This window comes from Camelus ferus, chromosome 10 (genome assembly GCF_009834535.1).
Source record: "Camelus ferus isolate YT-003-E chromosome 10, BCGSAC_Cfer_1.0, whole genome shotgun sequence".
NCBI classification, from domain to species: domain Eukaryota; kingdom Metazoa; phylum Chordata; class Mammalia; order Artiodactyla; family Camelidae; genus Camelus; species Camelus ferus.
In genome coordinates, this window is record NC_045705.1 from 9,013,011 (window position 1) to 9,301,368 (window position 288,358).

General features: G+C 41.4%; 6 protein-coding genes, 1 long non-coding RNA gene and 12 other non-coding genes across 36 annotated transcripts; 12 read left to right on the top strand and 7 right to left on the bottom strand.

Annotated features, from left to right (window-relative positions):
* Positions 1 to 34,460: 34,460 nt before the first annotated feature.
* Positions 34,461 to 50,343, top strand: LOC106729844 (transmembrane 4 L6 family member 1-like). Its single transcript, XM_014560726.2, has 6 exons — positions 34,461 to 34,522; positions 37,514 to 37,696; positions 43,686 to 43,751; positions 46,761 to 46,906; positions 49,843 to 50,029; positions 50,176 to 50,343. Exons 1-6 carry the CDS (start codon positions 34,496 to 34,498, stop codon positions 50,194 to 50,196), a joined length of 630 nt encoding a protein of 209 aa, XP_014416212.2. The 5' UTR covers positions 34,461 to 34,495; the 3' UTR covers positions 50,197 to 50,343.
* On the bottom strand, positions 43,334 to 102,764 carry LOC116666313. Its single transcript, XR_004323084.1, has 3 exons — positions 102,294 to 102,764; positions 99,703 to 99,840; positions 43,334 to 43,579 (listed from the first exon to the last, which is right to left on the bottom strand). It is a non-coding gene; the product is annotated as an uncharacterized LOC116666313 (long non-coding RNA).
* VSTM5 (V-set and transmembrane domain containing 5) lies at positions 101,197 to 121,914 on the top strand. Its single transcript, XM_032488336.1, has 4 exons — positions 101,197 to 101,886; positions 118,965 to 119,291; positions 119,405 to 119,545; positions 119,677 to 121,914. The coding sequence occupies exons 1-4, from the start codon at positions 101,796 to 101,798 to the stop codon at positions 119,718 to 119,720; spliced, it is 603 nt and encodes a 200-aa protein (XP_032344227.1). The 5' UTR covers positions 101,197 to 101,795; the 3' UTR covers positions 119,721 to 121,914.
* Positions 121,915 to 129,072: 7,158 nt separating this feature from the next.
* MED17 (mediator complex subunit 17) lies at positions 129,073 to 147,907 on the bottom strand. The gene is made up of 12 exons (XM_006186499.3): positions 147,422 to 147,907; positions 144,950 to 145,116; positions 142,968 to 143,187; positions 141,104 to 141,240; positions 140,920 to 141,004; positions 140,421 to 140,573; positions 138,798 to 138,928; positions 137,806 to 137,990; positions 135,463 to 135,600; positions 132,273 to 132,390; positions 130,658 to 130,817; positions 129,073 to 129,622 (listed from the first exon to the last, which is right to left on the bottom strand). Exons 1-12 carry the CDS (start codon positions 147,669 to 147,671, stop codon positions 129,411 to 129,413), a joined length of 1,956 nt encoding a protein of 651 aa, XP_006186561.1. The 5' UTR covers positions 147,672 to 147,907; the 3' UTR covers positions 129,073 to 129,410.
* A 7,798-nt stretch (positions 147,908 to 155,705) lies between these two features.
* Positions 155,706 to 173,500, bottom strand: C10H11orf54 (chromosome 10 C11orf54 homolog). Of its 3 annotated transcripts, none has more exons than XM_014560735.2 (9): positions 173,377 to 173,500; positions 168,793 to 168,945; positions 166,248 to 166,346; positions 163,339 to 163,412; positions 163,071 to 163,172; positions 161,949 to 162,125; positions 160,684 to 160,833; positions 157,837 to 157,953; positions 155,706 to 156,906 (listed from the first exon to the last, which is right to left on the bottom strand). In XM_014560735.2, exons 2-9 carry the CDS (start codon positions 168,845 to 168,847, stop codon positions 156,733 to 156,735), a joined length of 948 nt encoding a protein of 315 aa, XP_014416221.2. In that variant the 5' UTR covers positions 168,848 to 168,945; positions 173,377 to 173,500; the 3' UTR covers positions 155,706 to 156,732. The 3 variants fall into 3 exon arrangements, with proteins under 3 accessions (XP_014416221.2, XP_032344224.1, XP_032344225.1); XM_032488333.1 differs by having other exon boundaries at positions 168,793 to 168,940; positions 173,377 to 173,494; XM_032488334.1 differs by lacking the exon at positions 173,377 to 173,500 and adding an exon at positions 171,516 to 171,641.
* Positions 173,501 to 173,606: 106 nt separating this feature from the next.
* On the top strand, positions 173,607 to 183,033 carry TAF1D (TATA-box binding protein associated factor, RNA polymerase I subunit D). 3 transcript variants are annotated; one of them, XM_014560736.2, is made up of 13 exons: positions 173,608 to 173,773; positions 175,539 to 175,666; positions 176,384 to 176,774; positions 176,970 to 177,145; positions 177,470 to 177,527; positions 177,949 to 178,126; positions 178,980 to 179,017; positions 180,027 to 180,070; positions 180,279 to 180,312; positions 181,132 to 181,187; positions 181,584 to 181,630; positions 182,594 to 182,634; positions 182,884 to 183,033. In XM_014560736.2, exons 2-6 carry the CDS (start codon positions 175,608 to 175,610, stop codon positions 178,072 to 178,074), a joined length of 810 nt encoding a protein of 269 aa, XP_014416222.1. In that variant the 5' UTR covers positions 173,608 to 173,773; positions 175,539 to 175,607; the 3' UTR covers positions 178,075 to 178,126; positions 178,980 to 179,017; positions 180,027 to 180,070; positions 180,279 to 180,312; positions 181,132 to 181,187; positions 181,584 to 181,630; positions 182,594 to 182,634; positions 182,884 to 183,033. The 3 variants fall into 3 exon arrangements, with proteins under 3 accessions (XP_032344226.1, XP_014416222.1, XP_014416224.1); XM_014560738.2 differs by lacking the exons at positions 178,980 to 179,017; positions 180,027 to 180,070; positions 180,279 to 180,312; ... (2 more) ...; positions 182,594 to 182,634; positions 182,884 to 183,033 and adding an exon at positions 177,641 to 177,705 and having other exon boundaries at positions 177,949 to 178,087; XM_032488335.1 differs by lacking the exons at positions 178,980 to 179,017; positions 180,027 to 180,070; positions 180,279 to 180,312; ... (2 more) ...; positions 182,594 to 182,634; positions 182,884 to 183,033 and having other exon boundaries at positions 173,607 to 173,773; positions 177,470 to 177,705; positions 177,949 to 178,087.
* Positions 178,692 to 178,818, top strand: LOC116666716. The gene has a single exon (XR_004323618.1). It is a non-coding gene; the product is annotated as a small nucleolar RNA SNORA40 (small nucleolar RNA).
* Positions 179,850 to 179,979, top strand: LOC116666707. Its single transcript, XR_004323610.1, has one exon. It is a non-coding gene; the product is annotated as a small nucleolar RNA SNORA18 (small nucleolar RNA).
* Positions 180,116 to 180,187, top strand: LOC116666726. Its single transcript, XR_004323625.1, has one exon. It is a non-coding gene; the product is annotated as a small nucleolar RNA SNORD5 (small nucleolar RNA).
* Positions 180,924 to 181,061, top strand: LOC116666696. The gene has a single exon (XR_004323600.1). It is a non-coding gene; the product is annotated as a small nucleolar RNA SNORA8 (small nucleolar RNA).
* On the top strand, positions 181,319 to 181,454 carry LOC116666702. Its single transcript, XR_004323604.1, has one exon. It is a non-coding gene; the product is annotated as a small nucleolar RNA SNORA1 (small nucleolar RNA).
* Positions 181,695 to 181,767, top strand: LOC116666695. Its single transcript, XR_004323599.1, has one exon. It is a non-coding gene; the product is annotated as a small nucleolar RNA Z40 (small nucleolar RNA).
* LOC116666706 lies at positions 182,184 to 182,304 on the top strand. Its single transcript, XR_004323609.1, has one exon. It is a non-coding gene; the product is annotated as a small nucleolar RNA SNORA32 (small nucleolar RNA).
* On the top strand, positions 182,665 to 182,792 carry LOC116666698. The gene has a single exon (XR_004323602.1). It is a non-coding gene; the product is annotated as a small nucleolar RNA SNORA25 (small nucleolar RNA).
* On the bottom strand, positions 182,960 to 227,713 carry CEP295 (centrosomal protein 295). 14 transcript variants are annotated; one of them, XM_032488324.1, is made up of 30 exons: positions 227,588 to 227,713; positions 223,149 to 223,285; positions 222,124 to 222,324; positions 221,118 to 221,242; positions 220,337 to 220,430; positions 217,729 to 217,824; positions 213,869 to 214,009; positions 211,340 to 211,523; positions 210,783 to 210,950; positions 208,209 to 208,430; positions 204,726 to 204,818; positions 204,476 to 204,579; positions 202,258 to 202,395; positions 201,645 to 201,742; positions 197,927 to 201,386; positions 196,693 to 196,861; positions 196,408 to 196,551; positions 192,619 to 192,771; positions 189,360 to 189,463; positions 188,740 to 188,842; positions 188,117 to 188,365; positions 187,232 to 187,350; positions 186,368 to 186,545; positions 185,163 to 185,821; positions 184,446 to 184,583; positions 183,783 to 183,876; positions 183,514 to 183,678; positions 183,336 to 183,429; positions 183,156 to 183,255; positions 182,960 to 183,073 (listed from the first exon to the last, which is right to left on the bottom strand). In XM_032488324.1, exons 2-30 carry the CDS (start codon positions 223,254 to 223,256, stop codon positions 183,035 to 183,037), a joined length of 7,740 nt encoding a protein of 2,579 aa, XP_032344215.1. In that variant the 5' UTR covers positions 223,257 to 223,285; positions 227,588 to 227,713; the 3' UTR covers positions 182,960 to 183,034. The 14 variants fall into 14 exon arrangements, 13 of the variants coding, with proteins under 13 accessions (XP_032344215.1, XP_032344214.1, XP_032344211.1 ...); XM_032488323.1 differs by having other exon boundaries at positions 187,232 to 187,368; XM_032488320.1 differs by having other exon boundaries at positions 182,960 to 183,255; positions 187,232 to 187,368; positions 210,795 to 210,950.
* On the bottom strand, positions 188,927 to 188,994 carry LOC116666709. Its single transcript, XR_004323612.1, has one exon. It is a non-coding gene; the product is annotated as a small nucleolar RNA U2-30 (small nucleolar RNA).
* LOC116666712 lies at positions 189,164 to 189,243 on the bottom strand. The gene has a single exon (XR_004323614.1). It is a non-coding gene; the product is annotated as a small nucleolar RNA U2-19 (small nucleolar RNA).
* On the bottom strand, positions 193,624 to 193,705 carry TRNAS-AGA. Its single transcript has one exon. It is a non-coding gene; the product is annotated as a tRNA-Ser (tRNA).
* On the top strand, positions 211,166 to 211,237 carry TRNAG-GCC. Its single transcript has one exon. It is a non-coding gene; the product is annotated as a tRNA-Gly (tRNA).
* Positions 227,714 to 288,358: the final 60,645 nt, after the last annotated feature.

Below are 288,358 nucleotides of genomic sequence, written 5' to 3' on the forward strand. Positions count from 1 at the left end.
CTCTCTCTGCATCAGAAGCACCTGGAAAGCTTGTTAAACTACAGATTGCTCAGTTTCATCAGAAGCTTCTGATTCAGCATGCCTAGGGTGTGGCCAGATAATCTGCTTTTCTAACAAATTCCCAGGTGCTGCTGGTGTGGCTAATCTGAGGGCCACATTCTGAGAACCACTGTTAAAGAGGATCTCTCGCCGTTGGGCTGGATGTGGTACTAGGTAACTTCCAAGGTAGGTTCCAGTTCTGAGAGTCTACAAATCCATGGAAGCCCCATACGAGATAAACATTCAGGTTCCAAAGACATATATTTGCTCCAAAAATGGTACTCAGCTCATTTTAGTTCAAAGAACCAAGTATTTGTGGAACACACTATATTCTCAGCAGGATGCTAGGTATTCAAGGGACAATTTAAAATTTACAGCAAATAGTCCAGGCTCTCAGAGACCCTACTGCTGAACTAGGAAGGCAAACCCTACCTTCTCTACTTGGTTACTGTGTAATTGTCACCTGTTTGACAAATAGTTTTTATGTTTCTACTATTCTTCAATGTATGAGCCAGGTATGGGGGACACACAAGTGAAAAAAAATACAATCCAACCTAAGATGCACTTCAAGTTATAACCTTTCTAAAACTTATTTATTCATCTTAGGGTAGCTCACAGCAAAAAAAAAATGTGACAATGAATATATGTATGTTCATGTATAACTGAAAAATTGTGCTCCACACTGGAATTTGACACAACATTGTAAAATGACTATAACTCAATTTAAAAAATGCTAAAAAAAAATAAAACTTATTTATTCATGTATAAAAGGGAAATGATAAGTACTTTCCAAGACCATTGTTAGAATAAAATTAGATGATGTTTGTCAAAGTGCCTAGGACAGTACCTAGTGCATAGAGTAGGTGCTCAATAAATACTTAGTTTGTCTGGGATGCTTCCTGTTGGAAGTAGGACTTGATCTGGCTCCTGAGAGTTGAGAAAGTAAGTTCACAGCTATCATATTTCTGTGGAACAGGTGAGCAGAGTATTTTTCTAACTACCCCTCACTGTGATCTGGTTCCTTCTGTGGCCACGGCTTCCCCTTCTCTGCTGATAGCAGCAGAACTGAGTCTCACAGAGCCATAAGAGAAACTCCAAGAGCAGTGTCATCACTTGAGCTGCCACTGCCACTTTCAAGTATCCTGGAAAGTGATGAGCTAAATAAACCAGCAGCGTACCAAGTTTCTCAACCTCAGCACCACTGACATCTTGAACTAGATAGTTTTTGTTACTGGGGGTTATCTTGTACATGGTAAGATATTTAGTAGCTCCTCAGCATCTTAGTCATCAGGGAAATGCAAATCAAAACCACAATGAGATTATCACCCCATACCGGTTAGGATGGATACTATCAAAAAAAAAAAGTGTTAGCAAAGATGTGAAAAAATTAGAACTCTTGCACACAGTTGGTGGGAATATAAATGGTGTAGCTGTGATGGAAAACAGTATAAATATTTCTTTAAAAAATGCAAACAGAACTACCCTGTGATCCAGCAATTCCACCTGTGAGCATTTATCCAAAAGAGCTGAAATCAGGATCTTGAGGAGGTATTAGTACTCTCATGTTTATTACAGCATTATTCACAACAGCCAAGAGGTAGAAAAACCTAAAAGCTCACGATGGGTGAATGCATAAAGAAAACATGGAGTACACGTACACTGGAGTATTAGTCAGTCTTTAAAAAGGAAGGAAATTCTCTAATGTATGACAACATGGATGAACCATGAGAACATCGCATAAAGTGAAATACGCCAGTTCCAGGACAAATACCACATGATTCCACTTACATGAGGTATCTGCCATAGTCACACCCATAGGAACAGGGCTTAGGAGGTGGGGGAAATGGGGAGCTGCTGTTCCACAGGTTTCAGTTATACAGATGAGTAAGTTCTAGAGATCTGCTGTACAACGCTGTGCCTATTAATGATACTATGTTGTGCACTTAAAAATGTACTGAGTAGATCTCATGTTAAATGTTCTTACTATAATTTAAACAGTAATAATAAAATAAAACAGAAAAATCAAGGAGATATCACTTTACTCATTAGATTGGCCATCATTTAAAAAAATTTTCTAAAGCACAGAAAATAAAAAATTGGGGGATGATTAGAATCCTTGTGTATTTTGCTGGTGGGAATATAAAATGATGTGGCTGCTGCAAAAGCAGTTTGTTCCTCAAAAAGTTAAACACAGAATTAACCTATGATCTGATAGTTCTACTTCTAGGCATACATCCAAAAGAGTTAAAAGTAAGGACTCAAACAGATACCCGTACACCAATGTTTGTCACAACATTATACACAATAGCCAAAAGGTGGGACAACCCAAATGTTCATCAACAGATGAATGGATAAACAAAAGGTGGCATACGCGTACCACGGAATATTATTTGGACTTAAAAAGGAATGAAAGTCTGATATATGCTACAGCATGGATGAACCTGGAAAACATTACACTAAGTGAAATAAGCCAGACACACAAAAAGGCAAACGCTGTATGACTCGACTTACGTAAGGTACTCAGAATAGGCAAATTCATTGAGACAAAGTACTGTAACAGATGTTACCAGGGGATATGGGGAGGTGGGAGTGAAGAGTTATTTTATAAGGGGTACAGTTTCTATTTGGGATGATGGAAAAGTTCTGGAAATGCATAGTGGTGATGGTGGCACAACATTGTGAATATACTTAATACCACTGAATTGTATACCTTAAAATGGCTAAAAGAGTAAATTTTATATATATTTTATCATAAAAAATTTTTTTAAAAATACAGGATCACAAAGTTACATTTGAAATTCACGTAAGCTATGAATACTTTTTAGCATAAGTATGCTCCTTGGAATATTTGGGACATACTTATACCAAAAAAAAATTATGTGTTGTTTTCCTGCCATCCAAATGCAACTGGGCATCCTGCATTTTCTCTGGCAAACCTGACAAGAGATGCTCAGAGTCATAACTTGGGTAGGAACAAAATAACAAAGAGGAGTCAAGAGTTGTTTTAGGATTAAATCTTATGGGGCTTGGTGACCAAATGGAATGAGCATGCACTGAAGAGAGAATGCTTGAGAAAAGCACTGAGGCTTCCGGTTTTATAACACAGAAGAGGCACCAAAGGAGGCAAAAAGCCACCACAACCATTCAGCTAGTTCATTTATTCAGCTAACCTGTACACTTTGCCAACATTGTTGTAGGGGCTGTCCAGACCTCAATGAACAAGCAGGGAGCTTCCAGTCCAGTGGGGTCTACGGACAAGTGAGGAGACAGTGACAGTAGGTTATGAGGAGTTCCGTGATGGGGGGAGTACTTGCTGCAGGTTGGGGAAGATGGGGGGGGGTATGTAGCAGAGGACACAGGGTCAGACGGCAGCTCACTGGAATCCGAAACGGGGGAGCAGCAGCATCAGGGGTGCTCGGAAGAGAACCGGGGACAATCCTGGCCTCTTGGACTGTCACCTGGGATGGCCTTGCAGACCATGAGGAATCTTAGTTCACTACTGCCCTCCCAAAGATCAGTGTCCTTCTAAGGAGGAACTTCACAGCTCCTAACCTCAGCAGAACCTGTTGGCAGCAGATTCAGATATAATCTTGCAAACTAGAATGACTACCGTCTGCCCTGCTGCCTTCATGGAACACTGATTTGAAAGACAAAATATAAAAAATATCGTTAGGATCCTTGTCAACCACAGGTTTCCAAACACCCAACGTGCAGCAGACAGTGGGACCTGGCAAATGGGGAGCTTCTAAATCAGGTCAATGCTTGGTTTTGCTTCATAGCCAGAGCTGGCTAAACTGGCCCCCCTGCTGCCTCATATACCCTGCACACCCATAAATTATTGCTTCATTAGACACATTGTAGCACCACTGAAATTACATTTGCAAAACACTCCATTAAAGGACTAGGGCTGGCTCAGGAGGATTGAGTCATCAAGATTAAAGAAAAGCTATTTCTAAAATCTTGGCATTTCTTGAGAAATTCCCTGAGGCTGCTCAGCAGAAAGTTAAATTGCCCTGGTAGCCAAGCTGGATTTTTTGCAACTTTCTGAGCCTAGAGACACAACCTCTGCTCATCTCCTTGCGGATCTTTCCCCTGGGTAGGCAGGGGGAATTTCCTGTCAAGTTTGGTGGAGACTGAGAAGTGGTAGTGGTCAGCCCAGATCCTGGGGTGGGGCAAAGTAACCTTGATCTTAATCCAAGTAATCTTACCTTTATCATGGTGTGGGCAGGGGAGGACTGGAGGCAGACCCTGAGAACAGCAAGATGGATGAGCAAAAGGGACTACAGACAAGGGATTTCTAGGGCAGTGAAACTATTCTTATGACACTGTAATGGTGGATATGCATCCTTATATATTTGTCCAAACCCACAGCATAGCCACCAAAAATGAATCCTAATGTAAACTGTGGATTTTAGTTAATAATGATGTATCTTTTATTTTATTGGTATGCAGTTACAATGTGTCAATTTCTGGTGTACAGCACAATGTCCCAGTCATGCATACACATACATATATTCAAATAATGATGTATCAATATTGGCTCATCACTTGTAACAAATGTACACACTAATGCAAGATATTAATAGGAGAAACTGGGTGGGGAGTGAGGGGGAATAGAATATACTTTTCTGCTCAACTTTTCTGTAAACCTAAAACTGCTCAAAAAATAAAAAATAAAGGCTACTAATTAAAAAAAAAAAAAAGAGGGCAGGGGGCTGCAGAGTCTTCCTAGGGTAGGAGTGGGGTTAGATGTTGAACCAGGCAAGGATTGGATGAATTCATAAGTTGGTGAGGTCCAAGCAAGCAGGACTGTGGGCACTTAGAGGGTAGGGGATTTTTTACTCATATCTGTGTGTGTAACACATCATGTTTGCCAAATGAACGAATGAATCCATTAATAAGGATTCATAACCAGTTCATTTCAGGCAGTTATCAACAGGTAAATGAATTACAGACACTAAAGAAACTTTCTCAAAATATACAAGTCCACTGATCCTTCTGCTCAGCCCAGAAGGTTTGGAATACAGTTTGAGTACACACCACCTCCACCTCCACCTCCATGACACACATACAGCTGCCTCACCGCCACCTATCACCTATGTTAGGAGCTATAGTTTTTAGAGACCTCCTTGTCCTTGATGCACACAGCCATAGGAGAAATGCACTACTGCCCCGTGTTGCCTGGGGGAGACCCAGGCTAAGAAAGGGCCCATCTTTGCCAAGTTCATTTTGTATGGGACAGACCCTGTCTACAAGCAGAGAATGTGGCTGCCCCAGCCGCACAAGAATAGAATTCTCTGTTTCTCTTCTCACTGCTTCTCTCTACTTGGACAGAAGCCTTCCTTCATGTGCCTATGGGACTGCATTAAGGACTACAGAAGGCCTCTGTTAAAACACCTGAACCACTCTGATGCTCTCCCCTACAGCACCTACGTGTGATGCATTTACCTGAAGATCCAGCTGGTACCATACTCCTTGGGAAGAGGGGAGAGGGTAAGAGGCCAGCCTGGATTATAAGAGGCTGAGAGGAGGCTGGCAGTGGAATAGTGCCCATAGCTTCATGGCCTGGAAGGTCAGTCTAGAAGGGTACTGGAGGCCTGGGGTAAGTTTGGGATTCAGGGAATCACAGAAGAGTTGGCGTTTAACCTCAGTTTTAAGGATAAATAGGAATTTGCATGTAGGCAGAGAAAGGAAGAAGAAATTAAAATCGAAGTTTGACAGGTTCAGAGATTGCTAAGAGCTGGCCCATTGCCTATGCCCCAACATCCAACAGCAGTAAGTGGTTTCTCAGTACTTACTCATAGTTATGCATAGTTACTGATGCACACTGACTTTAGGGGAAGGGTTGGTCTCAGTGCTGAGTTACCAGCGAGACCCAGCCCTGGACAATCTGGGCACTTCTGGCCTCCAGCGCACTCCAGCTTGGTAAGCAGGCTTTCTTCCTTCCCTGCCTGCCTCCCTCCCTCCCCGCTCCTTTCTTTCTTCGTTTCCTTCTTTCCCTTTTTCTTCCCTTCCCCCCTCCCTCTCAGTCCCTTCCTTCCTTCCTTCCTTCCCTCCTTCCTTTTTTTCTTTTTCTTTCTTCCTTTTCTTCTTTCATCTTTCTGCTGTTGTTAGAAACACCAACCACACGTTCCTGCTGTCCATTTCTCAGCTTGTCTGAGAAGTAAAGCAGGATGAGCTTGCTCCATGAAAGCTTAAAGATCTCCCTAAGCCAGGAAACAGCACAGCGTGTCCCACATAGAAGCCTGTGATACCAGCTGAGCAAAGTATAAACTTTATGAATTACACCAGTGCTTCCAAGATTTAATGTGCATACAAGTCACCTGGGGTTAGATCTTATTAAATGGCAAGTTCTGATTCAGTAACGCTGGGCTGGAGCCTGAAATTCTACATTTCTAACAAACTCCTGGATGTTGCTGCTGCTGCGGATGGATGGGGTCCACAATCTGAATAGCAGAGGATACACCACATCGATGCACAGGGGAGCAAATTCTTACCCTCACTGGTGGAGTGTATGAAAAAATGTTCAGCTGTCCCCAGTCTGCCCATGGCTACTTCCAGGTTCCAATTTCTGGGACCTGAAGGGACATGTTGTGATCTAACTGGTTGGTTAAGAACATATACATTACACTTTGTCCCTACCCCAAAGAGTAGCCATCATCCCGTAGTAGGTTTCCATAAGGGCCTTTCAATTGAACTATGTATGAACAAGGCAAGATGAGAAGAGCAAATGGGAGAGAGAAGGAGCGGAGAGAAATCTGTGCACACGCAGCCCCTCTCAGCCAGATCCTCAGCATCACAATGTACTTAAAGGCTGACTAGCTGGTTATCCAACTGATTTCCTTCTCCTCCTGGACCCACAGCAAGAATGCATTTATCAGTCTCCCTCAGAGTCCTGGTCAGTGGATTGTGGGTGGTAGTGTTAAATGCCACTTCCAAGACTGACCCATAAAACCCTCCCACTTGTGATTCCTGACTCCCCCCTCTGCCAACGGGAGCATCCGAGAGAGGGCTCCAAGGCCCTAGAGAACGGCAGAGTCACAAAGGAGAGGGGCCATAGGTCCTGAATGATGGAAGGCTGCCCAGTAAACGCCGATTTGACTTGAAGCACACACACAAAAAAGAACCTGTATTGTTCCAAGGCTTTGAAACTTGGAGATGTGACTGTGTCTGTCAGTCAGGTCCATCCAGTCAGGGAAGAGAAACAACTCTAAGTCTTTCAATAGAAGGAATTTAATATAAGGTATTGATTACATGAAAGAGGTTAGAATCCAAACATGAGATGGGGAAGCAACCCTGTGATTAGTGACAGCAGGATGCTGTTCCATCCTAGACTCAGCTGGATGACCAGAGAAGGTAGCTTTGTCAGAACTCAATGCTGGAACTGGCTGGCTGGAGCTGGAACTCCTGTGCGAGCTGTCAGTCAGAGGTGGGACCACAAAGTGAGAGGCAATCTCGCAGGAGCTAGGGCTCACAGGAGCCGGTCACTGCCAGATTAGGAGAGGCAGAATTATCTTGCCTTCTGCTCTCCTCTGCCAACAGATCCTATTGGCCTCACAACCCGAAGCCAGTCAACAAGAAAGTTTGTGAAATATGGTTCCCTATGGTACATAGAAGGGTAGGGGGAAGGCAGAGGATGGATCTGAGAGCAACTAGGGAATTGGCCAGCTGTGTATTACCATCCTTAATACACGTGGCATGCTTACAAATGGTCCCCATGGAGTGCCCCTCGGCTCAGGGGTGCCATAAAGATTATTCAACCTTTGCTTGACTATTTCTTCAATGCACCTTTGCCTGCCCTTGTCCAATTATCCTCCTGTGCCAAGAAACAAGCCTGTGGAATGCCTTCACATCCTAAGTCTCCAGAGTACAGGCAAGAATGACAGCTGGCCACAAGAAGGTATAAAGAAAGCTTTAGCCTACGCTTTATCAGTTGACCCACCAGTAGGATGGGAATTAGTAAATACTTCCATCTTATTGTGAGAAAGAAATGAGATAATTCATGTAAAGTGCTTGATACATACTCTATGCTTGGTATATGACAACTCCTATTATCCACTCATTTGCATACATACCTACGTAAGGCACATACCTGAGGCACAAAGCCTATCATGTGCCAGAGTCTATTCTATGAAAAAAGTGGTAAAGAAAAGACAAAATCCCTATCCTCCTTGAGCTTACATGTTAATGACGATAAATACCTTTTTTATCACATGAAAAAAACATAAAAGAATTTAGATTTCCTAGCAGGCATTTTCCAGCCCTGTAATACATAATTTTTACTCAGAGGCACAGTTTCATTCAAATAAAGCATAACCAACATTTCTAATTGTTCAACATTAGATATAAGTTATCCATGAGTTTCTTATCCCTGGAGATAGACCACATTAATGTAAATGGCACTTGCCAAGAGAGCCATAGCAAGAATTTTTCATTGGATAATGGATGACATCACATGGCCTCAAAAATCCCTTCTACATTTATGATAAATATAAGCTAGACTTAAAGCTCTTTAAAATCTGTCTTGCCTACCGTAATATTCCCAACACCTAACATAGTACCTGGCATTTAACTAGTACCTAGTAAACATTTGTTAAATAAATGATTGGAGGCTCTTTAATGCTTGGGCCTATGATTCAATTATTAGAGCTGATTATAGCATTTACCACAGTGTGTTGTAGTTGTTATTTTGTCTGTCTGTCATCCACACTCATTTCTGATCTCCCTAAAGATGGAGGCTGTTTTCTTGATCTCTCCTAACCAAGACTGCACACAACAAAAAGCAAAATTGACCATTCAGCAACACAAGGGTTAGGGATGCCAACCATCCACACAGCCAAAAATCCATATATAATTTATAGTTGGCCCTCCCTATACGTGGTTCCTTTTTATCCACAAGTCTGCATCTGGGGATTCAATCAACCTTGGATTATGTAATGTTGACTACTGAAAAAAAAAATCCGTGTATAAGTAGATCCACACAGTTCACACTCGTGTTGTTCAAGGGTCAATTGTACTTAATGAATGTCTGTTGGAGGGAGGGAGGGACATTGTATGAACAAATGAAAGAATTATTTGATCCAAAATTTTATGATTTATGAACATATCAACCATACACCTCTTACCAGAGATTCACTTTTTAAAAAATCAACATGTTAGTGATAAAGAGCCATCAGTATAATGGCAGAAGGGATTCTAGGGCCCTGGGAGAAAGCTGACTATGGAAATAATTGCTAATATTCCAGGCAGGACATTTTGTATCGTAAATCAGTCAGGTTAGAGTAGAAACTTACTAAGTTCACAGCCCCTCACTGAGTGCTGAGAGGCAACAATTCAAACTTCCTAGAATTTATGGTCAAGGCTAGGGCTCAGCAGACTTTTTCTGCAAAGGGTGAGAGAGTAAATATTTTCAGCCTTGCAGGCAACTGCTCAAGTCTGTGGTGGAGCAAAAGCAGCCATAGACAGTATATAAGCAAGCAGGTGTGACTGCTCCCAGTAAAACCATTTAAGGACATTGCAATTTGGATTTCATGTAATTTTGACATCATGAAATATTATCACCCTTTTGATTTCTTAAATAAGTGAAGCACAGGGGACTTTTAGGGAGATGAAACTGTTCTGTACAACACAGTATTGGTGTTTCCATGTCACTATGTGTTTGTCAGACCCTTAGAATGTACAACACAAAGAATAAACCTTAAACTGTGAGCTTTAGTGAGTAATAATGTATTAATATTGGTTTATTAATTTTAAGAAATAAACCACATCAAGGCAAGATGTGAACAGGGGAAGTCGTGTGCCATGGGTGACAGGGTAGGGGAGGAGAGTACATGGAGTTATGTGTACTATTTGTTCAGTTATTCTGTACATCCAAAACTGTACTAAAAAAAAAGGTCTAAAAAAAGTGTAGAAACAAATATCTCACATGAAGCCTGCTTTGTGAAGCTGCAGGTAGGGCTGTGATTTAACTGGGCCCAACAATGATGGGCATGGCCTGGCAGGTAGCGACAGGGCCACCACTCACTCTGGTCTCCACTGACATGAGAGCCGGGGTCTTGATCTGACCATTGTCCTCTCACAGAGCAGGGACCAGGGTTTTCTGCAGAAATCACTGGAGGGGATCAGAGGCCCCCAGATGTTTTAAATGCAGTGCAACACCTTTCTGTGTTCACTTCAGAGATTAATCCTAATACAAGGGAAGAGCGACAAGGATAGAAGGGGAAGAAGGGGTAGAAAAGAAGGAAAAAGGAGAAAATAACCAGATCAAGCTCTGTGTTACCTGCTTTTCTGGCTCTTGCTCAACGTCCTCTAATTCAGGGCCACTGAGAAGCAGGGCAGAAACAGCTTCTTTGTCCCTTCTCTGCGATCAGATGCTGATTATGACTAGAAGGTGAAATTCAGACAAATGTGAACAAACCTTTGTGCTCTGAGAAGGCTGGAAGCAATTCAAGACTTAAGCTGAAGTGGTTTCCTTAGGTCAGAGAGTCTTTAACAAGCATTTAACACCTATCTGGTCTGGCGCTGAGCGAAGCTGAAAAGAAACATGAGCAGAATCGTGTGTCCCTGTCATCAGGGATTTTTAGACAAAGGAGGCCATCTTTCTTTTGTGTGTGTGTGTATACAGACACACACACACACATACTTACTGAAGTATAGTCATTTTACAATTTTGTGTCAATTTCTGGTATACAGCATAATGCTTCCTTCAATCATACATGAACATACATATATTCGTTTTCATATTCTTTTTTACCGTAAGTTACAAGATATTGATTATATCTCCCTGTGCTATACAGTATGAACTTGTTGTTTATCTATTTTTTATGTATTAGTTAGTATCTGCAAATCTCGAACTCCCAGTATATCCCTTCCCATCCCTTCCCCAACTGGTAACCATAAGTTTGTTTTCTATGTCTGTGAGTCTGTTTCTGTTTTGTAATTAAGTTCCTTTGTCGTTTTCTTTTTAGACCATTTTTATTCTCTCTTGGGTCCTCCTTAATTTGCTCCCTCTGCTCTTTAGTGCATCAAGATAAGCACAACTCTGATGGAAACTCCCTCCACTCAAGCTCCTACTCCTAGTGGTCTCCCCAGGACCAGCCTCTGCACCTGAGCTGTCTGTGGGGCAGTCACTAGCCACATGAGGCTGCTGAGCACTTAAAATATGGCTTGGACCATGGAGGAGCTGAATTGTTTACTTTTACTTACTTTTAACTAATTTTAATTTAATAGTTGTTACTCAATTCAGTTATTAGGAAACATTTAAATATATTTGGAAGAAGCTGAGTTATGTGAATCAACTTGTTTAACCACAAATTTTATAAACTCTAAATACAGATCAAGGATTTCCAATGAAATGTAATTTGGTTCAGCTACTATGGAAGACAGTATGGAGATTCCTTAAAAAACTAAAAATAGAGTTACCATATGATCCAACAATCCCACTCCTGGGCATATATCCACAGAAAACTCTAACTTGAAAAGATACATGCACCCTAGTGTTCATAGCAGCACTATTTACAATAGCCAAGACATGGAAGCAACCTAAGTGTCCATCAACAGATGACTAGATAAAGATGTGGTATATGTACACAAGGAATATTACTCGGCCATAAAAAAGAATGAAATCATGCCATTTGTAGTGACATGAATGGATCTCGAGATTATCATACTATGTGAAGTAAGTCAAACAGAGAAAGACAAATATCATATGATATCACTTATATGTGGGATCTAAAGAAATGACATAAATTAATTTATTTACAAAACAAAACCAGACTCATGACATAGAAACAACCTTGGTTACCAAAGGGGAAAGGGGAGGAGGGATAAATCAGGGGTTTGCTGATACAAACTACTATATATAAAATAGATAAACAACAAGGTCCTACTGTATAGCAAAGGGAACTACATTCAATATCTTGTAACAACCTATAATGAAAAAGAATATACCTATATATAAATACATAACTGAATCACTATGCTGTACGCCAGAAACTAACACAACATTGTAAATCAACTATATTTCAATTTATAAAAAAGATTTCCAATGAAAATTTAACAACTGAATTGAGATGCACCATAAGTAAAAATGCACACTGAAATTCAAAGACTTGGTATGAAAAAACTGTTAAGTGGTTTATTCATATTTTGTATATTGATTACATGTTGATGTCATATTTTTGATATATCAGGGTAAATAAAGAATTTTACTTTAAATTAACTTTACCTTTTGCTTTTTTCTTTTTCCAGTGTGACCACAAGGAAAGTTATAATTCCGTATTTGGCTTGCATCATATTTCTAGTGGCCAGCACTGCTCTAAAACTACTACAATTTCCTAGTTGATCTCCAGCCTCCAGTGACTCCAAGCTTTGCTCCTTCGTCCTGCTGTGAAGTCCCTTCTCAAGCTCTATTTTTGTACTATTGTAGTTTTCCATTTAGTGCCTCCCTCCTGATTACCCATCATATCAAATTATAACATCTCAGCTTGTAGTCAAGTCTGCCCAGTCACATCTCAGCTCCACACAGTCCACACCTCCCCACAGCCTGTAATTCTGCGATCTCATATTTACTTGTTAATCATGCTGCCTACGTTCTAGCTAAACAAATGTCATGCCAAGTTTATTTTAGTGTTTTTATACTTTTATTCCTTTCCCCTATTTTCCTTTTCCTCAAATTCCATCATTTCTCTTCTCTAATCCCCAGCCTCCACCTCCTTGAAGATAGGTATGAAAATCCAAGTCTTCCAGAAAGATTTCCCATAGTGACATCAGCCCCGTCCCCTTCTCCTCATCCCAAGTGACAAGGGTCTGTACGCCCTGCTGTGGCCTGGTGCCCCTGTCAGCATGTCTGACTGCTGGGCCGTCGCTCCTGTACAAGCTGCCCCGGGCCGGTGATCATGCCCCTCCTCCCCACGAGTTCCCGCAGAACAGATGCCAGCCCTGCTCGGTTTCATATCCCCCGACAGCACCTTCTGCAGTCCTTAATAAGTGCTTATGCATGAACAGCCGATACTATAATAAACCCTAATGAAAGATGTGCATAGCAGAGAACAGGGTTTTCATGTGTTGATACTTCTTCCTACAGATGTGTTTTATGTGGTATGAAACCACATCTGGTCCGTCACTTCTCATGACATCTGTGGAAGGGACACACCCTCATCAAAGGCTTCATTTGCCCGAGGCGTTTTACAATAAAGGCCCCTTGGCTTTAAAGCAGACATATGTACAAGCAGAGTGTTAGCCTTCTATCTAAAAGATTACTTAGCATTTCTCCACATCAAAAGCAACCCTGTCCCAGACAGACTTGGTCGTCTTAGGGCTCTCTCTCAATCCCCAGGACTTCTTGTAATTTGCTTTTTTGATGGAAGTATTCAGCTAGTACAGTCTTTGAAGAAATTCCTTATAAATTCCTTATAAATTTCAGCCTCCAAACATTCTCCCAAACTCTGATGCACACACAGCGAAAACAGCCTTCAAAAATGAGGATGAAACAAAGGGATTCTAAGATCAAAGTTAGCTCTTAGAATTTGTCACCAGTACACCCACACTGCGAAGAAGGCTAAAGGATGTTCCTGGGCTGAGGGCAATACCACCGGCTGGAAACTTGAGTCTACAGAAAGAAGAAAACACCAGAAATTGTGGGTAAATATTACATTTTTCCTTATAATTTCCCTAAAAGCCAACTGACTATTTAAAGTGAAAATAACAACACTGTAAAGAAAAGTTTGTAATATACATATATACAACTAAAAGTCATGACAACAATAAAACAAGGGATAGGGAGAGTAGGCAAGTGGAATAATATGGTTGTAAAAATGATTGTATTTGTAAAGTAGAAAGTGTCAAGTATGAAATGGAAAGTTGAAACGTGAAGGGTAAAGAGAGGAGGAAAATGTGAAAGGTTATAATATTGACTTCAACAGCCTTTGATAAGCTAAGGATACACATTGCTATGACTAGAGCAGACAAAAAAATGAAATAAATCAAATTAAGTACAGCTAAGAAGCCAACAGAAGAAATTAAATGGAATACAGGCATACTTCACAGATACTGCGTTTTTTCACAGACTGAAGGCTTGTGGCAACCCTGAATTGTCAGATGATTAGCATTTTTTAGCAATAAAGTATTTTTAACTCGGGTATGTACATTGATTCTTTAGACATAATGCTATTGCACACTTCATAGACTACAGAATAGTGCAAACTAACTTTTTTTTAAGAGTGATAAAGGGTTCTATTTTATTTTATTTTATTTTTTGGCATGTCTGTATTTTTATTGATTTATAATCATTTTACAATGTTGTGTCAAATTCAGTGTAGAGCACAATTTTTCAGTTATACATGAAAATATATATATTCATTGTCACATTTTTTCTCTGTGAGCTACCATAAGATCTTGTGTATATTTCCGTGTGCTATACAGTATAATCTTGTTTATCTATTCTACATTTTTGAAATCCTGTCTATCCCTTCCCACCCTCCACCCCCTTGGCAACCACAAGTTTGTATTCTATGTCTATGAGTCTGTTTCTGTTTTGTATTTCTGCCTTGTTTGTTTGTTTGTTTGTTTTAGATTCCACATATAAGCGATCTCATATGGTATTTTTCTTACATGCACTGGGAAACCAAAATATTTGTGTGACATTCACTTTATTGCGGTGGTCTGGAACCAAACCTGCAATATCTCCAAGGGATGTTTGTACTAAAAAAAAAAATTCAAGTAACCCAGAAGAAGGAAGAAAATGAGTGACAAAAGAACAAAAAAACAGAAGGGACAAACAGAAAACAACTAGCAAGCTGGGCAACTATAAGCTATCAATAACGACATTAAACTTATATGAAATAAACACTCCAATTAAAAGAGACAGATTGCCAGACAAGGCTAAGAAATCCCACACACAACCCACCTGAATTATATGAATTCTGCATAGAAACTCACTTTAACATAGAAACTCATTTTAAACATAAAGGGATAAGTAGTTTGAAAGTAAAAGAATGGAAAAAACACAACATGCAACCAGTCAACATAAAGAAGCCATTGTGGCTGTGATACTATCAGACAAAACAGACTGCAAGGCAAAAATTAACACAAGAAATGAAGAGGGATGTTTCATAACGCAGCGGTCAATTCCTCAGAAAGACATATCAATCACAAATTGCATAAATGTATATGCATGTAATGAAAAATCTTCAAAATGCAGAAAAGTAAAAATTGACAAAGCTAAAGGGGGAAATAGACAAATTCATAATCACAATTGGGGATCTTCTCATCCTTCTCTAGGTAACCACAGAACAAGGAGATGAGTCAGCAAGAATACAGAGGATCTGAGCAAACTTTACAACCCACTAAACTTAACTGATAGCTACAGAACTCTATACCCAACAACTACATTCATCAAGCGCACACCAAACATTCACCAGAACAGACATTCTGGGCCTAAAGCTTCCCCATGGCTCCCAGGTTCTTGCTCTGTCTATTGGGAATGACCACAATTTTCTGCAGCAACCATTAGCATCTGAGGGACCGTGAGCATCGGAGACGTCAGCACTGATGTCTGCCAACCACTGCCAGATCTACTAACAAAAAGTGCTCCAGCCACCATTCCATGCATCTTCCCCATCCATTCATCCATCCAACACACACGTATCAAGAGATGGGTGTGGGTCCGGCACTTTGTGAGGCAGTCCAGAGGGGACAGAACAAAATGGCTGCCTTTAAGAGTTTACAGTCTGTATGAGAAAATAAAAAAAAAAAAACAAAATACACAGAGCAAAAACAAATGGTAGGTAGGCACATAATTTAGGAATTCAGAGCAAAGAAAATATCATTTTGGGTTAGGGTTAGGGAACTTGAGCTTTTGTGTCAGACTTGAGTTTCGATTTAAATTTCACCAATCACTAGTGTCATCTTAGGTGATTTATTTAAGGTCTCTGACCCTTAGTCTCCTCATCTGTAACAGGGACACAATACCTCATCGGGTTCTGAGATTAGATGAAATAAACCCTGGAAAGCATTTAGCACAGCCCCTGGCACAGAGTAAGTGCTCCATACGTGACAGTTGTTTTCTTAGATTCTAGTTCCATCACTTAGTAACTAGGTAAGAATTTTATAAGTATCTAAAAATACAACAATGGAGAGTTGGTTGCAGCAATGTAACCCTAAACAATTTACAACCAGTCTGCATGTTTCCTCATCTGTAAAAGGGGGGAAAGTATCTTATATTTGAGGATATAAACTACTCAGCGCAGTAAGTGCTCAAAAATAACCATCATCACTAATACTTGATAGAGGACGTGGCACATGAGATGCATCTTGAAGGAAGTATACAATTTGCCTTTATGGAGAGGAGTGGAGAGAGCATAGTCTCTAGGATGTTATATATGAGAGTATTCAGCAGTGTTCAAAACTTAGTAAGTGCTCGTCATATTTCAGAAAGTGTGTGTGTGTGCACATACACACAAGTTTTAAAGAAAGAATACAGGAAACATAAAGGTAAAAAAAATGAGATAAGCAGATTTTTTTTAAAATGTATACTACCTTACTCAAAAAGCCCCCTAAAATGCAAACCATAATTAGGAAGCAACCTGGAGAGAAACAAAGCCAGAGAGCCAATCATAAAATCAGCACAAATTTTAACAAATATGAGAGATCATTTTTCTTACCATATCGTATTAGTCATGACTTTACAATGAGTTTTACAGGATCTTGTACTCACGTGCAAATGCAGGGCCTCAGCCTCCCACAGAGCCCTCACGCAGCACCTGGGGTCCCAGGTTGTGTCTCCTCCACACTCACGAACAAACCCTGTCCAGCTAGGACGTAAATCCTCTATTTTAAATTACTCTGCCCTGGCCTGTGCTCTGGTGGTGTTGACCTCCAGGCCCTGGTGTCTCAGAAGCTGCAGGAAGGTACCTCATCACCACCTCCAGGTTCACCAGGGAGCCCCTCAGCCGGACACTGCCTCCTGCCTCCAGGCATCAGGGCCCCTGACAGCTGAAATGTTTGGGTACATTACTGTGTATTCGCTTGCTAGGGCTGTCGTAACAAAGTACCGTAGACTGGGCGGCTTAAACAATAGGAATTAATTCCCCCCTAGCTCTGCAGCCTGGAAGCTGAATTCAAGATGTCAGCAGGGCTGACTTCTTCTGAGGCCTCTCTCCCTACTTTGTAGGCGGCTGTCTTCTGGCTGTATCTCCTTCACGTGGTCTTCAAAAGTGTCTATGTCCTAATCTCCTCTTTTTATAAGGACGCCAATCAAATTTGATTAGGACCCACCCTAATGCCCTCATCTTAATTCCTCTTTAAAGCCGCTATCTCCAGATACATTCGGCAGAGGTAGAACTTCAACATACGAATTTTGGAGCGACACAACTCAGCCCATAACCAAAGGCAAACAGGCCCATGGCTCATGGAATCCTCCTTCCTATGTCCCTGTGGGTACCAAAGGCAGTCCTGCTGAGAGAGGGGCTAGTTTAGATTTTACTTGAACCTCCTACCTGTACCTCTGATGAGACAGATTTAAGTCCGGGAACAAGACCTCTCTGAGACAAATTTAAATGGCTTTATGAAGGACCACAAGAATGTTTGGGGTGTGTCAACCTAACTTTCATGGTTGAATTCCCAGAAGACCAACAGATCCTATCGATACAAACCCTAGGTGGGTCCCACCAGCCACAGAGGCTCCCCAGTGATCTGTCAAGTAGCTACAGATAGTTTGGTAATTTCAGGGGAAAGCAGTGGAATTTTTCATTTATGTTATCATGCAGATTTGGAAATGAAGGATTGATTGTTATTGTCACAGAAATCGCATGTCATTTCCAATAACAGTTATATCTCTAAGGATGGAATTGGCTCTACAAGGATGGAACTATTCTGACCTGCACTCAATTAATAAAAAGTGGTTTGTCCCAGACAAAGTATTTTAATTTCCATCATTTGCATGTCATTGTTCATGGTCATTAAATTAGCATTTTTACTTTAATTATGTCTGGCATTATATTATGCTGCCAATTTGAAAATGGGATAAGCCCTCAAATATGACTCCTTGAAGTGTAAGAGTCATGATTAAAATAGTAACAGCAATACTATATTTCAAAATAAAATTATAAATATACAGAATGAAAAGGATGCCAGTATAAACATAGACTGTACTGAGTCTGTACAGGGGTAAGTGAATCTCTGAATGTGATGATTTTCCCTAGCAGCTAAAAAAGAAAGCTACCTCTGTGAAATGGCACCGTATCAGATAATATCTGAAAAGTTGATTTAACGATGAGGCGATACACTCGTCTGTAGTGCCCAGAGCACTGTCTGTTACGGAACTTCTCAAATACAAAGCCATTTGATGCTCTTGTTCCATGTGCAAACAAAGCCTAGGGATCTTGTTTCTAAAGAAATTGTTTAATCTAGTCATTGGAGAAGCGAAAAAAATTGACAGAGGCATGGCTAAAAATTATGGTCCTCATGACAAAAATAAATAAATCAGACAGTTTCAAAAGCTTCTAAAACCAGCCCCAACGTTCAGAAAAATAATACGATACTTAAAGAGGAAGCAGAGGAGCTAATGACAAAATTCCTGTATTAGATGATGCTCTTGGTATAAGATGTCACCAACTGCACACACTTTGGAAGAGCAATGACAAGCCCAAAGACTAGCAGAAGTTTCGCTTAAGAGTTGGGTGAAACATACTGATGTGAAGAGTGTGTTCCGGTTCTTAAAATAGAAAGTACGTGTACCACAAAGATGTGCTTGCAACCTTTTTATCACTGAAAGCCAATGTTACAGGAGCAAAACATTCTGTTAATTAACAATTAATGGGTGAGCCCTGATACTGACTTAAATGGTATTTTGAAATCATTGTTGACAAAGAGGTCCTATTAGGTATAAACTTGAGCAAGTCACTCAATCTCTTTACCTCAATTTCCTCACCAATGTTAGGCTCCATGATCACAAAGCTTCTTTCTCCTGTTCTGTGACCACGGCAGAGGGCTAATTTTCCTTGCTTGGGACACCATTAGCCTCCTTGCAGTTAGGTGTGGCCAGGTGACCAAGTTACCACCAATGGGCTGTGAGCTGAGTGATAAGCACCACATTCAGGCTTGGTCCATAATAACTTTCCAGTGGACAATCCTCCTGCTCATTGTCCATCCCCAGCTGCATGAGAGGATTCTGAGGACGGACAGGAGGGTGGACTCACTGGAGGAAGCTTGCATCGATCCCCAGATGACTACAGGGAGCAGTATCCTGTTCCTCTCTTCACAACTGTCACTGGACTATGATATGAGTGAAAAATAAAATGTTACTATATTTTAAAGTCCTTTGCCACAGTGGTTAATCGACCCTGCAGTTAAAATTTAAAAACAAAACAAAACAAAGTTTCTTTCTGAATCTCCCAAGTAGTTCGAGTCCTCTGGCCACTGAGTTTGAGTAGTCCTGGGCCATGAGCCCTCTGACCTCATGCTGTTTAGGAAGGTAGCTCTCAACAATAGTTGAGAACAATGGCTCCAGAATGAGGCAAACCCAGATGAGCCCTCCTATGCCTCAGTTTCCTCATATGTCAAATGGCAACAATGTGATGAGACCACTGACTACAATGTACACAAAGTAAGTAACATGGTCACTTAGCATAGTTCTTGATATGTAGAAAGCACTCATTAGATGTAAGTTATTACTACTGTTGTTGCTATTATTATTATTATTATTATTATTATTATTATTATTATTATTATTATTATTATTATTACCACCTCTTATCTAACTGAGATTAGTTGCCAGTGAGGACACCTTGTGGGAAGAGATAAATTTAGAAGAAGAAAAGTAAATCTCTAATTATATCACAATATCTTGGAGAAAAAACAGGTCTTGGCTGGGGTTTGCTCTCCAGTAAGAAGAGGCAATGAGCTATGGAATTGCAGACCAAGGCTATCCAGCGAGTCAGTAATGGAAACAGGCATCAAGCTCAGAAATGGGTTTCCTGAGGATAGTTATAAAGGGTGTTCAAATCTCACTGAGTTTAATGAGACTTCCTAACAGGAAAAGTGTCCCACTTTCTCCACCCTAACATCAGCTTGAGGGTCATCACTCAGAGAAGGGCTCAGGCACACATGCACTGAGGATAGAAGGTATGGAATGAAGCAAAAAAATGAAGGTACGGGGACTAGTGATGCTAAACTCTCTGAAATAAGTTTCTCTTCTCAGAGCTCTCTCATGGAGTCTCAGGATATTGATAAGATGAGCCATGACTCTTCATCCCACTACAGAGACAGAGGTCACAGGAAAGTGCTCTAGGACAACCTAGCTGGCCACAAATAGGAACTCTGCATCAACCACTGACCACATACACACTCACTGAAGATTAAAAAAATGTGTTTTGTCCTCATCTGCACTTACCTTCGAGATACCCAGTAAATGTGCACTAAACACTAATTCGATCACGTCCTTACTAGATTGGGGCAGCCACTATGGAGGACAGTATGGAGGTTCCTTAAAAAACTAAAAATAGATTTACCATGTGATCCAGCAATCCCACTCCTGGGCATATACCAGACAAGATACATAATTCAAAAAGACATGTGAACCCCAGTGTTCATAGCAGCACTATTCACAATAGCCAAGACATGAAAACAACCCAAATGTCCATCAACAGATGACTGGATAAAGAAGATGTGGGATACACACACACACACACACACACACACACACACACACACACACACGAATACTACTCAGCCATAAAAAAGAAAAAAATAATGCCATTTGCAGCAACATGGTTAGAACTGGAGATCGTCATTCTAAGTGAAGTGGGCCAGAAAAAGAAAGTAAAATGCCATATGATAACATTTATGTGTGGAATCTAAAAAAAAAAAAAAAAAAAAAGGAAACAAATGAACTACTTATTATCTATAACTTGCATGACTGATTTCTTAAATATGTATAAGCACATTTGACTGTCCTTTATGACTGGATTACTGCGTTCTGTTGATTCTTATTTTCTGGTTGGCTTTATTCCTTTCATAACTATGTAAGTTTAAAAAGCTAAAGCTCTACTCTGTTCTTGGAAACAATGATCAGTACATATATGTAAACTAAAAAAAAATATGTGCAGTATATTGTATATATGTATTTACATGCAATATATTGTATATGTGCAGTCAAACTGTAACAATTCTAATAAAACTGAAAAATTAATGTTAAAGAATAAATACATGAAAATACCAAATACAAATCCTTGAAAAAAAAAAGATACTCAGTAAATGTGCACTAAGTACTAATTAGATCACATCCTTACTGCTTCTCACCATTATGCCACTATTAAATCCCTAGACTTACATTAATTGAATGCCTGCTATGCTCCTGCTACCAGACACACTGAAAATCACAATTCAAAGTATAACTGAGCACTTCTAAAGCTTTGCTGTCATTTGGCTCCCCTATATCGATTCCCTCAGATGAGACCATCACCCTTCTCCCATTCTCATTCATGGGGTTTGAATGAGGATGACTCCACACCCCTAGCTCAAAAGGGAAGTATATGACACAGGACTTGATCATCAGAGCATCACGTTATCCTGGTCTCAGTAACTGGCTCAGAACACATGACTCAAAAGGGACCAATCAAGAGTTAGGAGACTTCTTCTGAAGCCACAGAAAAAAAGGTAGAGGTTCTTTTCCACTGGACTTAAACCTTGGAGCATGTGACCCAATCACACCCAGGGCCTGTGAATAAAGGCAAAAAGTAGAAAACACAGCTGAGAGATGAAAGAAGCCACTTCTCAATTAGGCTGCTTGGCCCCCTGAGTTCAGCAGTGCTCAAATACCACCCTTGGATATTTAGTTATGTGGGCCATTAAATTCTCCTTATTAAAAGGAGCCAATTCGATTTCCAGTCAAGATGGCGGAGTGGTAGGACCATGAGCTTGCCCCTCCTTGCAACTGCAACAAAACCACAACTAAGTGCTAAATAACCATCGAAAAAAGAAGAACCTAGAAAAAAGATCTTCTGCAACTGGAAACACAAAGAGGACGGTAGGAGGGGCATGCTTGTGATATAATTGGGCCCCACACCCCCCGGGTGGGCCACTTACAAGCTGAAGATTTGTTAAATCACAGAGGCCCTCCCACAGGAGTGAGAGCTCTAAGCCCCACGTCTGGCTCCCCAGCTCGGGTCTTGGCATTGGGAAGAGAAGGAGACCCCAGGACGTCTGATTTTGAAGGTGAGTGGGGCTTGACTATGGGAGCCTCATGGGACTGGGGGAAACGGAGGCTCCATTCGTCTGAGAAGCGGACATGGAAACACGTGCACCAGGTCCAAGGGCAGAGGCAGTGGTTTCATAGGATCCTGGGCCAGGCCCGCCTGCTGGATTTGGAGGGTCTCCTGGGGACATGAGGGATGGCTGCAGCTCACCCAGGGGGCATAAAAGCTGGTGGTGGATATTCCCGGAGTGTTCATCTACATGAGCTTTCCTGGAAGCTGACATCTTGATTGGGTCATCAGCACCAAGACCGAGCCCCACCCAACAGCCTGTAAGGAAGCCTCAGGCCAAACAACATACAGGGTGGGAACACAGCCCCACCCATCAGCAGACTTCCTGAGCCTTTAAGGCCTCTAGACACAGCCCCACCCACCAGAGGTCCAGGACCAAGCCTCACCCAGCAGTGAGCAGGCACTGGCTCCTCCTGCCAGGAAACCTGCATAAGCCCCTAGTCCAGCCTCATCCACCAGGGGCAGATACTAGAAATAAGAAAACAATAATCCTAAAGCCTGTGGAAGGAATCCACAAACACAGAGAAAGATAGACGATATGAGGCGGCAAAGGAATATCTCCCAGGCTAAGGCACAAAATAAAACCCCAGAAGAAATAAGTGATGAGGAGATAGGTAATTTATCTGAGAAAGAGTTTAAAGTCACGATGGCCAAGATGTTCAGAGAACTCAAGAGGAATATAGATGCACAGAGTGAAGTTTTTAGCAAAGAGCTGGAAAATATAAAGAACACCCAAACGGAGTTGAAGAACAAAATCACTGAAATGAGCAATACACTAGAAGGAACCAAGAATAGACTAAATGAGGCAGAAGAATGGATCCATGAGCTAGAAGACAGATTAGTGGAAATCACTACTTCAGAACAGAAAAAAGAATAAAAAGGAACGAGGAGAGTTTAAGAGAACGCTGGGACAACATGAAGTGCACTAATATTCACATTATAGGGGTCCCAGAAGGAGAAGAGAGAGAGAAAGGACCTGAGAAAATTTTTGGAGATAACCACTGAAAACTTCCCCAACTTGGGAAGGAAACAGTCACCCAAGTCCAGGAAGTGCAGACAGTACACACAGAATCAACCCAAAGAGGAACGCACCAAGGCACATAGTCATCAAATTGACAACAATTAAGGATAAGGAGAGAATGTTAAAATTAGCAAGAGAAAAGCAACAAATAACTTACAAGGGAGCTCCCATAAGGTTATCAGCAGATTTTTCAGCAGAAACTCTATAGGCCAGAAGGGAGTGGCACGATATATTTAAAGTGAAGCAAGGGGGAAACTTACAACCAAGAATACTCTATCCAGCAAGGCTCTTGTTCAGACTTGATGGAGAAATCAAAAGCTTCACAGATAAACAAAAGCCAAAAGATTTCAGCACCACCAAACCAGCTTTACAACAAACATTAAAGGACCTTCTCTAGTCACCAAACCATAAGAAAAGAAAACAAAAAGAAGAAAGGGAAAAAAAAAAAGACAGACCTACAAAAGATTGCTTTGGCTGTTTGGGGTCTTTGTGGTTCCTTATAAATTGTGGAATTGTTTGTTCTAGTTCTGTGAGGAATGTCACGAGTATTTTGATGGGGGTTGTGCTGGATCTGTGGATTGCTTTGGGTAGTGTGGCCATTTTGATAGTGTTGATTCTTCCAATCCAAGAGCACAAGAAATCTTTCCATTTCTTTGTGTCATTTCAGTTTTTGGAGTATAGGTAACCTCCTTGGTTAAGTTTATTTCTAGGTGTTTTGTTGTTTTTAATGTTAAGGAAATGTCTCTGCCAGTTATAAAATTCTAGTTTTTGAAGTGAAAAAAAAAAAGTGAATGAGGGGCCGCAAATGGCAAAATATCCTTTTTTATGGGTGAGTTGTATTCCATTAACCCAAATGTCCATTATTAAGAGTATGGATTAATATTTTGTGATATAATCTTACAAGGTCAAATTATTCAGCCCTATAAACAGAATGAATGGCATATTCAAATAAAAACATATAGCTCTAAAAACATTACTTAGAGCAAAAGAGACAGGCATCAAATTACACACTGTGATTTTTTTCATTTTTATCAAGTTCAGCCACCATCAAACTGATGGATGCATGTCGTGAGAGTGTGTATTTCAACTGAAATGTGACAGAATGTATATATTCTGTGTTAACGGATGTGATACAAAAATATGGTTCATACACTGACTTTTCCAATACTGTCGAGGGTTAGGAATTTGAAAGATTTGTGAAATCATAAACTTTACATTGACACATTTCACTGTATTTCTATTGTGTACAGATATAAACACAAAAAGAAAGAGGTAAGAAAAAAATTACCATTAGACAATAACGGAGAAAATGACAATTCAGTCACAACCCTCTCCTCTGACAACCCCTCCTCCTCAACCCCTCCTCCTCCCCACCAACACTGACCAGATAACTGGCCAATCCAGGATGTCAGTTCCTGGTTGGGTTCCAGGTGGAATGCTGGGGTGTCCCCTGGGGCTTGTTGTGGCTGGTGGAGCCATGGTAACCGTGCAGAGCCCTGGGTGGATCAGTGCCATGGAGGGGCTGCTGTCCTCCGTGGAGCTTGGCTTTGGGCAGATCCTTAGGAAGCTGAGTGTGGTCCTGGGGTTGCTGCCGCCCAATGGCCTGTGTTCCCAGTTCATGTTCCAGAGCCTCCACCGGGAAGCAGTGTTGAGTCTCCCTGTCCTCACCTTATGGGTGGCTGTCTTATTTACTTTCAGACTTATTGAGTCTGTTAGAAGTCAACTTAATGAAAGACATGAAAAGCAACTGGCAAAAACACTGGCTGCAAAGATCGAAGAGAAGTGCCACCTCATCAACAAGCTTTGTGTGGCTAAACAGGAGTGTGCCAAGATGGAGACAACTTTAAAGAATGCCAGGCTAGAGAAGGAGCCAGTAAACATACTCAGCCTCGCTGACACTTACAGAAAGTTGATGACGGTCAACCTGAGCTCGAGGAAGAAAATTTTCTCATCCAAGAACTGAAGAAAGAGAGATCCTTACAGTCTATACAAGAAGAGATGGCAGAGATGCTAAAAGTGCTCAAGTTCCTGGAGGAGGTCATGAGAATCAGCACATCACAGGGGGCTTTTACAAGCCAGCCAGGGGACCAAGCACCAAGCCCTGATGGTCCCTTTCCCAGGAGTGGGCCCTCATATTAAAAGCCGTGCTGTTCCCTCCCCTCCACTCAGGCCTCCCAGGCTGCCACGCTGCATTCACTCACTGTCAGATCTCCACCTGAGCTGCACTGAGGCCAGTGCATGGAGGGCAATCCCCTCCCTTGGACCAGAGTTCCTCCAACTTTACAAGTGAGCACAGCAGTGAACTCCTTCATGGTCAACATCTCTCATCTAAAATATATTGGAATTCTCAGAACACACCACGAAGCATGGGACTTTTTTCTATTCAGCAAATGTTTGGATGATCTCTTATTAGTTGAGAAAGAAATGTAATTGAGACTGATCTTCTACTTAGTTTGAATCTATATTAAGCCTCATTTCTCAAGACAGTTTGGGTAACTATTATATATCAGCAATGTAAGTGAGGTGTATATATAGTTATTATGTGTACAAATATTGCATTATAATTTGAAAATGCATGCAATTTGTCAATATAAACTTTTAGATGGCCATAGGATTTATTTCTAGAGTTTAATTCTGAAGTTGTAAGTTTAAGTCAAAGAGCCTTCTTTTACCTGAGTATGTATAGTTTTTAAAAAATAGATGAACTTTTAAAAGATGACGTTAAATTGTACCCTTAGAAGAAATTTTTATCATTTAGCTTTTATATTCTGCTATAAAAATATCCATAATAAAAAATTAATTTGATAAATTTTTTTTTAAAAGGAGCCAGTTCAAGTTTGTCTATTTGTACACTTACCTCTTGAACGTGACCAGCGTACTAGTCTGCTGGGACTGTCGCAACAAGCACACAGATCAGGTGACTTAAACAGCAGACTTTTATTTTCTCACAGTTCTGGAGGCCAGAAGTCCAAAATCAAAGTGGTGGCAGGTTTGGTTTCTTCTGAGGCCTCTTAGCTCACAGATGCCACTGTGTCCTCACACAGTCTTTCCTCTGTGTGTCCATCTCTCTCTGCGTATCCAAATTTCCACTTCTTATAAGGACACTGGTCATACTGGATTAGGGCCCACCCTAATGGCCTCATTTTAACTTCATCACCTTTTGAAAGGCACTATCCCCTAATAAAGTCACATTCTGAGGTACTTGGGGGTTAGGGCTTCAACATATTAATTTTACCGGACTCAATTCTGCCTGTAAGCACCAGTAAGAGTCAAAAGGAGAGTTCAGAGGGGTGATGATTTTGTAATGTGTAAAAATATCAAATCACTATGTTGTACACCTGAAACTAATATAATATTGTAAATCAAGTACGTTTCAATTTTTAAAAAGGGAAAAAAGTTCAGAAATATAAAGGGAAGAAATTATCAAAGAAACTGTATGAAAGGACTTGCCAGAGATGAAAGATACATATTTCTAAATTGAAAGGGCCCGCCAAGTCTGCAGGACAATGAAAACAGACCCTCATCTAGACCCTCCACTGTGAAATTTCACAATGATAATGAAAAAGAGTAGACCCTGTAAGATGTCAGGGTGAAGAAAACAGGTCAGCCACAACGGAGCAAGAATGAGACTGGCATCAGTCTTCTCCTCACCAACACTAGGAATTAAAAGACAATGGAATAATGCCTTCAAAGTTCTAGGAAACAGCTATTTCCAACCTTGAATTCTCTACCTAGACAAACTACCACTTATGTTGAGGGCAGGAATAAAAACACTTCTAAGTATTCAAAACTCAGAATTTATTTTTAATATGTCTTTTGGGGGAAGAAGCTATTGAGGATAGGCTTCAGCAAAACAAGAGGAAAGCCAGAATAAGAAAAATGTGGGCTCCAAAAGCCCGAAGCAGTGAGGAAGTCCCAGAGTGATGGCCATGCAGCATTTAGAGAGCAGTCAGTCAAGGGATGGGGGGCCTAGGAGGGGGGCATCTGGGGCAAATGGATGGACGGTATTTTGCAGAATGCCTTTTTGGATCAAGTACTTGAGAATATATTGAGGTGTAATAAAAGCAAACGGTGCCAGAAAAAGAAAGTAAAGACTATAGATAGAACTTAAAAAGTTCTATAAGAGAGAAAATATAATCTCAGTATAAAATTGGGCTCTGCACTAAAAGTTAAAATGATCTTCAGCTCTTAAACTAAACCCACAGACTAAGCCCAAATGCAGTTATGGTTTCAATACAGAGTATAAATGTAAATCTTGACAATGTGGAAGTTCGGATGATAGAAGTTGAGGGTAGGCATGGACAGCAGGAAGGAGAGCTGAAAGGAAGGGTAGAGATGCCCTAAAATGTCCCATTTTATAAGATGTAGAGTCCAAAAATGTCTAAGGCTGAACAAGAAATAGTGGTAAGTTTATGATGAAGTTTCAAAGGAAACTGATCAAAGAAATGGAATCATCGCATAGCTAAATGAAAAGGCTGAGGGAAGGGGATGGATGATGGTAACATCCTAATAGATCAATGGCAAAAATTCAATAACTAATCTATAAAACTGATCAATCAAAAAACAGAACTATAAACACTTTATTTAGAGAAATGGGAAGTAACACCAAAAGAAAGTAAAAAGATTACAAGGGGCAGCCTTAGGGAAAAGGACAGGACTTAGAAAAGGATGACACGAGACACAGTGGCTTTTATTATCAGAGTTGTATACCATTTGATTTAGTAACAAAGATCAGTTATTCTGTCAATTTATTTTAAAATTTTAAAAGCATTTTAAAGCTTCCCCTGGGATCACTGCCAAATTGCTTTTAGGCTCTTGCTTCATGTACAGATCCTAATTCTCATGGGCAGATCCCAGTGCCAAGAAGTCCTTGTGCTCAACTTCCTGACTTTTCATCCATCTTGCTGTGAACACCATAATCAATGAAGCCTCCATGATCTTCCACAAGTCAAGGGATTTTAATAGCATTTGGTGTTTATACAATACCTTTCATCTGAGGACTGCAATGAATGTTACAACACTATCTCACCATGTTCCCATGGAAAAGGTAGGAGGCACGGGCTATTAACCCCATTATACATATGGGAAAACTGAGGCAATGAGCTCTCATAACCAACCTGCTAGGTTGGTTCCATCACTCAGAATTAAGGGGATAACTGCTGAGCCTCAGGACCCTTGTAAGAGTTTCTGCAAGATTTAACTTGGTTTTTTAAAGTCCTGGAAAAGTCTTTCTGAAGATCCTTGCAAGTGGGATTAATTATGGGCTTCATCTTTTCCCTTTTTTGGCTGAGTGATCTGGGGCCAAGGAAGAGTGGAGCCCTTGGGAGAAGGGATAAGTCACCGAGAGTGGATGAGGATGGAGAAAGAAAGGTCTAGTTAATTGTGGGCAGTCTTACCATTTACTAAACAGATCAGGAAGTACTTATAGCGCCCCCTGTCAGGTTTTTGGTTCTATGCTTGATGCCAGGGAGAATTCAAGGAAGACTAGAGCTCATTGATCTATCGTCTATAATTCACCTGGATTCATATGAAATATGCGCACTGGGAGGTAGAAACAGAACAGGAAGGGAAATAAGATTTTAGGGGAAAGTAAGGTGAGCAAGGGCTCGAACTGTCATTTTTTCATCTTGTATTTCTTTACTGAGCACCCACCATAGACCAGGCACTGTCTTAGAGGCTGAGTACACGGTCCCTGCTCTCATGGGCTCATAGGCTAGACTGTGGAGAAATGGATGGCAGAGGTGTGCAGTGGGGAGGGGTGGTCAAAAAAGCCTCCCCAAGGAAATAAGATTAAAAAATTGAGACCTAAATAAAGATTGGATGTTGTACCTACAAAGTGGAGAGGGAGCCTCTGGGCAGGGGGAGGGGACTGCCTGCCAGGGGAGGACAGGGGAAGAAAGAAGGTGACTTGAGGGAGACAGAAGGGCTTGGGCTCGAATTTGAATATCCTTCCCTGAAGTCATTCAGCTCTCTTTTCCGAGGTCAGGACTCTTCCCTCCATTGATATTATTTTGCCTAATTAAGTTTACGAAAATACCCCTCCTCCATCTCCAAATCTTTCTTTCTCTTGCCTTGCCTCCCTTTAACAATGGCATGGGGAGAGTAGTTATTACCCCAAAAAATCTCCTGCCAACTCATCTTTCCACTTTTCAGTAAGTATTTGTTTAAAAAAAAAAGGAATTTCTTATTAAGAATATGTTCATGTTTGTGTGACTTGACTGCCCACTGCCCACAAACCACTTCTATCACCACAAAGTTACAACCAGAATCTGACAAGGGACACCAGTGTCTGATCAAGGACCTACTTGCTAGTCAACAGATGGGGTCCAGGGGGAATTCCAGCCTAGGTGACCACGGGGGAGCCAAAGTCCATACAGCGCTGGGTTTGGCCAAGGAAGGAGTGTGCTGCATTCTCATCCCTGCTTCGTGCCCCTGAAGGAGGCCAGGAGTCAGAAGGTTGGGACAGCAACTCAGTTTATCAGCTTGATAACCAGGGGGTGATTCTCCCTGGCTTGTCTTTGACTGAGACTCTGGGCCAGATGGAGGCAAGTCACCTGGACTTAACGCATGTCATCAGCTACAACCCACCTTCTCTACACATCAAAGGAAGTTGGTCCCTAATCTCTCTTTTTCTGGAATGAGAACAGTAGGTGGCATATGACAGAGCCTAACTCCGTGGTGTCTGTGCCCTGGGCCCGTCCTAAAAGCAGCCGACTTCCCCGGCTCTTCAGTGCCCTCTCTCTACTGCCGTCTCCCATCTTATGTCTTGCCCGCTCATTTTAGGGTAAGGAGCTAAACTCCAGAACATTCTCTCCTGCTCACTCAAGACAAGGCTGACTAACTGAAAACAAGCAGATCCCCAGGCTGTGCAGAGCCTTTGCTGAGCTTCTGAGGCCCAGCCCCTGCCCTCCCTCTGCCCCACTGAGCTGACTCCTCGGGGTCACCTCTTGCCGCCACTGCAAAGTGCATCCTAATTCTCCTCGTGTCCCCAGACACAGCCTGTTACCCGCGTCTCTCTGCTCACCCAGAAACAGATGACCGATAGTCTTACAAATAATAACTTAATTCTTATCAGTAAATATTTTATTATTATAACTAATGTTATCAAAATCAACATAAATACTTATACTATAATCTTTACTAATAGCAGTAAATTTAACTATTTGCTTCACAAGAACCCCTGTAGGATTAATGGATTTGCCCATGAGCGCTCAGAGAATAGCCATGCAGTTGCCCAGACATAATGTTTCTTAATTAGTAAAATTACAAACTAAATCAGAGAATATAAGCTTTGCTGCTCTTTTCATAGAGCGCTTTCCTCGCCAGGGCTTTATGCTCTCACGGGGTCTAGGCTATCGCTAATGGTCACATGTGGCTGCAGAGGAGTCCTTCAAGTTCATCCTGAATCTAGTCTGATCTGTCCTCTCCAGGGACATATAATAGCCAGGGGGTGCCTTCTGATATTTGCTAGTACTAAAGCCCCCAAAAGATGGAGTTCAATTCAAATTTCTCTAAACTGATCTTTGGAAAAAGGGCCAAAATAATTTTTTAAATAATTTTTATTTTTTAGGAGGTGGGTAATTAGGGTTACTTATTTATTTATTTTTAGAGGAGGTACTGGGGCTTGAACCCAGGACCCTGCACATGCTAAGCATGCGCTCTACCACTTGAGCTATACCCACCCCTGCAAAATAAAATTTTAAAACACACATGAAAGCTATTCAGTAACTTCAGTGGAGAGGCTGAGGGGAGGAGAATTTCCTGCCTGAATCAAAAGAGCCACGAAATTACAAGTGGACATCAGACGTTAGATAGAGCCATGGACCCTCAGGAGTGTGGGAGAACCTGAAATGGCTCCAGTTCGACTGCCCACTTGATCTCAGTTCCCTCTGCCACCTCCTGCCAAGACAGCCTGCCAGCCCTCCGTGGCCTGACTCAGGCACCAGTCCAAGTTGGTGATGAAGGTAAACAAGCTGGCTGCTCATGGGGCAAAATGGGAGAAGAAGTTCTTTTTAAACATAAATAAATAGAAAAGAAAAGACATTATATATATTCTTAGTTTCCTATTTAATAATTATCCAGTTTATTAAAGGCACAGGAACAATGCATGTGTAGTTTGTGCTTAAAAATCCCACACAATAACTCCAACATCCCTATTTCTGAAGTTATTTTCAATATTGTTATCTCTAGAGTTGATTCTGAAGATGATCATACAAGACTGATGTGGAATCAGGAAGGATTGTACCTGTTTTGTCTCTGCCCTCTCCTGAAAAGTCCCTCCCAAGACACAGTAAAGTCACTGAAAAGAACAGATACGAGATGAGACTGCACAGAGTAGGAAAGGTTGACGTATTCTGGGAAGATGGAAAGGAAATGCAAGTGTGGTATCTAACTTAGTCGGAAGGGAGAAAACTGAACTCTAAATGCCTGCAGAGGAGGACACCGACACGAATCTGGGGGAATCCAGCCTTACAGTCTGGAAGGGCTCAGGAACCAGAGTTATGTGGTTTGGGAGGTGAAGGTGGAAGATAAGCTGAAAAACTCTGGTGGCTCAAGCATCCCCTTGGGTCTCTGCACCCAGTCAACAGACAAGAAAAAAGAGGATGGAGAATTACACACGAGAACTTCTCCTGGGCCAGGCCTGGAAGCAGCATGCATCACGGTGGCCGGTATTCCACCAGCCAGAATGCAATCACACGGCCACACCTTCCTGCAAGGCTAGCTCTGTGTCCAGGGGGGAAAGATTTCGGTGATCATACAGCAGTTCCTGCCACAGGCTAAAACTCTTCTAAGAAATGACAGAGCACGTCATACAATTCAAGCAAAGAGCTTTGCCCATTTAATTTCAGTTACACCTTCAGGAATGAGGTTAATGCTATGCCTTGGAAGGTGTTAGCATCATTTTGGATCCTTGGGGATGATGTGCTCTTATGAAAAGGCTTCAAATAGTATAGACATTTGCAGAACTGATGAGGAGATTTCCCAAATGCCACCTCTGCCAGACTGACTCGGGGACCAGGTAAGTTGCATCATTATCAAAAGTTGGCCCCTTTAGGCTTGAGGGCTACCCCCTGTGGAGGGCAGCATGTCCAAGTACCTTCTGTAGGTGACAAGCATTGTTGGGGAGGCCTGAGGGCCCCGAATCTACTCTGGTGAGACAGCCCAAGATCAGAAGCTCATCTCAGTACTACAGGAAGAGCACAAAAATGAGAACCATGAATTCTCTCTTGGTTCTCTTGACCTTGGGCAGGTCGGACCTTCTCGGATCCTGTTTCCCCATCCGAATAATGAGGCAAAAGTAATATCGTCCTGACAGCTCCTGGGGGTTGCTCAGAGGGCAGTCTAAGCACAGCATAGCAAATCACTTTGCTGCCAAGAAAGGCTATGAATTGCAAGACAGTTAGGCCTGGGAGGCCAGGTACCTGATCAGAGAATCACTTGGTTCTGTTAGGTAGTTGGATAAGCGGGGGCACTCGGCAGATAGGTGGGGGAGAGAGAGGATGGTCTGGAAGGTGATGGTATGCCCGCCCCCGGCATAAAGGGACTTTTCTTCCTCTAGATGAGTGCCAGCAAGAAACCGGTGAGAACCTGACCGCAACAACTGCGCAGTAGCAAGAAGGACCTAACCGGACATGGCCCAATGCCCACTGTAATATAATTAACATTGCGGTTTAGGCCCCCCACCATGGGTGCATCATGGGTAAGGACACGCGCACAGAGGACAAGCATGACTAGGCACTCCGGGGCAAGGGCCATCAATCAATCAAAAGACCACCTCTAAGCGAGGGTAGAAGAGAAGGCAAACAAAGACCACCGCTATCCTCCCCTGGATCAGCCCACCTCCTGTTCTTGAAGGTGTACTTTCCCTTTGCTAAACAAATCGTTTAAAATCTTTCACTATACGACACACCATCTCCTGTCTGAATTCTTATCTTTTAGGTAAGACAAGAGCTGGGGTCTTTTCCCTTCCTCTTTTGGAGTAATGTCCTCACTTTCTCAGAGGTTTCACAGCACACTGGGGGTCACTGTGTACGAAAAATAAAACTTGGTAGATGACCAAAGGGAAAGGTGCTCTTATGGGAAGGAAGGGGTGGCAGCAAGACCAAAGACAAAGAGGGCTTTATCCAGCAGCCACACTGGTCACTGACTGGGAAAACCGAGATGGACGTGGGGCAAAGCCATTTGGGGCTCATCCCACTGGGCGATTGGGTAACCAGATCCCTGGCATCGAGCCCCAACTGGTTACACGTCACCCATCTCTGGCTGCATCAGTATCACAGCTTCAGGGGCCAGAGGGATGGGTGAGAAGGGGGAGAGGGCCCCCTTGACAATCCATTTCCTTTGCCTGGCTGGCTGAGAGACCAAGTCTGGCTGGAAAACGAAGCCAGGAGGCCCCATTGTCCACCTATGTGAGAAGCAATTAGTCAACAGCCTGGGGTTTGGAGCAAGGGAGTTGCAGGATGAAGAGGCAGAGCGGTGATGCTCCAAAGCCCCTAATCAGTAGGCTGGGCCTTTCCCACACATTCACACGGGGCTGGCGGGCCCTCCCTGCCTGCCCACATCCAGGGCTGTCACTCCCCCCCATTCCATCTCAGTGGGGTGGAAAGACACCTGCCAGGGAGACTTTCCAGAGGTTATCAGGAGTGACCCAGAGAGAGGAGCCAGTACAGTGAGCGCAGATGCCTTTGTGGCTGAGTGGCTGGGCCCTTCCCCTGGGGCCGCCTGGCGGGAGAGGCAGCGCTGGCTCTTACCGGGCGGCAGGGAGGGGGCCAGGAATTTGAGCCACTTTGTCCAGACTGGGGGGGTGGGGGAGGAGGAGAAAGGTGGGGCCAGGCAGGAAGAGGAGAGCCCTCTGCCTCTCAAGAGTTCAGCGTGCCGTTTCGCTGAGGGGCCTGAGGAGGACCTGGAAAGGCCTCGGACTTCAGACTCTACAGAGACAAGGCACTTCCTCACTGCGGGTCCTGAGGGAAGAGGAGACAACGGCTGCGATTAGATACATAAATTGTCCTGGTACCTGGGATCCCCTACTGTCCCACATCTACTAAGTGTTCACGTCGTGCCTCCTGAAGGTGCAAGGATCCAGAGCCCGCCCAGAAACTTCCAGCAGCTGAGCTAGAAGATTCTGCCAGCCTGGCAGGGCCGGGGTGCCTTGCCCCCGGGGAGGCTGCCCGCTATGCCTGTGCCCAGCCCCGCCGACCAGGTACTGGGTGGACGGGTATGTCTGTGTGTTTCTGCTGAAGGGACGGGCAGGATTGGTGTTGAAGGCCAGTCCCCACAGCCTGGAGCTACACAGCTGGCCAAAACCTCAGTGCAGCCACTATGCTGTACAAACCTAAACGTCAGGTGTCATTGCCTGACAGTACAAACATGGATATATGTATGGGGAACAGGAGGCAGGTTATTTGCTGTGAAGTCTCTGATCAGGGAACTCAAGGGCTTGTGATTGTCCCACCTGTTGAGGCCACAAGTTGTGGGAAATGGACAGACTCAGAAGACAAGCTGCTCTGTTACAAGTTCCTTGGCTTCTCTGAGCCTCGGAATATCCAGCAGCGAACAAATAAAATAGGTGTAATCGTGATATCTCTGTCACTGGTCTATTGAAGGATCAGGGGAGATCATGCCTGTGAACATGACAGCGACTATTTTTGCTGTTGTTTCCAAATACCGAGCTGTGTAACCTTGAACAAGTCATTTCAACCCCCTGGGGCTGTGCTCCCTAGAAAATGAAGGGACTAAATTTCCATGAGTCCTTCGCAGCACTGACATTCTCAGCCCAAGAGAATGATCGTCTTCTCACAGTTTTGATTAACTGCCATCCTTGGGAGCTGCACGGTCCCCCTCCCAAATGTGGCTGCAGTTTCCACCCACCCGCCCCTTCCTCCCTCAGATCTGCAGTTTTCCTGGAGAGTGAGCACAGCTGTATTCATTGCTGCAAGAGCTGTGACAACCAGTTGGCAAGGAGCAATGGGGTGTTGACTGGAAAAGTGCAGAACCTAAAAGCTGAGAGTTATGTTTTATTCAGCAGACATCTCTGAGGACTTAAGCCCAGGACATGGCCTCTTAGGTCGCTCTGAGAAACTGCTCCGAAAAGGTAGGGGAGGAGCCAGGATAAATAAGACTTTTTGCAACAAAGACCAGGTAGTCGGAACATCAAAAGATGACTGTTAGATAAAGAAAACCAGATAGCTCAAGTTAAGGAATTTAGTGCTTTTCTATGTATGGGAAGGTGCTCATTGCAAAAAAGTCTGGGCTCATTGAAATCATTTCTTTGATATGCACGTGGCTGTCTAGGGCCAGTGTCCTGTTCTTTCTCATCCTGAGTTCCCTCAGGGGGCACCATTGTGGGTGGTGGCAGAAGCTGGGCTGCCTGCTGGTTTCCAACCTGATTTCCCTCTAGCTCACTGTTGGGGGTGGCAGCAGTGGCTGATGACTTGATGGCCACAGCATCCTTCATTTACTGATATGGCAGGCAATAGTTTTCATTCAGGGGGCTGTTGACTGTGTATCCTTTTACAGGATGTAAGAAGGCTCAGCAGCCCTGAATTCCCAGTGCTCCCAGTTCCTATTTATCTGCCCTAACTGGGAATAACCAGAACAAACCTAACGAGTACCAGCTTTGATGTTTACTAGCTGGGAGACCCTGCAACCTTGTTTAACCTCTATACGCCCATTTCCTCTCGGAGCTATGGAGCTATTCAATCTCACAGGGATGTTCTGAGACTTAAATGAAAGGATGTTCATGATGTGTCTGCACAAGTGGTGGCAGCTGTGTGATGTTGTTGCACATTGTACAGTATGGTTTCCCTGTAAGCGTTAACTTCTCATTGTCACTGCTGTTGGTGACCATAACGGGACTGAGGTCAGCAGTTTCAGTCTTCTTCATACAAACAAAAGAGCCAGAGGCGGGGCCCCGTTCAGGCAGGCATCAGCTTTCTGCAGCCTTGAACTTGAATAGCAGATAGAAATAAGACCCCAAGCATTATCATCCCACGTAAGCCACTGTTCATCAGTAACTGCGACTCTTCTAGGGGAACAGAAAGCTAAGGCTGGACATTTCTCACTTGTGTCCCCAAAGAGAGGTCCCTGGCTCTGCAAATTGCTCCAGGTCCCCCCCCCCCACCCTCTTCCGTGGGAAGGGCCATTCAAGGCACCAGGCCTCTGGTAGTGAATGAGCTGCTATTCACGAGCCAGTTAACAATCTCGGCATGGATCTGGGTTGAGAACAGGCACAAAGGGGTGTTAGAAGAGCACCATCTAACGTGAAACAGGAACCCCTCCCTGGGTCGCGGACACACAGTCTGGAGCCCCCAGGTCTCGTCGCAGAGCACGGGGCCCATGCTTCTCCAGCAGACTTCACTCAGCAAACAAGATGCTGCGTTTACTCCAATCCCATTTATGCTCGGGAGAAAAAATGCATCATTTTGCAGAGAAAAAAAAAATTAGATGCAAAACCTTTCCCTCTTTCCCTCTTTCCATGTGCCTCCGTCCCAGCTTCTCAGAAATCTCCAGGCTCAATAAACTCAACTGACAAAGAAAGTGAGAAAGGAAATCTTCCACATAAATAAAATAAGAGGTCAAGATGATTCAGACCTGCTTAGTTCCTTATTCTCCAGCTACCACGCATTGAGAGCTTTGTCTGAGAACATTCTGAATATATGATTTTATATTTATCTCAACAATCCCACAAGGTGAGTGCTACTGTCAACCCCATTTTACAGATGAAGAAATTGAGATGAGAGATGTAAACGAACTTGCCCAAAGCCACACAGCTGCTAAGTGACCGAGTCAGGATTTGGACCAGGATCTAGTTCATAATCACTAGATTTGATCATAATCACTCTGGGTGTAGCTGAAAGAACCAGAGGGTAACAGCGATTTCTTAAACATTATCTCAATTTGCCCCAATACTTTAAAGAAAGCTTATTGAACATTTACTATGAGCCAGATGCTTTCACATTTTTTTTGCTTCCTTTAGACCACTGTGAGATCAGTATTTTCTCTGCTTTACAGAGGAAACAGAGAGCCAGAGAGGTAATGTGGCTGCCCAGTTCACACCGCCTACCAATGGAGGAGCTGGGCTTGGCACCTTGCTCTTGGAGCTCTGAGGCTGGGGCACTCCTCCCGATTCTGCAGTGGCTGGAGGCTGGAGCAGGCAGCTTCCTGGTGTTAGCTGTTTCTCTCTCCCTTCCAGGGCGGATTCACCATGTGCTCTGAGACAGGCTCCAGGTGCACTGGCATGCTGCTCCTGACCTTGGCCACGACAGCCATCATCGCCAACCTCCTGCTGTACTTTCCCAACGGGCAGGTGCTGGCGCCTGCCAAGGTCACAAATTTGGTCTGGTTTTTCCACGGCTTTCTTGGAGCTGGACTCTTGGTAAGAACGAGGTTGAGCTACCTTACCTCCTCCAAGTGAAGGGTGCCACTGAACAACCTTCAAGTCACAGAGCAATGCATCTCATCTGGGGCCACCTTCCCTGGGCCCCCAGAGCACGGCCAGCTGCTCCTCCTCTGTATTCACAGCACGTGATACACAGACCCTCTCCGCACTGGCACATCGTGCTGCAACCATCTCTTATACACCTGCCTCCCCCATTAGGCTGTGAGCTCGTTAAGAGCACGGTCCAAGTCTCATTCACCAAGTCTCAGGCCCTCTACAGTTCCTACCTAGCAAAGTGCCGGCTTAGACTAGAGCTTAATATGTGGTTGTTAGGAAACCATACGCTTTATAAAAAGCCCAATGACAGAGCATCTGCCAGGTTCATCGGGTCTCAAGATGACCATCTCGAAAAATAAATTGAGTAGCTCCCATCAAGGCTTCCCTAGGCTAAATCATGGGGTTGGCAAACTTTCTGTAAAATGCCAGATAGTGAATATTTCCAGCCTTGTGGGCCACGGGGTCTCTTGCTTCAATTACTCAACTCTGCCATCATAGGGCAAAAAGCAGCCATTGATAGTATGGATACAAACGGGCATTGCTATGTTCCAATAAAATTTATAAAAACTGGCAACCTGCTGGATTTAGCCCACAAATTGTAATTCGTTGCCCCCTGAGATAGATATTGAGTGTTTTGCCTTCTTTTCCACCTTTGTTTTCAGTTGGCTCTCCTCTCCCAGGCAACCAGGGTCTCTTATGAAAAGATCGTGTGTTTATGTGAGACTCCAGTGCCAGGCACTGAGCAGGTGTCCAGCAAATAGGTAAATGAATATATGAAAGATAAAGAACTCTCAGGAAAAGGTGACCATCTCCCTTCCTGTTTCTCCCCCAGGCACCATAGTAGATATAATAATGTCTCAAGTTGCATCCAGTGACCACCTCCCCCTCCCATCCTGGCAGGGCTGGTCCTTCTCTTCCTGCACAAGAGAACCTCTAAATCAGCAATGTCTCAGCAAAGGCTGACTGTGGCTCAGCTCGGAGCCCTACCTAAGGAGCAGTGCAGACCTAGTTGTCTAACAGACTGTGCTCAGCTCATGCGTCTGCCCCTGACCTGCTGGGCATCCTCCCTGAGATTCAGTAAAAGGAGAATCAAACCCATCTCACCAGGAGGTGGGGAACATTCAATGGAATAACCTACATAGAGCACCCCGCATGTATCTGGCAGCCAGTAAAATGCAATCTGTCCTCCTTCCTGGCTCAGATTAACAGCTCCGTTACCTTCTTTGCAGATCCAGCCAAGCGCCATCTCCTGCCCTTACCCACCCTCCTTATTTCTGCAGGATAGGTTTGCATTTCTCAGCTCCACCGCCAGGCAAGTCTTGAAACTCCCCTTAGCCTCACTCTCCCCATCTGCAGTATATATAGCTACACCAGCACCCAACTTCTCTCAAGATACAGATGAGCAAACACAGTGCCTATTGAAAGGCATCAAGCAGCTCAAGGAAATGTAGGTTTCCTATTTGCGGAATCTCAGGTTCATTGAAAGAGAGTGAACCAGAGGGAAGACATTCCCTGGTCCTGGGGAAAGCAGAGTGGAGCCCAGCTCAGTCAGGGACCAGACACCCCATCTGCATAGCATCCCTTAATACTGCTTGTCCAACCCGCACTCCAGCTTTCCAACACAACCTCCCAGGATCTCCTAGAAGGAGGGTTACACTTGTATATTCACAATGAAATGGGGATAAAATAAACAGGACAGAATCGGTCCATGAAGTTGGATAAAATGAAAACCAATGAGCCTTCCCCTTTTCTATCTTTCCTTTTCTTTTTTTTTCCTCCTTTTTTCTTTCTCTCTCTGTTCAGTCCACTTTAGAGTTCACTCTATGCCTTCACTCATGCCTGGCTAAGGAAAACTAAGGCAGTGGCTATGGGGTTGGAGAGAGAACAGAGCATTTGACTCATATTAAAAGGTGGAGTTGGCAGGACCTGAAGACTGATCTCAGGGGTTGGGGGTGGGGGTGGGAGGAGGCATCAGGTTGGCTGCAGCATTCAGACCCAGGCACCAGAAGATGGTAGTGGTGTTCCTTGGGGCAGGGACCTCAGGAGGCGGGCAGAGGCTAAGCTCTGTTCCACGTCCCCGCTGAGGGAGCAGAGAATGGGTGGACAGGGATCAGAGACCAGGAGAGAGGCAACCTTGAGGACCAACGGGAAGAGGTGACAGAGAACCCCGGAGGCAGTGGGTTTGAACAGATCGAGCTCAGGTCAAAACCCCAGGGGATCCTGCAAATTGAGAGGTAGGCAGAGGGAGGGAAAAGTGGGAAGGAGACTGAGAACGAATGGCTAGAAAGTCTGAGGCAAAGCAGAAAAGAGGAAAGTGAGAAAAGCCAAGAAGGAGAAAGTCTCAAGAAGGAGAGAGGAATCTCAGTGTCAACTGCAGTGGCAGTGATATAACTGGGGCCTGAAGGGCATCTGACACCCAGGAAGGTGAGGGTGGACCTTGGTGGGAGCACTGCCTGGGTGGGGGTGGTGGGGACCCCAGACTGCAGAGGGCTGAGGAAGGAGTGGAGGCGAGGAGCTGGGCTCTGAATGAAGGATGAATGGCAGAGCTACCCTCCTGACACACAAAAGGCCAGAACAAGCTCTCAAAAGCCACAAGGGACACCACAGGCCACAGCAAGTACAACCACCAGTGTAGCATCCGCTCCATGCCCAGCACTGTGTAAGGATCCACAAGGGATAAAACCCGAATTCACAGCTCCTGCCCTTTAATAGTAATTGTAACAGGCATTTGCACAAAGGTTTCAAGTGCATCAAATGCTTGCACGTATATTATTTCATTTGCTTCCATGTCTCTGTGAGGTGCGATCGTTACCTCCATCCTATAGGTAAGGAAATGGAGTCCGGGCAGATTAAGTCATCTGACTGCAGCCACACACAGCAGGCACCTGGCAGAACTGGGACTCAAACATCTGTCTGAGCCGTAAACCTGTTCTCTCTCCATTTCGCCACCATCTGACACACACGTGCACATGCAACACAGGACACAGAGCTACGCCAGCAGAGGCCCTGCTTTGCACATGCCCTGATGAAACAAGACACGGAGGTGCCTGGAGTGGGGCTGGAGCATCTCCAGAAAGTGCTGCTTTTCGGAAGAGCCAAGAAAACCGGGCCACACGAGTCCCCACCTCCCCACCCTCCCTGCCAGGTAGACAGCCATCACACAGACAGTGGCCATGACCACAGTGCGTGAGGACTCTGTGAGGTCCCAGCAGCATGCCGTCTCCTAGGCAGGGCAGTCCCGGGCAGCCTCCCCACATTCTTGCTGGAAGCCAGCTCGTAACCTCAGCAAGGTTGCTGTCTCAGGAAAGCCAATGCCAAGAATAATGGCTATTTTCAGGGAGCCATGGGCTCCCCCAGAACTCCTGGCAGGCTTCTGAGGTTAAAATGGGGCATCTGGGACAAGCATGACATAAAATGAACTGGGGACTCTAGGGACTGAGAGACAGAGCCCCAGTTTCTTTCCATGTGTAGCTAATGGTTGTTTTCCAGCAATATTATTTACAGTATTATTATTAAGACCATTAGGAGGGACAGCTTAGGACTAGTCAGAGGTGTGGTCTGGAGTCACTCAGGGACCTGACTGGAGGGCTGCGTTAGGTAGAGATCTGCCCGAGCCAGCGGTTCCTAGTTCCTATGCTCCTTCAGACCAAGGGAGATACACACACACACACAAATAATTCAGCTCAATGGAGTGAGTCCCCGCTGCAGGGGTGGCCTAGGGTCTGCAGAAGAGGAAACAACTAACTCTACCCTTGGGAACCAAGAGAGGCATCCCAGAGAAGCAGCTATCTGAGCTGTCCTGTACAGAATTAGTAGACATTTGCCAGGCAGAGAAGGGAGGAGGCTGTTCCAGGCAAAGAATGCGGCTTGTGTAAAGGCAGAGGAACATCACAGAGTAAGATGCCTTCCCAGAAACTGCAGCATGGTGTGGCTGGAGCAAGGGCTGCTTAAGGGAAGAAATGATAGGAAACAGTGCTGACCTGCAGATGGAGGCTACCCTGTGTAGGACCTTGTGGACCACGCTGATGAGCCAGCTCCTCACCCCTGAGTAATTCACCCACAAATACTCAGTGAGCACCTGCTATGAGCTAGCACTGTTCTGGGCATCATCAGGGACCCAGCAGTGAAAAAACAAACCAAGCTCCTACTCTCCTAAGGCTTACATTCCAGTGGAGAAGAGAAAAATCGTAAATAGTCAACTGTGGGACATGATGTCAGCTGGTAAGTGCTAGGAAGCAAATGAAGCTTTCAATGGGTCGTAAGAGAGCTGGAGCAAGGGATGCCTAAGCACCTTGGAACCTAGTGTGATGGAATCGACCCATTCCCGCTAAAGAGAGAGAGCTGATAATAAGGCATGCCCAGCACACTCTTCCCCAGCACGCTGGACACCCACCGCCAAATCCTAAAACTGAGTTCTCCCTTTACTAGGTGCCATGTCACCACCCCAGCTCCCATCAAGGCTGTGTAAAGTCTGCAGACCAGCTGGGAGCTGGCTGAAGTTTGCTTTGCACCATGTCTGTTTTGCTTTACAGTGAATTGGATGCCTTTGGGGGGGTATACATCTTCCAGTTCTCCGGGTCCCACCACACTCTCTGTGGCGTTATACCAGGACACATTTTCTTACTTAAAATTACCTGCCTGGCCTCTAAAGGCATGTACGTTGGCAATCCCCACCCCTACCTTAGACAGCCAGGTGGAAGAGTACATTTGGGTAGGCAACGAGCACCTTTAACGTCAACCACATACCAACCATACATCCCCTGGGTTATGTCGCGGTTGCCTTGGTGAGAAGCAAGGATGCCCCAGATGCTTGCATCAGCAAATACATTTACCAATCATCGCTCAGGGTGAGATGATTTTTTTTCATAAAGTTCATCCATTCTGTATTTATTTCTTGTTCTTGACCCATGGCCCTATCATGCCCCTCATCTTCCTGCCACCCCACAGTGCCAGAAGCAGCACGGGGAAATGTCATCACAAGTTGCACCACCATGTCCCTGGGTCCTGATTCCTCATTGGACACTGTGGTAAGAGCTGCTGACCCAGAGCTCAGAACCCAGCAGTGGGAGGAGAATGGGTATGCTTGGTGTAGCAGGATGGGCAGGCAGGAAGGAAGGAACCATTTGTTTTGCTGGGGCAGGGGTCACTGAACACTACAAAGAGGAGATGTACTGGTCTCCTGTAGCTGCTATAACAAATTACCACAAATCTGACGGCTTAAAACATGAGAAACGTATTCTCTTATAGCTCTGGAGGCCAGAAGCTCTCACTGAATGTGCTGGCAGGGCTCTCTGTTCTGGGCTGTAGGGGAAAATCATTCCTTGCCTCTTCCAGCTTCTGGTGGCTGTTGGCATTCTTTGGCTTATAAAGACATCACTCCAATCTCTGCCTCTGTCTCCACATCGCCTTCTCCCCTGTGTCTCTCAGAACTCCTGCTTCTCTCTTACAAGGATACATGTAATTGCCTTTAGGGTCCACCTGGATAGTCCAAGATAACTCCTCCTGTTAAGATTCCAACTCAATCACATCTTTTGTCATATAAGGTCATACTAACCAGTACTGGGATTAGGAAGTGAATGTATCTTTGGGGATCCTCTTGTTCAGCCTCCCACAGAAGGTAACATCTGAACTGGCCATTTGAGGGTGAATAGGAGTTTACCTGATGGCGAAGGGTGAAGGGCATATTCAAAGGTGCAGAGGCAGGGAAGTCCCGGTGTCTCGTGGGAGCCCACCAGCGGGTGTGTCAGGAGTCTCGACGGAGGAGAGAGGAGGCTCTGGTGGCAGGTCAGGAGCAGGTACGATGTCCGAGGCTTGTGTTGAATCCTACAAGCAATGAGGAATCCTTAGACATTTTAAAATAGCTAGTTTTGGAACTTTGTTCCAAAAAGGTAACATTCCCTTCATTTCAAGAGCATTTCCTTTGCCACAGGTTATGGTGCCGGCAGTAATGCTGCTGAGAGCGGGTGGAGAGGGCTGCTGGGCTCACAGACGTGGGGTAAGTACCGTGGGGTCTACAGAAATGTTTAGCTTTCCACCCACAACCCAGAAGGGCTTATTTCCTAGGCTGTGAGCTTTCTCTCTTCTAAAGGCTAGACTGTTAACCCACTGACTATAGTTCAGGACTTCTAATACCCTCCTTTTATCTAGTTATTTTTATTGAAGTATAGTTGATTTACAACACTGTGCTAGTTCAGGTCAGAGTACAGTGATTCAGCATTTCTGCACATTATATTCCACTACAGGTTATGACAAGATAACGGGCGTAATTCCCCATGTTATACAGTATACTCTTCTTGTTTGTCTATTTTATGTAGAGCAGTTTGTTTCTGTCAATCCCATACCTCTAATTTGTCCCTCCCCATCCCTTCTTCCATTTGAGAACCACAAGTTTGTTTTATGTATCTGTGAGGCTACTTCTGTTTTGCATATACATTCATTTGCATTATTTTTGTAGACTGCACATCTAGGTGGCTAATACCTTCCTTCTAAAGCACAGCAATATCATGCAGGGCTCTTGTCAACAGTGATGGGGACTGTTGCACGAGATCCCAGGAAAATTGACCCTGGAGAGGGTGTGAAGGGAGCCATGTATACACATAGCCTGTGAGCTCTGGTAGACCAGCCTGTGGGGTTTGGTTGGTTATTTTTGTCTGTCTGTCTGTGGGGAGTCTAGGACCCTCCATCCTTTGAGTTTCTTATTCCCCTAGTAGCCCGTGGAATAACACATCACGGAACTGGGATTTGAGCGAGAAGGGACACTGAAGGGAGTTTGTATTCTCAAAAACACTTTCACAGAAAAGGGAGCCCTCCTACACTGTTGGTGGGAATGTAAATTGGTGCAGCCACTATGAAGAACAGTATGGAGGTTCCTTAAAAAACTAAAAATAAAATTACCATATGATTTAGCAATCCTATTCCTGGACATATATCTAGAAGAGACAAAAATTCTAATTTGAAAAGACACATGTACCCCAATGTTCATAGCAGCACTATTTATAACAGTGAAGACATGGAAACAACCTAAATGTCCATCAACAGATGACTGGATAAAGAAGTTGTGATATATTTACACAATTGTATTCTACTCAGCCATAAAAAAGAATGAAATAGTGCCTGCCATCTGCAGCAACATGGATGGACCTGGAGATGGTCATTCTAAGTGAAGTAAGGCAGAAAGAGAAAGAAAAATACCATATGATATCACTTATATGTGGAATCTAAAAAAAAAAGTAAGACAAATGAACTTATTTAAGAAATAAAACCAGACTCATGGACATAGAAAACAACCTTATGGTTACCAAAGGGAAAAGTGGATGAGGGAGGGATAAATTGGGAGTTTGGGATTAGCAGATACAAACTCCTATATATAAAATAGATAAGCAACAAGGTCCTACTGTATAGCACAGGGAACTATATTCAATATCCTATAATAAACCATAACAGAAAAGAATATTAAAAAAGAACATATATGTATATGTGTATATATACATACATGTACACATATATATATAATTGAATCACTTAGATGTACACCTGAAACTAAAACAACATTTTAAGTCACCTATACTTTAATTTAAAAAATTTTAAATTAAAAAACCCACTTTCACAGATGCTCTCTTACAACGGCCCCGTGAAGAACAGAAGGCTGACCCTCTCTAAGTGCATCCATTATGTGCGTCTGCTTCCTGACCCATGGCCCCTCTTACACCGCTGCTCTCTCAGAAGCAACATGGCTGGTTGAAACCAGCGGAAATGTCGCCACAATTTTATAAACGTGTCCCCATTTGACCAACAGGAAAGGAAAAGACCAGAGAGGCTGAGTGGCCTGGCCAGATTCGCATGGCTGTGATTTTAGATCTGGGAAGCACATTTGGGATTACTTACCCAACCCAGATACAGTGTAAGCTCCTTTCTTCAAGGTGAAGTTCACATGTTATCATCTATGTACGCGCCCCCATGCCCCGCCCAGATGCCTGACACACAGTTGGGTGTCAGGACACACCCAATGAAGGCTGACCGAGCCCAGGCTCGTCTTGGTCTCCCGACCCCCACGATCGTGCTCTTTCCCACATACACAACTGCTTCCCAATGTCTCTGCTCACAGCAAGCTGTTCACTGCTCTTATACTTCTAGTTCATCACCGTCTCACTTCTCTTTTCTGCTCCCAAAGTCCCCTCTCCCAACCCTTGCAGCCCCCAATCAGACCCTCCAGGGAGACCTTAGCCCCCAACGTCATCTGAGGACCATCTCCAAGGAGCTCCCTGAGTCATTCCACCCAGCCCCGGCCGTTCCCCTCCCTCACTTCCTGTGGTAAGAAAGACACAACATGGACGTGCCAGGAATAAAAGCTCATGCTTTGAAGCAAACAAGTCCCTCAGCTTTGCCCCAACTGAATATGCTATATGCCAGAAGGTCACCTTTCCCTGACACTTGCCTTGCTGTGATGCTCACTCACCCATCCAGTGCACACATTTATGAAGTTTGTACACAGTACAGGGAGGGCCCTGTGTTGGTCACTGACTCAGGCATTAGAAAAATGATTATTCATTTACTCACCCAATCATACAACAAATACCACCAGGATGCCGAATGAGTTTCATTTAGGTTTCAAACAGAGCCAACCCCAGCTGATCGGTTGCTCTGTTTTGAGAAGGACTGTGAGGCTTTCTCTTTCAGGGCAAGAGTGCTGAGATCAATTATTGATGTCTGCTGTGAGTGCAGACAGGGGGCTGGGAGCACACTTACATCACGTGCCAGGCAGCGGTTAGGCACTGGGAGCCCAACGGTGAATAAGTCACATTTCCCGCTCACAGTCTTGTAGTGGGTGATTTCATTCTTTAGAATTGCAAATGGAGCAGATAAATGGACAGAGGTCTTCTCAGCTCTAGTACCCCATTTTTTGTGCATTTAGGAAGCAAAACAAGGATGCCTACCTGGTCTGGCATCTGTAAGAGAAGATTTACCCTTTCAGCCGCTCTGACTTTCTGGTTCTGTTCCATTGCAGATGCTGTTTCCTGTGCTCTTGGCCATACTGGGCACTATGGGGGCCGTGTATTGTGTGGTCATTTCTTCGTTGGGTCTGCTCAGTGGCCCCTTCTGTGACACGGGCAGTGGAAACTACACCTACCCTTTCAGGAACGACACCCTGGAGTGAGTAGCCTTTACAGCCTTAGATCAGTGTCCAGCATCTAAAGACGATACGGTGATGATCACAGAGCGTGTGCTCTCAGACTGACTGTCCAGTAATGGCGCCAGTTGCTTCCAATCATACATGGTATCTTGGTCCTCTCTCTGCACCAAACCAACAATTCTGCTCTCAGATCACCTATCTCTAGGAGGTGACTGGCCAAGGCAAGGAGTGCCCATGAATTAAGCAGTTCAGCATAATACCTTGACTTCATTAGCATCAGTTTTTAAACTCAACTGGTATGTGCTGAGGGCCTGCTTAGTACTGACTAGGCACTGTGATAAGAGAAACGAGGACGGAGGAAGGATATGGAAAATTGTATATTTGCAACTTGCTCATTCACAATGTAACTGGGGAGACTTCATAACCAAATTTGCAGATTTTTTTTGTGATGACAGCCTATCAATAAGCAATGTTGTGGTTAGACCAGCCCTTGTGGTTCTTATTTTGATTGCGGGATGCTCTTTAGCGTAACTATCAAGAAACTTCGAAAAAAATAAAGGTTTCTTACATATACAACCCGGAAACGACACAGCATACCTGCGGCCACTCAGCGAGGTTGCCAGGAGAGAAAAAGAAAGAGACAGAGAGAGAGAGCAGGCCTGGGGTTCTGCCTTTATTGGGGTTGAGGGTGGAGGTCTAGGGTTTTGTGGGCTCACTATCGATGAATTTAAAACATAAGAGCAGGAAATTTAAGCACAGGAATAGAAAAAGCAAGTGGCCCAGAAGGTCGTTTACTGAAATCAACCAAGATCTCTAAAACAAAGGAGCCTCAGTCAGGCAAGGAGGCACAGCTCTTTATCTAGTTGTGAGGCTGGAAATGTGTTTACTCCAGGTAGACCTCTTTGAAGTGGATGCCTTGGCAGGCAATCAAAGCTTAAGTTAGGCACTTAAGAAAAACGAACTGTCAGGGTTTACACTGCAGAGTTGCACAAATACCCTGACATGGCGGACCCCGTGATGCCCACTGATTTTCCTAAAGGAACAGGAAAGAAAACCCTGCACCACTGACTGAGAAAGATGCTGCTTCGCTCCCATTTCACGTTCTCTCCCTGGTAAAGCTCATCCATCCCCATGGCTTTCACAGCCCTCCATCTCTACATAAATAATCCCCAAATGTCTATCTCTAGCTCAGATCTCTCTTCTGAATCCCTGACCCAAATACCAGTAACTTCCTCTTTGAAATTTCCTCTTGAAAATCTCACATCACTTCAGTATTAATACGACCAAGCCCTTGACGTCCCCTGGCAAATCTCTCTGCCACCCCCAGCCCCTTAGATGGCACCTAAAACCTGCTGAGTCATTGATTCTTCTCCCTTCTCATGTCTCACGTTCAATCCACCACCAAAGCCTGTCAGTTCTACCTGGACAATACACCTTGAGCCTGGCCGCTGCTCTTCGCCTGGTCCGTCACCACCCAATTCCAAATCTGAACCCCTTGGCCTCCGTGCCTACACCAGCCCTCCAGCAGTTCCATTTTGCCCTTCAATCCTTTCACCTTTTTTTCACAAGGGATTTTTGTAAAAAGTAAAAGTGCTGATGAAGCCCAAGAAATCTTTACATTTAAGGAACGTGTGATCTTGCTGAGAACTCAACAGACCAATATGGATATGGTGGAAGGCAGAGATTAATTAAGGCAGATACCCAAATAATACATAGATTAAATGGGGCCTGAAAACATATTCCATTTTCTGTTTGTCCAACTATACCTTCTGATTCCAAATTCCTCTTACCGTTTGGGCTTACATGCTGTTTCCTCTTATAGTGCACACTTCTCTGGGCTGCTGCCCGCTTCAAGGCCAGGTGACTCCATCTTTCCCCAGAAAATCTTCTCCAGCTACTCTAGACCTCTAGACCTCCCCATCCTATGATAATAATGATAAAGAGACTGCCGGCTGCATGGCAGGCACTGGGCTAATCCCCTCCACTACGCGATGCTACTGATGCTATTTTAGCCCCATTTTACATATAAGGAATCTGACATACAGGAACGCTTGGGGAACTATTGGGGCCAGGGCAGACTGCATGCATATATCAGTCAATGGCACGTCGATTATTTTGAATTAAAGCTACTTAAGAAAGAGCTGATACAAGAGAGACACTCTGACCCTTCTCTCTTGTTTCTCTGAAAGCAGAAAATAAATCTCTCTGTGAAAGCCACACTCCCTGCAACTGGGGGCAGGACACCCTCATCACCAGAGATAGAGCATTCGGGGCCGAGAAGTCTGTGTAACCAAACCTTTCTACTTCTTTAATTTAATACAAATCCCAAACTGTTTTGATGCTTTACTTATTAAGCACCCAGTGCTAAATTTCTTTGTCCTGTCAATTTCTCACAAATGTATTGTTTGTCTAAAAAGTATGAAAGCTGCCTGCGTGGCCACTTCTTAGGTCCCATTTCTATGAGACCTCCCTGGGCATGAATTAAAATTTGTTTCTTTTTCTCTGGTTTATTTGCATGTGTCAGTTTTATTATTAGCCCAGCCACAAGAGCTCGAGAGGGGTAGAGGGGGAAATTTGCCTGTCCCCGACGCAGCTTATCTAAAACTTCTTAGTGAGGGAGCTGGGATTTGGCCCTGGATCTGTGGGACTTCACAGTCCAAGCTCTGAGTCACTCCTTACTGCCTCAGAGAGCCTTAGAGCAGTTCCAACCTTGAATCACATGATTTCCCGCTTACTCCTGTGTTCTCTGGCGCGGCCATGTCTGCACCCACAATGCTTTGCTGAGATGCCCTGCTGTGAGACGGAGAGACGTGTGTTCTACCCACCCCCCCACCAATGGGAAGAATGAAGATGAGAGCAATGTATTAGACTGGTGCTTCTCACATGCTTCTAAGCAGCGGCTCTCTCCCTTTCCTGTCCCTCCAAGCCAGGCTAACTGTCTCCCTTGTCCTGACAGGAACAGCTACTTATTCAACCGGCCCAGCTGGACCACCTGCCAAGAGCCTGAGCACATCGTCCTCTGGCACGTGGTCTTGTTCTCCATCCTCCTGGGGATCGGCGCAGTGGAAGCTGCCCTTTGCCTCAGCCAAGCTGTCAGCGGACTCTGTGACATCTTCTGTGGCACATGCATCCGAAAAGGACAGGTCGGTGCTTCCAGAACCCTGGCGTTTTCAAGTCATTCCCCCTGACCTATTCCGCACATCTCCCTCCTGCCCTGACCCCACACTCCAAGAGGTAATCCAGTAATCAGAAAACGCCTTCTGAAATGTAGGACTTAATTTTCTCTCAGGTGACCATAACTGGCTTGTGACCAGCCCAAGAAGTCACAACTGACTGGCAGAGTCCCCTAGGTTGAGAAGGACTGGATATGGTGAATGTCAATCCCCACCATTCTGAGAAGCTGAGGAAAAGCCCCCAATTTTTATAAAAGTCAACAGTTTCAATCTTCTTTCCTAGAATCAAGATTGTTGTTTCCCCCAGATGATCTGTAAGAATCATATAAGAAATCACAGGACTGTAAATAATAAAAAAAAATTTAATAATAATACAATAATAGACACTTAATGTATTCAGCTGTTACTATATCTCAGGCCTGGTGCTAAGCACTTTGTCTGCATCATTTCAGTTAATCCTACAAAACAAGTTGCATTATAATGCCATCTTACAGGTGAGGAAACTCTGGCTCAGACAGGTTCAGTTACTTGTCCAAAGTCAATAAACTGAAGTTTTGAACTTGAGCCTGATTCTAATATTTATATTCTTGACCACTCACCAGTGGTACTCAAACCACTGGACTTGTTCCATGGATTGTAATAGGTGTTATTCATTTACCAAAAAAGGGGTGGGGGAGACTCTGAGGTCAATTTAATTTTGGATACACTGGATTAAACAAAGTGTGATAGGCTTCTCTGCTACAGGACTTGTCAGAACCTTTACAAAGCCAGTGTGCATGGCTAATCTCCAGGAAGAGAACAGCAAATGCACAATTCCCCAGGAGTCTTATTTGGCCACAAAACCCTCTTCTCCTGAAACAATTTTTATGGGGCTAATATTCCATGGTGCCCACTTTGAAAAAGACTACATGACTCAAAAATGAGTTGGAATCTATCTCACTCAACCCATGAGAATCCAAGGGGAAGGGGAAGTCTTTAGAACAGTCAGTGCATCAGATTGAATGGCTCCATATGGCCCAAATACTACCTCCCTGGGAGGGAGAACGAAATCCAAAGTAAAAAATTTTATTAGCTTTTCCCCATTAAAACACCCTCTGTGTAAAGTGATGGACTTGAAGCAAGGCAGGAGAAAGGTTTTCTGCCTCCGGCAAAAGTCCTTCTTGTGGTTCTTCCTTTGGTGAGTAAAAGGAACTTGCAGTTAAAGACACTGAACTACAAACATTTTGTGGCCAATAAAGTGGGCGGAGGAGGCACTGAGCTGCCCTGGGGCGTGGCCCCAGCTTGTAAAGGCAGCAGAGCTCAGCTAATGCTCTCCATCAAGGGCTTTGGAGGACGGGAAGAGCACCACCAACATTTTAAACGTTGGGCCAGCCGTAAAATGATTCATGATTAATCCACGAAAAAAATGTTTATTGCCAAATGGAAAAGAGCTCTCTGAAATTAAGTAGAAACAGTCGATTCTTGAGGCTGACTTAGGTCTACTCCAGCCACAGGACAATTATTTCCTGAGTTACCACAATGGGCAAAGCAAGTGCCTGGAGAAAGGAGGGATGGACGGGCGCTCAGCTCTGGAAGAAAGGGTTTAAGCAGAAGGGGAAATTTTCAGCGCATAACACCCAGACATAAGGCAGAAACAGGGGAGGTGGTCATTTCACTCGAATCTCTGTGTCTTCAAGCACATCTCATCTTTTAAAACTCCTTACTCTCTCAAGAGAAACCATATGTTTTCCAGATCAGAGTTGACTGACATATTCTGGATGTCTACAGTGTTTATATAATATGATACACCTGTTATTGGAAATATGAAGAAATAGCTCTTCATCATGAGTTTAGAGATTCTTTCCATTTCACTCTATACACTTTGCTGTAGTATAACAATTTTCACATTTTCCAGAATAAGCACTTTGACTTTTATATTTATAAAATACATGAAAAAGCTGATTTCAGCATTTTATGAAAACCGTCTAGGACACTCATCTGCTTGCCATGTCTGATGAAATGCTCTTACAGACCTGACACTGACTTGGGAGAAACTTCATGGCTCAAAGTCCCATTGGCAAACCAACATCCAGTATTTCTCTTAAGTGAAATTGGAAGAAAATAATTTTAAAGAAGGGAGATGCACTTTAGGAAGTGGGCAGAAGAAAATGAAGTTAACCGAAATAGCTCTGGAAGATTTGGAAAACATTATCTTGACTAGAAACTATCATGTTAAAGACAAAGCGAGTCATACATAAACACCGTACTGTAAGTAGCTTCTCACAGGGGTATAGGTTAACAATTATGAAACTGCTACGCATCTGTGATGGGGTTGTAACGGTGGATGGTGGGGGCCAAGTTTCTCACTGTGGAGGAATAATTCTCACAGATAAGCAAAGAGGGAAGCCTGGAATAATCCATCTTAGTACCAGATTAGAGTCAAGGAATCAATATAAACTCATTTTGGCTTAACATAGGTTCAGATGATAGATACAAAAATATAGATATGTGTGCATGTATGGGTTATTACACAGACATACATTTCCTAGCCCTGTCTGCCAAGAGAGCTAAAAGCAGTGACACCTCAGTAGCTACAAGCACACCGAGTACCAAGATCTTGGTTTCTAATGCCGTTCTCTGCTAAAAGCAACTAGGGCTCCTTGAAGAAATGACTGATTTGAGGGATGAGGATGAAGAATAAAGATGCCCCTGAAGGATGCTGTGGTGCCAGGAAGCAAGGAAGTGCTAAAAAACAAAAAGTGGGACATGAAAAAAAAGACAAACAAGCCAAGGGGACGTAGGGGCCAACTCTGAACTAGGTGCCCCTTCCATCCCTGGGACATGTATATCTCCATCACTGCACCCATCTTGTGGGTCACATGCAGGATCCCTCAACCCACCTGTGATGCAGGATGTACCTTATGCATCATAATAGGCTCTCAATTAATGTTTAGTGAATGAATAAGCAAAAGAATGAATGAGTAAATGTTCCAAGCCTGCAAAGGGAAGGGGTTGAGGAAATGTAATTATACCAAGTAGTTTATACAGACAGAATGCACAGCTCTTTAAAAACTCAGCTTCCTTCCTTCTTCTATTCCTCTTTCATCACCCCGGCCCAGGTGCAGACAGTCCTAAAAGGAAGTAAAGCTAATTCTGAGCAGAGTTTTATTTTGCAGCTGTAGTTAAAATACACTCTGTCGCTCAGCCACCATCATCAGCTGGGACTTGTATGAGGTGCTTAGTATGGGCCATGCTGTTCTGGGTGCAGCACTGTGATACTGTGCTTTATAATAAGAAAAATATATTTTGGTCTTTCTCTGTTCCTGCACAGAGCTTCCAAAATCCTTGGAATTTCCTAAGTGACAAGAGAGAGAAATATGCCTTTTGTTATTCATCAAAAGCCTCTTTCAAACCACAGCTGTGTTTGTGTTAATGAGGAGAGAGTTTGGGAAAGCCCCTCAGGATGGGGGACTGGTTGCCAGGGGAACCAACCCTGATTACAGGGTTGGAACTCTCAGACACACCCCTAACCCCTGACCTCCAGGAAGGAGAGAGCGGCTAGAGACTGAGTCCAGTAACCACTGGCTGATGATTTAATCAGTCGTGCCTATGCAATGCACCATCTATATAAAAAGCAAAAGAGGATTCAGAGCACTTCTGGGCTGATGAACCGGAGGTGCTGGGAGTGAAGAAGGATTAATAAAATAGCCACACTTACGGCTAACATTGCTTATTCTTATGCTTGCCCTTAAAATAGTCAACTGACCTGACTGACCGGTTGCTACTCACAGTTCCAGGCCCATTGTTAAAACTAAAGCTATTGATCTTACTGTTTCTACTTCATTCCAGTCATTGAAAGTAACAATCATGCTTGGTCTCTGAGTCCTTCTCCAAGGAGAAGGTCACAGGACTGTAACCTTACAAAATAGCCTGAATTACCAAGAAGACCACACCTTGAGTGCTTACCGCTGGCCTCTATAGAGCTGGTCGCCCAGACACATCATGTCGCCATTCTAAGTCTTCTGATTGGAAAATGATTCTGTTGATGGTTATCGATGCTTTATTGTTTGAGCTATGGCTGTATAACCACCCCACCCCATCCCCGAGGTAGGGTCACAGTTTTGAAGGCACCAGCCTGCTGTGGGTCCCCTTTGCCCAGCAAAGTAATAAAGCTGCCTCTTTTCTTTTAAGCTCCAAGACCTTGTCTCTGGGTTATCTGGCTGGTCAGAGATGGGGCTGATCTTTGGGCAACAGGAGGGTGGTGCGCCCAGCCAAGAGAGAGCATGGAATTTCCATAATATTTTCCAGGTACCTTGCCTGGTGTATCTTGTCCATCTGAGTATTCCTGGGTTGTATCCTTTTATAATAAACAGGTAAACTGATTTCCTGAGTTCTGTAAGCCAATCTAAAAATTAATCAAACCCAAGAGGGGACCACAGGAACCTCTGATTTACAGCCAGTAGTCGGAAGCACAGGTAACAAGGTGAGAGGATGTCTCGTGGGACTGAGCCATTAACCTGTGGGACCTCATGCTGTCTCCAGGTAGTGTCAGAATTAAGTTAAATTGTAGGACATCCACCTAGTGTCACAAAATTGCTTGGTGTGGGAAAAACTACCACACATTTGGTGACCAGAGTACAAAAACAGACTATCATGTGTAGTCGTGTGAAGGAAAACAAGAAGTGTTTTTTTCCTCTACAAGCACAACACACAAAAATCCTATAATGATAATACCTGGGACCTTCGCATAGGCTGAATCATTTCCAAAGCTCTTCTCCTACATGATTGCATCTGACTCTAAAGCAGTGGCATCACACTGTCCAGGCATGAATGGCTTTCACCATTTTACCCAGGAGGAAACCGAGGCTCAGAGGTGGCTGCCCAAGATGAAGCAGACACGAGGCTCAGAGCTGAACTTCTGACTCCAAGTCCACAGCTCCTTCCATGGAATCATAGTCTGGATGAAGAGATAAGATCCAGAGGGCACAGTGCTGTGGGCTGGAGCAGACAGGGGCCCTTGAGAGGAGAGGAGCCTGAGCTGGACCAGGGGAAAGGTGAGGCCATTCCAGGCAGAGGGAACAGCAGCAGCAAGGGAGGAAGCAAGACTTGTCAGGGCCTCCAAGAGGCGCGTGAAGGAGGCCAGGTGACAGGGACAGTAGCATACCGCTGTGCATCCCCAGAGTGGAGAAGCTCTTCTATTTGTGAACTTGGGATGTTCGAACTTTCACACAAAAGCAAAGCTGAGCTCCAGAGCCAAAGTGACTTTGACCAGCATGAGGTCTCAGCAGTGGTTCTGCCCTCTGACCTATTTTGGGGCCTTGGATAGTTTAACGAATTTACTAAGATTATTAAGAAGATCATCTCTACAATGGAAACAAAAATAGAGAGAGAAAAGGAGGTTAAAAATGGTATGAAAAGGGTAATGTTGCAGGTTCTAGTGGCTGAGGCCTTTGACAATAAGAATAATTCTCAAAATCAAAGAAAATTCTGCCACATATGAGGATTGCTATAACTTTGCAAATGTATGGTAATCAGCAAGACATGAGGAAAAAGAGATGAACGAAATGGACAACTTCTCAACATGAAGCTCAAAGATCAGCTTGAATTCTGAATACGCATTAGACTAATACAATTAGAAGCAGGCTAGGAGTTATGTATTCAGTCATTCCGTAAATATCTGTTAAGCCTCCACAATGTGCCAAGAACTGTTCTAGATGCTGGGATAGAGCAGTGAACAAAACGAGGTCTCCCTGCCCTCATGGAGCTTATTGTTAGCAAGGAGAAACACACGACAAATGTTTATTGGGTGAAAAATAACTGAGGAGTAATGGTGTGGGCAGAGCAAAGGACCGCTGGTACTTGCATTCAGTGGTCAGCAAGGCCTCTGAGACAGGTAGCTTTGAACAGAGACCTAAAGAAATTGAAGAAATGATTCTCTGAGATCCAGTTTTAAATACAACGAAAATGCTGCCAATAAAACTTTTTGAAATTTGAATTTCAACTATTTAATTTTTGTTTAAGTTTTTTGAAGCTTTTGTTAATTTAATGTTGGGGGGTGGGCAGTGGACTTGTGCAGCGGAACACAGAAGTCCAGTAGGTGCAGAGCCCCCAGGAATGTTTCACATCAAAAAGATCTGTAAGCAGCAACAAGGATGGACCTAGGGAATACATTGTGCTTAGCGAAATAAATCAGAGAAAGACAAATACTGTATCACTCACATGTGGACTATAAGAAATAATATAATGAATATATAAGCTAAACAGAAACAAACTCACCTAGAAAACAAATGAGTGGTTACCAAAGGAAAGACAGAAGGAAGGAGGGGCAAATTAGGAGGGTGGGATTAAGAGATACAAACTACTATATGTAAAATAGATAAGCAACAAGAATATATCGTACAGCACAGGGAATTATATCTTGTAATGACTTTTAATGGAGTACAATTTATAAAAATACTGAATCACCCTATTTTGACAGGGGTTGCACTGGATCTGTAGGTTGCTTTGGGTAGTATAGCCATTTTGATAATGCTGATTCTTCCAATCCAATAGCACAAGATATCTTTCCATTTCTTTGTACCATCTTCAATTTCCTTCATCAATGTTTTACAGTTTTCAGAGTGTAGGTAACTTCTTTGTGAAGTTTATTTCTAGGTATGTTGTTGTTTTTGATGCAATGGAAATGTTTATGCCAGTTATAAAATTCTGGACTTTGAAGTGAAAAAGAAAAAGTGAATGAAGGGCTACAAATGGCAAAATATTCTTCTCTCTTATGGGTGAGTTGTATTTCATTACATATATATGTTGCATCTTCTTTATCAATTCATCTATTGATGTGCACTTAGGATGCTTCCATATATTGGCAATTATAAATAATGTTGCTGTTAATAGCAGGATGTATGTATCTTTTTGAATTAATTCTGTTTTGTGGTTGGCTTTATTCCTTTGATAACTATGTAAGTTTAAAAAGCTAAAGCTCTAAACGTTCTTAGAAACAATGATCAGTACATAAATGTGAATTTAAAAAATATGTGCAGTATATTGTGTACATGTATTTACATGCAACACATTGCACACGTGCAGTCAAATTGTAACAGTTCTACTTAATAAAAATGAAAAAAATACTGAATCACCATTCTGTACACTTGAAACTGACATCATATTGTAAATCAACTATCCTTCAATGAAAAAAACAAAATAAAGAAGACCTGTAAGCAGCCATATGGCATCCTCTGAAGTTTTCTCACACTTACAGAGATTCTCTAGGAGCAACGTTTCCTACTTGCTTTGCCTCTGCCTCAACCCACTGCCAGTGGAGCAGAATCAGGTCGATTTGGGCAAAAGAAGCATGGTAATACAGCCATCACTAATAGACGACGAGCGTGTCTGATTTTAAAGCTTAAAATTAACTCACATTTCTATTAGGTAGAAATAATCTGCGAAATGCAACCCTAAACACTTTTTATCACTCTGGTCTTCAAAATCCACCTCGTCGATGAGTGCTAAACGGTGACGATTCCTCTCCTCATTTAGTCCTTCACAGAAAACAGAGGCGTCTGCTTTGCCTTGCAGAGGCTGCTGATAAATCTCTAATACTGGCATTTTCTGGAGGTTCTGCTGAGCCATGTGTGCCCTAAACTTAGCCCACAGGGAACGTTCCTTCTAATTTGGAGAATGTGTTTATCTGCATCATGCTGACACCAGCCTGCTACAGTAAGCATCTTCGCTCAAATCCAGTGGCACTGGGTGACGAGGCAGCAGCAAAACAGGCAAAGCTCAGAGGAAACCGGCCCAGCTGCCAGGGCATGTCCCTCATGCCCAGGGGAAGTTGGTTTGGCCTCTGGTGACCCTCCCATAAGCCAGATCAAGCACTCTGAGCTGGACTGTCTTTAGAGGAAACTGGGAACTTATCCCTTAATTACTTAATATCCTGAAAGACTCTAGAATCCATCCCCTCTGTTGGGAGACATAAGCTCTGGGCCACTACCTGGGATTCTGTCTCATCTCCACCCCTGAGCAAAGTGGCTCAATTTCCCCAACTCATAGGAATGTTAGGATAAGATGAGATAAAATGGGAACCTACTAGGTGTCAGGAACATAGTAAGATCTGAACTGATGTTAGCTAGTGGTGTTATTTCTGCCCTCATCAGCTCTTGCCTGGACTATTGCAGTGGCCTCTTAACTGGCTTCCTGCCTCCAACCCCCACCTAAACCCGCCCCACGTATTGTGGCCAAAGTCACCTTTCAACACACAAATCTGATTCTAAAACTCCCCAGTGATTCCTCTGCCAGGATATATCAGACTCACGTGCGTGACCTATCAAATCTTTTATCTTCTGCCACCTTGGCACCTGCACCACGCTGTGTGCTCAGCCTAGAACGCCCTTTCTCATCTTGATCTCCTGCAAAACTCCTACTTATCCGTTAAGATTCAACTTAAGTATCATTTCCTCCGACCTCCTCCTGCCACTCCAAGCATCATCAAGGATCTTTTTCTTTGCTTCCTTCAGAACATTCAGTGTTAGCGTTGATGATGGTACTTTCTGCATTGTGCTGTCACTGTTTGCCTGCTATTCTTCCCCTCCAACAGTTCAGCCAGACCACAGGAGTAAGGCCGGGTGTAAGGACTTCAGAGAATGGCAACCCAGACTCTAGAGGGATGCTTTTTTATGGTTTTCCGGCACTTCAGCTAGCAAACACTGTGGAGAATACACACAGCACAATGCTATCCTCTGCTCTGCGATGCTTAGGACTTTAGATTTTATTCTGAAGAGAGTTGAAACAAGGAGTGAAGTGATTAGTTTTGCACACCTCGCTAGAGAGTGGAGAACTGACTGAAAGGAGCAAGACCAGAGTCAGGAGATGAGTTAGAGGAATAAGAGATTGTGAGTCCCCAGACAGGAGAAGTTAACAACCTAAACTAGGGCTGTGGCAACGGGCTGGAGAGGAATGGAGAGATTTCAAAGACCTTAAGAAGAACATGATGACTGACTGGAAGCAAGAGTGAGGGAGGAGTTGACTGAAGATACAATTAATTGAAGCCATCCAGAAAGCAGAAGTCTGTAAGAAGGGGATAAATTCAGTTAAAAAAAAAAGAATACACACAAAATCAACGGTACATAATGATGCAAGCGGACAGTGACATTCCTTGATTCACCGAGGATGCGCAAAGATTCTCAGCAGATTGTGGGGAGGGAAGAATTTGTTAGGTCAAGGAAGCCCAGAAGTGAGGGTTTGCTGCCTTTTATATATTTTAAGGGCAAGATAAGAGCCATATAACATCCCATTACTGGTCCTAATGTCTGAATATTGGGCTCCCAATATCTTGCTGCCCCACAGTTACACAAGCCATTTACTTAAACAAACCTTGCATTTAAGTTTTGTTTAAGTAAATGGCTTGTCATACTATAATACTCTGCTGATAGAAACTATATCTATTTAGACACATAGATATACACATATATGTATTATATATGGGAACTCAATAAGTATTTGTTGGATAAATAAGTCAATGGCATCTATAAATGAATATAATAACACCAGGTTCTTAAAGTTGTATACATTTGTGAGATAACTAGGTAAAGCCAGGGTAGTCTACACATGGAAAAATCCTGGTGGAATTTACTGGAAATTTAAGTAATCATGTTTAGCCTTACCTAGAGAAAACTAAAATATTTTATCATATTCATTTATTCAATTGTTCACTGTATCTATTGAGTATACACTTTGTATAGGACATATCAAGACAAATACACATCAAAAAGACAATCTAATGACAAAATGCTATGAATAAGAAAAAGTGAAAGGATGAGATTGATTGATGAGGACAATTTTGTATATCAGGGAAGGCTTCTCCAAGGAGATAATATTTGAACAGACACAAATGAATTGAGATGTTAAGCTGATATCCGGGGAAAGAGAGTTCTAGGCTGAGAGAACAGCAAATGTGAAAGTCCTAAAACAGTAGGAGCTGTAGGTAACATTTTTCTATTTCTTGGCATGTCTAGCCATTTTTGTTTGGAAGCTAGACATTATGAATTTTACATTATTGAGCGCTGAACTTTGTTCCATTAAAAAATGTTGACTTTTTTCCTGGCCATGTAAGCAAGTTACTTAAATTTCAACTTGATCCTTTTGAGCCTTGTTTTTAAGTTTTGTTAGTACAGGTCTAAAGTAGTCTTTACTCTAGGGCTAGCTTAGTTCTATAGATACAGTATTAGCCTTTTGATATCTTTAGTCTGTAAAGTACTTCCAAGCAGGAAGCTGGAGTGATTATGAGGCTTATTATGTTTGTTTCTAGTTTCCTGATTTGCATTTTTAAAAGTTCAACCTGGCTGTTATGCGAATAGAAGGAAAGATAGCAAGAGTGGAAACATGAGATCAAGTAGGAGATTACTGAAGTGGTCTGGGTAAGAGTAGGGTGGAGCGATGGAGAAAGTGAGAAGTTAGATTCTGAATATATTTTGAAGGTAGACTCTACAGGGTTTGCAGATAAATTACATGTAGAGGTGAAGGAAAGAGAAAAATTCAAGGATGATTAAAAAGTTTTGGACATGAGCAGCTAGGTGAATTGTGGCATCATTTATAGAGATAGAGAACACTGAGGGAGAAGCAGGCTTAAGAATTAGGGAAAGATGAATAGTTTGGTTTCAGGCATGTCAAGTCTGAGTTTCCTATTGGGATTCCTGGTGAGATGACATATAGGCAGTTGATTATATGTGTCTGGAAGGTAAGAGAAAGGTCAAGATTGAAGACATAAATCTGGATTACAGGGTGAAGAATGAACTTAAATTCAGAACTAGATGAGCTCACCTAGAAACTGAATTTAGCTAAAGAACAGGTTCAAAGCCTGAGGCTTGGGGGGCTTCAATATTTAGAAGCCAGCAAAGCAAACTTGCACATCCTCCATATAGTCACAACATTATTTCCCAGTGGTATCTAAGATGTGAGTTTTCCAGAAAAAAATGCAAGACACATATCACAATGCAGCCCTAAAGAGTCATATCTTTTGCTTAACGACCCCCGAAGGTACAACTAGCCACTATGACCCACATGTGTCTGAGATCTATTTTGGAATCAGCCCACGCTGGGCCAACATAAGTTTATAACTAAAGGACAGCATGCTATGGTGGCAAATACACAGGAATAAGCATCAAGAGACATGAGTACCAGTCCAGGACATGGCTTTAAATAACTGAACTCAAGCACATACCAAACTCTCTTACCTATAAAGTGAATAGATTGAACTAAGTGGTCCTTCAAGACTCTTCCAGCTTTTTATTTTAAAAATCCTAGACAAAAATTTCTAAAGACAAGGAGAGAGATATTTATAATTACATCCCCCACTGAAAGATCTGCAAAATATTCTCTCCAAATCTTCAAGAACAAGCAGCGCCTCTTCATGTATCTAACTGCTCCTTTCACCCTGTGCCTCCCTTCCAGAAAGATGGCTACCCACTAACCCCTACAAAGGAAGAGGCTTCTTATTAGACCTCTCAGGGTTTTCTAGGACTCGGTATCTGTCAGAGTGCAGTCCACACCACATCAACTACCATACCAGTTAATTGGACAGAGATAATCTAACATAACGGTTAGCTGGGTTTGAAAGATTGAAAAGGCAAAAAGAGAATTCTAAAGTATCACAGAGGTAACAAGTGCAGGATGCAGTTTCAACCCCCAGGGTGGGGAAACAGAAGAGGATGGAATGATTAAAACCTGGGAGCTTGGAGAAGAAGTGCCATGGGGTTGGGATCCAAACCTCTGAGGAGGGGGCAATGACCAACCAGAGCTGATGGCCCAGGTCAGACGGGGAGGAGTGTTGACCTGAGGCTGATTCTGCAGATGTTGCAGTTTGATTCTGCAAACTGGATTCACGTGTTGCTCCTGGAACAAACTGGCCCTGCCAAGATGAAGAAGTATTGCTGAGGTGATGCTGAGAGGCCCCGGAAGCAGATAGGGCCATGTCCACGTCCCTTTTTCCTCTTCCAGCCCCCCTCTAGCGCCCCCTACTGGCACTACAAAGATTGCAGAGCCCCAGAGCCAGAGCCAAGTATAAAAGAGAGGATTTGAAGGTAGGAGACAGTAGTTTAATAATTGACACACTCAAACAATACTGGGTTTGTGATCTGTAATACATAATGTAGCATTTAAAAAAAATTATCTATTGAGCAACCTAGAGCTTCCTTTGCCTTTAATGGATCTGAGTTCCTATACTTACAATTATGCTTTTAGTGGGGATGGTATAACTCAGTGGTAGCATGTGTGCTTAGCATGCAAGAGGTCCTGGATTCATTCCCCAATACCTCCATTAAATTTTTTTTTATTTTAATAAGAGGTGGGGAGGGTATAGTTCAGTGGTAGAGCTAATGCTTAGCATGCACAAAGGTCCTGGGTTCAATCCCCAGTACCTCCATTAAAAAAATTTTTTTTAAGAAATGAATAAGCCTAATTACCATCCCCCAAAAGTATGCTTTTAAGTCCAGTAAATAAATGCTCACCAAATTACCCAGAACATATCTACTTATGACATTTCATTATACACTCAATTATTCTGTCACCTGGTCACCTGTTTGAGTGCTTTTCATATGTCACCTGTTATTCTAGGCACCTGATTCTTGGCTATGTGATTTGAGAGTCACCTGAAGTGGAGTTCCTCTGAGTTGGATGATGAAGGAAAGCGTATTTTCTCCAGAAAACATAATTAAAGTATCAACTTGCACTGACATGTTGGTTAGTCCTCTAACTCTCTCCCAAAACTATTCACAAACCCCTTCCTCCAGACAGCCCCTTCTATTCGCATTCATTACCCCACTGATCTGCAAGACAGCCTGCGCTAGAGAGAGAGATAAAGGCACCCATGTCACTGAGTGAAGAAAGCAAGGTTCTGAGACACGGCCAGTTCACATGCAGCTGTGCGAGAAGCTAAACCATCATCTACACCCAAGTTTTCTGACTTAGAAATCAGGGCTCTGCCCACCACACCAGATGTCCTGTGCACAAATGAGTGTATCAGGTTGTCTGATGGTGTCAGCTTTCTGGGGAAAATTGAGAAAGTCTTCCATACCCTCCCCAAGCAGGCCCAGAGCACCGGAGCCCCGCATCATCACACCCCGCCAGCCCAGCCACCTCACTGGACTGAACACAGGTAGCACCTCATCTGAAATCTTGCAAGAGGAAATACTGGGCGGCCTGGCAATTCAAAAGGCACACTAAGGACAACGGACAGCCTCACCAATGTCCGTGATGAAGAAAATCTGACAACTGCCAGAAACGAAGGCCTGGAACACCCAGGGTTCTTTCTATCAACACTGACATTGCTCAGCCAGTGGAAAACAGTAAAAAACAAACAAACAAACAAACAAAAAACTGTACTTAATCTAACCCGAGGTCTACCTTGGGTAAGTGAGTGCCATGGCTTCTGAGAGGTGCCTCAGAAGTGCAGACTCATTCCCAGATGTGTTTCTTGAGATTTCAGCTTTGGCCCAAATGCCTAGCTCAGGTTCACAAGCCCTTCAGGAGAGTGTCCACTGTAGCACTGAATTTTTATTTCTTTAGAGTTGGGAACTTTCCTGTTGCCCTGTCTTTGGTTTTCATTACATATCCCAACACCAGCACACACATGCCTCCAGTGCTAGGAACTCCCATGCACTGGCTATTATACACTCTGACTGGCATGCGAAAGAGGAAGAAGAAAAACGCTCCATTCCTCTCCCTTTCACCATCTCTACCCCTGCACCACGCTCCACATGAACATGCATGGCACCTCATACCTGCGTACTCAATTAACAGAAGTGGGGATTGGCTGAACGATGAAAACCAGAGCCAGTGAGGAAAGCCAGATGACCCACTTTGTCATTAATGAAAGCACACATTTCTACAGCCCCCACTGTACACATGGGACACCCAGCTGGGCACAGGAGATAACACATCTTTGTATGATGTAACACATCTTTGATGTTCACAGATTATTTAATTGCCCTCCATCCTCAATGGCAGACAAACAGATCAATGAGAACTAGCAAAGCGCCTTGGAAAATGGGGCATGGCCTTTCATCTCGGAAATTTCCAAGAACCTCTGCAAACATTCATTAAGTCCAGCCCCATTCCGAGGCAGCGAGTGGAAAACCCAACACTAGCCAAAAACTGAACTCCATCTCTTCCAGCCCAATCACACCATCAGCTCTCTCCAGTAGGGTCTGATTAACCATTTTGCTCTACTCATTTACTTCTTGTATTCAGCCCTCAGGGGAGCTAGCTAAGTGTGATCTTTATGAGGAAGCAGCCATGTTCCTGCAGGGCGGACTTCTCCTTTTCCAAGTCGGGGAGGATGATCACTAAGAGAGCAGATATAACAAGAAAAGTGGCAGGTAGGGGATGGTGTAGCTCGGGGGAGAGCATAGCTCAAGTGGTAGAGGGCATGCTTAGCATGCATGAGGTCCTGGGTTGAATCCCCAGTATCTCCTCCAAAAAATAAGTAAATGAGTAAACCTAATTACCTCCCTCAGGAAAAAAAAAAAAAAAAAAGAAAAGTGGCAGGGATTGAGGTGAGTCTCTGGCTTTTATCCTCAGGGCATCAGATTATCCCCCAAAGCTAAAGAAGTATCACCACGCTCCGTAAATTCTATTTATCATATTAAGTAGCTTATTTTGAGTGCCTACTGTGTTTCAGTGCTTTACACATGTCATCCCATCATCTGGCTAAGAAGTTACCTCTGGAATCAGAAAGATGTGGGTACTGATGCACTTAGTCACAAAATAGCTATGTGACCTTGAACAAGATTAATTACCCTTGGAGCTTCAGTTTCCTCATCTGTAAAGTGCAAATGATAATAATAGTATCAACCCCATAGAGCTGTTGTGAAAATGAGATGAGTAAACTCATGTGAAGCACTTAACATATGCCCAGCACAATTTAAATGCTCAGTAAACATTAAACAGAATTAAAGCTCACCACAAGCCCATGAAGCAAGCATTTGAGATCATTAGTCCCTTTTCATAGATGCTGAAGCAAAGATTCAGAGATAAAGTCATTTACCAGGGTCACCAACTATAAGTGACAGAGCCCAGACTCTGTGGAGGTGTGACTGAGTCAGATCCCACTCTGGTAACCACCACAGTACATGGAATGGATCACAGTGTCACAACCCAGGGGGTCATGGCCACGATCCCACTCCCTCCATGCCCCAGTCACCCTGGCAGAGATGTGCGAGGAACACTCTGGGTAGAGCAGAGATGGGGAAGCCAAAGGTAGGAAGACTTGGTTGGCTCAGACATGAAGCACAGCAAGTTCTGAATATCCTGTAGCCATTTGGGTTTTGTTTTGTTTTTTCAAGAACTGGAACAGGATCAGCTCAGATTGTTGAGGGGAGAAGTGTATTTAAAATACCATTTTATGCCCAGATAGGAAGCAAACTTCAGAACTCATCAGGGGAAGGGTATAGCTCAGTGGTAGAGCATGTGCCTAGCATGCACAAAGTCCTGGGTTCAATTCTCAGTGCCTCCATTGAAAATAAATAAACCTAATTACCTCCCCACCAAAATAAACAAACAAAGCGCATCAGGAAGACAGATAAAACCTACCACCTAAAACCAGCCTCTCAGGACACTCCAAGAGGAATGAGGAGGCGCCAGGGCTGAGATGACAGCCTCGAGGGTTATGGATTTTACAGAGAACTCAGGATTTGTATCCTCCTGCCTTTGTCAAGCAAATACCAATAATATGTAACAATGGTGCTTCGTACAGAAAGCAGTAAACCCAGAGCACTCAGCTTGATTTAATTCCAAATCTAAAGCTACTTTTTCCTGTGGTTACATCTATTCATTTGTTCCAGGATAATTTACTGTCTGTTTTTCCTTTGCTGCAGGTACCTTCTGGTCTATGTGCTATAGTTGGGGTGCTTAATGTCCCACCAGTTACTGGCTATAATAAATTTTCATCCCTTAGATTTCAGAGTCTTTACTCTTGAATTTTTTGCTGTGTTTTAAAAGCAAACAAAACAGAAAAGCAAAACCACATAGGAAAATTGAGAGTCTGAGATGGAGGAACATCTGCTTTGAGCCAGACGCTTCCCTAAGTTGTAGCCATAAATGATGGTCCACATTTACAGAATGGTACTGGAGTTTGGGCTTCAGATCCAGATGGCTTGGCTATAAGGACAAAGAAAAGCCATGTTTTCTAGGCTGAGAGTTTGCATACACGATCTGACGCGAGGGTATAAAATATTTGAAAATAGCATGGTCATAGATCTGCTCACTACACTTGCAGGCAATTCACCAAAATGCCTCTCCCACAGACCGGAAGAAAAAGAGCAGCAGCATCCCAGTGCTTCCCCTGAACTGTCTTTGCAGCTGATCTCATCAAGCTCTGAGGGTCTCCAGAGGAATCAAGCTGAAAAGCGTTTAGCATACAGGTTAGCATTTGTCGTTTCCCCGTGTTTTTAAGATCAGAGATGCAATCCAGCACCACCACAAGAGGCTGGCTTTGAAGAAAAGAAAAGGCCTGTGAGAGGCAGCTGAAGCTAGTGAAAGGGCACTAGCCGGCTCTAGAAAAATGTAAAAAGGATTATGCACCAAGGATTATAACCAAGAGGGATTTATCCCAGGAATGCAGAGTTGGTTTCACTTCTAAAAATCAATCAATATAACATACCATATCAATAGCAAAGGAAAAAAACGCATGATTATCTCAATAAATAGAGAAAAAGCATTTGACAAAATCCAACATTCTTTCATTATAAAACATATTCAACAAACTAGAAATAGAAGGGAACTTCCTTGGGGGTGGGGAGGGTACAGCTCAGTGGTAGAGTGTGTGCTTAGCATGCATGAGATCCTGGGTTCAATCCCCAGTACTTCTGTTAAAAAAAAAAAAATCCCATATGATCCAGCAATCCCACTCCTGGGCATATATCCAGAGGGAACTTTAATTCAAAACGATATATGCACCCCAATGTTCATAGCAGCACTATGTACAATAGCCAAGACAAGGAAACAACCTAAATGTCCATCAAAAGATACTGGATAAAGAAGCTGTGGTATATTTATACAATGAAATACTACTCAGCCATAGAAAACAACAAAATAATGCCATTTACAGCAACATGGATGGATTCTAAGTGAAGTCAGCCAGAAAAAGAAAAATACCATATGATATCATACATATGGAATCTAAAACAAAAAGACAAATGAACTTATTTGCAAAACAGAGACAGACTCACAGACACAGAAAACAAACTTACGGTTACCAGAGGGGAAAGGTGTAGGAAGGGATAAATTGGGAGTTTGAGATTTGCAAATACTAACTATTATATACAAAATAGATAAACAAGTTTATATTGTATAGTACAGGGAAATATATTCAAATACCTTGCAGTAACCTATAATGAAAAAGAATATGAAAATGAATAAATGTGTGTATATGTATGACTGAACTATTATGCTGTACACCAGGAATTGACATAACATTGTAAACTGACTATACTAAAATAAAAAATAAAAATTAAATTAAATTAAATTAAAAATTGTTTTAAATAAAAATTTAAAAAAAGAATAAACCTAATTATGTCTCCCCTAAAAAAGCTTTTTAAAAAACCCACAAAAACAAAAAAAGTAAAAAAAAAAAAAAAAAAAAAAAAGAAAGAAAGAAAGAAGAAGAAAGCAACTTCCTCAGCCTGATAAAAAGCATCTTCAAAAAACCCACAGTGAACATCATATTTAATGATAAAAGACTAAAAGCTTTCACCTAAGGTCAGGAATAAGACAAGGATGTCCACTCTCTTCACTTCAGTTGAACATGGTACTAGAGGTTCTAGCCAGGGTAATCAGGCAAGAAAAAGAACTAAAACACTTGCAGCTTAGAAAAGAAGAAGTAAAACTATTCTACTGACATGGCCTTGTATATAGAAAATCTTAAGGATGGTAACTAGACTTATCATGGCGATCATTTTGAAATGTACAGAAGTATTAAATCACTATGTTGAGTACTAGGAACTAACAGAGTGTTAACACAGGGAATATAGCTAGTATTTTATAACCGTAAATGGAATATAATCTTTAAAAATTATGAACCACTATGTTGTACACCTGAAACTTATATAAAATTGTATATCAACTATACCTCAATAATTTTTAAAAGAATAAATTCAACCAAAAAAGTACAAAACTTGTACACTGAAAACTACAAAACATTGTTTAAAAAAACTGAAGGCCTAGATAAATGGAAAGACATCTCACATTCATGGATTGGAGGACTTACAGTTGTTAAAATGGCAATACTGCCAATATTGATTTGAAGATCCAAAAAAATTCCTATCACAATCCTGGCTGCTTTTTTTTACAATATAGGCAAGTTGGCTCTGAAATTCATATGGCGACACAAAGGACCCAAAATAGCCAAAACAATCTTGAAAAAGAACAGAGTTGAAGGACTTACATATCTCAACTTCAAAACTTACTACAAAGTTATAATTATTAAGGCATTCTGATATTGTCGTAGGAATAGACAGATAGATCAATGGAATAGAATTGAGAATTCAAAAATAAACTCCTACATTTATAGTCAATTATTTTTGACAAGGGTGCCAAGGCAATTCCATGGGGAAAGAAAATTCTTTTCAATAAATGGTGCTGGGACAACTGGATAGCCACATGCAAACGAATGAAGCTGGACCTCTACCTCACTCAATGCATGAAAGTTAATTCAAGGTAGACCATAGATCTAAATGTAAGAGCTAAAACTAAAAAACTTCTAGAAAAAGATACAGAAGCCAATTTTTGTAAACTTGAGTTAAGCAATGGTTTCCTAGATATGATATCAAAATCACAGGCAAAAGAAGAAAAAATAGATAAATTGGACTTCATTAAAATTAAAAAGTCTTATGTTTCAAAGGACACTGTCAAGAAAGTAAAAAGACAACCCACAGAATGGGAGAAAACATTTGCAAATCATATAAATTTGATAAGGAACTTGTATCCAGAATATGTAAAGAATTCTTACAATAAAACAATAAAAAAAATCTAATTTTTAATATTCAAAGGATTTGGGGCGGTTGGGTTTTTTAATTGAAGTATAGCTGATTACACTGTTGTATTAGTTTTAGGTGTACAGCAAAATGATTCAGTGATAAATGTGCAAAGAATTTGAATAGACATTCTCAAAAACAGATACACAACTGGCCAGTAAACACATTAAAAGACGCTATTATAACTGGCTATTAGGTAAATGCAAAACGAACCACAATGAGATACCACTTTACATCCTCTAGGATGGCTAAAGTCAAAATGATGGATAATAACAAATGTTATCAAGGATCTGGAGAAACTGGAACCCTCATTTGCTGCTAGTGAAAAACTCTGGAAAGCAGTTGGACAGTTTCTCAAAACGTTAAACCTATCAATTCTGCTCCTAGAAATATACCCAAGAGAAATGAAAACATGTCCACACAGAAACTTGTGCACAGATGTTCATAGGCAGCATTATTCAAAATAGCCAAAAAATTGAAATAATTTGAATGTTCATCAACTGATGAATAATAAGGTTTTAAAGAGTGATATATCCCTACAATTAAATATTATTCAGCAGTGAGAAGGGAAGAGGTACGGGTACAGGCTACAACACTGACGGACCTTGAAAACATCATGTTAAGTGTAAGAAGCCAGTCCCAAAAGACCACATGTTATATGACTCCATTTTGATAGACTGTCTAGAACAGGCAAATCTATAGAAACAGAGAGTAGGTTAGTGGTTGTCAGAGGTGAGGGAGGAGAGAGGAATAGGGACTGACTGCTAATGGGTATGGGGTTTTGTTCTGTTTTGGGGGGAGTAATAAAAATATTCTAAAATTAGTAGTGATGGTTGCAAACACTGTGTAAACAATATACAATATTGTGATTGTACACTTTAAAGATACATTTTATGCTATATAATAAAGCTGTTATTAGGGGGGAAAAAGATATAAGGAAAAAGCACAGGACTACGGATCAGACCTGAGTTCAATCCCAGCTCCACATGAAATAACCTTGGGCAAGTCACAACACCATTCTGAGCCTAGGTTCCCTCTGTGCAAGATGAAGACGACAACAACCCCTGTGTAGGGGGACTGTACAACCAAGGTCTGACTCAGCGAGGCTGCTCAGCGCACCTTGTTTTCTCCCTCCCCTCCTCTACCACCTAGACTCACTCTTTCCTCCTACACAGCAGAAGAAAAACAGCATCCCATCTCTCTGGAGCACAGATGATTTTCATAACCAGGCACTTCCTACTCTCTATTCAAAACAGAAAGACAAAGAAAGATAAAATTAACTAAGAGACACATTCATAGAGACAGAAAGTAGACAGTGGTTACCCGGGGCTGGGGAGAGGAGTGATGGGGAGTTACTGTTTAATGAGTATGGAGTTTCATTTTGAGATGATGAAAAAGTTCTGGAGATAGATGGTGGCAATGGTTGCCCAAAACGGAATGTACTTGATGTCACCAAATTGTACACTTAAAATGGGTAAAATGGTAAATTACATGGTATATATATTTTACTGCAATAAAAATGCATTACTATAAAATATATCATTAATTAAAGCACATCTTTAATTTGAAATAATTTTATTCAACTCGGCCCTTTCTAGTCAGACAATACTTCTGAGCCAATAACAGGCAGACCTCCTCTCCACCACCTGGAAGGAATAAGGCAGTGAGAGATGGACTCTGGATTCCAAGATAACCAGCTGGGGAGGGGCATGTGCACAGCTCGTTCTGCCCTCATGGACAGATACTGGGGAGGAGGATAAAATGAGTTTAACTCCTCGTGGCAGACTGATGTTGTAAGTGGGCACCATCCCCTCCTGCTGGCATGACATCTTGAATCCCAATACTATTTCTCCAGCTTTCCTGGGAGCTAAAATATGGTAACCCATCCAACCGAAACACTGTCCAGAAGAAGCCATCAACACCATAAACCACATCCAGTCCAAAGGGAAGCATGAGAAGGCCCCTCGGAGCCTTCCGTCTAAGGACCAGGCTGGACAAACAGAAGCTGGCCAGTTGACATCTGTATGTTTTCCCCTTTGTCCATACCCCAATACATGCCCTTCCCATCCTTTTCAAGCTGGTATTGAATTTAGGAAAAGATTATTATAACTTGAAAATGGGCCAGAGGAGAACTGAAACAGGCTGGGTGAGCATCCCCACAGCTAGTCAGGCTCGATGCTCAGCACTGGGTGGCACTAGAGAACAAGCCGACCCCGGTCCTTGCCCTTGTGTTGCCACACTCCAGTGGTGCTCGGGAGCCCCAGTGCTCGGAATCACTGGCCTCAAAGCTCTTGTTCTCCAGTGCATCCCCAGGATTCGTACAAGGCGTTAGGGTGTGGTGGTGGAGACATGAGACTTGGAGTAAATGAGACCTGAGTTCAAACCCTGTCACTTTCCAACCGAGCTACCTTGAATGAATGAATGTCTTAACGTCCCTGAGTCTTAGTCTCTCATCTGTGAAGCACAGATCGTAATCTCATCAGCCACATGGGGTTGTCGGGAGAACTGAATGAGGTGATGCTGCAGAGTTTTTTATATGGCACTTGCCACATGACAGCTGCCAATAAAAGGTAGCTGTCATTGTTAATAAGAATAATTTTGATCTACCAAGTTTATTTATTTGTATATTTTACTGGAGGTACTGGGGATTGAACCCAGGATTTTAATTCTTTTTTTTTTTATTGAAGTATAGTTGATTTACAATGTTAGTTTCAGGTGTACAGCAAAGCAATTCAGTTACACATATTTTTTTTTCAGATTCTTTTCCATTATAGCTCATTACAAGAAAATGAATATAGTTCCCTGTGCTGTACAGTAGGTCCTTGTGGTTTACCTATTTTATATGTAGTAATGTGTGTCTGTTACTCCCAAACTCTTCATCTATCCCTCCCCAGACTTTTCCCCCAGTAACCGCAGTTTGGAGGCACCGAGGATTGAACCCAGGACCTTGTGCAAGCTAAGCAGGCACTCTATCACTGAGTTATTTCCCTCCCCACCCTGAATCTCTTTGGAAAGAAGTAAAGACCAGAAGACACAGACTTAGGTGTCAGGGAGTCCCAAGTTTGGTCTCCATCTGCATCTTCAGATGTGTCAAAATCTTACTACCTCAGTCTTACCAGACATAAAATGGGAATAACACTTACTGCCTAGGGCTGTTATAAGGATATATTAATTACTTTTTGCAGGGCCCTTTGAACCTAAAAGTGCTGAGTTAATATTCCCAAGTAGCAAATGAAAAGGCACATCATTTGTGAGAAGAAAAATACCAAACTAGTGCCTGTCCCTTTGTCATCAGGGATGTGGCCCCCACAGCACCACCTTCCTTTGTCTGACTAACGTTAAGTGAGAGCTCTTCAAATAACACCACAATGGATGACGCACTGCCGCCCCTCCCCTCCATCCCAGGGAGGGAGTGAGAATTTCCAACAACTGTTTTGACAAAATGTGCTTTCAGATGTTTGTCAATAATAAGAGATTACATGTGCATCCTAATAAACCAGTGGCCACATCCCAGTGAGTGTTGTGCTAAGTCAGGGCTCTCCAGAGAAGTGGAACCAACAGAACAGACAAAGGGAGAGAACTGGCTCACAGGATTATGGAGGCTTGGTAAGTGCAAAATTTGCAAGGCAGGCTGGCAGGATGCAGACCCAAAGAAGAGTTATAGTTCATGCCTGACGGCCAGGCACTCTTCTGAAGTGCTTTAATGACATGCATTTGATTTCATTTAAAATAAGGCTTTTTTCCTAAGTTTGTAGCATTCATCCTTCTGAAGACAAGATGGTTCAAAACTGCCCTAAGACATTTGGAACATCCTCTATCAACTCCTTTCATCCTTACAACAATCCCATATACCAAATACTATTATTATTGCCTCCATTTCACAGATTAGGAAACTGAGCTACCAAGAAGTGAAGTCATTTGCCAGGGAACTTAGGTCCAGAGTCACATCCCCAACCACCCTACTGCCTGCCTGGGATCCTTCTCTCAACTTACAAGCTGCCTGCACCTTATTCCTGAAGGCGGATTGGACCCACAGTGGACTAAGGTGTCTATCAAGGTTCACATCTAAACCCACTGGCCTCCACCATCTGTGGCTTGCTGTATGCACTTGTTTCCAGAGCATCCTCCTAAGGGCCTGTGAGCCCTCAGAAGTATGTCGCCAGCATCACCAAACCAAGTAATTTGGTCAAACTATCTCAGCAGCTCCCACCTACCTTGACCAAAGTGGTCAGGGGAGTTGTGGATTGCTAGGAAGAGTCTGCATCAGCCCCACTTCCCAACTTTGTAGGGCCTGGCAGAGTAGCTTCATACCAAAGCATATGCTCACATGTTTACTAATATTTAGTACGAAGCAGAAGCTATGTTCTCAGAACTTTAAAAAGTACAGCAAGTCTTACATTACAAAGCATTGCCAAGGACTCTTCCTGCTAAGCAAATATCCTGGTTAATGCAAAGTTGCCGTATGTTCTTTCCATGGATTGTTAATTTAGACAAATCCCACAATCATAAGGCATACATTTTGGAGATCTGAAAAAGACCTTCTGACTTAAGTCAACACACCTTCTCAGGGTCTGGTCCTCTAATCACAGTCTTTGTCCATTATTCGTTCAGACATTAATTGAAGGGAATCCATCCCCAGTGCCGACCATTCCACATCGAGCAGCCAAATAGTAGGAAGATCCCATTTTAATGAGCCAAGAACGATCTCTCTGCAGTCTCAGAGTTTGACCCGTGGATTTAATCTGTCCTTCACTTCATCTTCAGATGCTCGAAGACAGTGAAGATGTCTTCCCCAAACCTTCCTTCCGTCCAGCTCTCAGTTCTGTGACTCTGTCTACCAGCTGAGCATCACCTCCAAACTCATTCCAATTTTGTTGGTGTCCCTCTTAAAGTGTGGTATCCAGCACTGAGCCCCAAACTCCAGGACAAGTTCTGAACAAGAAGAGGAACCAAACAGTCCCTCCCAGTTGATGGACTGGGATACACACATAGCTAACGCCACCTTGCTATGTCTTCGTAAGCACAGATACGGAGTTCATTTCTGAATACGTGTGCAAATAAATTCCAGACACCTACAAGTCTGTTAAATGATAAGAAGTACTTAAAAATACTCAAAAACATTTTTTAACAAGAAAAGCATAAGACTGATCCTCACCTCCCCCACCCCGAACTCCTCTGTGCCTTCCATTTCAATTAATGTCGTGAGTCCTGCAGCAGTTGATGGAAGACTATGGAATCAGAGGACCTCAGGGCCACTACAGGAGCCGCCTACCTGAGTCTGGGGGTGTTCCTCCCCACGGGGTTACTGGGTTAGGACGTAAGACCTGCCTCACTTTGTGATACACAGTCATGACCTCATATAGATGAGGCAGCCATGGGACTGCGCCTCTCCTGGAAGCCTGCCCTGTGGCCAGACATCCTGGGCACTTGCCCAGCTGCTTTACAGAAGCAGATTCAGCTCTCTTCAGGCCCACTGAGGGGAAGGGAGGGAAATGTGCTGATCACTGTTAAGTGCTACACACTACACTGGTTCACATGTCTTCTCTCTCCTAGTCCCGCATCATCTTATGAGGGACGTGTGTTGTCCTCAAGGAGCAAGGAGTGGGTGTGTAACCTTCCCAAAGCCAGGCAGCTGATTAGAAGCAGGTGGAATGAGAATTCCAGCCTGGCTGCCCAGGGTGACATGCCCCTCTGACCAGGCCACCAGGGAAGCCAGGAGGATCACCACTCTCCATCACAGCATGCACTGAACATTGTGCTCTGTGAGATGGGGCTGGAGGGGTCCGGGGGAAGCACCAAGCTGGCCCCTTATCCGGAGCAGGGCCCCGACTCCCAGGAATGCCAGGATCCAACAGGGTCTTAGCCCTGCCCCCTAATAGTCACTTGGGTCCCCACCTTGGGAAATGGGTCCCTCGCTGGCTCACATATGTCTGGGTTTTCTCTGTGGTCTTGGGAAAAGCCTGGGCCACTGGTGGGTTAATCAGTGCATATTAATTAACAACGATGTGCATTTTTCTCCCCTCCCTTCACACTTAGTGAAATGCTCTGGATTAAGCAGATTATTCATGATACACAAAAACTGCCACTTTTCAAGTCAGATCATTCTGGGGTGTATCAAAAGAAGATAGATAAGGGACATTCAAATCACTTTTAGGATGTCTATAGATTCCCAAGGCATTAAAGTTTTCTTGTGTATCTAGCCTGGGGCTGTCTGTAATGTCTCTTGTCTGAATGGGGAGCCAAGATGCAGTTAAATGACTTAAATTAAGAGAGCCATCTCCCAGTGTGTTCTAAGAAAAAAATGCCATTAATCATAATAATAATGGGTGCTTACTTAGGGTCTTTCATCTGTGCCTCTCAAAGTATCTTAACTACCATTAATTATACCTCCCAACGTACCTCTGAGGTAAGTGAAAATTATTATATCCATTTTACAGGTAAATAAAGAACTACCAGGAGAGGAGGATTGGGGCCACACATAAGCCAGTGGCAGAGCAAGCAATTCTAGCCCCCAGGTCAGGGCCCGGGCTGCCCTGTTCTTGTTGGCTCTCCTCTCTGAAGGACGGGACTCTGGGAGAGAATCAGAGATGCTATTGTGATGCCACTTCTAAGGGCCATTTAAACTGATCACTCTCAGCCTGAGAAAAGAAAAGTGGCCTCTTTATGGAAAGCATAAAAACAGAATATTCTCATGCTATGGGCATTCTCCCTTAGGCCAGATGTGGCCAGTAATCAGTGGGATGTTCAGGACACATCTGAGACTGTGATTCAGCTGCCCTGGGCCCTGACCGAGAGGCTCCTTTCTACAGAGTCAGAGTCGGGTGTCAAAGGAAACCTGAACCAGCAGACGGTCTGTACAGCAGCTCCTCCTCATGCCCAGGGCTCCATCTTCTCAAACGGTCTCTGCCTTTGCTTCTTGGCTTCGGTGCCCCACCCCCACACCACAGGCGCACATGGCAGGGATGTCTGACCTGCTCTTGGGGACTCAGGGATAGCCCAAAAGAAGAGCATGAGTAAGCCGGCAGAGGGAGGGGAAAGAAAGTATCTGACCTGGAGGTAACAGCATCAGGGGGCCGAGAGGTGACAGAGCAAGGAGCTCTTTATGGCCGATGCCCAATGTGAGGAAAGGAGTGCGTGGGAAGAGCCACAATAAGGAATTTTACAGAAGGGCACCATTAGAGAGTGGTAAGCCATGGAAAACACAGCCAAGTTTATATACTGGAGGCTCAAAAGGAGGCCCAGGCACGGGTGGAGAGATGCTGAACTCTCAGGGACACGTGAACTCTGAGGTGCCTGCAGGGCCACCAAGTGCAAATACCCAGTGGGCTTCGGGTCCAGAGGTTAAACTGGAGCTAGAAATGGAGACCTGGGGTCATGAGCAATCAGTGGTCCTCTGGTGAGGATGGGATCACCAAAGGAGAATGTTAAAGTGAGAAATGCAACCCTGAGGCCAACCAACATAAATCTGCTCCAAAGCAGCCTTTTTTAGACAAATATGATATCTCACTTCTATGTGGAATCTAAAAAATAATACAAATGGATCTATAGGAAAACAGAAATAACAACATGGCTGGACCTAGAGATGATCATACTAAGTGAAGTAAGTCAGACAGAGAAAGACAAATATCATATGATATCACTTATATGTGGGATCTAAAAAAAATGACACAAATGAATTTATTTGCAAAACAGAAACAGATTCATAGACATAGAAAACAAACTTATAGTCACCAAAAGGGAAAGGGAGGGAGGGATAAATTAGGAGTTTGGGATTAACATATATTAAATAGATAATCATTGAGGTCCTACTGTATAGCACATGGAACTATACTCAATATCTTGTAATAACCTATAATGGAAAAGAATCTGAAAACGACTAGGTTTATATGCAACTAAATCACTTAGCTGTACACCTGAAACTAACACAACATTTTAAATCAACTATGCTTCAATTTAAAAAAAAGACTCACAGACATAGAAAACAAACTTACGGTTATCAAAGTGGGGGCAGGGGAGGGGGAGAGGAGGGAAAAATAAGGAGTATGGGGTTAACAGATACAAACTACGATACATAAAATAGAGAAGCAACAAGGATTACTGTACAGCACAGGGAAAATAGCTTGTAATTACCTATAATGGAAAATAATCTGCTGAAAAAAACCATTGTTATGCTGTACATCTGAAATGAACACAATATGGTAAATCAATTATACTCCAATTAAAAAGAAAAGCAGGCCTAGAAATAATTAAAGAAAAAACAAAAGCAGGCTTTCTTAGAGAGAAAACTATGTAAACTGTGTCTTTGCAAAAGGACCAGCATGGTGCCTTGCACGTGAACGTTTGACGGAAGGAGGTTACAAAAGAAGGAAGTTGGGGAGGGAACGCATCTCACTACCTCTGCTGTTACCACCCTGGGGCAAGGCATCATCTCTTTCCTGGATTTTGCTCATCGCATCCTAACTGGTCTCCCAGCTTTTGTACTTGCTCCCTCACAGTCTGTTCTCAATGCGCAGCCACAGGGCTCCTGCTAAAATCAAGTCAGACCACTTCACTCCTCTGCAGGAAACCCTCCAGCAGCCCCCATGGCACTAGCAGCGCAAGCTGGAGCCCAGGGCGGCGGCGACGGTGGCCTAGGAGGCTCGGCCTGATCTGGCCCCGCCTCCTCTCTGCCCTCACCTCTTCCCCTCATTCAGCCTTCTGGCTACTCTTCTTGCAAGTGAGCCCTGCTCCCACCTTGGGGCATCTGCCCTTCGGTTTCCTCCGCCTGAAAGCTCTTGTCCCAGCTGCCACACCACCTGCTCTCTCGCTTCTTCCAAGCCTTTGCTTAAAGTCACCTTCACATCCCACATTCCCGATCACCTTTTTGAAACTGCAGCTTCCTCTCCTGCCCATACGCCAATCCCCTGCAGCCAGCTCCACCCTCCCCTGCCCTCAAAGCTCTTGCTGGAGTTGGTCCCACAAATCATATTTACTGACTTTGCCTCCATCTCCCTGAGCTACTCCCTGGGTAGCTCCAAAACATAAGCTTCGTAAAAGCTGGGATTCCAGACTTGTTCCCTGAATCCTTATCTCCATCCTGGCCATGGGTACCACATGTCTCTTCTGCCCCCACCTACATCTCCCCTCTGCTCCCCCGACACAGCCCATGGCGGGGGGGGGGGGTGCTGAACTACAAACACAGGACAGTGTAATGTGAGAGACTGGAGTCACCAGCCGTTTGGTGAGAGCTTCCTGCCACCATGCCCAACAAAGTCCTGCTTCTGGGACGGAGCACTGCCCGCCCCCAGCAAGTGCAAGTGGCTCCATCAGAGGCCATTGCCTGCCCAGGGCTTTTTGGTCTGACCTCTTAGTCTAAACTTGAGCTACCACAACGAGCTGGTGAGGAAGACATATCAGTTATAGGGACTAAAAAGCCATACATATTTTCTCAGCACATCTCAATGTAGCATGAAGATGCGGATCCCACCTCAACTATAGGATGGGTTATTCGCTGAACAGCTGTCTCTTCTACTAGACTGTGTCCGTTTTACTCCACTGCTGTATTCCCAGAACCCAGCAACATGCAAATTGTTAAAAAAAAATTTTTTTTGAATGGGTAAATAAATGAGCAAATGGAAGAATGAAAGAGTGTAAGTGGACAAAATTCACCTTGACCAAAATAAAAGACACTACTTCTAGCATCACGGGAGGAGAGAGGAGGAGAGACAGGAATATGGGGAAGTTCAAAGGTGCAGAGCTAAGAAGCTGAGGGAGCTTCCACAAGATGTTTTTTTCTTTACCTGTGAATTGGCAGGGTAAGGGGTTATCTCCTAAAAGGGAAGGTTGGCAAGAAACGGGAGAGAGGATTAAGGACAGAATGAAGGTGTGAAATGGGTACTGTGGGGAATGGGACTGCATATCCACCAGAGACTCAAGAAGGGATTGCTGGGCAGAAGGTGGTCCTGAGAATTCAACTGTGATGTCAAAGCAGCAGATGCCAGCAGCCCAGAAAGGAAACAGAGCACGAGGAAGCCTAATTCAGGGAGAAGTTAGGGTGGCAGGCGGTCAAAATTGCATACAGAGCTACACCTCAGGTCAACAAGAATTTGTCAGGTTCCTACTACGTGCTGGAGCTGCTCCACTGAGGATAAAACAAAATAGGAGAGCCCTTGACTTGGAGGAGCTAGAAAATGCATCAAGTATGAGGCAGTCCTAAATGCCTAAGTAAAACCAGAGGAGGTCTCAGGCTACAGCTCAGTTGTGAATGTGAAGGATGCCAAGACCAAAGGTGTTTTCTCTTCTCCCTCTCTGTTCTCCTTTTATACCAAAAATCACATCCCCTGCATCGAGAATTCTTTCCCAGCAAGTATGACCCACACTAGGCAGTCTTGGAATGCCACCTGGTGGGTATTCAAGGTATTAAACATGTAGCTTCCAGAGGAAAGGTTTCTAGAGGATAAGAACAGGAGAAAAATGCATTCATTCAGCAATATTTATTCCCCAAAACTCCGTAACAAGCGCCAGGAACACAAATAGATACTCTCAAGTTTCTTCTAGCCTAGTAAGAAAAAATTTAATTATTTATTAGGACTTAAACTAATTTCTGAATTGAAAGCCGGTATGAAAACAAATTGAATGAGAACTAAGATCTGTTGACTGAATTATGGTTCCTCGCAGAAGAAAACATAGTATCCACTGTTTAGAAAACCCCAAGTCTAGTCCATCCAGGTAAGCTGTTTTTCTTCGAAGCCTACCTACTCTCATCTTCCTGAGCTCCCCAAATTTCACTCTGACCAGACACCACAAAACCCCACATCTTCAAAGGAGCCGACAGAGGAGGCAACTCTGCGGGGACAGTGTGGGGATAACCAGACTGAAGTCAACAGTCCTGAACTTGAGCTAAATGAAGCCAGGTGAACTTGTGCAAGGCTTTTTATGTCTCTGAGCCTGCTTCCTCACTAGCTAACTGGAAATCAGAATATCTACCTTTCAGGATGGTTACAAGGATTCAATAAGATAATAAAGTGGGAAACATGTTTCAAAGTGCTGATCAAATTTTGGTAAGTACTTTTACTAGTTCATAGAAGGGAACCTTCCATAAAGGAAAAACGTATCCCTTTCTCACTGATGAGCCATCACTGGTCCAGGTAAATAAGGAAAAGGTGGGGTGAAGGCAGAGGCCTTATCAAAGATGTTTTTCATTTCACAAAGAATCAAAACTGCATAGAAAAAGTATCTGTAGACAGATTCTACCTTTTATAGTCACATGAAAAAACATGAAGTACCTAGGAATAAATACAGCAAAAAATGTGCAAGATTTTAACAAAGAAAATTACCAAACTTACTGAGAGACATGAAAGATAACTTTATTAAATTAAGAGATATACCATGTTCATGAATTGCAAGATTCAGTATTGTAAAGAAGTCAATTCTTTCAAATCAATTATAGGGTCAATGCAATTCCAGTCAAAATCTCAATAGGTTTTTTAGCAATATTTGACAAGCTGATTCCTAAATTCACATAAAGATACAAAGGGAAAGGAACAGCTAGGGTACATAGAAGAAGGAGAATAAAAATGGAGAGCCAGCTCTGCAAATACCAAGACTTGTTAAGAAGCTATAATATTTAAAATAGTATGGAGGTTCCTTTAAAAACTAAAAATAGAGTTACCATATGATCCAGCAATCCCACTTCTGGGCATAAATCCAGAGGAAGCACTGATTCAAAAAAATACATGCACCCCAATGTTCATAGCAGCACTATTTACAATAGCCAAGACATGGAAACAACCTAAATGTCCAGCAATAGATGACTGGATAAAGAAGTTGTGGTATACTTATACAATGGAGTACTACTCAGCCATAAAAAATAATAAAATAATGCCATTTGCAGCAACATGGATGGACCTAGAGATTGTCATACTAAGTGAAGTAAGCCAGAAAGAGAAAGAAAAATACCATATGATATCACTTATATGTGGAATCTTAAAAAAAATGACAAAGGAACTTATTTACAAAACAGAAACAGATTCACTGGCATAGAAAACAAACAAGGTTATCAGGGGTGGTGGAGGGATAAATTGGGAGTTCAAGATTTGCAGATACTAACTACTATATACAAAATAGATAAACAAGTTTCTACTGTATAGCACAGAGAACTATATTCAATATTTTGTCATAACCTATAATGAAAAATATGAAAATGAATATATGCATATGTATACCAGAAACTGACACAACATTATAAATTGACTATACTTTAATTTAAACAAAAAACCACTATGGACTGGTACATGGATCAACAAACAGACCTGTACAATAAAGTCCAGAAAGAGAACTTTGTATTATATGAGTACTTGATACATGATAGACATGGGCAAAAGACAGTTTTTAGTGAGTGCTGCTGGGACAATTAGTTACCCGTATCAGTTAAGCGGAAATCAATTCCAGGTGTATTCAAGTCCTTAAGGTAAAAAGCAAAACTATAAAGCTTCCAGAAGATAAAATAGGAGAACATCTCCATGACTTTAGAGTAGGAAGCTTTCTTAAACAATTATAAAATGTACTAACTGTTAAAGAAAACACTGACATACTTTGACTGTATTAAAACTAAGAAGTTCTGCCCATCAAAAGATAGCATTAAGGGAGTGAAAAGGCAAATGACACACTCATCACATGTGTAACTGATGAAAGGACTCGCGTCCAAAACACATCAAGTACTCTAAATCAGCGAGGAAAAAACAGACGATCCCTTAGGAAAATAGGAAAGATATTGGAATGGAAATAGTATTTTGCCAAACAAAAGCAAAAATATACATATATCCCAAATAACTTTCATTACAGGGAAAGCTTAGATTACAACAACAATGATATAACATCACACACCCATCAAATAGGAAAAAAAAATTTTAAGTTGGTATTATTAAGCATTATTGGGGATACAGAGCAATGAAGATTCTCATACACTTACTGCTGGGAATATAATTGATACAACTGCTTTGGAAAACTGTTTGGGATTATCTACTATATTTGAATATATGTGAATTTTCCCTCTTAGATACATTCCTTAGAGAAACACACGTACATGTACACCAGAAAACATGTACAAGAATATTCAGAGCAGCATTTCTCAGAAGCCAAAACACTGCAGACGACTCAAATACCCAACAAGAATGTAACAGAAAAGTAAAGTACAGTGTATTCATATAGAGCTGGGGTCAGAAAACTTCTCCTTTGGAGGGTTAGAGAATAAATATTTCAGGTTTAGGTCTCTGTTTCAAAATCTTAGTAGTAGTAGTTCTTTTGTTTTTTCGGTTTTTTTTTTTTTACAACTTTATAAATATAAAAAGAGCTCTTGGCCCCGGGCCATAGTTTGCCAACCCCTGATGTAGGAAGCACTGAAAATGAATGACCTACAGCTACCTGCAGCCCCATGTGTGATTCTTATAAATGCAGCAATGAGACAAAGACATGACACAAATATACACACATATATACAAGTCACACAGACAAAAACTATAAATAAAACCCACAAAATATAATTCCATTTATCTAAAACAGGCACAATGACATTATAGGGTTTAGGGATGTATAAATAGGCCCTAAAATCACAAAGAAAAGCAAGAAAATAGTTACCAGACAAGTCAGAATCACGGAGACTTACGTGTGAGGGAGGGGGTTGTGACCTGAAAGGGACCTCTGTGGCTCTGGCAATATTTTTTTTAATTGAAGTATTGTTGATTTACAATGTTGTGCCAGTTTCTGGTGTACAGCGAAGTGATTCAGTTATATACATATATTTTTCAGATTCTTTTCCATTATAGGTTATGACAAGAAATCGAACATAGTTCCCTGTGCTCTACAGTAGGACCTTGCTGCTTATTTTATACACAGTGGTTTCTATCTGCTAATCCCAGACTCCTAATTTATCCCTCCCTGCCCCTTTCCCCTTTGGTAACCATAAGTTTGTTTTCTATGTCTGTGAGTCTCTTTCTGTTTTGTAAATTAGTTCATTTGCGTCTTTTTCTTTTAGATTCCACATATAAGTGATATCATATGATATTTGTCTTTCTCTGCCTGACTTACTTCCCTTAGTATGACATCTCCAGGTCCATCCATGTTGCTGGCAGTATTTTATTTCTTGACCTGGATGATGGTAACAGAGGTGCTTGCTTTCCCATTATTTGTTACCTTGTGCATTTGTGTTTGTTATTTGTCAAACTGTGTATTTCTGTTTTATGCATTTCCCTGCAGGTATTGTGTTTGGATGGGTCACCAGCTAAAATAGACAAGGAAATGGTAAAGAAAAGAGCTGAAGAGAAAACTATAGGCAGATGACACAGCACTCAAGTGACATGAGAGAGGATCTGAAAGGAAGAGGATGATGTCCCTAAGAGTAGGAGAGGCGAGTAATGTCCAAATATACGGACACCAAAGGCGGAGGAGCTACTGAACTAGCTGGAGAAGCCCTGGTTAGAACAGCACTGGGCAGTGGAGAGAGGGCTGACCGATTTTTCTGGTCTTCACAGGAGCTAGGACTAGAAGGTAATTCTACAGGTTTCACCAGAGCAAGGACGTAGGATGGGCTGGAAGGGCCACCGGGAGAAAAAGAAGAGGGCTGACAGGACAGGACAGGGCAGTCAGGGGCAGCCTGAGCAATGGAGGATGACAAGTAGTTTGTACTGTCTCTGACGTCTCATCGCCCCCCTCCCTGACACCCCCTCACTGGCACATAGAAGCAGTCAGGAGAGCAGTGTGTAAAGGGAAGAAATGGAGATTTCTGAAATACATACTTTTTAAATCTCTATTTTACAGGTCAAGAAATTGAGAGTCAGGGGAGTTAAGAGATGCGTCCAAGGTCACAGATGAGTAAATGGTACAGATGGGATTGGGGACTGGGACCCTGGCTGGTTGATGTAGTAATCAGGGTTCCCAAGAAAAACAGAACAAATAGGGGAGGGAGGGAGAGACAGAGACAGAGATAGAGAAATTGATTTTAAGGTACTGGCTCTTCCAAGTGCCAAGCCTGCACTCAGTGGAGCCGGCCAGCGGGCTGGAGACTGAAGCAGGATTTCTACATTTCAGTCTTAAAGCACAACTGCTCCTTCAGAAAAATCTCAGTCTTTGTTCTTAAGACCTTCAGCTGATTGGATGAAGCCCACCTACACTGTGGAGGGTGATCGCCATCACTGAAAGTCAGCTGGTTATAAATCTTAATCACCTTCTCAGATACCTTCACAGCAACATCTAGGTTAGTGTTTGGCCAAACAAGTAGGCACCTGTAGCCGAGTCAAGCTGACACATAAAATTAACCATCACAGCCGGCCGTGAGCACCCCGTACTGACCAACTCCAGACCTAACTTACGGTGACTGGGCAAACTTAGGCAAGAGGCTCAGATAGGAAGCACAGAAAGACCACCATATAATGAAGAAACTGAGGCAAAGCCATGTTAGCTGACCTGACCTGAGCCTCCGACCGTCAAGGCTGGGTCTGACGCCCCAGTCTCCTGACTCCAAATACCCTGCTCTTTCTCCTGGCCACTCCACTCTCTGTGGCTCCCCCTTACTTTCCTTCTGCCAGGCTCTGGAGCAGCCTAGGTGCTAAGCCCATGCCTGCCAGACTTGGGCCCCACAGTCCTGCCATTTTTTATCCTCCTAATGAGAACACTGAACTGTTCTTGGACATTCATTTTGTTTTTCTAGGCTGTTCAGCAGAACTATATTAGAGATGCTTAAGGCTAAATCATGCCTTAAGGAATGGCGTCCCTTCTCTCTGGGCACAAACAAACCAGCAGCCATCCTGCAGCTCATAGGTCCACAAAGAGATGCCTTCTCTCTCCCTTTCTTCTCAGGCAACCTGGTGGCCCAGGTTCTAAGAACAATTCCATCAGGTCAGAGATTCTACCTGGACCACCTGGTGGGGCATAGTACTTATCAATCAAGGATCCCCCAGGAAGCAGGCCTCTTCTGAATTTCAAAAATCATGCTTGAACCAACAGCCTGTGAAAGAGAGTCCCTTGCTTAGAAAAGCTAAGTCATACTCACTTGCGGGTTCAGACCTAGTAAGCACATTGGGCAACTGCTGGCCAGGGGCCAACTTTACATTAGGAACAAGTAACATCTTGGGAAGTCATTCATCCTAATGGAAGAAGTCCCTCATATTCGGCGGGGGGTCAGTAACAATTGGAGGAGAGGCATGGATCTGAATACCTCTCAGATTATACACTAGGAGCTGTGATGAGGAGTGTGGACCAAGAAGCCAATGAGTGGTCTGCCTAGTCCCACTGTAGGACATCTGCTCTGTGGCCTGTGCAGGAAACACCGTGCAACATCAGTGGGAGTGAAATGTACCTGCCCCTCTTGGTGTGAGGGCTGCAGCTCTCAGAGGCATGAAAGAGAGATGGTGAGGGACTGTCTCTTCTAGAGAGACATGGCTAGAAAAGTGTAGGGATCATAGGTCAGTTCAGATCAGATCAATTCCCTGCTCTGTGCCAGGCCCAGAGATGCACAAATGGACAAGACACAGCCCTTGTCTTTTCCAGAACTGACCAACTGGTGGGGGAAACAGACAGATAATACCAATAAGATAGAATAAGTGCTGTGATAGAGACATACCCAGGGTGCCAGGGGAGCCTGGTAGAGGGGCACCCCAACCCGCAAAGGGGTCAGGCTACCTGAGGGAAATGACGCTTGAGCTGAGTCTTTAAGTATGAACAAGAATTTACTAGTGGAGGAAAGTGAGAAGAGCACGCAGGCAGATCCAGGAGTGTAAGCAAAGGCCCAGAAGCATAAACAGCACGGGTGAACAGGGGAAACCAGCTGAGAGTTCAGAGGTCAGAAAGTAGTAAGATAGGAGGGCAGGGAGCAAAGGCTGGTAGTGAGGGAGGGGCCAGGCTCTGTATGCCCAACTAATAAACAGGTTAGACTTTATTCCATAGGCTATAAAGAGGCCCAAAAGGCTTTAAAAAGGAGCATGACCCATTTATGTTGTTCCAAATTGCAACAGGTATCACTGATTTCTATACGCCCATCTTCCAAACGATCAAGTTCCAGAGCGATCTTTCTAATGTGCAAATCCAACGATGCTGAATGAATGAATGAACCAATCAGAAGCGTTACTCAGGGACAAAGAGAAAGATTATCACCGTGCACTAATGATCCAGCTGAGATGAGAAATCATGAATTTACATAGATGCCAACCTGCACTGCCGTGTCATTTAATCCAGCAACAGACCAGCAGAAAAACACATTTGTGAGATGGTTACAGAGTCGGAATTCTGCCATGTCAGGCCTGAGAGTGAAGGGTATGGGTGAGAGAGTAACTCTGATGATTCACCACAGGGGTGCAGGCTGGGTAAGAGGAGAGCAGAGCACAGAGTCTCGCCCATAGTGGGTGCTCAGTATATTTTTGTTAAATGATGAAAAGCAAGAGGAATACAACTGTTCCATAATGTGTATGTGCGGTGGAATTGTAATAATTCTACACAATAAAACTGAAAAAGAAAAAAAAAAAAAAAAACGAAAAAGAGGAGTACAACATCTCTGGATTTTACTCCCCAGCCCGTGTTTCCCCTCTTCTGGTAAGATCCTCCCACCCTGCTAACCGCGACCATGATCATGTGCTCCAGAGCTGACCAATCAGAGTACTCCAGCTCCCTACTCACCCTAATAGGCCTAAAGAGAGTCATGTGACCCACAGCTGGCCAATCAGTGTTCTTCCCAGCACTGCCGCTGGGACTAGCTGTGAAGCCAGCCTTTTTCCTACAGACTGTGGACACTGGAAGGGTGGAAGTCTAGGGCTCACCACAGCCGTCTTTACCACACAGAGAAGCCCCCTCTGTAACAGTGGGGGATGAGAGAACAGAGCTGAGATAAAGAGTGAAACACTGGCCAAGGTCATCCTAGCCTGCATCACACCTTTATGTGATTTAGGGAAAAGCATCTTTTCCTCAAAAAAGCTCTTTGGCAACGTATCAGAGTACAATCTGAACATGTCTAAGTCACAGGCCCTGAAAATAGGCACAGAGGGGGCTGTGCCCTCTGCCGTGTTCAGTAACCCTAGGCACGGCCACTTAATGGAGTGTTCTCGCCTCAGTGGCTATCCTGCCCTCTTAGAAAGGCTGGAGTTGGAGGGCAGGGTACAAGAACGTGCCTCTGAGAGCGGCAGGTGAGAGAAGCAGTTTCGGGAGAGGTAGGGAGTAGCTGGGGCATGGCACGGTTGCATCTGGGTGTACATATTCTCCTGAGCTTGTCCAGGGCTTTGGGTACCAATGTAGATTTACCAAAGAGGTGATGCTTCCTCACTGCTGCAGGGCTCAGCTGAAACCATCTCACCTCCCTACAGACCTTATGTAGGTTAGTACGTGAATGGCATGTGTTTCACATACAGTGCCATGGGGATGGCTCTCCTTCAGATGTGGTGCCCTTGTGCAGAGCACAACCTGAACAATTGTACACAGGGACCCTGAGTCTAACAAAATCCTCTAACCCTAGGTATTGTACCCCTGACCTTCCCAGTTGAAAAGTCAACAAACTCTTCTTTTCTTTAGGCAAGTTTAAAATGGGTTCCTATCACTTGCTATTGGAAAAGCCCTGACTAATAATTCACACTGACAAGCAGAATGAAGCATAATACAGAGACCAAGGCCCAGACTCCAGGCTCTCGAGGTTTCTGTAAGTATTAAAATGGCAATGGGAAGAGAATAAGAAAGTCTAAGATGTCAGAGGTAGAGTTGTTTCGGGTAACAACAGAGTGGAGGCTAAGGCAGATGGAGTGAAGGGGAGGAAGTTGAACTGAGAGGCTGGGCCATCCCCACAGATATGGAAATTCCCCAAGATGGTTGCAGACATGAGGTAGAAATCCACCTCAGAGAATAATGGGCAATTTTCTTTCCCCTCCAAACCTCTCCCCTACTCCTTCCCACTTAAACGTGATTAGTTGGTTTATTCCTAAATTTGCCTAGAAGCCCAGGTAACCCATTAATGAGGACTTCTTACTCTTTCTATCTCTGGGGAAAAAAAAGCCAAACAAAATCCAATGTGTTCACCCTACAGGGAAAAACCCCCCGAAGTGCCCCTGAGGCCTGGACATGCACAGTGCCCGCCCTTCCGCTCCCAGCCCGCCACAGAGCAACTGTGATTTGCTGAAGAGGCTCAGAAACTCCGATGTTATCATTTTGCCCTTCTCTCTCCAAAATGACCTCAAGTAACCGCGATGTGATGGAAAGATATGTGAGCTTTAAAGTGCAACAGATCTGGCTTGAATTCCCGTTCTGCTCTTGGGCAAGTGACACAATTTTTCTGAGCCTATATTTCCTTAACTCTAAAATGGGGATAACAATTCCCATCTCATTAGGCTGTTGTAATTAGTTAAATGCAGTCATTTATATAAACTACTGCCTTAGTGCCAGCACACAGTTTCCAGGTCTGCCACCATAATCCTTCCCCCAAGAACCCCAACTGCATCAGAACCCCTTCCATTAATCACTACTGAGCATGAGGATGGCCACGTGGGGTGGGGAAAGAGAACTGAATTAGCTGTCAGGTGCCCGGCACTCCACATGCGGCTTTAGAACTTCAACTGGGCACAACACCCAGCCTGTCTGACCCTCAGTTTCCTCATCTGTAAATGCAGATGACTGAACCCAGAACCCTGTGCATGCTAAGCATGCATTCTACCACTGAGCTATATGCTCCCTCATTCAATAAATCTTTATTGAGCTTCGGACGTTTGAAAGGAGTTGCTACAGTATTTAACTCTTATAGGACCTATTTCAGTCTTAGTAATTTAGTTGACTATCACCTCTTTCTGACTAGACTGAGCTTTTTGAGGGCAGATGGGATTTGAGCAGGATTCAGTGTCTGTTGACTGATCAAATGAACCCAAAGGACTGACCATGTCTCAAATAACACAGCTGTCCTGAGTTGCTTCTCTCTGCCCATTAACTCTACCCTTGGGGGCTGCTTGTTACTCTAGTCAGGCCCAGGAGACCCACCATGTTTCCATCACTGTGAAGGAACCACTCCTTGCCCTCCAGATGACTTAGCAGTCTCGAGGCCCTGACCTGGCATCAGACCCCAGGTTGGCCCGGGGAGGTGTCACCTCTGAGAGCACAGCCTGGCTTCTGCCCAACCAACATGTAAGCTCTCCAGTCCCTCTGCAGCCCATGAGGCTCAGGGGCCATTAGCGCTGGCTGGGGCCGCTGATATTAATGAAGGATGCTCTCAGAACAACTCAGCTCTGCTTCCTGGGAATCAATCAGCCCACCAGCAACAGAGACAGATCTCGCTGGCAAATGTGTTTCCCTCTGGTGCTAAGCCAATCCAAGGCTGCCTGCTGGATGGGGGGTAGGGGAAAGATTTTGCTTCTCTTCCTCACTTTTGTCTCCTCCGTTCCTTCATCTCCCACCTCCCTTTTACTCTCTTTATCAGTTTTCCTGCTTTCCCATTGTCCCCCTCCTCCTCTTCCTGGTGTCCACCTTCTTTCCTTGGCTCTCTATTTTTCTCATCTTTGTCTAATTCCATCTCTTTGCCACTTTGCCTTTCCGGCTTTTTGTATATCTGTCTCTCTTTTAGTGTTTTCCTCTTTCTCCCCTCCTTCTACATTTCTAACTCCTCACTCTCAATCCTACAGCCATTATAGAGGCAGGAAAGCACCATTCAGGGCACAAAAGTCAGATTCTAACAGAACACAGAACACCAGGGGGGCGGGGGTAATCAGAGGAGTCTGAGACAGTATTTGAAATGATCTATTAAACAGCCTTGAAACCGGGCTAAAGGTTCCCTCCCCTTTCCCCAAATAAAACTCAATAAGATACCATTTCACACCCACAAGACTGGCTAAAAAGCTGACTTGACCAAATGCTGGCAAGGATGTAGAAGCAACTGGAACTCTCATACACTGCTGGTGGAAGTAAAATGTAAAATGGTGCAACCAATTTGGAAAAGTATATTCTTCTTTTCTCATAAAGTTCAACATACTCCATGACACAGCAATTCCACTCTTTGGTGTATGCCCAAGAGAAGTGAAAAAGTATGATCATATAAAGACAAAACCAAATATTCAGAGCAGCTTGGTTCATAATAGCCAAAATCTGCAAAGTACCCAAACATCTATCAATAATAAAATGAATAAATAATCATGGTATAGTCATACAATGGAATACTACACAGCAATAAAAACAAAGTGGCAACATAATGATGAATCTCCAAAACATTACACTGAGTAAAAGAAGCCAAACACAGAAGAACATGACTCCATTTACATGAAATTCAAAAACAGACAAATTGCTTCAGCTGACTCTGATTGTAGCTTTGTGAGACTGAAGGAGAGGGCAGTGGTTTTTTCATGTTGTTAAGACTAACCTACTGTAATAAAAATGAGAACGTGGAGGTGTGGGACTGGCAGGGTGGCAAGGGCAGGAGAGAGATTACCTGGAAAGAGGCATGAAGTAACCTTCTCATGATAGAAATGTTCTCTCATCTTGGATGACAGTAGCACAAGTGTATATATTTATTAAAACTTATTGAACTAGACACATAGTATCTGCACATTCTATTGTATACAAATTATGTTCATTTTTAAAAAATCACCCATAATTATATGATCCACAGAAAGATACTGCTGTATTTTCACCATACAAATATATCTTCATAATTGTGGTTAAATGATATATACAGTTCCATTTTTCGCCCTCCCCTCAGCTCATTTGAACATCATTCTGTGTATTTTTCCATGCCTTTAAAATTCTTTGAAAAGCATCTCTTTGAAGGAATAGATCATCCCAAAGATGTATCATAACTTACTTCAGCATTTCCCTACTATTGGCTAGGTATGTTGTTTCCAATTTTTCACTATTATTAATGGCAACGTCACAACAAATGTTAAATGGAAACATGTAGGTCTTGAAGTTGTTTTTTTTTTTTTACATCAAATTAGTAGTTTAAGAGCAGGCACTCTGGAGCCGTACTAGCTAATTTTGAATCTCAGTTCCACCACTTACTAGTTGTGTGGCCCAGACAAGTTCTTAACCTTTCGCTGCTTCAATTTCCTCAATGGAAACAGAGATATTAATAGTAACTTTCCTCCTAGGATAGTTGTGAGGTTTAATGGGATAATAAATGTAAAGCACTTTGAACTGTGCCTGGCACTTAGTAAGCCCTCAAGAGGTGTTAGCTATTATGTACAATATTATGAGAAAGGAAATACAACTGGGCTTAGAACAATTGATGTTGCAAACAAGCTTAAAAAATTATTGTTGTTGGAAGACTGGGGGAGGCTGGAGAGAGTTTTTAGACGCCCCAAAGTCTACACTGGGTCTGGCAGCATGCAGACTTGGGATGGCATAACCCACATTTGCCACATCGCTTGACCTTGGCAGATGCTACTGTTCAACTACCACACTGTTCCCAGAGAAACCAGATATAGCCTCGTAATTCCTTTCATTCTAATCAAGTTGACATAAGGGATGGGATGGTTCTCAACCCTGGTACATATTGGAATCACCTGGGTGGTGGGGTAGACCAACTTCCAAGATCGCCCCCAACGACCCCCGCCTCCTGGTAGGCATGTCCTTGTGTAATCCTCTCCCTTTGAGTGTGGGCTGGACCTCATGGTTTGTTTCCAATGAATGGAATATGTCAAAAGGAATGAGGTGTCATTTCCATGAATGGGTTATAAAAGAGGGTGACTTCTGTCTTGCCAGCAGGCTGACTTGAATGAAGCAAGCTTCCATGTTGGAGAGGCCCAGGTGGCAAAGAACTGAAAGTGGCCTCCAGCCAACAGCCAGCTAAGAACTGAGACCCTCGGCCCAGCAGCCTGTGAAGAACTGAGTCCTGCCAACAACCACTGAGTGAGCTTGGAATCCTGCTCCAGCTGACCTTGACAGCAACCTTCTGAAAGACCCTGGGCCAACACCTTGATTGCAACTTTGTGAGAGACCCTGAAGCAGAGGATCCAGCCAAGCTGTGTCTGGACTCCTGAACACAGACACTGTGAGATAATAAATGCACATTGTTTGAAGCCACTAAGTGTTGGGGTAACTTGTTACACAGCGATAGATAATGAAGACAAGTGGAAAAGGAGGTCTTTAAAAATTTATTCTGCTGCTAACTAATTAAATCGGAAGTTTTCTAAGGATAGGACCCAAACACTGGTAGTTTTTAAACCTCCCCCGGGTGATTCCCCTGACTGGGCTTCTTCTCAAACTGTGAAGTGCATGAGAATCACCTAAGTATTTTGTCAAAATGTAGATCTAGGGTGAAGTCCAAGGTTTTGCATTTCCAACAAGCTCCCAGGTTATGTTGATGCCGATGGTCCCCAGACCACACAAAGTAGCAAGGGTCCAGGGACTCGAGACCCAAGACAAGACAGGCCTGGACCAGGTGTATGGCTGGGAAACAGCATGGAGCAGGAGGATGGGAGGTGTGTGAAGGGATATTCCTCAGGTCTTAGCACTCATCTGAGCAGAGGGTGAGGGGGTGTCGCAGCTGCCTTAAGTCCAGGGGACTGGGAAGGAGCTGGCATTTTTAGATGAGATGAGGAATTTTAAAAAGAGAAGCAAGATTAGCAGGAAAAATAATAAATGATGGAAGTAACCTGATAGAGATGATCAGGACATGATTTGTGGGACCCAGTACAAAATGAAAATGTGGGGCCCCTTGTTCGAAAATTATTAAGAATTTCTGGGATGGGGGTTATGACTCACACACGAAATCCTGGGTTCAATCCCTAGTACCTCCATTAAGGGAAAAACAAATGATTAAGAATTTCAAGATGGCGAGAGTGGAGCATTAAATCCAAGGCTGGGAGGCCCTCTGAGCACAGGTCACACACCTTGGGGCGGATTAATCTAAAGCAAAACTTACCTGCTCCAAGAAACTATCTTTGGTGCCCCTGACATCCTCTCTCCCCACCTCTCTGCCCTGGGGGACGTCATGCTCTGTGCCCAAGACTCCCTCACACGTTATCCCACCACAAGGCACTGGTCCTGCTAGCTCCTGTGCCTGCCTTCCCAGGAAGACTGGGAGCTGACAGAGGGCAGAAAGAGTGACTGCTTTGCTGTTTTTTTCCCACCAGTTCTCATGGAAGACAGGGTGTGATCTGTTTAAGTCCCCCCAGATCAGGAGCAGCCCTGTGGCTAAGCCCCTGTCCTGCACCCGCTTCCCCTGTGTTCGTGCTTTGCCGAGGGAGAGCTGTGCTGCCCTGAGCCCAGCGGGGTATCCGTTTTCCCTCCCTCCAGCCCCTCCCTGGGTCTGTGGGCCTCTCTCAGATCGGCCACTCAGAAAATAGGTTCTGAACAGAGTTCACAAGCTCTAAGAATATTCCTGAACAGTTACTTTTAGCAGAGTGCTTTATGGTCCAGAAAATAGCTGTTCCCAGGGGTCTGGGGGATGGAGAATCGGATGAAGTCAGTCAAAAGGTACAAACTTCCAGTTATAAGATAAATAAGTACTAGACATGTAATGCATAACATCATTAAGATGATTAACACTGCTCTGTTATACATGAAAGTTAAGAGGGGAAATCCTGAGTGCTCATCACAAGGAAAAACTGGTTTTTTTCCCTTTAATCTTATATCTATGAGATGATGGATGTTCACTAAACTTATTGTGATAATCATTTCATGATGTCTGTAAGTCAGATCATCATGCTGTACACCTTGAACATATACTGTGCTATATGCCAATTATATCTCAATAAAACTGGAAGAAAGAAAAAGAAGAAAACAGCTGTGTCCCCCCTCGAGGCTTGGCACTGGCTCCTTGCTGATCATCTGACATTGACTGGTTTCCTGTGGTTGTCTGTGAATTGCTTACAGTGCTAACCTGGACACCCTCAGGATCAGACCCCACTCTCAGGCCAGCCCCCCGATTGCCTTAAAAGGGGCGAGGGAGTCTCCTTCTGGGCCACGGGAATGAACAAGAATTTACAATCAACGTACTGGAAAAATACAGAATCAAACCAATCTACCTGGCAAACTGATCATCCCTTCCTGTACTTAAATCATGTCTCAAAGCAAGAAACTGAAATGTCAAGAGGATGAAAATAATGCAATATATCACAATCTACAAAATTCCATTGAATTTTATCTGCTGCAACTTTGCACATATCAGTCCTGAAATTATAGGTAAATGATGGGATGTTTAGTATCTTGCTCTGTGACTTTATACCTAAGAAAGAAGGGAAGGAATAATATTCGCTGTGTAGCTAGCATGTGTCGAGTACTGTGTTGGGCACCTCACATGTTACCAGGTTTACCAGCCTAGAGAAGCAGAATTACAGTGATGGGGAGAACAGTCTCATAAGCGAAACAGCCTGGGTACAAGTGAAGCTCTGCCACTTACTAACTCCTGCCTCACTTTTCTTATCCGTGAAATGGAGACAATGGTAATAGTACTCGCCTCCAGAAATTGATGAACTGATTAAAGGATTAAATGAGTTATTACTTATAAAACACTTAGGACAGCACTGACTTCCCATGGTTAATAATCTACTTTTGTCTCATAAGAGAGTATGATAATGCTCAATTTACAGATGAAGTAACTGAAATTCAGAGCCATGAGTCAATTTGCCCAAGGTCACAAAGCCAATAGTGCTGTTGCTGGTATGTGAACTCAGGAATGCTCCAAGCATAGCCCAGGACTGAAATTTGAGCTCCCATCATGTGTCAGGAACTGCAGACAAAGTGGAGAACTAGAAGATGAGGTCCTGGGGAGAAGAGGGGAGGCAAAAACAAGCAAACAGATGGAGAAGATAACTTCATACAGTGATAATGCAATGAAGACGATGAGACAGACTGACGTCAACAGGCAAAAACTGAAAATAACCCAAATGTTCATCAGTAGGTGAATGAATACACAAACGGCAGTAGTATATTCACACAATGGGATGGCAGGGAATGAAAAGCTGATACACATAACAACACAGATGAATCTCAGAATCATTATGCTGGGTGAGAAAAAGCAGACACAAGATACTACATGCTATATGATTCCAGTATACCATCTAGAGAATGCAAATGACTCTACACTGACAAAAAGCAACCCAGTGGTTGCCTAGGGCTAAGGGCAGAGAGCAGGATGGACTGACTGCCCAGAAGAAATTTCTGGAGTGATGGAAATGTTCTGTATCTGGATTGTAATGGCTGGTTCATCGGTGTATGCATGTAACAAAACCCATCAAGCTTTACACTTTAAATGGACATAGTTTCCTGCATATTAATTAAACTTCAGTCAAGGAGATTTAAAAACATGGAATAATAACTATGAGATTGATAGGGAAGGACTACTTTTTCATTTGAAGAGAATGAAATTTGTCCTAAGAACTTATTGATGAGAAGGATGTTTAAAAACACAAACAAACAACCCAATCAAAAAATGGGCAGGAGACCTAAACAGACACTCCTCCAAAAAAGACATCCACATGGCCAATAGGCACATGAAAAGATGCTCAACATGACAAATTATTAGAGAAACGAAAATCAAAACTACAATGAAATATCACCTCATAACAGTCAGAATGGCCATCATTAAAAAGTCTACAAATAATAAATGTTGGAGAGGGTGTGGAGAAAAGGGAACCCTCCTACACTGTCGGTGGGAATGTAAATTGGTGCAGCTACTATGGAAAACTGTATGGAGGTTCCTTTAAAAACTGAAAATAGAGTTGCCATATGATCCAGCAACCCCAATCCTTGGCATATATCCAGAGAAAACTCTTAATTCGAAAAGATACATGCATTCCAATGTTCATAGCAGCACTATTTACAATGACCAAGACATGGAAACAACCTAAATGTCCATTGACAGGTGACTGGATAAAGAAGATGTAGTATATTTACACAATGGAATTCTACTCAGCTGTAGAAGAATGAAACAATGCCATTTACAGCAACATGGATGGACCTAGAGATTATCCCACTAAGGGAAGTAAGTCAGACAGAGAAAGATAAATATCATATGGTATCATTTATATGTGAAATCCAAGATATGATGCAAATGAACTTATTTATAAAACAGAAACAGATTCACAAACATAGAAAACAAACTTATGGTTACTAAAAGGAAAGGGTGGGGGATAAATTAGAGGTTTGGGATTAGCAGATACTAACTACTATATATAAAATAGATAAACAACAAGGCCCTACTATATAGCACAGGGAACTATATTCAATATCTTATAGTAAACCATAATGGAAAAGAATATGAAAAATAATATATATATAAAACTGAATCCCTTTGCTGTACACCAGAAACTAATACAACATTGTAAATCAATTATACTTCAATTAAAAAAAAAAAAGGATGTTCCAACTGTAAGAAACTAAACAGATCTCATCCAAGGGCACTCAAACATTTTCAAAACATGGCAAACTAGGGGCAGGGGGCACCTGGCCCCTGATGCAATGAGGAATCTCTAAAGAGAATTTAAAAAGAAGAATAAGATCCACCTAAAAGTTTCATTACCATCTACTGGCAATTCTAAACAATGTCAGCGACAAGATACTCCTCCCTGCTCGAGCAGACTGCTCCTATACCAATATTTTCAGTAATGGTCCATGGGATCAGAAAATTCTATGTGGCATACAGGTCACCTTAATTTTCATTAAGTATAGTGGTAAATCATGGTCTTTAAAATATGACTCATAAGCTTTCACCACACCTGTTTTAGTGTGGCAGCACTCCTTGACAGTGCCATGCCTTTGTGACTTTTTCCCTGACTTTTATTGAAATCAGACTTGAATAACTTGATTCCCATCTTGTACATGGGAGACCCAGGCCATTCAGGTACATAATGGTAATGTCAGATCCTGCTGGCCAACTAGCTCACAGATGCCAGCTACTTCAGAAAAACTGGTTTGTTTGTTTGTTTGTTTTTATGTTTGTTTGGTTATGTTTGACTGAAAATCTCCTGCAGATCATATTCTGAGATCCAGCAAATGATATCACGTGCTCCAGACCATGTACTCAATGGCTAACGCTTCATTTCTACCAGTGAAGAAACTGAGACCCAGAGATATTAAATCATTTCCATAATGGAATAGCCAAGACCAGGATTCAAGTTAGAATTTTGCCATCCACCACAATACCCCCACTACATATTTACTGAACACATTCTATATGCCTGGCACTGTGCAGGCAGAGACAGCCCACAGAAAATCCCGAAGAAATCGTCTCTGCCCTTTAGAAGTATAGTCTTAGACAATGGACTGGAACAGAGAGCCCAGAAACAAACCCACGGACCTATGGTCAATTAATCTTCCACAAAGGAGGCAAGAATGTACAATGGAGAAAAGACAGTTTCTTCAGCAAGTGGTTTTGGAAAAACTGGACAGCTCCATGTAAATCAGTGAAGTTAGAACACTCCCCCACATCATACACAAAAATAAACTCGAAGTGGCTTAAAGGGCTAAGTATAAGACATGACACTTAAAACTCCTAGAAGGGAACATAAGCAAAACATTCTCAGACATAAATCATAGTGATATTTTCTCAGCTCAGTCTCCCAAGGCAAAAGAAATGAAAGCAAAAATAGACAAATGGAACCTAATTAAACTTACAAGCTTTTGCACAGCAAAGGAAACCATAAACAAAATGAACAGACAACCTACAGACTGGGAGAAAATATTTGCAATGTGACCAACAAGGGTATAATTTCCAAAAAATACAGACAGCTCATATAACTCAGTATCAAAAAAAAAAAAAATCTAAAAAGAATAGTCTAATCAAAAAATGAGCAGAAGACATTAATAGACATTTCTCAAAAGAATACATACCGATGGCCAACAGGCACACGAAAAGATGCTCAACAGCTAATTATTAGAGAAATGCGTATCAAAACTACAATGAAGTATCACCTCACACCAGTCAGAATGGCCATCATTAAAAAGTCTACAAATAATAAATGTTGGAGAGGGTGTGGAGAAAAAGGATCTTCCTATATTGTTGGTGGAAATGTAAATTGGTGAAGCCACTGTGGAAAACAGTAGGCAGGTTTCTTAAAAAACTAAAAATTGACTTGCCATATGATCCAGCAATCCCACTCCTGGAAATATATCCAGAAAAGATGAAAATGCTAATTCAAAGAGATACATGCACCTCAATGTTCATAGCAGCACTATTTTTAATAGCCAAGACATGTAAGTAACCTAAATGTCCATCAACAGATGAATGGATAGTATAAATACATAATGGAATATTACTCAACCATAAAAAAGAATGAAATATTTCCATTTGCAGCAATATGGATGGACCTAGAGACTATCATACTAAGTGAAGTAAGTCAGACAAATATCATATAATATCACTTATATGTGGAATCTTAAAAAAATGATACAAATGAAATTATTTATGAAACAGAAACAGACTCATAGACATAGAAAACAAGCTTATGGTTACCAAAGGGGAAAGGGGAGGGGGAGGGATAAATTAGGAGTATGGGATTAACAAATATACACCACTATATATAAAATAGATGTTAAACAACAAGGATTTGCTGTACAGCACAGGGAACTATATTTAGTATCCTGTAATAACCTATAATGGAAAAGAATCTGAAGCTGTACACCGGAGACTAACACAATATTGTAAATCAACTCTAGTTAAACAAAAAATAATAGAGAAAGAGAGAGAGAAAGAAATATAGCCTTAGAACCCAAGAGTAAAGATCATGAATACACCAAGGAAATGTATTCAATGGCTGAGCGCCTCTTATGCAAGACACGGAGCTGGACCCTGTCATAATAACTGACGGAGATCAGGGGCTCCCCTGCAACCATCCCACTTCACACTGTGTCTTACCTGACTTGCACAGCAGCTTCATTAAGTAGTAATATCAGAATCCCATTTTACAGAGAAGGAAACTGCTGTAAATACGTGTTAAATAACTTGTCTAAGGTCACATAACTAGAAGTAGAAGAGGTGGGCTTCTCCTGGGTCTGAGAGCCAGAGAGACTTCTTACTCAGTGTGCTCCCTGGCAACGCTATTACCATGCAGATGGGATAGGAAGAGAATAAGCTTTGGCACTCACCCTTAAGGGAGGAGGGAGGGAGGAAAGACGGAAGAAAGGAGAAACAGAGAGAGGATGAATCAACGAAATGGTAAATATAATCACAGCTTAAATGGACTCATGCTCTCTCCCTGCTCCCCTCTGTGGAATCCTACTCTAAATGAAGGATCTGATAAACTCAGATCCAAGTGTCACTGAACATGACACAGGACGCTTTTAACTAACCTAGAGCAGTGGTTTTCCACCCGGGCTGCACATTAGAATCACCCAAAGAGCTTTCAAAAAACAGGAATGCCAGGGCCCCACCCCAGAAAATGTAATTCAGTTGAACTGGAACGAGGCCCAGGCCATAGTGGTTTTTTTCCTCATGTGCAGACAGGGTTGAGCATTTCTGGTACGGTCCAACCCCCTCAGAGGTCAGAGAGTTGATGTCACTTCTCCATGGCCAGAGGGCCAGTAGGTGACAGAGGTGGGATAGGAACTCATAGCATCACTGACTTACTCTAGACTTTATCAAGTCTTGAGCTCATGAAATTCTTCCTTTTCCCTTACATGTCTCAGAGTTCAGTTTTCCTCATTCATATACAGCACCTACCATGTGCCAGGTGCCAGGTGCCAGGTATATGGCAGTGAACAAAACAGCCAGTTTCCTCTCACCTTGACCTCAGCAGGAAAAGCCCAACCATCCGGATGCCTTTCTCAGTCTGGATCATGTTGTCTTCACTCGTTCATGAGTTTCTTGGGTCCAGGAGCCGTGAGTTACTCATCTTTAGAGCCACAGGGCCTACCACAAGCCTGGCAGGGGGGCAGATTTAATAAAAGTTTGATCAATACGATAAATGAATGCAAGTGATTCCTGAATAATCCCCTTACATGGAATTAAAAAAAAAAAAACAGAAAAATGTCAAGAAGACCACTTGTATTAGTCAGGATTTTCTCAAATTTATGTCATAGAAATCCAACTTTAATTTTTTGAGGCACAAGAGGGTATTTATTTACTCATAACTGGCAAAGGCAAGTGTGCAGAATCCCAGAGCTCAAACCATGTCGTGAAGGCTCTGTCTCTCTTCCCAGTTCCCAGCTTAGGTGACACCATCTTGGCTTCACGCTTCATTCAGGGCCTTTCCAGTATTCCCAGGTTCATCTCCTCTGATTTTAACAGTCCCAACAATGACCACAGTTCATTACTGGGGAAGACTCCAAGGGCCCCATCCAGTCATCCCTAAATCAAGTACTCTGGATGGTGAAAAGTGCACTCTGATTGGTCAGCCTGCCTCACAAGCCCACCTCGGGGCAGTCGGCAGGGTACCACTACTGTCAGCCTGACCAAGAATACATGGAATTGGCAAGGAGTCCCCCTTACGAAACAGAAGGCACCAGGATAGTGAGGTAGACTGCCACAGTCTTCTCTTTCCATCTTTTGGTTCCACAATCCTACTTGGCATTGACTTTTGTCCTCATCCATGTAACTTCATGGATACAAGATAGGTGCTAAAGAGCTAAACATTACAATGTCTTCAAGGCAGGAAGTAAGGGAGAGGAGCAGCCCTAGTATTATCTGTCACTTTTATCAAAAAAAGCAAAAACCTTCCCCATAAAGACATCCCTTAAACATCACTGGCCAGCACTGGACCACTCTCCTACCCACCATCTGCAAGGGAGGTTAGAAAATCTGGTTTTAACAAACTGTAATTGAATTGCATGACAAGCTGGGATGAGTCCAATTCCTCCCCCAGCCTGTTCTCTTCCCCTCTGTGGTTAATTACTCTTGCTTTAAGTCCCCATAGCATCCTGGGCCTCCCTTATCAAAGAGACAGAAGCATCATACACCAATTGCTCATTTTTCTAGCACCCACCCCCTGCTAAGATTTCTAAAGACTACTATCTTGTTCATAGTTGTATTCTCAGCTCTTAGCACAGTGCCCAGTTTCATCCCACAATGTTTTATGAGTACCTACAAAGTGCCAGGCCCTGTGCAAATAAGTGGGCTCTCAGTGAACACTTTTTGGATGGATGGATGGATGGGGATGGATGAATGGATGTGTGTGCAGTGGGTGGGTGGATGGTGGATGAACGAATGGTGGATGGTGAATGGTTGATGGGTGGGTGGATGGATAGGTGGGTGGATGACTAGTTGGGTGGGTGGGTGGATGGATGGTGGGTGTATGGGTGAATGGACAGGTGGGTGGGTAGATGGTGGAGAGATATCATCACTGTCCAATGAAATGGCTCCACCCAGAGCAGCCTGAGGCTCCCTTGTCCTCCTACTCTCACTTCTCTCACCCCAGGCTGTCACTGTACTTTCCTAAAAGCCTTCTTATTTCATATGGAGCCATCAGATGGTCTCTCCTGGGTACTCAGGCAACAGCTAATACTTTCCCTCCCTTTTGCTATCCAGCATCCAGTTGTATCTTGAATCAATACCAGTAAGCTGGGTGTGAACGGAAGGTGATTACTATTTGCCATTATTTACCTCTGAGTGTGTGCATTCCAACTGCTTCCATTCTCCTCTCTCTCTTTCTCTCCCTCTCTCTCTCCTTCCCTCCGCCCCTTTCTTCTCCACTCCTTGGGAACTGGTTCAACCAGAGTACAACCAGCTCATCTGCATCTCGCCCCAGCGGACCTGCAGGAGGCAGCGGAGGCGGCGGGCGGGCAGGCGGTGCAGCGGCCGCTGCGACAGCGCACAGCCGGGCGCCGCGCCGCGCCGCCCAGCACGCCAATGCCCGGCCCGCGGCGCACGGGGCTCGCTCATGAGGCCTCTGCCGAGCCGGAGCAGGAAGAGCCGCGGCCTCTCGCTGGGAGTCTTCGCCCTCTGCCTGGCCGCAGCCCGCTGTCTGCAGAGTAAGCGCGGGACGGGCCCGGGCGCGGGGCGCGGGGCGGGTGGCTGCCGGGTGGGTATCTGACAGGAAACCGCCGCCTCCCGCGGGGTCGGGCGCGGCCGGGAGCGAAGGCCCCGGCACTGGCGGGACTCCCCCGGGCCGGCTCCTGGGCCACTCGGGGTGCGCGCCTGGCGCCCCTCCCCGGGCGTTATCAGAGCCGGAAGCCGCCCGGGAGATAAGCGGCTGGGCCCGGTGGCCGCCGCCTCTGCAGCACTTGTATTACTTTTTCCTGGAGTAGCCCGACTGCAGCCCAGGTGTCCATGACCCCCGGGGCACGCGGGCCCCGCCCCCTACTGCGGGGACCCCCCGCTCCCCTCCCGCGCGTTCCCTGGCCCCGGCGCCGGTCCGTGTGTCTGTAGGCCTCCTCACCTCTCAGATAAACCCACGACAGACTCTCCTGAAGGGAAAAGGTAGGGGGTGGGGGTGCGGCCGAATCCCTTCAGCCGGAGGTGGTCCTCCCCGCTCTGCCCCGCGGAGGGTTTCGGTGGGCGGGGGGGCGGGCGGGCCCCGGAATCCCCGCCCCGGCTCGGTGAGTCTGAATCACCTCGCAGCCCCGCAGACTCCCGTGGACGCAAACCGCGGATTAGAACGTAGTTCTGCTTTCTCATTTACTCGCTATCATTGTGGTCATTCCTGTTCTACATACTAGTCAGCTGAGGTTTAGAGAATGCCCAGTGCAGGGCCACGGGAGGTAGGGGGACTATAGTCAGTGCCGGCACTTCCTAAGCACGTATGCGTTCACCGTCCCCGGGGACTTTACGCGACTTCTATCCCTTAATCCTGAGGGCAACCCTGTGAAAACAGTGCCACTCTTAATTCCTGCTTCGCCAGTGAGGAAACAGGCACGGCGTCACAGCTAGTCAGTGGTGGAGCTAGAATTTAAACCTGGGCAGTCTAGCACAGTGTGCCCATTGACACCTCTCTCTGGGCTAGAGCCCAGTTTTGGAGATTGCAAATCTCAGAAACCCAGAAACACTGGGATGGGGCACGTGCCTCTGGCTGGCTGTGGAGCAAGAAATAGCCTATTGGTCCATCAGGTGTGTAGGTGTATTTGGCATTGCACTGACCTTTTCTATTGTTTTTCAACCTTCCAACACGTGTTTCCAACCAACGTTCTCTTTTTGGAAGGGGGTTGAGGGGGGAGGTAATTACGTCTAATTTACTAATGTTTTTAAATGTAAGTACTGGGGACTGAGCCCAGGACCTCATGCATGCTAAGCTTGCACTCTGCCACTGAGCTACACCCTCACTGCACAACCACCGTTATGCAACAGCTATACAGCTGCCCCTGGCATTTGGGGGCCAGACGTTGGCCACAGTGTTTATTATTCATTTATTCACCCACACATTCACCAGCACTCTCTGCCTTCAGGAAGCAGGCCACAGTGTTACTGGAGATACCATGGTGCACAGCCTTGTCCTCAGACAAGCAAACAGAAATACCAGCTTGGGGTGGCAAGTTCTGAGAGGCAAGAGGTGCCAAAGTTCTGGAAGCCCTGGAGGCTCAGAACCCAGACTTGGGGAACCAGGGCAAGCCTCCCAAAGGGGGCCACACCTACCCAGTGACAGATGGGCAGGAGCAGCCCGGGCAGTGGGACAGAGGGAACGCAGGATGTCCTAGAGAAAAAGGACGCATGTGCAAAGCCTGGAGAAAGGGTCAAAATTTTGCAATTCTCCATTGAATGTTTGACTTCTGCAGAGCTATAAGCTCCAGGAAGGCAGGCACCCGTTCTCAGCTCTGGGTCCCCAGAGTTTGTCCAGGGCCAGCTAGAGTCTACCCCCTTAAAGGTACTGAGTGGGTGTGCACCTACCTGATGGAGGCCTGTGCTTCGGGGCCAGCCCTGATGATGTAGAGAGAGCCTCCTCCTGTTACCAGCTCCCTGATTCTCTGCTTCTTTAGCCTCTGTCCAAAGCTTCCACCCAGAAAGTCAGATATTCATCATTTACACTGAAGTCTGCGTGAAAGCATGCCCCGCGAACACAGACACAGGAACACCCTACATTTGAAGCCTTTTCTCTATGAATGAGACTATTATGGATTGAATGTTTGTGTCCCCCCAAAATTCATACGTTGAAACCCTAACCTCCCAATGTGATGGTATTTGGAGGTTGGACCTTTGGAAGATAACTGGGTTTAGATGAGGCCATGATGGTGGGGACCCCATAATGGAAGTAGTGTCCTTAAAAGAAGAGGAAGAGAGACCAGAACTCCCTCTCTCTGCCGTGTGACCACGTAGCAAGATGGCAGCTGGCACCTTGATCTTGGATGTCCCAGCATCCAGAACTATATTGTTAAAATCACCGAGTCTATGATGTTTTGTTATAACAGCCCAAGATGGCTAAGACAGAAATTGGTACTGAGAGATGAAGTGCTGCTGTTACAAATACCTAAAAATTTGGGCGCAGATTTGGGGCTGGGTAATGGGTAGAGGCTGGAGGAGTTTAGAGGTAAATGCTGGAAATAATAGACTTTAAGGGCAATTATGGTGAGATTTCAGGTGGAAATGAGGAACACATTGTTGGGCAGTAGAGAAAAGGTGATCCTTGTTCAAAAGTGGCAAAGAACTTGGCTGGGACCTGTGCTCATGTTCAAGCATTCTGTGGAAGGTAGAACTTGGGGGTGATGAAATTAGATCGTTAGCTGGGGAGATTTTGAAGCCAAGTGTTGAAGGAGCAGTTTGGTTCCTCCTGTCTGCTTACAGTAAAATGCAAGAAGAGAGAAATGACTTGAAAAAGGAATTCTTAAGGGAAAAGAAACCAGAACTTAAAGATGTGGAAAATCTCAGCCTGTCCATGTTACAGAAAAAAGAGGCAGCATGTTCAGAAGAGAACATGAAGCCTGTGGCCAAAACGACCATCTGATGAGATCAGTCTTGGAGTGAACTGGCTCTCATCAGCCACCGCAGCAGGAACACCGATAGTTTAACTGAAGGGGATGAAGACGATGGAAAGAAGGAAGGCTGTCAGATTTGATAGATCCTACAGGACTGACCTTATGGCTGTTCAGCTATGAACGGGGCTGCAATACTTCCAGACAAGAAAAAAATGACTCTGAGGGCAATTCAGTGATCATCAGTGCTGTCTTGGTTTCAAATGGGGGAACCACTGCCTTGTTTTCAACAGGCAAGATGGAGGCCTTCCAGAGCCTCCAGAGGGCAGAGCTGCCCAGCAGAGCCTCTGGGGGACACAGAAATGCCCAGCAGAGCTGCAGGGGTGGGGGCACACTCCTGCCTCAGTGGGTCCAAAAGGCAAGACCACCATCCCAGTGGGTCCAGAAGACAGAGCATCAAACCAAAGAGGATTGTTCTTGAGCCTTAAGAGGTAATGGTGTTTACCTCGCTAGTTTTGGGACTCACATGGGACCCATCCCTGCCTTTCTTCCTTCTGATTTCTCCTTTTTGGAATGGGATTGACTATCCCCTGCTTGTCCCACCGCTGCAGTTTGGAAGCACATAACTTACCTGGTTTCACAGGTTCACAGCTAGAGAGTAATTTTCTTTCAAGATGAACTGTACCTCAAGTCTCACCCACATCTGATTTTATGTGGCGTTTAGATGAGCTGAAATGAGTCAAGATTTTTGGAGTTGTTGAGATGAAATGAATGTATTTTGCTTGCAAGAAGCACATGAATTTGGAGGGGTCCAGGGACAGAATGTTATGGACTGAATGTCTGTCCCCCTGAAATTCGTATGTTGAAGCCCTTACTCCTGATATAATGGTATTTGGAAGTGGGGCCCTTGGGAGCCAATTAAGTTTAAATGAGGCCCTGAGAGTGGGACTTCCATGATGGGATTAGCATCTTTATAAGACGAGGGAGAGATCAGAGCGCCTTTTCTCCACCGCGTGACGACACAGCAGGAAGGTGGCGATCTGCAAGCCAGGGAAAAAGCCCTCACGGAGACCTGAGTGTGTTGGCACCTCGATCTTGGACTTCCCAGCCTCCACAACCATGAGAAGTAATGTCTGTTGTTTATGGCCCCCAGTTTATGGCATTTTGTTATAGTGTTCAGACTGGCTAAGGGGCTTCGAGGCCTTTTCCCTCAGAAAGCTGGCAGGCCTTTTGCAGCTGGCCTAGGTGGGGCGCCTTTCTGGGACCCTTGTTCGTTTCCTTTCTCAGCTCTCAACATGAGAAGTTGGCCATCAGGTCCCTGAGTATCAGTGCTCCCTGTCATTTGGAAACAGATAATCCAAGACTGAAGTAGGAAAGTTTGGTTAATGGCCTGAGGCCAAGTCAGCTTGCTTCCTGTGTTCTAACCCCAGCTTCTAAAAAGCAGCCTGTCACACACACATACACACACGCACGCACTTGCACACGCGTGCACACTTGAATACACACACGAGCATCCTGTAGCATCTCCACTTTACCAGTGTGGGGCTGGGTAGAGAGGAGCTGGTCCCCCTGAGTCACTCATGGCCCAGTGCCCAGGAGAACCGAGGAGCAGCGGTGGGGCTGAGCCTGGGTCTGGGGACGGAGTGGATAGGCCAGGGCGGCCACAAGCAGGTGGACCTATGGGTTCTGGGCTTAGCTAGAGGTAGCACAGGTGGGAAGGGGAGGGAAGGCCGGTGTAGGAGGGGGGAATCCCCTGGAGGCTCTGGGGAGACCCTAGGCTCCATCATTCCAGGACAAGGCCCACTGGTCACCTGTGCAGCTGTCCACGGGGCACACAATTACTCTGCACTTACTTGTGTCAGACTCTGCACTGGCCCAGATGAAACAGGCAAATGAGGCGTGGTCTGTCTCCGCACTGCACTCTCAGATTCACAGACAGTGGTCTTGTGTACATTAACTGTACCCACCAGAGAGAGTGGTCTTTGGGTGTGCTTTTAAAAAATGCAGCCATGCTGTACTTGTTACTCAGCAACTTAGTTTTTAGAGCAAATCTTTAGCTCTGTCCACGTTGATAGCAGGCATCTTGCTCCTTCTTCTCAACTGCTTTATGTCCATCACCGTATACATATGCTGCTTTATACTTGGCTGGCCCCCTCCTGATGGACATGGAAGCTTTCAGCTTTTAGCCCTCCCTGGGGAAGAGCGGAGCCCTTATTCAGGGTGCCGAGGGCAGTGCTGGTGCTGTGCACATTGTCTGGAGGATGAGCAAGGTGGGGTGCCACTTCCTGGCTGACAGGCGCCCCCTGCACACACACCTCCTTCCCATGGGGGTAGTGCTCAAAAAATGCCTGGAGGATTACACTGAAGCTATTGAGGGAGGGGCAGCATCAATCAGAAGTCACCCAAATTTCTTTATTCATGGTCTCTGGGGGAGTCATGAGTATATTCCCTGCTGGTCTGGGAAGGGGCTGCAGTCAGAAGACCCTCCCTTCTCCATTATCCCCAGGACATAAGGACACCTATATATTTCATCTGCTGTAAGACTTTTTTTTCCTCTAATATTTTGATAGATCTAAAGTCGATGCATTTTGATATATCTAAAGTCAAGATGCATGTTACAAATCAATAGCTCTGCTATGACCTCTGTCACCCTGGACTGAAGCTGAGTCCTTCCCTGGAGAATGTGTATTTCTTCTGTCTGTCACCGGGAAGCATCCTCCTACCTGGGAAGTAGGGATGGAGCAGGTGAGACTGAGTCTTGAAAGATGAGTAAGTGTAGACAGCAGGACAGGGTGGAGAAGAGAGTTACAGGCACAGAGCAAGTGCTCAAAAAAATAGGTGCACTCATCCTCGTGGGGCTGGCAGGGCCTGGGTGTGCTCAACAACAGAAGGGGAGGTGGGGTCGTAGTATACATATGCTGCTTAGCGTGCATGGACCTTAGCAGAGACCTGCTGGGAACCTGACTGGTGCCCTGCTCAGAGACCCCACTGACACTGCACCCCGTTTCCTGTACTGTCAGGGCCCTAGTCTGCCTGCATCTGGGTTTTCCCTGGAACATGGACTTGGAGTAAGAAAGTATTTACTTATCCAGCAGAAACAGGAGTAGGAAAGAGGCAGGATTGGCAAGGTCGAAGTTGGAAGATGATTTTCTCCAGTGACTGGCTTGCTGGGCTGCCAAGGCACCAGTCAGCACTGTGAGCGAACGGAAAAGGACACACTGGACAGTAAAGGGAGCACAGGACGTTCCTTGCTCGCTGTGGTCCAGGGTGCACAGTGGCCTCTCCCCTGCCGAGGTGCACCCCTGGGGGCAGGTCAGGCCGGTGCCACGGGGCTTCCTTCCCTGCCCCTCTCGGGCTTCCCGGGGAGTCCCCAGCTGGGAAGGGGCAGGGTCCCAGCCCCAGTGCTGGCTGCGAGCCCTGTATATGGGGCCACCTTCCTTCTCTGAGTGCGCAGGGGCAGAAGGGTGGGCTCACTGGCTTAGTGGCTCTCAGCCAAGGCTATACCTTAGAACCTCCTTGGGGGCTTGTAAGACCTAGAGAGGCCCACGCCCTCCCCCAGTTACTTCCGGATCTTCAAGGGCAGGACCCAGCACTGTCTGGTTTCGAGTTAAGCTCCTGGGGTGACTCTATAATGTGTGACTGGGCAGAGAGCTCCTGAACTAGACCATTTCCAGGTCCCCTCCATTAGTCTTGCCTTAAGGAAACAGCTGGTCAGGAAGCAGGCACCTTTCTCCCATCTTTTGTTCTCAGAACACCCACCATTGTGTGTAGAGGCGTCTTGCTTGTGCCTTATTTGTAGTGTGGTCCTGACGAACCTAGAGATACTCCGCCACCAGGCTTAAGTCAGGAGGCCAGGCTGCTTTGCCAAGCAAGCCAAGTTTGCTTTGGTTCAATAAATGGTTCCTCTGGGAGGGGCACCACGCCAGGAGCCAGGGATACTCAGCACATGACCCAGAGGAGAGGTCATATCCTACCGGGTTGATTTGAGGTCAGATGCCCCCGGAACACTGAGAAAGGCATTTAGGTCAGCTAGGAGCTGGGAGGAGACTTCTTGAAGAAGCCTTGAAGGCAAAGTAGGAGGTAGTCAGGTTAGGGGGTGGGAGGGGTGTTCTGAGCAGCAGGAAATAGCACAGACTCAAGCTGTCTTCTCTCCCTCGGGGCCAGTAGTGGGTGATATTTCTTTAGTTAAACTGGACTTTTCAACTTTGGTCAGTTTCTTCATATTCAATCTGATAAGGTGCCTAACAGTTAAAGGAAGGGGGCTTGGGGAGGACTTGTATCTTAGGTGCAAGGTGCTGGAACAGTTCCTCTGATAGACTTACATCATCAGTGCCAAGGGATCAGGAGGGCGATGTGGGTCCCTTGGAAGCAGGCACCTGCTGGGGGACCTAACACGAGGCTCCTATGGCTGTTTGCCCTTCTGTACTAATGTGATATCCCCGCCTTGGGCTTACTGTGGGACAGGATCACATCCCTTTTGGAAGCCAATGCCCAGAAGCAGGACACCAGACTCACTCTTTCCAGTCTACAGCAGAGGAGCTGAGAAGAAGGGTGAGTGTGGTGGCCCAGAAGCCACGAGGCGCTCCACACAGGAGAGAGCACTTAGCAGTGTCTCAGGAGGACAAGGTCATCTGCTGAGAATGAGGAGGAATTGGCGGTCCAAAGAAGTTGGAGGGACCTGGTCATAATAATGATGGGAAAAGGAAGAGTGAGTTTGCGTGGAGAACATAGTAAGGTTGGCAGTACAGAGGGCTCTCTCAAAAGTACGCTGGAAACAGGGTGCTTTGTTGTTCCGGAGAGTGTCTGCTGTGGGGCGTTCTCCCACAGGGCTGATGGCTCAGGTCTCAGGTCTGGGCAGAGAGGAAGTAGAGAGTTGTTGATCCAGGGTGAGGGTTTTGCCAGGCAGAGCTGATGAAAAGACGGAGGCCACTGGAGTTTGTAGAATTTCGGCATGAGTGTGTGGGACATGATGGGCCATGGTACCCAGGCTGGATAGGGAGGGAAATGAGGAGGATGGATTGGGAAGGGCAGAGGGAGTTAGAGTGGAAGGACCAAGAAGGCCAATGGAGATGATGAACAGTAAACAGGAGGGAGAGAAGGTGGTGGTTAGAGCAGGTTGCTTTCCTGGAGGGAGAGGGAAAATGCGAGGATGCTGGATGGTTTGTCAGTGGGGATGCTGAAGGTATGTAGGATGATGCCATACCTTGCAGTAGAGTTGCCAACGTATTTAAAGAATGAAGAGGGAAGACTAGGGGGCACAGAGCATTCACAATGATGAGGAGGGGAGAGGGTAGAACAACCTCAAGGAAACAGGATGTTTTTGCCAGAGGGTAGGGGAGTGATGGTCTAAACCAATGCTACCCAATAGAAACCTAACGGGAGCCACACATGCAAGCTATATACGTAATTCTAAATTTTCTGGTGGCCACATTAAACAAATAAAAAGAAATGGTGGTCAAAATTAAGTTTAATAATATATTCTATTTTACCCAATATGTGTAAAATATTATTTTAACATGTATTAAATCTGAAAAATTATTAATGAGGTATTTAACATTCTGGTTAACATACTCAATGCCAAGTCTTTGAAATCTGGTGTTTATTTTACATTTAGAGCACATCTCAGTTAGAACCAGCTAATTTCAAGTGCTCAGCAGCTGCTTGGGGCTTGCAGCTACCATATTGGAAAGCCCAAGTCTACACTCTGGCTTCCTGTTACATCTGTCTCTGAAGTCTTTACTAGCACTGAGAAATGTGCTGTTTTGGGAAACATGAAAGAAGTGAAAAACTCCATCTCTGTTCTCAAAGTGCCTTCTTTATTAGAGGCAGCTGTGGGGTAACGAGTTTGGTTTCAGTCTCAGCTCATTTTCTGCTTGGCAGGAATTTGGGCACTTATGTCACACTTCTGAGCCTCAGTTTCCTCGTCTGTAAAGTAGTGATCAAATAAGCAAGTGCTGGCGAAGCAAAAAGCTTAAGTCCTTAAACCCAGCCCCCTGCCTGCCTCACAGTTGGAGACAGTGCTTGTGAAGTATGTTGTCAGTTGTGTAAAATGGAATTACTACCATTTTCAAACATAAAAATCTGGGGTTCCCCCCGAATCTTTGGCATGCATTCTATTCATATTTTGGAACACATTGTTTTTATGTAAGTAATTCACAAACTTGCTAAAATATTTCATCTGTCCGAAGGATATAAAGTGAAATGTAAAGCTTACTGCCACCCCAGACACCCAGTCCCCTCCTCAAAGACAGTCCCAGTGCCTGGTTTGGAGAATCCCCTTCCAGAGGTGTTCTGTGCATCTTGCGGATAAGTGTTCATCTCTGTGTGTACACATGTGCATATATGCATATCATAGCTCAAGTGGAAACAATCTCTACACACTGTTCTGCCCTGTGCTTTTTCATTATTTTTAGAGATCTATCTTGTTTTTTCAGTGTCTCTGTAGTATTCTAAAGTATGAATATGGATAATTTTTTAACCCATCATGACATAATAAATATATATTTGGGCTCTGCTCCTGGTTCCTAACAGAGAGCTCATAAAACCCTAGTCATTTTCTGGGTGATAAAGGCATCTTGGGTTATAGTATTTGGTCTTAGTCCCTGATTCCCCACACAGAAGCTTCTAAGACCCTTGGAATCTCCAGAGTGATGAGTGTCTTCTGTTTGCTAATGAGATAACTCTTGGAAGCTGAGAGCCAGTTGGCAGAGGAACCACCCATGTGATTAGAGGTTGGAACTTTCAGCCCCACCCCCAATTTCTGGGGAAGGGAGAGGTATTAGGGATTGAGTCCATCAGTCAGATGGTAGTGGTGATTTAATCAATCATGCCTCTGTAATGGAAACTTTTAAGAAAACTGTAACTGAAAGGGTTGGAGAGCTTCCAACTTACAGCTGGTTGGTCAGAAGTCCAGGAGGCCTGGACTTGTGATTGGTGTATGAAATGGGGGGCAGTCTTGTGAGGCTGAGCCCTTAAACCATGGGGGCTGCACTCACTTCCGGGAGTGTCAGAAGTGTTTTTTGTGGAGTGAGACACAGTTTTCCTTTACTGGCCCCTCACCAGTGAGCACATAGGTTGTGTCCAGCCTTTTTCTGCTGCAGTTGGCTATGCTGTGCTTCAGTGACAATACGTACACGTGCATCTTGGCCTCTGTGTGCCCTTATGACTTGTAGGAAAAGTTCCTAGAAGTGGAATTTCTGGGTCAAGAGGTATGTGCTACTGAATATTTTTATACATTTCACCAGACTGCCCTTCCAGCAGGTCGCACCCATTTGTAATCTCCACGGTGGTGACGGAGTATAACTCCTCCACACTCCTGGCAACATAATGTTCTTCACCTTCTCATATTTCCCAGTCTGATAGCATCCAAGTCACTCAGCTTTCCCAGCCTGGGTTTCGCTGGGCTGTGATCATTGCATGTGACAGCTAGTACTTAACAGGGGTTGCCAATAGAATTGGTGGCTCTTGCTATGTTGGAGTGATTTTTCTCCTTGGGGCACCAATACAAGAACCTGAAGGGAGCAGCCTGCCAGCCTCAATCTAAACCTGCATCTGTCCATGTTGTTTGGGTTTGGCTAACATCCGGGTGACTTCCCAAGGCCTTTGCACAGCAAGATCAGGGAATGGGGGATGTTCCCTCAGGGAGGAGCTGAGCTTTGTTCTCCGAGTAATCGGCCACCAAGAGAGAGGGTTATTACCTGAGCTGACAGGAGGGCTGGGATGCTGCAAATTACGTGCGGGCATCAGTCATCAGTGGTACTCACGGCATCTAAACCTGAAAGCCATTGTTGGGGGTTGCTGTGTTGGCCCCTCATGAAGCTGTGTTTCTGAGATTCCAGGCTCACTTGTTTCAAGAATGGCGGAAGTGAGGCAGGGACGTGGATGTAGTAGTTGGAGCTTAAAGCTGTGCTGTGTCTCCTCCTGGCTGTTTGACTCTCAGTGGACTAGGGGCTGGGAAAGGGGTCTTGCCAGCACCTCCCTCAGCCAGATCTGTCTGTTGCTGTCTCAGCTCAACGCAGATCCTCCCCCCACCCACTCTCCTGATCTCTCCAAATAAGCGCGGTTCAACAAGCAGGGCACACGTGTCTTTGTTTGTTCATATGTATGTCATGTATATGATACATATATACATCGTATTTGTATGTATATGTTACATATATATGTATATGATATATGAGTATATGGTGAGCATCTGTGAAGTGCCAGACCCTGTGCTGGGCACTGGGGTTTCTGAGATGAATCAGAAAGTTCTCCCAGCAAAGAGCTCACAAGCCTAGGGCAGACCTTTTGTGTGCACCCCTTCCCCCAAGTCCAGACCAGGTCTGGCTACACCCAGCACCTCAGGCTGTTTTCAGCTGTTTGGGCTCCAGCCCAGAGTTCTCCTGAAGCTGCACAGACAAGCACACATGGTGGGCCCGGGCCGCGTGGGTGATGTGTGCGGATGAAAAGACCATAGATTCTGCTGCCAGGTTGCCCTTCCTGAAGCCCAGTTGAGACACCGCCACACTTCTATTTGAATACCATCCTGGGTCCTCCCTGCCTGCAGATAACTCTTTCTGGGGATCCTCACCTGTGACAGGTTCCTCATGGTACAGCCTACCTGTGTTTCTTACTCACTTGGTCCCAAGCATGGGGCTCCATCATGCCCCTCACTGTTCTCTTGGCTGGGATTGCTCTTTATCCCTTCCAAAATCTTATTCTTCAAGCCTCAGCTTCAGTGGGGTCTCCCCCCTTTCCAGCTCCTGCAAACAAACGTCCTGGCTCATCACGGGGATGGTGAAGACTTCCCTGGATTTACATCTCTGCTCAGCCGCATACTTTGGCAAATTACCTAACCCCGGTGACTTGAACTTGCACCTCTGTGAAGTGGGGATGATGATACACTCTTCACCTAGCTGGCACCCAGGGGCCAGTGCCCTGCTGCTGGGGAAGAGTGGTGAGTGCCGGGCTGGGCCAATCACTGGTGAGAGCCCCTGCTAAGAAGGGGGTGCGGCGAGACAGCTGACCCATGGCAAGTGTGTTTGGGAGCCAGAGGGTTAAGGGAAGAGTGGCTTTTGTCCTCTCTGTTTACCCAGAGCTGGCTGCCTCTACACCCTCTTTGGTGCCTCTGAAGTTAGCCATTGTCTGTCTTAGATTTTATCTCTGGTCTTCAACATGTGAGGGTCAGGGTAGCCAACTGTGCTGTTTTGCCCGTGACTGCCCTGATTTTAACACTAAAATGCTCAGGTTCTGGGGAAACTCTCAGCCCTGGGCAAACCAGGAGAGTTGGTCACCAGAGGCTGAATACACAAGGATGGAGAAAGGTGAATGGTAGGGGCTGCAGCTCCTGGACGGGCACCAGGTGCTAAGCCCCTGCTGGGCCTTACACTGCTTGTGCGACCCCCTCCTCATTGCTCTCTTCCCGAGGTTTTCCAGTCCTCGTTCCACAGCGGAGGAAGCTGAGGCTTTTGTCAGAAGGGATTGTCCCCAGGTCTCACAGCTGGGAGTCCCCGCGGTGAACCCATGCAGATCTTTCCACATCAGGTGTCCCCGCTGCACCTGGCCGCACCTGGAATACCCTTTTGTGATGTGACTCATCACTCCACCACCCTGCTCCACCAAGTTCTGAATTAAGACTCTTGAACTAGGCTTTCTGATGTCTAACTTAGCTGCTTAAGGGCTAGATGAGGATGCTGACGATGATGATGCTTGCTTCCTGGTTCTCATCTGATGATCACACTGGCTGGATAAGTGGCTTTCCAGATAAGTGAGGTGAAAATGAGTTGTATCCTCCATGGCAGGCATTATCTGTCTCCCCATGGATTGATGCTCTTGTCCACCAAAATTGTGGTCTGAACCATAGTGACCTTTATTGTGATTCCAGGAAATATATCCTTTGGAAATAATCCATTTTTTAAAAGCAGCAAAGTATTACCTCTGTATTTTACTTGTAAGAAAAGGAATAAGGAGCCATTCTGAATATTATATTCCAGACCGTTGCTCAGTAGCTGGTGTTGCCTGCCTGGTACTTTCTCCCTGATTAGTTCCCAGGGGGGTCTCACCAGCTCCAGTAAATCAGGCTTTCAAGAAGCCCCTTGGTTCAGGTTCCAGGGATTTCTGCCTTGGTAAAATCTTCAGTTCTGTGACCTCTTCCTTAAAGGAGGCATCTGCATCTATCTGGGAAATAGGTAGAATTTAGTTCTTCTTTCCACATGGAATTCAAGTAAAGATGAAGAGCAAGGTACATAAGAAATGACAACATAATGCCATTTGCAGCAACAGGGATGTCCCTGGAGAATGTCATTCTAAGTGAAGTTAGCCAGAAAGAGAAAGAAAAATACCATATGATATCACTCATATGTGGAATCTAAAAAAAAAGAAGACTACAAAGGAACTTAAATATAAAACAGAAACAGACTCACAGACATAGAATACAAACTTGTGGTTGTCAGTGGGGAGTGGGGTGGGCAGGGACAGACTGGGAGTTTGAGATTTATAGATACTGACAGGTATATATAGAATAGATAAATAAGTTTATACTGTATTTCACAGGGAAATATATTCAAAATCTTGTAGTAGCTCATGGTGAAAAACACTGTGAAAACAAATATATGTATATTCATGTATGACTGAAAAACTGTGCTGTACACCAGAAATTGACACAACATTGTAAACTGACTATAACTCAGTAAAAAAAAAAAAAAGGTGAAGAGCAAGGTAAACTTTTAAACTTTAAACTTTGCTCACCAGATTGCTTGGTCTAATCAGGAGAATTTTACAAGATTTTTAAAACATTTTTTAATTACCAATTTAATCTATGTGAAAACTTGAAAATGATGTATAACTTGAAAAAGTTCTTTCACCATCCAGTCTCTAATAGAAAATCTCTTTTCACACAGCATATATTACTCCAACATTTTTCTGTACAAAATGCATACATATTAGCATATATTTATACAAATACAAATAAGATCACAGCATACTGTTTTATAAATTTATGTTTTTCTTTGTTTTGCTTGTTCCTATTTTTTAATTTTTTTAAAGTAAGCACTTTCTTTTATTTATTTATGGGGGAGTAATTAGGCTTATTTATTTATTTCTTTTTAATGGAGGTAGTGGGGATTGAACCCAGGACCTCGTGCATGTAAATTTATTTTTTAATTGAGTAACATGTCATAGGCATCTTCCTTTGCCCACATAAAGCTCATTCTTGCTAATGGCTGCCTGGCATCCATTTTACAAATAAAATCTGATTTATTGGGCCAGCCTCCTTGAGTAGAACATTTGAGCCAGGTCTGAATATTGGTCTAGCCACTAAGTTCCTCTGGACTTGTTCTGGCATGATTTTAGCATGAGCTGCAAGGGTGGTTATTCATTAATTCAACTTTTTAAACAGTAGACAAGCAGCTTGCCTTTAAACTCTTGGAACTGTTGATTTTCCATCATTGCCATACCCTATTTATTCCTATTTCTGTGTGTCAGGCGGAGGAATTCTTTGTTCTGAAAACCCAGTTAAATGCCTGGTTAGTTTGTCTGATTAGGAGGAGGTTTTTATGGTCAAAAGAAAATATAGGAATTAACAAGGACCAGTTGGCCAGTTTCCAGCTGTGTCGGCATCTGGGAAACTGGGCTTTTATTTTTGTTTGTTTTTCGGTATTGCTGTTTCTTGGGCCAAAGTAACAACTGCTCAAAATGGAGATCCCTAAGGCTATTAAAAGTACTGGTAGACACCCAGGAGACTGGTCTGTCAACAACCTGGACAACATGGTTAACAGAGGGTGCACATGTAATACACATAGTTGATGACCAGGTTTGTCATTAGTTCTAAATACGGTTCCCCAAATCTTACAGTCATCACAATCCCAGCTGCTCATACTGGAGGTCAGGGAAATCAGAAAACATAGATAAATACATAATAAGTTGATAGTCACCAAGTAGAGAGGAAAACCTCTGTGTTTTGAATCAGTCAGAACTGCATTCAAATCCCATCGTTGCCATTTCCCAGCTACATGGGCATGCTGCTGACTCTCATGTCAAACAATAAAAGTACTGTTAAAAAAAACACCTAATGAACATTTAATATAGTAACAGGCACATAAAGTCTTGACTAAACTGTAGTTCTCTTTGCTGTGTGTTTTAGCTTTTAGATGTGCATAATTTTTAGCTTTTAGATGTGCCTAATTTTTCAAACCACCCAAGCAGCAACATTTCTATCAGAACGGCTCACCCTTCTTGCTACTATAATTATTGGTATTCATTTATTCATTCAACAAACATTTATTGACCAATCACTATGTGTCAGGCATTGTGCTGGGTGTGGGGAACACTGAGATGAAGAAAACACGTAATTCCTGCTATCCAAGGGCTGACTGGGAACTTGACCTCTGTTTTCTTCCAGAGAGAGAGAAAGCATGAAAGCAAATGTGGAAAAATGTTAATAGTTGGTGAATTTAGGTGAGGGTGTATAGATATTAATTGTACTTGTCTTTCAACCTTTCTGTGAGTTTAACTTTTTTTAAAATTAGAGTTGGGGAGAAAATATTTTTCCGTTACTAAGTCTTGAAAGCCATTATTACCTTCCAGTTTTTCGGCATGAAATCTGTCAGATTATCTCCAGTCACTTAGCCAAGCCTTGGGGACACTAGTGGGATATGCTGGGGATGGGAAGAACAATGATAAAGTCCTGGAAAAGTAACAGGCCGGGTTACCTGGAGCCACACAGCAGGGGTCCTGGGGCAGCTGGGCACCCAAAGAGAGAGGGGGCCAAACAGGAAGTGGAAGTGGAAACCCGGGGGTGGGCTTGAATCCTGCTCCGTTCACTACCAGTCTCCAGCCAGCCCTGACCGTTGCTCTCAGTGTGAGGGGCCATCTGTCACATTCTCTGCCCTCCACTGCCAGCCACCGACCTTTGATTTGAGCATAGAGGTTAAATATGTGAGCTTTGGAGTCGGAAGCCCTTGTGTGAATCTCCACCTTGCAGGGTGAACTTGGACAAGCTAGTTAATCATGTTGACAATGAAGTTTCTTATTTGTCAATCCTTGATAGAGTTGCAGTGGGTCATGTGACACTTTGCCAACACGGTGTGTGTAAAGCTGTTAGCACAGGGCCCTGTGTGTGATACCTAATCAGTCAGTACATAATGACACATACCATCTTAGCCAGTGGCACCACTGTTCATCTACTCACTCATGCAGACACGTCCGCCTGATGCCTGTTTGCCTCGCCCACCTCCACATCTAGTTGTCAGCTTGTTCTGTCCTTCATTCTTCCAAAGGCATCCTCCAGACCGCCTTTCACTCTCTCCAAGGCTGTGTCTCCCTCTCTCATCTAGTCCCTGCAGCAGCCACCTGACTGCTCTTCCCAGTTCTACTCTGGCCCCCTCACCTCCAGGTGTTCTTTCTCCACAGCGACTTTCTCAAGCTTAACAGACAATGTCACATTCTCATCCAAGCCTTCCTCCTTCCCGGGGCTTCCCATCACCCTTGAGTAAAACCCAGCCCTGACCCTGTCTAATGTTCTGTACCGCCTCCATCCCCACCGGTCACTAGTGCCTGTTTCATTTAAAGCGCTTGTTAGTCAGAATGATCTCGTGTGTTTATTTAACCCTTGTATATCTCCCTTATTCAAGGGAAGCTCTAGGGAGTAGTGAATAGTAATCCTGTATTTTGTTCACTGTCTTAGCTTGGGCTGCCCTAACAAAATCTACAGATTTGGGGGATTAAGCAACAGAAATTTGTTTTTGCACAGTTCAGAGGCTAGAAAGTCCAAGATCAAGGTCCTGGCAGGGTTTGGTTTCTGATGAAAGCTCTCTTCCTGGCTTGTAGACAACTGCCTTCTCACTGTGACCTTACATGGCCCTTCCTCCGTGTGTGCCCATGGAGAGAGAAAGAGAGGGAGGGAAGGAGGGCATGTCTCTTCCTATAAAGACATTAATCCTATTGGAGCGGGGCCCCACTCTTATGACCTCATTCAATCCTAATTACTTCCTTAGAGACCCCATCTCCAAATACAGCCACACTGAGGGGTTAGGGCTTCAACATAGAAATTGGGGAGGCTACAAACATTCAGTCCATAACGTTCCCCATTGTAACATCATCATCGGAAACTAGAAGAGAGCCTGGAATGTAATAGCCACTCAATAAATATTTGCCAAGTAAATTAATGCCTTATAGAAGTTCCCTTCACTGTAATTCCATATAAGTGGCCCCACGTATAGCACTCCATCCCGCAGGTCAGGGCGTGTCCCTGTTCATTCCCCAGTCGGCCATCAACGCCACGGTGGAAGAGGACATCCTGCTCTCGGTTGAATACTCCTGCCATGGCATCCCCACCATCGAATGGAAGTACACGTCCAACTGGGGAGTGCAGAAGATAGTGGAGTGGAAGCCAGGGACTCAGGCCAACATCTCCCAAAGCCACAAGGACAGGGTCTGCACCTTCGACAACGGCTCCATCCAGCTCTTCAGTGTGGGCGTGAGGGATTCCGGCTACTATGTCATCACGGTGACCGAGAGCCTGGGGAGCAGTCAGTTTGGCACCATCGTGCTGCACGTGTCGGGTAAGACCCCCCCGGGGCCCCGGCGCCTCTCTGGAACTGCGAGTGTGCGGGAGGCCAACTTCATGATATTAAAAGAGACGTTATCTTCCCCTTCCCCTCACCCTGCCCCGTAGAGATCCTCTATGAAGACCTCCACTTTGTCGCTGTCTTCCTTGCTTTTCTCGCTGCCGTGGCCGCAGTGTTAATCAGCCTCATGTGGGTTTGTAATAAGTGTGCGTATAAATTCCAGAGGAAGAGAAGACACAAGCTCAAAGGTAATTCTCTGGACCTTGTGATGATCAGTTCATGCTTTAATGGCCAGAGGTGGCATGTGTTACCTTGTTCTCACCAAGCAACCACCCTTGGCCAGTGTGTGCAACTCGTGTATTTGTCTTTTGCTTTGCAGAGAGCACCACTGAGGAGATTGAGCTGCAAGATGTGGAGTGTTAGCCGAGGCCGAGCCCCGTCACATTCCTACCTCAAGAGGAAAACGTTCTTTTCCAACGAAAGGAGCAAACATGGCCAGGCCACCCCATGGCCTCCTGTTCCGCCACAGCCGCCCATTCCTGATGGGACCACTGGACATTTACAGGGTTGATTGCGTGGGGCTGAGGACTCTGGATTGGATACAGTCAGCTCTGGCACCTGCACGGAGTTCAGGGAGGAGAGCACTGGAGGCTGTGAGCTGAACTTGGCTGCGGCCTTGGGGCCATGTTGACTTGTAACCAGGGGCCCAGGGAGGGCCCTGGCTGTGGCCTTGCTCCACTCTGCTTTGGCTAGGGCATGGCCGTTGGAGGGATTCTTGGATCCAGAGTCAGAGTATTTCCAGATCAAGTGCACAGCCAGCTTCGGAACAAGCTCTCTGTGCCCCGATCTCCTCCGCTGTACCCTCCTCCTGGGAGCTGCGTGAGAGCCTGAGAGGCAGAGGCAGAAGGAAAGAGACTACTGTTTTGTAACGAGCTGCTCAGAGCAGGAGAGGTCCCCGCCATGTCCTGGAGCTTTAGGGAGGGACCAGCACTGGAAACAAGGAATAAGCAGAAAATTATCTTTCCCTCTCTTGCTCCAACATTAATTGCATTTTCCCTTCTATGGCCCTGACTGAGGCCGGCGTGAGGAAAACAGTCCATCTCCACCATGGGCCATGTCTGGCCTCCTGCTGGCCCCCTGACAGGCTGGGTCGCGCTACCTGTGTGGAGGCTGGGCCTGCAGACTGGGTCGTGCAACGGGAAAGCCAGTCAGCGCGGGCTTCGAATCTGTCCCCTCAGTCACTCACACCTCCTGCCTCCAGTCAGGGCCTGGCTCGCTCCCAGCTGGGTAAGGAGCACTACCTCTCAGTCAGGGTATCAAGTGAAGCCCGCAGTGGCGTAAGTCGATTGAAGGAAAGCATGAGGAATCTTCAAGAGCCTAGGAAGCAATAAGCACTATACTATCCGAGTCCTGGAAAATGGTGAAATGCCCGGGGCGTACTGGGGCTCCAGGTGAACCTGGGGACTGGATCCCAGCCGGCCGTGGTCCGTAGTCTCTCAAGCTATCGGCTGCCGTGTTTACATGAGTTCATCCCAAGCTCTAAGGCAGGCGTGAATTTATTTTCCATTCTCTCCTCTCTCTCCAACATTCTTAGCTGCAAGCCAAAGGTACCGCCCCGATTGTTGGTGGAGGCTGAGCTTAGAAGCTGTGTCCCCAGCCCTCAGCTGCAAATTCACCCATGCAAGCATGAAGGAGAGCTAGAACATTGTCTTCTCGCTCACTTCAAGTCTCCAGTGTCTGTGTCTTTTCTGCTTCTCGTGTGGCAGGTAAGAAGTTGCCTGGAGAAGCTGGCCCGAGGCCTTTCCTTAAATAATGAACCCAGGGTTACAGGAAGGGATCTTTTAGAAGAACTCGGATGGGAGCTGTCCGGGACCTAGAGCAGAGCTCCAGCAGCACTACCAGACTTCAAAGGCAAGAGAGCAGTTACCTGCACAGCTGATTTGTAGCCCAAGCACGTGACCAGGAGAAGCGGTTCACCCCAGGCCACCTCTTGGACACACGTGTATGAACACGCACACCTGTGCCCTCTCCATGGCAGCAGTCAGAGGAACCAGGCACGCGCCAGGAAGGATGGGTGACCAGTGCCATGAAGAAGCAGGGTGAGGAGCGCCGGAGAGTAAAGGGGATCGAGGATAACCTGATGATTTCTTCCTCCTCTTTCATGCAGAAAGCCCAGAGGCAGGAAGCTGGTTTGATGTGGGTAGCCTGTTGCAGTCTGTCCTCTTGACGCTGCCCGCTTTCCAGAACTATCCCTCTCAGCTTCTCAGAAGTCAGGGGTGGTCACTGTAATAAAAAGAGAAATAGAAAAAGAATACCTAGTGAGAAAGCCCCCCTCCCCACAAACCCACATGTAAATTAAATTCCACCCCCAAGTCTTCCTGAAAGGTTATTCCCTCAGCTTTCCATTCCTTTATTTTGCACTTTTAAAGCTCCCCCCATTTTGAATATTCCTGGGGAGAGTTCTTGATTCTTGAGCCTGAGGTTTTTGTCTGTTTTTCAAAAAAGAAAATATTAAATCATAGAGGTTTAGCCACTGTAAATGTTCAACTCTTAAGTTATGTTTCAAACTGTGAAAAGAAAAATTGTTTTAAAGGCTGAAATAAAACCTGAAAATAAAGCCCTGGTCCTTTTTGTGTGAGCCCATCCCTGCGGGGAACTCAGAGGCCCTGGGAGAGGTTTCCATCAGCTTGTGACTGACAAACATTGCCAGCCACATCAGTAAACAAAGAACCTGCAGCCATCAAGTCATCAGCCAACCACTGCCGCCCCCAACGGTGAGCTGGAGGGAACTCTGGATGGAGACCAGCAGGCTGGGGCTGCCAAGTCCTCAGCCTCTGCAGCCGCCCGTAACAGTGCCCCCTGGGAGACTCAGGATGGGAAAGAACAGGATACTGGCCCTAGAGAGCTAAAGTACACATCAAAGGAATGATTTCAGTGAGCCCAGACTTTTGCACTTTCCTATACGTAGAAAAGCACTAAGTTCCTTAACTTGAGATACGGGGTTTTCTTTAACAGTCATCTTCTGATGTTCCGACTACCTGGTCTTTGTTGCAAAAACTCTTATATCCTGGCTCCTCCCCTACCTCTTTGGAACAATCTCAGAAAGATCTGAGAGGCTGCCTCCTGGGCTTGAGGTCCTCAGAATGTCTGCTGAATAAAAGGTAACTCTTAACGTGTAGGTTGTGCTTTTACTTTTCTTTTTTTCTTTTTTCTTTTTTTTCCAGCTGACAAGCTGTAGACAAAACCCTCAGCCACAGCCAGGGGCCTGGCAGATTTTTTAAAACGACAATGGACTTCATCACCTTAATTCTAACCATAAACATTCTTTAGCAATTCTGAAAAACAACACGTTATTAGCACCATTATTCTCCCCTGGATTGTAACCAGAAGACTGAAGTTTTTTGCTTCTAGAGTATTAACTGTAGTTCAGTACATTCCTTCCTGCTTCTCAAAAGGGCTAAAATGAGGATATGGTAGTTGTACCACATCGTTCAGTGGTACATAAGATGCCAGACGGAACTTATGTGCTTTGTCAACAGAATGTCCTCTCAGATTGTGATCTAAGAAACCGAAAAGGGACATATTGTTCTTCCTTATCTGATGGTGTTCTGGATACTCAAGGAAACAGGGAAGCCTTGTCCTCTGAAGCCCATGTGAGATGCTAAATACCCACAGGACTTCATGCTCCATCTGCCTTGAAATCCTACCACACAAAGATGAGGAGCAAAGGCAGTGAGAGGGAAGGTTATCAGGATATCTTGTTCCTTCAGGGGTGCAGGGACACGCCCTGAGGATCACTATAACAAGGGCAGGGAAGAGGCGGCAGGACAGAATGCTGGGAGATGGAACCAAGGGGAGCCAAATATGATGGGGGGATCCCCAGGGTCCAGATACAAATGCAGCCTCCTTGACCACACTGGAGGGGAGGCTGGGGGAAAGGAAACCCTTCCTCTGTAATCAGGCTTTATATATCCAGCACATTTCTTCTGCTCAGTTTCCGGGGAAGCCTGAGATGCCTCTAGTTTTATTAAAAGCAGAGCAAGTCCCTGTGGCTTTTGATGACAGTCTGTTAACCCCAAAAGGGAAAGGGAAAAGATCCCAGTTCTTGTCATATTCGAAAGATAAGATTACAGATGGGAGGCGGTGTGTTGTGCAGCAGCAGATTTTAAGGATTTATTTAGGAAGGGAAAAGCACACCCCCAAGAACGGGAGGAAAGGCAGCGGTCTCTGCCCCTTCTCTTATACCCTCCCTCAGAGGTGGCCTTTTGATTGATGGACGGCTCTTGCCCCTCGAATGCTTAGTCGTGTTTGTCCCGTTTGCATATACCCTTACCTGTCGTGTACATGGAAAAACCCATGGCGCAGCCTAAACCACAATGTTAATTATATTACAATGAGCATTGGGTCATGTCCGGGTAGGTCCTTCTCGCTACCACACAGCTGTGGCTGTCGGGTTCTAACCGATTTCTTACTGGCACTCATTTAGAAGTTACAGTCCCTTTAGGCTGAAGGCAGGCATAACCATCTCCTGGACCATCCTCCCTCTCCCCCACCGATCTGCCCGGTGCCCCCACTTATCTACCTACCTAATACGTCCACAGCTAGCTTCTGCTGAGGCGTGGTGTGTGTCTCCAATATGTGCACCTCTATACACATCCGTCCCCATCCCTACTGTCAGCTTTTCTAATCCTTGACAGCATGGTTGCTGAGATCACCATTTCCACTGCCTGTTAAAAATTAGGTGGGCGTTTGGTTTAATTACAAAGATGATAAATCCTTCTTTAAAATTAAAATATTGACGTCTATATTAAAGTGAAAAGTTCACCCTGCAATCCTGCTTAATAGTTAACTTTGCTGTTATCCTTCTAGACTTGCTCATGCATATGTGAACATACCAGTCTATGTATACGTACCACAATAAACGTATTTAATCTGTTTTCTTCTTAGGCAAATGGGATTCTGTTATACATTTTACCCTGAAACTTGCCTGTTCACCCTTATTGTTCCTTGGGCATGATTTCATGTTTCTACTTATCCTTAAACATTGCCTGCACAATGCAATTCATTGCATGGATACATTATAATTGTTTGTTCACTGAAAACTTTAATTTCAAATGATATTTACAAAAAATAAATAATCTTGGGTAATCAATCTTTCTATTACATCAGACTTGTTCCTTCAGCCAAGATGGCTTTCTCTCATTAACCAGTGTGTCCGACTCTCTCTCTCTCTCTCATGAATCGCTTTCTCTTTCAGGGAATTCAGTTAATTTTTTAAAATATTGGTGGGTTCTATGTAAAGTTTATCAGAATCTATTTGGGGGAGGGAGAAAGAGCATTGCTAATATAAAATAAATCTGAAGTTGTAAGTTCAGGTTTGACCTTATCAAGTGTACACATAGGTAGATTAAATATTCTGATGCAGCAGACCAGTGGTTGTTTTTTAAAATTTTTTATTGATTTATAATCATCTTACAATGTTATGTCAAATTCCAGTGTAGAGCACAATTTTTCAGTTACACATGAGCATACATATATTCATTGTCACATTTTTTTCTGTGAGCTACCATAAGATCTTGTATGTATTTCCCTGTGCTGTACAGGGACCAGTGGTTGTTAAGGCAGGTCTGTCCCCAAAAATGCTAAAAGTATTTTCCCCTCAGGTACCTCATGGTTTGAAAGGATTTTTTTTTCATACTAAACAAATTGAACTTATTAAAATAATTCAGTTTCCTGTCTTTATTCATCAGTAATATATAAATGCCCATTTGAATTCCTGGTCAACGTGAGATTATCAGGAGTGTCACTTCAATTTCATGGTGTTCTGGCAAAGAAATCTGATGGTGAAGTTTTAGAGGGCACAATGTATGGATTCCATCAGGCTTGTTACCAATCATAGATCACAGATCTCTCTTGCTGCCTCTTTGGGTCCCAAGACGGTCGGGTTGTAAAGAAGCTTAAAAGAGAAGCCATGAATAAATAGATTTGGGTGGAAGAGGAGATTCTGCCACTGGCCTCATCTCCTTGATATACTCACAAAACTGTCAAGAAGGTTTTCAGATTGTATGTTACTTTTCTATCTGAAACTTCTCCCTCATCTATCGAGTTTCAAGCCAAATATAATGTGTTCCATAACAGTTCACAATCAGTAAACACAGACACGAATATTGCGTAACACAGGAGTTTTTCTGGTGCCAAAGCAAGGGGAGTCAGAAAATTGGGAGTAGAAAACCTCCTCGGCCGTCTGAGCTCAACTTTTAGAGAAGTGAAAATGAGTGCCTGCGTCCGGGCCCCGCTACCATACTGTAGTCACTGTTTCATTGGACGTTTAGATTGGTCTCAGTTTTTCACTTTTACCGACCTCCTTGATAATCCTTACACAATGATCCTTGTGAAGTATGTCTATAGGATACATTTCTGGAAGTGAATTTGCATATAGGAAATGGCAAACTTCAGAGCAAAGACCAAGCTCTAGTCACTGACTTTTTGTTTTTTTTCAGTGAAGTATAGTCAGTTTACAGTGTGTGTCAGTTTCTGGTGTACAGCATAGTGTTCCAGTCATACACATACAGGCATATATTCCTAGGTCACTGACCTTTGAGTAGCACTTGCGTCACAGTACTTGCTTTTTTGAAGAGACAGGGTTTCTCAGTGGTGAACTGCCTATTATATCAGTTCCCATCCTAAAGTGAGAGTCAAAAATACTTGACTTTGGCTTTGAGTATGTAAGGCATGAACAACGAACAGGAGCAGGAAAGTGAACGAATGAAAGACAAGGCGCCGAGCATGGAGACAGGTCGACTACAGAGCACGGCTTTAAAAACGAACAGGAAAAAACTAAAATCTTCCAGCTACAAATGTGCTCACTGTCTTTATCATCTGTAAATGTGAATACAGGACATTCTAAAACACTTTCTCCTAATAATAAATAAAGCTGATATCTTAACCATTTTTCCAGCTTCTTTATTATTATTTTTCATTGAAGTAGATTTACAATGTTATATTAGTTTCAGGTGTACAGCAAAGTGATTCAGTTATACATACATATATGTATATTTCTTTTCATATTCTTTTCCATTATAGGTTATTACAAGATATTGAATATAGTTCCCTGTGCTATACAGTAGGACCTTTTAAAAAAAATCTGTTTTTATATATAGTAGGTGTGTATTTGTCAATCCAAACTAATTTACCCTTCCCTACCTCTTTGCCCTTCGGTAACCATAAGTCTGGTTTCTGTGTCTGTAAATCTGTTTCTGTTTTGTAAATAAGTACATTTGTATTTTTTTAAAGATTCTACATATAAGTGATATCATATATTTGTCTTTGTCTAGCTTAGTATGTCTAGCTTAATCTCTAGGTGCATGCATGATGCTGCAAATGGCATGAGTTCATTCTTTTTTATGGCTGAGTAGTATTCCATTATATAAATATTTATCGCATCTTCTTTACCCTTTCATCTGTTGATGGACATTTAGGTTGCTTCCATGTCTTGGCTATTGTAAATGGTGCTGCTATGAACATTGGGGTGTATGTATCTTTTCGAATTAAGAGTTTTCATCTTTTCTGGATACATGCCCAGGAGTAGGATTACTGGATCATATGGTAATTCTGTTTCTAGCTTTTTAAGGAACCTTCATACTGTTCTCCATAGTAGCTGCACTGATTTACATTCCCACCAACAGTGTAGGACAGTTCCCATCCTATACTTCTAATTGGCTTAACTTTTAAAAAAACAGTTGCTTATATTTCTGCTTTGTATTTGCACAGCCCTTTAGAACTTAACATCCATTACCAACTGTATCAGGACCTTTGAACCACTCCTAAAGTTAGCAGAGGCATCCTTGTCCCCATTGTATCTACCTGCCTACGTACCTACCTACCTGTCTATTTGGGAATGGATAACTAGGTTTATTTATTTATTTAATGCAGGTACTGGGGATTGAACCAGGACCTCATGAATGCCCACACTCCACCACTGAGCTATACCCTCCCCCAATCCCGTTTTTTACACATGGAAACAGGTCGAGAGGGTAACCTGCCAAACTGACATGGCTGAGCGGTAGTAGAGCCAACATTCAAAAATGGCTCTTTTGCCAAACTGTTAACTTGGTGAGGGATCCAATTGGTTTTCTCCAACCTCTCTCCTAAATACCATAGGACATCCTTCCAACTCCAGGTAGTTCAGGTTGAAACATTAAGCTGGAAAATGTAAATAAACACAAGGCAAAAGAGTTGCTGGTGCTCAACTGAGCTGCCTGCCATTTCCCCATTTATTTTACCTTCCACTATTCCTTAGGTAGGTAGTGACCATTCTCTAAATAGTGACTTAAGATAACGGGGAGAGGAAGGTGTGTGAAGATCATGTTGGTCTTCAGTTAGCCTGGTCCTCTCAGATGAAGTGTAAATGAGCAGGTGGTAATATCTGTGCATGCATTCTCAACAGTCCTACCCAAAGTGTGGTCCCTTCACTGCTTCATGACAAGATAATCACAGAAATAGAAATAAAACATTCAAACATTTTTATATTTGATAGCCACTTTATGTCTATTGTAATAAATGGGGGGCTTTTATTTTTATCTTTTTAACTTTTTCTAGTAATTTATTTTATTGTATTATACCAAGGTATCAATCTGCAATGGATGGAAATTATAAAGACAAAAAACAAAAAAACTAGTCCTTTGGAGAATGTTTGAGATTCACTGCACTACAGTGTGAGCCCTCATAAGACTCCTTATGTGAGTAGAAGTGTAGAGGTTAGCTTAGTAAAATTAGTTAAGGGCCATGATAGCTTGTGAAGCACCAGAAATTTTTAAAATAATTGCAGATTCATACCAGTCTTTTAATTTTCATGGATAGAAAGATGCAGTACCTTAATCAGAGGGAAAAAAGCAAACAAAAACTCAAAGGTATTATGGTATTTTATGGCTTACAAGCTCCACTTATCTTTTAAAAGAAAAAAGGTAGAGGAATACAAAGGTCTTCTAAAAAGTTAAAGGTTTGTTTCATACAAATACAAAGTAACTTCTTAAAAATTACTTCACAGTCATCTTATAAATTATTAAAGGGATATCTTTTAAAAATGGAAAGCCTTACTCATAAGGAAATTACTACCTAGAGATTATTTATGCAAAAGGCCCATAAGCCTACATCTCTTATGAAGGGAAGTTCCTCAGACACTTTTTAGGACTGGGGCACTATTTCCAAGAAGTTCATGTTATTTGCAAAATGTATTCCACTTATCCATTAGTATTTTCCCTGAGAAAAAGCTGAGAGCTAATGGAATAAGACAGGGCAAACCTTTAAACAGAAGAAGCAACCCAGGGCTGCTGGCTGAGGCTGGGGACTGCCAGCAGCAGGGCAAGGTGCGCGCGGGCAGGGGTGCGGTAAGGGAGTGAGGTCACTCAGGTGGGAGAGCAGCCCGAGGTACAATCTGCCCCCCACACCTGCAGCTGGAGCTCTCTAAGGAGCTTCTCAGAGCACTAGACCCAGGCGGGCGTGAGGACGACAGCTGAGGAAAAGGGACTTAACTCACTAGTACAAGAGCTCGCTTTTACAGCTGTGGTGGGGAGGGGAGGACCGGCTCCTCGTGCTGGCATGCACCCTGTAACACTTCAGGAAAAGGATCTGCTTCCCTCAGTGTGAGGGAATTCTTTCCTGTATGAAGGCTGGGTCTTGAGAGTGTTTAAATATTCTTAAGCAATCTTTAACAAATAGTGGAATGAGACAAGCTGATTAAAGACACAGTTCATTTAGGTTAAGAGCTCAGAGTGTCTGGAATTTTTAACCATATGCTTTATTTGATGTCAACATCAGAGGAATATTTTAAAAAGCAAATTCAAACCTATAAGTTAGTAACATTCCAAATCAACTGCATAAAAAAAGTATTTTACATCTCTCCAAACTTGTGTACCCTATAAATGTACATAAACTTGTGCATTTCAAAGCACTTGTCACTTTTAAAGTGAACGGTCTCAAAATGCTAGGTAAACGTTTGCTAATTATTCCTTTAAAAAAACAAGACTCCTTTGGAAGATTTCTCTTCCTTGTGCTTATAGTTGATCTGCAAACATTTCTCAAGTCAAAGTTTCTGGGAATTGCTCTGGAAAAAAATCATAGTAGACAAGGGCTAAGTGCAGACATAAGCAGCTCCATTTTATAAACAAAGTTTCGGCCTTCCATTTTATTCCACTGAACTTCTCTGAATGGTCCACGAAGATGATTCCATTTGCTATCTTGTAAAACATCACTTTTTGGAAGGTCTTTACACTGGTTACGGGGAAACTGAACCATAATCTTGCTGCCACTTTCAGGGCCATTACGAACTGTGGAGCAAAACCAAAATATTCAATACTCATTTTCCAAGCTAGAAACAACAAAGATCACTTAACCTCATTTTCCACGACTACCAAAACCTTGTTTGTCTATCCACTTGGAAGGTCTTATTTACAAGTGCATTTTCAGTATCAATATGCTAAAAAAAAATCTGCTAGATACGAGGCTGGTATACCTATTCATGAATTACTGTTTGCAAGATGAGAAGTTGGCTTAGATAAATCAAATGTCCTATTTATTTTCAAAACATCATTTATTTTTTTCTGAAACATTTGCTAACCCAATCATTCAATGAGTTGGTTAATATACACCTACTATATGATGAAACGCAAATGTTCAAAATCAGGAAGGGAACGAAGGAAAGATTACTCTGAGTGAAAACTTCAAATTTTAATAATGCTTTAGTATTCAGGAAAGAAAAGGGTATTTTGAAATCCCTATCAATAAAGACCCAGCAATGACCACGCCCGCAGAGTCACAAGCTGTGATCCTATGGGGAAGACTTTGTAATTACCCACTCTCTCAAGTCTTTAGAGCAGGTATTAGAAAAGATCGCACTAAAACCATAAGCACTCCGAATACAATTGTCAACTAGGTAGTATGCGTATATGCCCGTCAAAGTGCCCTACTCACAGTAGGTGCTTCATAAAACACCTCTCTGTTCCATCTCCTGACCATCTTTAGGGTCAGATATTATTCCTGCAATATTTACAGCAGCATATTTTAAAAAGTCACTTCTCCATTAAAAGTTCTAAACTGCAGGAGCAACAATGCTGATGGCAATTTTCAGATAATCTCCTAGAAAAATGTGTTGTCAAGCAAAGCATTTTTTATAATTACTAGAAAGAGAAGTAATAATCTGTTGCTCTGAGTAACAGCTATGAGCAGATAAACGCTCAGCATAATGATGACATGAACTCACCTGTAGCAGAGAGAAATTACTCCTAAGTCTATGTAACTATTAAAGCTAAATGTGAAGGCCCAACTCCCAAAGGTCTCTTGGCATTCAAAGCAGCAGAAAGTACCTGAAATAGCATAGTCGCCGCTCGGGGAGGCCACGGTGATGGCAGAGGCGTTTCCAATGCTCTCCACGGGCCCCAGGCCCACGTGATTACTGAAGCTCAGCACCTGCCAGCCCATCACCTTGGCGAGCTGCTGGACTGCATGCACCTGATGCTGTGACATCTGTGAATGGCAAGGAGACTTCACTGACAACAGCATGGCTTCCCACTTCGCAGTCACTTGACATCATGACTGTAAACTCTCGTTGGGGTTTTCACTGCCTGGCACAGGAACCCCATCCTATGCGTGAGGAACTCTCCTCTGGGTGACTAGCGGGGGGAAAGGAACAGGACCCCACCTTCCACTGCAGAAGCTAAAATAGCCTGATACTCGCTTCCCTGTCCACTAGCAGCTGGAACACAGGCACACAACCTAAACTGGGCCAACGGGAGCCTCCCACCTGGATGACAGAGCGTGGAGCAGCACTACAGCAGCCGCAGGGCACGCTGAGCGCCCTCCACTTACCCCTTCAGGTGCACACTCCCCCCAGCTCTGCCCGGGAGGCTGATCCATAGATCCTTAGTAAACAGACCCTCCTGAAATTATCCCAAGTGAGCCACCGAATTTCCTGTTAAGACCCTGCCTGAGACACAGGTGCAATTCAGAGTACCTCCTGCCACCGGCTGACAAAGGCAGAAGTGTTGGGATGGCATTCCCCTGGCTGTGGTTCTCACCATCCAGCTTCCTTTGATCCCAATCCATCTGCAAGCCTTATTCTCTGGATGGCCATTCAATTCTGGAAGCTACCCAACAGCCTGTCAATACATTTCTCTGTGTGTGCTTAAGCCAACCAAAACCATTTTAGGTGCAGTCAACCTAAAGGGTTGCGATGCCATACCTCACAAATGCACCTTATTTACTTGGCACCACACAAACAAGTCAGTATAAAAGATTACTGCTTCTGGGGGGGGGGGGAGCTGTCAGTATTTTAAAATTTTATGTGAAATGCAAATTTATATTTTACGTGAAAAACTCATTAGCATTTCAAAACCTACCCTTTCTCCTGTAACTCCCAGAACTCAGGATTTCAATGGGTTATGACAACTCCACGAGGAAGGCAGGAAAAATACTGTTCCTACTTTACAGGTGAGGAAAGAAAGGTCCAGAAATATGTCCAGTGTCCCAAAGCAAGTTTGTGGTGGAGCTGGTACTAGAACCCAGCACTTTCCGTCCTGTCCCTTAAGCCCTAACTCGTTCTTAGGGCTTAAGGTGAAAGTATCTCATTTATCACTAAGGAGACTGGTCACTACAATTTTGTATCTGATCCTCCTTACTCTAGTTTTCTTGGGTTAATACTTCTCCACTTTTATGTCGTCCCGGAGGGACTGTAAATCTTGGTAAACGTGAGAAATAAAAGTTTGATGGTCTCAGAACCAGTCCTTCATCTCAAATACAAACTAAGTAGAAACAAACCTAGGACAGTTATCAACATTTTCAGTTAGCCAGTAGGTTGTAAAATATGCACTAGAAATTAGATAGCAGAAAAAAATGGCTTTTTATCATTTTATTTCTTACCTGCTTTGTTCTTTCAATGGTTACAAGAGAAAGGGACTCAAGACTTGTGGTCTGCAACTTTACCTGAGACAGAAGGAAATCCTGCAGCTCCTGCTCCTGATGAGACAGTGTGATTACTCTCCCATCTCTGTGTACAACTCGAATCTGCTCAACTCCAATATTCAACTGCAGCTGGATGGACCTTTATAGACACACATACTGAAGGTCAGCAGTGTTCAAAATTACCTCGTACAATGCCATAAACATTAAACCTTAACCTCACAGAAAAAGAATCTAACAGTAGTGAAAACCTACACCAACACCCATGGGGAAAAGTTTTCTTAGGTTCAACGGAACTATCGGGACTCCCACCAAGCCACCACAGGACACTGAGCACCAATGCACTCAGAACAATACAGGGGAGGAACCAGTGGCCAGCAGGAGCTGCTCCTCTTCTATGGCGTCCCTGCAGCTGTCAACATGGTGGCAATACGCCTTCGTTGCTATGAAGTAAAATCCACATTGAGACTATGTGGGATCTGCCCTGACTTAGAAACCTCATTCCTCACGGGAGCCACATGCTCCTGCAATAGCTTCACAGGCATGGTTTCTGGGGTTCCCACAAGAGACACCGTCCAGTGGTAGAAGTCATCCGATTGCGGGAAATCCAAAGCCATCACTATCAGGTATATGTAATTCCACCTAGTCTAGCTCCATTTTACCAATTTGGGATGATTTTTGCTGGTAACAGTGTTTCCTAGTAACACACATGGCATCTTTCCTTACCAAGTTACCAGGGTACTAGAGCTAGAGAGTTAACCCAAGGTCAAATTCTCATACAGAAAGAAAAAAGGTTTGTTAACTCTTTACCCCTCCTGAAATAATCAGCAAACAAGTCAGAATGTGTACACTCTATTAAGTTGGCTTAGGTCAAACAAAGAAACATAGCCAATGAAAATACATACAGGTCACAAGACTTTTCCAAACCAATTTATAAGTTTTCAGCATATGACATATACAAAGAAACACAAAACTCCCCAAATCAAATCATCTAGATGAACAAATGCAGAAAATATAGCATTATCTCTTTCCACATTTGATAGTAACTTTTTTTTTTAACTTTGTTTTACAGCAGACGTTTCAGAATAAAAACATTTTGGCAACTGTCTATATGAAATTGTAACTCTGATGAATTAATGTTTACATATTCCTTTCCAAGAAAAACATAAAACTCAGATACTTAAAGGAAAAGATTTCTAAATCTAACCAAATTTTTAAATTCTCTTAAACAAAGGTGTCAGGGAAGAGGGTCATATTACTATCGATGGCAGCACACTTATGGCAACCACTCAGAGAAGGAATTTGGTAACAATAATCAAAATTTTAAATGACCCCTTCTTTTGACCCAGCAATTATGCTTGTAGGACTTTATTCTATAGATACACTTGTACAGATTATTTTGCAGGCATCCAACTAAAACGTTCACCAATGGAAAGCTGGAGAGTTCTAAGAAAGAGAATTACCTTCGGCTTTAAATACCGTAAGATGACCGGAAGCTACAGAAGATGAGGAGAAGGGCGTTCCTCACTTCCTTCTACCTCCTGTCCCATCCTGGTTCTGGCAAGGCTACATTATCACCAACCTCTCCTCACAGAAGTTTAGAACATTTACACTGGGTTCTGTGACCGTAATCCCAGTTGTTTGGTCTTAGTTCTAGATGTAAATAATTTAAAATTCAATGCTGATCAATTTTTTGCTTTTCTTCCCATTTGCGCTCACTCTCTTTAACTTTTTATTATGGAAAATTTCAAACACAAACAAAAGTACAGTGTAGTATAATGAAAGCCGATGACCCCATCACCCAGACTTAATAGTTAAAAACAAATGCCAAACTTGTTTCACGTATTTCATACTTTCTGTCCCTCACACCCCCGAGCCACCTCCATTACTTCCTTAGGTAGAGGGGGAAGAAGACAGTGATCCAATCCACCACCTTTTCCTAGAGGTTTCAAGACTGATTCCCTTTGCATTGTATACTCCTGTATCTTCCACGTTTGATCTTTAAATCATGCTCATCTACTGTTTTTCACTTTAAAAAAAACAGTGAATTAAAACCTCCATACTAAAATACAGCATTATAAATGTACTCCATTCCCTCTTCCTCAGGGTGATTTTGTTTCCAGATGTGTTTTGCTCACTGGCGAGACCACTGTGTCTAGGTCTGCCTGAAATAAAGCAACGGAAGTTTGAAAAATAAAACATCCTCACAGACCCTGATAAAGGTTTGCTGGTGGCTCTCAGACTGATGTGGGGAAGGGGACTCAGCTCCATCTTTCCAGTGGTTACATTTCAAAGAGGCTCAAACGGAGGCCAAAGATGCCTTTCATGGCCACTAGCTAACTGTATTAACTTGTTCTCCCTCCTCCTCCCCGTTTTACTGAGATGTAATTGACAATGTCACTGTACTCATTTAAAGTGTACAACATGATTTAATATCTGTATATGTTACAAAATGATCAGCACCACAAGTTTCATTACCATCCATTACCTCACAGGGTTACCCACTTTCTTTTTCTTGTGATGAGAACTTTTAAGATCTACTCTTTCTGTTTTTTTAAATTGAAGTACAGTCAGTTTTAAGATCTACTCTCTTAGCAACTTTCAAATATACAACAGAGCATTATTAACCGTAGTTACCACGCTGTACATTACTTCCCTGGAACTTATAAGTGGAAGTCTGTACCTTCTGACCACCTTCACCAACCCCCCACCACTGGCACCACCAGCACTACACATCTGTATATTCACTTGTGATTTATGAGTGTACATCAACTTTTTTCAGGATGCTGGGGACAAAAGTCATCAAAGACATCATTAACAGCTGGATGAGACACAAAACTTAGGCTGTTTCAGGCACACTATGAAAAGCACAGGCTCTATATAAACGGCCCTCCTGACTTCACATGCTCGTGCCGGCCACAGCCTCCAGGCAAGAACTGAGGTGGCCAGAGTCTGCAGGAGCGTGGCTGCTTTCTGCCCACGCTGGGGGTCCAGGTTTTACCAGAGCTCAGCTACGTGACACTCACCTAATAGAGACTATATTAGACATTCTTACCTCTCATTTTTAAAAAACACTCTACAGTTGATAAAATTTACTGGAATGCTATGCCACCCTAGCAAACAAAAACCAAAATCTTCATATACTCACTCAGCAATATCAGTACCTAAAAAGCAACTTAACATATTAAACACGTAACTTATTTCTGATACTTACTTGCATATTTGTTCATAACCTTGTGATGTGATTAAAACTTTCACACTAGATTCATAAACATCATTAATATTTGACCAATGAGCCTGTATCTGAGGATCCTCAATGCGACTTGCTAAGCTGTCAATGGTTGCAGCAGCTCTTTTAAAGAAAAAAAGTTAAAACTTTTATAAAGTCACCTTGTAAAATAACAAGATTATAAATCACTTATCAATTTTATGGATATTTGAAAACCAGATGAATACTTTTCGAAAATACCACCATTTGAAAAGCAAAGATTTTAAAGGAAGGTGAGATGCCGCTCTGATGTACTGTTCCTCAGCTTCGCATCACGATACATTCTCATGAGAAGTTTATTTCCTTTTAACTCCATTTGTTTTCCCCTACTCGAAAAATCTTACCAGAACACAAGTGAGAAGGGTACTTCTAGGGTACTAACCTCAGCTCTATAAATATAAATTATTCATAACTAGCATCAGTTCTTGATCCCTGGTAACAAATGACTTGGGACATAACCACACCTGAGACCCATTACTGTCATGGAATTATAATCATTTTCAAGAGAAGCTAGAGAGACTTATTGCATAATTAAAACCTATACTCCAAAAGTAAACACGTAAGTGAGAACTAAGATTCATCAAGTGCTAATTTTATACCAAATACTGCAATTAGTGCTTTCATGAATTACATCATTTAACCTTACTCACACAATAATAGATACTACTGTTATCTCCACTTTTCAGCAGGTAAAAAAGCAGTTTAGCAATGCTGCATAACTTGCGTAAAGTTACAACAACTGTTTGGGGCACAAAAGCTGAAAGCCTAACTCGAGAGCCAATAATCTCTCCTTTATATTTTATACACACTAATCAACAGCCCCTGCCTAGAACCAAAGCATAAGTTATGTAAGTTAACCAAACTTCTGGAAATTTTGTTTTTAATATCTGATTCTAGCACTTTATCAGAAAGAGAAGGAAAAGCCGGGAGGAAATGAGAACAGCCATTTACGGACAAGGGGCTTTTACATCAATGGGCTTGGGCTCTGCTCTTTTATCCTGCTTCTGCTCTAGTACTGGTTTCTTTCAATCCAGTCTTTTTTGGGGGGGGGGTAGGTAATTATTTATTTTTAGAGGAGGTACGGGGGATTGAACCCGGGACCTTATGCATGCTTAGCACCCACTCTACCACTTGAGCTATACCCTCCCCCTTCTCAATCCAGTCTTAATTTTCTCTTCTGTGATTTGTTTCCCTAGCAGTGATTCAAAAATTTCTACAGCAGACAAATATGTGCATGAGTGTTCTTCTCAGGACTACATCTACCAACAAACTGGAAATTTAAAAATATTTAGCAATTGAAAATTGGTAAAAGAAATAGAATAGTCACATAATGGGATATTACAAAGCTATTAAAATATCTTTGAAGGCAGTGTATAAAATTTTATACCAGATTTGTTTGTAAAAGAAGAGATACACATGCCCTGACACATACCCAGCTGACCCACGAATGACAGGCCTGAACTGCATGGTTACGCTTACACAAGGATTTCTTTCGCTGAATACATACTACAGTACTAAGAATCTGTGGTTGGTTGAATCCATTTCAGATAAGGAGGAACTGCCTGCACAGAGGCCAACTATAAGTTATGCCTGGATTTTTGACTGTGCAGAGGGTCAGCACCCCTAATCTCTGTGTTGTTCAATGGTCAAATGTGTTTCAAGATACATGACTATATTAATAGTAAGTCTCCCTGTGTATAGCAGTAAACAGATGGGTTGATATATTTTGAACATTATTTCTATACCAAGGGGGATAAATGGGAATATTTTTAAAGCTTTGCTGCTTATAAATCCTGATTTTTAGCTGTGTAATTTCCAGTGAGTTGCACAACTTTTCTAAGCTTCAATCTTCTCATCAGTAAAAACAGGTTAACAGGATCTGCCCCAGAGAATAGGGATTTATAAGTCAACATATGGAAAAGTGCCTTCCAAAGTCCTAAAATGTGCAACAACCAAAAAATATAGAAAGCTGTAAAAAGTTTAAATCAGTTTAGGAATGAGTATCTCCTGGGTGGGCTGAAGTATGGTGTTCTAAGACACATTCCTAGACACTCACCTTCCAAAATTCTGGGGCCAGTGTTAAAAATGATGTATTATATTACATGGGCAATGGATCTGTCTTCCCCAAACTTTACAGGACCACCTATGACCATAAACTCTTATACTGTAGCCACCTCCCTCTCCATGAAAAAAAAAAAAAAATTAAAACATGTCAAAAATAACATACATCAGGTAACTGATAGAGGAAAAAGGACTGCAATTTCAAAGAAAAACTTTGTTCATCCTTACCTACTCCTCAGAAATATATGCTTTGCTTGTTTAATTATTTTTTCCAGAAGCCCTTCACTTGATTGTATTGAATTAATTTCATTTTTATCAAAAGCTTGAGGACCTGAAAGTCTCATTCTCTTGTGGCCGAAAGGTGCACTTGCTGGATGAGGCATCGTGATGGAACTCAGGGTCTGTTTGTGAAACTGTTAACGAGAATAGCCATTTTAAACAACCAACACCCACATATTAAGTACTGCACAATGTTCAATCAAAGCACAGCTCACATTTTGGAAACATGAAAGCAATGGATGTGAACCACTTATAAAGGCAGTCTTGGCACACAGATAAATGTTAACATTTAGTCAATGCTTAATTTCAGTTTGCAAAGAGAAGGGTCCCTCTCAAGCTGTGGTTTTTATTTTAAAAGTTTTAAACTATAAAAACAAATATTCTTCAGTAAGTCCCATCGACAGAACACATGCCAACAGTAGACAGTCACTCCACCATACCCTAGATTAGAGGTTCCCAAACTTGGCTACCGATCAGAACCACCTGAGGAACATAAAAAAATGCTGATTCTTTCACCATCACAAAGAACAGAACTTTTGGGGTGAGGCAGGGGATCTATTAAAAGATTCTTGGAGGACTCTTCTGAAAGTAGCCTAACCTGTGAACCAGCACTCTGGAAATACAGTTCCAGATGACCAGTGTATAAGTAGAGTATGTCCCCAAATAACTCAACTAGCCACCCAATCAGAATCATCTTTTAGCATGCGTTTCTGACACCTCTCTGTAACACCTGTGGTGTATTCCTACTACCGTTAGCAGCCATGCTTGGGAGCAGGACCATATTCTGATCATCCCTGAGCCTACAGCAAGGACCTTTCACATCACAGATAGCGAATGTCACTGCCGTATGAAAAATGAGGACTCAGCCGAGGGGAGCGTGTACACATTCACTGCCCTGGATACGCTTATCACAATGCAAGGAAAAACATTTGTTTCATTACCTCTCTAATGAGTAGATGCAAATTATGCTCTAGGACATAAAGATGGTCCTCTGGACTTTGCTTCTCAGTAGCAGATTTTTGGGATTTCTTATCATTTGAGGAATGGCACAAAGAAATAGATAACTGCAAGCCTGTTTATAAAAATAAGTAGGACAGATATAAACAACCTAAAATATGGAAAGGCACAAACTGTCTGCATAAAGTCCAATCACAGCCCATGCTCAAAAGACACATCCTGAACTTGAAGAGGACCAAAATGACTACTCATGAATACAATAAACTACCACATACTTAACAATTCAAATCTGTTGACCTACAGTGTCACTGCTGACCCTGAGCTGTGCCTAAAGACAAATGAACAGAAGCTATATATATTAACTAATTTGTTTCTTCTTGCTTTTAAATTAAAAATAAAACAAAACACTAAGTTAATATCTGGTCTTACTGACCAGAAGACAGATGTTCTTCCCTGCTCCCATAAAAATCAGGACGAAATTTTTCAGTCCTAAAACCCAGTCCCTTGACAAGACCCAAGAATATACTCAGAATTTATGTAAAAATACAAGTGTAGCTAATTACAAATTGATCTCTAGGGTAATAAGTCTGACTGCCTTTGAATAATATAGTTAAAATCCAATTCCACAAATTTAGAATTATGGCTATTTAATAAATTCAGCATTTTCTAAACAAAAACATTAATTAGAAAAGATGCATGCACCCTGATGTTCACAGCAGCATTATTTACAACTGCCAAAATGTGGAAGCAACCTAAGTGTCCATCAACAGATGAACAGATAAAGATGTGGTGTACATATATACAGTGGAATACTACTCAACCATAAAAAGAATAAAATCTTGCCATCTGCAACAACACGGATGGCCATAGTACTATGTTAAGTGAAAAAGTCAGACAGAGAAAGACAAACACTGTATCATATCACTTACATGTGGAATATAAAAAATACAACAAACCAGTGAATATAACAAAAAAGAAACACACTCACAGATATAGAGAACAAACTATGGCTAACTAGTGAGGAGAGGGAAGGGGGAGGGGCAAAATGGGGGTAGAGGATTAAGAGATACAAACTACTATGTATAAAACAAAAAAACTACAAGGACATACTGTACAACATAGGGCATACAGCCAATATTTGAGAAAAACTATAAATGGAATATAACCTGTAAAAATTGTGAATCACTATGTTGTACACCTGAAACTTCTGTGATATTATACATCAACTAAACCTCAATAAAAAAATTAAAATTAAAAAAATTAAGCATTTTCTAATTGACATCTCATTTAGACAGTAAGACAGGATCCCTGAAAAAATCTTCCACAAATGGTGTTAGCATGGATACCTCAGAGCAACTGTTACTGAGTAATAGCCTTGCTAGTGCAAGTTTTTCACATTTATTGTTTAAAGCCCAGTAGTGACCCTCCTGAGGACACAGAGCAGAGTCAGCAGTGCAGGCTGCGCTGCCCGCTTCACTGTACAGAGGACAGCGTCCCACCTCTTTGCTCTTACTGTTGCTTCAACACACCCCATAGCTACCCTTTTTGTCCCGATCCCAACCCACAAAGTCTTAACTACAAATCTCAAAAGGGCAGGCTGCTCTTACTTGGAAAGGGCTGAGAGATAATCTGGTTTTTCACCACAATGTGAGGGATCTGTGATTTAATTTGAACAGCTTCCCGAGAGAGCTGTGCAAAAATTTCTTTACATAATAGAACATTTTGTGCTGCTTCTAATTTCGTCTGCCAGTGTGGGGAACCTGAAAGACAGGGGATGTATGTACAGATTAATTATCCAATTATATCAGGCATCAACTAGCTTAAATGATGATCTGAATACCCACGACAGAAGTTCAGGAAACATCATATTACAGCACATCCTTTCCAAAATATAAAGATTTTTACTTCTTTCACACAGAGAAAACTGGTAAATAAGTTCAATCTTTAAAAAAATATTGCACAGCTATTCACTAATAGTTAATTAACAAGTTATAAATACATTTCCAATTGCTCTTACTTCAAAGTACCTATTTTTCCTGTATTCAGTTTATGTGTAAATGTAAGCTCAGATAAGACCAGAAGTTAGAGGACAGAACATAACTGTACCTGGTTTGGATTTAGGCAAAGGTCGTTTGAAAAGGTTAACTGTGCCCAGATCACCTATGTCTGGAGCCTGTTTTTGAATCGAAACCTATGTGACAATAGTAATACAAAAACAAAAACAAAAAGTTAGCAAATTAGCCTCTAGGCTATTAATAAGAAATTATTTGAAAAATACTTTGACAAATACCTTGATATATGCAGACCCTTCTAAATCACTAGGAATTTGGACATCAAGGGGACAGTAATCTTCAGGTATCTTCTTATCCAGGTCAATATCTGTATTCTTTATTACTTCAAATGTACCATGATGGGGAAACAGGGATCCTAATGGGGTGTTACAAATAGGAAAGTCAAAAACTGTTAACACAATTTAACACAAATTATGAAGTATATAATAACACTTCACATACACATCACTGAGGCATTAATTAAGTTCCCACCAAAAACGTGTGTTTCAGGGCAAGGGAGAGGCGTGGTAAGCAAAAGGAAGAAAGGAAGCAAGAGAAAAGAGTTATTTAACTTTAAAAAAAATACACTTTAGTCTAATGGCATCATTATAGTACAAACTCCACTGTCCATCCAAACTATTTTATTCCAATGGACTTTTGACAAAATTAATATAATTCTAGAACATACTTCCACAGATAAAATCTTTGGAGATTAAACATTCTGGAGCTCAGTCTCTGTAATAAGGTTGCAACTGAAGGGTTCTGAATTCAAAAACAGAAGGACAAAAGGACACTGTATACACCACTCTCTTTTTCAACCAATTCCTACTTTCATGTGAGGTCTTCCTGTGTATGGCAGACGTTTGGGGAAGTGGTGCTGGGCTGCTGAATTATCTGAGAAATGGATAGTTAAATGTAACGTTAAAACAAGGGAAGATGTTCAAGATTTTCTTCCAGTTAAAACCAGAATGTAATCAAATCCTTTTATAACACAGGTGACTGTCTCATAGAAAGAAATTGGGTGAGGTTCTTGTACATAATTAATTGTTGGGAAGAACTCACAATGTCCAGAGCCAGAAAGTACTGCTTCTACAGACTACCTATTAAAATGTAAAAACGTCTTGTCATCTTCATTCATCTTTGTGATGAAACATGACCTTCAGAACTCAAAACTTTCCAGCTCCCATCAGTGCTGAGGCACGGAGGTCCTCTAGTATTTGACTTAACCACTTCAACCTATCTTCCCTTAATTTTAGGGTAACGATGGCTTGCTCTGGCAAATGAATCCTTTAAAAATATCACTCAGTACTATCGTTATCCCTGTGATCACAGCCAGCGTGCCTTGCTTTTTTTAATCCCTTGACATTCAAAGTTCTTACCCCATTGAGCTGTGAATCTTATGAACTTTTGCTGTCTAGCTCCTCTCAATACACTTCAGCAGCTTAAAGACTACCATAATTATCTCAGGAAACCTACTATTACATATTACAGCTCGACAACAAAGAATTTATACCAAAAGATGTGAATTCAAGATATCAAACTCTGGTATCCTCCAACGAAGGATATTCCTAACCAAGCGCTGCAGCCTCAGTTGAAGGGGGAAAAAAGCAGGGTGAAGTGTTCTCACCATCCTCTCTCTTCACCCAAGGCGTGACAACGGCTTAGCAGACTCAGGGAGAAAAACAGAATAAGGAAGAATAGAAATGTAACAGAATAAGGAAGAATAGAAATGTTTCTTTTCTCCTTTTATGCCCAGTTTTTAAGGACTATGGGTAAGCGCCTGATTTAGGAGTCTAGTAATACCTCCTTGTTCCTAACTAAAATGTTAATTATGGTTCAAGGTGTGTTAGCACATAAACCCTGTCTCTGAACTTTGTTAGGCATACCTAACATGTTTTCAAATTAAATATAAACTATTTATAAAAAGGTTATTATAAGTGTAATTTTAACTTTTTCAGACTTACGTATACAGAAAATAAAGCTTCAAAATGTAGCATAATTGAGAAACAACTATTATAGAAGAATATATAACATTACAAGCAACCCTTTATAGTTTTTGACAATAGTTAAAAAGCAGAATTTTTTTCTAACAATTATCTATACCTGCACTTCTATAGCTCAGATCTCCAAGAATCTTATCTCCAACTTTCCGAAGCTTCCAGTGTTGCCTGAGTCTCAAAAGCTCAGAGTTGAAGTCTCTCTGTAGCTTGTTTTCTTGGTTTTCAGTAACTGACTTAGTCAGTCTTTCTGCCCCCTTCAATAGGATTTGTGCTGCTCCAGCAAGTGACTTCTTTTTAGATATCAACTGCAACGTCTGAGGATTCTACAAAAACAATCCCCAAGTGCAGTTCTGTATTATTTTTAAATGATTTCAAAATGATACATTTTCTCAAAATACCTACTCAAGACAAAATGTACAAATTAAAGGAAAGCAAAGAGAAGGGGGAAAGCACATATAACAATGATTTTTTAAAAAATAGTAACCTTAACTTATGTCTTTGGTCAACTCAAATAAAGGCTTGTAATAAACCAAAAGACCTATAACTCGGAACCAACATGGCATCAACCCCGCCCAGCCTGGGTCAGGTGCCCTCTCTCTCCTGCCATTCCTCTATGTATCCCGCTCTCCACCCCACCCACATGCACAGCCTTTCCAGGCACTCATTACACTTCTGATTAAGGTCTATAATCTCTGCTTGAATGTCACCTATGTAACAGTGGAAACCACTATATCCACAGACCCAAGAACAATACCTGGCACATAATATTTGATTTAATAAATAAAGAAATGTCTCCAATGAGTATAGCCATAAAATTATCTTGTATTACAGCAAGCCACTAAAGCGCCTTTCGAATTAAGTCTGAAGTTATGCAGCATTAATAATAATGTACTTCACTGAATGCTGATTTTTGGAAAACTGATGAGAAATCAAAATCTATGTATTATATATACATACATAAATATCCATAATCACTACCAATTTGTGTAGACATACTTCCAAAAAGTCAAGTTTAATAAAATGTTTTCTGGCTGTATAAGAGTCAAAATAATAAAGTTTCATAAGAAGTGTCACAATAATCTTTTGACCATATTAGGGAACCTAATTCTGAATTCCTGGAGAATTCAAGAAACTCCCGAAGACTGTTTGGAAGAGGCACAGAATGGCGGGGAAGGCGGTGGTCTACGAGTGAGGGGCTGGAGGTCACGTTTTGGCTCTCTAACCACTGGCTTTACTCCAATCTGAGCACATCCCAGATCTCTCTGGACCTCAGCTTTCTCACTGTAAAATGAAGGAAGCAGACTGAATGATCTCTTAAGTCTTCCACACAATGTTTCTGGATTCAGAAGCTTTCACCATGTTAATAATTATATTCCATTAACTTTATTTACAAATGGGTTCTTACAACCGCTGCCTCCTCTCCATGCCACCAACTAGGTCATGGTCTGTGCTAGTTTTCCTTAAGCACCAACTTAGTGGCCTCCCCGATTTCAGACTCTCCATCACCAAGTCATCCTTCTGCTGCCTCCCTTTCATTTTCCAATGTTCAAAACTGAATACATTTCCTCAATCTCAACAACTCTACCTACCTTTAAATATCCTCCTCCACCATCTGGCCATTCTAACTTTGCTAACCAGGCCCTAAAAAGTGGTATGGGGGTTGGAGGGAGAAGACTGAGACTGAGAGAGAGAAATAACTTGTTCAGGGTCACAGTGCTAGTGAGGGCAGAGTTAGGATTTGAACCCAGGTCTTGACTCCAAAGCCCTTTTACCATTGTACTTTTGGTAAAAGGTACATATTACAGACCAAGGATCCAGGCTGTAAGAAATTTATTAAGACTTGGGAACCTTTAAAGTACTACATTATGAAAGAAATGTAACTCTTTGAGGGTCACAGGTATACTAATAAAATAATAGATAAAAGAGATGCAGTTTTGTGCCTTTGTTTTGAACTAGTCTGCCTTTAAATCTTCATCTGTACTTAATTTTGCCTGGAAGGAAAAAGGAACAACAGGCACACAGCCTAAAAGATGGTCCTGGGACCTAATCAAATGGCACCATTATTCAATGAGAGCCCACAGATACCTGTTTTGGAGGAAGTGCATCCTGAGAGACGGGATCGAGAGTCATAAATTTTTTGTCCCTGACAATGCTGAGAACATCATAGAGAACACACATCTCTGTCAGGGCACTTCTTAAATTGTTCCTCACTGAATCCCAAGGCCAAAGGGAAGGCTGAAATTTCACCAACCCTAAAAGGAGAAAGAAAAAAAGAAATACACAGGTATTAGTTACACTGAATAGAAGACAGAAAGCTCATGTAGAGGTTTAAAAGCACTAAAAGAAGAAATAATGAATTCTATTTCAAATTGTTCCCTCTATTATCCCATTCTCTCTACCCTTTCTTGAATCTTTAACATTTAAGCCAGAATTCATACATAGCAAATTAAATATGATATATGAGTTCCAAAGTTAAATCTAACATTACAACATGATAGGTAGACATTCTAACATCTTTTTAAATTTATACAAGCCTTCTTAGTAACTTTCTTCCAGCTTTTAAAACCTAAATAATCTGCCCTCTTGGCGCAGCAGGCAGCGCATCAGTCTCATAAAACCTAAATAAGTAACTGTGGAGAATTTCCAATACACAAAGACAAAAAAATAAAAATAACCTATAATGGTAGCATTCAGATATTAAACACTAGTAATATATCTTCTAACTTCGTAATCATTTTAAAAAATTAAATTTCATGAATAAACACTCACTATACAGAGTTCAAACTATAACAGAGTTACAGAGTAAAAAGTGAAAGTTTTCCTTTATACCCCTCCCCTGATTCTCTCTCCTCCTGACAGGCAATTACTATTAACCATTGCGGCGTACCCATCCAAATGTTTTTCTATGCATTTACATATACATATCCCCATTTTCCAATAACTTGCTTTCCACCCTCCAACTCAGTCTGTCCTAGAGACACTTCCATGTCAGAACATACGGATCTACTTCATTCTCTTCACACTGAATGATATTCTGGTGCATAGATGTACAGTAAGGTTAACCATTTCTGTTTAATGGACATGTATGGTTCCAACAATGCTAGTAGTGGTTAACATCTTTAACACAAATCTGTGTATAGGTCAACTTTTTCTGTAGGTTAAATTTTGAGACGTGGTATCAGCGGTCCAAAAGAGATGCATATTTAAAGATTTTGACACATACTAAACTGCAAACTGTCTTCCAGAAAGGTTCTACCAATTCACCCTCCCAACACTGGAAATGAACAATCTCTGAAATTTCTACCAATCTTACTCATGAAAACAGTATCCTAATGATGATTTCATTTTCATCCCCCTACCAAAGAGATCTGAAGTCTTTCCCCTGTGAGCTGTTTATGTATCTCTGCCCTGGTTTTCCAATGAGTTCTCTTTTTCTTTTCAGTTTGAATGAACTCTTTGAATATCAGGGCTATCAACCACTGTGTGTCATATGTTTTGCATATACTTTTCCCAGTATGTCATTTATCTTTTTACTTTGTTTATGGCATCTTTTCCCATTATTATTTTTAAATTTTATGTAATTAATATACCTATCTTTTCCTTTCTAACTTCTGTTTCCTAGCTTGCTTAAGAAAGTCTCTCCTACTCCCGAAGTTATGTGATTATAATTTCTTTTCAATATTTTGTTTTATTCTCTCCATGTGCATTTCAATCTTTGTAGAAATATTTCTGTGTGAGGTATGAGGTAGTATTTACCTTTTATTCCCAAATGGGTCCTTAATTGTCCCAACACCACTGGCTTGAAACCCTTTAAATTTCCATTTCCACGGGGTTTTTGCACGTAAGTAAATCAAGAATTGTTAATATTTTTTATTCTTGTCAATGAAAATCCAAAACCACTCATACTTTTCCCATAGTTCTCTAACTAGTTTCGTATTCCCTATAATCCCTACTATATATAGCACCCAGAGTAATGGTTTGCAAACAAAATCATCTGTCTACTTAAAATCCTTCAAAAGCTTTCAGTTGTCCTTCTAATAATAGCCAAATGCTTATCCTGGCCTGCTGGCACTTCATGATTTGGTCCCTGCCTCCCTCTTAGATCTTATCACATACTCCAGTCAATACAAATGTCTTTTCAGTAGGTGTTACTATTATCACCCACCTTGCTTGCACAGGGAAACAAAGTAAATCGTCCGAGGTCACACAGCTAATATAAGACAGAGCCGAGATATGAAGTACAGGGCTCTTAACCAGAGCGTGCCATACTGCAGGCGCTCTATTAAAAACTTAAAACAATTCATCAGTGACAGTGTCTCTCAAGTGCTCCCACTCGAAGAAATATGCAGAAGAATAAGGAGTATTAAGAGTCAAGTAGTGCCGAGCTATTTTTAAAAGTGCCCAGCTATTAAAAAAAAGATGATGAGCACGACTGCTTTCAAAATACTCCCACGCACAGCATCTCACCTGGCACAGGAGAGGCAGTGACACTACCTGGGCGGGAACCGGGACCCCCAGACGGGCCCTGCGGACTCGAGGAACAGACACGGGCCTTACCTTCCTCGTCGTCCTGGTCCGCGCTGGACCCGGCGCCCGCCCAGTCCTGCGCGTCGCCGTCGGCCCCCGCCGCCTCCTCCTCCTCGGAGCCCGAACCCTGGCTGAAGTCGATCCGCTGGGCCAGACGCGCCAGATTCTGCGACATGGACAGCGGCTGCAGGTACGTCTCGGTGCCATCCAGGCCCACCTCCTGGACCTGCTTCTCGCAGGCCGACTCGATGCTGATCCGCACAGCGCGCACCCCGGACATGCTGGCGGCGTCTGCAGGGCCCCCGCGCCAGCCAAAAATTGAGGGAGGAAGCAGGGGCGCCTCCGCAGGGAGCCGGGAACCAGGGAACTGCAGCCTTGGAGGACCCTCAGGAAACCAAACGCAGCTTTAGAGCCGAAAACAAAGACTAGAGCGCTGCGGTTTTCCCAGAATGCGCTGCAGGACCCTCCGCCCACCCCAGCTCGGAATCTCGCGGAAGGAAACTGGCAGGCGACTAAGCCTCGCACTTCCGGCCGAGCACTTCCGGTAAATCCTACTGCGGCGTTGGGAAAAGCTTCCGGGTCTGTAAGAGGCGTGGCCGGAAGTGGGAGAGAGGGGGCCCAGGTGCAGAGAGCGGGAGGAGGTAGGTACCTGGCGTTCTACGTTTTAAGGTGTTACGTGTTTAAAAGTGATGGAGGAAGGATGAAGAGAGCCGAGGAGAGGTAGGGAGAAGGAAATGACCTTAGCAACGAGAAGCCCTCTGAGAATGCTGAGATTTGAGGGCTTAAACCTAGAGTAGAAACAGCGTGTCTGAAGAGTTATGAAATGAGGGCATAGTTTGAGGAAAACAGTTGTGCTTAACGCTACTTAAAATTATAGTGAATAGTTTATTATCTGTTTTGCCGTTAGTTGTAAACTGCATGACGGCGACTCTCTCAGCAAGCACAATATCAATAAATTACTAGCAGGTAATGTGCACGTAAAGTTTATTTCATGCCTCAGTGGCTGAGAATAAGTGATATTTACAAGATCAAGAGACAGTGGTATAACTTCAGTTGAGTCCCCACGAAAATATTTTTATAATAATTCTACAGGGGAAGATGGATTCCTTTATTTGACAAAACTCTACTTAATTTAAGGTAGTATGTATATCATTTATCATGAGTCTTTCCAAGTTTTGTGCTGACCAAGATACATTTAAATTTTTGAACTACTTTTTAAATGTATTTAAGAAAATACGGTTGCCCTTGTGTTGGTTTCTACTGAATATGTGTAGTGTGTCCTGGGAGTGTGAATTTTCAAGAGGGAACCTATTTTTGGCAAGCTTAGCTGTGATTCTGTTGGACAATTATGTTTGAGAATTACTGTACTTTACGCATAAATTTGTAAAAATTTTTAATACTTTATTTCAACATTTGATTAGTATTTACTGTGGGTTCTATTTGTGCCAGTCACTGTGCTAAGTGTTTTGAATGTATTCCTTATTTAGTCCTTATAAGGTGCTTGTACTTCTGCAGTTCTGCTGGGGCATCTGCTGTCTCAGCTGGGCTTAACCTGATGGCCAGCTGGTCTAGGCTGGGCTCATCTGGTTGGTTCTACTTCAAGTTATAGGCCTACAGGTCATTCAGAGGACTCTGTGCTGTGTGTCTCTTATGCTTGTTGTACTAGCAGGCTGCTTAGGGGATGTTGTTTTCATGGAGATGGCAGAGGTTCAAGAGCTGAGCCTTGCCTACATCACATGTCTAAAATCCACAAATCCCAACCACAAAAGTCAGGGGTGGGAGAGGGGTTACATCCAGATGTTTTAGTTGCAGAAACTGCAGTTACATGGAATGGGGTGTGGATAAAGGGAGGAGCGGGGCCACAATCTGGCACATATGGAAAATAACCCAATTGTGTATCCTTATATCACACCCTAAATAAAAATAAATTCCAAATGGATTGAAGATCTAAGTGTAAAAAAATGTAAGTCTTCTGCAGACTCAGATACATATGAGAATAAGCCCTGCTTCCCTCTAAGCAAAAAATATTTGTCAGATTTTGAGGGTTCACAGAGCTCAGCTCTTCCAAAAGGAAGAACTGAACTCCCTCCCCACTCCCACCCCCTCCATCTTTCAGCACCAACGTCACAGAGGTCAGTCAGCAGAGGAAGCAGAGGTCTGGCTAAATTAAAACCCCAGAAGTAACACGTGGAGTCACAGATTCTAAGCAGAGGTGGCCTGAGTTTTATTTAAAATGCAACCCATCCCCAACCCAGCTCAATCTCTTGATTACAATGAGATAATCACTCTCACTTTATCTGCCTAACAAAAGAAAGGTGGAAACCCTCACTGGTGGAAGATATTATCTAGTAGTGGTAGTAGTAAGAGGCAAGAAAAGAGTGACTGATAACCAAAAACAAAAACAAATAATAGGAACATATTCATGAATGATCAAAATATTGGTGATGGGAGGCAAGGACTTTAACAGATTAATACGTTAAAGAAAATAGAGGAAAATGGACAAAATGGATGAAAAGATGAGTTTCACCAGAAAATTTCAATCCATAAGAAAAGAATACATTCTAGACTAAAAATAGCTGAAATTAATTACCCATAGAATATGTTTACTAAGAGATTTGACACAGCACAGGACAGAATTAGTGAACTCAAAGATTGGTCAATAGGAAAACCCAAAACAGAATAGAATAGAGGGTAAGATAATTTGGAATGACCATCAAAACTCTTGCAGACATTAAAAGGCTAATGAGGGGATACTGTGACTAACACACCTTTTCCTGTTTCCTCTGGCCACAATTACCAGTTTTTCTTATTTTTAGTGCCCCACACCCCAGGCTGTAATGCAGTTCTTCTCACCTGGGGCCACTCCAGATGAAGCACCCAGAGAAAAGAGAAAAATGGAACCACAAGAGGCCCATTTCTGGATTCCCCTGGAATCGTTTTTTCTTAGTGTTTTAGGTAACAGCTCCGTTGAGACCACTGGTGGAGCAGTGATGCTCTGATTGCATTGGGGCTAGCCTTTGGGCAGGGCCAAGAGACAAAAAGGAAACAAAAGACACAGGAAAAAGAGACTTTCACAGTGTGGCTTGCTGGGGCTCCCTTTCCTGATTCTCTGGCCAAAAGGACTAACTCTTGGGAGTTTTTGCTGTCCATGTCCATTGAAAAGTTCTGTAACCCAGACTGCCTTGGGTAAAAGAGGAAAGAAAAATCAGGAAACTCATCATCATATTTACTGATTTATTTAATTGAAGTGTAGTCGGTTTACAATGTTGTATTAATTTCTTGTGTGAAGCCTAGTGATTCAGTTATACATGTGTATGTATATATATTCCTTTTCATATTCTTTTTCATTATAGACTATTATAAGATACTGAATATAGTTCCCCGTGCTATGCGTTAGGACCTTGCTGTTTATCTGTTTTATGTATTGTAGTTAGTCATCTGCAAATCCCGAACTCCCACTTTATCCCTCCACCCTTCAATCTTTCCCTAGTTTTTTTCTTTTTTCTGTCTGTGAGTCTCTTTCTGTTTTGTAAATAAATTCATTTGTCTCATTTTTATATTCCACATATGAGTGGTATCATATGGTATTTTTCTTTCTCTTTCTGGCTTAGTTCTTACAATTACGATATCCAGGTCTATCCATGTTGCTACAAATGGCATTATTTTATTTTTTATGGCCAAGTAGTATTCCATTTTGTGTGTGTGTGTGTGTGTGTGTGTGTGTCTGTGTGTGTGTGTGTATTCCACAACTTTTTTACCCAGTCATCTGTCGATGAACATTTAGGCTGCTTCCATGTCTTGGCTATTGTAAATAGTGCTGCTGTAAACATTGGTAGGAAACTCATCATCATATTGTTCGTTCTTCAAGTTTTGACCCCCCTATTCAACCGTTCAGTCAATATAGTTTAATTTTCAAGAGTGCTCTGGGAGTTGCTTTCTGTATTTTATCCAAAGCTTGATATTTTGTAATTATAGAAGAAAGTAGGCTGTTGTGGCTTATCCCATCTTGGGCAGTATGAGAAATCCATGTGTTCTTTAGTAAATTTCTTTTTGTGTTCACGGTATGAAGTTTCCTCTGATGTACAGTACCTTACAGGGTAATGCTAATAAAACTTATTACCCTATTTTATTTTAATAATTTGTCCATATATTAGTTGGTGTCTTGCGCTGGACTGGGGCAGGCTGGTAGAGTGCCTGGCACATTGATGGTGTTCAGTAAATTGCTATGAATGAGTGATAGAGCAGGTCACACAGAGGCTTCACAGAGAACCTAAAAGGAAGCTGGGCTTTTAAAACCAAACGCAAATGAGAGTCTGTTTTTAAGTATCTGTGGTAGTGGCAAATATTCGGTTGCTAATGTAACTAATCCAAGAGTTATTCTAAACTTAAAGAAGTCAGTCTTCCTTGCCATAGTTAATACACTTCAGAAAAATAGAATGTTTCAGAAAAATAAGAATGTATAAAGAGAAATGGACCAAAGGTAGGAGTTTCAGGAACAGTAATCATGTATTTGACCAATGAATATACCAGACTTTTTTTGTGAAAAGCTCAGTTTTTAATATTTTATTACTTTAGTCACATAATTGCCTTTATATCCATCAGATTGTATTCATTTTAGATTTGGAGAGATGATGTAAGTGTATCTGATCTCCAAGCTTTTCAAACTGTATCTGCACAAAAGTCTTCACCTGACACGCCTTAAATAATATACTTGAAGAAATGTATATAAAATATATATTTAAAAGGCTAAAGTTTATAAATAGTCATTCTAATATTCCTGCACCCCTCTTTGGAGAACACTGATGGAGGGGAAAATGTTCACACTCATGGGGGGAAGAGTCCCCGGACACTTTCAGAGGACACCTCCCCACCCCACGCACATCTGATACCAAATGGGAAGCAGCCCGAATTTGGGACTGAAGCTAGTTAACTCTAGAACTATTTCAGTATAGTAGAGGTTCTCAGCTCAGGTCCTTAAGGCAGATTTTAGTGACCTCAGGTGTGAACTCACCAGGCAAGCCTGTAGGACAGCTCACTTCCCCCAAGGGCTGTGATTCCTTAGTAATTTAGCCCATCTCACAGCTTCCTGTTAGGACAGGTTCTTGGCAGCTCTGCAGTTTTACACTTCACTTTTCTCACTCAATGCACGCAGACCCTCTGCCTGTTAATCTTGTCTTTTCAGAGCCAAATCCTCTTAACCCTTTACCTACACTTCTTTTATTTTTCCTGTCACTGCATCAGGGTGGACACTTGAAAATTAGGCTTGTCATTTCAGTCATAATATGCCTCATAGGAATTCACTAGTATCTGAGACAAAGAAGTTGGCATATTATGATCCAATCTTACTTAATACATACATATACCAGTACATTTCATAGAAAAGCGTTGCATAATATATTGTTATTGACATTTAATCATCCTTCCCAAAGGCAAATAAAATATCCCCACACTGCATAGTTGTCCCTTCCCATTACTGTCCGCCACTTCCCACGTACTGTAAATAGGGGTGGTCACTGAGCATGCAAAGGATGAACGCCTTAGGAAAAATGGTATTACATATAGGAATGGGATGTCACTATGTTAAAAGAATTCTAACCAAGTCAACAGAACAAAAGGGGAATAATTGAACATTAAATAGTAAATCATCATAATCCTTTCGGTATAAAGTTTAAAATGTTTTAGGAAAATGTGTGAAAAATTAAGTACAAAAGAACATACTTCCAAAAAAGAGATTCATGATGCTATGTCCTTAACTTTATACTTAAGAGTTAAAAAAAAGATAACAAACGTCTGTGTATTCACACCAGCTTAAGAAATAAAGCATTACTGATACAGTTGAAGCTCCTTTGTATTCTTCCTAGTTAACATCTGCCTTCCTCCTAGAAATAACCACAACTTATTTCCATGTATTTATTTTTAAATTAGTCACCTATTGCTGTGTAACAAAGTATGCCAAAAATCACAGGCTTAAAACAATAATCATTCATGCTTGAAGCATCTTTAGGTCCTGGGGGTTGGCTGGGCTTCCATTCTCTCCCAGACACTGGCCTAGTTTTCCTTCACTATCATGTTAACTCTGCAGTATCGTCAAGAAGGTACTTTTTGTGTTTTCCAGCTTTTAAAATTGTCTTTAATGATATAATTTGTCTGAATTCTCTAACCCACTGTTACTGGAAATAGAAATCTTATTTAACATTGGCTGTTGGTTTTTCTTTTTCTGCCAAATCCCAGTTCATAATTTCTGCCTATTTTTCTATTGAATGTCTTTTCCTTATTGGTTTGTAGATGTTCTTAATGCATTCCAAATAGTAGTTGAATTTCATCAGCTATGTTTTAAAAATATATTCTCTTAGACTGTGGTCTGCTTTCTACTTTTTTGAACTATAGTTTGACAAACAAGTTTTACATTTTAATGTTGTCAGATCAGGTTTATCTGTCTTTTTCTTTTACATAATTTGTGCCTATGTTCTTTAGGAAGTCCTTTCATACCCTTAGGTCATAAAGATATCCTCTTGTATTTTCTTCTAAAACTTTTAAAGTTTTAATTTTCACATGTAGGTCTTTAATTCACTTACTATTGAGTCCAACCAATTTCTTTTTTCCATATTAATAGCTCATTGTGCCAGAACTATTTGAATACATTTCCCTCTCCTCACTGATCTTCAAAACCACCTCAAAAAAAATCGAGTATCTACATATGTGGGAATCTGTTTCTGGCCTTGGTTTTGTGTTCTATTGATTTGATTGCCCATCACTGTGCCAAAACCACACCGTCTTACTTTAATAATTAGTTTGTAAGTTTTGATACCTATATATCAAATATCCCTGACCTTGTTGTCTTGAAAATTATCTTTGCTTATCTTGGCCCTTTGCTATTCCATATATTTCAGAATGAACTGGTGGGGTTCTATGAAAAGCCCTACTAGGATTAGACTGGCATCAAATTGAATTTATAGATTTGAGGATTGAAACTTCTGTGAGATTGCATCTTCCTAGATATAAATATTTGGACTTCTTTGAGTTTTCAACAGTTTTCATAATTTTCTCCATAATGGTTATATATAATTTTTGTTTAAAATGTTGCTGTGTACTTCTGGTAACATAGTGATTGATTATCTTTTTCAAATTTACATTTTAACCATTTCTTGTTGGTATGCAGAAATATACCTCACTATTGTATACTGATTTTATATTTAAGAAACTTTTTGAACTCAGTCTAATAACTTCACTATAGATTCTCTGGCGTTTTCTAAGAAGTCAATTTTTTTTCTGCTAAAAATTGATTTTTAATATGGCATTAATATAGTTTTGCAATATATATATATAGCATTTAAAAAATTGCTCCTCAGAATGTGCACTAGCGTCATGGGGTCAGGTGATCCTATTTTGTTCATAATGGCCTCTTTGCTGTTTCTTGAACACAACAAGTCGTCTTCTGCCTCTGAGACTTTAAATCTACTGGGAAGGATGTTCCTCCAAATAACATCATGGCTCATTGTCTCATTTTTTTCATGTCCTAGCTCAAGTGTCTCTTTATCAAAGGCTTTCCCTGATTTCTCCCTATAAAATATGTCATATAGAGCCTGATTCCATTTTTGAGATTTGACTGCTGACAGCTAGCTTTTAAGCCTTACCCTTCTCCTCCCTCCCCTTCTGCCCCCCATTTGTGCCCGTAAGAAAGCCTAGCTGCTTCTTTGACACCTGTGGGAAGTTCAAACTGCCTGCAGAACCGTCACCCTGGCCCTACCCCTGAACCACCATAAAACCCCCAAGCCAGTCTCCTCTCCCTGTTCTCTCCGGCTACTTTAGGACTTGTTTGGGAGATGCCCTGCTTTCCCCAGAACACCTCATTATAAATAATACACTCTTTTATACACTGTTGGTATGTGTATGACTTCATCAGTCTCGACGTCTAAACTGAATTTTGGGTGGGGAGTCCACCTTTTCTCAGCGTGGGTTGCCCACAACAAAATAGCATCCTCCTCACGGTCCATCGTCTGCTTTATTTTTCTTCATAGCACGAATACCACCAGACATATTACATGTTTGCTTATTATTTGTCTTCCTGTGCTATGTAAATGATAGGTCCAAGCATCAAGTGAAGTAACTGGCATAATCATTCACCCATTCCTTCATTTATTCAACAAATATGTTTTGAGTGCCGACTTTGGCCAGGTTCTGTTAAAGGCATTATTGCCCCTGTGGAGCTTACATTCCAGAGGGCGGGGTAGGTGTTCAATATGTATTTGTTAAATGAATGAATACTAATATTTTCGTCTGGAGGTACGATATTAAAAAGAATCACAACATCAGGTGAATATAAAATTTTTATTCAATTTTTGGCTACAAACTAGTGTTTATTTAAAAATAATATTTAGCAATTTATACTCACAGGACATGTTATAGTTAACATCCAAAGATAATGAAAATATTTCTTGAAGATTTATTATACGCTTAGTACTAAAAAGTTCTTAAATCTGCACATTGTTGGCATTAGGAAGATTAGAGTTGACTTTTGGCTAATTATTATTAAAGAATAACATTAAGGAAAAGTTCAACCATTATAATCAGTAAAAGTACTTTATATTTCATGAAGGATAGTGGTCATATTTAGCAATCATAAGCAATAATAGCCTCCACTTATGTAAAGTCTACTCACTTCAAGGTTATTATGATGCTGTTTCTTTTCCCTTCTTACAAATAACCAGCAAGGTCCAGACTGCTTCCAATTAGCAATCCAAACAAAGGAGGAATTGCAGCTAACTATCTAATTGCTAATATTTATGAAAGGCAAACTGCAAACTTCTGAGTATCGTTCAATTTCACCAAAAGGAATTAAGTGCTTTCTCTGACCACCTTATTTCATAAAAAAGTGTACTCTGGCTTCTAAAATGGATTTTTAAAACTCAGTACAAAGATGTAACAACTATCAACATTTCCAACCCTGATTTTTCTAATACTCAGAAATATCCACTTAGCAGTTACGAGACTAATTTGGGAAATTGAATAATAGTAGATTAATGTAAGTTATTACTATTAGCTAGTAGGAATAATCACTTCATTCTTAATCTTGTTTATTATATTTAAGGTATAAACATAACACTGATCTTTAGAATAAAAAAATGAATGTCTCCATCATGTACCTTTGTTCCCAATGATCTCTTTCAGTTAGATCTATGAAATAACACAGAGCACAATGTCAACATACCCTTCATTTCAAAGGCCAAAAAAGTAGGACTTAAGTAGTAAGATCATTTCTATTAGATTTTATATTAGTATCAATTAATGAGTTAATTAATCAACCTTAGTTAATTGTTTTTTCTAAATGAGTATCAGTTAATTTAATCTCGCCCAAATGAATGGGTCTTTTTTGGTTGATCAATGCGATAGAGAAACTCTGCAGGTGAGAAGTATCCAAGGTATTCCACTGTATCTGGGGTAGTGTCGTAGTGGTAGTGTCCTCCCTCTCCATGATGACTGAAACAATGCGTGTGCTCCAACCGCAAATCAAACCCCTAGGACGACAGAGAAGCTATCAGTTAGTATTCCAATTATTTTGCATAGAACTTGTTTAAGGGAGTGTGAGGCCATTTTTATTTATGTTATAATAATTTTATTTTTTTGGTAGGTAATACATTTACATGATTCAAAATTCAAAGGGTGCAAAGGTTATATTGAGTAAAATGTCTCTTTCCATCTCCTGCCCTCACCATTCCTTTCCTTGCAGGCAACCAAAGTAAGCAGTTTTTTCTAAGTCCTTCCAGAAGGATTTACTTTTTATTTTTTTTAACTGAAATGGTAGCACTTTGCACTTCCTGTGCTGCGTATTGCTTTTGTTCATTTAATAATATAACTTTCAGATCTTTGTGTATCAGATCATAAAAGAGCTTCCTAATTCTTTTACACTTACATAGTATTCTAGTATATGTACCCACCACTTTCAAATGACATTTAGATTATTTCCAATTCTTCTGCTGTTATAGCAGTGCTGTCATGAATAACCCTTTTAACTAATCATTTTATGCACTTACACATATATTTAAGGATAAATTCCTAGATATGTAATCACTAGATCAAAATATACAACTAGTCAGTATTTTGGTAGATACTTGCTTTGAATTAGTCTATATTATATTCTTCTGTGGTAGAATATTAGTATTAGAATATAATGAACAGCAAATAAGATGACAGGAGACCTGAATTCTGTCCTGATTCTACTATTTAATAACAGGAATTTGTGTGTTATTTAAAACGCCTGTGCCTTCATTTCTCCAAAGGTAAAATCTGCTCTGCCTAAGTGACAGGGTTGTCAGCCACCTGCTCCCTTACCTTTCAGTGTAATTCTAGAGACTACCCTAGTTCTTAAATAACAACACAAAAAGGGCTGAATTCTAAAAATCAAGGATTATCATTGTAATATATTGCAATATAAAAGACACACTTACTGGGTCTCTGGAGACAAAAACTGGCAGACAAACCAAAGGAGCCTTCATCTCATAAAAACGCAACCATTTATTCACCTCTTCATCAGAGTTCAATGGGCAGGAAGAAAATTCTGCAGGCTACAATAAAAGGTTATTAAACAAATAAACAGATTGAATATTATCGAGTATTGAAGTTTTAAATTATGTATAATTTAATTAAGTCAAAACCTTTAAGTCTTCATATTTTCTATTGCTATTTTTGGCATGAAAAGAAGTTATACACCCTAGTTTTCAAAAGGACCACCAATCAATATGTATGCACTAAAAGGTATGGATGAATAAATGAAAGAATCTATTACTATGTTTTTATTTTTCGTAGCTCTTCAGTTTTCCTGTGAACACATCCTCATCTTAATCTTAAATGTCATTATTGCTACTGGTAGATGGAAAAGAAAAGCAAGGCATTTAAAGTAGGGTAGAAGCATCAAAAAGAAGAAAATACTTAGGAATAAACTTAAGGAGGCAAACAACTAATACACTGAAAAAGACAAAGCATTGCTGAAAGGAATTTTAAAAGACTCCAGTAAATAGAAAGACATCTTATGTTCATACATTGGACAACTTAATAATGTTAATATGTCAATACTACAAAAGGTATCTAAAGATTCACTGTAAATCCTATCAAAATCCCAATGATATTTTTTGCAGAAATAGAAAAATCCATCCTCAAATTCATGTGGAATCTCAAGGGACTCCAGAGAGCCAAAACAATGTTGAAAAAGAATAAAGCTGGATGACTCCTTTACTGATATCAAGCTTACTATGAAGCTAAAGTAATCAAAACTGTGACACTGGCATAAAGAAAGACAGGCATATAGATCAATGCACTAGAATAGAGATCTCAGAAGTTAAACTCTTGCATATATGGTCAAATGATTTTCAAAAAGGGTGCTGACAATTCAGAGGGGAAAGGGCTGGCTTTTCCACAAATGGTGCTGGGGAAACTGGATATCCACATGCAAAAGAATGAAGTTAGGCCCTTACTTTACACCAAATACAAAAATTAAAATCAATCTGACACCTAAATATAAGAGCTAAAACTATAAAACTCTTGGAAGAAAACATAGGGGAAAAGTTTAATGACATTGGATTTGACTTTTTGGATATGACATCAAAAGTACAGGTACAAAAGGAAAAATACACAAGTGGGAAAAAGCTCCTGCACAGCAATAGAAACAGTCAACGAAATGAAAAGGGAATCTATGGGATGAGAGAGAATATTTGCAAACCATACATCTGATAAGGGGCTAATATCCAAAATATATAAGGAACTCATAGAACTCCATAGCAAAAATGAACCCAATTAAAAAATTATCAAAGGACTAAATTAGACATTTCTCCAAAGAAAATATACAAATGGTCAACAGGTATATGAAAAAGCACTCAACATCACTATTCATCAGAGAGATGCAAATCAAAACCTTAAGATATCTCACTCTAGTGAGGATGGCTATTTTCAAAAAGACAAGAGGTAAAAAGTGTTGGCAAGGATGTGGAGAAAAGGGAAAACTTGTACACTGTTGGTGGAAATGTAAACTGGTACAATCATTACGGAGATTTCTCATCAAATTAAAACTAAAACTCATATGACCCAGGAACTGTATTTCTGGGTATATACTCAAAGGAAATGAAATCACTGTCTTTAAGAGATATCTGCATTCCTATGTTCATTGCAGCATTGGGCACAATAGCTAAGATACGGAAACAACCGAAGTGTCTGTCAACAGATAAATGGATAAAGAAATAGAGATTATCTATCTATCTAGTTGTGATACGTATATGAGTATTATTTAGGCTTTAAAAGAAGAAAATCCTGTCGTTTGTAACAATGTAGATGAACTTGGAGGATATTATACCAAGTGAAATAAGCCAGTCATAGACAAATATTGCATTTGCATAATATCACTCATGTGAAATCTAAAAAAGTCCAATTTAGAGAAACAGTAAAAATGGTGGTTGCCAGATGCTGAGGCGGGTGGGGGAAATGAGGGATGTTGACCAAAGTGTGCAAACTTCCAGTTGTAAGAGCTCTAATGTACATCATGGCGACTACAGTTAATAATAAAGTATTGTGTACTTGAATTTTAACAAATCTCATAATCCTTTGGTGTTTTCCAATAAGTTTATCTATAACTTTGTTGTAAATAATTTGGAAAAGTAATTTCACAGATGTTACATCTTTCAATGCAGAATCAGCTGGCTTGCCATTTAAAATTATCAGGATAAAAAATATTAAAAACAATACATTTTCTGATGGCTTTACTGTTAAAACAAAGAGGAAATTAGGTTGTAATCACTTTTACACTTCATTCATTTATTCATTCATTCACTCACCTACCAAAAATTATATTGAAAGTCCTAGATGCCCTGGGGCTGTGTTCATATAGTATTCCACCATTAATGTCTTATAAAAATATTATATTTAGCCCATAAATTATAATTTTCATAATGAGTTCTTCCCCCTAAACCACAATCATCTTAATTGCAAAGCCTGTGTATTGAGGTCGGGATTCTAGCAATGAAAATGATCAGTTTCAAAGGCTTAAACTGACATTTATCTTGATCTTTAAAGCAAATACACTGAGAAGAAAGTTCTAATATACTAATAAAAAAGGACTCTATCAGGACATTATTGTACAGTATGAATTTAACATATCCATCATTTAAATTTTAAAGTTAATACAGAGTAAAATATTTTGTTCAAGGTGTCTTTAAGGGTGGAATTCTCAATGTATATTAAAAAACCCTAAGATCTGAAGCACGTACACACACACACACAGACACACACATGTAAACACAGGCCCTTACCATAATGTGAGTCTTCACTTTTCCCTTCTGAATTACGAAAGTACCTCCCATCCCTACAGGCTTATCTCCATAATGTTTTTCAAGAGTCTGTCTCATACAAGTCACAAAGTTAAGCTTTCCAGTTCTTCTTTTGGCCTGCACCTCAATGACCTAGAGAGGACATAAATATGCATACCATTGTTCTAAGCTTCAAAATTTTATGTAAGTAACTACCAAAGGGAAACATTATATAATCAATGCCAAATATTCACTTGTTTTGAGCACCGAGATATGAGCTGAAGTGTCTCAAACCTCTACGTCTTGATCATTATATATGTGTATGAGTTATATATATCATTTACTCTAATAATAGTCTTATTTATGCTTTCTTGGACTGAGAAAGATTTAGAGCTAAATTCTACACTGAACTCTAGAGGTTCTTATTATATGTCAAGGTAGTAAAGGACTGAGAATGCCTTGATTTAAAGGGATTAATCTCTGATGGAAGGGAGGGGGATGATTACATTTTCTCATTTCCTTTAAAATTCTGGACTCCTGTTACCTCCAGTTTATTAGGTATTCTTACTTCACTATTTCATCTCTCAAAGTGGCTAAAGTAGCGTTCTCTTTACAAAATCTGAGAGTTCTCACAACTGCCAAAACTGAAATCTTTTCTTCCTTTTTTAATAACAGCTTTATTTGGGATATAATTCACATACCATACAATTCACTTATTTAAAGTGTACAATTCAGTGGGTTTCAGTATATTAATAGAGTTGTGTGACCATCATTACGATCAGTTTTAGAACATGAAATCATCTTTTTTTTGGTACTAACAGGAAGTAAGTATGAAGTGAGTCATTAATTCTCCTTACCTCCTCTTTCTATAATTTTTTGCTACCATTATTTCTCTCTGTCTCAGTCAATGTCTGATCAGTCAGCAGTGAGCAAGTTACATATAAGCTAACTTTAGGTAGACATTATCTATTTCAGCTGCATGGTTCATCTGTTTGACTCACTCACTCCCCACATGAATATCCTAATATTACCTTTTAGTTCTTGGGAAAAAGGGTATTGCTTACTAAGTATTATTCTTAACCTCAGTTTTAAATGAGACTTTCACTCTGCCTGTAGTACTGTCTGATTTTTGTATAACTGGGTTATTTAAAGAGCTTTGACTTAGGTAGCTTTGGATTTCCTTAAGAAAATTATAGTAGTAGCAATAAACGTTCACATTTTTAGCTAAAAACTTTTGGTGAATACTTCATTTTTATGAACACAATCACCTTTCCAGGTTGGCCCTCACTGGCAAAAAGATTAGCCAGTAGTGCAAACCCAAAGTCATGATATTTCTCACTGTATTTCTCCAGTAGGCACCCTCCATCTGCAGGGTTAACACGAGCAAAGTAACTTCCATTCACAGGGGGTATGTGTTCACTTTCTGTTTGAATAACTGGCATAAACTGAAAAGAAAAGTAAATAAGGTAATTAGTCAATCCTAGTACCTCTATGCAAAGAGAATATCTTGAATACTGTAACAAAATATTTTGTCTTAGACTTTAAGACATTTTATTTGAGATCTAATTTTAAAAAACTGAAAAATAAAATATTTAATGTAATTCAAAATACTGATATTTACAAATATCAAAAAACTGAAAAAACATTTTATAAAATGTTTACAGTATTTCTTGTAGTGCTTCTATAACATTGTGACATTTGCATTAAAATGTCTCATTTTAAATTTTAAACTTCATCTATCTTGAACACTAGACAACTTATATTAATGTTTGAGTAAAAGAACTTGTATGATTATTGTCTACTGCTCACATCTGTAAGAGGCTGTGAGAAAATAAGCAGATTGAAGGGGTTATTCCCTCTTCTGTTCATGAGATGTGAAGAAACAGTGATTTTTTATGTTGAAAATACGTTGACATGCACACTAATAGATACTACCTTTTGTAATTAATTATATTACTGGGGTGTAGGTCCCTACTATTTGGTCTGAAAGAGGGAGTTGTGACTAGATCATGAAATAGTCCTGATTGAAAGTTGTCCTCATACCGGCAAAGATTATAGAGCAGTTAAGAATCCTATGATGTATAAGGATTAAAATTTTTCACAGTTTAGAGTCCTCAGCAAACCACAGGAGCGCCCTGGATGGACTCATCTAATACTGAGTGTATACCTCAAGAAAATCTGAATTTAGAGATTAGTGCTCCATTTCAGCTGGGCCAGCTGGAACATGTGCTATGCTCCAAATCTATATCAAACATTTCAGATCTGTAGAGAGGTGTGACATCAACCACTTACAATTCATTCAGAAGACAGGATTTCTGACAGGTCAGTAAAAGGAAAAAGGCAAACTAAATGTCAAATCAATAAAATAAAATAATTATATATATCCCGACCTCAGAATTGAATCCAAGAGTCTGAAATGGGCCTGCTCCCGCTCCAAGAATAAAAGCTCCAGGAAGCTGGATTTCTTTTGCAATCTTATTTAGATCATAAACCTATACAAGAGGAAAAACATTATTTAAATCTAACTTACATAAATTCCCTGGCTTACTTCTTATTAGTGTCCGTTCACACTTCTTTGCCACATTGGTCAACAATAAAAAGAGGAATCAATCCAACTTCCATAATCATCACGAGTGTGAAAAGTAAAGGTGCACTTACCTTTTTTTGATTTACAAGTGGCAGTAAATAAGGCACACCTCCTACGTCTGCAATTCTAGTTTTCCCACAGATGCCTAAAAAAAAAGCCATCTTAAAAATAGGCAAACATAAATTTAAGAATAAAATGCCAGAAGACACTAATTTATTAAGAGTATATAACTTTTCCATTCTTATAGTTCTACAAATAGCAGGTGTTGGAAGATGTAAGTAGCTAGGACCCCTGTCTGATTCTAACTACCTGTGTTTCTAATAGTGTTATAACAAAGCATAACTTGATATAGTTAGTAGCATAAAGGCAGTAGAAAGTTGATGACAGGTCAAGGACTACTGGGGCCAAAATTTGGATTGGATGAAGTTTCTCAAATTAGTCTACAGTGACTTATTCCTTTAAAAATCTTTTTTTAGGGGAGAGGGTTAGCTAAAATTGTATTTTAATTTAAATATTTTGCTCTGATAAAATATTAGTTCTTTTAAAAATCCATATTGGGAAGTCCTCTTGTCAAAGGTGTTTGTTCCCAAGGGTTTTTGTAAAAATGACAAGTAATTAGACGTAACTTCAGATGCTAGGAACTTTCTACTTAGATTTTTAATTAACATCACAAGTACAGCTAGACATAATTTGGGAAAAGGCACATTCCTTTTTTTTTTTTTAGTGCAAAGTGAAAAATAATTATCTTTTGTCTGAGAAAAAGTAGTCTTGTCAGTTTCATATTAACGTCACTCCACAGTAAATGTAGATAAAATTGAATTTATTCAGCTATACAGAGGATAGATGTACAAAATTCTTTTATGTTCCATGTATAATTAGGGATTTTGGAAATATTTTCCATGGGATCACCAGAAATTACTCATGGATAAGACTCTTTCTCATAAGTGATAGTATTGTTGCAGTTTAGAGAAACTATTAGAAACTATGAGAAGGGCTATTTTAGTAGTCTAGGGAAAAGACAGGTAATGAGCTAAAAGTAGAGAAGAGGAAATTAAGAAAAAGAACAAAGAAAGGAGAATAGGCACCTATGGTGAAGGAATGAGTTAAATTTTAGACATGTTGACCTCAGGTTGTCCTTCGCATATACAGGTGGAGATGTCCTGGAGACAGCTGGAATTACTGATCGATAGCTAAGAAGAAGAGAGAGCTAGGTGAGATGTAGCCATTTCAAAGTTGTTGTATCCAAGTGGTAAAACCACAGGAGTAGGCGGAAAAGCCTGGAGAGACTGTACAGAATAAGAAGATGAGGAAAGAATTCTGGGAAACATCAAAATTTAAGAGACTGTCAGAAAGAGAAAGGATCCAGAAAAACAATGAGGATGAAAGAACATCATGGAGGAAGGAAAGGCACCAAGGAAGAAGAGGCAAAAGAACCAAGGAGAGAGGAGAGCTAGGGGAGAAAATGTCCGGCAGCAACGGCCACCAGCATGAGATACAGAGGGAGACCAAACAATACCAGAAAACACCAGCGTCACTGGTGACTTGAGCAAGACCAGTTCATGTAGAAAGTGGATAACTATGTTTATGAAAGATCATACATATATATACATACACACATATCTGGCTTCCTTAGTATTACAATTTAAAGATTCACAAATTATTGAAAGCTTTTTCAAACCAACCCTTTGGGTAATAAAATTAAGATGAACCATTTTTCCTTTTTCCTTGTACTCTTCTGTGTTTTCTGATTTTTATTTTATTTTAATTGTTTATTTAATCAATTATTTATTGGGGAAATATATTACTTTTATAATTGGAAGATGCATAACCAAAAAAAGTATTATGATAAACACTTTCAAGGTGTGAAGAAAAACTGGCATCTGGTACACAAAAATTCTAGAATTTACAAGTCAACTTAAAATCAAAGACTGTTTAAACCAGAAAGACCCAAAAAGAACATTTAACCCAAATCCCCCTTCCCCCCATTTTAATGTATCTGAAGCCCAAGGTAATGAAATCTGTAAGCGGCAGAGAAAAACTAGAGTCCAGGGCTTCTATGTAAAACTACTTTTTAACAAAGATGTCAGTTATGTAAAAGAGTGAGTACATGTGAGTGGCTCTCTCCAAATTCCGCGTCGCAGTAGGGTATAATGGGAGAACGCTGGACTTTGGAAGCAGATGGACCTGGATTTGAATTCTGATTATGATTCACACTGAGCTTACTCAGCCTCTCTGAGCTCGGTTTTCTCATGTATAAACTGTGGCTAGTACTTACCTCACAGTGGTATTATAAAAATCAAGACATCAAATAGAGACATGTATCATACTGTCTGACAAATTATATTTACTCAATAGTAATATCCCTTCCTTCTCTCTTTAAACTTTGGCTGGGTGATCACTTGACCCAATTTATTAAAGGGATATAAGTATTTAATAGATGATTCACACAGCGAAAAAAAATGTGACAATGAATATATATATGTTCATGTGTAACGGAAAAATTGTGCTGTACACTGGAATTTGACACAACATTGTAAAATGGCTATAACTCAGTAAAAAAATGTTTAAAAAAAAGATAAATTAAAAAAAATAGATGATTCAAATACCAGGCTTTTAAGATCCCTTCTGGTTTTAAATAAATAAATAAAAACAAAAATTAAAGTGAGCTTCCATAACAGTCATTTAAGCAATTTAAAACAAAACTCTCATGTGGTGTCAAGGGTTCCAGCCTACTGAATATCTACCATATTACCTGTGAAAATTACAAAATACATAAAACACAGTATTTTTTCCAGAAGGGTATAAAGTGAAATTTGAGCAATATTGGAAAACAGTCAGCACAGAAATTAAGCACAATTTAATCTAAAAATCTGGGCAATATCCTTTAGTTGTAGATAATCTAAGATAATCCTTGAAAATACTCCTGGTTTTAGAAAAAGACTAGGACTGAAAACAAAAGTTCATTGCCAAAATTGCTTACCTTTTACAGGAAAGGTAAATGGCTCCTTAGTCAAATCAGGGCAATCAACTATAGAGACCTGGACATCAGCAAAGTTCTCCTTCAGCCCCTTCTGCAGAACTAATAAAGACAAAGAAAAGAGTTAGTTAACATTAGGTAGAAATTTGCCACCATGTATCAATTCTTCCCTCAACTTTTTTGTGTGCCACACTCCCAACCTAAGTTTGTATAATTAAAAAAAGGGGGAAATGGTTTTATTAATGAATGTAATTAGACACTAGACACATAATTAACCACAGGATATAATGTAGACTAAGACACATGAATATTTCCATAAATACCACTACAAACTGTAGGGATTATAAGCCACTGGAGATAAACACTGCACTCAGGTGAGGACTACATTTCTTTTGGGGAGAGGATTCCAAATATTGAAATGTAAATATTTAAACTGCTAGAAAGTAAGCCATTGCATGCAACAACTTCATTAATGCTTACAGACAAAATGTTGAGCAAAAGAAGTAAGATACAAGAATATGTGACTTCACTTACACATGTATTTCAAAAACAGGCAACTAATCTAAGGTGACAGAAGTCAGAACAGTGGTTACCTCTTGGGGTAGAGATGTTGACAAAGTGTGTGAAGCGGTCTTCTGGGATGCTGGAAATATTTTATATCTTGATCTGGGTGTGTTATGGGTGTGATATGGGTATAAACATGTTAAAATTCATAAAACTATATACTTAATAGTAGTGTACTTTAGATATAACTCAGTCAAAAAGGTAAAACAGCAAACCCAGATGTCTCAAAATTATAAATCTTGGAGCAACGCACTTTTAAGGATGAAAAGTTCTTATAAAACACTTCTCTGATAGTAGTGTTAGCCATTAGTTTGTTTTGTAGAATCAGACTCTCTAAAAACATGAAGTCATCCTAAATGCAGTCATATAGATATTCCACACCAGATCTTTTATCTATATAAGAACAGAAACCAAGGTGACTGGAAAATCCCCCTGCCTAGTCTAATAACTGCAGATTTATGAATATATAAATTAAGATTCAGTGTATGGAAATATAGTAAAATGTATTTTTTACAAATTACAAAGGGACCAAGTTCTTGGTATAAGATTTTCTGTCAAAATTGAAAATCAATCTTAAGCCAAAAAACTTAAGATTCCATCTCTATTCTGTACTGATTATATCCTGTACATATAGAAAGAAAATAGAAATGTAAACATACAAGAGAAGATAGGTTGTAGGAAGGCACTCAGAGACAAGGTTCCTAGCTGTCCTGTCATATCAGGAAAGACAGAACGATTGACAGAAAAGAATACAAAGAATACTAGCAATACAGATTATTTACTAACTCCCATTCGATTTAGGAAAAAATAGGGAGGTTATAAGAGGAGAGCCACAACCAACCCGAAGATTAGTGTACTTCCTGACTTCATCCTTAGCAGGACAGGTAAACTACCAGGACAGATAAACTCTGAGAAATACGGATAGGTTTTACAGTTACCCTCAGAATAGAATCAAAAGGCTGTCAGGCATTCTGATAGGCTATGCAGTTTTGGATTAGTACTATTCCTGGTTTCATATTATAATCCTATTTTTATTTTCTTTTTTCTTATCTGTATCTGTTCCTTGTAATTAATCTTATGAAGCTGCCTTAAATTTGGGGGTTTTTTTTGTGGGGGGGGGATTATGTTTATTTATTTATTTATTGGAGGTACACAGAATGGACCCAGGACCTGGTGCTTGCTAAGCACGTGCTCTTCCACTGAGCTATACCCTCCCCCTGCCTTAAATTCTTGTTTAAATAAGATGAAATACCTAAAAATATATGCAGAGGAATCTAAGCAAGTTCATTGGCAGTCTGTCATATCAGGAGGGGGGGGGAAGTAGTAGATTGGGAACATGATTAATACCCAACAGTAGATTATATATTTAAAGAATACTGCAACTGGCAAGAAGTTAATAAAGCAAAATCGTGCAACTTTTTGTGCACCACACATAAATCTTGGATTACTATATTCATTTTCATTCTGTAAAGTTGGTATCTCGTCAAGAATCTTTGAATGATGAATTTGTTTTTTTTTTTCTGACAGGCAGAATTTCTGACTTTCATTAAAAAAATTTCCTGGTAAGAATATATGCTTACCAGAGGGTAGAGTGGGTGGGAAGGATTAAATTGGGAGTTTGAAATTTGCAGATACTAGCTAATACATATAAAATAGATAAACAACAAGTTTCTACTGTATAGCACAGAGAACTATATTCAGTATCTTGTAGTAACCTATAATGAAAAAAGAACATGAAAACGAATATATGTGTGTATATGTATGACTGAAACATTATGCTGTACCCCAGAAATTGACACAACATTGTAAACTGACTAGACTTCAAGAAAAACAGGATGCAAAAAAAAGTACAGAATAGACACCAAAAAGGAAAATGAGTTCTGTATCAAAAGTACTATTGCAAAATCATATCTTAGAACGTTTTTATTTTTAATTTTTTCCTTAGAATAATTGAAAAAACCCTCAAAGTTAGTATTGTATTTACCTCCAACAAGCTCCTCTAGACTTGGCACATGGAAAGAATACTCAGCACAAGCCATTTTCTTTCTTCCTCAGGTGCGAGGATGTAGAAAATAAAGCTACTGTGGGCTAATTATCACAAGAGTTCACGGTGCACGGAGCGTGAACAGCTACTGCTCTGGAAAAGAAAGAGTTCAGTTACATAAAGAGGGCCAAAGGGCATTTAGGTTTCTGTCCTCACAAAAAAGCAACCACAGCTTATAGTATTTAATATTCCAAGTGAGAAATGCCCAAGTAACCTCTTTTAATACTAATACTTTAAATAGCTGACATTTAAAATAGACAGGAGGAACACCAGACCAAGAGCACACGTGATTCATTTGCTTCAGTCATATATCTGGACTGAGCATGCAGCTCTCTAGAAATTGTTGGTTTAAGGAATACAAGTCCTGAAATAAAAGGTAGTTACTAAGGTTTATCAATAGTGTTTCAATGGTTGTACAACAGTATAGGATGCTCAAGCACTTTTTTAAAAACTTTTTTTGGGGGGGTGGCAATTAGGTTTATTTATCTACTTATTTATTTTTTAACAGAAGTACTGGGGATAGAACCCAGGACCTCGTGCATGCTAAGCACGCACTCTCCACCGAGCTGCACTCTACCACACAGCTATATCCTCCTCTGTCAAGTACTTCTATAATAGATCATTTGTGTTTTCTATTCTATGTTTGACATTTAGGCTAAAAATTAGACAAGTTTCTTAGACTATCACTTTTACAAAAGAAAGTTTAAATTACTAAGAGAAATGGAAACTTCCACAAATGATTAGCTTTTGAAATTTAAATTATTACTTTCATTTACAAATAAACATATTTTCTTGGTAGGCAGCTTTAGTGTTCAATTATTCTGATAACCTGACCAGTTATAATTTGATATTTTAAAAATATATGCTAAGTATATTTTACAATAAGTAGACATATATACACAGTGATTAGTATCTTGCCTCGAGCATCCAGGTGATGAGGTGTGCAAGCAGAGATAAATAAAATGCAAGCAGAATAAAACTCCAAAAAACCCCAAGCAAAAGTAATAGGAAGTGGGCAGGGAATCCCACTCTAGGCCAACTGCAACAAGGAATGAAGACAAAACTTAACACTGTTTCTAAGAACACTGTTGGAGTTCTCATTAAAATTGTTAATGAAACACCTCATTAATCTGAATAGTCTCTGGTACACGCTTACTTAGTAAGTGAAAGGTGGTCCTTCAGCATCACTTGAAATATTCTTCCAACAAAATTTTTTTTAAATTTTCCCAAGATCCACAAGTTTCTTAAGAAACTGAATTTCTGATTTTGATGATAATTTCAAATAACACAACCTCCACAAACATGCTATTCCACACATTTAAGACTTGGCAAATTGTAGAATAGACTACACTGTATAGCACAGGGAAATATACACAAAATGTTATGATAACTCACAGAGAAAAAAATGTGACAATGAGTGTGTATATGTCCATGAATAACTGAAAAATTGTGCTGAACACTGGAATTTGACACAACATTGTAAAATGATTATAAATCAATAAAAAATGTTAAAAAAAAAAAAGAAAAAAAAGACTTGGCATTTACTTTAGTACTTAATCTAATACCAATTTTATTACCATTTAATTACTTATTATGCATAATTTGGTCTCCCAAATAACATATAACCTGTTGACAATGGGCCACAAGCCCTATATAATCATATTTTAATTATCTCAAATATATTTTTGAATTGAATAAGCTATAATTGTTCCGGAATGAGCCATTTAACTTTTTCTTTTGAAATAATTTCAGATGGACAGAAAAGACATACAAATAATTACTGTATACTCTTTACCTAGATTTTCCAAATTCTAACTTCTTATATTTTCTGTATCAGAAACCAGCAAGTACTGATTAAGAACATGTCAAAATCGGCTCAATGACTACCACATATATTTAAAATGAGGATAATAAAAGCACTCTAGATATATCTACTGATAGTAGGAATAATAAAGACTCAAATTTAAATTAAATATAATCCTAATTTTGTACCCTTTACTATCTTTCAAAGGTAAGTCTTTTCTTTCCTCATCAAAACAGGAATAAATTCCAGCCCTCAGAGGCTATAGCCTGAATAACTGGTTTAGAAATGCAGAACATCAGGCAAGCCAACAGCCCAGAAGGTAGAGTGGGAGTGTGTGTATAAGTGTGTTTATATCTGAGTGGGAGGTGGGGAAGAGGAGGTTGGAGTTGGGGAGTTGAGGGAAAGAGGTTAGAAAAGCTCTCACACACATTCAGAGCGGCTCCAGGAGGACAGCTTTGGGCCACATGGAGGCAAACAACATTTACTCTCCAGATTCCATTGCTGGGAGTCAGTGGCCCAGAAGTAGGATCTAGAGAAGGGAAGGATGGAAAATAGGAGGCAGCTGGGTATCGAGCTGCAGAGACAATGCCTAAAGGGGGAGGCCAACTATCGCAACCAAGCTGAGAACTGCTTACTAACTGCATACTGTAAACCAGACACTGTGTTAGACACTTACATTCTCTCAAAACCCACACTAATATAAACAGTATCCCTTTCACTTTATAAGAGGAAATAGGCCAGAGGAAATATATTATTTACTCCAGATCACACAGTTACTAAGTGGGCAGAAACAGAATTCAATACCAAATCTAGCCCACTGTAAAAGCCAGAACTCATCACATTATACTATGCCACTTACCGGTGAAGGAATGACACAGTCCAGCTCACAATAAGGGAGAATTTGTATAGAGCAATCTTACAGCACTCAGGGTGTACCTGTGATCATCTGTTTGCTTTGCTTGTGTCCCCTAGACTGGGATCTCTCTGAAGATAGGACTTTATTTCTTATATCTGTCTTCCCAGTACCTAGCACATAATAGATACCAGTTCAGCCTTAATTTTTTTATTGAACAGTTATGATATGCCAGACTTATAAGACTCTGGGACATGGTTTCATGGGTGTGCCTCTAGTGTAGTTACATAAGACCATGTGCTCAGAACAGCACATGGTTTATGCTTTGTTGTCACCATCTTTAAATTCTTAACTTTGTATTTGAACTTTTAGGACAGATAGGACAGTGGAGCATGCGCAGGATCAGAGGAGAGAGGCTCAGAGTGTGTGTCCACCACCATTCCTTGGTTCCCATTCATATAAAGCATTTATGAAATCCTGTAGGCACAGAATGTTGGGAGTTGATTGAGACTAAAATTCCCTGGATTCCATAGTGGTGGTAGGATGTGCATGCATCAAGAAGTAAAATAAATGCAGGCGAGTTAGTTTTGTGCAGTATCCAGTGCTCTAGTAAGAACGGAGTACATATGCCTGAATGAACTACAGAATACGAACTGTGAAATTTCAGTGATTCTGCATACAAGTTAAATGTTCTTATGTTTGTGTTTAAAACTGGCATAGTACAATATAAAAAATGGTAAAATTCATGCTAATGATTTAAATTTAAGTATTTTCTTTACTTAAGTGACAATAAATAGCAAATTAATGTTAATAGTAATAAAATGATTAATAATAAATTAATAAAATAGCATGATTGTTCATGTTACTAATAATTAATAATAGGAAATTAATGCTATTAATTAAAACACCATGACAAGTTGAAAGAGATACTACAGAAGAAAGGTGACAGCTTATATTTTGGTACCTTTAATGGCATTTTTCCCCCTAATTTTGAGCTAGAGATCCTGCGTTTTCATTTTGTACTGAGCCCCACAGATCACATAGCTCGGCCTGCTCCGGGATATGGCGGTGACTAAGGCATGCGATACCTGTCCTGGAGCTTACAGTATTTCCTAATGCCTACAGGACTAGACTTTCCGCGCCTGGAATTGTTCAATGTTTAGAGCAAACGTGAGTAAAGAGACCAGATTACCTTCTAGGTCTGTCCAATCCCGAGATGACACTTAACTATAAATTAAGACTAGACAGTTTTCCTGGTTTTATCATATGATACAAGTCGTCTGAATCAAGCTAGCTCAACCCTTTTTGTACTACTTTGGGGGGAAAAGTCCCACCGTCACTAAACTAGTTTAAACTTTTATCTTAACACTCATTAACCGTTCAGGGAACTAAGGGCGGAGAAAACTTAAAAAAAAAAAAATCCGCTGCTGGCATCTCTTGTGACACGTTGACCAACTCCTGGGAGGCCGACCCTTAGTTCGGAGTGAGAGTGAGCCAACAAAACACGTCCGAAGGTGGAGAGGGGCACGGGGGTGCTATGGGGCAACACTGGCTTCCAGTACAAAGGTTACACACTTCGAGTCATGGTCAAAGCACGATCCTTTCCCAAGTTAACACAGAAGAGGTTTCTGAAGGCAAAAGTAGACATAATATGACAGAACACAGCCGGCACCACACACACGGATACGCACACCCCCATCCACCCGGGACCGGGTTTGGAAAGTCAGACGACAGCCCAGCAAAGGCGAGATCCCTGGAAGCGGATCAGGCGGAGTGGCTTGTTTCCTCGCAGTTCACATCATTCCGTTCACTTGACCCCCACAATTCTTTTGTAGTTTGTTGAAACGTTCTTGGCTATTCCACTTACCCGATCGGTTAGGGAAGCGTACACCTGAAGCCTCCACTTGGCTCAGTCAACTCCGCCTCCTCTGGGTTAGGAAGCTCAGGCCCCGCCCACTCTAAATCGCTCCTCCTCTCGCGGCGATCAAAATGGCGCCCCGCGTCTAGCCACCTCCCATCTCTCACTTTCTTCCCGTAGTCAAAGTGTTATCGCGAGATTTCGGCCTCACTATTAGACGGCGCGCGTGACCCGCCCGGTCTTTCCCTCCGCGCTGTTGTAGAGGTCGGTTGTTGGCGTGTGGAGTGCTGCGGTGCCGGGGTTGCTGAATGCGGACTTCCGCGGCCGGAGTTGTGGGCATTGGACACGCAGCTGAGCCCCGTGCAGAGCCCGCGCTGCTTGTGCACGCCGTCTGCCGTCTGGACGGGTAGGAAAGAGGACGTGGCCGTCCCGGCCTTGTGGGCGAGGGAGGGGTTGCTCGTCTAGCTTTTTCTGGGAACCCTGCGTGGCTGGGCGGGATCCCGGGAGCCGCAGAAGTCGGGCCCAGAGGGCGGAGGGCTCGCGGTGGTTGTGGGCCTCGGGCCTAGTGGCTGGACTGCAGCCCGCACGTAAGCGGGGATAGCCTGGGCGTGGCCGGTTGTCTGTGGTGTCGGTGTTCAAACGTATTATAGAAAAGTACACGTTTTCTGAATTAGAGGATAAGTGCGAGGTAAGCGTAACTGACGCCATTTCCCTTGCGCGAAGTTAGGTGCTTCCGGGAGACGGTCGGCCAGGGTCACACAAAGTAGGGGTGAAGGGGTATTGTCAGCGCCGGTAAACTGCACTGTCTCGCCACATGGCCCCTCTGCGCAGAATCTCGGAAGCTGCATTGTAGTAGGAATGCTTTCTAGTTTCCCCCAAAGATTTTTGAGTTAACACCGCTTAAGTTTGATAATGTGCAGATAACGTTTTTTTAAAATGCAGTCTCAAATATACCCTCAGTGCTATTGGATCTAGTTTTTGTTGAATTTCTATTTGGGGCACTTGTTTCCTAACTTATTTTTTATACTCTGAATTTTTACTGCCTTCCTTTTTATTTTGTTTACAGCGGGGAGGTGATTAGGTTTATTTATTTGGTTTTTCAGTGGAGGTACTGGGGATTGAACCCAGGACCTCATGCATGCTAAGCATGCGCTCTACCACCCGAGCTATACCCTCTTCCCTCTTAGATTCCGAATTTTAGAAAACTGCAATAAACTATACACCGTGAAATTACCACGAGTCCATTGGACATTTTGCGAATCTAAGATCTGTGTGACCTTACTGATTTCTGTAATTTGAAAGATACTGCTATTGTGGAATTTCTTTGTTTCTCATTTGTCATTACCAAAAATGCTAAACACTAAGAACAGTACCAAAAAATGGAAGAACGGTGGCATCCCCTGTAAGAGATGCACTAGTAAAGCAAGACGTCTTTTATTTATTGTTTAGCCCAAACTGTTGTAAAGTCTTCCAAGGAGTGTTTTTTTTTTTTTTTTACAAAAGGAGACAAAGGGGGCACTGCTGTAGTCTGTAAGTCTATCATTGAAAACCTTGAATTCGGCGCTTTTAAATTAATACCCATACTAGTAAGTAAGTAATTTGCAAAGAGGTTTCACAGTGGTTCTGAAAGCTAGTGCGAATGGTAAGAGGCTGTAAATGAAAATCCCAGGCCAGGAGGTTTGAATTGAGGTGGTGGATTGTAATGGTTAGTTTTCCTGATATATTGAGGCCACACTCTGCCTTCAGTCTTTGTATGCAAGTTTTTCCCTGTTCTTCCCATCTGCTGTTGAAAAATGGCTTTTTGGCCATTAATAGTACATTACTATATGGCTAAGGATAAAATTACATTTTTTTTATTGTTGTGGAAAGATGTTTGATACTTTTGTCGGAATTACAGTACTCTTCTGGAATCTTGTTCCATTGGATAGATTGAGAAGGTGCAGCTAAAAGAACCCGTGAATAAAATCTCAAGATTTTAGAATTGATCTAAAGTGAACAGTTCCTATGTGAAAATATTAAAGGCCTTGTGTATGATTTTGCCTTAGTTTACATATACTGGCATAACTGTCATGACTACATCAGTAGTTGAATTATTCTGATCCTAGCTGTTTGTGTTGGCATGTATTTGTTCAGGAAAGCTATGTCATATTTACCCAATTTTATATTGTCAGAAATCTGTTCAAAGCAAAGGACAAGTGACAAATAAGACAAGAGAGGAGCTTGGAGAATACATATCAGGAATGGATTCTCTCAACTGTGTAACAGCATCAGAGTCAACTATGGAAATTGAGAATCAAAGGTAGGTGCATTTTTTTTTTTTGTATCAACAACCACCAAATTTTTGCTGGAAAAGAGACTAGATGATAATGTTTACTGTATTTGAATTACCAGGAAAAAATAAATCATTCTAGATAGTGGTGGTAAAGATAATTTTCTAGAATTAGAAAAGAAAAAGAAAACCTGGTTTGCACAGGCCTTCAAAGTTTTAATTACTTAAAAACAATGGGATGCATTCTTAACCCAGGGAAACAGGAGTATATTTCCTGGGCCAAATTTGTATCTTCCTGACTAAATCATTCTAATTTTATAACAAAATAGGTATCAGCAGAGAGTCTTGCTTTAAAATTAACTTGTCCTGATACTCCACAAGGATGCTGGCTTGTGTATATGATGGAGGTATCGTTACCTCTTCCATTGATCTCACTGGAAAATCAGATACAGCATTTCTAGTACATTCACATCAGATGTCAGTCCGCTGGGCTGTTCTTACTTAGGGGGCGCTCTAGCAGTCAACAAGGCTGCCTTTGTAGAACTTCTATAGAGGAAGATCAGTGCTGTGGCATCATGGGCCATTTGAGGTGGAGTGGTCAGAACTACGTGGTTGGCTAGTACTGAGCCCATTCTTTTAAATTATCGCCAGCATGTTTTCCTGCTTTGATTTGTAAAAGACAAGTATATTACTGGTAATAAACATTCAGTAATAAAAGGATGCAATTAATCTTTCCTTTTTTTCTAGTGATAACTCTTCCTCTGGTAGCGGTAGCAGCATATTTAAAACTCAGTGTGTTCCCATTCCACCTAAACGGAGGCAAAGAAACGCTGTTAGAAAATTTGTTCGCTTACCTGAAAGTGTTCAGGCAAGAGATTCATCTAGTGACTCATCTATAGAACCAAGACCATTGACTTTAAAAGCTATTTTTGAAAGATTCAAACAAAAGAAAAAGAAACGTAAAAAGAGGAAATATAAGCCAAAAGGAAGATCAGCGGGAAGACCAAAAGGAAGGAGGAACACTAGAAGGTCACAAATAAGTGAGAAACAAATTAAAGACAAAAGACTTAGTTTCCCATTTTTAGAATCAGAAAATGGAAGAAAAGCATCACCTTGGAGAAAAATTTTAACCTTTGAGGTGAGTCGTTTTATATATGCTGATGCATATAGCTGAAGATGTCTGCCACGAGTTGTTGGTCACTTGTAGAATTCAGATATACCTGAACATGCGGTCTGGTAATACTCTCCTATACTGACCATATATACTGAGTCTTGGAAGATTTTTTTCATTTTCTAAGTCCATGTCTTAAAATATGGTGTTTTTGGTACATAGCAAGCAGTGGCAAGAGGATTTTTTAACTACCTTGAAAAACTGAAGTATGAATACCACCTCAAGGAATCCTTGAAACAGATGAATGTTGGTGAAGATTTAGAAAAAGAAGACCTTGATAGTCGTAGATACAAATACTTGGATGATGAGGGATCTCTCTCTCCTATCGAAGAGTCAGCGTAAGTTGAATCATGGGAATAACTTTGGACATAGGTTTTATAAAATTAAATGCTTTTAAATTGTAACATTAAAACACCGCTCCATATTACGCTATCAGTTTGTTTGAACTTTGATTTAGTAGTGATGTGAGGGCAGATGAAAAAGGCCATTCAGGTTATTCCACTTGAGCTGTGAGCTCAGCACATTGAGACATGGATTTTGGCGTGTTATACACGAATCATTTTTCTCCGTGATTGGTATTGCTATTCCAGCTGTGTCATGATAGAGGATACTAATTAGGTTATAGAAGATTTTGTCCAAGTGATATGTTTTTAATATTACAGAGCAGAAGATGAGATTGCAACAAATCTTCAACATGATGAATGTGATATTAAGTTGGTGGTAAGTGACATTTTTATCCCACTTATTTTGAGGGCAGCAGTGATAAAGGAAGAATTTTATCTTGTGTTACCGTCCGTATTTAATTTTTGAAAGGCTTAATGCTTTTGGTGCAGGAAATGCAAGAATAAAAATAAGAATTTTATGGATAATCGATGAGAACATGGACTTCAGTACTTTTGTAAGTTTTAATGTGTGCGTGCTACTGGGATATCAAGTGAGAAAATCAGAAGTTAGTTTGGATTTGTAACATAATCTATATGTAGTCTCCAGTTTAAGTAACCCAGAGTCCAGTTATGTGTAATCACTAAAGGAATTAAATTACTAAATCTAATTCTACTAAATGTAATTTAAATACTAAATGTACTTACTAAAGGAATGTAATTATTAAAGAAATAAAGTTTCAGTTACTGCTTTTATGCAGGAAGATAATTATTTCATAATGAGTTATGAATTACCAAAGAAGAAGAATGTATGTTTGGAACAAGAGGAAAATACTGAAGAAACTGCTTTGTCTAAAAAGAGAGCATCAAAATCCAAAAAGCACTAGACAGAAGACAGAATGGCCTGAAAAGGAGATAGGCATGTGAATGCCAGACAAGGTAAACAGAACAGAGAAAAAGCAACTTTTTATAGAAGGAAATGATAACAAATATGAATGTATTTGCCAGCCTAATGATAAAAAAGAATGTAAGAAAACAGAACTTTTGAAGAAAATTTGTGATACGCCTAAAATAGTTAATTATTAGAAAAAATATTTTCAAACAGTGAAATTATATATGTAGAAAAAAACTGAGGCTGTTAACACCAGAATTCATCACTTGTTAAATAATAAACAAAGTCCTACTGCTTTTGCCTATGGTGGTTTATTTCTGGGTAAGAGAACTTAAAGGTGTTATTTGAGCATTGAATCATATACGGAAACTGTCATCCTGAAAAGAAAATCTTAGTTGCAGTAATCACTAATGATTGACAACCCACCATCTACTTGGGGTACCTGAAGCCCCTCCCCCCATTTTTGTCTTATTAAGACAAATTTAGCATGAAATGCTTAGCACTGTCAGAAGAACTTAATTTCCCTTCCTACTACCTGTAATATTTCAGCTATCATTTTTATCATCACCGTGTGTTGCAGATTATGCTGTTTTGTGTACTGCATTTTACGGTAGCACTTGTGTTTGTTTTTGTTTTATTTGTGGACAAAGACTTGTAGACAGGTGCAAAAGTAAATCCTCTTTTGCAACCCAGAACTCATTGTTCAGTATGAGTTTTGATACAGACAAGACGGAACAGGATACCTAAAACAGACTCAAGTGATGGGTGTTGAACATAAAGATAGCTTCTGGGACTATAGAACTGGTAATTTAAAAGCATAAGATGAGAAATGATCAGTTACATTGATTTAGTACTCTGACTTTAATGTTCACATGAGACAAACATGGCTTCTTTTTTTAGGCTTTTATCTTGAAAAGTGTCTGGACTTTACAAAAAAGGTATGTTTTATGCTTTAGGTGAGTTTGGATCAGATTTGTTTAAATGTAGTATATTGTCATAATTTAAAACCTCCATAGATTGCATTATTGAAAGACATTTTTGCCCATTTTAAATTTATGATGTAATTTTAGAAAAGGATTCTCAGAATTCACATGTTTTATAGTGATACTGTGACAGCTTCACTTTGCTTGCAGGAAAGGGTCCCAGAACTATAATTTAGTCTATTAGAATCAGAATCTTGGATATTCCCACTTTAAACATACACATTTTTAATGAATGCATAATTAAAATGAGGTAGAAGTGTAATAGTGTAATGTTAGAAATGACTACACTGGAAACGATCTCAGAAATCTGATAAAATGTAAAAACACCCAGTTGGTTTTCATTGATTTTAAAGTGGTCAGAACATCAGCCAGATTAACATTTTTTGTATTTTTATAATTGATATTAAATAACTAATGAGAAAATAGTTTATATGTTCTTAAATTCTGAGGCAAAATTTCAGTAAGTAAAAATTTTGCTATAATCTGGAAATTGCAAAACACATTGCAGTATTGAAGTTTGTAAAAATCAAGACAAATTTACATGTGGAACTGTTCTGTGGTTCACCTGTAACAGCTACTTGGTACTCTGCAGATTTTTATTAGTATATACTGTCTTTTCAAACATTGTTAAAATCCCTACCATGTGATTAATTCATGGATCATTTCTTTAAATTTCATCCTCCATGTTTTGGCTGTTACACAGTTTTGAATTCATCTAAGAAATTGGAGCAGATCACAGCTCTTGCAAATAATTCTTTTCCCGTGGACTTGTAAAGTATAAGCAGTGGTTGAGGTCTATCCCGATGGGGCTTTTTCCGTAGACCTACATCGTTGGAAACGCCTCATAGAGTAACTATGTGGTTTCCTTTACTCACAGAACTACATGTTAGATCTGTGGAAAGAACTACAAGACAGCTGCTAAATAAACTATGAAAAACCTAACAGTCAGACTTTTTTATCTTAGGTATTGGCAACGATCAGTACTGTTCTAAGGTGTGATAAGCTTAGGTAAGTTTAATTTGGTGACGGTGTAATCTCGGGGGTACCATCTCAGTTCAGATGATGAATTTAACTGTTCAACTGCTGAATGATACAGACATGAAATAAAACATAATTCTGACAGAGCTGAGTGTAGCTAAAAATAGATATTAAGTGTATATTTAGGTTTTTAACACTTAAGTTAACCTTAATCTTTTATTTGGTATTTTATCTGTAGGAGTAAATGATTTGAACTTAATGCATATTTAGAGGTAAGTGGAACATTTAATGTACTAAAAAAAAAAGTAAAATTTCGGTACAGCATTCCATTATGGTTGTGACTAGTAGTTATATAGGTATAAAACAGAAGTATCAAAATTTTGGCCAGAAATGGTTGCTGTAATATCTGTCCTTAACAGAATTGGAAAAAAAAATTAAACTGCATGGGGTAGGGCTACCAAATGAAAATGCCATTTTTTTGCACCTTTTATTAAACTGACATGTAATGTCACAACATGTAAATATGACAAATATACATAATACGATATTTAAATATCATGACATGTAAATACGTATGCTTGGATATGTTACAATAGGGTGAATTTCTTTTTTTTAAGGAAAAAGCAATTTGAGCAACCATGATCTAGTGCGTTGTTTCAGTGACTTGATAGTTTGTTTCCTATATAAGTTAGGGTAAAAATAACAGTGACTAGGTTTATAGTTTAAAATGGAGTTAATGTAGTTATCTCATTGGAATGGCAATTGTGAATAAAGGTCAAATTATTTTACCTGTAATAAATTTTTAAAGATTTGTGAAAATAAGTTTTTCTCAGGTAGTAGCATTTCGCACTTGAAGTTGAGGGATTTACATTTCAGTCTTAGTTGCACTGCATGGTATCTGCATTCAGCAGTTTGTTCCTGCTGGGTGTTCAAAGAACAGTGCAATATAAATTCAGTATCTGGCATCGTTGGTTTTCTTGGCTTTGCGCATGTTAGACCTGGTATTTTTACTGATACAGTATTCCTTTAGTTTCTTACACTGTTGAGTTCGACATAATCTTTAGTAGGAACTAATACTTCTCTTTTTCTAGGGTGTCTGAAATTCAGAACCAAGCAGATCAATCTTCCCTGACCCCAGATACGTAATGTAAGGCTTTCTATTTCTGTTGCTTCTAGCTTATTTGCCTTATTGATAGCATGATCAATAAAACAGCACAACTTCCATAAAGGCACAGCAGCCTTTTGCAGTGTATATATACACTTGAGAAAATTTTATAAAGCCTCATTCTAGATGAAAATGGGCACTGTTGTTCATGGTGTCCAGAAGTTGTTAATGTGGCTACATTGAGAACACAGGTTTTGCTTCCATCACAGTAATTTTATTGCAGTGGTGACAATGAGACCTGTAACATTTTTGTTTTTGCTAGGTTGAATAAAAATTGAATATAACAAGGCTTTTCAGTATTAGGAAATGATGGAATAATGTATTTTAGATCATTTGCCAATGCCAAAATAGCAATGTACTTCTATATTTAACTTCTAGAGTCCTGAAGTAAATTGCTTGAGAAAATTGGATCCCAAAGATTACAGGTAAGATTTTTATTCTCATATTTAATGAAAAAAAGAAGGCGATTTACTGTTTACCAGTGATGTACGATGTTATGATGATGGGCAAAATGTTCAACTGCTCTGAATGGACTGAATGAAAATAGCCTTTCTGAACATCCATTTTACATTAAGCTGTATTTTTTAAAACATGAAAGCTCTAAGGTTAGTTACCTAAAAGATGCATGTTTAGAAATAGCTGATTTGGACTTGTATGACCATCATTCAAAGTTTAGGTCTGAATGAAATTTAACCTAATTTGTTTCCAACCTTTAAATGAACTGGATTGAGAAGATACTCCAATTTGCAATTTTAAACCTGAATTGAATACATGCTAGTTGGGAGTTATGTTTCAGGATATTTTGGAAGCTAATCAGCCTCAGTTTGAAAAATTTAGTTCTGTACAACTTAAAAATTTGTTTGTCATAGGTGAGTTTTCTGAAGTGTGCTCATGTTCCACTGGAAATCAAAGCCCAACTAAAAGAATTACGGCAAGTAATTTGTTTCATCTTACCGTACCAAATGAGTCAGGGTATAATGGTCATTACCAAGGCTTTTAGAATGCAGTTTCTTATTTGCTGTGGACATGACCATAAAAAAATTTCCCACTAGGTTTTCTTTCTGCTACTTTGTTAGCGTTCAGCCGACTGGGAACATTTTATTAGCACTCACTACTGGTATTTCCATTGTCTAGGTCAGCACTGTTCCAATATAAATTAACACAAGCCATGTAATTTTCTAACCACACCCATACATGACTAGTGGTTATTATATTGAACAGTGCATGCCTAGATAGATCCCTGCAGTTCTTAAACCCATTTAATCCTGGGTTTTTAGTTTTCTACAAGTTGCCTGGTTACTAAGGGAGGGGGGAGGCTGGCTTCAGAACTTTACATGAGCATCTCTGAAAACGGAACCTTACTTTTCATATTCTTGTTGGTTGTGTAGGGCTGACTGACAACTGTTGATTGACCAAAAATCATTGAAAGGTATGTACACATTAGAGGAAATAATTTTATAGGTCATTTCAAAGAGGGCTTATGGGACCAAAACCCAGGAGCTCTTAACGCTGTGACCAAAGATTGAGTTCTTCATTGGTTGTAATAGTCACTCAATAGTGCTATGTTTTCCTAATGGAGACACAAGATTTTAAGCAATATCCATGATTGGTGGTGTTGGAAAGTAAAAACAAATGTAAATGCCTTCCACATTTAACCAGTGCCTACTCTCTTCTTCAGGGCTGCCTTGAAGATTATATGACTCAGACATTGGAGGAACTAAGGGTTGATGGGCAATGGAAAGAATCAGAACGTGTTAAATTCTTAAAAAGTTTATTGACTTAAATTATATTACACAATAAAAAAAACTTTACACTTTTTGTAGAAAAAGTCAGTGTGTATTTTTGGCTCGAAGTTTCTCTAGTGTTCTCTGCGGAGGGAACAAAAAGATCAGTTACTGTTGTGATGTGTCTTAGACATGAAAAGTTGGGTGGGCTGGGGGTGCTGCTCACCTTATGAAATTCTTTGGCCCTTGCTCTGTTTTGGGCATATGCTTCTTGCTTTGCTTTCTCTTCCTTTTGCTGTTTCACTTCAGCTAACTGACGGTATAATCTAAGAAATTTATTATATTTATGACAAACACCTCAGACATGTGAATTCATATTTACTTTTGTGTCTATATACACACGTACCTTTGAGCCCTCTGGTGCATATGGGCTTGTGCAGTCTTTCTGTCTTCAGGAAGAGACACTCTAACTTTATTCACACCCTTCAGCTGAAATGAGCCTGAGCAGAGAACAGGTCACTTAATACAATGCTAGGTTCTCTCTGAAAACTGCTGGATGGGGGGGGGGCGCGCGGTAATCATACCTGTAGGTTTCTCTTTAATTATTTTGGCTTGAGAATTTTCAGAGACACGAATTTTATTCCTTATTTCTTTCTGTCTCTGGGAGGATCTCTCTATAAATGATTTTTTTCTTTTTACAAATGCTTCTTGTAAGGTCTCTGATGTAGCTGGAAAGTTCAGTAGGGTTTCTATTTTTAAAAAAATGAAACTATAGTAGAGGGAATTTGAATAGGGAACTTCCCACTGGCCCCTGGGTTCACTAACCATTTCAGATGCTCAAAGCCATACATACCTGCAGACACAGCTGGCTTCTCCACAGGATGTTCTGATACAGCTGGATAATCTGAATTTTCTGTTTCTGATACAAGAGGCAGAAATTCACTCACCTAATTACAAGAAAGTCACAGAAGACTTTACCACTTCACTTCAGTGTACAGAGTTACAGCAGGGATTGTAAATCTTACCCATTCTGAACTCCCTTTTGGTGGACAAAGATGTGCACTGTCACAAACTATTCACTGCTTTGTGTTTGCTTGAACATGCAGCCAATCTCTTAGCTACAATTTGAAATCATTTTCTCTTTAGAACTAAAAAATGCAAAATAAAACTTCACTAGCTATAGCCCCTCTGCTGCCTCTCAAGTCTTAACTGGAATTAGTAGTGTCATAAGTATGTAATTATATTTTTATAATGTTAATTTCTGTTGTACAGCATGTTTCATAACATTCGATTTCATATTTTTTCATTATGGATTACTACAAGACATTGAATATAGTTTCTTGTGCTATTCAGTAGAGACTTTAATTTATCTATTTTATATTAGTTAATATTTGCAAATCTCGAACTCATCCCTTACCAAATCCCAATTCATCCCCTCCCACACCCGCCGTAACCATAAGATGATTTACTATGTCTGAGGAAGTGTAATTATACTTATGAGAGCTATTAAATTTACCTGAAAACAGCTCTTTGCCTCATTTTCTCTCTCTCCTAGGGTTAAGTTTGCAAAATCTGTTTCAGCAATACTGATATCACTGGTGCTTATCAGTGTAAGATCTGGTTCTTCCATTATACCATGGCCAGATTCTGTCTCCTGTGCAGTAAAATTAAAAAGTCATATTCAAAAATAATATTCTTTAAGCATTCAGAATGTGAGAAAAAATACATTTAAGACCAACGTTGTGTTCCCTCTTCCCACCCAACCCACTTAGGAATACCTACTGCATGAATTACAAGTGCAAATGCTTACAGGGTGAGGCAGGAAACAGAAATGCAGGTTGACTGATGGGCTGAGTAGAACTGGAACACGTGTCCTATCTAAAGGGAGCAGCAGCCAAACGTAAGGGAAAAATCTTTACACTGAACAAGACTTTGCTTATCTGTGGAGGGACGAGGTAAAAGCCATTCAGGTAACTGGAGCTGAAACCAAGCAGATTAACCCAAGGCTCAAAGCGAAAGCACTGAAGCCACTTCTCTTCAGGAATGCTGAAGAAGGGAAATGTGAGTTGGGAAGAAAGTGCTATAAAATTCAACTTTATTTTTCTCACTTTATTGAACATTTCCCTTGATTGTGAGATTGACTGTCTCAGGAATATTAGCTTTGTTGCATCTGTTGAATTTTGTTCACAACAAGGTCTTTCTTGAAAATGTTAACAACACAGATTTCACTTACCCAGACTGGAATAGAGCTCTGTAATGAAAATGATCCAGAACTGACAAAGAGTTCTGACTGTGCTAGTTGAGATAGGTTTCCTGTGATTCTTGGAGCTTCTGCTTTAGTTGAATTCTCAAGACATCTTTCATTTGGAACAGTCAGTGAATATGGTGTCTGAATTGAAGTTCCTATCTCCACTGTTGTTGCACACAATTGAGAGTCAATTTCCTCTACTTGAGGATTTATATTTACAACTCCACAGGTTTTATTTTTATCATCTTCAGTGAATCCTTGACCTTGTAACACTGTGTCAACCCCTCTTTCTGACAGTTCTTCAAAGCCCAGTCTGTCTTTTCTGCCTTCCAGTTGGTCTTTTATTGAGCATTCACTGGAGGCTGAACCACATGGAGTGCTATGCTGTAGATTTAACTGATGAAATACATGAGCCTCACCAGATGAATTGAAGACTGAACTTTGCAAATTTCCTACAGAGAGCTGGAAATGAACACTTTTTTGTTTGTTTTGTGATTCTTCATTCTGTTCAGAGTAGTTCTGACTTTCCATGCCTTGGAAAGAGTCTCTGGCTTCAATGCTAAAAATACTTGGTAGATCAGCATGCTGGCTCCCTTCCTGTGAAGAAAATTCTGGCAGAAGCTCTTGAAAAGATTGTTCAGACCCTATAAGAAATCAGTTAATCATAATTATATGCTGTAAAACTTGGATACAAATACAGTCTGTTTGAGTAAACTGCAAATAATGTCAGGTTACTTGGAATTTTAGGAGTGAGCTGATGTACACACACATAAATAGAAAGCTAAAGGGTGGTCAGTGGTTTCAAATAATTCCACTGCTCACACCATGTATTTCCTCCTCTAGTGTTATTTAATTAAAAAAACAGCTATTAGACATGATGACTTTCCCCCATAACAATACTGATTTCATAACAAAGACTTAGACTGTAGGTCTTGTATGGGTTTGTGTGCATAAAATTTGTACAAAAGGTTTTAGAAGGATACTTAAACTGTTAACCGTAAGGGCTGAGGTAGAGCAAGCGGCAGCACTTGATCAAGTTCAATACTGTAAAAATGCAAACTGAGCATACATTACTTCTGTTACTTAAATGAATACACCAGCAGTGGTGAGGACAGGAGACTACGAGCTGCTAGGCACACTTTCCAAGGAAAGCTTAAACAACCATAAAAAATGACTGAGTTTTATCATACCTTCAGTATCTTCTGCAGCAAAACTCTGAGCTGCAGCATGAGCCACGTTAGGGCCAGGCTGCTGGTTCAGGCTGGTGCTGAGAGAGGAGTGCAGGCTGGTCCTCCTCAGTGCTGTAAAAGAAGCTGTACTTCTGGGTGACAGGGCGGTGTGGAGGCTTTCACATGAAGAATCTGACCTCTGATGGTAAACAACAGGGAAAGGATGAAATATTAATGTGTTACCAGCTGACTCAACAATCCTTGTTTCTTTGCTATTACTCTTCCTTAATTACCACTTTACTATCACATTAACAACAGGCTTATTCAAACTCAATTCTTTCATTTTAAAGACTTAATTTAGACAACTTATGAATGAACCAGATAAGAGTTCAGAACATGACTGAATCATTTTCTGATAAGCAGGAACTATGTAGAGCTAACTCAGATGTCAGGCTGTAGGAACAGAAAGACCCAGTTTTGAATATTAGTTCCTTTATTGTATAGGAAGAAACTTTAAGTTTTACAAAATTCTGTCTCCCTGACTGTTTAAGTCTAAATTCCATTAAAGTAAACAAACAACCTGAAAACTAACAATAAAAATGTCTCAAGCATTTTTGGGTTATCCTAGATGGAGATAGGGACTGTTGGGACAAAATTCTAATGTACCCACCTTCAATATTGGTTCCACATTATAATCATTTTATCTGACTACTCATAGCGATTCTGACCTAACTGGTCTCAAGCACTGTCTGGGCACTGGTATTTAAAAACTTTCCATATGATTTTAATTGGTTGCCAAGACTAAAATCATTGTTCTGTTCTAACAGAAGAAAAGACAAACTGTTTGTGGAAATTCACTGCAAATAAGCATCCACTTCATTTTACCTGGTAAAAGTCTTTACTGTCTTGAAAAATCCCAGAGAATGATGACAAATCAAAATCTGGATGTGGTTCTAAGGGTTTAAACAGCTGACGATGCAAATTTGGAAAACTGTGTTCTAGTTCTGGAAAGTCAAAGTCAACTGTTGGAATTTTAAGGAAAAAAAGATATTTAAAAAATAAAGCCCAGAAAAGTAGTACTAAAAACATATTCATAAAAGTGTATTTTAAGGTAACTCCAATTCAACAAAATTACTTCCATTTTTTTCCATTACCAGCAGATGCTTTCAAATTAAGTCTTATTATTTCTAATGTACAAAAGGAGTAGGGGGAGGGAGTTTGACAAAGCCTTTGACAGTTTCCACTTCTGCTAGCCCCAAAGTCTTTATGCGGACAATGAGAAGTAAAGTGCCATTACGGTTACTGCTTTGCTGTAATAAGCTTTGTTACTCTCAGTGAGCTCATTTCAGGATCAATGATTTTTTAAAAAAGCTCACTGTACTGTTAACATGAGCCAGAAATTGTACTTTATGTGCATTATCTCCAACATTCCTCTCATACAGAAATGAAAGAGTAACTTGCCAGTGGGCTCAAGTTAGTAAATGTTCACACTAGGACTTGAATCCTGGTCTGTCCAGTTTTCTGAGTCCTCGTGCTTAGCACTGGCACCACCACCTCGGCTGCTCCAGCTCGCGCCGCAAAGGCGGGGAGACCTGCTCATCTTTTCTCCAGGACCTTCAGTCAGTTTCCAGAGCTCCCCTCTCACTAAATGCCCTCCTCAGCGTTCTCCATGTTGTAACTGTGCTACCGCAGGCCATCAAAACACAAAGCTCAAACAATCACTGCTTCAAACTAAAAAGGATGAAAGGTTAAAAGTTAAAATACGTTTACCCCGCAAGTCTGCTTTTTCAGCCATCAAATTTGCTTCGTTTATATACTTGTCTATCATCTGCTGAATGTGTGTTTGACCAGATGTAAATGTTTCCACTGCAGGTAACAGAGGTTTATGGACGTCCCGAGAGTCCTGCCTTTGATAAGTAACTTGTGTTGAAGGAGCTAAAGAACTGAAAACGTTTGTTTCCTCTTCTTTGCCGGCAGGAGATTCTTGTTCCCTATGGTCCATGTGCTCTGAAAATGACTCTGAAATTGGGTTTAATGAAAATATTTAATGGCTAGGTACTTCCTTTGAGACAAATTTTGGTAGAGAGGCAAAGCAATGTACACTGATAAGGAATCGGTACAACCAAGAACTCTGGTCAGGTAGATTCCCACTGACATTAATGGATCCTTCTCAACGTGCGATTGGAGATTGTCATACAGTTATCTCTGTGGGTCTGCAGGCCTGTGATTTCCAATCATGTTTACAGTATCATACTGTCCAATATTCTATCAGGCAGGAATACTTTTGAGATTTAAAGGAACAGTCCATATCAGTACATTGTGAAAAACAATGTTTGCTCTCACCACTGTACTGGTGCTTGTCTTTCAGTTTATTTACATTTTGATATTCTTACCTCGATCTGTAAGGCTCAAATCTGTGTTTTCATAACTTAAAATACTCCCAGTAGAAACTGTTATTGAAGATAATGGCTCACGATAAACTTCTTGTGTTTCAGCCTAAAAATTAAGAGGAATATTAGGCCACAATGTAGGAAGTAATTTCTAGAAAAAAACCAAGTCACCAACATTAGCAACTAATTCTGAGCTCAGATCAAGTGTAGAAACCTTCAGTTATAAAGGTCAGTGGTAAAACCTTTTCATCATTGCTCAGAACTGATCAGCCTTTCATACACACACACACACCCAGCCCATTCTCACTCACACATCAACAAGTCCTCAGTTACCCACTGTCACCTTTACATACACACACACACACACACACACACCCCTACCCCACACATAAACCCTTATTGTTTTAAATGACTTTACACTTTTGCTTCTCAGAAGTACAGAGATCATGCATCAGGTAGACTAGAAAGTCTTCTGATGCTCAGATTTGGCTATTTTCATCATTGATCCACTTCAGTAAGAGCAGATCTCAGATAACACAGGCTTTAATATTCTACAACTTCGTTAAACTAAAAAGAGTATGACGCCAAATAGCTCTAACAAGGCAGCTCAAGACATTACCAACCTTCTCATCTGGCTTCACACTTGGACCCAGATATGGATGTTCTTCCTTCTCCACAGCGTGGCTTAATACTGCATGATTCTCAGCCACAGCCTCCTCGACTTTGACTGAAATGGGGGTGCAGGTGGATTATGACAAATCAAATTCTTTAACACCAGAGGACATAATTTCCTGCTTTCCTACAATTTTATTTCATATTTTGCTTTGTAGAGTTGCCTTACCTTAGACCAAAAATTAAAAAATCACTGTCATTATTTTAAGTGAAGAGAAGCAAGAATATTCAATCATAAATACAGTATGCTCTTAAAGTGGAGAAAAGTAAACATAAAAAAGACAAAAACACCAAACAAAGTGCAAAGTGGTTGCTTATGACTGGAAGGACAAGGAGGAATTTTACTTCTTTATAACTTTCAGTGCTCTCTAAAATCATGAACATGTATTGCTTTTATTATAAATTATTATTTGTAATTATATTTGACATATTAAAAATATATAAAAGTTATACTGTGTATTAGAAATTCAGGTATTCTGAGTTAGGTTTTCTCTTACTCCCAACAGCCAACATTTGTGAGAAAGCTGCCCAAAGTATATGGTCGTCTGTGCTCTGAAACAGAATAAAATTAAAACTGCTCCACCAAAAATAAACTAGTTTGTCTCATTATCACCATATAGATAATGCACATTAAAAGTATGTTTCTTAAATGTTTGTGAAAGAAATGTTTTCTAAGTCAACTATACTTCAATTAAAAAAAAGTCTTCTAAAAGGTAACCCAGGACACACACACACACACACATACGTATCTGTATATGTGAGTGGATGTATATGTTAATTCATAAAATGATATCTATGTTACAGATAGATTTTTTAGAAGTTTCATTATTAACTTTATTGTTGAAAGAGAGCAAATACCAAGTAGTATATTAAAATATAATTGTTTTTAAATACAATTTTTTACTCTCTCCCATTCTCGTTTAGTTAAAAATATACTATTTTGACAACTGATTTAACCATTAAACCATTATTTGGTTGTGTCTTTACATATGAAAATTTTAAGTGAAGAAAATAAGAGATGGTGAAATTTTATAGCAAGTTGTTATCTTTTTTTAAGCAGCTCATTTCAAAAGCTAGGTTGGGAGCTGAAAGTTAGGTATCTGTCATTTCATAATCACAATTCTGCAGCTTATAAATCAAAGAAGATTCCCCCAGAGGAGGGTGACCAGGGTAGCATTTGGGTAGTGGTAAGTATTGGAAAATAAAAATGAGAGAAAGAAGCGAGGTCGGAGTTATTTAAGATGCTGATGAATTCAATGGATGGGTCCCTGAAAGCAGTTGGAAGAGAAGTATCACTAGTTTGGATAGGGACCATTAGGAGGTGCCATCATGAAAGCGACGCCTTAAACACAGTAATCTTCCCACACTGCTATGCAAGAAGGCCACATGTTTTGCTGTCCTTCAGAAGCAAAGCACCATTTCCTGCTTTCCTACAAAACAAAGCGTAGAGCTCGAAGCTTGTGGTACCACCTAAAAAGCTACTGAGAAATCACGTTGAGGTGATGAAGACCTGAAGAAACTGGTAGGGAGGGAACAGAGAGTAACAAAAGGACACCCCTCCCCACTTGTAAGACAGAAACTAAACAACCCTGGGAACGATTGTGAGAAAGAGACAAGAAGCCTGAGGGCCAGGAGCGGACGTGGCACTAGCAGTGAGGCCTTGCCGTTCTCCTGGTAAACACGAACAACTTCACAGAACACAAATGTCAGAAAAGGCCACTCTGTGACTATGATGGATGAAGACAAAAATCAGACCATCAGTCCTCACATCTGAACATAGGCAAAACCATGAATAATGTCCAAACCACAAAAATGACCAAGCATCTCCTTATCCCGGCTAACATGAGTGACCGCTGTGTTACCAGTTACAGCTTTACTTAGCCTAACTCCATTATTCCTACCTCCTATGTAAGAATTTTTCTAGGTATCTGATAATAAAATTACCCCTGCTTCCTGACAATATCCAATACTAATAAGCAAAGCCCCTTTTGCTTGAACCGCTCCCCTCAATCACCTAATAAAAGCACAAATCTAAAAAGTCCTTTCTAACACCTCTCACTCATTCACCTCATGGTTCCCCACGGTGCGCATTCTATCTCACCGCAACAAGTCAAAGCACCCTGCTTCTCTTCAATTACAGGTGTGCTTGGTAGTCATTGGCCAAAGGATGCTGGCAGGTAGAATAAAAAGGAAATGCAAGTATTCACTGGCTAAATCTAAAAGAATAGTGATGGTGTTATTTTAAAATGTCAAAAACTGTATGTAATTCACTGGAAATTTTACTTGTAGGTATTTCAATCTCCAATGAAAAACGGAGATGCTAAAGCCAATTTTTCTGTAAGCCCTCAAAAAGGGAGCAGATCTCCCTCATCTCTCATTCTATTCAACTCTAGATACAACTAAGAAAGCAATTATCCAAGTGTATGTGACCGCTAAAACAAAAAGAAATCTGGTTAGAAAAGGTAACTACTTAACAGGTGCTTTACAACCAATAAAGCAGCACTGGAACTGTGCTCTGTGGGGTCACTGTCACACACATGAAACAGCTTGTTTTAAGTGTGCATGCATCCAAAAGCAAGAAAATTAACACTGGTTGTCTCTGGGTAGAAGACTTAAGTTATTTGAAGTCTTTTCCTTATAACTCTTATTTTCCAATATTTAGAAATAAACATAAAGCAGCTCATTCAGAATGCCACAGAATTTTTTAAAGATGATATTTAATGGAATTTAATTAAATCTGGATTGTTACAAATAGGCTTAAACACCATCTGTAGAGGTTGCCAACTGTAAAAACCTTGTACCCTAACGTACTTCCTACTAGCATTTACTCAGTGCAACGATTTAAAAGCGAAATTTCTTATTCTCTAAATAAACTTCACTTCCCTCATTAAACTTTTCACATACAGAAATAATACATGCCTCTTGTAGAAAACATTTCTTTTACAGTATGTGAATGTATGAAATAAAAAGTGAAACCCAATCTCCAACAAAGGGTAACCTGTACAACACACTGGTGATTCTCATTCTCAAGTTTTCAAATGCATGAACACAGCCTTCTCCCCTCATTTAACACCTTCACGAAACCGCACAGTTGGGTATGATTCTATTAGCGACAGTCACTGAGGTCATTTACCGTTTGTCATTACAATGGCACTACAGTGACTATTTTTTGTCCACAGCAACTCCACTCTCAATTTCTTCCTCTCTCACCTGCTTCAGCAGAGTCGGCATCACGGATGTTCTCCTGGGCAACTGGGTGAAGGTGACCACGTGGATCACGGTCCAGGGGGCTCCCAAGAAAACTTTGTTCTCGACTTATTGAGACCCTCAGGGGGTCCCTGTCTTGATAAAACTCTGATTTACCTGGGAGGTGAAAAAAATGGACTCACTAGATTTCCACAAAAATGGCAATTTAGACTGTGGGTAAAAATCTGAACTCTTAAAGACTTGAACTATGCAGCAAGAAAATAATAAATGCTTAACTTTCACATGGCCTTTAAATTATTTTACTTCAATTTTACTAAGTTTTAGTGATAGACCTACTTCCTATAAAACCAGATAATGCTTCAGTACTGACTAATTATAGGAAAAATGCCTCGAGAATTCACTAACCATTAAGTATTACAAGGTACAATGTGCATTCATAATATAAAGTTGAAAAATAGCCACAGCTAATCTGTGGTATAAGAGATCGAGGCAGGGGTTTACCCTGGGGAGAAAAGGAAGAGTAACTGGGAGGGTACAGGGAAGAGTTTATGGCGTTCTCTAACATTCCAGTTCCTGGCATGGATGGGGTTTACCTGAGGGTGATTATCAAAGTAATAATCACTGTGATAAACACTTATGATTTGTACACTTCTCTGAATGTTACACTTTGATACAGAAATAAAAACAAGCAAATAAAGGAGTGGGAGACACTGAAAAGTAGAAGCTAATCTACTGTGCAGAACCCCAGAAACACTTGGGAATTAAAGGCACCGGGTATTATAAAAGGTGTGTATCAGGGGACTGAAAACAGGGAGAAGGTTTAAAAATATGTACCCTGAACAGATCCCTCCCATCACCTGAGATCCCTGTCCCTCGACATCATCCCCAAAGAAGACTAAAGGCTTTATATTTTGGAGAAATTGAATCACATACACTCTGCATGTGATCAAATTTTGACTCTCAAACTGGAAAACTGTCAAAGGATCACTTTTCCAAGGGGAGAGGTACCATAGTTGACAGGATCTGAACCTGTGTGGGGAAATCCCAATGGATTTCTAGTCCATCACCTTAACCACTTGGCCACAACTACGTGAATCCAAATACACTCTGAATTTAGGGGGATAGGCACTGAGAGGGGCAAGGGTAAAAGGAAGAAACAGAATGCCATAAGGAAATAGAACGCAATAAGGGGTATTAAAAGAAAGTCTGCATCCTCAACTCAGATCCCCTGAGTCTGGCTCCATGACAGCAACAGCCAGGCTTGTATCAGGCTTGATGGATCTTTTTTTGAAGAAACTAAACTAAATTGCTCAGGGAAAAGAACCACAGATACTAAGGTTAGGGCCCTCAATGAAAAGCCACCTTTTCCAATGAAATCTAGAAGTAAATAAGGTCCCTACCTATAGAATTTCCAATCAGACTTTTAGTGTCCCACTTAAAATGCAAGATATTAGAGAAAAGCTCCTAAAATATCAGATAGAAACAACAACAAAAAAGGGAACAAAAGAACTCAGACAAACAGAAAATACAGGAATCCAAACAAACAAAAACCTGTAAATATTCAAAGTGGGTACTATTTTCCACCCATGAAAAAACAACAGCAGGATGTTGTGGTAAAAAAAAAATCAAGAAAGAGAGCAAGCTTTTAGAAACTACAGTTTGAGAGCCAAATAAAAATTCCCAAGAAAAGTTACAAGAAAAAGCTGAGAAAATTCTCCCAGAAAGTAAAACCAAAATAAAAGGAAATGAACTATACAGAAAAAAAGAAAATTGGAAGAACAATATAATATAGATCAGTGTTTCTCAACATGAACTTCATCACCACCCACCTAAGCAGCCTTTTTAGACTTTCTTCCCTAATTGCCTCCTAACTCTGTGAAATTTAATAATTATAGATATACCGTCTATCTTTTAATGTAGATCTGTGCTTTGGTATATAAAGAGCAAGACTTTTTCATCTCTCCAAGAACCAATCTTCGTCCCCTTTGGGGGTACTAATACTCTTGTTAAGAGTGCATGACACAGGTCATCCAATTTCCAACTGAAAGTTATCCCCACAAACGGAGAAAATGGTATGATATCAAATTATTTTAGCAGTATTTAACATCTGGCCTAACTTTTGCTAAAATCCACTGCCAACTACAGAGATAAATACAAGAAACACCTAGAAGACTTGAAAAGTGACTGCCTCTCGTGAGCAGGACTAAGGGGTAGGGGGCGTGCAGGTAAGAGGAAATGTCTTCATGTTGTAGCCTTTCAGCACTATTTGCCTTTTTAAACTACTTGCCTATAATATTTCGATTGAAAGTATTACCCAAAAGAAATGTGGTAAAGGCTATGGTGAAGGCTCCCAAAGAGCACACGAGAGGGATACGTGAATAGTTCCGGTCAAGTTCACTCCACACAAGTGGTGCTCAACCCTGAAGGAAGGGAGTGAGATCATGAAGTGCCTGGTGGGTGAAGCTAGAGATGTAAGACTTAATTTAGACTTATTCCTCGAGTCAAAGGGAAACCACTGAAGAGTTTTAAAAAGAGAGAAATAGAGGAAGATTACTCTGAGCATAGCATGGGAAAATGAATGAGTAAAGCTAGACTAGAAACAGGGAGACACTGGCAGTTGTAGCAGCCCTTCAAGAAAAGAAATGAGAGCCTGAATTAAAAGAGTGGTAGTGAGACTGGAAACAAGTGGACAGATTCCAGAGCTGACCAAGTAGAACGGAGAACTGGTAATTTGTTGGGTGTCGGAGAGATGTAGATAAGGGAAAGTGTCAAGACTTCCATCTGGGTACTTTTCACTGAAGAAAAGACTGAAGGATAAGGAGGTGAAGGTGGGGGAACATACAGCTTTCCCTTTTAGACAACATGGCATTTTTGCAACCTCTAACATAACTCAACAACGGTGAGAACGTCCCAATGCTCACTCTGAATTAGGGAAAGCACCATGTCCCTGAACATTTGTGCTTTGCCAAATAGTGCAAAAAGGAGAAAAGCTTCCAAAGTCTAGTAATAAAATCATTACTTTATGTTATAATTTCTATAACACACAAGAAGAAACTAGAAGGGGGAGTGATTCTTCAGAATTATTCTGAGTCTCGATTTTCTTAAACTCTTTCAGCCAGAAGCAAAGATGTAATATTTTATGGCTCAGGACTAAAATAGCTAATATTAACATTACACTTCTCTGAACCTTCCTACTGACAAAGCTAATCTTCCGCCCTTAAAAAAGGACTTGCTTTGATAAATTTGAAAAAGAAAATTATTTGGTCTGAAATCTAGGAATAATTATAAAATTCAAATAGGCTATTTACTAAGGACTGCAGGGAGGAATTCTAGATAACTGAATCTAGGAAGAAGTACAGTGAAGAAATATACCTGTTCTGTCCTTAAAGCCAGGACTTTAAGCATCAATATTATCCTGTGAAAGATACAGGAAAAGAAGAGTGAAGGTACCAAAGTGAAAGAGCAGCAAGGGAAAAGAGAAGAGACTGAGTAACACCCTAGAGAACTGGTTTAGAACGCAGACATGAAAGGAAGCAGAGGGAAGCAAGGGTGTCAGAATACGGGATGTCAGAGAATTTCTGTCTACAATAAATTGCTTTTCCCCATGCATAAGACAAAGAAACTGGTTACCTAATGACACATTTCTTCAAGCCCACATTTTAAATACTGTTTACGTAAACCATTTTTTTTCCTTTCATGAATACTCACAGGCTAAGTTCCTACAACAAACAAAAATTCAGCATCCTGAAAAAAATGTAGAAAACTGGCAAACTTAGAAAACCATCTGTTTACCTAGCATAGAAGTTCTGCCGCTTGCTGGTGATTCTACCTCTTGTATAGCACTAAGTTCATGTGGGGTCAAGTCCAATCCACATTTAACTTTTGCTACAGGTGGCTTGGAGGGTCTCCTACCCACTTCTTTATCCAGATGCTCACCTATCAAGTCAACAATAAAGTTAGGCACAATATAAATCTGTTAACACACAACAAGCTTTTGTTCAACTAGCAAGCTGCAGGAGGCAGGAAAAACAAGAAGCATCGTCAGGATAATCAGTACAACAAATGCAGTTATCTTACCACTTTGCTTGGCTTTACTATCTTCAGAAAGGAGTTGATTTTCATCCCAGCTGCTCCTATCTGCAGGACTGATGTTTTCCTGATCATCTTTTGCTAGATCTTGGAGATGAGGAAGCCATTCTTTGAGCTTCTGGGTTTCAAAATTATTTTCAACTGTGGGCTTACTTGTCTGAAGAAGTAGACAGATGAGGGTGGGGATGACACGATAAAGGATCATGTGAAGAAATCATTAGATTTACATCTCCCTTCTTAAATTAGAACCTCAACCAAATAAATAGGTCCATCAACCACATTATTAAAACTTTATCTACAGATTAAAAATGAGAAATGCTTCTAATACTGAGAGGGTAATAATTTCATTGAAAAGTAGAACCAACCACAGCTTTGAACCTAAAAATGTAGCCTCCACTGTATCTTTCAATAAGAGATTATACTTGTATCCCTCTCTGCTCTTCTTTTTCCATTACTTTTCCTTAAAAAGACCAGTAAATCCCTAGAACTCAAGTTCTCATGAACTCAACTCAAGCTTCTGGGCATCAAAGGATTTGTAGAATTCTACTTAGGCTAACTCAAAAATTTCGAAGTGACCTTTCAAAATAAAATGGACACATTCATATTTAGGAGAATATATTTTCTCCCATGTAGAGAAACTATGAACAGATGTCTCTGAGTGACCATAACAGAGTCCTCTTAACAACCTGATCACAAGCAACAGGGCCAGCTGTCCATCAGCCTAAAATCACACCACTTTCATAACAGGCAATGATACTGACACTGCCACTTGAGGAAAAAGACAGTACTGATTTTGATTCTGTACCAGTGTCAACAAGTGCTATACAGAAAGCACCATGTCCACTACTTACCTAAGAGGAACTCTGCGGACTAGTTATTTTACAATGTAATCTTCTTGTGGTAGCTCGAAACCCTTTATAACAAAACTTCAAATGGCAACCTACATTTCTAATGATGTTTGAGTTTGGTTATCAAACGACTGGCTGAAATTAGTTGGGCTCTGAATAACTATTAACCTTATAAACACCACGCAGGGTAGATCAGTTTTTATGCTTTAATTTCCATGTTGTTTAAGGTAGAAAACTAAAGCACAGTTTGGGGCAAGCCATTTATTCTCAATAACTAAGAACTTACTTTGGCGTAGGTTTAAAACGAGTATTTAGCTTGGCTGAGTTGGGTCACCGCCAATGTTTTATTCTTGGACATTCGAGTTTATACATACCTGACTGTTTTTAAAGAAATCCTTCAAAGTCTCTTGATGTTTCTGTATCTGCTGCTGTAATGCTGCTTGTCTCTGTACAAGCAATTCTTTTTGGGCTTTTTGACTATAATGCAGAACTTCTCTTTGAAGGTCCAGCTGCTTCTGAAGTCCCAGATTATCTTGCTGAGCTAAGACAGGCTGTGAAAAACTCAAAAATCTATCTTGAAGTCTTGGGCTCACAGAAACGCTTGAGGGGGCTGCACGTTCATTCTTGCCTGAATACAATTCATTGATGTCTTTAGATTTTACCTCAGCAAAAGGCAGTGGAATAAATGAATGCTCTCTTTCCATGGGTAGAAACAAAGATGGAACAGCGTGCTCTGAAGACTCACTTTCAATCGGCTTTGTCTGTCTGTTTAAAGGCAGTTCTTCCTGGGCCTTTTCAGTAAAACGCAGCACTTCCCTCTGTGCACCCAACTGTGCTGACACATGATCTTGCTGAGACAGAACAGCCTGGGAGAAACTCAAAAGCCTGTCCTGAGACCCTGGAATCCCAGGGTGACTTGAGGGAACAGTACTGCCACTTCTGATTGGAGAAGCCTTTCGGGTTCTTTCAGAGTCAGCAACAGGCAGTGCTGTCTGGGATAAGGATGAAGGGGTGCTGGTCTGCTCAGAGGATACCCCTTTCTCCAATTCACTTACTCTTTGCAAAAGCAGTTCTTCTTGGACTTCGTTTTGTGTATCTGACTGCTGTTGCCGTGCTTTCAAATCACCGTGGTGAGGCTGGATAAAATGTTCAGATGACTTGTCCTCAAATTTATATTGTCTGGGCAAAACCATTTCTTTCTGGGTATTCTCAATAGATGGAAGGGAATTTGTCTGTGAGTACAAGTGTTCTTGTGAAAATGTAATCGGATAATCCTGCTTAGGTGAAACGGGCTCGGGTAAACCTGCAAGCCTTCCAGGCGACCGTGGTACCTCAGAGTGACCCGAGACTACATTATCACTCTTAGTCGAACAAGGTTCTCGGATTCTCCCAGATTCTCTAAGAGGTAGCGGACTAAAAGGATGCTGCACGAGGAAGGAAAGGGTGCCAGCCTGCTCAGGGGATGCTCTTCCCTTCCACTCACTCTGTTCACGCAGAAGTGACTCTCCCCGAGCTTCCTGTCTAGACTGAATGATGGCTTCCCTCTGTGTAGCCAATTGTTCTTGAAGTGCCCTCAGATTATCTTGTTGAGGATGAATAAGTTGTGTTATCTTCAAAAGCCTATCCTGCAATTGTGGGATCTGAAAATGGCCACCATCACTCTCTACTGAAAGAGGTTCCTGGGTGGTAAGAGATTCAGCAGAAGGCAATGAAGTCAATGAAAGCTGTCCTAACTGGGGTATGAATGACAGGCCAGCTTGTTCAGAAGATACGTTTCCTTGGGTTTCCTGGTTAAGATGAAGGGCCTCCTCTTCCGGGTCTAACCTTCGTTGGTGTCCCTCCAAGTCATCTCGCAGGGTTTGTACATGCTGTGAAAGTCCCAGAAGTCTTTCTTGAAATCTTGGGATCTTTGAATGGCTTAATGGAACTGGACTGTCACTCTTGAGTGACTTAAATTCCTGGAATCTTTCAGATTCAGCTCCCTGAGACAGGGATAAAGAGGTAGCAGTCTGTTCAGAAGAGGTTTTTTTTTCTAATTCATTTTGTTTGTGCACAATTTCCTGAGTTTCTGGTTTAGCACCAAGTGTTACCCTCTGAATGTGTGACTGACCTTGGAGTGGTGTTAAATTTTGTTGCTGTGGAAGGCTGCACTGTGGAAAACGAAGAGACGCATCCTGAAATGTTGGCATTACCAAATAACTTGAGGGAGTAACACTCTCCTCAGAGAAATAAAAGTTCTGAATTCTTCCAGGCCCAGTTTTAGAAGCTTGTGAAGCAACTGAACGGTGAGCGACCGTTGGTGGGAATGAAGAACTCATCTGCACAGACTTCGAGGCTCCCAAATTCCTCTGTCTACGTAGAAGTAATTCTGCCTGGGCTCCATACCTCGCCTGAAGAGCATCCCTCTGTGTCGTCAGCTGCTCCTGGAGCAACTTCAAACTATCATGCAAAGGCAGGAACTGCTGTAGGAAACTCGAAGATCCATCATGAGATTTGGGGATTTCAGATTGGCTTGAGAGAAGCCCCTTCTCACTCTTAGGTGAATATTGCTTCTGGATTTTTTGAGATTGAGTACCAGCAGAAGGCATTGAAGTAAATGTACGCTGAGCTACCTGAGATGGGAGAGAAGGGGACTCACTCTGCTGAGCCCATACCCTCCCATCCAATTCACCCTGTTTATGTACACATAATACTTCCTGGGCTTCCCGCCTAGCCTGAAGGCTGTCCCTCTGAATACTTAACTGCTCTTGGAGAAACTTAAAATTATCTTGCTGTGACAGGATAGGCTGTGAAAAACTCAAAAGCCTATCTGGAACTTGTAGCACCCCTGGATGGCCTGAGGAACCTGCAGTCTCATTCTTGGTTGGAGAAGATTCCTGGTTTCTCCCTGATTCAGCTTTGGCAAAAGGCAGTGAAGCAAACGAATCCAGAGGTACCAATGGAAGGAATACAGAGAGGCCAGTTTGCCCTTCCAATTCTTTCTGTTTGCACAAAAGCAACTGCTCCTGAGCTGCCTGTCTTGATCGAAGAACTTCCTTCTGTAGGTCTAACTGTTCTTGGAGGGCCTTCAAATTATCCTGTTGGGCTGTGATAGTCTCTGAAGATGGCAAAAACTTTTCCTGCATTTGGCCAACTACATAATGGTTTACAGAAGCTATACTTTTGCTCATAGCTGAGAAGGGTTCCTGGATGTCTCCAGACTCAACTTTAGTAGGCAGACAACTAAAAGAACGCTCAGGTACCAATGGTAGGAATGAAGAAGGTTCGATTAGCTTAGAAGATACACTTCCACTGTCCTCTGACACTTGCTGGGAGTCTGAAGTTGGAAAAGCTGTCGCCCTAGATGTTTCAGCTCGTTCTCTAGCCTCCTGTAATGTCAGTGGCTTCTCATGTGACAAAGCTCTTGAAAGTGTATGAGAGTCTTTAGGGACCAATGTATAGTCTCTCTGTTGTGTTTCAGACTGTGAGAGTTGCTTTAGCTGCTCTTGTGGTTCCAAAGCTTGCTTGGCCAAAACATCTGAAGTGATTAATGTTCCAGTTGTTTCTACCTGTCTCTGTGGAAAGCACTTTTGTCTTGGAACCCGAGAATCTTGCTCTGAGTTGGAGATCTGCATAGGCTGCACAGGTTGATGTTTGTCAGGACTTAACTTGGGTCTCTGACCTTGATCCTGATGCTCTGATATAACAGCAGGTTGTTCAGATTCCTGTGGTGGTACTGATGCAACAGAATCAGATACCAGTGGCGTAGCCGACATGGACGGGTACTTTTCTTTTAACATAGTCTGATATTCCAGTAATCGTTTCCGGGCTGTTTCAACAGACTGTCTGTGAAGCCTACCCCAAACAAACAAACATTATTGTTTTTTGATGGAAAAAATGCCCCATGTTCTCAAGTGTCTATACATTAAACTCAACAGATTGCAATCTAGGGGTGGCCATCATCATGGCAGAAATGGAACAATTCAACATTGCCCTTTGAGATATCTACATGCCATGGTTCTAAGGGAATCTCAATTAGATCTTCACATAAACCAAATAATCCTGAAGATGCAGCCACACACTATCACATATAAACTGTACCCCAGCTAATACCTGTTTTGCTGTAACAGCTGTTGTTGGTAGTTACGAATCATCTGCCTATGACTATCTTCATCAGAAATTACAGTGCCTGATGCTGGAGCAGTGCCAACCTAAAAAAGACAAAGCTACTAATTAAAAGGCAAATCCAGAAAGAAGTATTAAACTATTTTACATAAACTGAGGTTCTGTAACTGTAAATTTCCATAATTTTTTTCGTTTTTTAAATAAAAAAGACTAGCACAGGGGGTGGGGTTTAGCTCAGTGGGAGAGGCTTGCCTAGCATGCAGGAGGTCCTGGGTTCAATCCCCAGTACTTCCACTAAAAAAAAAAAAAGACTGGCACTTCCATTATTAAAAAATGAAGAGATCTACCACTCTCCTTTAGTGTCAAGTCCAAGAGCTCAACATGCACACTACATAAAAATCAAAGTCACATATATTAGCACCCTCCAGACACTAAAAGACAAAGTCATTAGGTTTGTAAAAACTTATTTGTATACACACATTATTTTAGAAAATTATCAAATACGAATTAGAAATGTATTTTACTTTTCTGAGTGCTAAGATTGCTCCTACTTTCTTATCCACCAACAATCTATGTAGGGATGAGATTTCCTGCATCCTACCCCAGTCTGCAGAGTTTTTTTTCTCTTTTCTTCTTCCAGCTGAGCCCTGAAGCAATCAGTTTCTAATCTTAATTTCTGTTGTTCAATTTGTTCAAGTAATTCCAACTGCTTTTGCTTCTGTTCTTCTATTTCCATTATCTAAGTGACAAAAATACTATTGATCTATTAACAAAAACTCACACAAATGAAAAGTTTATATGCATTATATTAAAAAGAAAAAGGTCTCATAGCCAGGAGTACCCATTATCCAAGAAAAAGTGATGTTCTATCTGTTATTGCCACTGCCAGAGGGAGGAAGGGAGCAAGACAGGAAAAGGGGAAAAGAGAAAAAGGAAGAGAATTAAAGAAGCACAAGAGGATGAAAAAATGAAGAGTAACTACTGTTCTCTGGGAGCACAGGGAAACCTTGATCATCCCTGAAGAACCACCTCCAGAGAGGTAGCAAGTTCCATGCTCATGTCTTTAATTTTACATTGTTCTCAGTAAGGATAATGCCTAAGAAATTAAACGTCAAGGCCTCTCCAAATACTTTGATTTCTCAGGCATACTCATATATAAGTGCAGTTATCTACAAGCCAAATAACAGCTCATTCAGTCTTTTCTGTCAGGTGTGAAACAGATGGGAAGACAATGGCAGAGGGATGACACATAAACTCTAAAATTATACCAACACACACGAATCCACAAAATAAGAGCAGACGTTAGAGTAACTGTAAGATTTGTGACGACAGGGACTAGTCTGTCTGGTTAACTGTTAAATCCAACACCTAATAGTCCTTGAAACACACATAATAAACATTTGCTGACTAAACAGAAAAAGGGACGTATGTCAAGTTTTATTAAGAGGAACAATTCTACTAAAAATAATGAAGAATGATCTTGTTTTCAAAATAAAAAATGTCTCAGCATGATACTACCTATTTCTAATCAGGCCATAGTGGCTAGAGCTGAGGTCCTGTCTTCATCTTCCTTACTTTCCCTCACTCATAGAAGCCACTGAATTTAAACCACTTACAGTTCTGTAGTACCTCTAGAACTGCACTACCAACACAGTACTCACTAACTACATGTGACTATGAAAATTTAGATCAATCCAAAATAAATACATTTTTAAATGTAGTTCCTCAGATGCACTACTCATATTTCAGGTATTCAACAGCCCATGTAACTAGCAGCTACCATACTGGACATAGATGTGGAACATTTCCATTACTGTGGAACGTTCTATTGGACAATACTGTTTTAGAATATTGATTAGAAAACACTTATATGAGAAGAAATACTGGCTCCTAGAACTGTCACTCCCAGCTGTATTTTTATAAAAACTATGGCTATAAACTGACTGGCTTAGTAACAATTAGCCTCTTTCAAGGTGATCTGTGTTAAGAAAATCTTTCATTAAAGTAGAAAGGACCAGCCAGAAAGATAAAGCAAGATGCAGCATGATATTGCTTATATATGGAATCTAAAACAAAGGACACAAAGGAACTTATCTACAAAACAGAAACAGACTCACAGACATAGAGAACAAACTTATGGTTACCAGGAGGAAAAGGGGGTGGGAAAGGATAAATTGGGAATTCGAAAACTGCACCTCTTGGGGAGTGATGGAAATGTTAGCTATCTTGATTGTGGTGATGGTTTCATTGGTGTCTACATCTTATCAAAATTCATCAGATTGGACATCTGAAATATGTGTAGTCTACTGTATAGGAACCATACCACAATAAAGGTGTTAAAAAAAAGGAGAAGGGACCAATATTATACCTACAGAAATTGAATTTTAAAATTTCCTCTGAAATACTTTTTTCAAAAAAATTTCTGGGTTTACAAAGCCCAGCTGAATGTTTAATATTGCTACAGAGACTCATTCATTCAACAAATATTTATTGAGTACTTAACTCTGTATAAGGCACTGACCAGAAACTATGTAGGATAAATTAAATTTTTTAAAAAGTCTCCACCTTTAAAAAAAGCTGATAAATTTTATAGGGAAGATAAGATACATATCAGAGTATAAAACATCAAGCAGAAGCAGTAAGGGCCAAAGGAGTAGTATAAGCAAAGATAAAGAACTTCCTATCAAATGAAAGTGTTAAGACAAGGTAGAAGAGATGTATCAAAAGCTGCCCGATGTTAGGACAAATTTCACTGGTCAAACAAAACTACAGTGCCTAGGGAAGGAAAGAAGCCTTTAAAGATAAAAATGTCAAATTACCTGTTTCTGCCTTGCTGCCATTCTAATTCTGGCTGCTTCTTCGTGAGGATGAAGCAGAACAGAACTCTGAGCTACAGCTGTGATAGGCTGAGTCTCGTTCATTTCTAAGAGAATCCCCAAAGCAGAAATTAGTTTCAATACTTCTGAATTTGATACCACTATAACGCCCTTTATTCATTTATTACATGTAACTTTATTAGGTAAAAGATTCAGTCAAGCAAATTTAATTTGAGGATGTGACTAAAAATACCTTGTTTCTTTTCAGAGTCTGCAATGTATGAAAGTGGTTTATCTTCACTAGTAAGTGGTCCAGAGTCAACTGTTAGGGTGTCACTTTCAACAACTGTAATAGATAATTATGAACATATCATCACTATCAAATTTAAAGCGGAACAATGTAACAAAAATCTACATTCTGATTAATAATTCAGTCTTGGTCCACCTGAATGATTTATTTACTATAGATGATGACATATTTTATCCAATAAACTTGAGCCTAATATAAAAAGATAGGTGTAAGACTAAAATTATAAACAAAAAGGAAAAAAAAGGAGAACTGATTTAAAAGATAGGCCAACAGAGTTTCCAACACAGTGTAACTGTATAAAAAGAGTAGACTAAGCAGGGCACCAAAGTGTAAAAAGAGAAGATAAAGAAATTTAAATGTATCTTTGACATATTTAGATACTAGGATCTTCATTATTTGTGAAACCAGAGCAGAGAAGGAAGTTAAAGCAGTTCACTTTGATCATACCAGGGCAGCCAGAAGCTCTGTGCGGAACATTCAGTCACTTACTTTTTCATTCTGTACCTACTATGTGCTACAAGCACGTTCACCGTGGTAAGAAAAGGCCTCAAGGAGGTTTTACAGAGGAGGTGGGGAATAGAACATTATATAATTATCCTAGAAAAAAACTGTAAAATTAGAAACTGTGATAAGTACTATGTAAGAAAAATAAGGGATTATACAATAGAATACTTCAGGGGAATCTGAATTAGACCAGGAGCTCAGATGAGATTTCTCTTAGGAAGTGGCATTTAAGTGGACACTTGAAAGGTAAGGAGAAATCAGCCAGGTAAAGAATGTGGGAATGTACAGCCCATTCCAGACAGATTAGTGGGTATTAAGACCTTGTCAGGATTAAAAAAAAACTTAGACAAAAGGGAGAATGAAGCCAGATGAGACTAGAAAAAGTCTACTCAAAAACAGGGCCTTTCCCAAAATAACTGTTATGAACTGATGACAAAAGAGCCCTAAGAGTTACAAGCCACAGTATTCTTTTCTCTCCTCCTCCTTTGGTCACCCCTTTATTCCGCCTTTGCTGTTTGCCCTTCCCTAGCCATTTCTATATGCTGGAGTCCCTCATGTCGTCTTATAAGCCCTTTTTTCCCTCACTGAATTTTTTTCCTTACAAGTTCTTCCACGCTCATGGCTTTAAATGTCATATATATGTCTGACTTCCAAACTTACCTCTCTTACTTTGTAAGCTATTCAATTAATTTAGCAAGTATTAACTGAACACCTTTAAGTACAAGGCACTAGTCTAGGCTCTGCAGACGTAGTAGTGAACAAAATCATATTTCTATATTCCAGGACTGGAAGATGGGCAGGGTGGAGAGGTGTAGGTGTCAACACAAGAAGCATATAAGCAAGAAAGTAAATTTATGGTCCATCAGACGCTGATATAGAGTAGAGGTGATAAGGAGTGAAGAATAAGGGGTTGGTGGGGGAGGTACAGAAGCTTGCTGTTTTATATAGTGGTCAGAAAAGGCCTCAGAAAGTGCTATCCGGGCAAACATCTGAAGGAAGTGAGTGAGCATGGAAGTATCCAAGAGACCCACCCCCTCATCCCCACCGAAGACCAGCACTTGCAAAGACCATGTGACTTGTTACTTGCCCATCTGAGGAACAGCCAGGAAGCCAGTGGCTACGGTGCAGCAGTTGGAGAGGAAGGTGTGGCAGATAATGAAATCAGAGACAGTGAAGGTGAGAGTAGTGTGGAGGGGTGGGGGAGTACAGATCGTACAAAGCTTTGATGCCACTGTAAGCACTTCGGTTTTTACTGAGGGAAATGGGTAGTTGTTGGAGGGCTCCCCCTAGAGGAACAGCACAAGCTGATGTGTTTTAGCAGGATGACACTGGGAAAAGACTATGGCAGGGAGGTGCAAAAGCTGCAGACAGAAAACCAGTGAGGAGGCTACTCTAAGAATCCACATTAGAGAATGAACATTGCTTAAACTAGGATAGTTGGTGGTAAGAAATGGTTGGACTCTGGATATATTCTGAGGGCAGGACCAGCAGGATTTGCTGATGGTTTGGATGTAGAATATAGAAGAAACAAACTAGAATGACAAGCTTTTTGGCTTAAGCAAAAGAATCTTATTGCCACTTACTGAAATATGGAAGATTATAGGAAAAGCAGGTGTTATCAAGAATTCAGTTCTGGAAAAGTTGAAGATGTGATTAGATATACAAGGAAAGAAGCCAAACAGACATTCAAATAAGTAAGTGGAATTGGAGTTCAAATGAGAGGCCAAGCCTAGAAAGACACCCTTGGAAGTCATTAACATATACATGACAACACAAAAGTCCTGACATTAGAGATCAACTAGGGAGTGTCAATACAAAGAGATAAGATCTGAGAAACAAGTTAAGGGGGCAATGACTAGAGTGGTTGTAGAGATGAGATCCAGCCGCAAAGAAAACCATGAAGGAGGAGCCAGTGAGGCAGAAAAACCAAGACAGGGTGGTCAAGAGGTCAAGTGAAGAAATGATTTCCAGAAGGCTTCCTGTTGTACTTATGATTAAATCCAAAATTTAAATACGAACTGCAAGTCACTTCTTTCAGAAGCCTGGCAGCAAAGTATTTCTATACAAATCCAATTGACATTTTTTCAAAAACTCAGAAGATAAAACTCCAAGAAAACAACAAATCAAAGAGGAATTACATCACGATTCCCATTTGTTAGTATGTAATTCAAGGAGATAATACTGATCTTTGTAACTTCTGGAAATACACTTAAATAGTGTTTATCTACCAAAAAAATCATTAAAATTAACATATAAAGAAACCAAATCTCTGGTGGGAATGTGAAATAAACACACAATACAATACATTTAAAAGCTGTTAACATGTTCATACCCTTTGATTCAGGAATTCTCTTCCTTTGTTCCTAAAGAGATAATTAAAGATGTGGGCAAAGACTTTGCTAAAAGGATACTCATTACAGCACAAGAACTAATAAGAAAATTAGAAACAGCCTAAATGTCTCAACATAGATAACTGTTTAGTTCCAGTTCATCAGTTTCATTAGAATATACACATATATATATGAGTGTGTGTATATACATACATATATATGAATAATTCTACTACACTGAAAGTATAGGAGGAGATTCACTAAGGTTTCTAACATTTATTGCCTTTAAATAGCAGCATTATGGGTTTTAAGACATTTTCTTCCTTTTGACCTCTATTTGCTGATTCTTCAGGAATGAGTATATTTTTGTACAACTCAGAAAAGGTTTATGTGCCAAAGTGAGACTATTAGAGGCAGGAGGGTATAGCTCAAGTGGTAGAGCACACGCCTAGCATGCCTGAGGTCTGGGTTCAATCTCCAGTACCTTCACTGAAAAATCATTTGAAAAATAAGTAAATAAATCCAATTACCCACTCCCCCGCCAAAAAAAAAAAATTAAAAAAGAAAAAAAGTGAGGCTATTAGAGAACCACCTTTTTCCTGCTCAGAGGATAATGTTCGGTCTTCGCTCACAGTTGCTCCTGATTCAAATGTCACTGCTTTACTTTCAGTCTCACTAACAGTTGTAATCATTTCACTTTCCTCCTCAGACACGGATTGAATTGTCCAGAGAGATTTTTGGCTTCGAATCTTATTTAATAATTTTTTAAAAAGAAGTTTTGAAGGAATCTGGTGGGTCTTCACTGCCAAAGGAACTAAAAGAAAAGAAAACTTTATTCAGCAGCTATTATACACCAGGCAAATTACTCTATCTTTATACTTAGTTACCACGACAACCACTGGTTAAAACAGAAGCACAACTTCACTTTCCTTAGTATTTGTAATTTAACAGCATATACAACGCTATTCAACCCCAATCACAATTTTATAACCAGGAATATTTTTTCAACTTAAATTTAAATAAGGACACCAAAATTCAACTACAATTGACCTTTGAACAACATGCATTTGAACTGTGCAGGTCCATTTATTTGCAGATTTTTTTGATAAATACGTACTACAATACTGTATGATCTGGGGTTCACAGAACCTGCAGATGTGGAACACTGGATACAGAAGGCCCACTGTATGTTATATGCATATTTTTGACTGCGTGGAGGGTTGGTGCCCCAACCCCCAGTTGTTCAAGGGTCAACTGTATTTTTTCAACAGTAGGCATGCAACGTAACTGTCAAACTTAAACGTGTATCAGAAAGATGTTTATTTTCGCTTGCTAAATGATGATAGAATGCGTATTTCTTAATGTGTGGGTAAGATTGGCATTCAAAATATGTGCTGTAAGGCTCTACACTCTATGCTAGAGAAGGGTCTCAAATATAGTTCTGTACTTCTTAGTAGGCTACAGAGGAAAACATTACTATTTACAACCTTAACAGCAAATCAAATGCTCTCAAATTATTCCTGGCACTATCTGGGGAAATGTCCCCATTTCCCCCATATCTACAAAAAGAGATCCCTTTAGTTACAAAAAAAAAAAAAAATTTCTCAAATAACCTTCCAGATGAACTGATGATACAACACCAAAACTCAGTACAGTACTAACAGCTCTCTAAGGGGAAGAAACTTGCAAATACACAGTTCTCTGGCTGAATCAAGGAATAAAATTTAAATTTATGGAGGTTGAAAACTCACAGACTGTAGCTCTGATTCACATTTGAAAAAAACTTTTTGATCGAGTTATAACTTATAAACAATTGTCTGCTGCTTTATCTCAGTCAATACACTCCCTAAAGATAACCATTACTCTAACCTCGCAACCAGATTAGTCTTTCCTGTCTTGTCCCTTGACTTAACTTCAGATAAATATGGAAGCAGACTTAGGTATTCTTTCTGCCTGGATTCTTTCACTTACTATTAGTCTGTGACTTACTCATTTTTAAGAAATAAATTAGTTGTCATTATTTAAAAATAAGGATTTTTTTAAAAAGGGATTGCTGGGTTCTTTTGGAAAAAAAAAAAAAAAAATCAAGAGAGCTGGCAAAACCAAGCCAGCAATTCCAAATGGAATCAGCAGGAACTGAAGAGTAACTGTCCTTTATAACAAGACAAGACTTGCAATTCTGACAAACCAGAGAGCTGAATGATATTCCCAATAATAAAACCAAAAAAGCAGGACAAAATAGTAAAAACACTTTCTTAAAGGCACTGATCATCTGGCAAGAAAACAAAAGATTCTGCAGAGGCCAGAAATGAAGTTTAATGAGAATTCAGGGCAAATGAGACCTGAACTCATCTTCTGAAGTTTACATCAAAGCACAGTAATGTACTTTGTGCAGCAGTGTGGGCACAGGAGACGGGGATAAAGCCTAGAACCCTCAACCAAGGAGTCTAAGAGGAGACCTACATAAAATTGGAACCCCAAAGGGCTACCTGTCCAAAGGGTAGGGTGAAGATAAGAAAGCCTGGGTGGTTTTGAACTAAGGCAGTACTTGGAGGAATGGGGAAAGAAGAGGTCAAAACAAAGAGAACTTGGTCTCTAAGGAACTGTGGAGTAAAAGAGATACCTTTACCTTCTGGGAGATCCCTCTCATGGCCCTAGTTTGGATTACTGCTGACTGTGGTATCATTTACTAACATGAGAAAGATGGGAAGACAAGGTTTCCGTAGGCAAGAGAAGATGATGAATTTATTGTTAGACACTTAGTTTTAGTTCAGAATCGTGGAGACAGAGATGAAGTTTAGATGAGAGATCTAAGTTTGCACTGTTTATCATTATACATGAAGTGGTAATTAACACAATAGGATCTCTTTGGTGATTTGATCAATGTCTAAAAAAAAAAAATGTTGACCTTCCAAATGAATTCAAAATTGAGCACCTAAATAACTAAAAATCTTCAGAGTATATGTACATATAAATAGAATGACACTTCTACATATATAAAAAGGATCTTTAGTGATAGAAATCTGAAAACATTGCTTCCTCCATCCATCACTCCCATTAGTTTAGTCACTGTTTGCACTTATTAGACCAGACTTTCCTAACTACTGGCAAATGATTAGCATTTTTTTCTATGAAATATTGTAACATTCAGCTCAGAAGTTCTTACTGTCTGCTTCACCAGAATATATTGCTTTAGCTTCTGTCACTGGAATGTTTTCAGTCTCTCCTAAACTTTCTTGTTCCATTGAAAGGTCCAGTTCTTCATCTTGGATCTGATCAGTCACAGTCGGCAAAGGCTCTGGTTCAAGGTGCAAAATCAGGTTTCCTTTCACCTCTCAATAAAGAAGTACAGAGAACATATTTACCTTCCAAAATGACTAAAAAGAACTTGAGCATAAATTCTTAAAGGCCACCATAGTCTCTAAGTCTAAAATATGAGGGTCTCTTTCAAATTGAGAACTCATTTCAAAATAAAAACTGCCTCATCAAAATAAATCTGCTTTCCCACCAAAACATTAAAAAGCATCATAAGAAAGTGTACTGAGTGGGGAAGGTATAGCTCAGCGGCAGAGTGCATGCTTGCCATGCATGAGGTCCTGGGTTCCATCCCCAGTACCTCTATTAAAATAAATAAATAAATAAATAAATAAATAAATAAATAGATAGATAGATAGATAGATAGATAGATAGATAGATAAATAAAATGTACTGAAAATATCTTACTCCTGTCTGCATTATACATGTCTTCAAAGGCAAATTCCAGCTCTCTCTGCCAATCTTCTTTCATTTCACTGCGTTTGTATGGAAGTTCAACTAGTTGTGGTGGCATCCGTGCTACAGTCTGTCTCCTGCGTGCTAGGTCCTCTTGCTGTAGCTGATGGAGTTCTTTCATTAGCTTCTCTTGATTCTTCAGGAATAAAGAGAATCACTTAACAACATTTGATTCACAAACTCTGGATAGTAACATTAATAGTGTGGGAAAAGTGGAGACACCATGAAGAACAGGGACTGGAGTTCCCTCCCCATCTCTACAACTTGTTCAAACACAGAAAGACATGAAGAGGCAGCCCTCCCTATCCACGGCTCTTCCACATCTGCGGATTCAACCACCCACGGACCATGTAGGACGATAGTATTTACTACTGAAAAATACGTGGGTATAAGTGGTCCCGTGCAGTTCAAACTGGTGTTGTTCAAGGGTCAATTGTATTGTTAATAAGTACCAGAGAAATTGGTTCTGGTTAGGCCACAAAGTTTCAAAAGCCTGCCAGTTATAGATCTCCTTTCTCAGAACAGTCATGAAATTACCATCTACTTAAGCCGCCACAGCTCCCGCAATGTACTCTATTCTAGTTCTCCACATGGCCAGCAGCAGATACCAGGCCCAGGTGAGCACCAAGACCCAGAGTGACTGTGATACTTAACAGATACTTCTCATTACTTCACACTCTCATGAATCCCTAAGAACAAATGGGATCTGCATCTCTGTAGGCATAAACAATCTGGCAAGTACGGAAGTTTAAGCACAATGTTTTACTGAGGTTATCTAACCTAATTCTGGTGGTGGAAGATAAGGAGGGGGGATAAGGTAAGACCTCTCACCCCCTGGGATGAGGATGTAGCCAGGTATAAGTGCGGGAAGGAGAAGCAGTACAAGTAAGAAATAACAACTGCAGCACAAAAGTACGGAGATGAAGGCACGGGCGGTCAGGGCGAGTACACAGTTCATTACAGACAGGGTATGGAGGGTGAGGCTGGTTAAGAAAAAGATAAAGCTGGAGAGGCAGGTAGAGGCCAAATACAACAGACAATGGCAGGAAATTAGACCCCAGGGCACAACAGGGTCTGCAGCAAAAAAGGTTCAAACAGGGAAGGGGAAACCCTCTGGTTTTGCCAACCATTCTTGTGTAAGAGGCACAGTCTACAAAAAGGTAGAGAGCTTATATAACAAAGTATTTTTCCTGTGATTACACACTACTTATTTGTAAATAATTTGTCATTTGGAGGTGAGGTTTTTTTTATGTCAGGCTCTGAAAAAGAATCAAATTATGAAGGAATTCATTTATATTAAGATTCAAATCATCTAATTAAATTAACTTCAAAGTTACTTGAATAAGCATTCAAGTAACTGTTTCTGGCTCACTTGAGAATGCGGCATTTTATTCTACTTGAATTATTCATAACAACTACCATGATCACTGACATTTAGTGTGAGCTTATGAAATTCCATGCACAATTCTAAGGGCTTTACTAAACTCATTTAATCCTCACAAAACAGGTGATGAAACAGAACTCAGAGAGGTTAGGCAGCATGCCTGTGATCAAACAACTAGGCAGCAAAGAAAGGAGGAAAACCAGGAAGACTGACCATGGAGTCCACTTCCTTAACCACTGAACACTACCAATTTATGGAAGAATGTGCTCAGTTTACAACTGCTTTTTCCACATTTTCTTTTCCTACAAGTTTAAGCCTTAGATGAAAATTACTGGTAATAATTCAGATGTTTAGTTATTTTAATCATAACTTACCCCAGTTTATAAAAACTAAAAATCTGAGTTCAATTATACAAATGAACTTGAAGGCACTTGATTCCCACAGAAGTTCTTAAAAACTCATTCTTCAGTTGAGTGTTTAAAACATCCAAATGCACTCATCAAATTCAGAAAATAAAATCAGACTTCTAAAAAGAGGAATCATTTTTATGCTCTATTTCAAGAATAAACACTGAACAGTAAGCATGACAGAAGGAAAGCTGTAACTATAAAGCTGGTTTTCATGATACATATTTTACAGCTCTGCAATCAAGTCACTTTTTCTTTTCTTTTTTTTTGAAGTCACTTTTTCAAAGTTCCCTGACAACAAGGATCATGACTCTGCTTGATCTGCAAAGTCCACAAGTGCTCTGCTCAATAAATATTTAATGAATTGAATCTCAAGATTTGCAAAGCATTAATGCAATTCAAATAATTAAATAAGAAAAGTGATTAATTTCTTCTTAGGCTATTTTTGGACTGATTAAAATATTAAACTTTTAATACATTCATCATTTGTAAAACTTTTAGAAGAGCAATGTAACAAAAGCGAGAACAGCTTTACCCAATCTGAATTTGAAACAGGAGGTAAAAAGCAAGAATCAGAGACAGTATGTTCACATTCCCCACACCTCCATTCTTTGAGCCTGTTCACTATCAGTTCAACAGTGCCATCGGCAAGGCCAGCAGGAGGGGGAACAGCCAGAATTTAATTCTTACTTGAGCCAAACGGATCTTTTTCATTGCTTGGAAGCCCCGCGCATGTGCCTTCTCACACCGCTCCACCTTCTCCTGTGCTGCTTGTTTCTGTAGTCCTTCCAATCTTTTAGCTTCTTCTTCAGCAGCCAAATGAGGATCTGGCTAGCAGTCAAGCAACAACATTTTAGACAATTAAATAACATGTGAAACAAAGTGGTAACTAAACAAGACAATCTTAAAATCATGATTTTCTACTTATGTCAGATTAAATGATAGCAAGAATTGTATTTTTCAACGACAATTATTAACACCATGTTTGTATGAAAAAAAATCACTTTATAGTGTATAGTTTTACAAGTTGTTTGTTTTAAACCAGAGTACACTATACTCATCCAAACACGTTCCTCCATTATTTTTTGTTAAGAAATTCCATTAAAACAACAGTGTTGAAAACACCCACAAAGCTAGTAGTTAAGAAGCCACAAACATTGGGCAGGGGGTGGGAAGGGATAGACTGGGATTTCAAAATGTAGAACAGATAAACCAGATTATACTGTATAGCACAGGGAAATATATATAAGATCTTATGGCAGCTCACCAAGAAAAAAATGTGACAATGAATATATATATGTTCATGTATAACTGAAAAATTGTGCTCTACACTGGAATTTGACAACATTGTAAAATGATTATAAATCAATAAAAAAATGTTAAAAAAAAAGAAACCACAAACATTAAAGGTCATGTAAGCCACCTGGGGAAGCAGTGAAGCCAACATCTGCTGCTTGGCTATGGCTTCAGGAAGGCCAACTCACCAAAACATCTACTTTAATTTCTGGGTTCCTAGAACTTGAGCATAATCAATGATCATGTGGTTGTACAGTCAACCAGCATCTCATTAACATAATAATAGTAATATCAAATGGGGAGGGGCACACAACCTGAATTTACTATTACACCTGAACATTCACTTTCAAATATAAGCACTTCAAATGTAATTTTAAGTATAAATCTTATTTTACATGCTGGTATTCTATAAGTCAAGTGAAACAATAATGACCATGAAAGCTAGTAACTATATATCTAAAATTATTTATAACTCTCAAATAGTGAGATAAATAGAAATAGTTAATGTATTAAGAAAGAGCACTGGCCAAACAAGTATATGAAAAATATTATGTTCTTTTTGAGCTAATATTTATGCAAATCTAAGTAACAAAAGGTTAAACAAAATTATAATCTCTATAAAGTTATTTAGCATATTAACATGCATAACATTAAATAAAATAATCTTCAGGAGCAACTTTTCATTTCATTTCATATAGGCCATAAGGTTTTCAAGAAAAAAGTTGTTTGGGAATTTTTCACATCATTTGAGGGTGAACTAAAAGCAGAATGTCAATTTTGGTAAACCAGAATTTCAAAGGAAGGAAAACTTCAAAACATACAGTGTGTATAATAAACATGTTCAATCCAGATATAATGAGGTATATAAAGAAAATCAAGAAAATAAAGGGTCAGAGAAAAATTCGGTACCCCAAACAAGTTTTATTTTGACTGCCCAAACGTCAAAACAAAATTTTCCAAGAATGCTTTAGGAAGACAATCCCTTAAAAATTCGTGTCAATGCAACCAAAACTTTAAACAAAAATCTGGTTGAAATAATTGTTAGATTTCATTTTTAGCAGTTGAACTCAAAAGGTATAGGAAACTGCAAAAATGGTGAATACCAAGCAAAAATTCTTTTTAGAAAACATGTTTCTGAAAGTCTTTTCCATGAATTATAATCTGCAGTGCATAAAACAGTGAGTGATATTATTAAATATGTTACTTCTGCATCTTCTACATTAGACATATGGACTGAAATCTTTTTTAAGCATGACAAGCTTGGTAAGTAGAATTTAAGTGTTTTTGCTTGTCTACAGACAGCAAACAATATAGTGAATTTGATTAGAAAAGTATTTCTAGGATGAAAAACCCATTTTAACAAGTGCTATGTAACTGTCGTTGACAAAGGAACAAACAGGATGAAGGGCACGTGTACTTTCGAATTTTCAAGCATATGAAGTTTTGTGCTTATAAAACGTGAATATAGCACAAAACAAAAGTTAGAGAATAACTGGTCTAAGTAGGAATACAGTAGGTCGGGTCCATCATTCTTCAAAGACCAATTCTATGACACACAAAAGATTTTAGAACTACTTTATCAAGATACTCAAACAACGCATGATAGTAGCTCTTACATGTTAAAAAGGCTGACTGAACAAATGAAAGTAGCTTATTTGGAGAAAGCAGCTGAAGGAATAACCAAACTGTATGCCAGGAGCACGAGTATTTTTTACACAATACCTGCTCTAAAGGTCCTATCATTCTACTCCAGAAAAAATGCAAAATTATTATGCATGTGAAATAAGCTTAGATGCAGATGAAAATGCAGATTTGTTATCTGGAAAACCAAACACATTGCTCTACTGTCACATTTTAAACCCACAGTTTTAAGGACAGAGTTTTCCTAAGTGATGGTGTAAGGAAGTAGACAAAATATCAGAATATTTTAGTTTGTGGGATTGTTTTTATAAAGCTGCCTTATAATTACTGATCTAATCTTCATGTCCAGAAATTGACAAGAAGGTAGGCCTCTTAGTTACTATCAAAGAGGAAAGGTTAATAACTTACTTTGACACTTACTGTGACACCATCAGTGGCGTCCTATACTACAGCTGGAGCGAAAAATGTCTTTCTTCATCAATCTTAGTTAGTATTGAATATCTATTTAATACTGTAAAAATATAGTGTGGTGACCACAGAAGCAAGTTAGCAATAGGCTGAAGTTATTGTTCCTGTATTATAAAATACTGAAGTTGTAATAATATTTTATGATTTTAAACAAGTTTCAAGATTTATTCTTATTTCTCAGAAGCTCACTGTATGAGGATGATACTCATCTTAGGTCTTGATCAAATACTGATTTTTTAATACCTGCTAGTAAGCAATCAACCAAAATGTGTAGTTGTTGCATTCTAAACTCCACATGAATGCTATACGATGAAAGTTTATTTCACTGGAAGATAAACAGATCCAACATGAAAAAAATGAAAACCCACGGTTACAAAGAAATAGCAATCGTAACAAGGAGATATCATTTGTCACTCTTAAGACTGATGGTAATTTTAACCTATACCATTTCATACAAACAAGGGTCTGATAAGATGCCATTTTCATATGTTGCTGATGCTTTTAAAAGGCAATTTAATGACCTGTATCAAGTATTTGTTATCAAATGTTATACAGTTTAGAACCTATAGTTTCTCCTAGGAATCTATTCTAAACATACAATCAAAGCTGTAGAGAAATGTACAAGATGATTTTGTTTGCATTATTTATGAAAGTAAAAAAAAAAATAAGAGAACAATTAAATAAATTCTGTAATGAAATATTAAGTGACTATTAAAAATCATGTTTTGAGAAGTGTGTGTATGTTTATATATAATTAATCCATTAATGTATCAACCACATTACACTTTGGTGATGGCATCGTATGTGTTTTTCCTATAGTTCTGCTTACATGTACAGTTCTAAATTTTCACAGAGTATGTATTATTTTTATGATAAAGTTTTATGGTAAAAAAACTATTTTAAAATATAACCATTTAAGTAACCAACTCCTTTCATTCGTATTAAATCTGCATTCATATTAAACATGACATCATAATTCAAAGTATATTTAAAAGATTTTTTTTTCCACTATTGCCCTAAGATGGTTGGTAGAGTTATTCAAATTTGGTATTTGAGAACAATGTACGTAGAACCAAGGTAATACTCAATTCAGTGAACGGAGAAATAATAAAGTGAGGGTCATGAACAAACAGTAAGTCAATCACCTGCTCTGTGTCCACCTCTCTATTTACAAAAGTATAAAGATGATGGTATGTAGAACTACTGGTTTTCACCTTAGAAGTTTTCTTTACGTCAATGTTCTGAAAAATGGAACATAGAAAATACATTATTAGGTTAAGTATTAATTTTCACTGAAAGCAGGATCCAATGAAAAAAATATTTTTTGTATTTTAATAAGTTGTTATTTTTTTCATGAGATCATTCAATTTATCTCCATTAACCTGGAATTTAGACTTAAAGCTACATGATATTGCAACAAGAACACTAAACAGCTGATGCTGCATAGGTTACTCCATGACGTCAGGAGGCACATAATGGCAAGGTGCTCCTCTGTTACTGATTCTGAGCTTGATCGTGTGGTTATGGTGGTTCATGCCCACTGATAAGACAGAGTTCTCTCTTCTTGTGCCTGTCAGAAGTGGGCCAATTAATAAATGAAGAAGGATGACAGATACCCATTTGGTGCCAAAGTATCCTCTCCCCAATTACATGGTAATTGTAAAGAGAAAAATACCCCTTTATAATGGAGATCTCCTGTAGTCACTACTGTAACCAAATCACACAAACACAGAATACAAGAAACTAGTCTAGTCTCTTCAACAATTCTGAAATTTAAAAGTTCCCAAGGGTTGGAGGATATAATGTTTTATTTTGAGAGAGACCACGAAATAAAACAAGCAGAAGCAATGGGTGAACCCTGACTGGATTCTGGTTTTAAAAAAAACGTTTAAGAAAAGACAACTTAGGGACAACTGGAAAATTTTGATTATGGACTGTATACTAAATGGTACTTATGAACTCATCTACAAAACAAAAACAGACTCACAAACATAGTAAACAATCTTATGGTTACTGGGGAAAGGGAGTGGGAAGGGATAAATTTGGGAGACTGAGATTTACAAATGTTAGCTACTATATATAAAAATAGATTTTAAAATTTTTCTTAAGTATAGAACACAGAACTATGTTCAATATCTCATAATAACCTTTAATGAAAAAGAATATGAAAACAAATATATGTATGTACATGCAAGACTGGGACATTGTGCCATACACCAGAAACTGACACACTGTAACTGTACTTCAATTTAAAAAATAAAAAAATAAAATAAATACATACATACATACAATAGGGGGAGGGTATAGCTCAAGCAGTAGACTGCATGCTTAGCATGACAAGGTCCTGGGTTCAATCCCCAGTAGCTCCTCTAAAAATAAATCTAATTACCTCTCCCCACCAAAAAAAAAAAAAAAAAAGAAAAGGTATTAAGCAATTAGTATTAATTTTCTTAGTGTGATACTGTGGTTGCATAAGAGAATGCCCTTATTCTTACCAGAAGCATGCTAAAGTATACAGGGTGAAATGCCAACTCGACAACCTACATACAAAGGTACATAAGTATTTGAAATCTACACACAACGCAAATAGCTATTCCCTTGTACTCTTAACTTCTCTGTATTTTGAAAATTTTCATACCAAAATGTTGGGAAAAAAAGTATAACAATACATATACATATAATTCATATTTCCAAATCACTTATACAATGTTTTGCTTACTTTAAATTTTTGACCTTGGCTTTTTAGGAACATTAGGAATTATGGCAAAAGTCATTGTAAAAACATGGATAAAAAACTGACTGCCTTTTAACAAGGTTCAGAGGGAGTGGCTGAAATATGACCTTTCCACTTGGATCTTACTGGATCAAATGTCACATGGCAGATGGCTCAACATAAAAGCAGGCAGGCTGACAGAACCAGAGGCTTAAAAGATGAATATCTGGTACTTATGCTGATCATACATATGTAAAACACACTCGTCTATACAACAAAATTAGCTATCTGTATATCTGTTTAAGTATTTTTCACTTCTACTTAATTCTTTAGATAAAAATAACTGTAATTTTGATAATCATCCAAGTAGCCATTTCAATAACCACATCAAGCTAATGTGAACAAGAGAAACAATACCTTTTAAAATTTTCACTTTACTTAATAAGTTAGATTTAAAAAAAAAGCTCCAAATCACAAAATCACACATTCTACTCCCATAAAGAAACAGACTTCTCTCATCACTTTACATAGTCTTATGTAAATTTATTAACTTATGCAAACATAATTTCTTTATCTGTAAATGGTAACTATTTACAATAGCCAAATCCTGAATGTGGGAAAGTCTTTAGAGCAAATAATACAATTTTTTCCCCAATAAATAAAGGCTTTAAAAAAAAAGCCAAACTATTCATAATTTTTAAAAATAAAGAACACAATAGTTTTTCAAACAAAAAAATTTTGAGACAACTGGGGAAAACTGAACATAGACTAGGTATTAAAAGATACTGGGAACACACCAGTATTGTGCTTATAAAAAAGTTCTTATACATCAGAAACACATATTGAAGAATATATGGGTAAAATTATATCCAGGAATATTTTTAAATACTCCAGATACACTCATGTATTACTTGTACAATTAAAAAATAAGTTTAAACAAATAATATTTTGACTTACACTGAATTCTAACAGTAAAGGATTATTATAACCTAGTTCTGGTACTCAGTCAACTACTACAACCAACACTCAAAGTAATTCACCTCAAAAAGAGTTGGAGGAGGAGGTGGCAGACTTGTAATTTTGGCAGATCTCTCTTTTTCCACAAGCAGTGCTTCTTTTCGAGCTTTTATATGCCTTGAAAAATAAGAAATGTCATAAATTAATCTCAGATAAAATTAGCTCTTAGGGTTAAAAATATAACAGCCAAATCTCAAATCCTCCAGTCTGGACCCACAGGCTCAATATGCTGGTTAATAAAAAGTCTATACACAGTGGACATGTAAGAAAATGTTTACCAAGTGAAAGAAGTGTATCTAAACCCATAAAGCTCCACAGTGGGGACTGACCCAATGAATATCTAATGTTCCTTAGTTTAGAATAATTTAGAGTGAAAAAACTAGAAATGATAAAGATGGGCCACTGTATATAATGACCACTGCTGACTATGGACAGGCTCCTTCATTTTCACAACACGCGCAAATACTCATCGCTTACCTGCAAAGTCTGCAACCTCTTTTAATGGTCTTAATTGCATTGACTCTTTTTTATATCAGAGACAGACAGATTTGGTTGACATGCATTCTGAACTAGCAATACATTTCTCCAGAAACTTAGCAGTTGCTGTTAAAGTCAGACAGGAAGAGAAAGCTCATCTGTTATATGATCTAAGCAAACCACTGCCTCTCTGCGTTATTTTTAAACCAAGTTTAACAAACACAGTGGACATACTATATGACTTTCACAAAGTATATACAATGTTCCCTTTACTTTGAGCTATATCCGTTTCAGTGGAGAATACGGTAAAAATCACTATTACTTTACCAGGTTTTTTGCTTCATTAACATTTCTTTTTGATTTTTCTGTACTTTCAGGGCCTCTTTATGTCTCACTTCCGCTTTTTTTTTCCTTTCTGCTGCACGGTGTGCCAGAGCATTCAAATTAGGTTCCTAAAAACAAATATTACTGAAAATGTCATGTTAAACAAGATTAAAATGCCAAATATATGAGTGGTACCCGGTTAAGGCAAAAATCATGATGGTGTATTCAAATGACTGAGGATTAGGAAAACACTGCACTAAGGCACAAAATTAATCATGGCATAAATAAAATTTCAAAAATCTGATGTCAGAACTTAAGGGCTATTACTAAAAATACAAACTAAAACCAGGCACCAAGGAACATTTTGATTGCTACATTCTTTAAAGAGTTCTTTTCTTCACTAATAGTTGGTATCAAAGACATGCCTTCTTTGGAACCCAGCCTGTTTTATTTTTTGTGACTATCTCTGGGACCACATCTAGTATTAACAACCATAAATCACAATAAACAACAGGCAGCAGTCTTAAATACTGAGGTAAGTTCTACTTTGCCTTTCTAAAAGTCATCGAAGAATTTTTAAGGTCTGTGAGTGAACTCAAGCATATACACATTCAATGACACGTTTTGGAGACATGAGAAATGATAATGAATGATAATGATAATGAAACGGGAAATCTGAATTCACCCCACTGAATCTGTTTCATATGCTCGAAATGATTAACAATTTCTAATTCTGAAGGTTGTTTTTTTATTTACCTAGATACTTAAGGACTGGAAACAAATCATGATAAATTAAACATCACAGGAACATAAGATTTCACTTGACATGACTTTTACTGGGAAGTGACCCTAGCAGCATTCTTAAATTACATTAACTTTACAAAAACATTCAGACTGCCCAAAGCAAATTCTATACATGAAAATATTTGTATCAGCCAAGCACCTAACAACTCTAATCTACTTTTAACAATTATCACTACCCCAGACAGGTAATCAAATAAGTGCTCACATTTTCTTTGGCTTGTTGGTGTCCCTCTCCCACATTTCTTAAACTTGCCAAATATAGTTTTTCCAAGTTCTTTATTTTCTGAGTTTGTGATTCCTCCCATTCTGTCCTTAGCGCCTCTGCCAAACGAGTGAATTGCTGGTTTCTTCTCTGTTTTATATCTTCTCTTATCTGTAAAGCAATACCCCTTTCTTGTTCTCGAACCTAAAGAATGAATATTTAACAGATTACATGAAAAGAGGCTTACTTCAACTTTTTTTGAAAAGCTATTTGGAAACAGGAACTTAAATGAATTGTCTTTAGGTATTAGGTATATCTGTTCTCATGAATATTCATATTATATTAGATAAGGTCTATTTAAAGCAGAAAATCCAAGTGATGTAGGAAAAATTAAAATCTCAAGACTATTTCTAAAGTTCCCTAACTGATCTTCCCTCCTCAAAGCACTAATGAGGTTGCCATTATCATTCTAGCAACATGTAAGAGGCTAAAATGGTCAGCATGATTCAACAATATTTATAGCCCAGGTGAGTACAGATGGAGCTAGATGAGAACTCTGTACCTGATTCATCATCTCCAATTCTAGACAGAATGGCACCTAAAACATGCTTCACAAAAACTTAACTATATTACTCCAAAAACAAACAAAGAAAAACTTCTGGAAAAGAATAATCTGCAACTTCTGAACAAATTTATTTCAGCAGTTAAATCTTTCCCATAAATCTTCTTCAAAGTCATTCTAATCTTCTCGCTTTAAACCAGTTACATATAATTTTAAAAATAAATTATTTTCTAATAATTAGTGAGTCAAATAATTCTTATCCTCAAACTCTTCTTCAATCTGCTTACCATTTCAGCTAACTTTTCAAATGTTCCAAAACTAGTTAATATGCAAGAACCACGGCTCTTGCACAGCCAGAAAAGATTTATAAATGTAACATTTCACAAAGAACACGCTACTGTAAAAAAAAATACTAATAATTTGGGGAAGACAAAGAATTAGAAACTTTGTTCCAAATAAACCTTACTTGTAGCAATCTTAATTTTCTTCTTCTTTCATAATCTTCCTTTAAAATGGAGGCTTCCTCATTAGGACTCAATCTCAGCTTACCAGCATTCACCACCTTTCTTTTCATTTTTGTGTAGTACTTTAAATATGAAGGTTCTGAATTAAAAAAAGAAAAAGTGTATCTATTAAAATAGGGAGGAAAGGACCAGGTACATGCAAATAAAATAATCTGGGGACACTAAATCCAACTTATTTACAAATAGCAATTATTAATTCAGCACTAAAATTAGTGGTTCTCAGATGGATGGGAAGGGGTTTAGTGGCGAGTGAATCAGAATTACTTGAAAAAGTTTTTCCTTATCTCCAGCAGATTATTGTTTACCTACAGTATCTGGGATTTGACTTATTCCCAACTGGGATTTCCAGAGTTTACCTAGCTTAAACATAAAAAAACCACGAAGATTTTTAAAAAATGTGTTAGCACAGAATAAGTGTTTTCACAACTACAATTTAACTCTAGAACTTTGATAACTTGTTCATAACCAGCAGGACTGCCATAACTGCAAGGGCCTCTGGCCCCTACTTCAACTCCCAGTCTGTTATGTATAACATGATCACCAAGTGTCGTTTTATCTTATAGAATCACATCAACCCCTCTACAGTAAAACAGCTCTTCAATAATTACAATGGTGTGATATTTAAATGGATAATCATTTAAAAAAATATCTCTTAGAATTCTGATGTTTGGATGAGTAGAGTTTAGATTCCCAGATCTATTCTTCCATTGCTCCTGTTTACACTCAGGTGTTCGGTCTCCTCGCTAGATAACATGCCCCTACTTAGGGAAGTCTGGTGAGGAGAAATGGAAAAAATGTAAGAATTTATCATTTCTGTAATTTGAAAACCCTCCCCAGGTAATGCTGGTATCTCCTTGTTTCCATTCATTTCCAAAAATGAGATATTTCATGTCAGTACAGGACCATGATTTTATCAACACCAGTCAGTATTTCTTGGGTTTCCTCACGATGACCAGGCAGGCAAACAGGGGAACTGAATGCTTACATCTTTCCAAAGCTAGCTTAAGTGCTACTTTTCCGTGAAGCTGTCCTCCAGTGATTTCCACTCCACCTGCCTACCACTCGTTCCTGGCTTCCCCACCTATAACACACATTACCTCCACATTCGTATGAGGACTGATCTTAGGCTGCCATGGTATTACCTTCCTCTAGTTTTTCATCACTTACAGCCTGCCCTTTTTAGTTAGATTTCTAACAATTGAAGGACAGAGGCTCTAATTCTATTTTATTTTAATATTCAAAGTAATTTAATGAATAACTACCAGGAAGTATTTCACATACTACGGATGGATAGTTTTTACTCAGGTATTAACAGAGGATCAGCTAGAAGAATTTGGGGTTATGTAACAGGAACTAACTTTCTCAATGAATTCTCCACCAAAATGTAAACTCAGCAAGAGCAGGAATGGTCTTATTCATGGTTTCGGTTCTATGTCCACAGCCTAAAAACAGTGCTTTGCACATAAGCAGGTACTTCAGTATGTTGGTTGACTGACTGACTCACCCAGTGAGTTAATTCATGTAAAGTGCTACAGAGGTATACGTGGTCACTGTTACCAATCTGATGCCAAAAAGGAATAATTACTTGCGTTTGAAAATCTCTTCTAATGCACCCCACTCAGCTGATACTCATAAGACTTTGGAAATAGTAGGTTAAGTGCCAACTGTTTTCCATTTTATACACGAAGAAACAAAGGCCACTTAGATTAAAGGACTAGATCTAAGTGATAATATCTACTGGCAGAGCCAAGGGAAGAATCTGGTTTTCTTATTCCATATGATTCCCAACTTACTGATATGCTAAAATATGTGGAGTGAGGAAAATTTTGTTTAAGGTGGTATTTTTTTCCAACTGAGGATTGACAGATAAGAACTAATCAGAGAAAAAACTGAGCAAGATTAAATTTAGTCTTCACAATGCATGTTATTTTTTATTTGAAGGTCTCTGAAAATTCACTCATATTTAAACTATTAAAACTAATTCCTGATAAATCCCATAGACACAGTATCAAGGAAAAAAAAAAGCAAAAAAAGAGACATACTATAAAATTCCATTTACATGAAATTCAAAAACAAGCAAGGCCAATACACGATGAGAGAGGTTAAAACAGGAGTTGGTCACCTTTCTGGAGATTACCCAGGGGGCACAAAGGAGCCTGCAGGAGGGCTGGAAACGTTCTATATTTTAATCTGTATGATGGTTTTACGCATGTGTGACAGGTGTATACATACATAAAAATTTCTCAAGTGGTACAATTACATTTGTGTATTTAATTCTAAGTTATACCTCAGTAAAAAAGAAAAAAACAAATTTTTCAGTATTTCGGGTATCCATTGTCTTATTTGCTAGAGGATTATAGGAAAACATACACATTTGTTATTTTTATCTCCTAAGATGTGACAAAATAATTGCTTTCTCTTGTATATAATTTTCTTAATTTTTAAACTTATTTGGAAATAATTTGACTTAGAATTCCCAGTTTCTCTAAATGTCGACCACAGAACAGCAACCAAAACCAGGAAATCAACACTGGAACAATACTTCTAACTAATCTACAGACCTTATTCAAATTTCATCAATCATCCCTCTAACGTCCATTTTCTGGACCAGGACTGAAGCCAAAGACAACATATTTCCTTTGGGCCCTCTAAGAAGTAGATGCCAAGATGGGATTAAACCCACAGAGATTTTATTAGGAGAAACACTTGTGAGGCAAAATGGGGAGGGAACTGGTAAAAGCTGGGAGCGTTTCAGACTTCTATGCAAATCTGATACTGAGTGAAGGAGGGAGGGAGAGCTGGGTAGATGCCTCTTAGAAGCTTCAACAAAACTTCCGGGGAGTCCTTAAGCCAAAAATCCCTTGTGACTCAGGAACAGGCCTGCCTTCATATCCATGCCATGCTCACTCGTTAACTTGGTGCAGCCCACGGAAGGCGTCCATGTGGACAGACTTCAGAATACAGGGGCTGAAGGTCCCTGTGAACCACATTCTAACAGCAGCCAAGGTTGTTTTATCTCCTTCCACCTCTCTAATCTGAGACAGTTCCTGTCTTTCTTTTTTTCCCCAAGATCTTGACATTTTAAAAAGATATCAAATGGTTATTCTGTAGAATGATCCTCAGTTTGAATTTGTTTAATCTCTTCTTGTGGTTAGACTGAGGTTATGCATTTTTGGCAAGGACACCACAGAACACCCTTCTCCGTACATCACATCAGGAGGTAAATGATCTTGACATGTCTTACTACTGGTGATGTGACTCACTTGATTAAGGTGGTGTCTGCCAGGTTTCCCCACTGTAGTTACTACTTTTTCCTTTTAAAGTGCCTTGTGGAGAGACAGCCGAGGCTATATGAATATCATGTTCCTCATCATACTCTTGCCAACTACGTTTAGTATCCATTGAGAATCGTTTGGAATAATTACTGTGGCATTTGTCAAAAGGTATTTTTCTATTTCAATTATTCCTTCTACACTTATCAAGTGGAAACCTACTGTAAGAAAGTTTCCGCCATTCCCTCACTTTTTTATTCATATCAATATGGATTTTCAAATTCTAGATATTGTTACTGACCAATACAGGTGAAACAATTTATGTTGCAAAATTTTGCCCTGAGGATTAAATGGCAGCTGGCACATTGTAATCACAAATAGCAGACTTAGAAGATTTGGGTTCAAGATTCAACATTACCACTTAAGCAGGAAGACACAAGTCACTTTGGTCTTGTTTTCTCAAACTATATAAGGAGACTCATAATATCTACTCCAACAGGTTGTTCTGATGATTATGTGACTTAATGAATGTGAAACTGCGAAATATTTTCTAAATATTAAAGACTCAAAAGTTCCTTGTTTTAAAAGCTCAAGTTTGTGGCAGGACTTAATACTTGAGAAATGAGAAGTGAGAGGCACCGAGAAAGAGCAAGCCCTCGGTACGAAACTTTTCCAGGCAGTGTTCTTAAACGGCTACTAGGCTTGAGGCCACGTCCGCAGGTGACCTGGGGGGCAGGGTGGGCAGGACGCACCCAGAAGCGTTTGCAGTAGCGACCGCGAAGGCCCTCCCGGCCCCTCAACTCGGAAGCTCGGGGACCCCTCGAGACCCGACCCCGGGAGGCCGCGCAAAGCCACCCGCGCAAAAGGCCCGGAGCGGCCTCCCGCACGAAGCAATGAGGGGCCGAGTCGGGACGCGCGTGACCATGCCCCGCTGCTCCTCCCGGCCGCCCGCCAGACCCCGGCCGGGGCCCGCGGCCTGCTAAGGCAGGAGAGCCGCGGGCTGTGCTGTCTGCGCGGCACCCTCTTCCTCCCGAGCACTCCCTGCTCCCGGGCCTCGGGGAGTCATGCACGCACGGGGCCGCGGGGAAGCTGGCGCATCCGTCACTCACCCGAGAACCGTGAAGCTGGACTCACAAACCGCGGCTCAGTCTGAGAGAGCTGCGGCGGCCGCCGCACATCAGCCTCCCAACAGCCGTTCGTGCGCCTGCGGGTCGGCCATCGCTGAGCCCCCGTCACTTCCGTCATTCAAACCGCCCGCCAATGGCGCGGCCGAACCGCGGGAATCGGCCTTGTCCCGCCTCCCCCGGGGGCTGCCGGGACGGTCGCGCTGGAAAACCGGCTCCCGCGGCGCGCACGCGCACGGGCCGGCTGCTACGTAGGGCCCCATTATTTCACGTACCGCGGCTCGGAGGTTTTGCTTCGCGTTTCCCAAAATGCCGTTGTCAAAAGATACTTACCCAGATCCGTGAGGGCGACTTTAGTCTTAAGCCCCATCATGTAGGTGCCTTGGGATATGCATCCTTTTGTGTACTGACTACACAATTCACTTGGTACCATTGCTCACTCTGCAGTTATTTCCTGATAACTTTAAGCTGGTACAAGTGAACCGTTATCTTGATACTCTGCCTCCTGAGGTCCATACACCTAGAACGAGACAAGGATTTATCTGCTGTAAGTAATTTTAATCAGAAAAGGAATGAAAGCAGTTTCATATTTATTGATCATCTATTATGTGCCAAGCACGGTGTGCTAGGTGCAGGAGAGACAAGGCTAAATGGATTATGGGCCCTATCCTAGATTTTGTAGTCTAGGGGGTGAAACATACCAGGAAGCAAAGGATTAAAAAATGCGGAATGCTAGAGAGGGAAGTTGCTGATGTGATCAGATCTGGTTTCATTGTGGAGGAGAGGATGGAGTGAAGACTGAAGGCAGGGAAGCCAATTAGGATACTGCTGCAGGAAGTGAAAGGTGATCACAACAAGAATGGACAGAAGTGAGTAGATTTAAGAGGCAAATAGGAGACCAGACATCAGGAGTTGGTGGTTATCTGCTTTTGGATGGCAAAAAAGAGGGAAAATGGTGATGCCTGGTTTCCATATTTGGCAACTGAGTGGATGAGGATAACATTCTCCTATAACACCCAGGAAGAGGGGAAAGTGATGACTTAAGCATTGAATATTTTGAATTTGACCTTCTTGTGGGATATCTTGACAGGAATGAATTCCAGAAATACTTAGGAGGCAAAATTAGCAGTTTTCGACAAACAGTTGCATGTGGGGTTGAAGAAAAAGGGAGAGTAGAGCTAACCTCACAGGCTACTGACTTGAGGAGCACTGTTGATGGTGGTGCCAACAACCAAGAAGAAATCAGAAGTGGGAGTCAGTTTAAAGGCGATGAGCTCAGCTCTGGAAATGGTGAACTTGTGGGACATCCAGTGATGTGCAGTAAGCAGAGGAATACAATGGTAGACAGCCTGCAGATCTGGTCTAGTACATAGACTTGGGTTTCATTTCCATATGAGTTATAACCAAAGCTAGAGAAGTGGGTGAGATCACTTAGGGAGAATTTTCAGAGAAGAGCTATGAGCTAAGGACCAAACTCTGAGGAACACCTAAAGTTAAAGGAATTGGAGAAAGGAAAAGTCAAGTACACAGAGAAGAAATAGTGTGACCCACCTTTATTTTACAGACAAAGAAGCTAAGTTACAGAGAAATTCAGTGAAGTGGACAAGACCACATTTAAGGGAAGGGTGGAACCAGAACAAGAATTCATATTTCTCCCAAATACTAGGGTTCTTCCTGTCTACTTTCCTCTCTGTTTTCTGTCACATTTATCTTAATGAATAATTGTATTTATTCTAAACATACTGTTACTGAGTCCAAACTCATTCTGCTAGCCTATAGCAGGCCAATAAATCAGGAGACAAGGTGCTGGGGCAAGGAATGGTGACTTTATTCAGAAAGCCGGCTGACTGAAAAGACAGCAGACTGCTGTCCTGGAGAGCCATCTTCCTCAAGCCAGAATTCAGGCTCCTTTTATGCTAATAAGGGGAAAGGGTGTGGTTGGTTGTCACAAGCTTCTTGGTGTCAGAATCCTTTGTTCTTGCAGCTATCCATGTAGATCAGGTCATTGTGTTCCTGTAAACCTCCGATAAGACAAGTGTTATTTTCTATTCTGCAGCTTTTAATCTTTATATGAATGGGAAAGTGTTCTACCCTTAAAGGCCAGAACTTTGAGAAGGGGCAATCCTGCGTATTTCAGGCTATAGGCAACATTCTTTTACAAAAGGTGCAGAACCAGCATGACTAAGCACAGGAAACAGAGCACAGGGTTAGAGCCAAAGGAACAGATCTAATGTGGAGTCAGATTTGTTCTTCCCTGTTACAGTATCTCTTCAACATCCTCAACACAGACTCAGAGATACTCTCCCATAGCCAACAAAAGATGTGCCCATTATTTCATGCCATAGGGTAGGCTTAGTGTCCACCATGTTTTCCAAAGGCACTCTGCACATTCCCCATCATGGCACTTCTCAATTCCTAATGAAATAATCTATTTATGGGGCTCTCTGTTGATTAGACTCTAAATTCCTCAAGAACCACGCGTGCATTTTGTTTAGTTGCTTGCCACATAGACCTTCTCAAATGTTTGTTGAGTGAATGAATGAATAGGATGCATCTCCATACATCCTGGCAGAAATCCTACAAGTGTAGATGTTGAATTAAGGCTTGTTCTGTTTTTAATATGAGGCAGTGAGGAATCAAAGAAAGCCCAGTGGTTGTAGAATCAGAGTGTCTGGTTTAGCATCACAACCCCGAGACTTTCCAGCTGTAGGACACTAAGCCTACGAGCTTTAGTTTCTGGCTTGATTCTCCATCATTGCCAACCAAACCACCCTAGAATATCCAGAATGGCTCGCTTGTCAAGGCTGGCAGTTGATTCTGACTGTCAGCCAAACATTTACCTGGAACTGTTGACTGAAGTGCCTTCATGTGGCCTCTCCATGTGGACTGGGCCTCTTACTAGCCGAGTCTCAAGAGGAAGTGTCCAAGGAATGAGTATTTCCTGGGCAAGAAAGTGAAAGCTGCAAGTCCTCTTAAAGGTGAGGCTGAGAAATAGTTATAGTAAGTTCTGCCACATTGTATTGATTAAGTATCAAAGGGCCGGCCCAGATTCAAGTGAAGGGGAAACAAATACCACCTCTTAACGGACAAAGGGGCAAAGAATTTGCAGCCGCCTTTAACTCGCCACCGTTTCCTTACGATTGTGAGACTCAAACGGCATGAATCAAAAAGAGCACTTGTAAACTCCAAAGAGACATAACCATGTTAGGTATTTGAGTACCTATTTTATATATAAGCACCTTTCTCTCCTCTTCTCACACAAACCCAGCCCTCTAGGACACAGGGGTAGGCATATGACCCAGACGAGGACAATCACCAGTTCTCTATCTCCCTTGCCACTGAGACTGACCCAAGGAGAGGTATATAATCTAAACCGGGTCAGAGTTTTTCACAGGAATTTTTCTTACTAGAGGTTGCAGGGATGAATCTTTCCCTCTCTGGGCTCATGTTGGGATGTGAATCTGGAGCTTCCACAGTGAGGTTCCCCACCCTGTGGTCACCCACAACTGGTCTGAAAGAGTGAGTCTGACACTCAGCCAGGAACACACAGAGAGAATGATGACAGTGGTCAAGGCCCTGGATCCAGCCATTCCTGAGGTGAGCTCATTCTGTAGCTTCCCAATAGGCGCCATTATACTTAAGCTGCTTTGAATAGGAGTTTCTCTCACTTTTTTCCTCAAATTCAAAGGGGCTGTTGATTTACACTTAAATTCTCACAGACAAACAACATCTGGACATCTTACAGAACAGTATAGAATAAAAGTTAAGATCTTAGACCTATAGTCCAACTGCCTTAATTTAAGTTTCTGGCTTAGCAACTCTGTGACCTTGAGCTAGTTCCTCAACCTCCTGAAAAGTCAGTTTTCTCATCTTGAAAAGGCGTATAATAAAGGTATTCAAAGGTTGTGAGGTTTCAAGCCCTTAAGACAATGCCTAGCACAAGGTGTGCCATAAATATTACCTTTCTTGGCTTTTATTTTAACACATTCACTTCTGATTGCAGGAGGCCCAGCCAAAACAAAACAAACCAAGGAAACAAAGAAAAAAACCTTTTAAATGTGTTTATTGGTGTTTGGTTTAATTTTTAATTAGGTCCTTTTGAACTTGATTGTCCTAGGGAGAGGTGTGTATGTTTAGTTTCTAGTGTCCTTACCCCCGCTAGGAATGAACATTAATAAGCAACGATTAAGAGAAAGAGTCCCCATTGGCAGTAACGACATCAGTGTGACTGGTCGCCATGTAATGTGGCCCCTCAAAATACAATGGAAGCTGTTTAGGATTGGAACCGTTTAAGATGCTTCTCTGATGGTAACAGTTTCATCGTTCTGAGTTCCTTTGATTTTTACCCACATTCAGTGTAAGAGACTGGCATTAAAGTCCAGGTTGGGGGGACCCTCAATAATTCTTATGTATAAAATCCAGAAGAAAGGGAATCTCTGCAAGAACAGAAGTAATCAAACTCCCGTCTGACCCCCTGCCAGCTGGCCTTCCTCCCTCTCTGGCATACACACCACAGGAGCTTAACAAGTGATAGCATCTCAGGATAATTTAGAGCTGCTACCAAAAGTGAGATTAAGAGCATCCAGCAAGAGAGGAAAGATGGGCTGGGAAAGCCCTTTAAAAGCTTTAAATATATATTACTAAGGTGTGTGGGTAGGTTTGGGGGTGGGGAGGAAATTGGGCCATTTATTTAAGGAGAGTGAGAAATGAGAGGACGGAATGGGGAAATTAATTGATTTTTGTTTCATCTTTTAAATCTTTTTCAGCTAATATGATATTTATTAATATGACTGATATGTATTAAGCCATAAGGCTGGAGATCGTGAGTTACAAAAAAAGACAGGGAAGTCTAAATGAAAAGGGGAGAAAAGGAGACTGTTTACAACCCAGGCACGCACAGAGCAGCTGAGGAGCATTAGGTGGGATGAGGAGGAGCTTTGCAGCCGGGGTCAGAAGAAGTGGGTTTGAGCATCTGCTTGCCCAACAGTTAACCTCTCTGAGGCTCAGACTGTATAACATGGGGATAAAAATACTCAACACTGGGGGCTGGGTAGGAAAATGGCTCAGTGGTACAGCGCATACTTAGTTCAATCCCCAGTACCTCCATTAAAAAAAAATACCCAGCATTTATTGGGCACTCCATGTGCCAGGGATGTTAACACCCTTCCTATCTTGTAGAGCAATTGTAAAGAATACATTTCAAAAAGTTAAGTTGTAAAGACCAACTAGAAAATGTTGTAAATATACTACCTAAAAACATATAAATAACTGTAAAAGATCTATACTTTGGCCAGTGGTACAGACTCCAGGCAGGCAACTTCCACTCTGCAGTTTCTTTGTTACTGCCACTTGGCTTGCTTTAAATGATCCAGCTTTCATACAACAAAAATCAGCACTATCAAAGTCAGAGTTCTCTTCATCCAAAATTATTTCCATTTCCCTGGGAATGTAACAATAATCTATACCCTTGCTACACAAAATGTGATCCAGGGAGTGGAAGCACTGACATCCCCTGGGAGCTTGTCAGAAATGCAGACTGACTCCACCCCAGATCTGCTGAATCAGAATCTGCATTTTAACTCCATCTGCAGGCAATCTGGACACAGTGAAGTTTGAGAAGCACTGCTTGACACAAAGCCCCATGGAAGGCAAATTTAGAGCAGAGTAATTTATATCCAAATAGGAAAGGGGAGATAATTGGGTCATAATACGAGTCTACTAGTGGCAGATCATAACACCATCTGAAACGGGGAGAGTAGTTCCTTTTCCTAATGTAGACCCTGGCCACTATATGTATATCGTGTGGTGCAAAGTGTATACTGGATTTAGAATTCTTTTCCCAGCTCTGCCACTTACTAATTTAGGAAATCAGTTACTCTGAGACTCAATTTCCTCATCTATAAAATGGGAATTATAATATCTATCATTTACACGAAGCATTGAGCCCAGAACTGAGAATTCTTTGTTCCTTTCATCTCCCTTGATGAAGCGGGACCGGGAGAGCAATAATACGGTGGATTGGTGCTATCTTTATGATATATCGGCTCTCACCCATAAGCTCTGGATGTGTCTACATATTGGGTGTCTTAATAAGATGGTGATTATCCACTTACAAGCATTTTGGCTGCATTATAGTTATTCATTCACTGACTATTCATTGAGCTACTGTAAAGTGCCAGATACTTTGGCTGAGGATACAGTGATTAACCAGATATTGAGGATATGACAGTGCACGCGACAGGCATGATCCTGCCCTCAAAAAGGCAGCGCAGACATGTGAACAGGCTCTCAAAATACCTAGTATTCAGTGCAACAGCCTTTTCAAATTCCTTCCACGCCCGTATACCCAGTCAGTGCCCTGCTCGAGTGTCAAATGCGGTCGCCACATAACTGGTGAACTAGTGAGGCGGCTGGCCGAAGTCTGTGGGCTTCTTAGGACTCAGATTAGCAGGAAGAAGGAGGCAATGCCTTTTGAGGAGACAACTGATGGGTCTGGTACACCAGAGATCCAACACATATGGTAAACACTCTGCTTTCCAGAAAGGAGGAACTCCAGCTGCAAATCTTTGGCACCAGTAAGAAGACAGGTGGAGATCTAAGATATTCTAGCAATTTTAAAGGGAGCAATGTCTTGATAATATAATGCACATAGTGTCATTGTGTGTTGATGGGGTAGAATATTTATTTAAATGATCGTAATGTGGTGAAACAGGCATATTGAAGAGGATTTTGCTCTTCTATATACTGCCAAGCACAGCTGACAGAATAAATTTACGCTTGCTTCAATCTCTTTCTGTTTGGACTTGTTTTTTCCCTCGGCATTCCGGAAAGTGGTGACATGGGACGATCTTTCAGCCAGACAGCCTTCTATAAGCATTCCTGCCTTGCTTAAAACTCATAATGGTTCTCTTTACGTACTACATCAACACTAATGTCCCTTAATAGCTTTCCAGAACCTCCAAAATATGGCATAAAAAAGAGCAGAGCTCAGGGTTTGCATTTATCACTAATAGCTTTGAGCCTTAGTTTCTTTATTTGTAAAGTAGGGATAATAATATCCACCAAGCTCAACTCACAGAACTGTGTGAAAGTCAAACAAAATGATGGCTCTGAGAGCACTTTGCAGACCACCGATGCAATGTTACTATGCAAATGTCATTATTATTATGATGATGCTCTTACCCATCCAACTGTATTTCATGACACCCTTCATGCCGCCCTTCAGCTGGGCCACAATATGCTGTGATCACTCCCATCGCTGAGTCGGGGCTCACGCCAGTCCCCAGCACAGTCAGGAAGAAAGCAGACCCTGAGGTCAGACTGCCTGGGGTCTGGGTGATAATAGTCCTTGCTCACAAGGCTGTAGTGAGGATTAAATGGGCTCCTGGTATAAAGCTCTTAGAACCGTGCCTGGCACGCAGCAGGTATTTTGTAAGTTTTAAGTAAGCTGCTGTCACTCCTTCTTTACCATGCCTTTTAGTTCTGGTTCACGTCCTCTCTCCTCCACGAAGTCTTCTCCCTTAGTTTTCTCCCACCTATGAAATGTTGTACCAAAGCTTATGTCACATAGGTTCACTGTTTGTTTATTATTTCATGAGATGATTGTTCTACCCGGTTAGATGCATTAATTCAACATTTAATTAACACCTGCTACTACCAGGTTCTTTATTGGACCATGAGAATAGAGATACAAGACACAGAGTCCTCTCTCAAGGGGCCCATGGCTTCCCCATCTGTGCCCAGATGGGCAAGCAGACAGTTACAATGGGGGAGGTGTTATAGACCGAATGTTTGCATCCTCCCAAAATTCATCTGTTAAATCCTAACCTCCAATGTGGTGGTGTCTGGAGGTGGAGCCTCTGGGAGGTGATTAGATCATGAGATTGGGTTCCACAGTTGGGCTCATGTTTACTCTTCTCCTTTAGAAAAAGCCCCTGTCCTATTTCTATGAGTTGGCTCTTGTCTCCAGTAGCTTTGCCCAGGTTTCAAGTTTCTGTGCTCTTTTCTCCCCCTTTCTTTTTCCCTCCCCTCCCATCTTTGCTCTTAAGACTTCGCCGTTGGAATGCCATTACTGGAATTTCCCTCAGATATTCCAATAGTGATCTAACTCACCCTGCGTGCTCTCTTTGCAGCTTTCACTGAAGAGCCTGATGACTTCATAATCCACCCCCTGAAGTCATCAAGCCACCAGGCCCAGAGGGGTGTCTCTTTTCAGTACACACCCCTCTTTCACCTTCAAAACCAGTCCCAACATACCACGTTCAAGAAGACTTAAAAACCAACAAAACCATTATATGATCTGTGGCTTAGCAAGTATTTCACTGAGAGCAGAATTATCACCACCATGCTCATGCTACAGGTGAGAAAGCTCACGTTCAGAAAGACTAAATACCTTGCCTGATGTTACACGTCTGGAATAGCCAGGGGCCCTCTGGCTCACTTCCCGTGGATTTTCTTGACCTCATCTCGCTGAGTCTCCTTCCTCAGGCTGCCTTCATTCAAGCCAAAGGTTCTCAGGCAGACCATGCCTAGGCTTAGGTACAGGTGTGTGCTCTCAGATAGACTTTCAAAGCCTTAACTCAAGGATGTGAGCAATGGGCCAGCAATGGGCCTTCCTCCTTTTACATGGCAGTGGCAGGACCAGTAGCGGGAGGTGAGGCAAGCACCTCAGATGCTGCTCATTGTGGGCATTTTCTGCTTCAATGCCAGTTGAAGAGAAATTGGTGGAAATTACTATATTTACCACTAGAGGGCAGATTAGTCAAATTTTGGAATGCTTGCTGGCAATTGAGAAGCCGTGGGAATTTTTGGTTTTGTTTTCACACCCTGCTCTCCTCCCCATTAGACAAGAGAAGAGAGACCAAGGTCACCAGAAATAGGAAAAAAACAAAAAACAAAAAACAAAAGCAGTGCCATTGCTGTTGATCAGAACGGGTCCTGCTCATCTTCTCTCAGTGTGTGCAGCCCAGTAGGCTTGCCCTAGGGAAGCAAACGGGGAGCACATCCCGGTAATAAAAGCCTGGTATTTAGTGCCTGTTGTATACCAGGCACTGTGCTCTGCATTTTACCTGCATTATATTCTTTGAGCCTCACAACAGCCTTCTGAGACAAATTTTTTAAATCATTACTTTACTGGTGAAGATACAGGCTTATTAAAGTTAAGTGTATTGCTCAAAAGCAGGTACTTAGTAAATGGCAGACATGAGATTTGAATTGATGGGAAAAGGGGGAGTCTTGAAAGGGCCTGATACTGAGTGGTAAATCACCATCCAAAACCTCTAAGAGGGTTTCAGGGCTGGGCACTGTCTTATGGTAGCTACTCTGAGTGGAGAAAATACCTTTAAACAAATTATATACATATATATATATTCATTATGTATGTATATATAAAAAATCAACACAGAATATGTAAAGAAGAAAGCAAAAACTACCTTCATATCTTACCATCTAGATAAAGCATTTTTAATCATTTTAATTAGGCTCCTACAGTAGTGTTCTTATTTTGTTTTTAAAATTTTTAAAAGTATCTATGTATCTACATAGATACACTACAATGTAAATAAACACAGAATCTTTACAATCAATTTTAATAATTGTGTTTTATTCTATTGTACTAGATGCCCTAAATTACTTATCCAATTCCTATTTATAACTTTCTCATTAATTTCCAGATTTGGGGGGGTGGTAATTAGGTTTCTTTCCTTATTTTTTTGATGGAGGTACTGGGGATGGAGCCTAGGACCTTATGAATGCTAAGCACATGCTCTACCACTGAGTTATACCCTCCCCCAATTTCCAGGTTTCTTTCTTTCTTCTTTTTTTTTTTTTACCATTAAAACAATTGTGTAACAAATTCTTTGTGTCTGCTTCTATCCAAGGCATCCCCTTCTTTTGTTAATTGAATCCTATCTCATCTCCCTAAATTCCTTTGTCATTTTTTCCTCTCTGCTATGCCACTTCTTTAGTAATATCAGATAATAGCTCCCATCTTATGCATGCACCCTAATGTTCATAGCAGCATGATTGACAGTAGCCGAGACATGGAAGCAACCTAAATGTCCATCTACAGATGACTGGACAAAGAAAATGCAGCATGTATCTGCATACTGCACATGCACACACACACACACACACACACACACACACACACACACACACCCCAAAGTATTACTCAGCCATAAAAAAAAAAATGAAATAATGCCATTTGCAGCAACATGGATGGACCTAGAGATTATCATACTAAGTGAAGTATGTCAGACCGAGAAAGAGAAATATCATATGATATCTCTTATATGTGAAATCTAAAAAAAAATGACACAAATGAACTTATTTACAAAACAGAAAGAAATTCACAGACATAGAAAACAAACTTATGGTTACCAAAGGGGAGAAGGGTGGAGGGAGGGTTAAATTGGGAGTTTGGGATTAGCAGATAAAATCTACCATATACAGAAAAGATAAACAACAAGGTCCTACTGTATAGCACAGGGAACTGTATTCAATGTAATAACCTATAATGAAAGAGAATATATATGTGTATATATATATATAAAACTGAAGCACTACGCTGTACACCTGAAACTGATACAACACTGTAAATGAAATAAACTTCAATAAAAAAAAATAGCTCCAATCTTAAAAAAAAAAGACTTCCCTGATGTCACTCCACCTCTGGGTACAGCCCATTTTCTTTGTTTCCCCAGACACCTAAAATTCTTGAAAGAGTTGTTTCTACTTACTAGCCTCACTTTCTCTCCTTCTGCTTTCTCTCAAACCCATTCCAGTCAGATCTTCATCCACAGTCCTTCACAAACAGTTCTTGTCATGGTCACCAGTGACTGTCATGATGTCAAACCCAATGGTCATCCTCCATCTTCATCTTCTCCTTGTCTTCCTGACCTCCAAATGTGGGGGCATCCCAGGGTTCAGATCTCAGACCTCTTCTCTACATTCATTCGTTAGGTGATCTTGATTGGTCTCAGGACTAAATACTATCTGTTTGCCTAGACTTCTCCCTGAACCCCAAATTCATAATCTGAGTGCCTTCCAGATATCTCAGACTTGTCGAGTTGGAAGCCTTGATTTGTCTGACCTCACCACACCCTCTTCCTACAGACTTCCTCACCTCAATAAATATCATACTTCTCAGCCCCAAATCTCCATCATCCTTGATTCCTTTATTTCTCTTACAACTCATATCTGCTCTGTTGGAACAACCTGTTGGCTCTACCTTCAGAACGTATCTAGAGCTCAACCACTTTCCACCCTCTCCATTGCCGTCCCTCCCCCATCACATCTCACCTGGAATATTGTCATCGCATTCCAAGTGGTCTTCCAGCTCACGCTCTTGCCCACTTCAGGCTTTCCTTCACCCAGAAGCTACAGAGTCTTTACAAACTCAAGGCATTGACCATCACTGCTCTGCTCAAAGCCCTCCAATTCTGCCTATTTCATTGACGGCCAAACCCAATGTCTTGCCATGACTAAAAATGCACCATGTGGTTGCAGAGCACTCCCCCTCAGTTTCCACCACTTTGCACCACCCCCCACTCTGCTCAGTCTCACTGGTCTGCTCGCTGACCCCGCCTTTGCACCTGCTCTTCCCTCTGCCTGGAATCATCTTTCTGCAGGTTTCCCTATGCCCTGCGTACTACTTCCTTCAAGTCCCTGCTCAATGTCTCTTTATCAGAGAGTCTTTCCTAGTCACCCTGTTAGGACCAGCACATTCCATTTTTCTGTTGCCCTTACCTTGCTTTGTTTTTCCTACCATTATCACAGCATGCATGCAACACACACACATACACACACCATTTCTTTGTCATTTGTCTCTCATGACTATAATGTATGCTCCGTGAAGGCAGGCATTTTGCTTGTTTGTTGTTGGCTGTACCATTAAATCCTAATCTAATGCCCAGCATCTATAAAAGCTCAATCCATATCTATTGAATGAATGAATAATCATCTTCTAGTATAATTATTTCCTTTGGGTAGATTTCTAGAAGTGGGATTACTGATTCCCAGGTTATGAATTTTAAAGGCGTATTTGACACATTGGACCAATTTATATTCCCATCAGCAGAGTATATGAGAGAGCCATTGCCCCAAAGCTCACCAAAAGGGGTTTTTCAATAGTTTTCATCTTTAGTAATCTTCTAGGCAAAATATTTTCTTTTCATTTGCATTTTGGGATTCTTCGCATGTTTTAATGTATAGATTTATTGACCATTTGCAAGTGCGTTATTTGTGTGAATTCCTAGATTATGTTCTTTGTCTGCTTTTCTAGTATACTTATTTCCCTTATTGATTTGTTCTTTGTGTGTTAAATCTTTGTGTAAATTGCCAATTTTTTTTCCAGTTTTCCATTTGTCTTTCAACCTTATTTTTGGTGTTTTTGCCAAAAAGAAGTTAACAATATATTATGTGGTCAAATTGATTCATTTTTTCCCCTGGTGATTTCTTTTATTTCTCCAATAAGAATATAGTTACATGAATGAATATTTGAATATTGAGCTTGTTCAGGCTTTCTTAGAAACGTTTACTAAGTGTGTTCTTTACTTGTGGACAAATTTCCTGCTAAAGTATTATATCATGAAATCAGGTAGAAGGAGGTGGTACAGCACTACTTGGCCCATCAAACGTGTGGTTCCAGGAATCTGGGGGCTGTGGGGTGGGTAGAAATGCCTTACCAAGGCAAAATGCCATGAACCCCATTCCTTGGGATGTTCACGGAAGGGTAAGCTGACTACAGCTGTTAAACACCTGTTCATAAAGCAGGTGCCAGAGAGAGAACCTTGTGTATCTCCTGGAAGCTGTACACTCACATTATTCTGCTCCAAGGAGAGACACGCACGTGAACATAACTGCGCAGAATCAGAAAGGTTTACCTTGATGCGCTTCCCAGCTTGCAGAACCGTATAATCACCAGCTATTTCTCTTCCCCTCAGCAGTGCTGGCTGACATATATCTCGCCACAAAGTGGTGCTATACTTAAGCGCGGAGCCAGGTGTCTTCCCAGGCACTAAAGATGTCCTCAGGAGCAGGAACAATTTCTGGTCTCTATATAAATGATAAGTTCACTCAAATTAATATGAGTGAGGATAGTGCCTCCCATCCATCATGCCACAGATGTGTTAAGGTGTCCTGAGATGTTTATTTCTCCCTGGCCCTCAGGGCTGCTGGTATGGGGCCTGGATAGCCTGAATTCCCAACCCTTACACCTCAAAGTACTGTCTGTGGACAAACAGCACCTTTTGGGAGTTGGTGAGAAATGCAGAATTTCGGTCCTCAGCTCAGAATCTGCATTTTTCACAAGATGCCTAGGTGGTTGTCGGCTCATTTCGGTTTCAGAAGCTGTGCCTGGAACAACTGACTCTGGTCTTGAACAACCCCATCATTTTATCCCACTGCAATGTGTAAATATTATCATTATTTGTTTTTTGATTGTGAAAACAGGTGAACACTGATTGTTAGAATCAGAACCAAAAAGAATGTCAGATAATGTTACTGCTGCTGCTGTTTCTTTGTGGCAAAATCTGAATATTATTTAGCACCCGACTTTGTTGGATTTGTACCCGTCTCTAATTGTTCATGTAAATATAAGACTTGCTCCTTTCCAGTGAGACTCTAAGATCCTAAAGAACAATGGGTTTTTTTCACCTTATAACACTTCCCTACAATTTTTTAGTGCCATAAAACAATGTTTTGCAAACTTTGCATAGGAATCACTGGCCGATGGGGTGGGGGTGTCTTGTTAAAAGGCAGATTCTTATTCAATGGCTCTGAGATGCTGCATTTCAAGCAAGCTCTCAGGTGATGCTCTACTGCTGTTCCACTGAACACATTTTTGAGTATCAAGGTTTCAGAGTATTCATCTGATTCTCATAACAAGCTTCTGAGGCAGGTGGGCTAGATGTTTTATCCCCATTTTACAAATGAGGCATTTGAGGAGCAGAGAGTTTAAGTACTGTGCCCAAGCTCCCTCAGCTGGTAAGTGATGGAGTTGGGTCCCTGCATGGTGTTTGCCTCTTGAAACCTTTCTTCCTTTGCACAGTAAGGGACAGAAAAGAAACTGAGACTGGCCGTATAACTAATGGTTAGAGCAGTCTAGGGGCTAAGACCAAAGTTTTCTCCTTTTTCTTTGGACGGCCATGACTCAGGCAGTACATTTCAGTCTGTTCAGACTGTTGTAACAAAACACCATAGATGAGGTGGTTTACAAACAACAGATATTTATTTCTGATCATTCTGGAGGCTGGGAAGTCCAAGATCAAGATGCCAGCAGATTCGGTATCTGGTGAGGGCCCTCTTCTGCTTCACAGATGGCTGTCTTTCGGCTGTCCTTGCATGGTGGGAGGGGCAAGAGGCTCCCTGGGCTGCCTTCTTATAAGGGCACTAATTCCATTCCTGAGGGCTCCACCCTCAGGACCCAATCACCTCCCCAAGGCCTCACTTCCAAATACCATCACCTTGGGGATTAGGATGTAAACATGAATTTTGGGGAGATGCAAACTTTCAGTCACTAGCCATGGTGAATAAGAGTTTTGTACTAGGGGAACATTCTGACATTTTCTCAGTTGTTACAAATAAATTTCACCCAAGATACTAGCTACTTTAGATCCAATGGCTCTCATTCTTGGCTTATTATGGAACTTAAAAAATATAGATTCCTAGGTTCCACCATGAAGATAAGAAATCAGAATATTAGGACATGGAGCCCAGGCCACCTGCATTTTTCAAAGCATCTCAGGTGATTATCATAATGGATGTTAGGATTTTAAGAAACCACTACTCTATCTTTTCATCCTTGCCAAGCCAATTGTTTTCTTCCAGTTTTATTGAGATATAATTGATATATAGCACTGTGTAAGTTACAGCACAATGATTTGACTTACATCATGAAATGATTATCATGACAAATCTAGTGCACATCTGTCATCTCATATAGATACAGAATTAAAGAAATAGAAAAGCATATATTCTCTCTTGTGATGAGAACTCTTAGGACTTGCTCTCTTGACAACTTTCATAGATAAAATACACCAGTGTCAATTATATTAACACGTTGCAAACTACCTGCTTAGTACTTACTTACCTTACAACTGGAAATTTGTACCCTTTGACTCCCTTCATCTAATTCCCCCTTCCCCCACACCCCAGCTCAGATAACCACAAGTCTAATCTCTTTTTCCGTAAGTTTGTTTGTCTTTGAAGTATAATTGACCTACAATGATATATTAGTTCCTGTTAGCACAACATAGTGATTCGATATTTCTATACATTTCAAAATGATCATCATGATAAGTCTAGTTAACGATCTGTCACTATACAAAGTTATTACACAGTTATTGACTGTATTTTTCACACTATGCATTTAATACCGGTGGTTATTTATTTTGCAGCTGAGAGTTGGTACCTCTTAACCTTCCTCACCTATTTCTTTCCTCTCCCTTCACCCTCCCTTCTTGCAACCACCTGTTTGTTCTCTGTATCTACAACTCTGTTTCTATTTTGTTATGTTTGTTCATTTTGTTTCTTAGATTCCACATATAAGTGAAATCATACAGTGTTTGTCTTTGTCTTATTTCACTTAGTGTAATACCCTCAAGGTCCATCCAAGTTGTCGCAAATGGCAAGATTTCATTCTTTTTTATGGCTGAGTAATATTCCATTGTATTACACATCGTTATCCATTCATCTATTGATGGGAACTTAGGTTGCTTCTATGTCTTGGCTATCGTAGATAATGCTGCAATGACACAGAGGCACATACATCTTTATGAATTAGTACTTTTGTTCTCTTTGGGTAAATACCCAGGAGTAGAATTGCTGGACTGCACGGTAGTTCTATTTTTAATTTTTTGAGGACTCTCCATACTGTTTGTGGCTGCACCAATTTGCATTCCCACCAGTACTGCACAAGTGTTTCCTTTCCCCACATCCTCGTCAACACTTACTATTTACTGGCTTTTTGATAATAGGCATTCTGACATGTGTGAGGTAGTATCTCACTGTGATCTAATTTGCATTTTCCAAATGATTAGTGGTGTTGAGCATCTTTTCATGTGCCTATTGGACATCTGTACATCTTCTTTGGAAAAATGTCTATTCAAATCCTTTGCCCATTTTTTAATCAGGTTGTTTGGTTTTTTGATGTTGAGTTGCATGGCCAAGCCATCTTTTATAATGGAATGGCTGGTACTTACTCAGAATTTGCTAAGTGTGGACACGGGAAAATTGGCTTTACCAGGGAGCCTTGGCTTTACCAGGGAGCTTGCTAGAAAAAGAATCTCAGGCTCCAACCCACATTCACTGAGTCAGAATCTGCCTTTTAACAAGATCCCCAGGTGATTCCTATGCCCGTGGACTTTGAGAAGCACGGCTTTACATGCATAATCTCATTTCATTTTATCTTCCCGACACGCGTAGGGTAATTTTTCAGATGTGTGGGCACTGAGGTCTCGGGAAATAACTTGCCTAAGTTTACACAGCTATTGAGAATTCAGATTAGGTCCCATATGATTCTAGAACCCATGATCTTAATGGGTGCACTAGTGATTCACACAGTTTCATGTGTGGAAGATTTTCCTGGGGACCTTATCAAAAACACTGTTTTCTGTGCTTCCTTCCTGAAATTTTGATCCAGCCTAATTGGGTCTGGATCCAGAAACCAGCATTGTAACCCATCCACCCCAGAGATTTTGAAGCAGGTTGTCACAGAACACAGAACACGAAGCATTGTGCTTTATGACACTTTCTGAATGTACTTTTGGAGTGAACACTACCCTGTATTTCCAAAGTACTTCAAAATTTCCAAAGGGCTTGGCCAATAGTAATAAAGATTTCCCCACCTTGATGGACCCAGATCCTCTGGAAGCCTCTGGAGCCCATTCCATGCTTTGGGAGAGAGCGTTGAGGAGTCCCACCACAGCTGGACATGTGTGCCAAAGAAGGGGCTTGACTGAATACCAGACACTGAAGTCACGGAAGGGAAAGAGCCGGGCTCTATTTAACAACAAAACCAAAAGCTTGTTATTTTTTCACCATCTACAACACTGAACACAGGCAGGGATGTTGGTTACCTTTTAAAATTTTTATTATGATTTCATGTATAATTTAGGTCACTGGATGGCTGTAACTCCTGCTAATAAATTGGAAACACCCTGAACACAATAAAAATCAGCCAGCACAGCAGAATCGGTTTGTTCATTGCTGACCTCCTTGGGGGCATGGCGGAGTTAAAGAAGTGTGAACAGTAATGAGCCACAAAGGTGCAGAAGCTCTCCTCTCCAATTTTATTTCAATAGAGTTCATTTTGGAACATATGTATGTTTTTGACATACACTCGTCTTCCAGAGAGCTGAGGGTGTAACACACACACACACAGCCTCACCTTCCCTTCAGTTGATGATTGCTACCAGGGAACCTACGATTGATGTCTGAACAGAAGGGCAGCTAAAGGGGAAGGAAGTGGAAAGAATGAGTAATAGTAAGTTATTTTGTAAGACTCCCCATTTTGAATCCATTCATTCATTATTGTATTTAACAGTCTTGTGTTGAACACTGATCACACCCCATTTGGTAGATACCTTGAGCCTGTCACAGCTTCCACCCTCAAGGTGCCAGGCTTTCCTGGAGGAGCAGGGTGGGCATAGGAGGAAAAATAGAAATACACAATTTTAGTACATTAACTTAATGAAAGAAATTCTTCCCAAATATATCTCCCTGGAATAGATCTGTCATCAGTGAGAAAGTAATCCAGGCCTTGAAAATGTGACAATGATTTGAGGAAGGGCTACACTCCCAGTGTCCCAGTGCCAGACACTCCCAGCAGCGCCACCACTGAATAGTCAACCCAGACAGACAGTCAGGGAGGGGAAGCCCCAGGAAAGTACTCATGTTCCCAAGGTTACACTTGGGGAATGTGGTGTAATTAGGACATATGTTTGTCAGACCCAGGGTCTTTCAACCTTGCCACCTTATTTCCATGGTTGAGAAGGGGATAAAGAAAAAAAAAAAAAAGTAAAGAAAGAAAACCAGGTAATAAGGAGAAGAAAGGAAAATCCATATGTGAAAAAAATTTGACAGAAAGTAACACCTCTAATGGTGACTGCTGGGGTTTTAGAAATTCAATTCTATAGTGGTGGCTAGAGTCTTGTAAATTTCTAGATGACAAGGCCAAATGGGTGATTTCCTCTTATAAGGCCTGAAAGAGATCCATGTAATGAAACCCCACCACAGCCTTCTCATGTGCTAATACGTGTGTTTGCCCAAGGAGGATGCTAGATTCTGTGATGAAATTTTGTTAAGAGCCTTAAACCCAGAAACGCAGATGAAATCAAGGGACTTTGATGCTGAATTGTCAGAGAATACATGAGTATGTTGCTTTTCCCTGGGTGGTAGGTCTGTCTGTCTTCCCACTCTGAACATCATGGTGTGTTGGGGCTGGAGTTAAGTCTAGCAGTCTGTCTGTCTGTCTGTCTGTCTGAAGTTGCTATAAGTGATAGGAATCCAAAGGATTTGTGAATCAGTCATGCTACAGTAACAAATAAAGCTCCCAAATCTCAACATTCATGATAATAAAGGTTTATTTCTTACTCCTATGTCCAAAAATGGGTCAGCTGACACCCGGTTCCACATCTCCATGCTGGGATCTGTCTGATGGAGTAGCCTCTCCCGGGAACATGCCTTGTCATTGAGACATTGAGAAAATAACACCTTTAATGATTACTTCTGGGGTTTTAGAAATTCAGTTCTGTAGTATTGGATAGAGTTTAGACAGGTAGAGTTTAGACACAGGGGAAAGAAAGATGGCAAATTGTGTTCTAAGTGTCACTTCTGCCCACTTTTCATTGGCTAAGTGAGCCCATAGCTACCTTGGGGTTCAGTAGGCCAGGCTTTTATAAATCCTCTCACAGGGAGGAGAATCAGAATATTTGGTGATGAGTAGATCAGTCTACTATAATGAGTCAGGAGTTCTGAGGAACAAATTTGGGACCTGAATTCAGAAGTCAAGTGTGATGGATAAAAGTAAAGCTGGAATTGGGAGGGAAGACCAGTGAGGCTAGAATCCACCAGAACTGAAGGAGCATAGGGATTCAGAGCAAGGGTGGGGGTCAAGGGTGATTTCCGTGGATACCCTGGGTGGTTTTTGTCTGCTGACCTGTCACTGGCTGGGACATGGATGAGCTGGATGGTTAAAAGTTTCACGAATGTGCAGAACTGTCCTGCCTCTCAAGCTAGGGTCTCGGTCTCAAAAATTCTCTTTTCTCAACTATCACTCAATTCCCTTGGTTGGGGACTTTGTTTAAAAGCAATACTTGAGGAATCTGTAGATAGGCTAATTCAGACTACAGTGTAAGAGACTGGTAGTCGGCCAACATGTTAACCTTTCCTAGGGATATTTGCATTTCAAAGCTTCCCCAGGACGACGCTTAGACTAAGCAAATACTGCCATAATAGTAGAATATGAGCTAGTGGGGCTTGCCAGTGGGGGAGCTCTTTTGTTAGGAGGTCTTTTCTGGATTATTCTCAGTCCCTTCTAAACAACCTGTATTTATCACACCCCCCAGTATTTGTTAGCACCCAGCTTGACAAGCAATTCAAGCAGACTGGAAGCTGATGAATTCCGCACAGTACTGGGCTACTTTCAGCCAGACAGTGTGAATTTCAAGTGTCTCTGCCGGCACAGCCAGGAAGAAACTAGTAATTATAACACCATACGTATCATTAGGATTCACAATGATAAAATCATGAATTCCTAAACACTTCCACATGGATTAGCATGGTTAATCCTTAAAAGGTCCATGATGGGGGCAGGTCAGGTTTATTATTCCCCATTTTATAAATGCAGGAACTGAGATTCAGAGATGTTAAGTGACTTACCTAAGGTCACACAACTAGTTAGTCCCCCTTCCATACCTATTTCAGTGCGTTTCCTTCCTGTTGTGCTGCTCCTTCAGCCTTGGGCACTGCCTGGACTGTGAGTGCTTGGAGCTTGGATCAGGCAGGGCAAAAGTGTAAGATGGCGGGGCTGGGGGCACGGTCATCAGTCAAAGCCCCAGATGTGCAGCCCCGCCGAGGCCAGGTCAATGCTTTGCAGCTGGGCGTCACCTCAGCAGCAGGAGTGATAGGGCTGGGGTCTTGTTTTGTATTTTGGTATTCTGCATCTGTGTGGGTATTGATTTCCTTCTCAAAGAGTTCCATCTGCCTTCTATCTAATTACGTTACTAACCTTCATCCAGTCCTTTAAGGATTTTTATCCCTGTTCTATAGAAGTGCAGGTTTCCAGGGTGACCAGAAATCCATAGATTGAATCCTTTCTCCAGCTTTCTTGTAAAAGTCCTTATCTGTGGAAATCTTGCTTTTCTTCACCTTTGTTTTCTGTGTGTCTCTCACAACTTTTCTTTTTCACTTCTTGTAGTTAATTTGTTAAGAATAATCCCTGAGAAGCTGTTTTGTGCAGAAGAAGATGTAAAATAAATCACAGACCCTGTGTCCTCAGTGACAGTTGAAAAAAAAAAAAAAGACCCGACAGTAAGGCCAGTGTCATGGGGTGGAAAGTACTCTGCTCTCGGAATCAGCAGAGCGGGGATGGGTCTCAGTTTGTTAATAACTAGCTGCGTGGTCCTGACAGAGCCATGGAATTGCTCCCATCTGAGTCTCAGCAGCTTTATCCATGAGATGGGGAAATAACAATGGCCACATCGACTTGTGAGGATCCGATGAGATGGCTTGTCGGATGCAGCTTCACAGGCTTTGATGCGCATAGAGATCACCTGAGAGGCTGCGTCACTAAGTCCGAGGTGGAGACTGGAAATCTGATCTCTGTCAAACTCTCAAGTGATGGGACCACGGTTGAGAAGTGCCGTCTAAAGAAGTGTTGGAACAGCATGTGGCCACAGCCACCCACGAGTGAACATTGAAGGGATAGGGAATCAGAGCAGCATTTATAAAACTTCCCCAGTTCATATTTAAGACCTCCCACAAAGTACTGCTTCAATGCAACATTAATTTTTTTATATTTTATTACAGAAATAATGAGTGATATTTGTGGACACAAGGCTAACAACTCACATCGCAACACTTTTCTTGGATGACGTTCAGACTGATTTACAGGGCCAGGAGCTAAAGGTTTGAAAGCCCAGCATCCTACTTCACAAACAGCTAAGCTAAACTCAATACCCAGGACCTGCATGATTAGAATAATGAACTATCCCAGTGTGCCTCGAAGACCCGTCAGTGGAGTATTACAGGAGCAGGAGGAAGACAAATTTGGGAAGCAGAAACTGTATTTCAGAAATGAGGAGTCCCATCAACTGTTTGCATATCAGATAAATTATTGTTTGGGATGGTGAGATATTTGCTATTTCAATTTGCCTTGAAGTTTGATGGATTTTTGACCTAGAGATCTTTTCTCATTTGGAAAAAGTGGGCCAAATCTTATCATAGTCAGTACCATGTCCCTTTGTATTCCCACGCCCAAATTCTCCATCCCATCCCCCAGGTACTGGACAATCTCAGGAGGGTTGTAGACCTACCATGCTGCTAATCCAAGGCTTTGTCATCCTCAGAATAATGAGCTAAAATTCCACAGTGCTTTATGGTTTAAAAAACACTTTCATTTATGCTATCTTATTTATCCCTATGACTACCCTTTAAGCCAAATAATATTATCTCCGTGATAAATTTTGGAGAATTTATGTGATGTGTCCAAAGTCATACTGAACGTGGCAGAGCTTGAAGGCAAAGCCATCTTTGGACGACTTATTTATTGCTCTTTTCACAATAATAATAATCTGTCCTTATTCAAGAAAGGCATCATTTCTTTTTTTTATAATTTAAAAAAATTGATGTATAGTCAGTTTACAATGTTGTGTCAGTTTCTCGTGTACAGCATAATGTTTCAAAAGACAACTTTTCAATCTTGGACTCATGTTAGAAGCTTTTAAAAAATACTGATGCTCAGGTACTATCCCAGATCAATTAAATCAGAATCTTAGGGATGGAGCCAAAATCCATCTGTATTAAAAAAAAAATTCTGAGACTGATTCTAATGTGCCTCTGGAAGTAAGAAATCACTTCTCAAGAAGTTTTTGGAAATGCTAGAGGACAGGTTTGTGTGTGTGTGTGTTTGTTTTTGCTTGTCAAAAAGGAAGTATCTGTTTATTCAGGGCTAGATATTGTTGTACTTGGTTCTTTGTACGTGTGACTTCTGGTGCCTCGCTCAATGCCTGGCAGAGCGGGGGAAAAGAAAACAAAGTTACAGAGCTCCTATTACGGGTCAGGTGCTCTGTTGGTCATTTAGCTGCCCTATACCTCAGTGAGATCGGTATTACTACCTCCTTTTACAGGGGAGGGCACTAAGACATACCAAAGTTAAGTAATTCTTTCAAAATCATATCACTTGTAGGTTTCGGGGCTGGGATTTGAACCTCCATCTGTCAGTGTCAAAGCCCAAGTGTGTTCTGTCATGCCGAAGGTTCTAAACCCTGGCTGAGAGTCTGATTACCTAGACAAGAGTAAGGGCAAGACACTAGTATATTTAAAGTCTCCAGGTGACCCCGATGTGCAGTCAAAGTTGAGAGTCACTGCCCCACGTCATTCTGCCTTTCCAAAGTGCTGAGAATACATGTGTTGATCTTGAAAGGCATTGGGGAAGGGCTACATCAACCTACACACATCTCTCCCCATCCCTTCTTCCCATATTAGGAGGGATAAAGATGTTAATTCCATGGAGAACGCTTTTTAGAATAGCCATTTAAATTTACATGGCAAGCCTTTCCTGAGAACTTGGGTCTGAAGGCCTGGGTATCTCAGGAGTGGCTGGGCAGAGGGAGGGAGCACAGAGGGAGGGATCACAGAGCAGGTACGGGAAGGTGCAGAAGGCTGAGCTGGGGGAGGGGGTCACAAAGACAACCTGGGACATCTTTGCAGTTTTACCTGGAGTCAGTCCACACCAGGAAGCAGTCATCTTGGCAAGCAGATGTGATCATTAAGACCAGACTCTACAGGGAATAGCCTTGTGACCGGAGATCATTAAGAGGCTTAGAAAACACCTTATTAACTCCCTGAATCCTGGCATGATCTCTGGGAGAGTGGATTTGTGTTTTCAGGGAAATATAGCAGATTTCCCCCCTTGGATGGGGTCCTGGCGTCATTAATTTTCAGTGAGTCCCATGTGTACATGCGATACTGTATGGGTTTCACAGAAGAGGGAGATGCATTTCAGTCTCAGGTAAAGTGATTCTTAGGCACTACCACTGCTTCCAAAACCATATCCGAGTTGTCATTGTTATTTAAGATTCCAATTAAGTGCTTCAGAATTACTCCTTGGGGGTGGGCAGGGAAGGGGGAGAGACTCGCATCTCCCCATTAGTAGTCTAGCTGTGTTAGAAGAAAGCACAGTATGATTTTTACATCAATGTTTGAAATCTGTCCAAATGAAAAATTCTTAGTCAATTGCATTCAACTGGTTGCTCTCAACCTTAGTTGAAACGGAGACTCCAACCTTCCAGTACCAAACTGAGGGACACCAACTTTAAGAAAGGAAACCTTAAGATCCAGATTAGACGGGGTCCAAACAAATTTGACCTTGGCCAAAGATTATATGCTGCCTAAGCAGAAGGAGAACCATTGCTTTAGTTAAACATTTTGGGTCTCCTAAGCCAACATTTCAGGAAGGTCCCTTAACCTCTGTTAATGACATTTGAGTTGAATCTAAGAGGTGTTAATTGAAGGAATACTTCATTGGAAGATCCAAAATGAAGTAAAACAGACTCCCAATCATTTGTTTATCAAACATCAATCAAGCTGTTTCTATACGCCAGCTTCTGGCCTGAGCTTGGGGGTATGAAGATATAAGCACGTGGCTGCCTCCATCCTTGGCTTCTAATCCAGTGGGGAGAAGAGACCCACAATATTTCCACGGCCTCCCCTGCAAAGCAGGAGCAGTATTTCCACATCCAGTGCACAGATTAAGAGAAAGAGACAGAAGGCAGCTGGCATGGGCTGTCAGCGTTCCCCTGCTCCTTCCTCATGCAGACCTGAGCCACACAGGGAAGCATGGTGGTACCTCCTGACAGCTGGAAGGTTTAGCTACAGCACTCTTTAGAGCTCTTCAGGGCAGTGATGATACTTGCTGACTACTTCTGTGGGGGTCTGTATTCATTTTACAACGAGGAAGGGGAAGAGGCTCACTCTGATCTAGTGGCCCTTGACTGGTCTCTTAAAGCCACAGAGACCTCTTGCTGGGTCCCCAGCCGTACAGGCACTGGTTGGGTAATTACACCTGGACAACATCATAGCAAAAGGAAATCTACCATTTCCAGGTTTTTCTGTTATTATGACGTGACTCACTTAACCGAGGCAAGAATGCTGGACCTTGAGTTTCCACTCAACAAGACACAGACTAGGAATCCATCAGGCCAAGGGGAGGGCAAAGTGGGAAACATCTGGGGTTGGGGCATTAGCCAGATCAGTAGGTGGGGCTGAGCCAAAGAGCCATGAGAGTGACATATGAGCAACAAGGACAGACAGAAGCCAGGTGACTCAAAGTTCTAGGCTGGAATCAAGGAGCGAATGGGTGAATTTTCTGGTCAGAAATCGACTAAAAGTGAGAAGTTGGAAAACCACAAAGGGCCAACGCACTCCTAGCTGCCAAGGTCAAGCTGGACTAGGAGTTCTCAGAGGTGAGGAATCTTGGCAGCTGTCTTGGCAAGAGTAAGGTTGACATTTGGGTGAGTGTATGCCCACAGGTGGGAGCTGAGAGGTGAGAAGGGAAGGTGGCTGGTTAAGGCAGAAGAAATTAGAGGCCATAGGTTTGTAGGAAGCTGTTTCTATTCATTAAAGCAGAGTAAATTCTTCCACATACATTCTTAGCCTATTGTTGCATTTCTCTGAGTGTGTACATGTGTGTATATGTGTGTGTATGTATATATATATATATTTTTTTTTTCCCCATACTATCTCCCCAGCAGATTTTGAGGCTTACAAGGGCAGGGGCTACAAGCTTGCTTACCTCGGTTTGGCACACAGAAAGTTTCATTTGCTTTATCTGACTCCTAATGCAGAATTTTTTACTAACCCCCTAAGGTTTCCACAGTGAAAGTCATAGAAACGACACTTCTAAAATTATCCATGTCCTTTTTGCTACCGTTGTCTCTGACACAAGGGTCACGCTGGCTTGCAAAGCAGTGACATAATGTTAGAGACCTTGCTTACATGTTCTGCCAAAATACTCTAATGAAATAATATTTATTGAGAATGGCGGCAGCCTTCTCTGTGCTTTCGGTGCTGACCTCAGTGAAAGTTGCCATCAACTGCAGCTGATTTTGTAAAACCAGCCCCAAAGATGCAGCTCTCCTCATCCCACCGGTGAGGAGCTGTTCTGTGGCAGCTCCTGGTATTCTGCTCCAGGGATCTTATTTGCAGTTTTTTTTTTTTTTTCTTTCCTGGGCTGTCAATCTTCTAATGAGGTATGACATTTATTCTTCCTAATTCCCCAAGTGCTATGATACAGTGAAAGCACTCTTACTGGCTGCTCTGTCTTGCAGGTTTTGTGAAGAAGGAAAAAAAGGCAGGGAGAGGAGAAAAAAGGAGAAGATCTGGGGTGCATCAGGGGAGAAAAACAAAAAAAAAAAATAGAAGAGTGAAGGAAAATAAGAAAAAAAAAAGTAATACGAATCTTGCTGACAGTTTGAGTTTTGCCTTATTCAGAAAGCTTTTTAAATCCTTCCGTTTCTCTTTCAAGCCAGTCCCCTGTCAGAACTTGAAACAACATCTTTTCTGCCCGCCGTGCAAGCTGTAGGAAACTAAAAAGACACAAAGACAACTATCTAGATACTTTTCCTATTTAGGGTGTGTGTGCTACATGTGTGTCCATCCCTTAACAGGTCTATGGCAACCGCCTCTGAATTTGAAAACCAAAGACAAATTCTCTATTTTTTTTTTTCCAAAACACAGACTCTGCTTGTAGTTTTCTCACTGTGATGGCTTACTGGGATGGCTGAGAGGACAGTAGTTCAGTTATTTATTTTCAGGCCACTGATAAGGCAGGGGGCCAGGGAGGGGAGATGATGAACTGTCTTATTTCAGTGATTGCTTTTTTTTTTTTAACAGCACAATGTCCCAGTCTTGCATATACACACATATATTCATTTTCATATTCTTATTCATTAAAGGTTATTACAAGATATTGAATATAGTTCCCTGTGCTATGCAGAAGAAACTCGTTCGCTTTGTAAATTTTGAAGGAAGGAAAAAAAATGTCCCTTTCCCCTCTGTCCTCCTGAACCTCCAGATCTCGCTTGCTCTCCTCCTCAGTCCAGTTTCTGGCTGGACTTCATTTCCCAATTCTATACCCTGTTCCACTTGGGACTGTCTCCCCACAGAAGACTGTCTACTCAGCAGGCAGGTCTCTCTAACATCCTTTCCGGTGAGCCTTTTAGTGGTGCTCCTAACAAAAGACGATATAAAAAGCCAAAACCTAAGAGCCCAGGAAGAAGAGAAGCCAAATTCTCAACAGTGGGACCTACAGTTGTCAGGGCATCAGTGTGTATGTTTGTGTTTATGAGCTGTGTGTGTGTGGGGGGGAGGGTATGTGTGCGTGTGTGTCTGTGCCTGTGTGCTGAGGGGAGGATGTGGTGATAGAGACTGAGAGGGCGGCGGGGCAGCGATCTTCCTGCGGGTTATTTTTCCCGATTGTTTAAATCCTGCCTCACCTCCACCCAGAGTGGCCCTCTAACCTCCCCTACCTGCCCTTCCTAGCTCCCTGGCTTCCTTCCATTCCCTCCAGGATGAAGGGGAGGGAAGGGGAGGCTACAAGTGCCATGTCACATGGAAAACACTTCAATGGGTGTGGAGGTGACAGGGGGATAACATAGGGAGGAAGGGGAGGGAGAAGGGAATACTGGGATGGGAATACGAGTGTCGGCTTCAGACACGAGCTTAGATTTCAACCCCGGGGTTGACACGCAAAAGCCACTTGGCTTCTCTCGTTGCAGCTCTGACATCTGTAAAGGGGACTAAATTAGAATATGTGTTGAAGGCAGTTATAATGCTGTATACATTTAGTAAAAGCTCCGTTAATGTAGTTACTGTTAGCATTTACAACCTGGAGGGAAGAGCTTTTAAGGAGTGGTTTATATTTAAAGACTTGGTGGTTTATATTTAAAGCAACGACTTGGAAGGAGCATGAAGAACACTAGCCCCCCATGCCCCCAACTCTTGTACCAATTCTGTGGACAAACGTGGGATGGGCGAATGCATGCAAATACTCCTGGCCCATCCGTCCTTTCTCCTGTGTGATCCTTCCCCACAACGTGTGTGTGTTGGGGGCGGGGGGTGTGGCTTAACCATTCCCCGTCCCTCCCATCCCTCCAGCCCCCTACTCCCGGCCCTGGCCCACATCTTGTACAAGAAACCCTGGCACTCCATAGTTTGCAGCTGGCCCCCGGCCCCCCGCAGGTCCCTACCTCCAGAGGAAAAGGAGCAAAGTCAATCCAGTGAGAGCTGCTGCAGCTGTGAAAATCATGAATGGCTGTCCTGCCTCCAGCTTTTATAACCTGGAACTGGACCCTCCTTCTGGTTCCACCCACATCTGACACCAGAGCCAGAACTGGTTTAGGAAATGCCACCTCCTACCCACAAGCCCAACTTACAGACCCGTCCCTTGACTGACTAGATATTTGGATGAAGAGAGGGTGGGTGACCAAGGTTCACAGCTGCACTATTTACAGTAGCCAAGTCATGGAAGCAGCCCAAGTGTCCATCTACAGATGACTGGATAAAGAAGCTGTGGTATATGTATACAAGGAATATTGCTCAGCCATAAAAAGAATGGTATAATTTGGCTGCAACATGGCTGGACCTAGAGACGATCATACTAAGTGAAGTCAGACAGAGAAAGATAAATATTATATATCACATTTGTGGAGCCTAAAAAATAATAGAAATGAATCTATATACAAAACAGAAACAAACTCACAGACATAGAAAACAAACTTATGGTTACCAAAGGGGAAAGGGAGGGCGGGAGGGATAAATTAGGATTATGAAATTAACAGATACAAACTACTATACATAAAATAGATAAGCAGCAAGGATCTACTGTACAGCACAGGGAACCATTTTAGTATCTTGTAATAACCTGTAATGGAAAAGAATACGAAAAAACATGTAACTGAATCATTTTGCTGTATACCTGAGACTAATACACTATTGTAAACCAACTATATTTCAATTAACAAAAAAACGCTAATTTAAAAATTGATACTAAATCCAAAATGTATGAGGATTTAAATACAGGAAGTCCTCCTGCCTCCCCTTCCCAGTCTCAGCTCCTCTTCCCAGAGGCCACCACCCCAACCATTTTCTTATTATTTACAGTATTCTAAATGTTCTAGCTTATGAAACAGCTTTTCAGAATATCCCCTTGTCCTTTAAACCTGCATTAAAAAAATAACTTTAAGAGGGAGTGCATAGGTCAGTGGTAAAGTGTGTGCTTAGTGTGCACAGGGTCCTAGGTTCAATCCCCAGTACCTCCATTAAAAAAACAAATAAACCTAATTACTCCCCCCCAAATTAAAAAAACTCTGACTTTATATATTCTCTTTTACACTTTTTGTTGGGGGTAGGGAGAACTTTCAGGGCTGTCATAGCTGGTCAGAGTGTGACCATGCCAGCTGCTCACAAATACGAGGCTCATTCCGACGTAAGAACATGGACCGGAAGGGACTACAGAACCTGCAAGCTCCGCCCCTTGCCCCACCCCCACCCCCCGCAGCAGAGCATCCCACCCACGTGCCTGAATGGCCCTGTCCACTGCTCTCCCTCCCAGGACATTTGCTTTCTGCTCTCAGATCCCTGCCCTCCCCGTGGAGGGCACTAACACTAACACAATGTGATCAGGAGAAGAGACAGAAGAGCACACATGCTCAGGAGTTAATGGTAGAGAAATGGAACGAATGTTTCCTTCTGTTTAAGAGCTTGGAGAAAAGGCCATGTAGGGCCGGGAGGAAGCGCTCAACTAGAAAGTAAAAAGGCACACAGGGGACAGAGTCACGTTGGTGACTGCCAAACTGAAAACGTAAGAGATTTTTCCTCTCTTGTTGCTTCCAAACTGCCTAATCTTATATTCTTGCCAAAGGCAGCTTCATGCCTTCCACTTTGCATGTGACATTGTCCCGGTCCAATCATACAGCCTTCATTCTTGATGGTTGATTTTGCTGAGATGCTCTCACAGGGCTGCTCAGCCCTAGTGCTTACGAAGTGGTTTGATTTCACTAATTTTATAAGGTCAACTCATTAGAGGCAAGCTGGGGAGCCCCAGAACAGGCAAATAAACAGTCTGTTAAGCCATTCATTTAAAATGACAATAATAAAAATGTTAATAAACATCAATTTGCACCACGGTTTATGACCACTTTTAACAAGCAATTCTGCCATCTTCGAATTACTTTCTTTAATAGATGACCTCCGTGTTGTCAGATTTGGTCTTGACTCAGTGTGATTACGCTGCTCCCCCCTACCCCCCTGATGTGTGCTTGAGTTCAAATGCCTCTTGGCTGAGTTCCATAACCGAACCCAAGCACCAGATTCCTTATGGATTTTTTGTAAGTGGTGGTCACCTCTGTGCACGATTTGGGATGGAGGTTGTTGGTGATTTAAGTTGTAGAATTAAAACCCACTTAGATAAATGACTAATTTAGGTCCTCCAAAATCCATTTCCAGGGAAGAATTATCTGGACTGGGTCTCTGGACAACTACTGAGTAATTGCCTAATTTACTCTCAACTTTATCTTCTGCTCTTTACACATTGACTTATTAGACCACAAAAAGTTCTTGAAAACAGATTGGGTTGGGTAATCAAAAGGTTTTATTCCCTCTTTGAGACTCAGTTTCCTTTCCTGTATATATATATCTTATTTAAGTAAGATACTATATCTAAGTGCCTAGCATAGTGGTGCCTGGTGTGTTAGCTATCATTACAATTACTAAACAGTGGCTGCCTCTAAGATTTTCCTGAAGTTCCTCAGTCAGATGTATAAAAACAGTAGGCTCACTTCGGTGTGTTCCTATTTTGACGTATCTTTTGCACAGTAACAGGTACAGCAGATCATGCAGGCAGCATGAGCTCAGATTGTGTCTACCACCAAATGATGTTCCTCCATAGAGTTCCTTTCATTTTTATTTTTTATTTTTTGGTTCTTCCTTACTTATATACTCTCATTGACACGAATCTTTTACAGAAAGGGCTGAGATGAGAAATGGAATGTTCTATTTATTAAAAGGTTAACCTGAAATTAACCAGGAAGCCTCTTTTGTCCAGATCTTGTTGAAAATATTTCCAAATGAACAAGTCCCTTATTCTGTCCTCAGTTTCATGAACATGGAAGTTCATCTTTCTGTGATGATAGATGCTCTTTGGGTGTCTGGGTCATTGCTCTGAAGGCTTGCTTTTCTTGTACATGCCTGAAAAGATAAAAGCTGAAGAGCAGGTGCTGGAAACCTTTGACCTGCACCAAAGTTGGCACCGAGAGAAAACTGAAGTTTTCACTGGGTTTACTAGAACGGTGTCTTATACAGTTGTATTTTGTAGGCACTCAGTAAATGTTTGTCAAGTAAATGATAATTGCATCTTTGCTCCCCAATAGTCTCAGTCCCTCCTGCCACCTTTCTCGTCCACCTTCTTCCAGAAATACTGAAGATAGCTTACGAGGACTCCTGAAATACAAATGATGGTGGAGACACTACTTAAGGATGAATCAGTCTCTGCCATTTCACCCCCTTTCTCCTGTTGTATGGCCAAGTTTGTGCTGTGGTGGACCTGGTTCCACTGTCACTGCTGATTGGACCAGGAATTGGGAGATGGGGTAAGCAAAGTATTGCCTGGACAGAGCTCCTGGAGAAAGACAGTTCTCATGTCAGTGTGATGAAACTTCCTTCCAGACATTGTCTCCCCACTTGCGCTTTCTTGGTTTAGTTAGCTTGAGTGGGTTCTGATCTGTCTATCTATCTATCTATTTATCTATCATTTATTTGTTTATTTATAATTTTAAAAATTGGGGGGAGTGTTTTATGTTCTTTATTTACAACAACTAAACTATCCTTGATGAAAGCTGACCCACAGTTTGGCTCCAAGCTTTCTACAGGATGTCCAAAATCAGGAAACACAGAGTAAGCTTATTTTGATACAATAAATTAGTTACATATTCAAATAATATGCTTCACCTCCAGACAACTTTGCACGTGAAGCACCTCTAAATTTTAAGCAGTGAGTCCAATTGTTAATCTGAAAAAAAGGACAATAAATATATAACAGAGTGGCAAAAAGATTAAGTTTCAAAGCATAGGAAGATAATGTATTTATTCTCCTTTTTTCAGAATTAACAATCTGAAATTCTGTGGTGCATTTATTTTGGACACAGATCTGTGTTAGTCAGCATGTTGTCTGAAAAAGTAATTAACATACTGTTTAAAAATAAGCTTATCCTACATTCCCAGACTTTTCAGACATCCTGTGGTAGAAAACAAAAATGAAACGTTATATAGTTGAGAGTGTCATGAGATAAAATAGAACATAACCACTCACGTAGTGATAGTCTATCTAGTGCAGAGATTTTTATCCAGAATATCTTCATGAAATATCTTGGTTTGACATAGTAAACAACACCCTCAGCTACATCTACTACAACACAAATATTATAGTTCCATTTCTTGTAATATCTTCCAACACTGGCAGATGGTGTTACCTCCAGGTGCAATTCAGGAAGAATGCATTTTGAGGGCAGAGGGGACAGTGGCACCAATCACCCCTGTTGGCCTTGCTTCAGCCCCACTTGCTCTCCTTTGTTCAATTCTTTTCAAAAAATATTTATTGAACACCAACTGTGTATACTGTGTATATGGGAAAGACCTACAATTTTCCCTTCTCCTGTGAGCCTTCTTTACTTTCACATAGCTGACCCTTCTGGTCACCAAATACATGGGGTTTCCCCACAGCAAGTAATTCTCTGCAACACCTGCTGGGTGTCCCACAATTTAACTCAATATCTAATGCCACCCCTCTGGAGATGATGTCAGATCCCAATGGTGAAGGGCTGAGTCCCACAAGAATGTTCTCATCCTACTTCTGATGCCAGTTGTAAGTAGTGGGTCCCCAGGTTACCCATAACTTCTGTCTGGCTTGGCTACAAATTGGAGGTCCCCATGCCCCATCCTCCTCAGGTTCAATTAATTTGCTAGAGTGGCTCACAGAACTCAGGGGAACATTCACCAGTTTATTAAAGGATATTGTAAAGGATAGCATTGAACAACCAGAAGAAGAGATACAAAGGGTGAGGTCTGGGAGGGTCCTGACCACAGGAGCTTCTGTCCCCAGGGAGCTGGGATGTATACCACCATCCCGGTGTGGATGTGTTCACCAGCCTGGAAGCTCTCTGCTCTCTGTGTAACCGAGATTTCTTATTTTTTATTTTTTTATTGAAGTATAGATGTGTAACTGAGACTTTAATGGAGGCTTCCTCATATAGACATGATCTATCATTGACTCTATTTCCAGCCCCTCTGCCCTCTCTGGAGAAGAGGGAGAGGTGTGGACCTAAAATTACAACCTTCTAATTATGCCTTGACCTTTCTAGTGACCAATGCCCATCCAGGAGCCTTCCAGGAGCCCACAGAGAGTCACCTCATTAGGACAAAAGATGGTCCCAGTGCTCTGTTCTTATCACTTAGAAATGTGCATGGGATTTAGGAGCCCTATGTCAGGATGGGGTCAAATACTGAATATTAGAACAAAAGATGCCCCTAGGGTTCTTATCACTTAGGAAATTACAAGGGTTTCAGGAGCCCTGGGTCAGAAGCCAGGACACAGACACCAATATGCATTTGTATTATCTTGGGCTGTGCTGATTGCTAGGGAAGCATATGTTTGTTTGTTTGTTTTTAATTTTATTTATTTTTAATTTTTTGTTGAAGGGGGAGGTAATTAGGTTTGCTTATTTATTTTTAGAGGAGGTACTGGGGATTGAACCCAGGACCTTGTGCATGCTAAGCATGCGCTCTACCGCTTGAGCTGTACCCTCCCCCTGGGAAGCATATGTTACTAAGATAGAGTCACTGCCCTCATGGAGTTTACCATCTGGCAGGGATGAGAGACATGAACCAAGAGATTGCAACTGAGACAAATAAAAAGCCCCTACTGGGTGCCAGGCCTCCTGAACACTTTACATCCATTATCTCTATTTAGATCTGGTTATGTCAAGTTTAGGGTACTGGGTCGTGGTGAAGTTAGGATATACAGATTTGGGACTTGAATTCAAGTTTGCATGATTTGATAGTCTAGAATCCCAGGCTATCCAAAATGGTAGCCACGAGTCATGTGTGGTTATTTAAAGTGAAAGCAATTCACATTCGATGAGATTTAAACATTTAGTTCCTCAGTCACACTGGCCGCATCGCAAGTGCTCGATAGCCACACGTGGCTAGTGGCTACTATATTGAACAGTGCAGATACAGGGCATTTCCATCATCACAGAAGTTTCCACTGGGCAGTACTGGGCTAGACGCAAAGTCTAGACACAAGCTCAACTTCAGTATCCTATGCCCAGAACAGATTCAAACCCCCAGGAGTCACGATAATCAGAAACTACTGTTTCTTTTCCCTCAGCCATCAGAAAGGACGCTTCTGAATTGGGACCTCGCCCTGGCACACTCTTCAAATGTTGCTGACCTTGGACGTAGATGTTTAGAGGTGGATCAGAAGTTCTGTTTGTAACAAGAAGTGTGCACAATTTGTTGAGATAATAAACCACACCCTTCGATGTGAGACCTGGCATATAGTAGGCACTCAATAAATGCTAACATGATATTAAAGAGTGTGGAATGTGGATTCGCAAGTGCTGGATTGAAGGCCCAGTTTACTGCTTTCCAACCATGTGGCCTGTACAGATCAATCAGTTTCTCTGAACCCCAGTTCCTTAATTATAACATGGAGATATTATCTGACTTTGGAAGACTGTGAAGGCCATGAGCTAACATATTAAAAGCACTCTATTAAGTGAAAGCTTTGCAAAGTAAGGTATTATTTCTGTCCTCCTTTGTGCCCTGAAAAAAATGATTAAAATAATAAATTCCTGACCTTAGCTTGTTTACCTGTGCTTTGCCTCTTTTTCCTGAAAATGGAGGACAGAGAAGATATGGCTTATCAAGGGCCGGAATTACATAAGATTACTCAGGTTTTACTGCAGTTGAAAGAGGAAGGAAAGAATTGGGGAGCAGCGTGACCCAGCATAAATCTTTGCTAATTCCCTGCCAGTCAGAGTCAGGGCTGCGGAGGTGGCCCAGGTGTCTGTGGAGCAGACACTCTCCTGCGTCTTGCATCAGTGAGTCCAGACAGACCTCAGGGGAGGGCTCCAAGTGGACCCCACTGACCACGTGGGACTGCCCGAGGGTTCACGCACCAGTCCTGGAGAGCAACGTGTCCCTGGGGCTTAAACTAGAGTTGCCTCCTGAGAACATCCAGGCAGCAGACTGCCAGGTGTGCAGGAGAAGCAATCCACCTTACATCTAGCTTTTTCCATCTTTCCATTCAGGGGTTGAGGGTTATGAGGAAGTTTTAACCCACTGTTGAAAAGGCTTGCCAGGGGAATTCTTTTTTCTCCCACATCTGCAACACATACTTGTAATCTCAGAGTCAATATCCTCCCCGAAGGCCCCCGAGTCACTGGGATCATCATTTCCGTGTCACCCACCCTTCCCCACCACTTCCCTGCTCTGATGTGGGTCACCTGGCACTCGGCTCTCTGCCTGCCCCTCCTGCACCGCCAGGCACAGGCCTCCTAATAGGATGCTTCCCCTCCGTGGGACATCGGTGGAGGGGGACCAGTGGACAGTGTACATGTGCTGTTTACTGTCCATATCCTTTCCTTCACACATCATCACCAAGGGTCAATGAGCGAGTGTATCAGACTTTATCCAAAGAGCGAGTGCAACGAGAGGGAATTTTAATAAACGGGGGTGGGGGATGAGGGAAAAGGGTCTTAAAGGAGAACTTCCAAATGGCTGTCCTCAAAGTCAGTGGAAAAGCATGAGCAGAGTCCACCCTTCACAGGGGAGCCCTGGGAAGCACACCACAGTTCCTAGCCAGAATCTCCATCCTCAGGTAGAGCTCGCTCTCTTGGACAGCGCAGTCTTCTTCAAAGCTCAGAGTGTATCAAACCATCACCCTTTATGGAAATCCTGTGCCCCACCCTGAGGGATGTTAAACAACAAAAATCCAACCAAGTAAATTTGAAGATTGAATTGGTTTTATTCAATGATTCATGAATCAGGCAACATCCTACCTAGCAATAAAAAGGAGTTGCGCTGAGCTGTAAGAAAGGAAAGTTTTCTGCAAGTGGAGAGGGAGTGGAAAAGGGAAATTAGCCAAAAATGCATTGTTTTAGCAAAGTCACCCTCCTAAGGGGAGCGAAAGTGTCCTACCGGGCGCTGACCGGGTAATTTCAGGTGGACTGGTTGAAGATTACATTCCCGGGAGAGGTTATAGCTGCAGTTAGGTTGGGTGTTAAGTCTTCATTTGCTGGCAATGACCTTAACACAACTGACTCCATTTTGGGCCTATTGTTTCTTTTTAACTGGGATTTTCTGGCCCTAAGAGCTGGGAACACAGAAATCCCAATACATTTCACCAAGTCTCTGAGTTGAACCAGCTGGTCTCAAAGGTAACAGAATGGGTCAGGATGGGCTTTAACTGACTCCCTTCAAACTCTCTAAGGGGAGGCGAGGTGCACACGGGTCTCTTCAGCCTTCTGGGACATTCCAGATAAAACTGTTAGAGCACCTGTACACACGGGCACCCTAACGACACACACACACACGCACGCACTACAATCTATATCCATACTGAGGAAATGAAACGTATTTCTAATTTGCAACATGGTCCACTGAAGTGCCTCTTGCCAGTTGATGAAATAAAATTATTTTAAGGGCAGGGCTAGAAAATTGTTAAGCATAAAATTCTCTGCTTGTTTGGGCCATTACCCATTCTTTGATGTGCACTGTGCACATGCTTTACATTTAATCAAGTCTATTTAGAAGACCTAGGAATGCCTGCTTGACCAAAAAGAGCAATTTTCTTCCTGGAGCCAGCAAGGTAATGCCTTACAAGATAACGCTTCCTTCTCAGTCCTGTAAGGGGTCACCATGACCCACTGCTCACCTTTTACGTGCAGATGTGGACCATGTAAGCCATCAGTATGTTACTTTGATGTATAATCCTTTGTCTTGAAAACATATATAACTGTGCTTTGACCTCTAATAGGCAGAGTAGTCCTTGGAGCTCTCTGAAAGACTGTCTCCCAGGTTACAATCCTCAGGTTGGCTTGAATACAATTCTGTTTCTTTCTTAGATTGGCGATTAATTAATTTTTCGTTGGCACCACAATGGAAATGGAACTTGATATTATTATGCTGAGCTTTGTCAGTCTCTCTAAGTTCCTTTCCCTATGCCTTCTTGGTTTAGGAAAGACTGACCCATTTTGACCATCTACCACTTCAAGGCCATCACTTGGCTACTCAAAATACTTCATCAGGGCTTGAAAATTAAAATTGTTTGCTCAGTTTTTTTACTTTTGGGGCTGCATTAGTTTGCTAGGATGGCTGTAACAAAGTACCACATGTGTTTATACAATGGAATACTACTCAGCCATAAAAAAGAATAAAATAATGCCATTTCCAGCATTTAGAGATCATCATTCTAAGTGAAGTAAGCCAGAAAGGGAAAGAAAAATACCGTATATCACTCACATGTGGAGTCTAAAAAAAGAAAGAAAGAAAGATAGGGGGGAAAAAAGACACTAAATAACTCATCTACAAAACAGAAACAGACTCACAGACATAGAAAACAAACTTAATGGTTACCAGGGGGGAAAAGGGGTGGGAAGGGATAAATTGAGAATTTGAGATGTGTAAATACTAACTACTATATATAAAATGGATAAAAAGCAAATTTCTTCTGTATAGCACAGGGAACTATATTCAATATCTTGTAGTAACCTATAATGAAACAGAATATGGAAAGGAATATATATATATATATAGTTGAAACATTATGCTGTACACCAGAAATCGATACATTGTAATTGACTATACTTCAGTAAAAAACAAAACAAAACAAAACAAAAAACCCCAAAATACCACAGATTGGGTGGCTCAAACATCAGAAATTTATTTTCTCACACTTTGGACCCTGGAAGTCTGATGTCAAGGTGTCAGCAAGACTGGTTTCTTCTGAGGCCTCTCTGCTTGGCTTGTAGACGGCCGTCTTCTCCTGTGTCTTCACACCGTCATTCCTCTGTGGGTACCCAAGTCCTAACCCCTTCTTATAAGGACACCAGTCATATTGGATGATGGCCCACTCATATGACCACATTTTCAATTAATTAACTCTTTAAAGGTCCCATCTCCAAATACTGCCACCTTCTGAGGCCAATGGGGATTAGATTTTCAACAAGGGAATTCTGGGGGCTTGGAGAAGGGGGTGGGGGTGGAGACACAATTCAGCTCATAACAGGGGGACCAGATTAAACTCTTGGGCTGGGTAGTTTTCAGCATGTTCTTCTGAAATCTTTGTATTCTGAAGGAAGGTAGCAGGAGGTGCTGTCATCCCCCAGTCCTAGCGACCGCCCCCTCCCCTACCCCGGGCACAGATGGATTGGAAATGGGGTGGGATTGCTCTGGTGTCTATGCAAACAGCTAATTCATTCTACACAGGACTGTAGGACTAACCCTTGTTCTTAGCAACAACATATCACTGAATGCCTGTTCTCCAAGAATGCCAGAAGATTCCCCATGACCTCTAACATCAATTTAAACTTGGGTAATGAGTTTTCCTCTCTCTCCCTGTTTGCTGAAACAATGCTCTGCATACTATGACTCCTTAATAAAAAGTCTTGAATAGAAGCTATTGTGAGAAAGCTCTGGAACCACAAGGACCTGACATGGTGCGGAAGCGTCACCCCTTACTGTGTACCTAGGGGTAATTCACTCAGCTCATTCCACAAACATTTACTAAGCACAGACCGTGTGGCAGCATGGTGCTAAATTTGAGAGCCACGAAGATGAAGATCAAATTCCTCTCTCCAGGAGTCTAGTAGAGGCTGATAGGAAAGTAAACAAATGATTATCATACAGCATAAAATAAGGACTGTAATAGCGGTAACCGCAGGTGCTGTGGGAGCTCAGTGGCCCAGGGGAGGGGAGGTCAGGGAAACATTCTCAGAGGGGGTGGTAATGACTGAGTGATCCCAAAGGATAAAGAGAAGGTCACCGGATGGTTAGGAAGGAGAGCGTTCCAAGTGGAGGTGAGGTAGGCATCCATACATGGGGATAGGAACACCTGAGTCAGAGAGCTGCTGTGAGAATTGATGGTGAAAAGGTATGTGTAGAAAGTGTCCAGCCCAGTTCATGATAATGAGACAGGAGGGAAGGGGACAGGGCACAACCATTAAAAGAATGACACAGCATTGCTGAGGCTAGGACGTTGGTTAGAACCAAGATGGCAGAAGGTCCCACTTCCAGTAGACCTTGAGCCTCATTACACGCTCCCTGTAATACATCAGCGTGGCAAATGGCACTCCCACAGGCGCCCTGACGGTTCCCAGGCTGACGGGAAAAGGTCCAAAAGTGGCCGGGGCCCAATTCCTGGTAATCCCCATCCCTTCCCCCGAAACAGTTGGACTAATCCTCTCACTCATTAGCATGTGAAATTACCCAGCCCATAACACTAGCCACTCCTGCACGCTGGAGCCGTCTCTCCTGCCTTTGGAGATGGCCTGCATTCTGTCTGTGGAGTGTGTATCTCTCTAAATAAACTTGCTTTCACTTCCCTATGGCTCGCTCTTGAATTCTTCCCTGTGGGAGACAAGAGCCCATTGTCTGGTAACAATAGGTGCTGACCAAGTGCGACCCTGTGAGCGCATTCCGCCCTCTTAACCGTGGTGTTCTCTCCCCGAGTTTCTTCTTTGTGGCGAGACTAGGTTCGGACTAAGCAAGCCTCCCGAATGTCAGTGTGAGTTTAGGGTCTGGCAAAGGTCATTCCTTCTCTGCTATGTCAAAACTGTTAGAGCAGGCAGATAGCTAGATGTGAGCAGAGAAAGGGGGACACAGACCAAATGGCAGGAATTGGGCAGAAAGGAGGGGCACAGGCCCGATGCAGGAAACCACACAGCATGTAAGCAGCAGGGATCCTTGGGCAGAGCAAGAAAAGCAGGGACCTTGGGGCTGCTAAGGGATCATGCTTTTTGGGGCCTGGAGAAGAACAAAGAAAGGTGTGTAAAGGCAGGAATTTCTAGTGTCTGAATGTAACCTTTTGCTTATTATGCCCTTATATCAATAAAATTAGCCTTGCAGATCAGAAGTACCCATCACGCACCAATGCCAGGACACTTCGGATCCAGACTAAAGAAGGACAAAAATTCCTCCTCCCTTTGGGAAGGTGGAGTTGGGATGATAATCAGGGAACACGACCCCAAACCCTTTCCTCCCCAGTGAATATTCCACCCATTCATTTTTACACCCTATGTAGCTAACTTGCCAGAGAAACTCAGGGCAGCCGCTCACCTGAGCCTGCCCTGCTGTCCCCCTGAGAGTGTACTATCCATCCTGTAATAAATCCTCACTTTACCTTTTTTAACCTCTATGTCTTGTCTCTGAATTATTCCTGGGACGGGACAAGAACCTGGAACACCCATTCCATCAATCGGCAACAAAACCTCCCATCATTCATGCCTCTGAATTCCAGAAGTGCAAGGGGATTCAGCCGCCTTCTCAGTGGAAAGTAAGGGAGTCCAGGAATGCACAGAGAAGTGCAGCGGAGTGGTGTGTGTGCTGGTTCTCACCCTGACTGATTCCCTGCGTGATCATTTCTATCCTGGTAATTAGATTCCGTAATTAAAAATCACTAATGTTTTATGACAGCCCACAGTTGGATTTGGGGCACAAAGGAAAAGGTGGGGATACCAAACACAGGGATACTGTGCTGGGAAATGGTGTCATTCACTTCAGGACCTTTCACTAACAAGAAGTGTTCTCATTTATATACAGAAATGGTGAGACAAAGGAGCGGCTTTTAAAAAATAAAAAAGACACAGAGAGAAGATAAGCAAAACAAAGAAGACTGATCACTTGGAAAGCCACAGTAATTTACCTGCCTGCTTTCCTTTTCTGGGAAGATTTTTATCTCTGCCTGCACTGTTATAAATTACTTAGTAAAGCTGAAGTCAAAATTGGTTTTCAGTTTCTTCCACCTCCATTTGACCCCTGTGTAAACAAGAAGCCACACTGGGTTTCTTCATATTCTTAGCTGTGGAACAGCCCCCAAGAAACCAGGATTTCTGTTTCCAGTTGACCGTGACCCTGAGGCTAGCAGGTCAGGGATGGCAGGGAGTCAAAAGTAGGTTCCAGGGCCTGCCACGGAGGGGAAGGATTCTCCAGGCTCCCAGAGAGCCTGGCCACCTGCTGGGTTAAGCAGAGCCTGTCCTTGATGTCCCCAACACATGCAGAGTAGCCAGAAGGAGGGGAACTTTGGAAGAAATCTAGTTCCATTGTCACCCTTGTAGGTAAGGGATTTTTCCTCCGGCCTCTGAGAAGGTCTGCATCCTGTGAAAGGAAATTAGGTAGAAAATTACTTTTTGACAAACTTGACTGAGGCTGTGAAAGTCGTTCTGCCTAAGTTTGAAGAGTGATTGGAACTTAAGGATTTTTTTTTAACGGTTCTTTCTCTCTTCTTTCCTTTTTGAAAAGCAGATTGCCCCAGGGGGAAGAATTCAGGTAGGCTGTGAGTCCTTTGCTAGCTTGTCTGATTCTGATGGGGAGCTCTTACCTCCATTTGCATGTCAATACCCAGGGCTCTCTTGGATTTTCTAGGTATTCTGGATCAGTCTGTCGAATTTTCTATTATTTCTCTTTGCAAGTGTATCATGTTTATGGATTATGCAGTCTTTCCTACTAGTCTTGGGGGACCACAACCATCATATTTAAGCTGTTGTGTCTATGATTATTTGTTATCTCTTGCTGGGTAATAAGGCATCCTAAAACTTAGTGTCTTAAAACAACAAAGATGCATTATTTTCCTCAGTTCTGTGGGTTGACTGGACAATTTGTCAGCCCCATATGGTACCATCCGGGTTCACTCATACAGCTGCAATCAGCTGGTCAATGGACTAGGCTGGAAATTTCATGAAGGCCTCTCTCACATGTCTGGGGTCTAGGTGTTGACAGTAGCTTCTGTTCTCCTCTGTCTCTCCAGAGGTCTTATCCTCCAGGGCCTCTCAACCTCCAGCTGGATAGCCTGGACTTCCTTACAACATGGCTGCTGGCTTTCAAGAACATGAAATCAGAGTGCCAGACTGAGACACGGAGGGGAAGGGAGGGGAGGGGCACAACCATTAAAAGAATGACACAGCAATTGAAGGTATGACAAAAACTGGTTAGAACCTTCAAAGCCCAAGATGGTGAAAGATTTTATTCACTTCTGGTAGACCTTGAGCCTCATTACACACTCATTATAATATGTTAGCATGCTAAATGGCACTCCCACAGGCACCATGACAGTTCCCAGGCTGACTGTAAAAGGCCAAAAAGTGGGCAGGGTCCAATTCCTGGGAATCCCCACCCCTTCCCTAAAATAGTTGGAATAACCCTCCCACTTATTAGTCTATGAAATGACCCAGCCCATAAAAACTAAAACCCCCGCACCCTGGGGCCATCTCTCGCCTTCTGAGATGGCTCTCACTCTTTCTATAGAGCGTCTATCTCCCCGAACAAATCTACTTTCATTTACTGTGGCTCACTCTTGAATTCTTTCCCATGTGAAGCCAAGGACCCTCACTTGGCAGGGCCATCTCAGGGACTCGCCTGAGACCTGGGAAAAGACCATTCTCTCGCATCCCATTTTCCTGCAACAAGACCTCTTAAACTCTTAAGAGATGGGCTCAGAACTGGCACAGTGTCACTTCCGCCATATTCTGTTGCTCAAAGCAAGTGATGAAACCAGCCCATATCCAAGGGAAAGGGAAACTGATTCCCCGTCCCGGTGGGAGAAGCAGAGCCCGATTAAGATGGGAAGGGGTTACTTGCAGCCATCTTTGGAGATCTCTACCATCTTGAATTGATGCTTAAAAACGTATTCCAAGGCGGGGAGGGTATAGCTTAGTAGAGTGTGTGCCTAGCATGCATGAGGTCCTGGGTTCAATCCCCTGTACCTCTATCAAAAATAAATAAATAAGTAAACTTAATTACCCATCCCCCACCCCCACCCCCAAATATGCCAGGAAATTGAGGATTGTTAGTATTGCTGAATGGGTGCTGGATAAACTGACAGTCATTAATAATGATTAAAAAAATATAGTTATTGTTCATGAATGTCTGCTAGGCAGGGTGTTATATGCATGGTCTCTATCTTCTAGAAAACAACTCTGAAAGGGTGGTATTGTTATATCCATCTTACATATTAGGAGACTGGGGTTTAGAGACCCTGTAGCACAGGGGTTCCCTGCAGCAACTCATGAAGATGCCGAATGGAGCCGGTTACCTCTCTTTGCCACCTTCCCTCCCCCAAGCACCGCCGTGCTCCAGGTGCCCCACCTTGGCTCTTTGCCAGCCTGGGTCACAGCAGCCAGACACCTGTCCCCTCTCCCTGTGATGACTAGACTCTATCCAAGCTTGCTTTCTGCTCAGTGACACAAGATGCTAAAGGGTTTTTAGTTAAACTTATTCCATCAAATACGTTACTCCTTTAAGTTGTCAGCCTTGACTCACCCAGTTAAAATTTTTTCTTTCTTAAAAAGGCACTTAGCCCAGGAAAGTCAAGAGATTCTTGAAGAATTTAGAAGGGTACTTGCTATATAGCTTTTAAGACTTATTATAAAGTTACATTAACTTGAAAATGTGATGTGCGTGCCTAAATGGAACAGAACAGAGCTGAAGACCAGCCCCACCCGTATATAGACTCCCATAGAGAAGAGCCGTTACACCAATAGGGTGGAGATGAGTCACTGGAGAAAGAATAGATGCTTCAGAGAAAGCATCTAGGTAACCAGCCATTTATGCAGAAAAGTGCCAAATTAGATCCTTTCTTCACAATGTACCCCAAAATAAATTCCAGGTGGGTTGAACGCCTTAATATCAACAGGTGAAGAAAATACACGACTATTTCCAGAAACTTAAGTGTAGAAAAGGATTTTTTAAATAAGACATTACGGTTGAAACCATATTGAAAAAAACAATGAATTGAAGTGACATTAAAATGTAGAACGTCTGTGCAGTTGAAGATGCATGTATCCTGTAACCCAGAGAGCTGGATTATGGGTGGATCTAGAGAAACCCTCGTCTCCTCTGTAGGCATGACAAGGAATGCAAAGGTTGCTCATTGACACATTGGCTACGATGTAAAAATTAGGAAGAGCCTAATTGTTTCCAGCAGGGGAGTAGAAAGAAAAATTGTGGTTTGTTCATATAATGTAATAATATTTAGCTGTTAAGATGAAGAAACTAGATGTATAGGTAGTCACATGGATAAATCTCAAAATCCTGGTGAGTCAAGAAAGCAAGTGCAAAAAATATATATGGAATGATACCTTTAACGAAACTTTTTAAGTGTAGGAAGTTATATTGAACATTTTTTAATATAGCTAACTACATGCGTAGAAAAGCATGAAACATACACAGAAGGATACACGCCAACTTCAGAACAATGGGAAGGAGGAAGGGAAAATGGGATTGTGCATGGGGGCTTCAGTTGTATCTTTATGCTTTGTTTCTTGAAGAGAATCTGGATTAAATATGATGAAATATTAATATGTGTTAAATCTAGGTAGGGGTAACGTGCTCTCATTAAATGACTTACTATATTTTTATTATGTTTTTAAAAGTTAATGTTTTTGGAGCCCGTAGAGAATGATAGCAAGGCTGTGAGATCCAGATCAGTGTGAGAGGGACATTTTGGAGGATGTCCATGGCCTTAGAGGTCAGCCCTCCATCCCTGGACCATTTCCTTCAGGCTCAGCCCTGGTGCAGCCAAAGCTGCTGCTGCTCTGCTTTCCCCTGACCGCTCTCCAGCTGCCTCTGGGGACACCCGCTGCGAGTGGAAAACACGTGAAGCCTTTGTCTCTACTTATCGATCCCAGCTCCCCAAGTTCATTCCTATTCCCCTGTTTGTCCTCAGACATTCGAAAACCAGAGATAAATAACAATGATGCTGTTGAAGGAGAGGAAGTCCACAGGCCTTACTTCTGGAAAAGTCTTTCTGTTTTTCAAGGCTGTGTCATCTGTATTATTTCAGCTGCTTTTCACATCAAGCCTGTAGACAGAGCAGGCATTCTTATTCCCGTGTTACTGTTAAAGAACCTGAGTCATTGAAGAGCTAAAAGACTTAAGAACTTGGGCACTGAAATGACTGGTGAGATGGCTGGAACTAGAAACTATGCTGAACCCCCAGCTTGAGGCTCTTTTCAATATAATGAGTTGAGCATGGTGTGCGGTACTGTAACACTATTGGTCCCTGAGGGAGCCATGGGAGGGGGCCGTCACTGCAGTGGGCTGAATTGTGTCCCCCCAAAAGATATGTCCAAGTCCGAAGCCCCAGTACCTGTGAATGTGACTGTGTTTGGAAATAGGGTCTTTGCAAATGTAATCAAGTTAAGATGAGGTCATGCTAGATTAGGGTGGGCCCTAAATCCAAGGACTGGCATCCTTCCAGGAAGGACACACACAGGAAAGAAGGGCATGTGAACAAGGAAACGGAGACTGGAGCAACCCAGCTATAGCCACGGAACACCAAGGATTGCCAGGAGCAGCCAGAGGCTAGGAGAGAGGCCTGGGGGACAGTTCCTCCTTCAGAACCTCTAGAAGAATCTATGGAGAATCAATCAGCTCTACTGACACATCAATTTTGTTCATTTACTTATTTGTTTGTTTGTTTATTTATTTTCTTAATGGAGGTACTGGGGATTGAACCCAGGATCTCGTGCATGCTAAGCATGCGCTCCCTGACACCTTGATTTTGGACTTCTGGCCTCTTGAAGTGTGCGAGAATAAATGTTGTTTTAAGCCACTCAGTTTGTGGTCATTTGTTATGGCTGCTCTAAGAAACGAACTACAGGCATCGGGTAATTTCACTGGAGGTGACGTCTTAGCTGAGAACTGAGGGGCTTGTGTAAGGATCGTGTTGGGGATGTGTTCGACCACAAATAACAGAAATCCCCTCCAAAGGGGCTTTAACAAATAAAGTTCCTTTATTTTCACATAACAGGAGGTTCAGAGATAAGCAGTCCAGGACTGGTGTAATTGCCCCATGTCATAGGGGACCCAGGCCCTTCCACGTTTCCACTCTACCATCTCTAACCTGTTGGCATCTTCTGTCCTCATGTTTATCGCTTCATGATTGCAAGATGGCTACTGAGCCACTCAGTGGTGTATTCCAGGCAGAAAGAGCAAAGAGTTAAAAATGAAAGCCTTTTCCAAAAATCATTAGCAGACTTCCACTTAGATTTTAAAGGCCAGAACTGACTTACATTTCATATAGCCATCTCAGCTGCAAGGAAAGGACACAAATATTAATATTTTTAGCTTGCCAGCTTCTATAACAGAAGGACACAAATGAGAAGCTGATAATTGGTATTGAGTAAACCATTCTACAACACCTCTAAAATACCACTGTTTTAGATCGAGTTTTAGAATTAGCATCAGATAGCAAGAAAACCAAAACAAGAGTAGTGTAAACACTTAAGAGTCTGGATGTAGGCTGGTATGGAGGCTCCACAATCAGCAAGAGAAAATATTTCTTTTATCTTTCTCTCCCTTTATCCTTAGTGTTAGCTTTCATCCTTATCATGGACTCATTATACAAAATAGCTGCTGAAGTTCCGGCCATCCCAGTTTCATTCCAAAAACCAGGAAGGATGAAGGGAGATGGCCAAATAGCATATTCTAGCCAACTGTCCTTCTTTTGGGGAGTCTTCCAACCAATATCTCTCACTATATCTCATTGACCAGTGTTAGAAGAGAGGGTGAAAAAATATTGCTTTTATTGAATAAAAACAGGGCTGTCTCAGTAAGGAAGAAAGAGTTGTCTGTTGGGTGGCAAGAAGCTGCTTCTGCTCTGTAGAGTCTGCCCTCTGACTCTACAGGGCAAGTAAGTTTCATCTCAAGTGGCAATTTTGACTTATCTGTTGTCATTTCCTAGAGCACTGGTGTTCAAAAAAAGATTTTGAAGTGACGATCTGGGCTCAGCATGTAGCATGCAGTGGCTGACTGTGGATCGTGATCAAGTTCATGCGGGTGGGGGTAATAATATGTACACATGAGCCTTGAACCACCAATCCTGGCTATGTTAGCTGGTGAACATGAGGGTTTAAGGGAAAACATGCCTCATATCCCTTCCCTTCCCAGTGTGGCTCCTTTGCTGCCTGATGTCTTACTGGCCACCACACCACAGTTGGTTGTTGAATGGGTTCCTCTTCCCTTGGAAAGCGTGGGAGCAGCTCATTTGCTGGTGATGGGGTGACTGTGGGAAGATGTATTCGTTTGCTAGAGCTGCCATAACAAATTACCACGGACTGGTTGGCTTCACAGGAGCAATTTAGTTTCTTGTGGTTCTGACGGCTAGGGGTCTGATATCAAGGTGTCTGCAGGGTTGGTTCCTCTCGAGAGCTGCAAGGGAAGGACTGTTCCCAGCGTCTCTCCTTGGCTTGTAGACGGCCGTCTTCTCCCTGTGTCTCCACATGGCCGTCTCTCTGTCCATACCTGTGCCCAAGTCTTCCCCTTCTTATAAGGACGCTAGTCATGCTGGATTAGGACTCATGCTAGGGATCTCGTTTTAACCTAATTACTTATTTAAAGGCTCTCTCTTCAAATACAGGCACATTCTAAGATACTGGGGGTGAGGACATGTGAATTCTGGTGAGGGGTGAAGGGTAGGGCTGGTCCCACTACAGCCCGGAACAGAAGGTGTTCTTTTCCCCTCTGACCGAAGAAAAATGCTGGCGTTTTCCCTTCAGACGGAAGGGGAGGCTGGAGCTTAGTCACAGGTATCACTGAAGTCTCCTCCATACAGAACAAGTGGCTGAAGGCAGGAAGAGCCCAGCCACACCGGTTACGTGACATCAAGCAGCAGGGGCGACAGTTGCCTTCTTACACGAGTGTGGCGTCACGGGTGGTGACAGTTGTGCTGTGGGGACCAGGACAGGAGCTTCGTCAGGGGCAGAGAGCCGGTCCTGAGAGCTGAGCTGTCACAGGGGAGCCGGAAGGCAGCGCAGGCTGAAACAGGGAAGGCTGTTCAGAGGCTGGGAGGCCAGTCAGGGAGCAGAAGGGGTGGGCTCCAGAGCCAGACAGAGCTGGGTTTGAACCCTGACTCGCGTCCTCCTGGTTATGTTACTAGGTCAGATAGTCTCTCTGGGCTTCCATTTTCCTGTCTATAGAATGAGGACAAGCTTATGGAATTGTGGGACAGAAGATAACGCACACAAAGTATTATCGCATTAACAACCCACACTGGTAACTGTTCGCCAGGTGCTGAGAGGTCCGGGGCCTGGAGAGGGGAGCAGAGAGCAGTGTAGACCAGGTCTGGGCAGCCCAGGCTAGAATCCAGTCCTGCAGTGTAGATAACGTCAGGGTGGGTCACATGGAGTTTGAAATTTCCAGAAGGCTTTGAAGGGTTCGCAACTTTCTAAGGTCTTGTCCAGAATCAGACGTAGTTTTAACCAGGTTCCTCGAGGGCAGGAATGAAGTCCATGTCTTTTTGAGTTTTTTTTTTGGCCCCTAAGTCCCAGTGCCTGGTCCCTGCATGATACTCACTTAGTCAACAAATTATTGGGCACCAAATCCTGGCTTTACATACGTAATTTAATCTAATCATCACACGGTACACAGCAGGCGTAATAATCCCTGTTTTTTCTATGTGAGAAAACTAAGGATTTGAGTGGGTCAGTAATCTGTTTAAAGTTATGCAACTAGTTGGAATTGGAGGCATGGTTCCAACCCCGTTCTGTCTGATGTCAAAGACCATTCCCTTTGCCTTGCAAAAGAGGGATGTCAGTCTGGAGCGCCCGCCCTGTGTGTGCCCAGCGGCAACTCAGGGCAGGTGGTCGTCACCTCACACAGTCTCCTTAGGGGCTGAGGCTGTCGCTGCAGCTATGCCATCTCCCCCCCTTTTTATTCATTCATTTATTTATTTAAAAATAAACTGACCTGGCCCTCCTAATCCTGGAATACTGTAAGCACATGACTCAGGTAGGGTCAGTTATAACACACCCGATACCACTCCCCTGTCCTCAGAGACGGGTCCGTGGGTAGTCATGTAGCTCAAACTAAGCCAACCAGAGCACTTCCCTGGAACTTTTCAAATACACCCGAAAGAGCACCCTCCTTCCTTTAGAACATTAAGCCTGAAGGCTGTAAGCCCGGAGCAGCCTCTGCCGTGTCACTTGTCATGTGGAGAAATTCCACTCGCAGCAAAATCAGTGAAGCCACGATGTAGAAAGGAGCCGAGGCAGATTGTAGAGACAGAGTCCTCATGGCATTTGAGTCCCTGCATAGAGGGCCCCCTGAGACCGGTCCCATCCTGACTCTTTCTGTGTCTGTGTAATCCAGTACATCTCCCCGTTTAGGATGCTAGAACTGGGCACCTGCCACTGGCAAAGAATCCAGATAATTTCCCAGTAGGTGAACGGTAAGCACATTCAGCAAACTTTCTATCTAATCAATGGGATAACCAGTCACAGACCAAAAAAGTTTAATTTCTAGGTTTGTTTCTTGGGGACCCATTTCAATGTATGGGTCCCCAATTTTTAGCAAGGCTATTTAGAGCACTGGCTATCCTGTAGCCATGGGTTGGTGGTTCCCAGAGGAAGATATTGTACCTTTCATTGAGAAGATGTTTCAGGGTACAATATTAATTCATACAGGAAAAATTATTATGTAAGTCCCCATTTACATAATTCTCTTTAAAGTAACCTTTCACATTGGACCTTTCATCTACACACAGATGTGCAGTTCCTTTGATGGGCTTCTAACAGTGTCTAACTCTTGAATTCCCTTTTTACTTTCAACTATATGATATGTAAAACACTTAACAAGCATTTACATTTGAGTGCTGGTTAGCAGATATGGCCAAATTGTATTTTCAATGAAGCAGCCCATTTAAAGTAACACTTACATCTCAGGCTCCCAACAATATTTATAAGAAAACTTCATATTGTGACAAAATATGCAAATTCCACTCTGGGGAGGAGGTGACATTGCTAATAGCAGAGAAGAGTGGCCTGACAAGTCTATTTTTTCATGGTAGATATGTAGAAACACTGCCACTGAGGTTTTGTTTGCCCTTTAAAGTTAATGAATTGCATGATCTAATAAGAACGAATTGTACCTTCCTTCTGTCATAAAGCTCTTAAAGCATTTCACAATCAATTAGCAGCTCAGGGACATCATTATTACCAGACATTTTGCAGTATGAATGTACTCAGAGTTAATACAGAATAGACTTGACTGCTGAGCGGTAAAGGTGGGGCAAGGTTGTAAGCCAAACAGGTGGACTTTGAAGTCGCCGAGAAGCTTTCAACGTCTCACCAGCTTCCTGGCAAGGTTTCCTGGCCCCTTGTTTTTCTTTTTCATCTATTGCTTTTCTCACTACTTATGCACTGACCATTCAATCCAGCACTGGAGCTGAGGTCTGCTGTTTCTGCTTCTCCGAGTTGCACGGCTGCATTGCTGCTCTTGGTTTGATGAGTTAAATGTGTGTACCCAACTGAAACAAAGTCCAGTACTGCATGATTATCTAGTGTATTTGGTCGGCACAGGCCCTCAAGTTGGGTGATTTAAGGTCAGAGTGGATTTTAGGTTCAGGTCATGCTAGAAACTATTCAAGACTTATGCAGTCAAATGCTCTTCCCCTGAGCTATACCCCCTATTCAAGACTTATGGGTCAAATCTAAACATTCAAATGCCATCAACCTCTGATCCAGCCCTTGAAAGGCAGTTGAAGCCCTGTATTAATTATTTGCTTGTAACAATGGGTGAACCTAAAGTCGTCAGTAAAACATACGGCACGGTTTCTGTAGAATCCTTGGACGTAGACACTGCCCAGGAGTTTTTTAGGTTACATGGTACATTTGTTTGATTCAAACATAGGCCAAATTTAAATAGCTCTTTATGGATCTTCCTAAAGGGAATTTAAGGTAGCCTGAAAAACCTCCTATAATTTACTTCTATTCTCCGGATGCTCTCAGCCTAACTGGAGACTGGGTATTCTGTTTAACTTGGTAGTTTAAACCAGGGAGGGCCCTGGGAGCCTGGGATGCCCTGCAAGGCGTCCTAAGCTGAGATGGACTACTGAGCTCTTTTTTCTTTTAGCTAACCCCTGCCTCCAAGTGACAGAAAAGTCACATTTTAGCAATCAGTTACAGTGTGGTAGGCTGAGTAAGGGCCCCTCAAGAGATTCCTTGTCTTAATCTGTGAAGCCTATAAATGCTACCTTAGATGGCCCAAAGGGGGAAAAAAAAGAACTTTGCAGCTAGGATTAAATTAAGAATCTTGGAATGGGGAGATTCTCCTGGATTCTCTGGGTGGGCACTAAGTATAATCATGTGTATCCTTATAAGAGGGAAACAGAGGGAAATTTGACAGATAAGAAAAGGCCAGGTGGCCACAAGGCCAGAGATTACAGCGATGCAGCCACAAGCCAAAGAATGCTGGCAGCCACCAGAAGCTGGACGAACAAAGAATGAACAGGTCTTCCCTGAGAGCCTCTGGAGGGAGCATGGCCCTGCCAACACCTCGATTTTGGACTTCTAACCTCTAGAACTATGAGAGAAGGAATTTCTACTGCTTTTAGACACCAATTTGTGGTAATTTGGTATAGCAGCCCTAAGAAACTAATATAAACTGTGGGCTGAGGTGACATAAGGGGGCGGAGAGGAAGGTTCACAGCTGTGCCAGGATCTGCCTCTAATTAGGAAGTCTAGAGAATGCTGCTGTGGTCCAAAACTGGGCTCCAAAAGACAATCTGAGACTGATTGTTTGGACCCAATAATGTTAATTGTTAAAGAAATTAAGGTGAGTTAGAGACTGATGGTAAAAGTTTTGTGACTTCCTCAAACTCGGATGACACCCCAGACGGCAGACTGTAGAGTGGCTCAAATCTGCTCTTTTGTGTGTGTGTGTGTGTGTGTGTGCGTGTGTGCGTGCGTGTGTGTGTGTATAAAAATGTTGGAGACTGGTGGTCTGTGGATGCTTTCCTTCATCTCAGCTTTATCTTTATCTCATGGAACTTCATTCTGAGGGTTGTTTTCTCTGGCTCACTCCCCTCAGTTTATGAGACGAGACTTTTCACTGGATGGCTCCTCAGATGGGACAATTGCATCCTGAAAATCTTTTTGAAACCCAGTATCTTGCTGGTTCTTTCAGGCAAAACGGAAAGTCTGGCATCCTGGGGGCTCTGCCTCTTCCCCCGTCAGACTGGCAAGTGTCAGCGCCAGTGGGGCAGCTGGAGGAGTGAGCCTGGAGTAGCGTGGAGAGGAACTCCTGTGCTCTCTCGGGGCCTTGCCAGCTTGGCTGTGCAATAATGCATCTACAGCTGCGTGGCTCTTACTTCTGACAAGAAGCCCCCGGGGGGGGAAGCATTGGGAATGCTGCTCACTCTTAGGGGCTGGAAGAAATTTGGTGGAACAGAACAAAGTGATTCTGAGGACAAAATGGCTCAATCAAGTGAAAAGTGATTTCAGAGCTGACATCAGCCTGACATTAACAACCAGGTTCTTATTATTATCCGCTTTTGAACCTCAGTAGGAGAACTTGCCTACCTTTGATACTGTAAGCACGAAGCTTCATGTTTAAAGATTAAAGCAGCTTTCAGGCGCGTTCGAAGGAAATCACATGGGAATGGGTTTTCACAGCCAGAAGCTGGGCTCCCTCAAAAGGATGTCACTTCTGCAGCAAGATTATCTGCCCCTTCCATGAATATCAAAAAAGCCTATGATTAATTCTTTCCATTAGGAGCCCCATCTCCCGCTACTGTTATGCTTAGGATTGAAACAATGTAGTCTGATTACCATTGTGTCCTTATGCAGTTTGATTGTAGGTGCAAAATGTGAAATGTAGGAAGTTTTTTCCTACATCCTGTCACTCCAGACGAGAATATCCTTCGGAAGTGGAATTAGAAACAATGCAACAGTAATTAAAGACTGGTGTCTTCCCTGGGACTAAACCGCAGCCTATGGTGCCAAGAGTTTGATTGGCAGTATGTAATTAAAAGTTGCTTTAAATGGTTACTCAACATAACCAGCTTCAAGAAGGTGACAGAGGGGAATAGTTCTAATACAGGAATTTTTTAAAAAGTTACACACATTTAGAATATGTATAAAATACCTGATTCAACACTTAAAATTAAATCCCTAGGGTGCACTGAAAGGGCTATACTCCACAGTTTTTGCTTTTTTATTTACATAAAGTGATAATTTAGTGTACACTGTATTTACAAAAAATTATCAGTTAATGTGTACACACTTCAGGGAAAAGAAGTTTGGAGACAACAAAATGATGGAATTTTAGAAGATAAGTTTTAATATGACTGGATTCATCTCTTTGTTTTAAATTGAAATATAGTCAGTTACAATGTGTCAATTTCTGATGTATAGCACAATGTCCCAGTCATGCATATACATATATATATTCATTTTCGTATGCTTTTTCATTATAGTTTACTACAAAATATTGAATATAGTTCCCTGTGCTATACAGAAGAAATTTGTTTCTTTAAATCTATTTTTATATATAGTGGCTAACATTTGCAAATCTCAAACTCCCAAATTTATCCCTTCCAACCCCCTTCCCCCCAGTAACCATAGGATTGTTTACTATGTCTGGAAGTCTGTTTCTGTTCTGCAGGTGAGTTCATCACGCCCTCTTTTTAAAAAAATTTTTTTAGATTCCACATATGACTGATATCATTTGGTTTTTTTTTTTCTCTTTCTGGCTTACTTCACTTAAAATGATGATCTCTAGGTCCATCCATGTTGCTGCACATGGCATTATTTTATCCTTTTTATGGCAGAGTAGTATTCCATTGTATAAATATACCACAACTTCTTTATCCAGTGATCTGTCGATGGACATTTAGGTTGCTTCTGTGTCTTGGCTATTGTACATAGTGCTGCTATGAACATTGGTGTGCTTGTATCTTTTTGAATTAGAGTTCCCTCCAGATATATGCCCAGGAGTGGGATTGCTGGATCATATGGTAAGTTTATCTTTAGTTTTTTGAGGAAACTCCATACTGTTTTCCATAATGGAACTCCATAATGGCTGCACCGAACTGCATTCCCACCAGCAGTGTAGGAGGGTTTCTTTTCTCCACACCCTCTCCAACATTTATCATTCTTGGACTTTTTAATGATGGCCATTCTGACTGGTGTGAGATGATACCTCATTGTAGTTTTGATTTGCATTTCTCTGACAACTAGCGATATTGAGCATTTTTTTATGTGCCTATTGGCCAATTGTATGTCTTCGTTGGAGAATTGCTTGTTTAGCAATTCTGCCCATTTTTGGAATGGATTTTTTTGTTGTTGTTATTAAGCTGTATGAGCTGTTTATATATTTTGGAAATTAAAGTTTTGTCAGTCGTATCACTTACAAATATGAGACCTAATTAAAATCATAAACTTTTGCTCAGCAAAGGAAACCATAAGCAAAACAAAATGACAACCTACAGAATGGGAGAAAGTATTTGCAAATGATGCAGTTCATCCCTTTTGATTGCTGTAATTTTATCATTTAAATAGACTGTATTTAATTTATTCATGTAATTAAATATAATTAAAAATTAAAAATTAAAATTTTTGGTTTACTTTATAAAAATTATACCTCAATTAAAAATACTCATTGTTGGTCAATTTGGGTATAACAATTTGGTGGGAGAGGGAAACATTTAAGAGAAATGAAAGGCAGCAGCACAAAATGCTTCTTCCTGCTCCCTCAACAACTTTTACATGAAGGCCCATTTACCTGCAAAATCATTTCAGTTGTGATGTCACTGGAGAGTTACCAAAATGTAGAGAAACCTTGTTTTAAAGATTGGAAAAAAATTAAATTGATTTAATATATGTATTTATAAGTTTGAAATAGTTCACACACAATTTGTTACTTTGAGTTTTATTTGTTTTTGCTGGAAACACTACCCCTGATACTCACGCCCGAAGCCACCTGGTTGTCCATATCCAGCCCCACAGCTGGGAAAAGGCACGGACAGAATCCGAGAGCGTGCATTCATGTCCGATGGGCACAGGTCCCCTTAGGTGGCTGGTAGTTTTCTCACAGCTGCACTTACAGCCAGCAGACCCCATTAATTACTCACGTAGCCAGCACTGGACTTTCTTCTTTTAGAACTTAAGGAAGAGATGGAACTTCCCTGACAACCAGTAAATAGGCATAGAAAGCCCTGACTGGCATTATTAATCTTCCCTAAAGAGAAACACAGCAGGGTCCTTGAAAATGTCAGGTTGAGAACATTCAACAAATCTAAACAGCCCAAGAGAAAAATGTCGCTAAATGAGTTCACAGCCAGCCCCTCACATCCCTACCTTCTACTGCAAATTGCTTTGCGACAGTGGGAGAGGTGGAGAGACCTTCATTCCCACTGGAGCAACGTGGGCTCTTTGTCAGGACTTGGTTCCATTCTGACACTCAGATCAATGATGGTAACAATTCAGATTACTGTCCTTCAGGGACTGGCTGTCTTTTTCAGCGTTAGCAGTAACTCTGTTGTCTCATCAAGCAGTCCAGTCACCCATGGACGAGGTTAGGACTGCTGGTAGGTGTTGTCGGGGAACAAAATTGTGAGCGGAAGTCTTTACCTCAAGGGGCACTGAGCCTGCTTGAGAAGATTACACAGACACACAGTGCTTATTTGCCAACAAAAGAAGGAAGGAAGGATGGAAGAAAGGATGGAAAGAAGGAAAGAAGGGAGGCCAGAGAAGAGGGAAAAAAGAGGTAATTTAAAAACAAACCCCACTGCTTTCCACGCAATCCCTGGTCATTATTTTTAAATTGACTTTAAGCTTAATTTATTAGAAGTGCAATGCTTAATTAAAAAAAAAAACTAATGACTTACTAGCATTTTAAAGAAACAGTATTCAAATCCTAGGCATGAGGGTTCAGACATTACACTTCCAATGTCTTACTACCTTTTTTGCTCATAACGAATCAAACAGAAAAGTATTTCCCTCAAAAAACTCTGCTTTTCACCATGTTCTCGTCCTTATTGCTTGTAATAGTGGTGAAGTAACATTCTTGCAATGTCCATGAATCCTCGAGTTTCTTGGGAAAAATGTGAAAAAGAAGCATCTCCACTTTTCTGCAGAACCAGCAGAGAGTGCATTTAGTTACACAGCATCGCAAATGGAGATTTCTGCATTCATGTCTCCCCTTTAGTATTTCTCTAACTCTGCGGAATGTGGAGGGGGCTGATCTCCCAGCAGATTCAGCAGAAAAGGAGGGGAGACACAGACTGACTTAAAAGCGTCTGATTAAAATACAATTTTTAATAACTTTTGGGGGGAAATAATATCAAATTTACAGAAAAGTGGCAAGAATCATACAAAGAATGCTCAGAAACCCTCTACCCCATTCCCTAATCCTAAATCCCCTAATCTAGGTATTAACTTTTTACCACATTTGCCTTGTCATTCCTTCTGTTTCTGTATGTATTTTCACATACAGGTTTTTTGAACCTTTGAGAATAAGTTGCAGATACGATGTGGCATTACTCCTTAATACTTCAATGTACATGTCCCCAAACCATGACATTCATCTACAGAACCACAGGACAGTCATCCAGATCAGGAAATGAGCACTCATACACAACCCACATCTAGTCCTCAGAGCCCAGTTGGGTTTCTCTGGTTGTCCCCACCATGTCCTTTTCTGTTCCAGGACCAAACCCAGGATCACGTGTTGCATTATCTGTCATGTCTCCTTTGTCCCCTTCAATGTGGAACAACTTCAGGGTGTACTGCTAAACTTGTTCCTTGGGAGGAAAAAACCCTGGTTTGTAATGGTTGCCAATTTTTATGGTGTAAATATTCCCATTCTAGCCAATTTCAAGTTACCAACTTGATATCACCAACATTGAACCGCAGAGTCGGGAAGAGATGTACACAATTGATTTTCTAGAGCATTTCTGAGCCAGTACCAGCTGGCTCCAAGACATCACTGACTTCCTCTGTCCTTTCTTGTATTTCACGACTACAGTATGATTTTTTTTTTTTTTTTTTTTACATACAGGCCAGTTACTTTTTAGAATGCCCTTCACTTGGGGTTTGTCTGATACGTCCTCATGTTGAGATTCAGTTTACCCGCTTTGTGGCAGGAACACCACAGATGTGATGCTTTGTTCTTTTCAGTGCATCGTATCAGGAGGCAAGTGATGTTGATTTGCCCCATAACTAGAGATGATAAAAAAGATGTCCCATTCTATTATCACATGGTAAGACAGTGTCTAACTAGATTTCTCCACTGTAAAGATAAACTGGAAGCATTTTATACCTTATGTAATAGGTAATCAATAAGCATTTTATGGGGAGATACTTTGAGACTTTTTAAATGTCTTCCTTAAAGTTTTACCTACTAGTTTTAGCATCCATTGCTGATTCTTGCTGAATCAGTTATTCCTATTATAACTGCCAGATGGTGATTGTTTAGGTCCATCAACACTTTACAATTACTAGTTGTCATTCTTTTTTTTTTTTTTTCTAGTTGTCATTCTATTATAACATAGATTCTCCCCCTTTCCCCAATTTCTTTATTTGTAATAGTATAGACTCATGGAACCCTATTCTATTCAGTGAGTTATAATTTGTTTACCATCATTATTTATTTTGATACTGAAAGATAGCAGATTTGGTCAGGCTGAGCCCCTTCAGGATGATGCCTACGTTCTTTTGATTCTCATCACTCTTGGATCAATTTCTTACTTTATGGCACAAAATATTCCAGGTGTATCTTGTACTTTGCCTGCATTAGCCCTGGAATTTACCATTTTCTGTGGAACTGTGGTTTCTTTGAGAGAATGGTATTTACATGTGCTTCAGTCTGCTGGGGTTCTGTTGCTCCTGGGTCTTTTCAGAGGTAGGAAACATACATACATACACACACACACATGCACACACATAGACACATGCATTGTGGTGGACATGAAAATGTACCCCTCAGATCTCCCTGCAAGGAAGGACTTGTTGCAGAGAAATGCCTTGCCCAGTATCACACCTTTCTTGGGCAGCCAGCCAACATTTAATGCTTGATCGAGGAAAGGGGGTGAAGACTGGTCATCTTGGCACAACGAGGAACAACCCTGACAGATCACGTGTGCTCCAGGGTGGAGCTGCCCAAGACTGCCTCAGGCCTGCATTGTGGTTCACCATCTCTTTCTGCCTAATCTGTTTCCATGCATGTGTTTTGATCCCTAATAAATATTCTACACTCCAAACTTCATCTCAGTGTTTGCTTCCGGAGAACCCAATCTGCAACACACACGCACACACACACCTATTTCTACATTTATAAATATATGAGTTCAGACCAATATTTCCAATTCCAACCAATTGCCATGGGTTAATGCTAGTCTTCCCCTCCCCACCATCATCAATATATTCGCTTAGGTTCTCCGTCCCTACCTATGTAAGCAGTCTCCTAACCAGGCAGGTTATCTTTTCATCCCCAGCCTAATCATGCTGGCCCTGCTGACCTCACTGGCTGTATTAGCTGAATCCTCAGCACCGAACAAGCGGAAAGGGAGTCCAATTCATTTCATAAGATAGGGGGTTCTAAAACTTCATATAAAAATACATTTTATTTGGTTTGAATGTTTCAACGGTTTTTGATATCTGTTTCCATTTCACTGATGGCTAAGGTCTATTAAAAATGAAATTCCTTATTATAATTTCATCTTGTGTCAAATGGAGAAAGAGTGTTCAGACTCAGCATTCTGGCACCTAAGAGAGAAGGGAAATGTCAGGAGAAGGCCCTAATTACTTTCGGAAGTTGCTCAGTAAAAATAGCAATCATTTCCATCTGAGTCTTTGCAGGGAGGCGGAGTTTGAATTGACTTCTCTAGGATGCATTGGATTTGAATAAATGGATCAGAAATGAATCAAGGAAACAGAAAAACGGGACATGGTGCCAAGGAATAGGTAGAGGGGGTAAGCATAAGGAATATCGGGGGATGTGAGTAGATCAATTTGGCAGGAGAGAAAAATTCACTGGGGGAATGAGGAACATAAACCTGGAATGTTAGCTTGTGGAGGATCCTGACCATGCTTCAGATTTTATTTTATAGGCCACGGAGAGCTACTCTTCATGCTTTGAGTATAACGCAAGAAATGAGTCTAGCAGCAGTGGTCAAGATGCATTGGTGTGGTCCACAAACGATAAATGCTGGAGAGAGTGTGGTGAAAAGGGAACCCTCCTATACTGTTGGTGGGAGTGTAAATTGTTGCTATGCAAAACAGTATGGAGATTCCTCAAAAAAACTAAAAATATTGTTACCATCTGATCCAGCAACCCCACTCCTGTGTATATATGCAGAAAAGACAAAAACTCCAATTTGAAAAAATACATGCACCCCAATGTTCAAAGCAGCACTGTTTACAGTAGCCAAGACATGGAAGCAACTTAAATGACCATCAACAGATGACTAGATAAAGAAGCTGGGATATATATATATATATATATACACAATGGAAAACTACTCAACCATGAAAAAGAACAAAATAATACCATTTGCTGCAACATGGTTGAACCTGGAGATTGTCATTCTAAGTGAAGTAAGCCAGAAAGAGAAAGAAAAATACCATATGGTATCATTCATATGTGGAATCTAAAAAAAAAAAAAGACACAAATGAACTTATTTATAAAACAGAAACAGACTCACAGACATAGAAAACAAACTTATGATTACCTGGTGGGGGAAGGGGATGGGAAGGGATAAATTGGGAGTCTGAGATTTGCAGATACTAACTACTATATATAAAATAGATAAATAACAGGTTTCTACTGTATAATACAGGGAACTATATTCAGCATCACCTATAATGAAAAAGAATATGAAAAGGAATATATGCGTGTATATGTAGGACTGAAACATTATGCTGTACACCAGAAAGGGACACAACATTGTAAGCTGACCTCGCAGCTGTGAGCCTGCCTTAGTACCCCTGCCATGCTCAGTTGCTGTTGGACAATGGTCCCTGGGAAGTATCGCCTGGGTGCTATGTAGTCATGGATTTCAGTGCAGCACCTGGGGCCAGCAAGTCGCACTCTTTGTAGTTGGAAATCCAAGAATCTTATTCTCATGGCCACCATATTCTTCTCTTGATCAAGTCTTACCTGGAACCAGGCAGGGAATAGATTAGGTTCCACAACTGGTATTAGTAGGGTAAGCAGAGGACTTGGGAAATGCCTCATGAAGGCAGAAAATGACAGGAGTTGGTGACTGGGTGGGTCAAGGAGCAAAACAGAATGTCAAAATGTGTCTCATCTAGGCTGCTGGGTATCCTTAAGAGAAAGAGGGAAGGAAGTTAGAAGCAAGAGCTTGTCTGGAGGAAAGCTGACAAATCCAGTTTTAGATGAACTGGAGGTCCTTGGAGGACATGCAAGTGGAACTTTCAAACAAGCAGCTGGACACAGCAGACAGGCTCTTGGGCAGAAGCTCAGAGAAAAAGATTTGATGGCCACGCACGTAGAAGAATTTGTGGAAGGCATGAGAATAGGTGGATTTTGAGAGATCGTAGAAAGAAAAGAATGAAAGATTCTCAAGCAAAGGCAGATTTGAACAGAACTGTATGCTGAGAAGGAGGAGCCAGTGGAAATGAGAGAGACCTGACAATATTAAAAAGGACAAAATCCTAAAAAAGCCTAGAAGAAGTGGAGGCAAGAGCTCAGCGGAAGGAGTGTCTAAATGTTGGAAAGAAGACACATGTATTCCGTTCCCAAATACACATCCCTTCCCTCGCTCCTAGCAGAGGAATTCTAGTCCCCTTCTGTAGAGGTCCTGCCCGTTATCCTCAGACTAATTAGCATCATGCATTTTTCACTACTAACAATATACCACGTAAGCCAATCATATATTCACAAATTAAAAATGTAAGTCGCTTGGCTTTTTACACAGCGTTTGCTTATTGAAACTAATTGCATGGAGCAATTAATAAAGAGACCTATCTTGCAACTCACTAGGGAAGGATCATCCATAGATGTCAGGATTCTGGTATTTTATTCCTGCATTAAACATAAGGACACGGGGCTTGTTAAACTGGCTTTTTATTTGGGGATTTAAATAAATAAATAGCATCTTCTGAATGTCTTCGGCGAGATAATTTAGGTAAGAAAGTTTGTGCAGATCTTTTACTGCAGGTGAAAACATTCCAATGAAGTATTTTACAGAGAGCAGAACACAGTCATTAATAACGCAACATCCTCACCAGTCACGCATATTTCTTTTTTATAACAAGCATCTTGTTTGGTAACGGCAGGACAGCAGAGTGAATACCCTGCCACGTTGAAATTCATGAAGTCCAATCCATTTTGCGAAATGCACATATGAAGACTTCCTGCTCTACTCTTTCCAAATTGCTGTCTCCATCCTTATGACTTAGGGATTTGGGGAATAGTCTCCTGGTAATGATATTTTAAAATGCATCTCCCTTGCAGTAGAC

Coding starts and splice junctions, on each gene's coding strand:
- LOC106729844 (XM_014560726.2), top strand. CDS start 34,496: ATGCCTGTGCCCAGCCCCGCCGACCAG. Junction 43,752..46,760: donor GCTGGGCTCACAGACGTGGG/GTAAGTACCGTG, acceptor GTTCCATTGCAG/ATGCTGTTTCCTGTGCTCTT. Junction 50,030..50,175: donor CATGCATCCGAAAAGGACAG/GTCGGTGCTTCC, acceptor ATTTTCTCTCAG/GTGACCATAACTGGCTTGTG.
- VSTM5 (XM_032488336.1), top strand. CDS start 101,796: ATGAGGCCTCTGCCGAGCCGGAGCAGGAAGAGCCGCGGCCTCTCGCTG. Junction 119,292..119,404: donor CATCGTGCTGCACGTGTCGG/GTAAGACCCCCC, acceptor CCTGCCCCGTAG/AGATCCTCTATGAAGACCTC. Junction 119,546..119,676: donor GAGAAGACACAAGCTCAAAG/GTAATTCTCTGG, acceptor TTTGCTTTGCAG/AGAGCACCACTGAGGAGATT.
- MED17 (XM_006186499.3), bottom strand. CDS start 147,671: ATGTCCGGGGTGCGCGCTGTGCGGATCAGCATCGAGTCGGCCTGCGAG. Junction 141,005..141,103: donor AAGGGTCTGCATATATCAAG/GTATTTGTCAAA, acceptor ATTGTCACATAG/GTTTCGATTCAAAAACAGGC. Junction 129,623..130,657: donor CGGCGACTATGCTATTTCAG/GTACTTTCTGCT, acceptor TTTGCTCCACAG/TTCGTAATGGCCCTGAAAGT.
- C10H11orf54 (XM_014560735.2), bottom strand. CDS start 168,847: ATGGCTTGTGCTGAGTATTCTTTCCATGTGCCAAGTCTAGAGGAGCTT. Junction 166,347..168,792: donor TCTAGAGGAGCTTGTTGGAG/GTAAATACAATA, acceptor TGTCTTTATTAG/TTCTGCAGAAGGGGCTGAAG. Junction 157,954..160,683: donor AAGTGAAGACTCACATTATG/GTAAGGGCCTGT, acceptor CTTTTATTGTAG/CCTGCAGAATTTTCTTCCTG.
- TAF1D (XM_014560736.2), top strand. CDS start 175,608: ATGGATTCTCTCAACTGTGTAACAGCATCAGAGTCAACTATGGAAATT. Junction 176,775..176,969: donor GAAAAATTTTAACCTTTGAG/GTGAGTCGTTTT, acceptor TTTGGTACATAG/CAAGCAGTGGCAAGAGGATT. Junction 177,528..177,948: donor AATGTGATATTAAGTTGGTG/GTAAGTGACATT, acceptor GCTTTTATGCAG/GAAGATAATTATTTCATAAT.
- CEP295 (XM_032488319.1), bottom strand. CDS start 223,256: ATGAAAAGAAAGGTGGTGAATGCTGGTAAGCTGAGATTGAGTCCTAAT. Junction 202,396..204,475: donor TGGCAGCAAGGCAGAAACAG/GTAATTTGACAT, acceptor TTTGTCACTTAG/ATAATGGAAATAGAAGAACA. Junction 189,464..192,618: donor TGCCGACTCTGCTGAAGCAG/GTGAGAGAGGAA, acceptor CCCCCATTTCAG/TCAAAGTCGAGGAGGCTGTG.